At 43.8% G+C, this 254,722-nt stretch overlaps 6 protein-coding genes and 2 long non-coding RNA genes across 14 annotated transcripts; 4 read left to right on the top strand and 4 right to left on the bottom strand.

The window, feature by feature from the left end:
* Positions 1–11,502: 11,502 nt before the first annotated feature.
* Positions 11,503–40,502, top strand: Mindy4b (MINDY family member 4B). Its single transcript, XM_050120261.1, has 12 exons — positions 11,503–11,606; positions 11,848–11,875; positions 13,612–13,779; positions 18,958–19,077; positions 19,766–19,857; positions 21,713–21,878; positions 22,514–22,579; positions 25,970–26,040; positions 27,769–27,841; positions 28,478–28,639; positions 38,622–38,802; positions 40,360–40,502. Exons 1-12 carry the CDS (start codon positions 11,503–11,505, stop codon positions 40,500–40,502), a joined length of 1,374 nt encoding a protein of 457 aa, XP_049976218.1.
* A 5,216-nt stretch (positions 40,503–45,718) lies between these two features.
* LOC126487461 (uncharacterized) lies at positions 45,719–95,202 on the bottom strand. Of its 4 annotated transcripts, XR_007588401.1 has the most exons (5): positions 95,079–95,192; positions 83,368–83,477; positions 58,964–59,044; positions 55,708–55,827; positions 45,719–46,115 (listed from the first exon to the last, which is right to left on the bottom strand). It is a non-coding gene; the product is annotated as an uncharacterized lncRNA (long non-coding RNA). The 4 variants fall into 4 exon arrangements; XR_007588398.1 differs by lacking the exon at positions 58,964–59,044 and having other exon boundaries at positions 45,720–46,115; XR_007588400.1 differs by lacking the exon at positions 58,964–59,044 and having other exon boundaries at positions 45,720–46,115; positions 83,395–83,477.
* Positions 94,432–122,788, top strand: Siah2 (siah E3 ubiquitin protein ligase 2). The gene is made up of 2 exons (XM_050120230.1): positions 94,432–95,458; positions 122,152–122,788. Exons 1-2 carry the CDS (start codon positions 95,039–95,041, stop codon positions 122,707–122,709), a joined length of 978 nt encoding a protein of 325 aa, XP_049976187.1. The 5' UTR covers positions 94,432–95,038; the 3' UTR covers positions 122,710–122,788.
* Positions 113,202–147,743, bottom strand: LOC126487460 (uncharacterized). Of its 4 annotated transcripts, none has more exons than XR_007588395.1 (6): positions 147,714–147,743; positions 144,138–144,242; positions 117,637–121,855; positions 116,335–116,425; positions 115,094–115,567; positions 113,202–113,435 (listed from the first exon to the last, which is right to left on the bottom strand). It is a non-coding gene; the product is annotated as an uncharacterized lncRNA (long non-coding RNA). The 4 variants fall into 4 exon arrangements; XR_007588394.1 differs by lacking the exon at positions 147,714–147,743 and adding an exon at positions 147,256–147,384; XR_007588396.1 differs by lacking the exon at positions 147,714–147,743 and adding an exon at positions 144,792–146,017.
* Positions 147,744–149,766: 2,023 nt separating this feature from the next.
* Erich6 (glutamate rich 6) lies at positions 149,767–175,119 on the top strand. Its single transcript, XM_050120251.1, has 14 exons — positions 149,767–150,196; positions 150,809–150,866; positions 156,730–156,841; positions 158,505–158,541; positions 158,786–158,841; positions 158,936–159,052; positions 161,393–161,503; positions 162,162–162,319; positions 162,891–162,964; positions 164,100–164,236; positions 168,545–168,630; positions 171,016–171,171; positions 173,645–173,873; positions 174,856–175,119. The coding sequence occupies exons 1-14, from the start codon at positions 149,767–149,769 to the stop codon at positions 175,117–175,119; spliced, it is 2,025 nt and encodes a 674-aa protein (XP_049976208.1).
* A 13,824-nt stretch (positions 175,120–188,943) lies between these two features.
* On the bottom strand, positions 188,944–205,132 carry Selenot (selenoprotein T). The gene is made up of 6 exons (XM_050120249.1): positions 204,900–205,132; positions 194,171–194,281; positions 193,633–193,759; positions 192,038–192,125; positions 190,374–190,527; positions 188,944–189,987 (listed from the first exon to the last, which is right to left on the bottom strand). The coding sequence occupies exons 1-5, from the start codon at positions 205,034–205,036 to the stop codon at positions 190,403–190,405; spliced, it is 588 nt and encodes a 195-aa protein (XP_049976206.1). The 5' UTR covers positions 205,037–205,132; the 3' UTR covers positions 188,944–189,987; positions 190,374–190,402.
* Positions 205,133–215,276: 10,144 nt separating this feature from the next.
* On the bottom strand, positions 215,277–239,123 carry Eif2a (eukaryotic translation initiation factor 2A). The gene is made up of 14 exons (XM_050120220.1): positions 238,981–239,123; positions 232,438–232,507; positions 231,038–231,112; positions 227,886–228,004; positions 225,611–225,710; positions 224,982–225,064; positions 224,233–224,306; positions 223,964–224,108; positions 223,689–223,805; positions 220,391–220,962; positions 218,719–218,832; positions 217,606–217,722; positions 216,152–216,217; positions 215,277–215,640 (listed from the first exon to the last, which is right to left on the bottom strand). The coding sequence occupies exons 1-14, from the start codon at positions 239,030–239,032 to the stop codon at positions 215,575–215,577; spliced, it is 1,770 nt and encodes a 589-aa protein (XP_049976177.1). The 5' UTR covers positions 239,033–239,123; the 3' UTR covers positions 215,277–215,574.
* A 355-nt stretch (positions 239,124–239,478) lies between these two features.
* Positions 239,479–243,100, top strand: Serp1 (stress associated endoplasmic reticulum protein 1). Its single transcript, XM_050120221.1, has 3 exons — positions 239,479–239,694; positions 239,923–239,998; positions 241,219–243,100. The coding sequence occupies exons 1-3, from the start codon at positions 239,611–239,613 to the stop codon at positions 241,257–241,259; spliced, it is 201 nt and encodes a 66-aa protein (XP_049976178.1). The 5' UTR covers positions 239,479–239,610; the 3' UTR covers positions 241,260–243,100.
* The last annotated feature ends 11,622 nt before the right edge of the window (positions 243,101–254,722 follow it).

Raw genomic sequence — 254,722 nt, 5'->3', positions numbered from 1 at the left:
CACACACACACACACACACACACACACACACACACACACTCTGCACACTCATAGCTCTCACTCTCTCTTTGTCCCTCTTTCAATAGATAAAATGCCTGGGGTTGCCCTGAGGTGGGGCCCTGGCGTGACACTCTTTTGTCTGCTCCTTCATAGGGATCAAAGGCCTTGAAATTGACAGTCATTTTGCTGAGCTCAGGCCCCTCTTCCAGTTGGTGGCCAGCATTCTCCTGAGGACTCAGGGCCCCCTGCTGGCCCTAGGCTGGCAAGCACCCCTGCCAAGGTTAGGACCCAAGCATGGTTACCAGGCACCAAACTATCAAGGCTGTGACGCTGCCTGGAGGGGGTACGTGTCTAGGGAAGAGTCCTGGGGTGTTCCCTCGAGGAAGAGGAGAAAGGTCCCATATGAGTACATTGTTACCAGGATTAGTTCTTCCAAACAACTGCTTTTACTGTTTTAACGGGTGAATACTGCCTTAGCTTAGTAACTGAAAATGTAAAGCCACAGTTTAGGACTGCAAGGGGACATCTTGTAACAAAGGACTAATTTCATTCCTAACTCCATGCGGAGTTCTTGGTCTTTTTATTATTTACCATTGCATCATCTTTGATTCGGTTTCTTGATTTAGGATTACCAGCTGAGCCACCAAGTCCTACTCTTTCTTCCGTCCCTTCTAGCTGCTGGTTTATAGTATTTTTTAAGACTGACACCTTTGTGAGTTGCTTTAGTTGTTTGTTTGTTTGTTTCAAGAAAAAAGTGTGATGTACCTTTTACGAATTCAAACCCTGCCACTACACAGAGCTAAGGCAACATATACATAAAATGTAAGCAGGTGTTCAGATGTATCAACTCGTGGCCAGTTCAGAATCCCAGGACCTGTGAGAGGCACTGGGTAATTATTTCTTGAATGACTCTGCCAGCCAAAGTCCTTTCTATTCCAGAGAACCGACTGCTTTTAACAATAGCTACCATTCCCCAAACTGGGTCACCTTCCTACCATCTGACCCTTTCATTTCCCTTGATTTCCAGCTCATTCTATTGCTAACAAGGCCCCGGAATTTCCAAGGGGGAGGGACTATTTTGGAGACTTGCATTTCAGCACAGCCAGACCTCCTCCCCAGGGCTGTCACTGCTTGCAGTGCTAAGGGGAACATGCTGACGCTGGTTCCCGTGAATGAATCAAAGAGCTCCTGAGACACTGGTGGAGCATCAGCTGCATGTCCTGCATGGCATGCTCTTCAATCAGCTCCAAAGGTCACAGGGACTGCATTCCTTCTGAAATGCAGAGCTTTCCCTCAGGAACTAAATTAAAAATGATAACGTGAGCTTGATGAAATGAAAGTAGAACTAGGTTTATGCCCAGATTCTTCCTCAATACCAACGAAGCAATGGATTTGCTAGCGAGGCAAGAACAAGCGTTTGGGGGTTTTAGTTAGTTCAAGATATAATAGCCACCGCAAGTTCAGCCCTTGTCTGACACATAATCATATCTCCTTATGTCATGATTAATTTCCAAATAAAAAGAATGACCAGGTCATAATTATGTCTACACATGATATAACTATCCCATGGGAAAACTGCAAATGTACTACATATTTAACCAGATTATAATTACACCTAACGTGGTGTAGCTATTCCTTATACAGCCCCAAATGCATTGTGGATTTAGAACAGGAGGGGCGCTCTTTTAGTGTCTCAAACTCAAATATGATAACCGTCGGGAGTCTCTTAAGTGATGTCACATCACATGGTAAAGAAATCGAGGGGACAAACATCATCTCTGTACAAATGCTTTCTTAACGAAATATGACATAAACACTCACGTCAGTTACAATCCTTGTTTCTGCCGCTAGTTACGTGGCCTGAGCTTGTATTTATCAATACCTTCCTCTGTATTTCCCATTCTGTATTTCCTCCACCAGTTCTTGGCTCTTTTTCTTGAGGAGTGACCCATAGCTTCATTTCTGAAGAGTCCGTGCCCTTTGTCACCCTGCCTGGATTAGACGGCTATGGTTTCTCAATGGCTTTAATCACAGGTTGTGGCAACACCAAGAGATGCCCTAAAGGCTCTATCCCCTGCACTCCAGACATAATCCTTCTTACAGCCATTGTGGAGAAGCAATCCAATCTCCCCACGGTAGTCTGGATCAATCACTCTTTCTAACACTGTTGTTCCTTTCTTAGTCTGTTGGTTTAAGAGCATTAGAAGCCCGAAGTGGCCAAGGGGACGTCTGAACTTCCAGTTCAATGGAATGTTTTTGTGGCTCCTGGCAGAAAGGCTCCCCACTCTAGAACCAAAACTTCCAGATCAGCAGAATGTAGGGTTATGAAAACAGGAAGTAATTTTTTTTAAGTGTCACTAGGGGTGATAATGAGTGGAATTATCTCCTTTTCCGCCCCTTGAATCCTGAATCTACGGATCCTGGCTATGAGAGAAACCATATCATATATTGGACACCAGTTTAAAGTACATACGACCTTCTGGAGAGCCCTGCTCCAGCCCTCCAGGACATCACCCCCTAATTGGTGCTGTAACTGTCTTCAAAAGGTCATTTTGAAGGCCAATTGTTTCAGGATGGTGGGGAACATGGTAACACCAATGGATTCCATGATCATAGGCCCACTGTTGCAATTCTCGGGCTGTGAAGTGACTTCCTTGACCAGAAGCAATAAACATCGCCTGCTTTCTTGGCTTTATCTGCGTGTCCATCTCATTTTTCTTTCATCAGTGTAAAGTTTATCTGCAATTCTTTAAATGGCTACTTTGAACTCAGAAGTTTCAGTGTGAGACATTTGGGGGCTTTCCAAATCTTTTCACTGTCCAGAGAGTCCAAAGTTCTCATTCCGCGTGGTGCATACAGTTCCGGATGGAGATCCAGTTGATGCCTCCCTTCAGCTGAGGCATGGCCGAGGTGGAGACCCATTCCACGAGGCTGCATTTCCAGCCTCTCTGGACACTAGGAGCAACACGCCCCGTGCAAATCCCACATCACGCTCTTAAGGTGCATACCCGTCCCCCCTTTCCCTTTGCTCCGGAAGGCAGAGCTAACAGCAGGAGACAAACTGGGATTGTTCGTGGAAATTCTAGACATCATATACTATATTCACAAATATCTTAATAAGCCAGAACTCTTTTTTTAAAAATCGCAATGCCAATATCACACATGAAAAATAACACTTTTTATTGTCAAACAAGCAGTACTTAATTTTCCATAATTGACTTTTTTTTTAGACTTCAAATATACTCAATACATTATATAATTAGTTGCCACACATCTCTGCTGTACAGTGACTGGAGCTTTTATGGGAAGGATTCTCGAGCCTCCAATATGCCCCAATTGCATATTTGGGGATCTCTCTGCCCCACAAGGGCACCCCAGTTCCAGAGTCACTGCAGCCCCTGACTCTCAGGGAAAGCTCGCGTGTCCTTAGCCTATCTGAGGCCTGGCCTGGTACCAAGCAAGACAGCCTGAATTCAGCATCCTGCCTTTTCCCTGAACAACACACATCTAGTCCTTTGCAGGACCTGCCAAAGTAACGGATAACCTCCACCACTGTCCTGGGCTGGGTCACCAAGAGCCTAGTGTTTCTTTCAAGGTAGACAATGAGTTGTGGTGAGAGTCAGGCAATTGGTAAAGCGGAACTGTAAGGATTTAAGAGACTGTCTAGCTCTGGGGCCCGAGGTCGGCAGAGTTTCCAGATGGTTAAATAGAAAGTGCGTTCGGTTCTGCAGACCCTACCATCTCTGTTGCCATTCCTCATTCCTGCTGCTGTGTGCCATCATGTCAATTGACAGTACAGAAACTCAGAGGGTGTCTGTGTCCCAATAAAACTTTATTTAAAAACACCAATTTTCAGTTTTAAAGTTTTATGTTCTCAAACAATATGTAATTATGTTATCAGACCTTCTATCATATATCCTCTATAATATCCTATGAAATAGTATAAGATTTCATGTCATAAATGTTCTTTTATAAGTTCTTCAATCATATAAACACATGAAAATCAGACAAGCATGGTGACCTGTGCCTGTTGTTCCTACACTTAGGAGACTGAAGAAGGTGACCAGCCTGGGCTGCACAGGGAAACCTTGTCTCAAGAAACCAAAATAGTAACAATAAGTTAAGACACAAAAATCACTCCTCAATTACAAGATGTTTCAAAACAGATAGAAGAATAAATTTGGACTGCAGGCTATAGTTTGCCAGTCATTAATATAACCCATCCATCTTGTATGTTTAAATAGAATTAAACTGAGGACCAGAGAGGTGAATCGGTTCATCCAAAGCTTCACAACAGTTCAGATTAGAACCTGTTTTCATTCCTTAAAAGCCACCAAGGAATCATTTGCTATGCAAGAATCTTTATTTAAGAAGGATCTGGAAGGTCAAGGGCAAGAACCAAGCTCACAGTGCAATAGGGATATTCACTGGCAGCAGCGAACCTGACTCCCTTGCCTGTCTCCTAGTAACCATAGCCTCTGATGGAAGAGCTCTCTGCTTTGTTATTTATAACTTATTTCCCAGTAGGGAAGGCGAGGGATCAGATTACATTTAGTTACAAGAGCCAGGGGAATCCTGATCTACCATCTTAGGCGAGGCACAGCCTTAGGGTCACAGCTGCCAGATGAGGGGGGGACGCTACCTACAGTCTGGTCCCCATTGCTAGCAAGGGTCGCATAAGTGGTTGGTTACTGCAGGCTGGACACAAGTAGCAGATGGTGTAAACGGTGGTAGGAGAGGTGGCCTCCCACTACCTGAGAGGAGCCTTGAGGAGCTTTGATACATGTTATTTCTTATCCAGCACATTGGCTTTCCTGTCCCCCTTTCTAATTTTGTTAACAATACCTGAGGCTTTTGGCCCTCAGAGTTACAAATCTGTTGCTACTGAAGGAGCTTTCTGTTTCCAAAGAAAATGGAATGTTTTTATGTCCATGAAAGAAGCACAGAATGCTACAAAACCTAACCAGAAACAGATCAGGGCCAAAAGAGGCCCTGGGCCCCAAGTCAACTGAGAAATTCAGTCGAATTCAGAGTCTGGGAACCCGGAGCTTATCACATAGGGATTCTCTCACGCTGCCCAACCCAGTGTTCTGTTCACTTACTCGGGCCCAGAAAGGAAAGTGACTTACAGAAGACTGCCCGGAAGATTTAACAAACTGGGACTGAGCTGCTTCCTCATCACCTCTGAGACGCTGGAGTGGCCCCTAAACCCAGACAGAACAGCTCAGAGCTGAAAAACCGAGCAGATACAAAGCAGCAACATAAGAGCCAGGCAGAGCTTTTGTGTCTCCGGTCTATCAGTATAAACACCCACGTGTCTGTCGCGGCAGGCCAGGAAAACAGAGCAGACTTTTGTTAACACAATCAAGGAACCAAAAGAACAGGCTGTGCCACATTGCCAGCGCTCTCCAGCGAGGAACTTCCAGGCCATCATTTGTAGCACGTGATCCTTAGGTTTAATGGCTTGGTGTTCAGAGTGGAGAAAGATGAGCAAACACTCAGGATGCTGCGTGCTCTGCAGTAACCATTTCCCTGCTCTCCTCGCATTCCTTCAGGAGGGTTGTCTCTGTTGGGTTTTGTTTGACGACCCTCCTCCTCCTCCTCCTCCTCCTCCTCCTCCTCCTCCTCCTCCTCCTCCTCCTCCTCCTTCTTAGCGGAGTGTTACTATGTAGCTACTATGTAGCTGAGGCTAGCCTGGAACTCCACTACAGCCTCCCAAGCAGTGAGATCACAAACCCATCCCTGTGGATCTTTGATACATGCATCATTTCTCCCAGGGTCAGAGACTTTGGACACAAAGACCCTTCTCTTCCTGTCCTTGAAGCAACCTATTCTATCACTATAGAGAAATAAGTTCTAGGCCAGGTGTGGTGGCCTTTAATCCCAGCACTCTGGAGGCAGAGGCAGGTGGATCTCTTCTGAGTTTGAGACCAGCCTGGTCTACATAGCAAGCTCCAGGCCAGCCAAGGCTACAGAGTGAGACCCTCTTTCAAAACAAAACAAAAGGTAAGTAAGCTCTGCTGTTGACTCTGTAAGTTCAGAATTAGTCCACCAGCTCTAAACAAAGATAGAGATTCAGCCTAGCCCACTGGCTTGGGAGACTCTAAGCACAGTCCCTGCTAAGCCACGCCCAGATTCCTGAACCATCATGTCTATGGTAAGTTGTACAAAGAGAAGTAAAGGTTCCCAGTACGAAAGGCAGGCTTTAGGGCTTGTGTTGTAAGTATTGGTTGTTGGATCCTCTATAATCATACTTGGGGTACCAAAGGAAAGCTTATCTAGATGGCCCTCCTGGTTTTCGATAAACTATGGGAGATATTCAACACTGGTGTCAGACAGGCCTGGATCAGGTGATTTTGGCTTCACTGTTGATTAAGTGCCCTGAGCATGTCTGAGACAGCCGAGACTGACCCATGGCAGTAGGTTAGGTGTATTAGATACATTTTTTGTTTGTTTGTTTGCAGAGCTTGCATTGAGTCCAGGGTTGAAAGCGGACTGTCCTGGACAGGTGCATATGTTTGAACACTTAGTCCCCAGCTGGTGGCGCTGTTTTGCAGACAGTGGAACCTTTTGACATTGGACCTAGCTGACAGACAAAAGACCACTGTGTGTGTGGGAGGGTTTATAGCCTGGCTCACTCCCTACCTTGAACCCTGTATCCCATCTACCAAGATGTGAGCAATCTACTCCACAAGTTTCTGCTGCAGAAGATCTAACCAGGTTAGCCACCGCGCCTTCTCTATCATGGAACTGTGATTCAAAATAAATACCCCTTTGAGTCACATCTGACTGATAATAGATTATAGTAAAAAGAGAAGGGCCCAATACACAAGCAGACTCCTCATCACTGAACTACAGTCCCCTCTCAATTTTTGACTTTCAACACTTTCAACCCATCTGTAATGGTTACTCATATTTTGACCAACCAGGTCTAAAACAATGGTCCCCAAGACACCTTGGTAATTTGACAGGCTGGATCCCAGAACTCAGAAATCTTCCTTATATTTATCATAAAGGATGCAAATCAGGAACAAGATGAAGCCGTTCATAAGGGGAGGTCTGGACAGGTTCCAGGGGCAGAAGTCTCTGTCCCCAGGGGAGGAGGCACACCTCCTTCCGGTGCTTGGGCATGATTACCAGCTGAGAAGTTACCTAGTCCTATTTCTTAGGGATGCTCTCACCTTGGCTTTACTGATGAACTGAGCCTTGGAGATAAATGCTTTTCACTCCCCAGAGGTTTCAGTTTAAAGTTCCAAGCTTCTAATCCAGACCCAATCTTGCCAGCGATTAGACTGTTCTAAACTGCCAGCTGTGGAAAGCAGGATCATCTCTCTCCTTCGTTATTCAGGCATTCCCACGCTTTTAGAGCAGGCGCAAAACCAAACATGTATTTTCCATATACTAGCCTAGCTTTAAAGGCCTTTTAGGTAATGACTGAGACCCACGGCCATTACTGAGTGGTCAAAGACCAAAGGCCAACAGACTGGGTTAGGACCAGTGTCCGTTGACTCTCTCAGGACTTTGGAGTTCCTGACCTGCCCAAGACTCTTGCTACCACTTGGAAAATAAAGTTAAATAATAAAAATAAATAAAACACAAATACAAAAAAAATTAAGGGGAAATCTTAGTGTTTAAAAGATGAGAAAACAGATTAAAAGTTTCTGGTGAGTCATAATTATTGGGATTCTATTACCTGAGACAAAGGGGGAAGGGAAAGAAAGTAAGAGACTGAGCAACTTCTCTCGTGTTACATTGTTACAAGAGCAGAAATCTGACCCTGAGCCTGACCCATCTTCCCTCTCCTCACTACACTAGCAAAGAACAAAAGGAAAATACATCAGCTATCTCTTAGAAAATGTGAACTAGCAAGATTGTTTTAGGAAGGAATATATCCAGAACGTTCCACGTTAGAAGGCAGGTCCAGAGAAAAGGAATAGTGATGCCTACGGACTTTAACCTGCTCCTAAAAAAGAATTTTCCAGAAACAACACTAACAAGACTTTCAGAAGAAAACAGAAAGCCTCTGAAATCCTGCTTCTGTCTTTCCGTTTGCGAACTATTAGATGAAAGCAGCAAGAGAGAAAGCTGGGGGTAATTTCACAAGCCTCAGAAAATGCTTGTGCGAGTCCAAGGCTTACAGATTTGATTTGAAGGCTGAACTAAGGAAATGATGAAGAAGATTAGCCATTGCTTTCCAAAGGAGCATGGCAAATCTTGATGCCCTTACCTTCTTGCGCGCCCCACCTGCACACTTGAAATCCACACTAGCTTTTCTCCTGGTAGAAATTCCATACTCCATATTCAAACCACCCACACCTCTTCATTGCATCAAAAACCAGTCTTGGGCAGGAACACTGGGCGATGCTGTGGGGTAGGGAAAAGGTATGGAATATAATAGAAACCGTACTGCTGTGCTTTCCATTACCCCAGCCCTCCGGCCCCAGTCTGGGACCTCCCAGTTCCACCTTCTCTTTTCACGCTGCCTTTTATATCCAGCCCTTCCACTCTATGGCTTTAGACCAGATGCACTGGAGACTGCCGGCTTCTGCCGGAGGTGCCTATGTCTCGTTTCTAACTCTTGGTATCCGAATCGGCCCTTTACACCCGTGGGATCTGTGCCAGCGTCTAACTGTAGGGTTTTTCTTCACTCTTTACTCTTTGGGTGGGATCACTATCTAGTACCCAAAAACAGTATATGGAGACTTATTCTCTCTTATGAATGCCCGGTCTTAGCACAGCTTGTTTTTTGCCAGCTTTTCTTAACTTATCCCGCCTACCTTTTGCATCTGGGCTTTTACCCTTTCTATTTCTGTATGCCTTTTCTTTACGTCTTACTCTGTATCTGGCTGTGTGACTGAGTGGCTGGTCCCTGGAAGCCTCCACTCCTCCTTTTTTTGCTCCTCCCTCTTCTCTTTTTCTCCTATGTATTCTCTCTGTCTGGTAGCTCCACCTACCCCTCTCCTGCCATTCAGCTCTTTATTAGGTATTTTAGGCAGACAAAGTAACAAAGCTTCACAGTGTTAAACAAATGCAGCATTAAAGAAGACAACACATCTTTGCATTCTTAAACAAATGTTCCACAGCACAAACAAAGGTGACACATCTTAAAATAGTATTCTACAACACCTAACTGAAAAGGAAAAAGAAAGATTGGAAAAGTCGTGAAAGTGTAAACTATCCCCAAGTAGCTAACTTGGGGATAGAAGTGGTAAGAGAGCCTGAGTAAGGGATGCTCAGGTGCTGGGAGCCGATTTGAGTGGCTGCCATTACAAGATGGCATTTGGCCCCAGCCTCGCTTGATACCATAATAAAGGTTGCAGTTCTTCCACTAGAAAACAGGATGAGTTGTTGTGATCTAGCTGCCCACACTTCCCCTGACCGGCAGGGAACTTCCTTGTGGTCTGTAATTGACAGGGATGTTCCCCTGCTTTCTTTCCGGCCGGTGGGTCTCCAGAAAAGCAGTTAAAGTATCAAAGTTTTAAAGGTTGCTAAGCAGACTCCCTATATAAGCAGCTGCAAATCAGAGCTCGGGGCCCCTCGCTTTCTGCTCTCCCTATAACCAAGAGGCTCCAATAAAGCGTGATTTGGGAAGAATCCTCATTTGGTGGCTGTTCTTTCCTGCTGGTCAGGGAGTTCGCCGCAACTGGTGCCGAAACCCGGGAAGTTCACCGCACTCAGGAATACTGAGTATGCTAAAATGGCCATCATCATTTGATTTAACCAACTCTTGGATTAAGTCCATAGAGCATTTGGAAGATAAACACGGTCTCAACAAGAGGTTATACCATGTTCATAGATTAGACTTCTCAATAGATAAAGATAGCAATCCGTTCCTATTGCCCAAATGAAAAACTAATGTACAAAAAAGATTAAATAATTTGTCAAAGGCAGCTTATAGTAGGTAAAGCTATGGCCCAGAGCTAAGTAGCTTAAGCCCGGAGGCTGTGCAGCTAGCCTGCCTTTTCTCTGGCTCCTTCTCTATGCCGCCTCACAGTCTTTCCCCTGTGTGTGTGTGTTTCCTCCACGATAAAGAATGAGAACATATTATTCACCTTGGCATCTGCAAGTGCCCCTCATGTTTATTGGTAGCTTGTCTAATCACTGGGATTTATGTGTCTATCTTCAAAGCATCTATACAAGTTAGAACAAAAACATAACCCCAAACACAGAGTTAATAATGATTCTTAAGAAAAATGGCCTTCTCAGCTGTTCTCCTTTCCTGGCTTTGGAGTCTCTAAATAATTTAAATGGCACATCTAGAATTTATTTTTTTAATACGGTTTTCTAAATAGGAATTTTGAGGACATTTCTCATTATTATATTAGTTGAGAACAAGAATTGTGCAATCTCTTATTTCTTCTTCTGTAGTAGAGCTGCCTAATAAATATTAAACACTGATACCACCATTAAAACTGTAAAATTATAAAGAGGAAAATGCAGAAGACTTTTATCTTTTTGGAATAAAATTTATGGTTTAAGAGAGGCAATAAGAAAGGATTTATTTATACCTCTTAGGTTTTACAAAAGCTTGCTAAATCTGGTAGACATTTACAGGGCATGTAAATATGAAATGGCTAGCATCACCCAAAATCCAAGAAACAGTGGTGGAGTGCTCCTAAGTTGGATTGTGCCTTGTGGAATGCACAGTTTGCCTGTGCATGAAGTGCCTTGCTATGCTTCAAGGTCTTTGCAGTAATACAAGCCACCAGTTCTCTGAGGCCTGACCACTTTGGCTACAATAAATCTAAGTGACTTCTTTGCGTGCCTAGGATTCTACGGAACTCATGTCCAGAAACATCTACAGCGAAAATGGTCTTTTAAAGATGTTCAGTTCTAACACCCAGTATTCAGAAGAGGGAACAAAACTTGCTGGTAACCGATCCCCTGTCTTTGCATCAGCAGTCAAACTGGCAGGAAAACCTACAGGGTCGTGACCACTAATAATTTTTATTATGCCAATTATTATAAGTACAATGCATTCAGCCAACAGGGAGAGACGGGACTTTTAGATTTCTCCTTGGCACCTGCTCTTCAGCATTTGTGCCAGATTTCTGTCCACTAAATTCTATGCCGCACATCTGCTTGTTAGCCAGGGTCGTCCTTGGCCCGTACAAACATTTCTTTACGTGATCAGGACGGTTCTCAGTCCCCGTGTCAACACATTTCTGCTCCACTAACCCTTTCCAGGAGACAGCCTAGCCCAAGGAGCAATCCCATTACACCCGCATAGTGTTTCATCAGTTACACTGTATTCAATGATTCCATGCAGGTAATTGAAATCCCTTTGTTTATAAACCTATCTTGGATTAAACATTCATGGCACCTACACAGGTGGACCAAAGTACAAAGACATACCTCACCTCAAATGAAAGTTTAATGGAATCTGCTCAGAGCAGCAACTGTGTCGCCTGAGCTCTGTGTTGCAGACGCCTCTCCTCTCCACAGCAAGGCTGTCTCTCCCATCTCCACAGCCTCCTCATTCTAAGTCGTCGCTTTCTCTAAATGGATACAGAGATCTCAGTCCAGGAACAGAGTCCTCTCGGGCTGGATTTAAATGAGATCACTAGGGAAATTTTACTTCTTGACAGATGGAGGGGAATCTTCAGGTAAGAATCATAGGTAAGAGCTGGCATTGTCTCGCCCCTCCAAAAACAGGGGTCCAAGGTGTGTGAGCCAAAGATACGTACGTCTTTCGCGTGACAAGTGTTCGTCATATACTTACAGTTAAAAGGCCTCCCGCACACCTTTTGCTGACAGACTCTCGCAAGGCGGGGACTGGGGAGGTGTGAGGATGCGAGGTTTGAGTGGACTCAGTGATTCACCTGCTCTTTTCTCTTTCACGTACAGGTTGAGAACCAACAGCACAGATTCTCAGGTAATTGCTTCCTCAGAGCCAGTGTGTTGTTTTCTCTAGCTGCTTCTTCACACAGTCACACTGAACAGCATGATTTTCATGTATGTATCTAGTGCACACCACGTCACCCAGGCTCTGGCATGGAACATGTGGAAACATTAGGGAGGTTAAAAGCCCGTGGGAGAGGTTTTCTTCATAAATTTCTCTCAATACTTCTTTTTCCTATTTGTTTGTTTGTTAAGACAGGTTTCCCTGTCAACTCATTCTTTAGACCAGGCTGGCCTCGAACTCACAGAGCTCTGCCTGCCTCTGTCTTCCGAGTATTGGGATTAAAGGTGTCGCCACCACCGCCTGGCCTCTCCCTACTTTTCATCAGTAAAGCACACCATATTGCTACTATTTAGAAAAAGCGGTGTGAGAATAGAAAAGTTCCTCCACTTGTAAAACGAAGCTACACTGTAGCAACTGAGTGTGGTCATGTCCCTAAAGAAAAGTAGTTGTAATCATAATTACCTGTATTGGCTTCTGGAAAGTTGTTTTCACTCCCCGTTTTCAAACAAGGGGCACAAAATTATATTCTGGTGTTGTAAAGGCATTTTCCAGTTTCTCATACAAAGTGGAATGAAAGACACGTGTAATCCATATAGCCTAAAAGCGTAAGGTAATGACCTTGTATCTCAGGATATGCTTGAATCTCTGCACCAAGGCAGCACAAACCATTAAGGTGATTTTTTTTTCCCCTGGCACTAATACATGTGATTAAGCAATTGAACTGTCAGTAGTTTAACTGCATGGCTAAAGCACTTCCCTTCTTGTGAGGAACTTGTAAGCAAAGCCTTATTTTTTTTTTTCTAAAGCCCCCTTAGCCCTAGTCTAAATTAGAATCAGGAAGATAATGTTTCTACTTTGGTTCTGGAAATATTAAATTTTGATAGTTACCACTGGGGAGATAGGACACTCCAAAGATAAGATGGCTGTCGAAGGGAAGGCATAAATAAATTCCGGCTTATGGTTTGACACAGGATGGGAAAGCCCATTGGTATGAAGGTGATGTTTTTCCATTTGGGTTACAAAATTCATCGCAGCCCATCAGCTTCCGTGAATCAGATGCTGTGTTCGCGAGATAAGAAAGCATCCTCACCTCTAGGCAAACAGAAACACTAAGAAGGCAGTACCCTTCGTGGCCGGGAAGCTGTTTTCATAACACTGGTATAGGAATGAGTCGGTTAAGGGTTGATGTTAACTAACCCACAAATGCCACAAGCATAGGTCAAGAAATGTAAAAATAGATTGTTTTTTTTAAAAAGACAGAAGAGAGTGTTTTAAGAATCACAGTCCCTTGAGGGGACAAATGAATCAGAGAGAATTAGGGGGGAGGGTAGGACCCAATTCTTCGATTGTCCGGTTAACAAGATAACAAGGACAACCTGGCCTAGACGGATAACTCATTCAACAATTACAAAATGCTGTCATCCCAAAACAAGATGCGGCGACATTTGCATTCTTCTCTAAATGTGATTTCAAGTCAAGGTCTTGGTAGCATTCATTATGTTTCCATAGTTACAGTTCACTTCCAGGCCCATCAAACTCAGGAGAAACCCCTTTGACCCAGACACTGGGCCTTTCCGGCCCTTCACGACTGTTTATCACAGCTTAGACATCTTTAAAAGTGAGACGACATTTCCCGAACACTGACAGACTTAGAAGCTAGGTCTTTAGTAGCTGTTTACTTTACTGGCGGGTGTCATTTCACACAGAATCGTGACGGCAGCCATGTATCTGCTGAGGAAACTGGAGACGGACCAGGAATGCTTCGACCCAAAGGACAAGAACAGGTGCCATCCCGTAGCTTTTGTCCCGTCCCCAAACTCTCCACCGTCTCTTCAAAACTGAATGGTTTGCCCATCTCCCCAGCGATGGCCACGGTAAGTAGAGCATGTCAATTAAACATGAAATGAAACGTGATCTTCCGCCAGCCAATAGCACTGGGGAACTGGATCTCCTGTCGTGGGAGGGTATTACGGAAGATAAGACCACAGGTGGCTGTTATTGGTAAAAGGAGTATATAATTAACATGACTTATTTATGGTGTTTGTCAAGGACACCGGTGGTGACTGTCTTTTCCTCACAGACTCTAGGTCTCTTTACATTCTCGGTTAAAGCTGAGGGAGGGCAAGGGTTCCACTCTAATGGTTTGTTGTTTAGCAAACACTAGAACCAGCCGTTTATTTGACAGATGGGTGAGTGTGTTACAAATGTGTAAAAGGGAAAGGCGGGAGAGAGAGAAGCTTTCTAGATCTGATCTTAGAACAAGGCTTTGATTTCAGAAGAAAACCGTTTGGAGAGCTCTTAATATATAGACGCCAAAAGAACTTGACAGACCAGGCTGTGGTGGCGCACACCTTTAAAACCAGCACTCAGGAGGTAGAGGCAGGAGGATCTCTGTGAGTCTGAGGCCAGCCTGGTCTACATAGTGAGTTCAGGACAGCCATCACTACATACAGGGTCCCTGTCTCAAAACAGACAAACAAAAAAGAACTTGACATTTGAGGTGCTAAGGTGATCTGGCAGCTTCTGGCCTCAGAGACGGTTTATTGAATTCAAGTCTCGATCCTTGTGAGCATGAGAGTCTTGGCAGAAGCCTGGCCAGAGAATAAAACCAGAGTCACTCGAGGGGGACAAACAAGTCGGGGCTGGAGGCAAGATCTTGGCTGTGAGAAGGAGCTTGTGCCATGGTCAGAAGACACAGCTGAAGGCTGTGAGTGAGGTAAGGTTAAGTCAGGAAGAAATACCAGCAAGGGCGGGCGCTCCCTCTGATTAGGCAGTCCTCCAATAGGATCCCTAAATCATAATGACACTCGAGTCTCCAAGACAATATCCCACACTCTTCCCATCCTCCGAATGTCTGTGTGGTTCACACTGGAGGACCACAAGGGCTGAGGACTGGAGTTAGAAGAAGCTCTTTCTTCAAAGGCTTGTGCACCTACACCATTGCAAAGACAATCAAACCAGCCTAAGCATCTCGGCAAAGAGCAGCAACGTTTGCTGTGTGGTCAGACCCGTCACATACACTGAAGCTGCGGCCTGTGCAGGGCCTGCTGGAGAACAACGAGCAGGGACTGAAACCTCTCCTGGAAATGCCACACAGAACTATCATATAGTCTTCATTGGGCTTCTTGGGCACCAAAGCTAGGTGCCCTTCCTCACAGGCAGCTCTGTCTCTTGCCCTCCCTTCTTTCTCTCCCTGGCTCACAGGAGACCGGGCATGCAGCAGAGCTCCCGTCAGACCCAAGATGCTCTAATTCATTTCTGGCTGTGAAGCCTGAGATGGAGTCTCAACTTGTGTCTTACGTCTCCAGTAAGCTGTTCTCCTTCTAATTAATGAAGAGTAGTGTGGAATCCTGGGCGTGCTGTAGGGCTCAGAAGTTATGACGCCCATACTGTAATAAACTTCAGAAGTTACAGCAATACACCTGTTCATGTCTAGTCCAGTACCTAAATGCTCCAAAACTCCTTTGTGTACCGACGTGACAAGAGGGAAGTTCCACACCTGACCTCATGTTGCAGCAAAACCACAGGCACTCTGAATAGCAACTACCTTTGTGCCATGGGCTTAAGATATATGGGAACTATAGCTAGCTTCATATTCTTAATTGAGCCCTGTTTCCAAGCTGTCCTATCACACACACACACACACACACACACACACACACACACACTCACTCACACTCTCTCTCACACACACACACTCACACACACACACACACAAGAGTGTGCACGCATAATATTCCAGAATCTGAAACGCATGACATCCTGAGCTTTCTTGATGAGGGTCATTCGGCTTGTTTATGCATGTTACTTAAAAAGATAATATTCTTGTCATCTGTAAGAAGTTTCTATGTAGAGTATCGTTTTAAGATTTACATGTCTGAAAAACTTACCAACTCTTTATGTGGGAAGAAAAGAGAGAAAATTGTGTTTCTATATTGGTATTTGCCTGTAAATAAAGAAGTAAATTCTGCAAGGCTTCCTAGGCCACAAAGAGTGGAGGGGGGGAGGGCAAGGAGACAAACGGGAGGGATCCTTTTTTTTTTCACAGTACACATTTTGTACTCTGGCTTTTGAGCCACACAAAGTACTGTCTATTTTTAAAAACACACACACAAATTTTAAAAATAAAAAAAAGCACTCACAGATGTTTGGAAGCCTTGTGTTGGGGAGGCGGGGGAGCACATATCTGCAAGCTTGCCTCCCTAGCAAACACAAACAGTGGCCAGGGGAGCTCTTCCCCACCCTCCCCAAGGCGGTTCTCTCCCCTTGGGAAAGGCTGTAAAACAAAAGATTCAGACCCATGCAGTGGAAACAGAGTTGATGGAGTGTTAAGGAAGTCCCAGAAGTAGAGAGAATTGATTTTTCTTTAAAAAAATGAATTTGGATTTATTCCCGTTATGTGGCCCAGATGCTCGTGTGTCCTCTGAATAGTGGCAGCGTTATTAAACACACCTAGGGACTTGAGCAGGGAGCTTTGGGAGTCTGAAGGCGCCTGTTCCGGGGAGGAGTCTTGGAAGCTTGACCGGCTCTCATCAGCATTTCGGGAGTGCAGCCGCCTGGCAAATTATCAGAGCCTTGGAGTCAAAACACTCGCCGAACATCTTTTGTGTAGCTCTACTGCTCTTGATGCGTGACGCTTTCTGACAGGCCACCGGGCTGTATCTTGGCTGGGAATCCCCCAGGAAGCGGGGTGGGGTGCAGCAACCTACCACCCGCTCCAGCCTCACCTCTCCCATTGTTCCTCACCTTTTGTTGCCTTTTGTCTCCGACTAGAGCTTTTATCCTTCCAGACTTCTACCGCTTGGTGGCTAAGAGGACTTGACAGCCCCTGATGAAAGAGTCACGACCCCTGAGCTCTTACCCAGTCCTGTCCGATAGTTCTCCATCCCAGTGGTCCCAGATCCCTATCCTCTTCCACTTCCAGACTCGAACACCCAGCTTGAAACACATTCAGGTGGCCTATTATTGGCAACCAATAAACAAACTCCTGATATAGCTGCAAAACTCCCCACGAATCTCATAGTAAAAAAGTGCTGCCAAGAGACCAGCAATGGGCTCTGCTGTGTGTGTGTGTGTGTGTGTGTGTGTGTGTGTGTGTGTGTGAAGGCAGAAGCTGGTACACCAGCATGAGGTCTGGCTCATAGACAGGGAATTCTTGATTTTCTCCCTCTGCATATCCCTCTGAGGCATCTTAGGAGCCATTAGTGAAATCGGCTATGACCTTCCCATCACGCTTTCTGCCCATGAACCTGAACTGTAGAGTTTCTATAAATGGAACACCTCCTATCAATAGGGAAACCTTTACTCTGATTTCTGCTGGGTTTGAGCAATGGAGATGGCGAAGGTGAGACGGCTGGGAGGGAAAGGACAAAGTCAGCAAGGTGAGAATGCTCCTTTCTGTAACCTGAGACCCCACTCCTCCCATCTCGAGGTCATAAATTATGACTCCTGCTCTTGTGTTCTGGGTAGACCACCAGAAACAACCAACTGAAAGTCTTATTCCAGCCAGCCGGGACCACAGTCAGGTATTCGGGGATCTAGGTAGGTGTGACCCCGAGTGTCCAGAGTACAGGGTTTTGGAGGCAAAACTCACATCCTGGCATCTTGCTTGGCAGCTGCGGAGGTGGGATAGGGTTCTTTGCAGAAGAAGCAGTTCAGCAGAAGCTACGAGTGGTTATCTCTCTGGGTAGGAGGTCCTACCCAGAAAGACTACGTCAGCTAAGGGCATCCTGACCTTGGGTTCCTAGAACAGAATGGGCAATTTTTCTTGGGATTCTCCAGCAAGGAGAACCGGGAAGCAGAAATGAGAACACTTATGGTAGCTTCTTTTTACACAGCCCAGGATCCCAGCCACTTTCAGTGAGCTGTTCTTGCCTCAGTTACCACAAGCTTGCCTCCCAGGGATTTGCAGATCCTTCCAAGTAACAATACCTCCTCCTAGAATTAAATGCATACAGTAATTATAACTTGCTCCAAACTTAGTCCCATGCTCGGAACACATAAAATGCTTGACACAAGCCTTTGCCAGCCTAGTTCAAATCCGGCCTCTGCCACAAGCTTTTCTGAGTAATTCAGCTTCAATATTCTCTCCTCCCTTTTTTATTTCATGGCACTTTTACCACCCTATGAAATATCACATATTGTAGCCTGTGCATAGTTTCGGGGTATTAGACTACTGACGTAGCCAAATCTCACGCCATGTTAAGTATATGATGTGACTGTTAAGCTTTTGACTATGAATGGTGAGATAGTTAATTTTCATAATCAATATGACTCGATTTAGAATCACCTAAGAGACGGAGCCAGACCTTGAAATATGCCTATGAGGGCTTTCTGGGAGAATTTATTGCGGTGAGAGACCTTTCCTGAAATCGAATGGCACTATTTCGTTCGCTGGAGGCCCTGCCAAAGTATGAGGGGAAACAGGAAAAATAGCCAAGCTCCAACAGTCCCCTGTCCACCCTTCCTACCTGTTCCTCTCTCTCTCTCTCTCTCTCTCTCTCTCTCTCTCTCTCTCTCTCTCTCTCTCTCTCNTCTCTCTCTCTCTCTCTCTCTCTCGTAAGTCCCACACAGATCTCAATGTACTATAAAAGTATCCAGGAAAATATCCAGGATTTCTTGATGACTATCATTAAAATCACTATTAAACTAAGGGCAGGGATATGGGGTCCTGTCTGCTTCATCTCCTCCCCTCGATCAAGGGAGAAACCTCAGCGATGGGAGAAATCAGCGTTGTAGAGTCAGATAATGGGACAAGAGGCACAAGGAGAGAGTGTGGTCTATGTAGGAGCACAACAGTGGAGCTGGCTGGCAGAGGAAATGGGACACAGAGACACAGTCAGATGCACTGAATTTCCAGGACTCTCCTGAGAAAACCTGTTGGGAAAGTTTTGCCCAGGACTTTATACGATGAAAACCAGAACTCAAGTCTGAGGCAAATCTGAACGTAGATGAGAACAAGGCTGGGTGACTTCACCAAGAGGGTTGGATCCGGGACAAATTACCTCGGGCTGACTCGTTTACTTCACGGTTCTTTTCATCCTCTTTTTCAGATGTTGCAAAGAAGTCTCTTTGGAAACACTGTCCACGTCCTGGGCAGTGACTGGAGGAAGGCGCATTTCAAGTTTCACCGTCCCTTCTCTGACCTGGCTTTTGCTTTACAAGTAGAAAAGGTGACAGCTGGCAACAGCTGGCTCAGTCATTTCCAGTTCCTAATCTCATCTTGCTTGTCTCTGCTTCTCTATGGATGCTTGTGTCATTATAATCGAATGTAGAAATGACTGTGTAGCTCTGAATGATAAAAGACTTCTTAATGTCACCAAGTCTTGTTCAGGCTCTAGCCAAGCCCGCATCTCTTTATTCCTCCAATTCTTTTCAGTTCTCATTGTACTGCATCTCTCCGAATTTCAAGCCCCCAGAAAGATTCACAAGGCCGAAAGAACCCTAGAAACTCTTTCTGGCTTGATTGAAATATCAGTAATCCATGTCAGAAGTCACTAGTCACACCTACATTTCAGGAGCTAGCCCACTGGTTTCCCGCCGCCCGCGGATGTGAAGCAACATGCAGTGACGACAGGAAGGAGCAGATCTTGATCCCAGGCATCAGGCTGAAGGCAGGAAGCCAGCCACTGTAGATTCTAGCTTAGTGATGGCACCCAGCTGTAGCTCACAGAGACAGTGACCCAGAGTGTCCCTTTGCTAAGCCCCGAGGGCCAGCAGGAAGGGAAGGTTGCAGAGAAGAACAAACAGTGACAGCATCCAGTTCCAAGATTTACTCCTTGTGAGGCTGGCCCGGAGGTCCCACCAGGATGGTACCCAACTGCATCCTTCCTATCTCACGGGCCTCTTTGCCCACTTCAGGGAGGTGCCCAGAGCGTTCAGATGGCAGTGCAAGGTTCCATCATCAAACACTTACTCTTTTCCAGAGAGGAAAAACACGGCAGCCCTCACAGGTAAGAGAACTGTGGTTAGCATGTAAAAAATGGCCTAATGGATCTAGAATCTTTCTTTGCGAAACAATGAAACTCTCAGGTGGCTTCAGGAACGATGTCTGTCTTTGTAAGACAGAAATGGCTCAGGTTCTCCCAGAGGAGTGGGATTACCCTGGGAGAGCTTAGCCTGGTGCCATGGAACCCTGTTTTCTGCTTGCCTTCTTGTTACAAATTCAGCTCAAACTTAGAAACCTCTCTCATGATTCCCTATGTCAGATACTAAAGGATTAAAAATTAGCCAAAGACATCTATGTATCCTCCAGCAAGATAAAGTATATCACCCAAAACAAGAGCTCAGGGCCCAATACATTCTAAGATCAGGAATAAACACATTCAGTAGAAACAGAGCCCAGGATGCAAATTCTTTATGCAAAGGATTTATTAAGGGGGTGCCTTCTGGAGACCGATATAAGAGGGTGAGGAAGCAGGATAAGGAAGGAGAGGCACCTAAGGAAGGAGGGGATCCCCAGACATCTCAGTGAAAGCTACAAGGCAGAGCTAGGGAACACAGGCTGCTCTTCAGTGTACCCCCCTTCAGTTAAGAGGCGGAGCTTCCATACTAGCCATTCCAGACAGTCATTGGCTTGGGCCCTCCAAAGGAAAAAAAGTATATCACTTAGTCATTTCTGGGTAAGTGGCTCCAAGCCAGTAGAAGAGTTGGAAAGTAGGAGTCACAGGAGCAGGACCCAAAGTAGATGGGGGACACACCCATCACGCGAGAGTGCAAGATATCTGAACTAAAATACACAGCAGTGTACTACATAAGCATACAGCCTAGCAGTTGATCTGGGCTAAAACATCGAATACATGTAAATGAATCACTGCTCTGGTTGCCCTGCTCCATGTGGCCTTCCCGGACCTTCCCTGTCACAAGTTCCCTCTCCTCCCTGTAAGCACCTCGCCTTTCTGTCATTCTCTCTGTGCAAGCTTTGCAGTTATTCCGTCCCAGCAAAGAGCTGGACAAACAATACAAGTAACTGCTAGCCTCTGTCCGTGTTTCTTTGTGAACCAAATCTTAAAAATTTGAAGAAAAAAAAAATAAGCAGAAGAAAGATTGCTCCCACTCCCCAGAGAAGCTGGAGGTCCTCCCGGCACTGGTGGGATAGGGAAGACCACAGACTCAGGACCCAGGTGGCCTGAATGACTCAACTCTGTATCTCACTCCCTCCCCTCTAAAATGGGAATAGATCTGGTACCGCCAAAGAGCACCTTCGTGCATTAAATGACATTAATGTGTGCAAGGTACTTAGTGAGGTGAGGGACGGACGGCTCAGGGTGAGCTGACGCCCCGGTGGGAGGGGGCGCTTTAAGACGTGACCAGGTGGAAAGGGAGGTGCAACGTGCCTGAGGGAGGGGCACGGGAACGGAATGTGCAGGGGGTCCTTGGGGTTCCATCTGGGAAGAGACTTTACAAAGTGAACATGTAGGAGGCGAAGCTGCAAGGATAATTTGGGATTGAGCTTGAAAAATGACTGTATCAGTTGGGGGGGGGGCAACATATTCAGGGCGACCCGTTTTGGAGTTCAGAGCCAGCCAACAGGGGAGCGCTAGGATGAGCCAGGCTGGTGTTGCTGAGGGAGCTGCCTTGTTGCCCTGAAGACTGCGGTTAGGGGCAGAAAGGCCAGGCTATCCTGCACCACCCTCACACGGCAGGCTGAGAGGGGAGCCAGGAGGTTGTCCCCCATACTCGGAAAGAGACACAAACATCAGAGACCAGGTTGCTGATCCCACTGTTTTTTTTGTTTTTTGTTTTGTTTTTTTTTTTGTTTTTTTTTTTTTGTTTTTTTTTTTTTTTCCCTGACTGCCTGCATTGCAGCTTATGTAACCTGAGCCAGCGTGAGCAGGAGCGAGCCCTAGCTGCCACACTGGCTGGCATCCTGTGGACTGCAGGGGCAGCTGAGAAGGCCATCGTCTGTTTTGTCACCAGAGACATCCCTAGCACTTCGATTCTTGACTGCTCTCGCGACAATTTCATTGAGAGGGTAAGCGCACTCCAGCCCGTGTGAGCTAAAGAGCCAATGAAGCTTCAGCGTGCACATGGTCATGGGAACGCAGCCCCCACGGAGGACCTGAATTAGCCAAAGGGACCTTCAGACATGCAGTCACCAGGGGCTGTAAGTGCCTGGTGGCCAAAAGTGAATTTCTCCTAAAGATGGCGAATTTCTCCTAAAGTTCACTCGTGTCAAGAATACACTGCATTTGGATAGTGGGTTCCAGGTTATCTTAGTGGTTAAATGTGCTGCTCAGCTCTGGGTTTGATACACACCACCAAAACTTGGGGGGGAAAAGATCCACATCTGAAATTAGCATTAGCTACATTTCTCTATCCGTTATCATAAAGATAGTTAAACTCTATCAGAGAAAAAAAATACCTACTCACGGTTTTATTATTTGAGGTACCATAGTGACTTAAAATTGAGGGATGTGACAGGGATGGCATCACCACCTGGCTTACCATGTGTGTTTTCTGCGGCCTTGTGTTTAATGCCAGTTTTTGGCGATGTAATTTTGTAATGAAACAAACCCCCCTCCCTTTAGGTAATAACAGTGAAATGATATCTCTTAGAGAAACCTTTCATCTCCCTTTTCGTTTTTATCTTCAATTCCTGAACTGTAGCTCCAGCTGTTTGAATTTTCAGAGAGAGAAGCCGCTGAGAAATTCATCTATGATCATTTACACTGTGTAAGTGTTTAAACGTTGAGGTAATCCCTTTATGCGGAACTGATCGCACAGAGATCTTCCTTCTTTCGGAAAGCGTGTTCCTAATGGTGCTCGTTAAGAAAACCAGGTCAACTGGAGGGCTAAGGAAGGGCAGGACAAGGGACAGGCAAACCTGCCTTTCCCTCCTCCCAGCCTGGAAAGAGGCCAGATCACACCGAGGCCACTCATGGACGTCTCCTTCTCGTCAGCTAATCAATCCCAGAAACTAGCACCTTTCAGGCTGTGTTCCAGGATTGCTTTAGAGAGGAGAAAAACCTTAATGCAGGTTTACCTCATCAAATGACGAACAAGAAAAACTGGAGGAAAACTAGGCTGACTGGAAGACGGGTCACACTGACTTCAAGGAAGTGGCTGAGGGCCTTAGGAAGGCAGCGCTTCTAATGGCACCGTCACAGTGTTCACCACGGCATCGCTTCTTCCCCACCCTGGGTAAAGAGGGGGCAAAGCACTGGCTAATGATGGCAGAAAAGTGGAAGGTGCTTTTGAAAGACTTCAGTTGAGGAAAAGAAAATGAAGCATGGTTTTCAGAAGAATTAGAAGGCCAGAATGTATGCTGAGGAGAATTAGCAGGCTAGCCACGCAGCCGCGAGCTGCAGAGCGCATGGGTGGAACTGAGATTTATAAAACTCACTGCAAAGGCAGTAGAGGCGGGAAACTGGGACATCAGGACTTACACACATCCTGTAGACGATCTTGGTTACACTAATGTCGACAGGGTTTCCATCAGAGGATTCAAGCTGAGGCTACAAACATGTTTCCCCGTAAAAAAACTAAGAATTGAGCACACAGGGAGGCTGCAAGGATCGGAAGTTCAAGGCTAGCCAGTGCTACACAGTAAGACCTTGCTTTTTGTTTTTGTTAAAATAAAAAGAACCAGGCAGACATGAGGAGGAAATGCCTTAAGCCCATGAGGACGAACCAGTGCAAATAGAGCTGCAGGGGGATCACCCAGCCAGCCAAACTACGTTGTCTATTACCACAGCCCCACTAAGGAGGAGCAGGCACCAATTCCTGAGTGAGGAGAAGAATTCCCTTAGGTAAGGCTACACACTGCAATCAACAGACCTTCGTCAAATTAAATCCTACTTACTATCAGTTGTCTTGCATCCAGTTTTACTTAGGGAGGGATTTCAACATTGAGATTTGAGGGCTGCTTGCGTGCAAGAGGACTATTGCTGTCAGCTGAGCAACTGACACCCCCCTCCGTCACCCTGCCCCCTCCATCAAGAGAAATGCTGAGACTCTAGACCCCCTCCTCCTGCCCTGCAAACACACTGATGACGCTCCTAGCAATGTGACCCTGTTTGAAAATGAAGTCATTTAAAGGTGCAGTCAAGATCCGAAGAGGTCGGACAGGATCAGGGGGAGCTGGGTTCCAACAGCTGATACTTCTTAAGCGGGAGAATGTGCAGACTGACTCATGGGAAGAGCGCGTGAGAACCAGCGGAGGCAGGGAGACATCCGAGTAATGGGCCTGCAAGCCAACATGTGCTAATGGCTTCAGCAAGAAACGTACAGAGGTTCCAGACGGTCCCAGTCCCGGGGCCCTCACAGGAAGTGCTGCCCTACTCTGAACCTTGGTCTCAAACCTCCACTTCCCAGAGCTGTTAGGACACGGATTCCTATTATTCTAGGACACTCGATATTCTGCTAAAGTGCGGTAGCCACCCTGGGAAGTCAACGCCCTGTCTCATCTGAGCTGAGTGCGAGCCTCTGTGGAGCTAACACCCTTTCGCATCTCAATCTGCACATTGTCAAAGAACAACGGGGAAATTTCACATCAGAATCGTGCCACCGGAACTCATCCCAGGAAAGACCGCAACGCTTAGCTTACCTTCTTTTCGCTCTTCAGTTAACTGACAAGCTGCTGATCTCCCGGCGGATTAGCTGGCGGGAGGAAGGAGAGTCATACCTGGTAAAAAGGGACTTGGCAGGTGCGACTCGGGATCTCGGGATGGGGGATGACTCTGGATTGTACTGCTGTGCCCAATTAGCCACCGTGTCACATGGAAAGAAGGAGGTAGGAACTCTAGAGAGCTGTAAGGAAAGCGAAAAGACTAGGTGGTGGGCCATGAAGAAGAGATGAGGGCAGATGCTCCTTTAGAACCCAGGGTGGTTGGTAGTCTCTGCAGCCTTTCCATTAAGAGCCTCGCTGGGCTTGGAGCTTGAGTGTTGTTTCCAGCCTCCAAGGCTGTGGTATTGTTGTAGCAGCAATTAGGTAACTAACCCACAACAACTTTCCACTTAGCCTCAGGCCCCACACTGCCCATTTCTCTTATACCCTGAAGAATGCCCATTTGAATTCTTGTCTGCCGCCTGTGCCACTGGCCTGGGGGTTCTGTGCTGTAACAGGTTACAGGCATACATGCAGACACACTATTCCATGAAGAAAAATAAGGTGCCCTGGGAAAAGCCTTCCTGCTGCTGTACCTTCTAAGAAGGCTCTAGCTCTGGACACCTGGGAGGCCAGCAAAAGGCTGCTTTGTAGCAAGGGAAATACTGAGAAAAACCTAAGATTAGACTAGCCCCTGAGAGGCTTGGATTTGATCAGGCAGTTTGGATATGATCCACGGGGTCACGAATTATCATTTGAAAGTTTTAAGCAGAACAGCCTTAAAAAAGGGACAGATTCTCTGGATCCAAAACATTCCAAGAACCAAGATGTATACTGTACATTACTCCATTTAACCTTTGCAACAAATCCTGCGGTGAGAGGGATGCAGTATCTGCTGAAAGTTTCAGATAAAACTCAAAGAAAGCCGGGTGGTGGCACACACCTTTAATCCCAGCACTCAGGGAGGCAGAGGCAGACAGATCTCTGTGAGTTTGAGGCCAGCCTGGTCTACAGAGTGAGTTCTAGGACAGCTAGAGATACACAGAGAAACCCTGTCTCAACAAAACAAAGAAACAAACAAAAAATCAAAAAGAACCTGATGAATAAAAGTGTCTTTGTTCACCTGTTAATGCCAAAGCTCTTTCTCTGAGTCTCCTGCTCCTTCGGAATTCAATGGGGTAGCTAGAAAAGATATGTTCAGCAAACCAGGTCAGCTCAGTGTAACACCAGGGTCCTCCAAGGGAACAGACTTACATCACAGCCATGATTTAAAGAGAATCACTAAATAGAAGTAGAAGAAAGAAAGAATAAGTTGAAGTCAGAGACTGTTGGCCCATTGGTGGCCTTCAAGTGGAGAAGGAAGTGGCTGGGAAGAAGAGAGCCTCTGCTCTTCCAGTGACTAGGAAGGGAGCGGGCTTTTGTAAGACCGAAGACCTTGACGTCATACCCACACGTGTGCCCTCTACCCCTCAATCAGCAGTGTTTTTAAGCAAAGGTGTTGGTCTCGTTTTCCACAGTTCCAAGGTGAAGGCAGCCACAGTGTCATCCTCTTCCTCTACAGCCTAGTCCTCTCCAGAACATTCGAGAGGTAAATTTCACAAACATCCACGCGGGCATTGCCTACAGGAAGGGGGCCACATATGTGTGAACTCGGTAGGAAAATATTCCCATTCCATATTTTATGCAATGGTTTTTCTTCTGCCTGTGTGTCTTCTTGTTAGTTGATTAGTCCATATGAATAGGCGAGGTCTTTTATGAATATTTTTTATCCACAAATTATCCCCTCAGATGTCTAACTTTTGTCGATGCAATACAAAGTTCTGTTCTTGGTACAATGGGAAGCATAGCTAAGAGATGATGGGACGCTCGTCTTCTGTGGTTTCCACCCTGGGGAAGATAGCAGATATGCCCAGAAATAGTGGACAAAACCAGGCAGCACCTGACATCCCAAAGTGGCGTAGAGATAATGATTGCTGGTGGATTCCAGAGGAGGCAGGCTCCTACAGTAAGCACAGAAAGTTCTAGGGAAGAGGAAGGCATTCTTCCAGACTCTGAAATAAATGCAAGATTTTGAAAGCCAGACAAGGGGTAGGGGCTCCTATGAAGGAAGAATTACAAAACCTGAGCCAGCGTTCATGAAACTTATCTTTAACGACAATGACATTTGTGTGAGCTATACTCTCATTTCGTTAGAAAGCTCATTTAAATCAACGTGTATTTAGGCATAGACCTGTTTCTAAACATTACTCTTCTTGCCTTTCAAATCTTCAATATTAATAGATAAGCAACTTCTTCAAGCTATTTAAAGATGGAGTAGACATGCCTTCACAGGCCTGTAAACCTGGCCACTCAGGAGGCTGAGTCAAGGGGATCACCTTGGATTATAGGGTAAGCGTAAGACCAGAATGGGCAACCTAGTATGCTTTAAATTCAAAATAAGGAGTGAAGAGGAGCTAGGGAGCTGGCAAGCTGGGTCAGCTGGTAAAAGACAGTTTCGCCAAGCCTTTGGACACCAGCTTGAACCACAGAACCCACAGTGTGGGAGAGAATGGATCCTCACAAGTTGTCCTCTGTCTAAGTTGAACTCACATTTGCCATCCTTCTGCCTCAGCCTCCCACACAGGTGGGATTATAGCACGGTGGCACCATGCTTAGCTACCATTAAGATTTAAAACGCTCAAATCTATACCACCTTCTCTTCTGCTGTACTCTGAAGAGCGCTCTCCTCAGTTCCATGAGATCCCCCACATCTTTCAGTGTCGTTTGCAGAGGGCATGCCCTCCAGTCTCAGCTCAAGATAAATAAATCAACTCATGAAGACATACTGTTTCCACCTCAGCACTATGTTTCTTCCAGTTGACAAGAGCCACAGACCACCTTGTATGGTCAAGGGTAGGGCCAGCCTCTGGTCCCTGATCTTGATGCTAAAAAATGAAGTCGCGACCACTCTGGTTTCCACTTGATGAGTCTGTTCAGTCCTGCTTTAAGCCAGCACGCTCTGGTGTGGTCATGTTACTGCTGTCAGCCTAACATCTGTTAGATAGGATAAGCCTCTTCTCCAACGAGCCCAGCATCCATCTAGAACACACACAGGGGTTCTATTGTGTGACATGTTTATGTCTTCTTCCTCCTTTCTTACCACTGACTCCTTACTTCACCATCCAAACCATAGTTTCCCCATCACCCCTGAAGCCCTGGTCCTCTAAGACGTAAAATCATGAAGGCATGAGCAAGGGACAGTGGCCTTGTTACTGCTGCACTCCCTGGGATGACCACTGTTTCAGGCCAGATGCTGACAGCTCCCTTCATCCTGCAGGCTTCAGAAGGACCTGGACATCAGCACCGCTCATCTCTTGCTGTCTCGTGCTGGGAGCATCCTGTGCAGGCAGGTAGGCGGGAAGACTGGGCATCGCTTTCATAGAACTCTGAACCAGGCTTCTTTCCTAAGTAAGTCCATTTTCTCCTTGAGTAAAACCTGGTCACGCTGTCTTTGAAAGATGAGATAAAGCTACCAGAGCCTACTCTCTGGTTTCCACAGTCCTTCCTAGAGTCCCCACAGAAGCCGGAGATCTCAGAAACATGATCCCTCAACAAGACTCACCAGGTATCCCTAGTATCTGACAAAACAAATGGCGTACATTTTAGCTTCATGCTTCCTAAGTCATAACAATGGGAAGCACATTTAAAACAAATACAAAGGCAGAAAAGTCAGCACGTGGGTGGGAGGAAAAAAAGCAAAAAAAAAAAATCCCAAAACCCCAAAAACTGTTATTTTAATTCTACCAATTTCATATCACACATATGCTTTTCCAGAACTATGTTTGCATGGCTGCATTCTTTATAGTAAAAACAAATGGGCATTTAAAACAATTGTTTTATCTTTTTGTGTTGAGGGTTGAATCTAGGCCTGTAGGCCTGATAGGCAAGCTCTCTGCCCCAGAGCTGCCTCCCGGACCATTTCTGTAATGCTTTTTAAAGAAAACAGTCTCCCTAAAATGTAACTATTAACCAACTGTTCAACCTAGGCCGTTATCAATATGATTTTGACTGGGAGAGCAAGTCCAAATGTCTTCAATGGCTATGAGAAAGGAAGGTCTGGGGAAACATTACATGGAGTCCTGGCCCGCAGTGACGTTGGCTACTTGCAGTGGGGTAAGGACGCTTCTGAGGGTGACCGACTCTCACAGGTTAGTGCTTTGATTCTTAACTCCATAACTAGAATGCAAGTATTTTTGTCATGCTTAAAAGTGTTAAATCTGAACCTCTTTTCCCACTTGGTACCTTTGGTGTGCCTCCCTCCCTCTCTCTCTCTCTCTCTCTCTCTCTCTCTCTCTCTCTCTCTCTCTCTCTCTCTCTCTCTCTCTCTCTCTCACACACACACACACACACACACACACACACACACACACGGGGTCTAAATGGAAGCATTCAATGCTATTTTATTCTCTTCATATTTTATTTCCCATGTTTTAATGCCTACAAAGTACATATAATGGAAGCCACATGTGAACACTTATTGAAAAACAATATTTGAAACACACAGATGGATGGAAGTTTCCTTTCATGCCCAGGTAGCCACAGCCCGGTGGTTGGCGTCCCCCAAATCCGTTACTTATGCAAATGAGTGTACATGCGCTTCCTGTTGCTGATCATTTTTTACAAATACTAGAATGGGGGCCCTGTTTTTGATGTGCCTGTCACAAATGTCTTCAGCTCAGGGGATGCACACCTCTTCTGACGGCCAGAAAGCAAACCGTGCGTGTAGAAGCAGAATAAGGAAGAGAGGGTGCAAGGCGAACACTTTTCCCAGCCCATGAACCAAAGTTGCTTAGGATGCATTGTGTCGCGGTTTTCTTCCTGACCCCGGGAGAGGCAAGGACTGTGGAGAGCAGCAGCTCTCTGGAGTAACCTGGAGGTGGTTCCCTCTGATAGAAATGCCAATGCCCATCATCTTTTAACCCTGCTGGCAAACGAGGCCTTGCTCAGCTCTTATCCTGTCTACCAGTTCTCCCGTTCCTGCCACAAATACCCTTCCTGAGTACAGAATTTCTCACAAGGAGCCGTCCAATCCATAACCTCACCTACGTCTCCACTGTGTCCAGTTGTCATGTGTGTGTTATTCACAAACCCAACATCTTCTGCATGTGTCTGGGTGACATCAAGAAAACAGGATATGACCGTGGCAGGCTGGTAGCTTTTATGCACATGTGTGCATTGAAAGTTTCTTTACTGTTCCTTAATTGCAGATTCCAGGAACATCACACACACACACACACACACACAAATGAGAAGTGCCAAATAAACTGATAGGAATGAACTCAATTCCGTTCTCCAATGGTCTGTGTTTTCAGGAATGCTTTTTTCTCTTTTTCTTCCTTGTGTGTTACTCTCTTGGAATCTTTCTCATATTTATCCTTATACGCTAGTGAGAATCCGGCCCTTAGTGTGTTTAATGGCTGCAAAGAATCCCATTACATGAACAGCAAAGACTAAACTTGGGTACATCCTGGATGAAAACAGATGGGTTATAGTCATAAGGTCCCTAGTCACGTTTTCTAGAAAAGCTGACCGGTTCACTTCAGACCTTAGTAAATACAGTGAAGAAAACTCAGGCAGAAGCAAGGGTTCATTTGACATATTTTGCTTTTCTGTTAGCCATACATAGTCACTACATGTCTACGGTCTAGTATTGTCTATGTCTCAGATCTCAGCAACGTGTCAAGATTCTATTTTGCAAAAATTGGAGGAATAGACTAGATCAAGTTCCAAGGGTGAAACACACAAGTGACAATAATTTTAGGGCTTCATCTATCGTGACAAAGCCCCTTCACGACGTTGTAGTTTATAACTTGTGTCATTATACCCCTGCGTCACTTGTGCTACTATTGATATTTTTCCTTAAATCAACTCGGTTTTCAGATTGTTTTTAACCTTCATTGCTATGGCGATATAAAGCAAGCAATTGCTTTTCCCTTGTATGCCTTTAAGTAAATAGATGCTTGTCTTTATAAGTTTCTTCTTATATGTGGCATGTCACATGTCACATGCCAGCCGTATTTAGAAGCCTTGGTGCAAAGGCAAGTAGGTCCTACAGCAGAAGAAAATAATCCTACCTGGAAATCTACAGCTATTGGAAACCTCAGCAGGGGCAAGACCTGCCCAGTCACTCATCCTTCTGAGCTGATGACTATTGCGTTCTCTCCTGATTTCTGAGATATGGGACTGGTGTGGAGCAAACAGATGGAAATCCAGAATGTTCTGTGCACGTGTGTGACTTCTGCCAGACGATAATGGATAGCATTCTCACGCTTCAGTCAGCCAGGCTCACTTAGCATCACTTGGATGGGAGGATCTGTGTCCAGATACACAACTGAGTCCTAGGTGGGCCTCACGAGGCATGTGCTGATTATTCTAGAAGAGTGGTTCTCAACCTTTCTACTGCTGTGTGATGGGGAACCTCCTTCAGCCCAATGGCCTTCAAGAGGCTGGACTAGGTTGGGCATGGCCTTGGGTATCAAAAAGTTGCGGGCCCACTTGCTTGCTCTCTCTCTCGGCTCTAACACCCAAATGCTGGATTCTGTTCCTGCTCTCCCATTGTGATCTGTGTTGCGTTCCCCCTTAACTAAAGAACCCCTTATTATATCCTGGGATTACTTTATTCGCCTTCCCCTTTATCTGGTGTGTCCCCTTCAGCTGTGACCATTTAATACGGTTCCTCAGGTTGGGGTGACCTCAACCATAAAATTATTTTCATAAAATTAGTTCATTGCTAGTTAATATCTGTAATTTTGCTACTGTTATGAATCATAATGTAAAATCTGTGTTTTTGTGTTTTCAGTGGTCTTAGGTGACCCCTGTGAAAAGGTTGTTTGACCTCCAAAGGGCTCTCGACCCAGAGGTTGAGAACTGGTTTTCTAGACTAATGCGATAGCAATGATATCAGCCTGACTGCAATCTAAGCCTATTCAGAAAGTTCTGAATGACCGACGCCTGGGGGCATCCTCAAACCCCACTAACTTCTACTTGTATTGTCACATAGATTATTACATTATTAAGTTTTTAGCGGGAGTACCTGCATTTTCATTTTGTGTAGGGTCCTGTAAGCAAAAAGCCATGTTGACCCCAAACAGTGTTACTTCCTCTGAGGGACGCTGGGAACGTGACCTCAAATCTCCCAGGTGATTCTAAGAGTCAGTGAGGGTGAGAAACCCCTGCCCTATGTAGGGCTTCTCAGCTGTGGGCACTGGGGATATTTGTCTATGGTGTGGAGCTGTGCTCTCTCTGCAAGCTCTTGTGTGGCACCCTCTAGATGCCAGTTGCTCCAATCCTGTCATCACGACCTCGAACATTTGTAGCCATTTTCAAATGTCCCCTGGTGGTGGTGAGGGCAGAATTGTCCCTAGGTGAGAATTACTATTCTAGAGGAAGGAGGAAATTCAATGAACTCTTTTGGCTCTGTGATTAAATCCATGGTATGAGAAACTGGGAAGCCAGCTCTTTCAACAGAACCTAGAAGAAACAGCATACCGTCGTCTCATCCGCGCTGGCGAGGTGGGCAGCCTTTTGTTCCCTTTTAACGTTTGCAAGGCTTTGGGGGACGAGCTGCTGGCTTTAGCTGAGGCTAAAATTGGACAGGTGTTTGCAAAGCAGCTGCTAAGCTGGTCTGAGGAAAAGGACCACATCAGAGAAAATGTCACCACCAAGAGGCAGAGCGCATCAGAGTCAAGAATTCGTGGGGATCCAGCGCTAAACCATGCTCTAAAGAAAATTACCTGCAGAGCCTAAAATATCCTCTAATAAGAAGAGGATGTTTTCAAGGACCTTAAAGGCAGTTGAGAGCACACAGCACATAGGGGAGAAACTAAGAGCTTTCCTGCCGGGAAGAGGGCACAATGTAGGAGCCCACAGGGCGCCATCTGAAGGTTCGCTTGCCAATTCGAAGTAGGGCAGAGGCTAGAGATGCCTGGAGTCACTTTAAAATCTACATTAAAATCAAATCTAAAACAGTTCCAGCTTTGGGGAAAGTGAGTAGTGGGACTTTTCATCCTTCATTCTTGAACTCAGCATTCTCTCCCCCAGGGAGATGCCTGTAAATGTGCCCTCACTGAAAACTGCCCGAAATTGTGCACTAATGGCTTAAAACCCCGAGGACATTTATGACGATGCTTCTGTCATGCACTTGGAGTTTGGTTTTTTTTTAATGTATTATAGATCAGCCATAAGCTGACAATCGTCTTGCTTAAGCCTCTCAAACACGGATATACAAAACACGCACACACGGTTGATTTTCCGTGAAGTATTCTTTTTTGTTCTTTCCATTTCATCTTCCTATGTCAGAACAGAAGCAATGTTCATCTCATGAAGCCCTGACATCATTTTTGCACACACACTCACGTGTGTATTTCTCACTAGAGAGTGAGAAACAGAGGCTAGAGGGTGTATTATGGAGTGTCTTCATTCACTGGAGTGCCGATGGCCATGGGCACACAGCACCTATTTTTGCCAGACTTTCTACTGGCAATAACCCTAGCTAGCAATGATATCTTCCACGTATAACCCAAAGCTAGAATCCTAAGTCCAGTTCGTTGATCTGTGATTCAGTTAAGAGATTAGAGGAGAGAGAGCACGAGCAAGGAACTCAGGACCGCGAGGGGTGCACCCACACACTGAGACAATGGGGATGTTCTATTGGGAACTCACCAAGGCCAGCTGGCCTGGATCTGAAAAAGCCTGGGATAAAACCGGACTCGCTGAACATAGTGGACAATGAGGACTACTGAGAACTCAAGAACAATGGCAATGGGTTTTTGTTCCTACTGCCCGAACTGGCTTTGTGGGAGCCTAGGCAGTTTGGATGCTCACCTTACTAGACCTGGATGGAGGTGGGTGGTCCTTGGACTTCCCACAGGGCAGGGAAACTTGATTGGGCTAACGAGGGAGGGGGACTTGATTGAGGGAGAGGGAGGGAAATGGGAGGCAGTGGCGGGGAAGAAGCAGAAATCTTTAATAAATAAATAAAAATTAAAAAAAAAAAGGTCAAAGGAACTTAAAGGACCTTGCCCAAAGCCTTGCTGAGTTGCCGGTTAGAGCAGGGTTATGAGTCTTATTCTATCTGCACTCAAAGCTCACGGTCTCTGCTGTACTGCGACATTTATTTTCCAATAAATTAAAAATATATAAATACTAGTTCCTGGAACTGCACGCCATAGTTAGCACTTTAAAAATCAGCTATAAGTGCAGGATGGTCTTACACAACCTTGAGTTTTTGCTACAGACGCACTAGCGGTGGGCGCTAACATTTTGACAGCGGCAGGGGTTTTGAAGCGGATGGCGGTTGAGCCGTTTAAAGCTAAAGCCGTTATGAGTTTATGAATCACAGGTGCTTGGTCGCATGCTTTCTAAAGTGTTTGCCCCCACCCAGTTTCTGGACAGGCAGACCACGTCTGTCAGGTGCCGACACTTTTCCACCCTCATCAGGACAAGCTCAACGGTACTTAGACGGGCGCTCACCAAGTAGCCATCTGCGCTGGCTTCAGTTGACCCCAGAGTCAAATATTTCACGACACCCAAGCCTGGAATGGAAACACCTTGAAGAGCAGGCTTGGGAAAGAAAAGAAGAAGGATTCAGAACAATGTCACACATCGTGAGACCCTCCACAGCCACGGCCCTTCCTTTCTGCCCCAAGGCGTGGTGACATTGCAGGAGACCTGTGTTTGGGCAACTGAGCGTGTGTTGCTTCCAGAGTATCTGGTGGGTCCTGTCCGGGGGGATGCAATAGAGCTGAATAGGACGTGTATTCACTGATGGGGGATAACCTAGCAGAAGAAAGGCTTCTGAGCTCAGAAGGCAACTGGCATGCTACCCAGCCAGCAGCTGGGATCTGTGGCGAAGGAGAAACACATTCTGAAGCTCTGCCTTTGTCTCCCCAAGTCAATCTTTTCTTCCTCTGTGTTAAAACTGCAGAGATTGCAAAATAAAAAATAAAAAAAAAAAACACATTTTTCTGTCCCAATGTCACAGCTCAGTGGGTGAGATTTAAAAAGGAAAAAAAGTTGATGCTCTCATCAGATGAAGTGGCAAGCCCCCTAGAGCCCACCAGACTGACAGTTCCTGCAGGAAGCAGCCAGCTACCCACGAGGCGAGGCACTATTTTGAAGCCTCCCTGTTACTTTTCTATTTGAAGGTACAAGTTCGAGTGTGAGGCTCCAATACCTAAGTGAGAACATAAAGCAGTTTGAGTCTAACACCATCTGGAAAGCCTTGGGAGGTTCACGTTATCGTTACACCTGCCAGTGGGAAGAAAAATCAGCTCTGAGTTTTAGAAGGGACTGGAGCCATTTAGGTCTTGCCAGAATCATTCCCACGGCAGCCCTGGCAGCGCCTACTTCCATCCCAATGGTACCCTCTTCTCTCTTTACGTCTTCCCTTTGGAGAGCCAGATGGGAAGAAATCCAACCTTGGAAACAGCCAATGAAGCGATAACTCGCTACACTCTGCCACGAAGTCACCAAGGTTAGCACCCCGCAAGCCTGATCTAATTTGTTTTTACAACATACCTGCAAACTCTGCCAGAGAAGTTACGTCAAGTATGTGTTCCAGGTGGCAGAGAGGAAAGCTAGACCATTAACACGTATGCATGGGAATTGTCACCCGGGCTTCTGACACCATTCTCCCGCTCACATTGCCAGCCTGAGGCCCTGGGACCTGCAATATTAAGTTCATTACGCAAAGGCACTGTCTATGCACGGTTGTTCTGGTGGCACAAAAGGAAAGCCTACATGGACTCAATTCTTGCTCTCTGGTGTTAGGATGTGTCCGTCTCTCCTGTCCTTGTCATTTTACATTGGCTTAAAGAAAGGTTTACGTTACAGAGGATTTGGCTGCTGGGAGTAACACAGAAACAACCGGGCTTACTACACAATAAGTGAACCTAAGGAGAAAGGTACTTTATTTATAGTATCGCTGTATCAAATTTAATTTCCTTCTTACCATGGCAACATGCACAAATTCAGAATTGGTGGAATCTCACCAATAAAATATATTTAGAACCCTGCAAAGAGGGCGGGTGGCTGGTAAACCATGTCTATCCAAAAACAATTAAAACGCTTAAAACTGGAAAATGTCAATCAAATGGGCGTGTGTGCAAGAGCAGGACAGGGGTTGGGGTGAGACCTGACGAGATTCAACCAGAAAGGGCTTTGATTTGATGTTTGCAGGACTTGCTGTTTTCAGACTTGGGGGCCACAGCTGTAGCTCAAGCCCGGTTCGGTCACCATCTTCAGATTAAAAGAGCTAAATTAACAGTAGAAAGCAGGAAGAGAGATTTATTCAGTGTGATCACATTGGGAAGAGGGACCGAGAAATCCAGTCACCTCCCCTAAGCCTGTCTTTGGGCCCTGAAGTGAGATCAGAGTTTGAATAGAGGGCCAAGGACGTCCACACCTAAGCAGTCCCAGTCAGTGGGTGGTCCTGCCTGCCACTGACTCCCCTTGTCTAGGTTCCAGTCCTGTAAGGTGGTCAATAAAGTGTTAGAACTGATTGGAATCTGTGCAGGAGTTGAGTTTATCCTTTGGCTGGGGTCTTTTCTTTCACCCAGCATGAGATCCCTGGAGAAACCCCCATTTCTTTAGGATCCATTACTTGAATAGTCTGATAGTCACACAGAGAAAGAGTCATCAGTATCTCTTTGGAAGATCTTACTTTCTGGTCGACCCGTTATATTACTTTAAACCAGCTGTTTGCTCAGTGATAACTGTAAGGCTCATCTCCTGACTTGTTACCCTAAGTACAGTCATGCGGGGCATTCCCTTCTACCACAATCTCTCCAGGCAGGCAACACTGCCTACTCGGGGTGAAATCTGGTCATTGTGGTTCAGAAGGGATCTAGTCACTTTGAGTTCAGGAAAGACAAGAGTTGCTTTGCTCTATAAAGTGACAGGGCCTGGTGTCAGCACCAGGCCAGGCATGTGCAACTGAGAAAGAGCAGAACTTTTGCCATTTTACAAATGTTCTATGGAAAATGTTTGTATACATATTACCTGTATATGTACATATTATCTATATATGCATATCATCCTTACATCCAGAATTTACAGGGACTTTCATTATTTTTTTAAATCAATCATAAGATCGACCTGATTTCAAATGGCATGACACTTTATCACAAACAGCATTCAATCTCCTAGTTACTTCATTCCATTCTTACATGAATGGTTGCATGTTCCAGTTGAGTGTGGAGATACACGCTAGTAACCTCAGCACTTACAAGGCAGAAGCAGGAGGGTTATAAGCTTGAGGCCAGCCTGGGCTACAGAGCAAGTTTGAGGCTATGTGCTAAAATGGTCTCAAAATGTAAATATTAATAAGAATTGTTTGTCCTGTATATCATATTTTCATTACATACAAACCTTAGCTCAGGAAAGAACTATTGCAAGAATGCCTACAAAAGAATGTGTTCCTTTTAACTAATGTATATAGCTAAATACTTATTTACAACTTGGGAGAAATGTATGTGAAACCAATCCTGGGGCTATTTCTCTTTGCCTATACCTAATATAGATTTGCCCCTGGTTCAAAGGTGAGATACTCAGTGTCTTAGTATGGCCCCTATGCTTCAGACCTTTGGCTTCAATTGCTGTCTAAAACTACATTTCATATGTTCTTCAATTATACAGGATGGCGTTTTTCCATTGTCCCCCTAAACTATTATGATCCTTATTTAATAGTGACTGCTCAAGGAGGCATCTGTCTGGTTCTAGAGAGGAAATGCTGTCTATACAAACAAACCAAAAATGGTTTAAGACATGGTGAAGAAGGAAAAGACTCAAAAGCCGAGCCATTAAAATGGGAGAGAGAACCTCCCAGGACTGGCTGTCTTGGGAAAACACTTTGGACGGCTCTTCTGGCTACTCCTCTTTCTGAAACCACTGGCTGCCATCTACCTGATCCCTGTGTCTGGTGTCCAAAGATCTAGCTGAACTGCCAATTAGTCTTCTCTAGAGTCAAACAAATCTAGGTCGTCATGACGTTGCATCGTGGTTTCCAGTCAATACCAGCAGACAGCCCGTTGTCCACAGGGTCTTTAAATCAGGCCAACAGATTTATTTTTGTGCACCAGCCAACTTTCCCTTCATGACTGCCTCCCGCAGTGCCCTGGCAGAACAGCTACAGTGGGTACGGTAGTGGTAATACAAACCCATTCAGCCTTAAGAAAATACCCAAGACTGGCCTTGACGCTCTATCAAGCACAAATGTGGGGAGCAAACAAGTCTGGGACACTATCGTAGTCTCTGGACTTTGCAAAATACAACTGGAAACTTTCTAGGCCATCAACAGCCTTGCATGTTACAGGGTCAGGGTCTACTGAACGACAAATCATGAACTAATATCAATGTCTGGAGGATCCATCTTACCACTTAAAACCGATCAAAATCAGCCATGTTCTTATGCTCTCCTGTAAACCCTAGAGCCAAGAATTGAACTGAAAAGAAACCATAAACAAACAGGACCAGTAGGTTCTGTCACTGCTCTGCCCACGGCCACTTCACTAAGCTTGCCTTTTTCTACTTGTACCTAACTGGGATGAATTCGTCACCATTCTCAATCCCAGCCCACCGTGGCCATATGAAACCAATACACTCTGCTGTATGTATGTCTTCACCAATCACCTACATGCTAACTCGTAGGTACATATGTGCACAAGGGTGTCTCCCACATTTCCCAGAAGCCTTCTTCCTCCGGTATAAGTGACTAGTGTTACCAGAAAGCCAACATCTGCTGCAGGAGACGTCATCCAATCTTGGGAATTATACCGGGAGCAATCACCCTAGTCAGTGACCCAGAATTGGCCTTCTCGTTTCCCACATCTATAGTTACAAGTCAGTCACCTTATAGCCAAACTAGAAAACCTTCCCCATAAGGCAGCTGTTTTTTAAAAAGCACAGCCCATTCAGAGCAAAGTGAGGCGTTCCCACCCTCCCAAACCATTTGTAGGTGTAAATTCATTCTCCGTGAAGTCTTGGTTTAGGGGTTTTATCCCCGCATACAATGGCGTGCAAGCTGTATGTGCAACAAGAAGCCCAGGACTGCTTTTTCACCAGGAGAATGTGTCAGTGTCTTTCATTCAGAAAGATCTAGATGTTCATCTGCATTCTCCTTTCCCATTCCAGGTGGGCAGCATGCTGAAGACGCCCACATTTCCTATCTGGCTGTGCAACCTTAGTGGAAATTATAGCATCCTTTTCTGCACAAATAGGCAGCTCTTATCAGACTGGAAAATGGAGCGAGTCTTTGATCTGCACTTTTACAGCGGGCAGCCCTCCCAGAAGAAGCTTATGCATCTTACAATAGGTGAGCACTTGAGACTCCCACGTGTGTGCTTTAGCGCACTCAGAGGGGTGGCCGTCATTGTTTAACAACTGTGCGGTTTTCTGTGCTAACACTGCAAGAAATACTCAGACTCAGTTTCTAAAATGAAGCCTCTGCCTTGGTCTAAATCCATTGTTATGTGGGGCTTTAAAATGCAGCTGTGTGTGTGTGTGCACGCACTTGCGCATGTGTATGTGTTAGTGTCAGAAATAACATGAATAAATAAATTCTAGGTAAGAAAAAAAATAAAGTTTGAAGGGTCAAATTTCCAGAACTATTTCTCCACGACCCTTTGTTTAAGCATGGGGTCTCTCCATGCAAAGCCCCAGGACAGGCATACATAAGCAAAGGAGACACAGAGCTCCGCCTGGCCAATTCTGCATACGAGCAAACACAGGACGGTCGGTCGGTCACCCAGTGACGTAGCAGCTGAAGTAAGAATGCATTTCTGTTCATCTCAATTCAAAAGACATTCCTGAGTGCAAACTCTGAGCCAGATGCCGAGAACCCACTGGGTATAAGTTCTTGCAAACCTTCAGCAGGTCCTGGGAGAATCACAGAGGAGCAGACCACTTTTGTGTCAATTACAACTTCAGTTCCTTAAATCCATGAGGAAAAATGATTAACCTTAAGAAGTCTTTGAATACTGGCACCTTTGACAAGACGTTAACAGTGGACCAACTTGACCTCTGTCCAGCAATCTTGGTTCCATTTACGGGGTTTTGTCAATGGCTGGCTTTGCATTTAGCATCATAAGCCCGGGGTTTACTAGATTTTTGCTGTTCTCTCTGCATCTAGAAATGGCTCTAAGAACAAATTTGTGCAGCTCTTTTTCTTTAATTATGAGAAACATATATTGATTCGTTTACTTTAGTGAGACATTGGCCACATGTTCTTTAACATCTGTTACCCTTTTTACTTTACCCACCTCTGAGGTAAACCCCATTTTTCTCATCTTACAAACGTTCCCACGTGATCTATTCTGAGTATGGTGTTGGGAGTGTATGTAACACAGGCGTTCAATTCCCGCTAGCCATGTGGAGCAGGTACTCTGATATCTATTTTCGGTTGTGTGGTCGCTATGTTTAGCCGCTAAATGAATCAGTGAAGCACAGTGGTGGCATTTTAAGTATTCCTCAAGTGTCACCTGGTTCACGTGAGACAAACATAGGCCTAGGAAAACAGCTTCCAGCTTCCCTTTCTAGACTCTACCCCCAACTAAATCTCTTCTTGAAAAGCAATGACCTTTCCAGTCACCTGTTTTTCTGGTAATATCAGTGACACGTGCCTGACCCTATGTGCCACATAGTGTTGCGTTAAATGACAAGAACATTCACAACCCAACACACAGCAAGCCTGGCTACTACAGACCTACTCAGAAAGAGTATTTCAGTACGCTGTCTGCAAGACTTTCCCTCCATCTAGTCAGTTCTAAGGCTCCCTGGGCCAGCCCCACCCACCTCGTCTTTTCCCTGTGTGCTGGCTTCTTCTGGACCAGGTCAATGGGCCTGGATGTCAATGCTGCCGTTCCATCCTCAGATACTCACTCGCATCACTGGGAAGGGGAGCACCGTGAGGATAAGCATGGATCAGGAAGACGGTTTTCACCGGTGGAAATGGCGATCAGAACTAAATGGAGAGAGGCTACAGTGAACTGGAATGGCGCTAGTCCCTTTTTCTGAAGAGAAAGCTAGAGACTTGTCTGAAGGGTCAGAACAAACGGGATGCAAAGGTACAGCGCATGCGTTCCTCTCTCATGAGCCCCCACTGAGAAATACCACCAGCCGTTTCTCGTTTTTCTCTTCCCCGTGGCTTCGCAGTTGTTATCAGTGCTGTAGAGAATGTGTTTTCATCCTAGGGTCTCAACAGTGGCTCCTTCGCTTAATTCAGAAGAGAAAATGGGGTCTCTCCTCTTTGTGTTTTCCAAACTGCTCTTTTTCTGAGACTTCGCTAAGACTGAAGCTGGGAGCTCACTTCTATCCGGGGATGAAGTCATCAGGAAGATGCCATCAGATTTTAGCAATGGCAAGAGCTCAAGTCTCCTCAAGCCTTCCCGGTCCGGGCAGTGTTCCTTTCCAAGGACGTACCTCACAGGGCCACATTAGCGGGCTCTTCTCAGTAAAGTAGAAATGGGCTTCCTCCCACTCGGTGGCGAGGGGGCCGATTCCCCGTGGGCAGGAAGCTCTGGCAGGGTGGGGGCTGAGGACTCACACAGTCAAGGCAGCAGGTAGGAAGACTCCGTTCTTCCTACCAGTATTCTGTTTGCTTTTTTTCTCTCCTAGCCCAGATATAAATAACAACAATAAACATAAGCTGAGACAGTCTTGCTCCTACACAAAATAAGATTCTGCAAAAATAAAATCTCATCTCAGTGTACAGAGAGGTAAAGAACGCCTTAAAGACTGTGAGATTTCTCTCGTATGCTAAACGCCTAAGAGCCTTTCCCGAGGAGATACACAGACTAGACACGTGTTCTTTCCAGAAGACATACAGGAGAAGCATCTAGACGTTTCCCCACCCCCACGCCCTACCTGCTGAATCACAGATTGAGGGCTTTAAATATAGAAACCAAAGGTCAGATCCCAAGGAACAATGTCTCTGCACTCAGTGTCCACAACAATTTATTAAATGCCTTTTCATTTGGCTCAAGAATAGTATGTAACCTGAGAGGAATGTGGAGAAGAAACTTTCAGAGCCGGTAATAAATTGTGTCTAAGGAGGGAACCTATGGCTCAGATTGCTGGTGGCGGTGCCGCTATCATCGGGGCTTTCTTCCAGAATTTTAACTACATCAAACATTCGAGTGGCGCGCTACAGACCCTGACCTCCTTTGGTCTAACAGACACTGTGTTTTGCGGGAAGGTTTGGGTCTGAAACAAAGTTCAGTTTGTTCTAGGAGAATTCAGTTGACTTTTTTGGCATTGGTGGCTGGAAAGCTTGAAGGCATACTAGAAAGTATTCTGTCAGGAGGCAGGCAGTTCAAGAGATACCACTAAGTCTCAAGCAATGAGGACATTCTCTTGGTCCAGAACAATCTAGGCCCTGGTCCCTGAGGGATCCATGACTCTCTGAGATCAACTGCGGTTCCTCCTGTATGGCTGAGCATGGGTGTGCTTGCTACACAGACAACTGCAGGTTCTGCAGGAAGAAAAAAAGGTAATAGCTCAAAAAAAAAAAAAAAAAAAAAAAAAAAAAAAAAAAAAAAAAAAAGCATCTCTCACCCGAAGCAGAGTGCTCAGTACTACAGCCTGTGGAAAATAGCTCAATCCCTCTGTTTTCTCTTCCTACCTTTATTTTCTGATTTTTTTCCCCCCATAGTCTGAAGTTTTACCTTTTTTATACCTGTATTAGCTTGCCATGTTACAAAATTCATGTTGTAATTTTTGTTAAATTAGCTCTGGAACAAAATTCTATTAATAAATAAATGAAAGAAAGATTACATTCCTGTGTTTTGTCATATACAGAGGTATTCTTGACTTTGTACGCCTTGTCAATATTCTGTGTAAATGAGTTCTTATTTCATCTTGAAGTGAAGCACCCACTCATGTTCAGAATTGTTTTTAAGGTGGAGATATGTTATTTAGACTTAGCTATTGCTGCACTCGGTGTGGCTCTCATGTGAACCTGACTGGTGGTGAGGGAAGAAAGAAAAGTCAGACACATGGAAAAGCTGGGATGAGTGGACTGGACTCTGGAGGGAGGAGCCTCAAGAGCACGGCAGCTTGGCATGTTTACTATATACAGTGCAATAGAGAATAGGGTGATTGCACACAACTGAACAAGGAGGCAGGGTTATTTTTATTTTATTCTTTTAAAAGAAAGCAAACTATCTTTTTTTCGTTATACATTCCAATCCAAGTTCCCATTCCCTCCTCTCCTCCCATTCCCTCTACTTAGCCCTCCCCACCCCAATCCACTCCCCAGAGAGGGTAAGGCACATTGCTTTGGGGATGGTTCAAAGCCCTCCCTACTATATCTAGGCTGAGAAAGGTATCCACCCAAAGAGAACAGGTTCCAAAAAGGCCAGGACAAGCAGTAGGGATAAATCCTGGTGTCACTGTCAGTGGCCCATTAGTCTGCCCCATCTTAGTCAACCACATTCAGAGGGAAAAGTTTGGACCTATGCCTGTTCCTTCCCTGTCTGACTGGTGTTGGTGAGCTCCCATTAGCTCAGGTAAACTGTTTCAGTGGGTGTGTCCCCATCATGGTCTTGACCTCTTCTTAGCTTATATTCTTACTCCTCCCACTCTTCAACTGGACTTTGGGAGCTCAGTCCAGTGCTCTGCTGCAGGTCTCTGCCTCTGTTTCCATCAGTTGCTAAATGAAGGTTTTATGGTGACATTTAAGATAGTCATCAGTTTGACTATAGTGCAAGTCCAGTTCAGGCCCCCTCTCCTCTATTGTTAGGGTCTTAGCTGTATTCATCCTTGTGGATTCCTGGGAATTTCTCTAGAGCCAGGTTTCCTGCTAGCCCCATAATGGCTCCCTCAGTCAAGATCTCTCTTTCCTTGCTCTCATCTCTGCCCTTCCTCCATCTTGACTATCCCATTCTCTCAAGTTCTCCTCCCCCTTTCCTTCTCCCTTCCTCTTCCCCTTTCACCCTCCCTTCTCCCCCCACCTCCATGCTCCCAATTTTGTCAGGCGATCTTGTCTATTTGTATCTATAGATGTTTTTCTTAGGGTTCACCTTGTTACTTAGCTTCACTAGGATCATGAACTATATAGGCTCAATATCCTTTGTTTATAGTTAGTAACCACTTATGAGTGAGTACATATCATATTCATTATTTTGGGTCTGGGTTACCTCACTCAGGATGGTATTTTCTAGTTCGATTCATTTGCGTGCAAATTTCGAGATGCCATTGGTTTTTTGTTTAGTTTGTTTGCTTTTACCACTGAGTAGTACTCTAATGTGTAAATGTGCCACATTTTCTTTATCCATTCTTCCACTGAGGGGCATCTAGGTTGTTTTCAGATTCTGGCTATTACAAATAATGCTGCTATGAACATAGTTGAACAATGCTTTTTATAATATGATTAGCATCTTTTGGGTATATGCCCAAGAGTGGTATTGCTGGATCCTGAGGTAGGTTGAATCCCAATTTTCTGAGAAACTGCCATACTGATTTCCAAAGTGGTTGCACAAGTTTGCACTCCCACCTGCAATGGATGAGGGCACCCCTTACTCCACATCCTCTCCAGCAGGAGCTATCATTTGGTGATTTTTATCTTAGCCATTCCAGGTGTGTAAAATGGTATCTTAGAGTTGTATTGATTTGCATTTCCCTAATGGCTAAGGATGTTGAACATTTCCTTAAGTGTCTTTTGACTATTTGAGATTATTCTGTTGAAAATTCTGTTTAGTTCTGTACCCCATTTTTATTTGGGTTATTTGGAATTTTGATGTCTACTATCTTGAGTTCTTTATATGTTTTGGAAATCAGTCCTTTGTCTAATGTGGGGTTGGTGAAGATCTTTTCCCATTCAGTAAGCTGCCCTTTTGTCTTATTGACTGTGTTCTTTACTTTACAGAAGCTTCTCAGTTTCAGAAGGTCCCATTTATTTATTGTTGCTCTCAGTATCTGTGCTACTGGGGTTATATTTAGGAAGTTGTCTCCTGTGCCCATGCATTGAAGGCTACTTCCAACTTTCTCTTCTATCAGGTTCAGTATAGTTGGAGTTATATAGAGGTCTTTAATTCATTTGGACTTGAGTTTTGTGCATGGGGATAGATATGGATCTATTTTCATTCTTCTACATATTGACATCCAGTTATGCCAGCACCATTTGTTGAAGATGATTTCCTTTTTCCATTGTATAATTTTATCTTCTTTGTGAAAATCAGATGTTCATAGGTGTGTGGGATTAATATCCAGGTCTTTGATTTGATTCCATTGGTCAACCTCTCTGTTTTTATGCCAATACCAAGCTATTTTCATTACTGTAGCTCGGTAATAGAGCTTGATGTCAGGGATGGTAATGCCTCCAGAAATTCACTTATTGTACAAGATTGTTTTGGCTATCCTGGGTTTTATATTTTTCCTTATAAAGTTGATTATTGTTCTTTCAAGGTCTGTGAATATTTTGCTGGGACCTTGATGGGGATTGCACTGAACCTGTAGATTGCTTTTGGTAGAATGGAGGCAGGGTTATTACGTCCCGATAAACAAGAAGGCAGGGTTTATTGTACACAGCTGGTCAAGGGAATAGGTTTAACCAATTTAGGTAGGTGCAGTCTTCAAGCAATAAATATCTAGGGAGAAAAATCATAATGGACATTTTCTGCACTATTGACACCCTCACACCAAGCAAAGGAAGATTTTGCCATCTCTCTGAGCCTTATCCTAAGGGGGGGGGGAGTAAGGTTTTGCCTTTTTCCCCTGTGTAGCCTGAATTCTAACTGGTCTTAATAATAAAAACTCCAAGTCAGCAATTAGGAGGTGAAAACTGAAGGATCAGAGAAGCAGAGCGGCCACTAGAGAGTTCTTAGCTTTCCCAAAGCTCTGATCAAAGGGCCAGTCCTGTCGTCAGACCACATCCTCAGACCGCATCCTCAGACCGCATCCTCAGACTGCAACAAACTCCTGTCTCCACCTCCCTTATATTCCCCTCGCCGCCCAGCTGTATCACTCCTGTCTTAACCTCCCTAGTTCTGGGATTAAATTTGTGGGATCCCAAGTGCTGGGATCACCTTTGTGCGAGCTCTGTTCCTTTTTTAGATTGGATCAATTTCGTGTAGCCCAGGGTGGCCTTGAACTAACAGGGATCCATCTGTCCCCAAGTCCTGAGATTAAAGGTGGGTGCCACCTAGTGCCTGACCTCTAGTGGCTTAGTTCTGCACTCTGATCTTCAGGCAAGCTTTATTTGTTAAAACACAAACAAAATATCACTACCCCTCCACCCCCCACCCCCCCACCCCGGTCTAAAGCTACCATCCTTGACTTGACTGTGTCCATGTCAACAGCACACTTTGACTCCGGACTTGAGTCACTCAGGGTTTTCTGCTCTCCCCACAAGCTCTACACTTCCTGAGCTATCCGTTTACTTTGAAACGCCTTGCGTCTTGAAGGCGATGTCTTTATTATTTTCCCCTGTTAGCCTCTCCAGCAGGGGAAAGGCTAACTGCATGAAGATGACTATATTAACTTTTCTGAAGAGTGACTTGAACCGCCTGTGCCTTTAAGTGAGAATGAGTTGATGAGGAGACGGAGACGTTTTCTTTTTGAAATATCAACCTTGTTCCGGCGAGTTTTATGTCAGTGTGACCCAAGCTGGAGTCATTCGGGCAGAGGGACCTTTAATGGAGAAAATATCTCTGTAAGCTTTTGCCTGCGCACAACATTTTACTGCTTTCTTTTCATTACTGATGATGGGTGTGGGCAGGGCGGGCCCAGCCCCTTGTGGGTGTGGCCAAGCCCCTTGTGGGTGGGGCCATCCTTGGACAGGCAGTAGGGAGTGGTTCTGAAGGTAGGCTGAGCAAGCCAAGGGATACAAGCCAGCAAGCATCACTCCTCCACGGCTTCTGCATCAGCCCCTGCTTCCAGCTTCCTACTTGAGTTCCTGCCCAGGCTTCTTGGGGATGGATTACAAGCTGAACATTAAAATAAATCATTTCACCCTCAAGCTGCTTATGCTCATGATTTTGTCACAACAATAGAACCTTAACTAAGAGAAACCCAGGCTAGTATGTTCCCCCGACTAATAGTCTACTATCCGAGGAGAAACATGGATTATCTTTTCTTCAAGTATAAACTTCCTGATGTCACTAGACCAGATAGGACTAGGCAAGAGGTGGGCAGGCCTGGGTTTCTTGTACCTTATCCTGCAGAAATAGCCCAAAGAAACAAAATGAGAATTGTGTTGAAATTGTCCAGATCGCATGCAGCCTTCACTCATACCCAGACCTGACCTCACTTACACATGAATAACTAACACTATTATTACTGTTATAATTGCCTTGGTAGGGCCTTTGAGACACCATCATTCATTCATTCATTCATTTTTTGTAGTATGCCTGTTACTTTGACCAAAATATATAATAACTTAAAGGCATTCTTTCTATTGGCTCATTAGCTCATAGGTTTCAGTCATGGAGGGGAGGGTGGACCAGAGCAGAACAGTTCATATCATAGTGGACAGGACACTAGAAGGGGGCCAGGGCAATGTATAACTTCAAGGATACATTCTTAGTGACCAATTTTTCTTCTTAGATGTTAATTCCCAAAGTTTCCAGAATGTCTCCCAAACAGCACCAGCAGCTAGGGACCAAGTGTATAATATGGATCTATAGGGGCCATTTCTGCCCTGTGTACCAGACTCTGTGCTGCAGGTCTGAAAACACAGCAAAAATCAGCAATGGCCTCCCTCCTCCCTCCTCCAGCCTCCCTCCTGCCTCCTCCTCCCTCCTGCCTCTCACAGGACTTAGACTTTCCTGAGGAGACGGCATAAGTCAAAAACCCACCATAATGATTCCAAGTTTCAAAGCTGAGGTCAGAGTTTACAGAGTGGGGAGTCTGGTAAACCGATCTTATAAGAAGTTTGGGATAAGGTATCTCTGAGGAAGAGTCAGTGAAGCTGAGGTGGCAGGGCTGAGCAGGGGTGAACGGAGGATGACCAAGTGGGTCTGAAGCTCCATGGTGAGGTTGCCCAGGGAACAGGGAGGCTAACAGGACTGAAGAGCAGAGCCAAGGTGGAGAGTGGGTGAGAAACAGCTGGACTGGCAGGCAAGGGCCCACCAAGGGGCATTCTACACTAGGGGCATTAGAATCTTGAAGGATTTTCAATAGGCCTGGCAGGATTTACATTCTGAACAGATGCCTTGGTGTGAAAGCAGACTGGAGGGCATACCAAGACTAGCTGGATGGCTATGGCCTCCTGAATGCTGGGATTACAGGCAAGCGCCAGCATCTAACCCGGGGCTTCATACATGCTAGGCAAGCCCTCTGCCAATGAGATGCACGCACACTCTGCAGCTTAGTCATATTTAAAGCAGTCGTCTCAAATCTCTATCCAAGAAGGACTTGGGGTGGCCAGTAAATGATATACTTCTGCAAAGCTTTGCTTGGTTTTTCTTCAATGACTGAACCAAACAATAAAGTATTTTCACTACTGTCCACTAGGTGGTGCCATAAGAGTGACATTTTCAATTGTAATTCCAAGTAATAGTGGGCAATTTTTACACACACACACACATACACACACACACACTATAAATACGTCTTTAAATGCAATATACACATGCAATTAACTATGCAATGGAAATAAAAAGGAATAACATATAGATGGCCACATCATAGTTGGATATCCCATAGATGAACTTGAAAGAGTTAGGCCGAGTGAAAGACCACATATGGTACAAGTTAGTGTGTAGTAAATTATTGCAACAGACAAAATTAGATGGTAACAGCTGATTGGCTGTTTTCTAGGTCTGGAAAGTAGATGATAACAGTCAATTGGCTGCTTTCTAGATCTGAAAAGTAGATGATAACAGCTGATTGGCTGTTTCCTAGGTCTAGAACGTAGATGATAACGGTCGGTTGGCTGTTTCCTAGGTCTGGATGGTGGTCTGATACCTGAAAAGGAGGAAGATGGGGACAGAGTAGTGTCTTTTTGGCAAATGATCATGATTGGGTTACGATCCAAATCCCAGAGATACAGAAATGGTTAATTATATGGCAATCAATAAATGTAGTCTACCATATAAAGAAACTGAAAGACAAGAACTCCACGATCATCTCACCAAGTACATAGAAGGTTTTTTAACAAAATCCAATACCCCTTTATAATAAAAGTCCTGGAGAGGTTAGAGGTATAGTGGGCATAACTAAATATAAAAAAGGTAATTTAGAGCAAGCCCATAGCCAACATCAACTTAAATGGAGAGAAAGTCAAAGCAATTCCACTAAAAATCAGGAATAAGACAAGATTGTCCACTTTCTCCACAACTATTCAATACAGTGTTTGAAGTCTGAACAAGAGCAAGAAAGACAACTGAAGAAAATGAAGGGGATACAAACTGGATAGGAATAGGTTAAGGTATCTTTATTTGCAGATGGCATAATAATATACATAAGTGATTCTAAAGATTCTACCAGGAAAACTCCTACAGCTGATAAACTCTTTGAGCAAAGTGGCTGGGTACAAAATTAGCTCACAATAATTAATAGTTCTCACAGATACGAATGACAGACTAAGAAAGATGTCATGGAAACAACACCCTTTACAGTAGCATCAAATATTAGAAAATATCTTGGTAACTCTAACTATGCAAGTGAAAGACTTGTGTGGCAAAACTTTCAAGTCTTTGAAAAAAGAAGTTGAAGATATCAAAGATGGCAAGATCTCCCATGTTCATGCACATAGTAGATGAACATAGTAGAAATGGCCATCCATTTTATAGATGGCTACTAAAAGCAATCTACAGACTACAGATTCGATGAAATTTCCATCAAAATACCAACACAACTCTTCACAGTTCTTAAAATGGCAAATAAGCAATCAAGCAAAACCCAGGATTACTAAAACAATCCTGAACAATAAAAAAATTCCTGGAGCTATCACTATCTCTGACTTCAAGTTGTACTACAGAGCTATTAAAAAAACACATGTTATTAGGATAAAAACAGATATGCTGATCAAAGGAATAAAACTGAAGATCCAGATATAAATTTGCACACCAATGGACACTTAGTCTTTCCTAAAGAATCCAGAAATACACAATGGAAAAAAAAGACATCATTTTGAACAAATAGTGCTGGTCAAACTGAATGTCTGCATGTAGAAGAATGCAAAAATATTTCTATACTTACTATGCTGCACAAAACTCAACTCGAGGTGGGTCAAAGACCTCAACATAAAATTGCATACACTGAACCTGATAAAAATAAAGTGGGGAATAGTCTTGAACACATTGGCACAGAGGACTTTCCAAACAGATCACCATTTACACGGGCACTAAGATTGATAATTGCTAATAGGCAGCTCACAAAACTGAGACGCTTCTACATAGCAAAGGACACCATCATTCAGACAAATCAGCAGCTTACAGAATGGGAAAATACTTTTACCAACTCCACATCTGATGGAGGGCTAATATCCAAAATATATAAAGATCTCAAGGAACTAGATATCAAAAAGCAAATAATCCAATTTAAAAATGGGGTACAGAACTAAACAGAATTCTCCATAGAGAAAACTCAGTTGGCTGAAAAGCACTTGAAGAAATGTTCAGCATCCTTAGACATCAGGAAATTGGAAGTCAAAATTACTTTAAGATTTCATTTTACTGTCAGAATGCCTAAGATCAATAACGCAACTGACATCTCATGCTGGTGAGGATGTGGAGTAAGGGAAATACTCATCCCTTGCTGGTGGGAGTGCAAACTCACAGAGCCACTATGGAAATCAGTGTGATGGTTCTTCAGGAAGATGGGAATCATTTACCTCAATATCCAGTTATACCATTCTTGGGTATATACCTAAAGGATGCTTCATCCTCCCACAAGGACACTTGCTCAACCATGTTCATTGCTACTCTATTCCTAACAGCCAGAAACTGTAACTAACCTAGATGCCACTCAACAGAAGGTTGCATTTAGAAATTTAGAAACATTTACCCAATAGAGTATCACTCAGTTGTTTAAAAAATAGCATCATGAAATTTGTAGGAAAATGGAACTAGGAAAAAAACATACTAAGTAAGGTAACATAGACCCAGAAAGATAAATATTGTATTTATACACTTATATGTGGCTATCAGCTCTTAAATAAACTATAACCAAGCTGCAATCCACAGTCCCAGAGAGGTCAGGTATAGAAGGGACTAGGGCAGAAACATGGATCTTCCTGGGATGGGGAAATAGAGTAAATTTTATGGGTGGACTACTAACAGGGGTGGGGGAACAATAGAAGCAGTGGGGGCGATGGAGTAGAGGAAGGGAATGTGGGGAGAGACAGCTGGAACTGAGGGCCATTTGAGGAGTGGTAATGGAAAACTCTCACAGTAGAAACCTCCTAAAAAGCCGGGCGGTGGTGGCGCACGCCTTTAATCCCAGCACTTGGGAGGCAGAGGCAGGCGGATCTCTGAGTTTGAGGCCTGCCTGGTCTACAAGAGCTAGTTCCAGGACAGGCTCCAAAACCACAGAGAAACCCTGTCTCGAAAAACCAAAAAAAAAGAAAGAAAGAAAGAAAGAAAGAAAGAAAGAAAGAAAGAAAGAAGGAAACCTCCTAAAATATATAAAGGTGATCCTAATGAAGTCTCCAAATAACAAGGAAGAGGGAGTCCCAGCTGGCCATCTCTTGTCACCAAATGAAGCTTCCAGTACCATTACTGTGTTACATCCGGTTGAGTTGCTGGCCAAAAGGGTCCCATAGAATTCTCGCAAACAACCCAGGTAGTTGCCAACATTAGAGGTTGTTCTACACAAATGGCCAGCAAGGCCCTATTGCTGAAGGCAACACCCACACAATACATCAAACACGGAGAAGTTGAGCTGGTGCCTACATAGAACCTTCACCCCCATTTTCTTTTTCCTTTTTTTTTCTGTTAGTGCTTTGAGACAGGGTTTCTCTGTAGCTTTGAAGCCTGTCCTTGAACTTGCTCTGTAGACCAGGCTAGCAAAAAAAATTACAAAATTAGTTATAAATAATACTGAATTATTATAATTTTAAAAATAAAATAATGATAGCAACTTTTTTATTAAACTAATTCTATGTGTTCTCTCAAAGAAGCAGAATGCCGAAGATGGGATTTATTAATGGCTAGAAACACATGGAATTGTGGGAGGTGGCTAAGCTGTCTTTTCAGGGCTCCTTGTCATCCATTCTGATGCTAACAGGCACTGGGAAGGTCTAGATGAGCAACAACAAGTGCAATACACACGTGTACACACACACACATTTGCACACATGTAGAGATACAAAAGCACACACATGCTCACACAACCTGGCATCACCTGGAATGTGTGTCAGTTCTTGTTGGCTCTGACTTTAACTGTATGGGCGTCCTTCAGAGGCCAGGACTTTGGTGACTGGTCCAAGAGTCAAGAAAGCTAAGTGGGTAGGAGACAAGGGGTGAAAGTATAGCAGTTGCAGCTCCAACTACCTCTTGCTGAGACAGCAGAAGTATGCCAAGCTATGTGAACTACAAAAGGCTGGCCACTTCACGGGCCCCAGGCTCTCCTCTCCAGCCCCAACAGTCTCTCTAACCAGAAACATAGAGGAAAGGGAAGTCTGGTCCGTGGGTTTCGGCCTTGATGATCTGACAGGCTTTAAACACGCAGCAGTCTAGCCCTTGTCGAGGTGGCACCGACACACACTTGCTTAAGCCATGTTTCTAAATAAAGACAAAGGCTGTTGCGCAGGGCCTGATGTGAAGTGAGTGTCCCTCCACACAACCAACGTGAAGCTCCTCCTATGAGGAACAGACGCAAGGCACCTCCGCTCTGAGTTCATTCTCTGACAAGCACTTAGCGTTCTCATCGGGTAAACTAAGTAGGTGGGTAAAAATCACATCCTTTTAACACATCTACTGGTAAGTGATCAAAGGATCAACGTAAGGAGACAAATATTTGAGCAGCAGATAGCAGATGATGAGAAAATGATCCTTGTTCCTCATTTGCAGCCAGTCCGGCTTAGGGTCCTTCCCACAGCCCCCTGCTCTCTGCCAATGCATCAGCAAGTCCAGGTGCAGACTGTAAGCCAATTTTACCAGAGCCTCATGGTTTAAATAATTTCACTGCCTTTATAATCTAGCTTGCAAGTCACTTCTCAGAGACTATTGTAAGACGCGTTCGCGGCCTCCTGGTTCCACCGCAGGGCTACCCGAGAGCACAGGAATCCCATTAATCCTGGATATTTTTTAATTTGGCTTGTTTTGATTTGGTTTGATTGGGATTTTGCATCATCCTAACAGTGATGACGCTACAAAGCAGGTGTTCTTTCTGACCCTTTACAAGATGCAAAAGGCATCCTGTCTTCTGGAATTTCTGCTCAAATAGCTCAGCATACTGTGTTCTAAGGCCATACCTACATAACAGTCACTGGCCTAATCCAGGGGAGTTTGCTGGTATTTAATCAGAAAGCCCCACTCCAGAGGGGGCCACTACAAGACCCTCAGCTATTTAAATAATCTCTAGCCAGCACTTGAGGGTGTTTTCATTAACATAATGGATGTCTGTTGACATGCATTTGCTTAACATACATGAATGGCCAAAACAATTTAAAGAGCCTATTTGCATTAGTGCCATATAAAAATGCTTAACCCCTATGAATGTCCTCCCACCTGGCTCATTAAAATGCCCCGTATCCATCTAATCTGAAAGGTCTGTAGGTTGGCTGACTCCTAACAAGTAACTCAAAACTCCTGCCCATAGGACTGCATTTGTCCCAGATGCAACTCTTGTTTGTTCAAGGGGCGCGGGGGAGCAAGAGGCAGAGTCCTCTCAAGTTCACTGAACCAGCTGTGCGCTATCCGTACCTGCTTGCTCGTGAATACGCATGGAGGAGGCCTCAAACTGAGGCTTTCTTCATTCAGACTCAGTGGTGACATTGCAGGGGCTCCGTAGCTCAGCCCCTGTTATCCTGGATGGGTGCCCAGTATCCCCCATGGCCAGCTTGCTCTCCCTGAGCAACCGAGTCTGGGCATGAGGAACAAAAGGTTCCGAAGCGTGCTCAGGTTCATACACACCTGAGAGAGATAACGGTAGGATTGGAGCCCAGGGCTGGCCACCCTGAAAATCTGCCCTCTTTACTGTCCTGTTCCGTGGTCCAAGGAGGCAATAATTCGGGGTTCCAGGAATGGAGCAATGGGTCAGGCTCCTTCCTACAGGTAAGGTTGAAATGTAGTTAAAATAGAAACTCTCAAGAAGTTCTGACTGAGAACCGTGACATCTTCGGCATGCTAGCTTTCTGGTCCCCACAGATCATTTTTAAAGTCCAAACAATGTATACCTTCCCATCAATGCTTTCTTCTGCAAACCTGCCGGTTCCTGATCATGTGACACCTCCGAGCGTCTTTTCTTGCCTATGAATAACCGCGCAGCCTCACTCCCTGTAATCCCACAGCTCAGAGTTACAGCTCTTCCCCGCAGCTGAATCTGCCCCGCCCCCTGCCTCATGATCCACCCCCATTCACGCTGTGTCTGGCCCCTCCTACAGAAGGGCAGGGGTGGTTAGTACCAGCAGGTGCTTCTACTTCAAGCCACCTCTTAGCTCTTATTACCAAGTCCTGCAGGAGGGAATCATCTTCTCAGCATCTTTGTATATGCCACATCAAGAACAGACGCCAGTTTCGTCATCACTTTTGGCCACTGACCACGAATTCCCACGTGAAGGAAAAGACCTGACCACAGAAGCAAGAAGGTAGAGAATCGGGAGAGAAGCAGATTCTCAAAGATGAAGCTTGAAAGTATTCAACAGTAACACTTCAGCAAGCCATCCTCAAACTGCTTGTTACCACTTAATTAAAAGGGAACCAGAGGAGCAGCTTGGAGCTCTAAACTGGCCACAAAGGGCAAGGGCAAAGTGGCAGCAGTAAATACAATTATCTGTTTCTTTCTGGCCCGGAACTAGCAAAAGCCAACAGGTAAATTCAGTCATAAATGCAACTAGCTGTCTCCCGTTTCAAACGCGCATCCTGCGTTTCAGACCACACAGAATGGTCAGTCGCTGACTACAAGGGAAAACAGTAACAATTCTCAGAGGCATTTTCCTACAGCCTTCACCAACAGGGCCTCCCAGCCAGCAAGTAGAACCACGGTCATGCAAAGCTCTCTAATACATATGCCTGGTGAGTTTCACGCACGCTCTGCCTTTATCTGATGGGTGTATTGCTTAAGACATGTCCATCGAAATACAAAATAACAGAAGCAGATTTAAAAATCCCTGCCAAACTGCAACCTTCACCAATAGGAGCTGGCTAAATAAGTGAAAATATATCCATGGGATGGGAAGTTACACCAGAAAAAACCTACATGTTTATATGGAAATATTTCTCAATCAAAAAGTTAGATTGAAAAAATTTATAGAACAACTTCTGCAATGTTAGAATTATCTTTCTGACAAAAGAGAAAGATACATAGAGTTCTCTCTAAATCCAGGGTGGACTGGGCTCAGAATTTCTCAAATACCAAAGTTAGAGAAGGTTTAAGATCCTTGTGTAAAATGGTATAGTTTCTATAGACCCTGTGCATGTCTTCCTGGAAACATTAATCATATCTAGATTATTCTTACCTAATACAAGGTTTGTATTCATAGTTATGCTGTTGTATTTGGATGATAATGACAAGAAAAAAATCTATAACTTTTGCAAAATATTTTCAATCCACGGCCTACAGCAAAATCCAGGATTGTGAAACCCACGGGTGTGGGGGGCAGGTTCCATTTGCTGTTTGCTGTAAGACCATGAGGAACCCGCAAAGAGTCACAGTGACCTGCAAAGATGGAGAATGTCCATGGAGGCAACGAGGGCCGGCATGAGACGTGTCGATGTCAGAACTCCAACTGTTTGCATTTGGGGCCAACCTGTCATCAAAAGTTTTCCTAATCTTTTAAAAATTACTTGGTTATACAGATTTTACTTTCTGGAGAATCTTACAAAGGGTATATGAAAAGTCTCTGTAAGGTTTTTATAGATAAAATGGCTTCAGAATGAAAAGTCTACAAATCTTAGAGACCGTATTAGCGTTGCCAGAATTATTGGAGCCAGTGCCTTGTTCCGTTTTCCTCACACACCAGATTCAGCCACCTGTCCCCAGTAAGACAATTAGCAAAGCCACACTAATAGGGAGAAGCAGAAAATAAAAAGATATATTCGATACGGTCACATTGGCGGAAAGGAACAAAGAGATTCAGTAGCCCCAGTCCCAGGCCCATCTTTGGGATACTTACATGAAGTCTGGGCTCAAGAGAAGAACCAGAGTGATATACACAGCTAAGAGGTTTGGTTAAGGCGTGATCCCACCTATCACTGACATCATTGCTGAACTCCAGTCTTTGCTGAAAGGTGATCTGGAAAAAAAAAATGAAAAAAAGAAATTCTTTCAGGAGGACAAGTTCTCCCTTAGGCTGGAAATTCCCGTTTCCTGGGACTAACATTTCAAAAGTCTGAGAATCAAGGCGAGGGTCGCGAGTGTCTCTATAATATTCTTATTCCTGTTGAATGAAAATATAAATAAAAAGGAAAGGACCATGATTGGTACCGGGCTTCGCAACCTCATGAGAAGAAAGGAAGAAAGAAAAGAAGGAAGGAGCCGGGCAGTGGTGGAACACGCTTTTAATCCCAGCACTCGGGAGGCAGAGGCAGGTGGGTCTCAGTTTGAGGCCAGCCTGGTCTACTAGAGCTAGTTCCAGGATAGGCTCCAAAGCTACAGAGAAACCCTGTCTTATAAAAAAGCGGGGGGGGGGGGACATGACTGCTCCTACCAGGTATTGAGGAAAAGAAAGTTTATTACGGCTATGTGGGAGAGCATAGTCAGAAGCAGGACGTCTGGGAGAGTCTGGAGTGGACACGAGCAGACTGAGCTGTGCCCTGCAAGGCGAGGGGGAAGGAGGAATGAAAGAGGACAGAGCAGAACCAGGTGCAGCAGCCATGAGACCCAAAGGTACAAAGATAGCAGGTAAGCACAATGGTTGGGCTGTAGAAAGAAGGGCAGCCCAGCCCCCAGGTTGGAGAAGTTCAGGGTAGGGGTGGGGTTTGCCAGCCGGAAAAGCCATGCAAGGGATAGGGACTGAAGGATACAGGGAGAACCTGGCAGCTGGGTCCACTTTGGTGTGTTAAATAGACACCCCACCCATTTGTCCCAGGTTTGAATTCTAACACCCGTGGGGCAGGCTGGTTATATTAAGGGTGACACCTTTGAAAAAGTCGATAAATGACATGAAGAGCAAACATTTGGCTCCTGTTAGGAAAGCAGGGAGGAAGGACAGGATGGCAGGGTGTGAGAGAATGGACAAGGGAATAAAGGAGAGATGCTGGCTGCTGGCATGCTAAATCTCCTTTACCAGATCCCCCTGACATGCTGGCACTGAACCAACAAAAGAAGGCAGACGCTATGTGCCCTCAAGAGGGTACCTTCAGATCCAAGTCTGGGCGAGGCACTGGTTCTGAAGAACAGGCTGGAATTTGTAGCAGACCTTGGTCTGTTGCCCTTTCCCTGGGAAGCTTTTACCAAGGACTTCAGTAAGCTACAGGACCCTCTTCTATCCACAGCAGGGATCATATAAATTAAGCCCTCGCTGCAGGGCACAGACGTAAAAGCCTTTACTGTGGGCAATGCATTTACCAACCGCTGGTGCTGGAAAGCAGAGGCCTCCAGAACGGTTACTATGGTGAGGGAGGAAGCCCGCCACTCACCTGATGGGTGGTATCTACTGCTTGCTAATAGGGTCACACCTGCACATTCTCAAGAGGATCTATTGTATAGATGCTGGTGTACGAAGTGCAAGCCTGAAAGTGTACGAAACTCTTCAGATAATGTGCTGGGAAAGTGATGTCAGCTTCTAGGCAACAGGGATCAAAAGTAAAGAGGACTCCATACCCACGCCAATACCTTGAATTCAGGACTATTTCTTTAATACCAAATTTGAAGCAATAAGCTACTTGAATTCAGTGTTATTTTCATCAAGATTACTTTGCCAAGGATGTATTATTTATTTCTTCAAGAGTGGGGTGGTAAGTGTCCAGATAAAACTGTGGACTAGAAATTACTTCCATATGATCTGATTACAGCATGAACACTCCAAGGTATGGCTGTGGGTATGAGGGGGAGAAACAGCCGGAAGCATTTGGAAGAGTCCAGAGCAGGGAAAGAAGGAGAGAACGTTGGAACATAGCTAGGAAATTGGACTTGGTGGTGAAAATAGGTGCAGGGGTTGCTAGAGAACATGGAAGGTGCTTGAGAGATAAAGAGAAAGAATGTGGGAAGAGACGAGAGAGAGAGAGAGAGAGAGAGAGAGAGAGAGAGAGAGAGAGAGAGAGAGAGAGAGAGACAAGAGAGAGGGGGCAAAAAGAGAGGGAGCATAGCCAAGTTATATGAGATTGAAAAGCTAGAAGAGGGAAACCCAGCCCAGGGCTGGAGAAATTTAGGGTAGGAAGAAATTTAGGGTGGGAAGAACCACAGAGAGTGATGATGTTGAAAGAGCCTGGAGCCAGCATGTCTTTGTGTGCTAAGGGGCACCATGGATGGCTATTTGTCCCTGCTGACAGTGATGGAGAAACAGCTCCATTGGTAGAGGGACCTGGCACCAGAATATGGGGGGCCTGACACTGATTAATAATAATAATAATAATAATATTCTTTAAAAGCATGGAAAGGTTTCAGAAGCTCCCAAAGTCTCCTGTAAAGTGCAGAGGAAAAGAAGGGAGATGCCCTGAGAAGAAGCCAGACACAGTCCCTGGCCTGTGGCTTCCCCAGGGAAGAGAAGCAGGGACTCTTACAAAAGGAGAAAGTAGAAAGATACTGAGCTCCTACCCTCAGGGCAGCCTCTGATTCTGAGTGCATAGTGGAAGGCTATGTAGCTTCCATAAACCGGGAGTTCCCACAATCATTCTCAAATTCTTTCATAGAAAAAGTCTCTGCCATATTCAGCTGAGAAAATGGGATCACAGTAGGGAAACCATTTGCCCAAAGCCATATACCTAGCAGGCATGTATAACAAAACCACAACTTGGCTCGTAAAGCAGAATTTTCTACGCCAGCAGCCTCTCCTCACCTGCAGAGCTATCTGAACAAGGACAGAGGACGAGCAGGACATCTCTATTACACACCCACCAATAATGCTATGGTGCAGGTCTCTGGTTCCGAGTACCATGCTGCCCCAATTCAATTTAATGTATGTAACACTTAAAGAACACTGTGGGTTTGCAAAGGAGACCTGGCTGTTTTAACTCTATACGAATATGCTCAGACATTGAGAGAATTGAGGAATAAGGTCGGGAGCCCTCATGTCCATTCTGAGCCCCCCTCAGGGTACCAATGTCCACCTTTGGTTGTATTTGTGTTTAATGGTCTGCAGAGGTCATAACACCTCAGCTTGAAGATTTTAGCACATCTTCTAAAAACAGAGACTGTCTTCTATGAAACCAGCAAACCTGTGCCTGCCAGCTCAACCTCTGTCTTTAATTATCCACATGTTACTCACTTACATGTGTCTGTGAAGTCCACAGTCAGTCTAATTCACGTTAAAGCCGTCTCGGTCTATATAGTGAGTACCAGGCCAATCAGGGCTACAAAGAAAGACCTTGTTTCAAGAAAAAGAGAGTTGTTTTCCCCCTAACAAAAATAATATATTCCCATGAAACAAGTTCTCTCTTTATTTTTTAATCTAATTTCTAGGAAACTATTTTCATAAATGCAGGCATTTCTCCCATTTACAAAATATAACTTTCAAGCAGCCATATTTTGTTCTCATCAATCCTTGGACATGTAATTAATGTGAGACGGCAGGAGAGGGAGATGGGTTCCCCATGGCCATGTGCCCTCTCTGAACAAGGCCCCTCACTGTAGCACATCTGGAGAGTGGAACCAGACCCCTCACTGTAGCACATCTGGAGAGTGGAGCCAGACCCCTCGCTGTAGCACATCTGGAGAGTGGAGCCAGACCCCTCGCTGTAGCACATCTGGAGAGTAGTCAGACCCCTCGCTATAGCACATCTGGAGAGTGGAGCCTGACCCCTCGCTGTAGCACATCTGGAGAGTGGAGCCAGACCCCTCGCTGTAGCACATCTGGAGAGTGGAGCCTGACCCCTCGCTGTAGCACATCTGGAGAGTGGAGCCTGACCCCTCGCTATAGCACATCTGGAGAGTGGAGCCAGACCCCTCGCTGTAGCACATCTGGTGAGTAGTCAGACCCCTAGCTGTAGCACATCTGGAGAGTAGTCAGACCCCTCGCTATAGCACATCTGGTTAACCCTGACTTTGGAAGTCCCGCACAAGTCTCACTCCACTGTGACCAAGATGTGGGCAGGGCTGAGTTTCTTCTGGATGCTCTTGGGAGAATGTTTCCTCCTTCCTTTCTTTTCCATTTCTTTCCTTTCCTCTCTGGATTCTGAAGTGGCCTGAAGCTCCTTCCTCCACACTCAAAGTCTGCAATGTCTCACCCCTGGTCATAGACTTCACTACCCTCAGGAAAGGGCTTCTGCTTTCAAAGACCCGTGTAAGGAGAGTGGGTCTCCCCAGTAGTGAGTGGTCCAGCTCCAGTCTTTTAGTGGATCACATCTGCAGTTTGCTTTTGTCAAGTAAGGTCAGGTAGGTGTCTGGGATTAGGATTTAGCTTTGTGGAGTCTATTATTCTGCCTGCCACGTGGCTTAAAGTTTGTTCAGGCCCAGGCCCATGCTTTGTGCATTTACAAACAGTTGACAAAAGTGGGGGGGGGGGTCAAGAAAAAATAATTCCCCCAGAATAAAAAGAAATAAGCTAAGTGGGTTCAGCACTGCATTCTGTTTGATGGGGGTTGCACAATGAGCCATTCAAAAGGCTCCACAGGTTGACTTCAGCCCCATGAAGGCACAGCAAAGCCCATATTAAACTGTGCAAATTCTGTGAAGGCGCTGGGGATTGTGCACTCTAGAAAGAGGGTCACAGGTGAGATCATATTTCTTATAACCCCAAGGATGCAATAATTGCTTCTATGACAAGTAAGAAATGAAATAAAATGCCCACTTCAGAAAAACTGTCAGATCAAGGGAATGTCTGGACCAGACAATGAGAAAATAAATAAATCTTCAGTCACCTCTTTGGTCCTTTGGACGCTGGGAATAGCCATCCACCCGCTAACCCAGCCATGGAAATGGACTTATTTAACAAAAGGAAACCACCTGGGGATAAACACTGAGGATCTGGCTACAATTAATAGCTTTGCTTGCTTAGCATGGTTACTCAGTGGAGAGGGAAGGGCAAGGTGGGGACAATCAAATGTAAGAAACAGTAATGAAATCTGTCAGCTGCATTTCCTCCTAGGCAGCAGTGGGGGAGATGGGGGATGAACACAAGGTCTCAGCAGACCTGGGCAACAGCTTATGCTTGGCTATCAACCTTGGTCAAAGATACTAAGTCTTAGGTAAGGAACCATGTTTCTTAATCTGCTTTGTGAGATTTTAAATGTATTGACTGGCACTTTATGTTTAAAGTACATTAGAGAAAAAGTTCCTAACACTGCATACTCTTGGCACACTCCTAAGAGGCAAATGTCTGCTGAGTGTTGAACCCCATTTCCTTCACCCTTCTGAGCACAGTATTTGTTCCTATAGAAAGAGCTAGACTATTGTGTCCTTACAATCGTGTGCCTATATTATGCTCAACACAATAATTTACTTTCTTCCTTCCATGAAAATGACCATAGACATCTTATAGAAAACTTCATGTGGTTCTAATTCACCCAAGTTGAAATCAAATGTCTGATCATGCCAAAGTATGCTTACATCAAAAATATATCCTACTGATGGACAGTCAATCATGTGTCAATTTCATTTTGCACAGAATAACTGTGCAAGTTGGACAGTGGTGGAGCATGCCTTTAATCCCAGCACTTGGTGGAGCACGCCTTTAATCCTACCACTTGGGAGGGAAAGGCTGGTGAGTTCGAGGCCAGCCTGGTCTACAGAGTAAGTTCCAGGACAAGTTGGGCTACACAGAGAACCCCTGTCTTAAAAATTAATTAATTAATTAATTAATTAATTAACTATGCAAAGTCATGAGGACTCTACCCTATACAGAGAACTATGGGCAACTAAGGAATATTGAGAGCTAGAGAAATAGTCTTCCTTAGGGAAGAACACACCACACCAGTCATGCAAAACCAATGGTCATCTCTGAAGACATATCCATACAAGTAAGATTATAAAGATGGATTAGGTTGTATTTATGTGTTAAGGAATATGGAGGTGGGGTGAAGCGTGTAACAGTAATTAAAGAAGAAGCCACGACTTTGAAAGAGAGCAGGGGAGGGTAGAAGGGAGGGTTTGGCGGGTAGAAAGGGAGGAAAGGAAATGATTCCACATTCATTGCAATAGAGACACTCTCATTCCCAAGATAGCAATAGCTGAGTGTGAGCTACAGTGTATGAGGAGGCCTGCTTTATCAAACTACACTGGTTCTGTAGGCTGTTACTCTTTAACTTTTGCCACTCGAGGAAAACACTAATTTTGCATTTCTGAATGCTAGTAAGGTTATTTATCTAATTCATTCATGAACTTTAATTGTTATCTTAGAAGCTGGACAAACCCTATCCCTCCTGAGGGGAGAAAATAGAGCGGTTGAAATAGCCAACAGAACTTTCTATAGCTGTTACCAGTGTCTGAGAGAAGACGGTGCTTTGGCCATTAATAATTACACCTTAGCCATATGTTAGGAAAGACCCTCCAGAACATTCTGGGGATTTCTAAGTTACAACCCACTAACGCTACCACAGAAGCAGGAGAGATGAATTTCCAGTTCAGCAGGAGATGGGGTTGACATCTAGGCAGTCCTAATCTGACCCGGTGGCAAACTGATAGTGACGGTCTGAAGCCTGGGTTGAGGAGCACTGTGACCGATGGTGGCTTAAGAGGAAAGAGAAAAACTGGCTAGCAGAGTGTGTCACAAGAGCACAGAAGAGCCATATCCCAGGCATAAGCTGATGTTTCTCCCAAACTCAAAGTGGGGAAGCTTGACAGGTGGGGCTGCAGCAAGGTGTCGGGGCTCTTTGATGTGAGCAGGGGAAGTCCCCCCATATTTCTCCTTCTCAGGAAGAGGAGATAGGACCTTTTTACTCATCCTTTTTCCCTTTCTCTCCTGGCCTCCCCTTCTTTGACCCTGTTTCATCTTTTCCACAATTCATCTGAATAAGAACACCATGGGAAACAGGGGAGGACAGAGGTGTCTACCTCCTCTACCGACCGGGGAAAGGTCAGACTACGGGGCTGATAACGGAGAGATTAAGATAGCTCAAACCAGAGAAAAGAGAACGGTAGCAAAAAGGACAGGCAAACGGACGCCAATTCACTTTGGCAAATTAGCATTTAAGCCAGAAAATAAAAGTAAATATAAACACAGAAAGCTTAGGATGCCTGCGTTGGTGCTCTAGCCAGGAATGGCATCCATCCCTGCCCCCTCCTGTCTCTGATGACACTCCCTCCTTTATCAGGACGCGGCCTGACCCCTAGCGGCTGCACTCACCGCCTTTGTCGACACAAGGCGAGTTTCTTTGACCTACTGGCTTGTCAGAGCCCTTGGTGACTGAGGCGCCTACACTCTCACAGTGAAGAATGTGCCTCCACTTAGGGAGCAGCTTTAAAACAAACAAACAAACACAAAACAAAACAAAAAACAACTTCAGAGAAATTAACAGTGGAAAGTAAGCCTTTATCCTGTGACGGGACAACAGGGTTTGTCCCTATCGGGTTTTCTCTTGTGATTATAAACTCAGGTTTCAAAGCCTCGGGCTCTTCTAAAAAAGGAGTCAAGGGTTGGAGAGATGGCTTAACAGTTAAGAACGCTTCCTTATCTTCCGGGGGACTGGAGGTCAGTTCCTAGCATTCACGTTGAGTGACTCAAAACAGCCTCTTAACTACAGCTCCAGGGAAGATCCACTCCTCCCTCTCCCTATCTCCTTGGGTTCACCCCCCCCACACACACACACATGCACACGCATGCACACACGCACAGTATGTACACAGAGAGACATACAAGCATGCACATAGATACAAAAATAAAAATACATCTTTTTTTGCTCTTTACTAAATATAATGTTTTATTGCTTGTTGAGAATTCCATACATTATACTTGATCATCTTCACTTCCTTCCATTCCCCCCCCCCATTTCATGGCCTCATCCTTTCAAGAAGTAACGTAGTAGGTACAATTTATGCTAAGCATATATACTCCTAAGCATGGGGCTATGCATTGAAATATGATCAAAGTACCAGGGACCACACCCCTAAAATTAGGAAGAGTCAGACATTGCAGCCAACACAGTGTCCCTGCAGCCGAGAGAGTGTCTACATGCTCACAGCCCAAAGCCCTCCCTGTTCCAGTTCTCATCATTGGAATAAATCTTGAAACCAGGATGTTTTCACAGAACTGTGAGACTCACGAACCTGTGGCTGGTGCCCAGCGGATGAACCAGGCAATCATATTTTCTTTTTTTTTTTTTTTGATTTATTTATTTATATGTATACAGAATTCTCAGTATTCCGTCTGCATGTGTGCTGGCAGGCCAGAAGATGGCACCAGATCTTATTACAGATGGTTGTGAGCCACCATGTGGTTGCTGGGAATTGAACTCAGGACCTTTGGAAGAGCAGGCAGTGCTCTTAACCACTGAGCCATCTCTCCAGCCCTTTTTTTGTTTTTTTCGAGACAGGGTTTCTCTGTGGCTTTGGAGCCTGTCCTGGAACTAGCTCTTGTAGACCAGGCTGGTCTCGAACTCACAGAGATCCGCCTGCCTCTGCCTCCCGAGTGAACTCTCCATATTTTCGTCCCGACTGGATTTCACGAAGCATTAGGCAAGAGAGGGAAAGGAGTTGAAAGCTAGGGCAAATGGTTCTGAGTCACACCCGGGTCTACTCCAGAGTCTGCCTCCAGATCCCACCCTGTCCCCGTCAGAGGTGACTCAGGAGCTGGGTGGAACGGCCCCCAAGGGAAGGACTAAAAGGAGCCTGCCCTGGTTTTCCAGATTCCCCGTGCCATACAAACCCACCTAAAACTGACCTTAAGTCCCATATTTATCTCAAAAGTAGGGTGGGGTGAGCCCTGGTTTTTAAGTGGGAACAGTAAGGACAGAGCTCTAATCAAAGGAAGTGTGAAGACCATCGTCCAGAGTGTGCTGTGAGAAAGGCATCTGTGAGGCTCGAGATGGCTGTAAAGGGTTAATGAAACGGCAGCAGAATTCCAGAGACACCTATGTGGGCAAGCAGAAACCAGATAGAAATTCCAAGGTCATCTCCACAGGAGCCGACAGGAACCTGTTGGAGGTCTGCTACAGACCCAAGGCAGAATCAGAGTCGAGCAGAGCCCCAGAGTTGAGCCGGCTGTAGAAGGGAAATACTGGGCTATGGGAACTGTGGCTGTAAAGGGTAGGACCAGGTCTGCAGACGGACGATAGGCAAACGGGCAGCCATTCAAACTGGCCACATCAAGAGTGGAGATGACGCCAAACTGAAGCCCTCGGGACAGTTGGGAGTTGTCTGTTGGCACCTTGATGCTCATACGGGTCAAGAAATGGCTAGAGGCCATCAGCACCACAGTGTTAGGCATCCTCCTCCTCCTGGTTGCAGATGGAGCTGTGGTACCCTTTCAGTAAGTCCAAGGGCTTTGTTCTCCTGATAGGGTTTTAACACACTGGTATATGGTCCCAATTCACTTTGATTAAGTGTATAGGGTGGCACCTTTTTACTTTTAGGGATAATTTTTTTCAGTCTATGTTGGGTGGGAGGTGCTGAGCGGATGATATTGTTTATGTGTTCAACAACAGGCGAGTCTTCGTGCCTCTGTATGAAGTTAAAAGTTGTTTGTAAAATGAAGTCTCTCAGGTCAGGTCACAGCCTGAAAAACTACTCTTTCATACACATTGCATGGGTGTGTTGTGCTGTGTGTACGTTGTATGGTTTGTGTGTGTTGTATGTTGTGTGTGTGAAAAAATATCGTACATAATTTGACACAGAATTGGGGGCACAATAAAATGATAAAGAAGTATTTCACTTTGACTCCAATAAACCAGCAAACATCTGTGAGTCCACACGAATATAAATAAATTATTGAATAAATAACTCACAGTTAGGACAGACTAGGAACTGCCTCCGTGTGACCCAATTCTGGAGAAAAATTGATGTAAGAAGGAATAGACTATTCTAAAGAGAGAAAGGGTGCGGGCTTTGAAAATTCGCAGAGCTTGTGAGAGAGAGCACCTGAAAAAGACCCAGAAAACAATGGCAGCGCATTGAAAGGAGGTAACCTGAGCACAAGGCAGCCCTGCATCTCCCGAGGGTGGGTGAGCAACGCCTACTATAAAATGCAAGGCTGGTGGCCCTGCTAACACAGTCTGCAGTCCCACCCTGGGGACAAGCCCAGGGCCCTCCTAAACCTCAGAGCCAGAAGCAGGTTTAGATGACACTGTGATTCTTCTGACGGCTGAGTCAACAGTGGAGAGAGAGTCCATTTTGTCGCTCTGGACTACTGGGGGCAGCAGCTGGGTACCATCTTGAGAGAGAAGCTATAATTTAAAACTGAGCTGCTCTGGGCCTTGAGTATCGTGAGCAATGACTCCGGGAGCTTGGATTTAGCCTGCGATAGCTCCAGGTTGAGAGATACCCCTAGGCTGCAGTTATACAGAGCAGGGAGGCTGAATGCAAGTTACAAGGAGGTTCAGTCCATGGGCAACGTGCACAGGAAAGACAGTCATCCCCTTGGTGCCCAGGAGCAGATGCGTCGACTGAGAATAACTCTGGGATCTGCTGCTATGCCTTGACGGGAGGCCAGTGTGCGATCGACCGCTGAAGCCATCTGCGTGCCTTTCGCTCCTATAGAGTAAGAGCTGTGAAGCTGTATTGGACATCCACAGCTTCCAACCTCCAGCAGAGCGCTTAACACCTAGAAGGTCTACAAGTACCAGGGCAGGTCCTCCAGCTTTCCAGATGTCGGCACTGCCATTGTATCCTGTACGTCAACACACCCGTCCCGGAGAGAGGACTTTTTTTCTGGAGAGTCTCTGCCCAACCCACAGACTGCAGCGCTAAGTGTGGCCCTCAGAGGAACCTGGACACAGATGAAAGCTTCTCAGGTGACGACAGCTCCGGTAGAATCGGACAAGGGATCTGAAGCAACTGGGATCCAGCCTAAACAACTGGAAAGACCAGATCCCTGGCTCTGCTGACCCTCCCCCACCCCTGGCAGTCTCTAGTGCTCCACCTCCCAGAAGGAAAGCGCTCCAAAACTTCATCCTTTTTCTTGTTTCCTGTTTCCCTCGTTTTCTTCTTTTACTGGCCCTTCAGTCCTCATATGTTTAAACCGCCTATCTGTTTCTATGTTTAATTAAGTCCCATTCAGACGGTCATCTAATTTTGCTAACCTAGCTCCGGTATTTCCCACGATAAAAAGCCCTGCGGTTTGACAGTCCATGAGTCAGCCACAGAAGAGAAGCATGATTATGGAAGCTGGGGTGGCCCCTTAGAGAGTGAGGCATGGCAGTTTTCACCGTGACTCACTTACATTCATAAAACAAGTCAGGTGTGTACCATTTGAGACCTATGGGAAACTGAGGCACGCTATGACCAGAACTGACGTGGGGTGATTCAGCCAGACAGCTGCTTAGGGCGTTCATCTATGAAGCTCAACCATCACAGAGGCACTAAGACTTCTAAGGAAACATAACAGAGAGGAAAGAAAACCCAATAACTGTCCTAGGAGGTTGCTGTAAAGTTCCTGGGTAGGCTGCAAATATCTCTGAATGTCACAGAAAAGAACACCCCGGATGACGTGTGGCAGTGGCTTTTCCAGGAGTGTCTGGCTGGACTTGTACATAAATGGTTTGGAAGCTTCCTTTCAAACCAGACAGCTGTGGAGCTAAGCCTCCCACCCCACTCACGGGCTGAAGATTGTGGAGGTACCCGTGCGCCTGCTTCTCAAGGAGGGGCCCTCAGCCTCGGGCCTTTGGCTGTGTTGTGACTGCCAATTGGAGGCTATGGGGTCTTCTTTTTTGCTCTTTCCCCTCCATACGGAGCTCAACCCTTTCTCCAAACAAACCAGAAATAAATTTTAAAACCTGTAGGTCTGCAGGATGAACAAATATTAGCCTGCCTAAGGCATCTACCAGCTCAGTCCAGTCTGTGTCCAGAAGGGCAGTGTGTTGGGGTCAAAGGGTTAAGGCTTGAAGGATTTTCGACTTAAATCTTGCTGGGGGCACTTTTAAGTTTTGTTACTTTGTGCTGAATCTAGACAGCTTTGTAGTCCCCAGACTCCTCTGCTGCATAAATAAAACCGTCTGAATCATCAGATTTTCAGTTGCATGGCGACCTGGCTCGTGGCAAGGTCTGCCATCCTTCCATAGGAATGCAGTACTCTTCAAACGCCTGGTAGGACGTCCCTCCCTAGCTCCTAGCTCCCCTTTATGTGAAGAAAAAGAGAAGCCAGAGTATTCTCTATCTGCTCCTCTCAGAGATGCCTTTCCATGCTGACTGCAATGAGTGTGTTCTGTCAGGAACATAGACAACATGTCTCATCTTTCCACATTAGAATTTCTTGAATAACAATACACTCACAGGGTACAGCGGTTTCCCTGGTAGCAGCCACAGCTCTGACAAAGGCAAACACAGGTCCTTTTGGTCCAATCTTAATTACTAATATCATCTCAGTCTCCCAGAGAGGCTGCTCTTGCAAGTCAGCTGCAGGTCAGGGTTGGCAAGGTGTGGCGAAGGTCACAGAAGCCAAGGTCAGGCGCCGCAGTCACTTAGTCCAGAACCCAGACTGATCTCAACGCTGACAAAAAAAAAAGAAAAACCCTGAGGCGGCTCCTGGTTCCACCACTCCAGTGCCCACCTCCCTCAATGTGTACCTGGGCTCAGTTCCGTTTCCTCTTGAACAAGGACCATTTTTGACCATGCTGATGGCATATCGTTGTGCTGAGACCATCGCCTTCTGAAATTCTCAAGTCTAAACTCCACAATTATTCCTTCACTTGAATTGTAGATAGATAGATAGATAGATAGATAGATAGATAGATAGATGGATGGATGGATGGATGGATGGATGGATGGATGGATGGATAGATGGATGGATTAGATAGATGATAGATAGACAGACTGACAGACAAATTCCCCCTTCTGCCTCACTACAGGCTCTCATCATGAACCACAGTTACCCCAGCAGCGCCGGCTTCTCCCATCCCACACCACCTGTAGGAGTGTGCTTCCAAGGTAACCAGCTGCCTTAGTCTGTTCAGGATGCTGCAGTAAAAGACCACAGATGGGTTGCTTTAAACAACAGATACTGACTCACTGTGCAGAAAGCCGCAGCCTGAGATCAAGACAGTGGCCTGTGCAGTGTGAGGAGAGGCCTTGGATGAGGAGTGTTGACTGTTTACACGTGGGGGAGAGAGAACCCTCTGGAATATCTTTTTCTTCATGCACAGATATGACACCCATCGTGATGACCTCAGCCTCATGTTATTTCCTATGTGCTCTGTCTCTACCTCATGTTGGGAGTTAACTCTTCAACACATGAATGGCTAAGGGGAGACATGGCACAGCCTAACCTTTTCCTGGCTACTCAGCTTCTGACTCCACGATTGGTCCCTTCTTTAGGGTCCCATGGCACACAGTTTAACTTCTCTGGCTCCTCCCCCCACTCACCAGGCACTGAAAATAACCTCAAGCTCTTTAGAACTTCAGTTCTATCTATACGGTAAGAGCCTTCTCGCTGGAGACACGAGGCTACCTGCCTGAATATCCTCCACACATTGGAAGAATTAGTTAGGGAGGGTCTGAGTGTGTTAAAAGGATATGGAAGGCATATTGGAGACTGTGTAAGCTGTTGAGAGGCACCTTTGCAGGGAGGGAAAGCTCTGGTAAGGGCAAGTAGCTCCAGCTATTGACTGGTGGTCTAAGGAGGTGGGGGGGGGTGACCTCAGTGACAGAGTCATCAGAAGAGACAGCACAATCAGCGGTGTGACGGCCACGTGGAAGGAAAAAGCTGCCAGCCGAGCCAAAGGTGAGGTCTGGGTGGGTAGTAGGCCTTCCTGTGTATGGAACGGGCATGGTAGGAGTTCCTTGAGGAGTGGAGGGGACTGTGGGGGAGTTGTGGGGAAGGGAGGAGGGTGGCAGTATTGCAGAATATCCCTGTAACTGTGTAAAGGTGTGTGACATTTGTTTACGCTGTATTTGTTTAACTGTATAAAGATGTGCTGCTGTTTTACCTTGTCTGCCTAAGGCACCTGCTTGGTCTAATAAAGAGATGATAGCTAGGCGGTAGAGGGGTAGGCAGGGCTGGTGGGCAGAGAGAATAAGTAGGGGGAGGGAGAAGAGAGCACAGGAGAAAGAGAGGAAGCCGCCCAAAGCAAGCCACCTGTCAGCCAGACACGCGGGAAGCAGTGAAAGTAAGACGTTCAGAATGAGAAAAAAGGCCGAAAGCCCCAGGCCAAAATGTAGATGAGGAGAAACAAATTAAATTAAGTTATAAGACCCTGTGGGACAAGCATCAGATAAGGCTAGCGTTCATAACTAATAAGTCTCCTTGTCATGATTGGGGGGTTGGCAGTCCAAGAAAACCTACCACATGGCAGAGTTTAAGGTGGGGAGCAGGTTTCAGAAAAAGAGAGGAGCATTCACTAAAGGAAGTTTGAAGCGACAGAATGGGGGGGGGGAGGTGCAGAAAATGGAGCCCTGTATAGGCTGGGAGTTGTGAAGGGGGTGGATGGGAGTGAGAGGTAGGAACAGTGAGCTCCTAAGCTTCAGTAACTGGATTCCGTGATGCAAAGGGAGGCAGCAGCAGAGGCGCAAAGACATGGGGTCAACCCTTGGTGGTGCTATCGGCGGACTTGGAAAATAGGCAGCTGGAGTGAAAGAGGGTCCCTAAAGAAGCCCAACTCCAGCATTCTGTAATATACAGAGAGAAATGCTTACAGAAGTCAGCGAGGGACAGAACAGGGGCAGAAGGGAGACTCTGGTTAAGTTTTAAAAAGGGTTCTTGGAAAGAGGGAAGAGGCTCACTGGGGTCCTGAGGTTTCTTGAAGAGGGTACGCAAGAATAGAATATCTCAGAATCCAGGAATGGAGAAAATTGGCTAGCCCCGAGATGGAATGAAGTTTAGACTTGGAGGAGGCAGGGGATGGAGCAGAGCTGGGAGAGGTGAGCCACAGTGAGGCCGCTGTGAGTGGGAATCAGGCAAAAATCTCAGAGAGATAACTGGGTACAGGAAAGTTGAGCCTTCAGGGTGGAGATGAGGAATCACTGGGAGCCTAGAAAACTGAGGCACATGGCTGTGTCATTCTCATTATTGGAGAAGGAGGGCCTGCAGAGAAGGTCATCCATGTCCTGGAGAAGGTGGAAGGAGAAGGGTGAGAGAAGGGCTAAGTCAGCAGAGACGCCTGGCTGAGCAGATGCGGCTGACCCTGAAGCCCTGGGGGAGGACAGTCCCAGTGAGTTGTTGGGACTGTTGAGTGTATCTGTCTGTGTAAAGGCAAAGAGGTCTTGAGAGTGGGAGTCTACCAGGATGGAAAAAGAAGCCATCCTTAAGGTCCAGGATAGAGAACCATGGAGTGGTTCTGGGGATGGTAGAGCGGATTGTATAAGGGTTGGGAACAGTGGGGTGTGGAGGGACAGTGGCGGAGCTGATAAGGTGTGCTTCTTGAACGATGTAGAGCTATTAAGTTGTCTAAATCAAGGATGGGGACGTTGAAGGAGGATTTGGTTGGCCAGGAGAGTTGCGGCAGTCAGAACATACACCCAGGTGCACTTTAGGAAAAGGTGGGGAAACGTACTCGGGCGCATTCTGGCAAGGTGGCAAGGGTTATTCAGGTTTGTTCTGGGATGGAGGAAGGAGTGCTCAGGTGCATTCTGGGAAGGAGGAACAGCCTTGTCACCATCTTAGTGGCCTGTCACCATTTAAGGACAGGGGAGAATAGGGCCTGGACCAACACAGGGTGTCTTGCTTTGAATGACAGTTACTTGAATGGTATCCCTTCCATTATGCATCACAAGAACAGCCATTGCGTCCGTGTTGCTTTTCCTCAAGTGCCTTGCAATGCGTCTAATAATAAATCCTGGCAGAGGAAGGATACAATCATAAAACACTGCACAGTAAGGCACTGCTGTGAGCTCTCATCCCACCTCTGCCTCTTTATCACAGAGTCTCTAGGCCAAGACGGAAGTAAGATAGGGCTGGAATCCCATCTCTCAACTCCACGCCGCTTTAACTCTTCCTCTCTGGTCCCAGAGAGACTATCTTCCGCCTGCACATCGAAGGCAGAGCCCTCCTCCTGCTATTGATTCAGACAGAATGCCAATAGCTTGATGGAGATGGAAGGGCCCAGGAAAGGCCATTCGAAGACAAGTAAGAAAAGATTCCTGGCTGACACTAAAAGTCTTCTAAATCAAGATGATTTCATAAATCATTCTTGGCAAAACTTAAAGAGGAAGCCAAGACTGAATGAAATGACTCTTGGGCTCCCTTCTCCACCTGTTTCTCTTTCTCCCTCTGTCTGATATGATATTAGAGATACATAATTCTTTGTGAAAAATGAAACCCTGTGTCTTCATGTAAGTTCTCCAAGGACAGTTTACCTCTGTGTGCTTATATGGTGTGCCTCCCCATGACACTATAGGATTTGTCCACATGTAAGACTTTACACTATAACCCTCCTAAGGCAGAGTCAGACGAAAGAAAATAACAAATACACACAGCAGCCATGTGTCACCCTGAGTCCATCATTAGACTCCCAAGTTGGAATCAATCCCCCCTTCTTCCCTCAAAAGTCCGGTAGAACTTGGTTAGCATCGTTATTGTAACGTCAGCCCTGTATCACTGACATAGAGACTCAAGGTGTAACTGTGTTCGCTCAGCATACATGAGACTCTGAGTTCCATACTCGGCACTGCAAAAATAAGACTCTAACGTAAAACAAAGTAAAACTGTAAAAATGAATAAAAACAAAAGCTGAGCTTATTCCAAAATTTAAAAAGTGATCTAGGTGGACCTGCTATTCCATAGACCTTGGCCCTAGAAAGGGAGGCTGTAACTGAATCACCCCCCAGGTCCTCTCATGCCCAGCACACATACCATGAACAGTTGCTAAATCCAGCAGAATTGCATTATTTCGGGGCAAATAAACCTGGTGTGTTCGGCATGTTACAAACAATGTGTTCCTGTCACCAGGAGTGTCACTACTCCAAAGACAAGCTTTATTTTCACAGATAATAAGATGCATATGCCCCAAACAAGAACAGTGCCCTCGACACAAAGAGAAGCTGCGATGTGTACAGAGGATCAAAGCCCAAACAAAGGGCCACTGTTCCTGACTCCCCAGCTGTTCAATGTAACTCTTTCACACCGGGGCTGTTGCTGGGGCCCTTAGGATAAACCCAAAGGGCTGGCCAAGATTAGCCTTAAATAACAATGCACTTTAACATCATGCAAGCGGACTTTTATTTTTCTATCGCTGTTATGGAGACATGGAAGCAATGAGCCGCATCAGCCTTCCAACACACACCAGTGTTGAGACATGTGAGGGAGACAACACCCACTCTAGCTTCCCACTGTTTTATATCCTTCTCCTAACCAGTTCACTGGTTCAGATGCACAAATAGCTCGGAAAAATCGACATTTTCGGCATTTGGCTTCTATAAACTTCAGCCGGGAAAATTAATTTGGGAAGAAATGGCCACTTTTGACCGCCTGCAAGCAGTAGACCCTCTGCGTCTGTATTATATTCTCACAACTGTATCAGACGATACCTAATAATAGAAAAGGTGATAAAGCGACTTACGTAGCCAAAATAAATGAATGAATCTAACTAGCAAATGCTAGTCTTGATTCTAGGGCACTTCTGTCTTTCTTTTAGTACAAGATGTGAGTTCTAGCGACAAAGATCACAGCCACGTTTAAAGGAAAGATGTTGGTAGGAGAGACGCCACTGTGTGCACCCCATCACCTCCCTTTTTAACTGGACGGCATGCAGAGAGTGAGGGACTTTGGAGAGCTCAGCCCTACGTGGGATGTCTTTATCGAAGGCCTCCTCTCAAGGGTCAGGAATCCATGTGGAAGGGACAGCAAAAGAGTTTAAAAGCCAGGGGGTGCAGATGACTCCAAGGAAACCGCATCTTCATGATACAACAGGATGGGCACACGTATGAACTCAAAGACTACAAGAACATGCACAAGACCCTCACGGCACTGAATGCCAGCACTGAGGGAGGGAGTGGACTCGAGTTCTCATCCCTGACCAAGAAACTCTTTGCAGTTGATGCCTGCTGGGAAAGGGGACATTGGTTTCCTCCGAAGAAGTGACATGGGGCATATCAACCACATTCAACAACTGATCCCATGTCCAGGAGACCAGAGCACTCTGTGGGCTTATCTATGCTTTGGTTTTGCTTCCGTACTATTGGCAATTATCTTTCTTTCTCTTCTTTTTCTTTTTTTTTTTTTTTGTCTGTTTTCATCAGCTTGTTTGATTTTTATTTTTTGTTTAGGGGTGAGCTCTTTTTTTATGAGACAAAAATAAACATGAAGTTGGGTAAGCAGGGAGATGGGGAGGAACTGGGAGGAGCTGGAGAGGGAAAAATATGATCAAAATAGATATCAAAAAGAATATGATCAAAATATGTTGCATGAAAAATTGTGAATTAAAAAACTTTTATTTTAGAATGTGTTTCATGTATTTGCTTGCAAATGTACATGTATATGCATGCAGTGCCTAGAGAGGCCGGAAGATGCTGTCAGATGCCCTCAGACTGGAGTTGTGAGCCACCCTGTTGGTGCTGGGAACCTAATCTGGCCCTCTACAAGAGCAGCAAGTGCCTTTAACTGCTGAGACTTTTTTTTTTTTTTTTGGACAGGGTCTTTCTATGTAACACAGACTGGCCTCAAATCGGAGATCTTCCTTCTTCATCCTCCTAAATGTTGGGATAACAGGACTGTGCCTCCACATCTGTCTTCTCACTTCCCTGTATTAAAAAAAGAGGGCGGTGTTTCCCAGAAAGGAGACTCTTGTGCAAGTGATTTGTTGAAGGCTTCACAGGTTCTGCTGAACTCTCCCCTCGGCTTGACCCAGAAGGCCAATTTCTACTGTGGCCAGCGGATGTGCCAGTTAGTCACTAGCCATAGGACACCCTGGGAGTGGCATAGCCTGTCAGTCACTTCAGAGACGGAAAGTCCCCTGTGGCTTATGTCAAATCACAGAGGCTGGGAGATGATTCATCAACCCTCTACTGGACAGGTGGGCTGGCCACCAAAATGTCCTCCTACATACGTGTCCAGAATGAAAATACTTGGTTTTCCAACATCACCAATAGGTGTGGCTGTCTCCCACTGTCACTCGGTGGCATCTCCCAGAACAGATCCTAAGTTAAGCTCGCTTGTTATGAAGAGAAATCTATTTTCCTTACCTGCCAGTTTTCTCTTTATATTAAAGAATTTTGCCGGAGAGCAATTATCCAACTTTTTGGTGGCAGAACCCCTTTACACTCTTAGAAACTATCGAGGTTCCTGTTGGGCACAGTGAGACATTCTTGGAATACATGGTGAGACTTACAGTACTCAGGAGGCTGAAGCAGGGAGATTGCAAGCTTTATGCTAATCTGGGCTACATGGTGAGTCTGAGGCCAGTCTGGGTTGTATCATGAAACCCTGCCTCAAAAAAAGATCTTTTTGAAGAGTCCAGTTGTGTTTTGGATGTCTGATTACATTGGTGGGCATTCATCAGAGACAGATTCGTTTTCTGACACTTATGTACAGATACACTTAAAAATAACAACAAACCATTAAGTATTAACGTACATGGTATATCAAGATATAAATGATATTCTCCAAATTTTTGAAAGGCTATGGTTGTTTTATATCTTTATACACTTGCTGTCTTGTTTAATCAGCTTATTTTATGGCGTGTTGTTTTGGTTGAAGTAGATGAAGGAAACCTAGCCCAGGACAAACAAACTGGGAAAAAGAGAAGTATTGTAATATTAACAGATAACTTGATATTTTACCCACATGCTGCCCCCAAACTCAGGCTATTGGTAGTTTTTTTTTTTTCTTGCTGTTTGTTTGTTTGTTTTTCTGAGACAGGGTTTCTCAGTAGCTATGGAGCCAGTCTGGAACTTGCTCTGTAGACCAGGCTGGCCTGAAACTCACAAAGATCCGCCTGCCCACAGCACCACCGCATGATGAAAATGAAGAAGGACAGCTCAAGGCGGCTAGAAAGCCAACCTTAGTTTATCTAGTCACTGGGTAAGGGTTTGTGTTAGCTGACAGTTCCAGTGGGGCAGAGTCCGTCGTGGTGAGGAAGCTGTGGCAGACGTCAGGAGAGGCACGGTGACAAGAGCAGAAGGCTGGCTGGCCACCTGGCCTCTGCACTCAGGAAGTGAGGGTGACCTGTGAAGTCTCAAAGCTCACCCCCGGGCTGTTTCCCTGAAGCAATGCTCCACCTCCCAAAGGTTCCACAATCTTCCCAAATAGCACCACCAGCTGGGGACCAAATGTTGGGCCGTGGGAACCTTCCACACCCAAACCACACACGCCATTTGGAAGCATGTGTTCTTCTTCTCTTTGCCTTCTAAACGCAACGGAATGTGCCGCCTTTATTCGGAGTTTACCGTGGGAAAGAGCCCTCTTACCAGAATTGTTACTGGAAGAGAGACAAAGCTAAACCAGTAGGACCCTTGAACTTGGCGCCAACGCACAGATCTGCACAGATCTACGTTGCAATGCTTGTCAACTGCAAGCAAGCAAAACCAACATTCCGCCTCCTTGTCAATCACAGATTCTAAAAGACAATAGAATCACCCCAAATCAAGGTACGGAGGATTATCTTGAGCTACACACAATGGCTCATTGGCAGAAAGAAACGCAGAGGAGGAGTGGGGGGAGAGAGATCAAGTGAACCAGTTCACTGGTGACTCATTTGCCTCGTCCCAGAACGTCTTTCTTGACGGCCCAGCTTTACCCTCACACCACTTCTTTATGCAATACTGTACTGGCTTGGATTTATGATGTAGTAGGTCTTGGAATTGAATTCTATGAATTTATGATCTAGTAGATCTTGGAATTGCATTGTATGAGTGGTGGAAAGAGCTTAAGGAGACATTTAAGTTAGGACTTTTATTTTATAGATAGCAAAACTGAAATCCAGAGAATGGAAATGATTTGTTCAAGGCCATGAAATGGCAGATCAAGGACACACCCCCACGTATGACCTTTATACTCTGATCATCTAGCTACTACATATCCTTCCAAGTGCTCTCTGAAAGTGTGTGACGTGGTTGCAACATCTGCACGTTACCTTTAAGCCCTTCAGCTCTGGCAGAGGGATATAAAAATGTGAGCTTGTTAAGGCTTAACCTACGCTCTCGGGTGAGTAAGTCACTCAAGTCAAGAATTCAAAGACAACATCTAACCATAACACCACATAACAGAGAAGACTACCACAGGCCTTAGCGACTTTCCATCAACACCGGAAGCACTGCTAATCACGATAAACATTATTAATAGGCCTTCATTGGTAATTACTTAAAACTTGCTTAAAAATTAACAAGTAGTGACTTAATATAATGGATACTATAAATGGACTGCCACGGGTGAAGCCAGTCCTCTCCTGCTCTAGAGATAACTCAGTTCTTCACCATCATGATGAACCGTGGGAAGTCAGCCTAACCCGAGGCTTTCTCAGATCCCCTGGTGAAAGGATAAAGGGAATGCTAGTTCCGTCTTTGCCCAGGGACAGACTTGGCGAAGTCTGGTCTGAGGAGGAAGCCTGGGCCTAGAAGGAGTCAAGGCCACAGCTTCTGGGGATTCAATTCTTCCCCCGTGCTGTGGTTATCAGTCCTAGGGCAGTCGTGTCTGAGGCATCCTGAGTTCTCCTTGCCGACACTGTCTGATTCAGCTCTCTGCTGACCCTGGCATTTTCCCCCTGGAAATAGTTTGTAAGAACCCGAGCTGCTCAATGAGCTTGCTTGGCAGAAGTCATCAGCTTGTGCAAGATCTCCTGGGCCAGCTCTCTAGCTTCCTTTATCATCCCTGGTCCTTCTTGACGCCTCCCTGCTTGGGGCCCTCACACCTGAAGGTTCCTCTGAAGATCTATAAATCCTTCATAAGGACGGCAACCAGGGTTTGACTAGAAACGATTCTTGGTCCAACCTTATTTCTAGGAACCCTGGTTGGTTGATATTGCTGCAGAGTTAACTTAGTTCTCTCCTCTAGCTGAAGCACCAAACTCAGATGGAACCTTTACTCGGGGTAGAGCGAGATGTCTACAGAGAAGAAAGCTGGGACTCCTTCCTAACAATTTGTGACTATCCTTGCGAACTGTCCCTGGGCTTGTCAATCCACGCTTATTTACAAAGCTGTGCGAGTCTGTCCTCTGCCAAGCATCACAGCCATTGTCATCTTAAAGAGTAGCCATAATTACCTGTAAGAAACCCCCAAAGGAGGTCAGTTGGCATTCACTCCCCAAAGGAGGTGTTGAGAAGGTTGATTAGACCCCTGCCTGAGATCCCAGCTGTTACCTTCTATACTCTGGGGCTTTCATTTGTATTCTACCCCAGCTGTATGTGATTTTGAGAGGTACTGGAATATATAGGGGGCACAGGGTAAATCTGAAGTGGGGACCCTATCTGTGCAATTCTGGGGAAGTCGTCGTCTAACCTGGGGTAGTACTTTCCACGGATGCCTTTGTTTTGTTCCTGTGAGCAGCCCCTCACCTATGCTCCTGTAGGTATTCCCAATTAGCCCGCTGGTTCCCCAAGCTAGACTTTGTCTGTCATTGGTATTCTATAATCTGAAAAGATATTTGTTCATGCCTCCCTGGGAAAAATTGACACACCAGAAATATTTACATGTGTGCAGGAATTTGACCGAATGTTGTGGAATATTTGTGTACACTGTAAAGTTGTATCTCTGCCTCAGGCACATTCTGATTGGCTTAATAAAGAGCTGAATGGCCAATAGCTAGGCAGGAGAGGATAGGCAGGATTTCCGAGGAGAGAGAGAAAGGAGGAGGAATCTAGGCACACAGATTTTGCCAGAGACGCTGAAGAAGCTGGACATATGGTACAGAACAGAGGTACCAGAGCCACATGACAAAATGTAGATTAATAGAGACAGCTTAATATAAGTTATAAGAGCTAGTTAGAAAACAAAGTAAGCTAAGGCCAAGACTTCATCATTAATATGGTCTCCATGTTGTTATAGGGGAGGTGGTGATCCCACAAAAGAAAAGTCTGACTACATTAGAGAAAGCTTGTTACAACTGAAGACTCGCTTTACATATAAAATAGAAAAGATTATATTTCTTTATATTCTATAATATTATAGAAAGATTGTTAGGAAGTGTCACCACTAGCTGTCTCTGAGAGTGGTGGCCAGCGACACCAACTCCGAAGATGCTAATAGTGATGAATTAGGGGTTGAATTACGTCCCCCAGAAAGGCATTTGCTGATGGCTTTACAGAGGTAACCCAGCTCTGCTGTGGCCTTTGGAGAGGACTTCAAGACGATATGGCTGGTGTTCTTATAAAAGGGGAAACTTAGAGAAAGCAGATACATAAGGAGTGAAGGGTATAAAATAATTATTGCAAGTCCAGAAGCAGACTCCATGCTAACTGCCAGAAGCTGGGTAGGGGGTGCTTCACAGCCCTCAGCAACATGCGTGTCTTATAACTTGAACTTCTAGCACGTAACTATAGGACACTAGGAGGCGACTGCTTAAACCTCCCAGTCCATAGGATACTTTTTTTCTTCAGAGCACACTTCAAAAACTGATACAATAAACTAATGGGCTTAGGTCTGTTGTAAAGAGATTTCAGTACCTGTTTGGACTACATATATATATACAGTTTCATAAGGGTGATAAATGGCTACTGACTATGGAATTCTCCCTCTACTTAACTACACTGGGTTGAATTCCTACTTAAAAGTCTACTTCATAGGTATTATAGTGGGAGATGAGACTTCCACGATCAATCGGAGCCACTGCAGCGCCTCCAAAAAGACTCCTGGAATAGGAGAGGTGTTTCTGTTGTGTTGTCCTGGGAGAGGAACAACATTCAACAGAGGAACTGTGGAGTCTCTGGTATTGGAAAGGACTCTAAGGCTTGGGCTGGAGTTCAAGGAAGGGGGCTGTGCTTAAGTGATCCCATCGGGAAATGAAGGATTTATATCATCAGGAATTTTATCTATTTAGTTAGTTATGTTTTTGTTTTGTTTGAAACAGTCTTTCTATATAACCCTAGCTGTGCTGGAACTTGCTATATGTAGACCAGGCTGGCCTTGAACTCATAGAGATCTGCCTCTGCCTCGCAAATGCTGGGATCACAGGTGTGCACCACCCTGGGATTTTTAACTCCCATCTGAAAGGCAGAAGGGAGGAAGTGGAATTAAGGCTGTAGCTCATAGAGAAGCAACAACCACTTACTGGAGCCAGATAGGATTTACAGTCGGAACAACGGTTTCAGTGCGTGCTCACCATTATTTTGCTTGCGTCTTGCTCCATCATACATACAGGGTGACCTTACATGACAGTGGATGCTCTTTGAAGACAGAGCTACTCAATGGAGAAACATCAATATTTCGGCAGGAGTGCCAGGCCAGTCCCAAGAAGGCTCTGCCTTTCTCATCCTAACCAGTGAGCAATCTTAGCATTATGATCAGGGTGCAACAGGGTACTATACACCTCCAGATATGATGCAAGAAGTCCACGTCACCCCAGAAGAGCCAAGAGCCTAGTGAACACAGCACAGAGGAAGGAACTATAATGCAAGTCACATGTGTGATTTTTGAATTTATCAGTGTCCACATCATAAAAGCAAAAATTAATTTTAAAGTATATTTTATTTGGCTAGTATATCTGAGATATCATTTCACATTTAATCAAGACTCTTAAGGGACTTACCAATCAGATGCATTCCTCAGACTTGGCTTGAAACTTGATTTGATAAAAGAAATGGAAAACACTTTTGTAGCCAGTTCCAGAGACTGCCCTTTTTTAAAAGATAATATTTTAAAGATGATTTTTTTAAAGGATGATATATTATTATGGTTTTGGAGCTGATAATGCTACTGTGGCTACATTGCAAAAAAATAAGTCTTAATCTATTAAAGATAAAGGCTGACGTATTTACATGTAAAACAATGTCATATGTGGAATTTAAAATATTCCAGCCAAATTAAAATGTAGGAAAGTGGTGAATGAAAGAAAAAAAATGGCTGGATGTGGATGTGGTGTAGAGGGCCCATCTGCTACTGTGTTTGCTTGAGTAGCTCCGTAATAAAAGATTAAAAATGTTAGGTGTATTGGCACGCGCCTTTAATGTGTACCCAGGAGACAGAGGCAGGTGTCTTTTTCTCAGTCCGAGGCAAGCCTGATCTACACAATGTGACCCTGCCTCAATAAATAAAAAAATAATAACTGTGATTAAAATGCAATTAGTTTATCATCTCGAGTGTGTCGCTGGTGTCAAAATCACCAAATTTTACACTTTAAATATGATTGGGGAATTGTATGTCAATTAAATCTTAACACAGCAATTTAATAAAGCAATCCATTGTGGTATCATATGTCCTTGGGAACCTAGCATGGGTGAACTATCTTTCTCAACAATTTTTGATGACATACTTAATACAAATTCAGAGGTAATTCTATTGCTTCAGGTATGGCTGGATAAAGGGTTGCATGTACTTCATGGACTGGACAGCCTCCTCTTGGCTCTTCCTTACTCTGAGACAAACCTTTTGTGAGGCATGATTACCTCCTCTTACCTGGGCGGGGGAGACTTTCCCTTTCCTTTTGTGTGGCCAGGTAGACCACTCTACCTGGTTGGATGGCCTGGGTAGTGTGCAAACCATCACATGCGAAGAAGTGCCGTTCACATCATACGTGTCATAGATTTGTATGTGAACTGCAACCATTTCCAGTAGATCAAAGTGTCTTGGGCAGGTGTTATATGGGTGGCCTGGTTTGGATGACGAGTCTGATCTCCAGCTATGAAGGCAATCTTACCGAAATCGGAGTGTTTGCTGGAAGCAGCACTTGAGAGCATTTATCAAGAGTGGAAGTGAACGTTGTACACTAAAGTCCATTACACACCAGGCCTGTTACTGTCAATGATGTCATGAGCCACAGGAACCAAACCCAAAGCCGTACGACCCCAGAACACAGCCAGTTTCCACTTTAATTTCCTGCCATTGGTGGATCATAATTAACTTGCTTATTTTGTGTTTATTCCTTTCGGATTGAAAGTCCATTCTTTGTGTGATGGGGAGTCTTGATTGTCAATACATTTGAGAGTCACCATGGAAATAAATCCCTGCGCATATCTGTGAAGAATTATCTAGATTAGGTTACATGAGGAAAGAATGTCTACTCTAAATGTGAGTAGTGGTCTTTCATGGGGTCCAGACACTAAGACAAGAGAACTAAACACAAGCCCCCACCACAGTGTACTTCCTGAGGATGCAAGGTGACCTCCACTCCCTCCTCCTGCTGCCAAACCACCCCCACCTCAGAGGACTGTAGCTCTTCTAACCCAGAGCCAAAACAAACCTTTCCTTGCTTCAGTGGCTTTTGTCACAGCAGCAAGGCAAGTAGCCAGTATAACCCCCTAATCTTAACCCCCATGGCTCAAAATTAAATGTACCTGCTGTAGTCTCGCCGACCTTCCCTATTCTTTTTAAGAACCTCTGTATTCTCATTTGAAGTACATGTGCCATACAAAACTCAAAGCCATATGTTTCTTTAAAGTCAAGATAATACTTCTGTTAGGCTACAAAATTATTTCCTAAACCCACCCACACATTTCATATTTATTTGTATTAATACCAACTCACCACTTAATTTCTCCAGGGGTGAGGAGCCATACATAGGTCAGGACTTTCTTATAATACATAGGACAACTTTTGGAGCATCAGGACAGCCCTAAATTTCCTTCATTAAAATGTTTTTTTTTCCCATCTACCAACAAGGAACCAATAATCACATATTCACAGAAAACCTGTCTGCCCAGCCATAGCCAGCTGCACTGGGAATAGTTATCTGGCCTAGGCTGGCCAAGCAAATGGTCTCTTCTGAGACTTGAACCTGAATCTAAGATATAAGATGCTTTGTCCTTCCAGAACTAGAATAGAAAGCTGTATCTCAAAATCTGCAGGCTACCTGTTTTTGACGCTGTGTTCTGACAACTAACAAGAACCAGTTTGCAGAAAGAGAAATAAGCCAGTCAATTGTTCACGGAAAGAATTGGAAAGCATACGTTGCCTGCTTACTGGAGCTCCCAAGCACCTGGTTCTGGGTTCACAGGCCTGCTGGCACTGCCTTCTCTAGTTTTCCAGGCAAGACACCCCAAAATCTGCCTGAAACAAGTTCCATCTTGTGCAAACACAAAAGGACACAGCAGACCGAACCCAAGATCAGCACAGAGAAAACATTTACTTGGACACAGGGTGAATGGTCCAATACAACAAATGCTTGTGTGTGGCGCACCACGCCCATATGTGCTCTATGCGCCACCATACAGTTCATGAACCAGGCAAGGGGCTGGAGACTGAGACACACAACGGCTCACAGACAGAGACACGGGTCATTTTTAAAACAGGAATGCCCCAAGAATGTTCCCTTTATTGTGTTCGGGGCAGCTTATATAGGGATAGCCACGCCCCAGCCAAACGCACCAGAAACCATTCTCCTGCCATCAGGAACTCCTGAGGGTCTCGTGCTCAGAGCAGCTGCAGGCTGTCTCAGATCAGGGGAAAGCGAGCTGCTTACAAGAAATTCAGGATCTGGGGGTTCACAGCCCCCAACACTTGTGTCTGACTCCTCTGGGTTGCAGAGCACATTACACATCACTACAATAGAATACAGTCGGCATCTGTACTCACAGGTTCTGTTCTGTAGATTCTACTAACCATGAATGGGAAATACTTGCGAGGACAAGCATCTGAACTGAACATGCATAGACCTTCCCGTTGGCTTCGTTGGACGTTGTTCCCTGCAGGAGACGGTATAACAACCACACTGTCAGGACAGCTCTGCGCTTGTACTGTTCTAAGCATGTTAAGCAGTGCACAGACCTGAGATTATGCAGCTGTGGGGGTTATATGAGAACACTGCTCAAGTTCATACGAGCATGGGTTTGGGTATGAGGTTAAAACCCGTTTTCCATAGATGCCAAAGGATGACAGCTCCTAAGACTAGGTGAGTTAAAAAGAAGGCAAGTCTATTTTGGCTCGCATGTTCTATAAACTAGGAGATCTAAGAGCCTGGTACCAGAATCTGCCCCAGTGTCTGTGGACTGAAGGTTTCATATACAGAAAACCAGAAAGGCAGCAGAGTCTGGGGAAGAGGAAACACACAAGGGGCAGGCTCTCTAGAAACTGCCTCTAGCTCCCTGAGAAGAATATCAATCCCTTTTAATAACCAATCACCTCCTGAAGGCCATCCCTATCCCTCCCCTCCCCCACTAATACTGCCATGGTGACAGTGATGATCAATCATCAACCAGAGTTTCAGATAGGACAAACTGTATTCCTGCCATAACACACGGCGGCCCGTTACTCATCACTGGGGCTCTCCGTTGTGTCCTGGAACTGGCGAAGAAGCTAGTGAGGGTGGTGGGAAGAAGGGCACAGGTCACTTGGACAGAAAGGGCCTGATGCAGGCAGGTGCAGGCAGGATTGTGGACAGTTGCCACGTGTTCAAGATGGCACAGAGGCGTGGCTAGGCTGGAGAGAGATGGCAACTCCGGAGTACCAGCAGGAAAATAGGGGTGATCGCTCAGCCTTCCACTAAATCCATGGAAGATATAGAGGAAAAACAGTGTGTCTGTGGGGACCTGGAAAGTCCGGGAGAAAGATGCACACATGGGTTTCTCTAGCTGTTATGAATTTCTCCCAGAGGAACTAACTTCAAAAATCACCTACTACCTAGCATGGAGTCAAGGACTTCCTTTTAGTGCCCTCTTTTGTTCTGGCTCAACGACAGCCTCAATGGAACAGGGTTTTTAATGTGACGAAACTGATACCAAAGAAATAAAAGGTATTTTTGGAGGTCATGCCAAGTTTTGATGGTTCTCAGTGACCCACATGCAACATAAATGAGCCCTCTGGGGAACCCCATGACCCACACAGGCATGTGGCCTTAGGACTCTTACTCTCTGCCTCCCTTCACTTCGCAAACTCTCTAAGGATAGGAATCTAAGACCAGTCCTGATACCGGTGACTGACATGCAGCTCAACCTCGAGAGTAAGTGTTGGGGGAGTTGGCTTAGTTGGTAAGCTGGCTGTGCAAAGACAAGGAACTGTGGTTGAGCTCCCGGCACCCATGTAAGAAGCCAGGCATGGCTGAAAGTGTATGCAATCCCAGCATTAGGAGGGGGTGATAAAGGCTGGCAGATCTCAGGAGCTCACTGACAACTTAGCCTAGACAGTTCAGTGCAAGACCCTGTCTCAAGGAAATGAGGCAGAGATATTAAAGAAGAAATCTGTTGTCCTCCTCTGGCCTACACATGTACACACATGAACATGTGTGTTGTGGGTGTGTTGTGGATTTAGTTGGCCACGTTGGGTGCCAATTGGGCAAGAAACTGCTCTTGCCTGGACAGCTTCACTGGACATGCAGTACCCATAGAGAGATGACTGCTGAACTTGCCTAAAGGTGAGATGATCCTTCGGGGTTTCTGTTTCATGAAAGAGTCTGTGAGACATTCTGCGGGATACAGAAAAAAGTGACTAAACTATCTTTGAAATTCCCTGCTTCATGAAAAAGTCTGCTGGATACTATGGGCCTATAGGCTAAAGATGGATGCCCCAATGGTACAGAAGAACTTTGGGTGACTGTCCAGGCAGCGAGATGTCTTTGTCAATTCTAGAGTTTTGGAAATTGCTTACAATGCACTTCCTGTTTACTTAGGTAATGTTATATCCTTCTGGAGTCTTTGATGGAGTTAAAGAATCTATAGTTACAGTTTTCCTTAGTTATGATAAAAGATAAAGTAGATATAAGTATTGTAACTATAATTCTTGTTTGATAGCTGTTTGTTATATGTAATTTTACTATGTTAAAGTTAAAGCCTTCCTTTTTGTTTAAACAGAAAAGGGGAAACGGTGTAGGAGGTCCTTCTGTTTGTGTGTTGCTTTCATGGTTAATGAATAAAGAAACTGCCTTGGCCTAGTTGATAGGGCAGAACTTAGGTAGGCAGAGAAAACAGAACTGAATGCTGGGAGGAAGAAGGGCAGAGTCAGAGAAGCCATGGATCCTCTGCCTTTGATGGATGCCAGTTAGACTCTCCAGTAAGCCACTGCCACATGGCAATACAGAGATTAATGGAGATAGGTTAAACTAATATGTAAGAGTTAGCCAATAAGAAGTTAGAGCTAGGGGCTGGAGAGATGGCTCAGAGGTTAAGAGCATTGCCTGCTCTTCCAAAGGTCCTGAGTTCAATTCCCAGCAACCACATGGTGGCTCACAACCATCTATAATGGGGTCTGGTGCCCTCTTCTGGCCTGCAGGCATACACACAGAATATTATATACATAATAAATAAATTAATTAATTAAAAAAAAATAATAAAGTGCTTGTTAAAAAAAAAAGAAGAAGTTAGAGCTAATGGCCAAACAGTGTTTTAATTAATACAGTTTCTATGTGGTTATTTTGGGTGTAAGCTAGCCGGGCAGCCGGGACAAACCAGTGACCCCTCCATGCAACAGTTACACTGTTTTAGACTTCCCAAAGCATTCCCAGCAAGAGAGCAGAATATTTAAAGTGCATTGCAGCAGCCTCCCTCCAGATCAGGAGTCTGCCTTTCCCAGCTATATGAGCTGCTATGGAGTGCTAAACTCAGATCCTTGCTTCTCTCACCTAAAAAATGAAATAAGAGCACACACAGTCCTCACAGGGTTTAAATGATGAATGTGCTGTATAAGAGTCAGCCATTCTTGATATCATTGCCTCTCTAAGCAATTACCTCACCAAGAAGTGAAGCTTTGATGTGCTGTGTAAGAGTCAGCCATTTTTAATATCATTGCCTCTCTAAGCAATTATCTCTCCAAGAACTGAAGCTTTGACCCTGGCTGGTAACCTTTGCATTTACACAGCTGACCAATGACCACAGGTCGTAGTTCGACCCTTGTTCCTGCCTGGGGCTGAATTTCTGCTTGACCCAGGAAGACTTTCTTGTGCCCAAAGCCCTCCATCTTATCTTGCGCTCTCTCTCTCTCTCTCTCTCTCTCTCTCTCTCTCTCTCTCTCTCTCTCTCTCTCTCTCTTTTTCCAAGTTCTTCTCTCTTTCTGTCTTTGATTTTTTTTTTTAATGGTGGTGGTGGTGGAAATGGTGGTAATGGTGGTGGTGGTGGTGGTGTGTGAGAGTATTTCAAGGTCAGAGAATAATCAAGTGGATTCACTTCTCTCCTTCCACCTTTAAGTGGGTTTTGAGTATTGAGCTCTGGTTTACACACTTGTTCAGCAAGTATTTTACCTCGTGAGCCATCTCATGGGCCCTGAATTATTCTTGTTAAGCCACCAATTTCAGGTACTGGAGAGATAACTGAGCAGTTATGAGCACTTGCTGATCTTCCAAGGGACCCTAATTCACTTCCTACGATCTACATTAGGTAGTACACAATCATACAGAACTCTAGTTCCAGGGGATCTGAAACCCTTTTTTGATCTCTGTGGTATTTGCACGCGCGCGCGTGCGCGTACACACACACACACACACACACACACACACACACACACAGTCTAAAGATTTCAGCAAGTCACCTCCCAGACCCAAAGACTGTATCAGTGCAAGTTCCAGCTAGTCTGGCTGACTAATTTTCTTTGTACCGCCATTGTGGTACCAACCCCACAGCTAGATAAATTCTACTTTAAATTATTCCAAAAAATCAAGGTCATCTTTTTGTAGGAGCACAAAAAAATGCATGCATAAATTCTCATTGCATAAAAAGAAAAAGAGAAAACACAGAACCAATGAAAGAGAAAGCAAAAGGAGTCCTGTGTTTATTTACCCTCTGTGCCGGCTGTCCTTCACCGTCTTCCAGGCCTTTCCATGTTTTACAGTAGCTTGGTTTTGTGTGACTGTTTTACATAATTAGAATTATTTGGGGTTTGGGGCTTTAGCTTCAAGTAACAATCAGTTTTAAAAAACCTTTTTCAAATCGTACAGGATTTTGTAGGATGACTTTCTTTGGCTTTCTATAGTTTATTTTTCTATTGAGAGACATTGGAACTGTTTCCAATCTAAAGGATGACTGCATTTAATCACATCTTCCACCACATTTACCATTTAAAAAACATGAACTTTAGGAGCTAGAGAGTTGGCTCCAAACTTATGAGTATTTGCTGCTCTTGCAGAGGACCTGTGTTCAATTCCTAACATCCATGTGGTGTCTAATAACAACCTAACTCCAGTTCCAAGAAACTTGATGTCCTTCAAGACTCTCCAAGCAGTAAACACACAAGTAGTACACATAAATTAAATTACTCACACACCTAAAATAAAAATAATTATCTAAATATTATATGTTAAATTTAAATTTACAGAATTTAATTATAGATTTAATTTTAAATCTGAGTCTCTTCAAGACTCTCCAGGCAGTAAGCACACAAGTAGTATATATAATTTAAATTACTCACACAACTAAAGGAAAAATAAATCTCTAAAATTTATATTTTAATAAGAGTAAGAATTATATTGTTGCTGGAAATCAATTTCTTTTTTATAACTATATTCAATATTCATTAAATTGTAACCATAGATTTACATAATTACATACATAATAAAAAATCACTATGGGGACAAACTAGAAGTTTTACATTTTGCATTTATTTTTACACACACAATCTGTGAATTTGGACAGGTATATTAGTTACACACTTCTGTGTGACAACTTATCTGGGAACAGTGATTGAAAATGGTAAGTAGGCTTTCCCTTGTTTTCTGAGGTTCAGTTCAGGTGGGCTCTTGGCTCCTGATCTCACAGTAGTTATCAACTGTCAGCTAGAATTATGGTAACCGCAAAGCTCAGCTTAAGAATCCACTCCCCAACTCACTCACTGTCGGCAGGGCTGCTCACTGGCTGGTGCTCCCAGACTCACTCACTGTCGGCAAAGGTGCTCATTGGCTGGTGCTCCCAGACTCACTCACTGTCGGCAAAGGTGCTCACTGGCTGGTGCTCCCAGACTCACTCACTGTCAGCAGGGCTGCTGACTGACTGATGATCAGATACTTGGGTTCCTGGCCCTGAGGCTCTCTGAGTAGATATGTACAAGGTGATAGCTGGCTGTACCTACAAAGAAGGCTCAGAGACTAGTAGGGACCTAATACCTATGCCCCTCAAAACACACTGCAACTCTGCCCCCTAACACAATGGCACAGAATGAGATGATGTCATAGCAGAGATGAATTAATGAAGAATGCCAAAAGAGCATGCGTCTTACTCACAGTATAAAGGTCAGGGGAACTGTCAACCCTCACCAGACCTTAACCTGCAGGCCTTGATCTTGAACTTCCTGTCCTACACAACTGTGAGAAAGAAATGCTTTTTGGTTTGTGTCACCTGATTTATAGTATTTTGAAAAAGCTGGCTTTGAGAGACAAGGACAGACAACAAGAAATCAGTCTTTTTTTTTTTTTGTAATATCTCACAAGTGACATTTTATTGCTACTCTATAGTCATTTAAGGCAAAGTCTGTCCTAACTAAAGGGAAAAGATTACAAGGACAACTCCAGGAGGAATGGCTATTGGGAACCAATAGGAATCCTCTCCAAATGGCAACTCTGTGCCTCGTCATAAACCTCCAGCTTATAAAGACCAGTATGAGGAATCAAAGAATTAAAATATGGAAATCATTGAGCAGCACTAGAGAAATGTATGGGGATGAAACAATGCAAAGAGAGCCACACTTGATACCCAGAGGGTAAAAGATCTAAACTCACCTCCAGATTTAAAAATTCACCATGCCCTGAGCTCACAAACCCACCAATCCCTGAACTCAGAAAACCACCAGACCCTGAACTCAAAAAACCACCAGACCCTGAACTTGAAATCCCAACAATCCCCACCCTGGAAAACTCTGCCCCCGAGAAACCCTGCCTCCTGCTCAGTTCCCTGTTGCTTCACCTTCTTGTGTCTTTCCCAATAAATCTCTTCTGTGAGGTTTGTTGTATGGTGTGACTTTTTGGTATTCCTTGGCTCCCAGCTGCCAGGATACCTTTCCCCTCAAAGCTGCATCACTCCTATTGGGGAAACCTTAACCCTCAGCACTGCAACACTTCAGAATTGCACCACTTAAAGTGCCTACACCTGCAATCCCAATCCTTGAGGCACGGGGAGAAAGAATGCCAGGTCCAGGGCAGCCTGTGCTGCCCAACTAGTTTCTAGCAAACTAAGCAAGCAAACAGACAAAAATATATTCTGTCCATTTCAGGCAAGTAAGTCTACATCGGTTGTTCAGGATACACTGAAGATTTTATTTTGAGCCAGTAGAAATTACCCTCAGAAACAGAGGTGCTTTATACAGCCAACACTGTGACCAGGAGGCCTCATAGTCATCGTCAAATTTCCCATAAACTTTCCCTGATCAGAAGTTTTCAAGCTCCAAAGCACACCCCAGTCATTTTTAGACCTAAACAGGAAAGACCTCCAGGCTCTGCTCTGCAAATGCAAACTATTTGCCTAACTGCAGAAGTTGTGGGGTTTGCAAAACCACACCATTTGTGAGTTGCAGATATAAGGGCCCACTTGTCTGCCTTCTGAAGCCGTTCTCATGGTGTTCAACAGTCAAGGCAAGATGGGGGGCTCACCCACAAAAGTGCTGGGTTCTTGTTGTTGGTTTTTGTTTGTTTTTTTTTTTTTTTTTAAATAAAGATTTCTTAGCAGAGTCATCAGTGTCAAAGCCTGGGCACTGGCATTCCTAACAAGCCAGACTCTTGACCAAGTATCCTCAATAAGCCAATTTTAAAAAGAAAAAAACAAATAGTGAAATGTAGAAAACAGAAACTCAATGTCACCACTTTAGAGACCCAGCGACCTACACCTCCAAGCCCATCTTGGGCTCCTGATAGGAGGGTTCAGGGAAAGGACCAGTGGTATGCTTGACTAACCAGGTATGAACCTGCCTATAACCGACCCCTGGCTGTCTCAATGCCAGTCTCTCCTGAACAGTGGTCTGGCAAGTTCCCAGAACTCTGTGAGAGCTCAGGTTTCTACTCTGGTTTGACCAGATTTCAGCCTTCTTTTCACAGCATGAGAGTCCCAGGAGAATTCTAATTTCTTGGAGGCCGTAGTCTGATTGCTAACAGGAGAGGCACGAGCTCACGTGTTCTTATTCCTACCAGGCCAGCTACAGGTGTACTCTGTGAGTTTAAGGCAAGAGAAAAAATCCCCCAGTACACCCTCAGCTTTAAAGGTTCAGTGGGGCATGAGGACAGGGGAGTTGGTTCGGTGGTTAGGAGCACTGACTACTCTTCCGGAGGACCCTGGTTCGGCACCCACACGGCTACTCACAAGCCTCTGTAACCCCAGTTCCAGGGAATCTCCTCCTCTTCTGGCACCAGGCACACACACACATATTCATGAACGCCCATACTCATAAAATAAAAATTTTAAGTCATATTTAAAAAGCACAGAGCAGGAGACAGGTAAGGGGAAGTATCCTGTTTGACAGGCCATCTAAAATTCAGTGGGTGGGAGGAGGTTCACCTCACCTCTCATCCAGATGTGGAAAATGCGTAATGACTCAAGAGAGATTACAGAAGGCTTCACCCCCTCTTCCTGAAGCCAAAAGGTCACCCATTAAGCCTAGGCCCAAGAATACCAATGTCTCGCGGGGCAAAAAACATCTCAAGTCAGTTCCGCACACAGCACACATCTGGATACTCACTAAGTGAAAGCTCTGAGCTAAATGCTCTCTGAAGAGCTCAGGCTCCCCACATGGAAAGGCCACCTCTCTCACGCAAGCCCCTCAGGGAGGAGAAGGGAGGCTGGAAAGTCCAGTCTAGCAGCATGTGAGGTCATGGGTGTGACTGGGCCACCAGGCCTGTCCCCTTGGCTACTGTCAGTAACTGCCAAGAGACTTCTCATTTGGCTTTTGCTTTTATTTTTAATGACCCCGGTCACCTTAATCAGGAGTCCCGTGGTTAAAATGAAAGCAGTTCTCTGTACCAGGTGATTCATCTGCTGGGGTAAGAGTTGATAGGTCAGTTGCAGTTTTAGAAACCAAATTCTCTCAGCAGGGAACTGCTTTCTCTGTTCCTTTTTTTTTTTTTTTTTCCGTCAGCAGCCCCGAAACCATACTTCTTTTTGAATTATCAGGAGGTGACAGCCCTTGTCAACAGAGACAAGGCCAAGAGCCCACTTCTGCAGTGACCTTTAGCACATTCCAGGAACGGGGACTCCTGACAGACACCAGAGGTCAGCGGCAAGGGAATGCAGTCTGTCATAAATTCCAGCTGCTAGGTTTCTAGCTTGGGTGGAATACATATACTCTCCCCTAAAGGAGAGACTGCTTTCATTTCCTGACATTGCTCTTACATTCTTTGTGCTCAACAACGGTGAAAATCTAATAACCAGGATCGACCTTTTCTCGACCTTTTCTCTGCAGACCGGCTAAGAAGCAGTGACCATGGCCCACACAGTTCATTGTGGTTGTGAAGCTGCTTTCTGACTCTATCTAGAGAGTGAGCTAATCGCCTCATCTCAGTGACGTAGGAGTCAGATAAAGATAAGGGTTCCAGAGCAGGTTCCAGCCTTCTGGGCTGTGTGGCCCTGAGCAAACCAAACTCCCAATGTCCCTGTTTCCATGACTGTAACCACAGCGTCCATCCAATAATATGGTGCCTGCAGAATCCAAAAAGCCATCTTTTCCCACATAGTGGATGCTCAATAAATATTATTTTATAGACTCCACAGCCACCAACCTAGAAGTTCAAGTTCAATACATCACAGATCTCTAAAAAAAATAAAGAAAATCCAGTGATTCCTGAATACCTAGACAAATGCCTTATTCATTCTATTGCTGTTCATACGACAACACTCACATTGCATTACACACACCCAGCCCTATCCCGTGTGTTCCCTTCTCACCTTGTCTTTGCACCCCCATACCCCCTCTGTATTTTACCTTTTTGCATTACTAGGAATTGAACCTAAGACCTTGCATAGGCCAGACCAGCACCATACCACTAAGCCACAGCCCTACCTTTCTTTTCGGTTGAGGACAGCATTGCTAAGTTGTTCATGCTGGCCTTGAAGTCACTCTGTGAACTTGGCCTCCTCCTCAGTCTCCCAAGGAGTTGAGATGACAGTCCTGTAACCACCCTGCCTAGGTCCTCTCAGCTCTTTCCCCCGAGGCTTTACTGGCCTCAAGTCCTTTCTAGAATGTAAACTGAGTGAGAACCGTTTGCAGAGCCTGAACAGTTGTTGGCACACACAAATCCTAGGGAATATTTTGTGGGTCACTGACATTTATACCTAGTAAGTCTCTGAGTTTTAGATAACCCCGTCACCCATGAAGTCTTCCTAGGTAATTTACAAAAGTTAACTCCGTTTTTCTTTTGAGCCACATTTTGAGCCCTGCATTTTAAGCTGCAAGCTAACATTTCCAAGGTGCTTATGATGGATGAGGTTCGACAAGAATAGCGTTCATGAAACTCCTTCAAAGCCCACCTCAACTGTTTAAGCTCACTTTTACAGAGTAGGACATTGGGGCCAGGAAGATAGCTCAGTGGCAGAGTGCCTGCCACCTAGCCAGACAACTTGAGAAAACTGACTCCACAAAAACTATCCTCTGACCCCCACATGTGCAGACAGTCACGTACAAACTAAATTAGGATATTCAAAGAATTTGCTCCAAGTCACGGGGGCCACTATTTTTGCCGCGTCTTCACTAATTTGTTTCTCCTGCAAATTACACCCTACCAGCTTTACCAGTTCTAACATCATGGGTTCGAGCATAAAACTTTTTTGCCCAGGCAATTATGAGCAGCTGGTATCCATTCTATTAAAATATGGTTCGCTCCAGGTTCCGAGGCTTCTGTAACTTCGGTGGGTCCTGCGGGGTGGGTGTCTGGAAAGCTCTACAGAGACCCTTGTAGATGCTCTTATTACTAGAGATGGAAGTTAGGCTGGAGATGCCCTCTGCTCCCCCAAGCCAACCCCCACTTAAGGTTAATTTTTATTTTATGGGCATGTGCATCTGTGTGCACGGGTACTGATGCCAACTGGCATCGGATCCCCTGCAGCTGGGGTTACAAACAATTGCAGGTGCTGGAAATCAAAGTCTGGTCCTAGAAGAGCAGCAAGCTGAGGCATCTCTTAGGGCCCCCGTGCGCCCTTTATTAAGCTCTTTCTCTGAGACCTCCCACATGCCAGGCTGCACAGAGTACCGAGAAGGAAGCCAGCGGCAGTCCTGCCAAGATGGGGATTGGCAACAGGTGCTTTGAGCTCGCCCATTTCTTTCCCCCTCAAGCCCCGGTAAGCTTCAGAGCTTGCCTAAGGCTTGGACTGGGACTAGACATTAAGGACTCAGGTCTTTGAGGACTGAGGGTCTCCCTACTGTCGTTCTGGGCCTCAAAAACCCAAGTCACGCTTCTGGTATTCCTTGGAGACTTTAATTCTCCATCCAGTCAGAGATGTCCAAGACATCAGGGTTCTCTAAATCGGAGGCGCTCAATTCTAAGTCGCTTTCGCCAGTGGACTTTCCATGGGAAACCCCCTCTACCTCCTGAAGCGCCCACTAGCCCCGTCCCTAAACCGTTCCCGCCCGACTCGGGGTCCCGCCCCCGCGTGGCAGGCTACCGGCCGAGCAGCCCGGTCGCCGCGTTCTCCCGCGCACCGGTGACTCATCCCCGCCCCAAGAGAAACGTGGGGATTCCACGCCCCGCCCCCCGCCCCGTCCCGCCCCTCCCCATGGCACTAGCGCGCCGCCCATGCCCCCGTCCGGCCACCAGTTGCCCTTTAGCCGGAGACCGGGCGTGTGTCGGCGTGGCTCCCCTGGGAAAGGTCAAAGGACTCCAGGCAACGTCCCCTCCCGGGGCCACCGGCTTCCGCCACCGCCCAGAAAGCGACCGCGCGCGGCGACCGGCCGGTCGAATCGTCCAGCAGGAAACGGCCCCGGCTGGGCGCTGGCAGCCGGGTCGGGCGGAGCTCGGCGGGCCGCGGGGTGGCTCTGCCAGTCCCAGCGCGCCGGGGCGGCCGCACACGTGTCTTAGCGTCACGTCCGCGCGCGCCCCCGGGGCTTGCGTCAGCTGCCGCTCCTGAAGCGGGTGGGCCGGGACTGTGCGCAGCCCAGCCGAGCGCCGCGGGAGGAGGGCAGAGCGCACGGCCGCGAGCCCCGAGAGCGTCGGCCACTCCGGGCGCCCGCGGCGAGGCTCAGCGCGGTCCTGTCCCCGCCCTCCCGGTGCCGGTCGGGTCCGCGCCCTCCCCCGCTCCCCGGACTGGGCGCCGTGGCGTTGCCCCGGAGTCCGCCACCCGCGGGGCGCGCACCGCCTTGATCCGGGCGGCCCCGCGGCAGGCAGACGCCCGCAGGTCCATGGTGGGCTCGGAGCGCGATGAGCCGTCCGTCCTCCACCGGCCCCAGCGCTAACAAACCTTGCAGCAAGCAGCCGCCGCCGCCTCAGACCTCGCACGCTCCGTCGCCAGCTGCGCCCCCGGCCGCCGCCACCATCTCGGCTGCGGGCCCCGGCTCGTCCGCGGTGCCCGCCGCGGCAGCGGTGATCTCAGGCCCCGGCGCCGGCGGTGGGGCCGGCCCGGTATCCCCGCAGCACCACGAGCTGACCTCGCTCTTCGAGTGCCCGGTCTGCTTTGACTATGTCCTGCCCCCTATTCTGCAGTGCCAAGCCGGGCACCTGGTGTGTAACCAATGCCGCCAGAAGTTGAGCTGCTGCCCGACGTGCAGGGGCGCCCTAACGCCCAGCATCAGGAACCTGGCTATGGAGAAGGTGGCCTCGGCAGTTCTGTTTCCCTGTAAGGTAAGTCCAACGACCACCCGCAGATCTGCCAAGCGACCTTCCAGAGTTCCGGTGTCATTCATTCATATTCTCTCTCTCTCTCTCTCTCTCTCTCTCTCTCTCTCTCTCTCTCTCTCTCTCTCTCTCTCTCTCTCTCTCCTCTGTGTGTGTGTGTGTGTGTGTGTGTACACGTACCTTGCCCACCGTTTCTGTGCCCACCTGTCCTCTTTGGGAACAAGGGTTGCTGTTTGCCAATATAAATTTACACTTGCTGACGGTTAGGAGCAAGCATCCTTACTCTCCCAACCCAGAGCCGCCGCGTCCCCTGCAGGCTCTGTAGGGCTGGGCAGCTCTACGTAACTAAAACTTAAACTGGGAAGCTGGCGGTGGGAATTGTGGGGGTAGGAAACGGACGGTTTTCAGCAATAAGCTTGGCAGGAACGGTTCTGAATTCCACCTGGACTCGGCGCCCAAGGTCTGGATGCCCTAGGGTGTACAGCTACAAAGACAGGGACGTACCACCTGCTACAGGGGTACTGAGAAAATCCTGCAGCCACGCCTTCTCCTCGCAGTTTCTTTCCCAGGGCCCGGGAAGGACTCAGAAGTTGAGGCTGCTGTTTGTTTGTTACCAAGTGGGATGAACTCGAGTCCACCAGGACCTAACGTGGACACCCAGGGGCTTTATTAGTTTTTCTTCTGCGCCAGCGGTTTATTTAGAGAGTTCCCTGTGCTCTTGAGGGGGGGGAGCGGGGGGGGGGGTGAAGCAAACCACGAGCAAAAGTCCACGCTCTCACTACCCTGTCCTCACCGGTTTGTGTTTGGGCCGCGTTTACACCCTCACAGCTGAGTCTAGTTCTACATTAGTGTGTGTCTCTGAAAACTTTTTTAAATGCCCACACGAAAAGTGTGCCTTTTGTCAAACAGCCAGCTTTTCAAACTGATGTCCTCATCTATTTTGTGCCTGATGGGATTGCCTCTCACATCCTGTTGCCTACACTGAACCCCGTAAAAAAAATTCTCACAGTCCCACTTGTAAACCCCTTTATAACTGACACCTCCACCAGAGAGTTCGTTTTCTGAACTTACAGGTGGAAATAATGATAATACTGAGGGTTTTTTAAATAGGAAAGTAATTGTTCTGCCTGAGGCTGTTTAAGCTGTCTTTCACATCTCACTGTTGATTAGTTTTTAGGGCAAGAACTGTTTTAAATTAAAAATAGTTCACTGAAGATTTTAATTTTAGGCTTGAGAGTTATGTCAGTAAAATGAGTGACTTAATTTGGTCTTCTGCCCAGCTATAAATCAGTTAAAATAGCATATTCAAATAAAGGTTTGAATGAGGGTTTAGGCTATGGGGTCACCTTATTAAGTTGCTTGCTTTTAGCCCCAGCTCTGTAACACTTCCCAATTCCCTAAGCTCAGGTGCTGTATCTCTGCAATCTGGATGAGGTATTTCGACGACTCTTCCCCCACCCCTTTATTGAAAATGGGCTTTTTTTTCTCCAATGTTTCCCCTTCCTCTACTCCTCCCAGGTCCTCGCCACTTCCCCTTCCATCCAGACCCGCTCAGTTTCTTTCTCTGATTAAGAAACAAGCAGGCTTCTAAGGGATGATAATGAGAAGAAAAACTAGTTCATCATGATTGGACAAAACAAACAGGGAAAAGAGCCCAAGAGAAGGGACAAGAATCAGAGACCCACTGTTCGCCCACTCAGGAATCCCATAAAAACAGTGAACTGAAAGCTTTAATACACACACACACACACACACACACACACAGAGAGAGAGAGAGAGAGAGAGAGAGAGAGAGAGAGAGAGAGAGAGAGAGAGAACCCATTGCAGACACCTACAGGCCCAGTGCATGGTGCTTCAGTCTCTGTGAGCTCTTGTGAGCTTCCCTTGTGGTGTTTAGAGGGTGTGTGTGTGTGTGTGTATCCTCCATCCCCTGTGGGTCACTCAAGATATTTTTTTCTAGTTGCATCCTGCAAATTTCATTCTTTTTAATAGCAAAGTAGTACTCCATTGAGTAAATGCGCTATATTTTCTTTATCTATCCTGTTGAGGGACATCTAGGTTGTTTCCATGTTTCCAACTACTGTGATTAGAACAGCAGTGAACATGGTTGACCAAGTGTTTCTGTAGGAGAAGGAAGCATCCTTTGGGTATATGCCCAAGAGTGGTACAGCTGGAGCTTGAGGTAGTAGATCTGTTCCCGTCTTCCTGTGGAGCCACCACACCGGTTTCCATAGTGGCTGTACAAGTTTGCACTCCCACCAGCAATGGAGGAGTGTTCCCCTTATTTCAGATCCTCAACAGCATGAGCTGTCGCTTGTGATTTTTATACAAGCTATTCTGTCAGACTCTTGAATTAATTAGTTTTGATTTTCATTTCCCTATGACTAAGGATGTTGAACATTTCATTAAATGTTTCTTGGCCATTTGAGTTTAGTCTGTTGAGAATTCTCTGTTTAGTTCTGTACCCCATTTTTAAATTGGGTTGTTTTCTTGATATCTAGTTTTTTTGAGTTCTTTATATATTTTGGATATTAGTCATCTAATGGGTGTAGAGTTGGGAAAAATCTTTTTCCATTGTGTTGGCTGCCATTTTTTCTGAATGACTGTGTCTGTTGCCGTGGAGAAACTTATCAGTTTTCTCAGGTCTCATTTACTAATTGTTGATCTCAGTCCCTGTGCTAATGGTGTTCTGTTCAGAAAGTCTTTTCCTGTGCCACTAAGTTCAAGGCCTAGTCTCCACTTTCTCTTCTGTCAGGTTCAGTGCATTTGGTTTTATGTTGAGGCCTTTGATCCATTTGGAGTTGAGTTTTGTGCTGGATGGTAAGTATGGGTCTTTTTGCATCTTCTAGGTGCAGGTATCCAGTTTGACCAGCACCATTTTCTGAAGATGTTGTCTTCTTTCCAGTGTGTATTTCTGGCTTCTTTATCAAAAACCAGATGTCTACATGTGTGTGGATTTATGTCTGGGTCATCAGTTCAGTTCTTTTGATAGACATGTCTGGTTTTCTGCCAATGGTGTCCTATTTTTATTAGATAGCTCTGCAATACAACTTGGAATTAGGAGTGATTACACCTCCATTATTGGTCAGGATTGTTTGAGCTGTCTTGGGTTTTTTCTGTGTGTGAGGCTGTGAATTGTCCTTTCCAGATCTGTGAGGAATTGTGTTGGCAGTTTGGTGTGGGAATTGTTTTTGGTAGGATGGCCATTTTATCTGTGTTAACTGCTATCGTGGATCAGTTTGCTACTGACCCATGAGCATGGGAGATCTTCCCATTTTCTGGTATCTTCTTCAGTTTCTTCCTTCAATGCCTCGGACTTTGTCATACAATTCTTTCACTTGCTTGGTTAGAGTTACTCCAGTAATATAATGTACTACTTGAGGTTATTGTGAATGGTGTTATTTGCTTAATTTTTTTTTCTCAGTCTGTTTGTCATTTGTATAAAGGAAGACTACTAATTTCTGTGAGTTAATTTTGTAAGCAGGTATTTTGTTGAAATGTTTATCAGCTCTAGGAGTCCCTGGTGGGATTTTTTGGGTCACTTGTGTATGCTATATCATATGCAAATAAAGATTCCTTGACTTCTTCCTTATGCTTTTCTGGATTTCCATGGTGTCTGTTGTTATATCCCCCTTTTCATTTCTACTTTTGTTAATTTGGATATTTTCTCTTTCTTTTAGTTAATTTGGTTAGGGTTTTTTTTTTTTCTTATTTTTAATTCTGTGTAATCATGTGTGATTGTGCATGTTGCAGGGTTGTGGGTATATCTACTTCAGTGTGGTGACCTATTAAGGCCAGAAGAGGGAGGAGGTTCTCTTTGGAGCCAGATTCACGGGTGGTTGTGAGCTTGCTGATATGGGTATTACCTTTGGTTAGGGTTTGTACTCTTACTAATTTTTCTCCAAGACCCAACTCTTTGTTTCATTGATTCTTTATATTGTTCTCCTTGTTCTATTTTATGTATTTCAGCTCTCAGTTTGATTATTTCCTGCCGACTACTCCTCTTGGGTGCCTTTGCCTCTTTTTGTTCTAGAGCTCTCAGGTGTGAGGTTAAGTTGCTAGTATGAGATCTTTCCAATTTTTTTTTTTTTTTTAGTATAGGCACTTAGTGCTATGAACTTTCTTCCTGAAACTGCTTTCATTGTGTCCTGTAAGTCTGAGTATATATCCATTTTAATCATTTCTAGAAAGTTTAATATCTTTCTGAATTTCCATCTTGACCAATTTTTTTTGTTCGGATGTGAGCTGTTCAGTTTCCAGGAGTTTATGAACTGTCTGTTGTTTCTGTTGTTGCTGATACCCTGCTTTAAACTGTGGTGCTTAGGTAAGATGCAAGGTCTTGTTTGGATTTTCTTGTATCTGTTGAGGCTTGCTTTGTGTCCAAGTATGTCATCAGTTTTGGAGAAAATGTCGTGTTATGCATTTATCTTAATTGTTCTAGTATTAATAAAAAAAAACTTGAGAGTCAGAAGTTGAGATTTAAAAACCAAAGAACAGCATTCCTAGATTGAAAAGATCCCAAACCTCCCCAAGCTCCCTTTTGTCTTTTCCTGTGCCTGTCAGACTTCCTCTGTCCTCCAACAGGTCTATGGCTAATTCTGGCCAGCCAGTCACTGACTCTGCCTTCTTATTCAAGGCTTAACTTTTTTGGAAGTCCTGGAGTGTCAATGTGAATGACTACCCCACAAGAGTTCCTTGTTTTTGTCTAAATAAAAGGAAAGGTTTTTAACTCTTAACATAATAAAACTATATACAATGAGAACAGTTATCAAGTATTGGCTAAATAAAAGGGAAAGTTTTAAGCTTAACGAAGTAAAACTATGTACGATAAGAACACTTATCAAGAATTATATTCACAATGTCCAGTTGATTTGTGTTTAGCAAATTCAGAGAAAATACTCCATTATCTATCCGATCTTGATGAGTCCAAAGTTTTGTACCAAATTCACTTTGCATCCTAACTTGTATTACCAACCTAAAACTTTTTAGAACCTCAGAACATTTTCTGAGATAAATTTCTAAGCTTTTATGTCTCAATCTTGTATACTTTACACCTCTTTTGTGAGTTTCTTTTCTGAATTTGATAACAAGGAAAACTATGACTGTCTAGTCTTCAACACCATCAGAGTGCCGAGAAAAAACAAACTCCATATGGAGGTTCTTCAATGCCCCAAATTCTTTTTAAAGTAAATTTGTGCTGCCAGGAACAGACGTGCCTCACTGTCGTAAAAAATCGTATGTTATTGATGCCATATTCTGTAGATCTCTGAAGTATTTGAAGATCATCTATGTAAAATATATCTGTTTGACCTTGAAAACATATCTAACATGGTCACAAATTTGATTATTAGGTGATTAACTACTAACCTGTATTTCTTAATTTATCCTGAATAGTTTGTAATAATAACTTTCAATGGCTAGGAATTTACATTATATTGTTAAATGAGCTGCATAAAAGTGATTCCTTAAACCAGAGTAGAAGCATATATAAAGTATAATAAAAATAATCTTAAATTTGTGTCATGTACAAAAATCTATACCAGTGTAAAATAGTTAAGACTAGTAGTTGCCTTTTCATTAAAAGTGGATTCAATAATCTACCCTTTTATCTTGTCATTCCTATCCCCCCCCTTTTACATTTCAGAATGAGATCCCTGAATCTAGTTTCCTTTGCTTAGTTTCCTCCTTGACTGTAACTTGCAGTTAACCCCCCAGACAATGAAGTGACAAACATCCACCAGACGACCAGAAATCACCCACCCCACCTCTTAGGAATATGGGAGTCCTGTTCTTAAAGTTACTCCCTGTTATCCGGGGGTGATAATATCTTTAGGGGACCCTGTGAAAATTGAGATAATGTCGAGTCCTGGGAGAGCTAGCTGTTGTCCTGTCTCAGTGTGATGGGAACATGCAGGGCTTATTTGAAGTCCTGGCTGGAGTAGTCTGCGGCTGGACCATCTTAGCTAATGCCTTGAAACTGTCGTGAGCAGTTCGTGTTCCAAAGCTGATCTTTGGGTGGTGTTTGTCAGCTTAGTGGCATTACCACAGTCCAGATGGAATCATCATTTGTGGGGCCCCATCATCCTTTTGGGGACCTCAAAGGTCACTCTTAGGAATAGTCATAGTTCTGCAGAAGACTTAAAACATTTTAAATGTCTCATGCAGCAGATCTTGGAGAGGTTAAAGGATCACGGTCTATGAAATATAACTGGGATACACAAACTTAATTCCTAGTTAACTGCTTCAGACTCAACCCTAAAATCTCATGTAGAGAACTAGATGAAGCCTATTTCTAGAGTTAGTACTCTATATGACCATTAATACCAAGATGGAAAGTTTAAATGTATATATACGAATCTTATAAATTTTGAGATAATATTCTTTACCTTAAGAAAAGTTTTAGAGTCAAAACCAAAGGATTATGAGATTAGTAACAATAGACTAGACCCTTAATTTTCTTTTTCTTCTGCCCCATACCAGGTGGCTCTTCTGACATGAGACAGATATTTTAGATTTTCCTGTAACAAGCATGGTTGGGTTTAGAGAAGGGAGAGCCATGCCCCAGCTCCAGAGCCAGCTTTAATTTCTAGATGAATGGGGACAACAAAAAGACCATTTGCCTATATGTCTATAGAGAACAGCAAAAACAAGCATTTGGGAGCATTTATAAAAATGAATCTTGTTGGGAATGTTCTATTCCGTTAAGCCTTTTCTGGGGACACTTTCTCTGGGTGATCCGTCCTTTTTCTTCAGCTGTCTCATTTTTGCCATGGTCTTCAGATTCTTTAGTTAGACACTTTTATTCTCCTGGAAAGACAAAAACAAAATCCTGCCCCAACCCTAACTTTGGGGAGTTTCCCCTTTTGGCAAGTTATAGCTGATAAAATGAAAAACATGGTAGTTTTATAAGTTAGTTTAGATTACATGGCCATGCTGTTTGATGAACCTATCACGTTTTCTAATCAAGAGGCCTCTACTGTTTGACTCTAATCTTTATCAATCTAGATGGTATCCATAGCTTTTCTTCTCCTGTGGAAGCAGAAGTAAAGCCTCTTTTCCAACATAACACATATGTTTTCCATTCTGAGGTCAATCAGTACATCTTTAAGGTATGCAGGCTGATTTAATTCAGCAGTTTTTTCCCTAGTATCCAGTGTCTCTCCTCAGCTGTCATTCTTTTCTCATTAGCATTAAAAATTTGAGGTTAATAAAACATTGTGTAACCTATCTCTGGGGGTCTTTATTATCCCTTTCTGTTTACTACTAAGCTTATCTTTTCTTTCTCTCTCTCTTTTTTTTTTTTTTTTTTTTTTTTTTTTTTTTTTTTTTTTTTTTTTTTTTTTTTTTTTTTTTTTTTGGTTTTTCGAGACGGTTTCTCTGTGGCTTTGGAGCCTGTCCTGGAACTAGTTCTGTAGACCAGGCTGGTCTCGAACTCAACAGAGATCCGCCTGCCTCTGCCTCCCGAGTGCTGGGATTAAAGGCATTCGCCACCACCGCCTGGCCTTCAAGCTTATCTTTTCAAGTGTGACTGGATCTTTTCATAATTGCTTTCCCTGTAGGATTGAGTGGTAAACCTGTAATATGCAAAAAAAAAAAAAACCTTTTATTTTACAAGAGACATATGCTGGGGCATTGTCAGTCTTAATTTGTACAAGTATTCCCATAATGATGATAACCTTTAATAAATGTGTGATCACATTTATTTTCAGAACTCAAAGCAGTTTCCCATTGAAAACCTGAATAGCTATCAATAGTGTGGTACACATACTTTAATTTTCCAAACTCTGTAAAATGGAACCCATATACTTGCCAAATGTAATTTCTTTGAGTACCCTTTGGGTTTCTTCCTGTAGGTAGTGTAATTTGGTCATACAAAGAGCAAGTAGGACATTTCCTCATAATTTCCTTGGCTTGTTACCAAGTGATAGAAAAATCCTTCAAACCTTTGCCACTAACATGGTGTTTCTTATGAAATTCTAAGACCCCTAGCACATTTCCTACCAATAGGTGATCAATTTCATCATTACCTTGTGCTAGAAGGCCTGGGAGACCTGTATGGGATCAGACATATGTTATATAGAAGGAATGATTTCTATTTATGCTTCTTTCTTGTAATTGAATAAATAACAATGTTAATTTTGAATCATCTGGAATAAGTTCAATGATTTCAATATGTACAACAAAGCCTTCTGCATCTGAGAGTTGGTAACTATGTTAAGAGGCTCTGGAAAACCTAATAATACCATAAGAATGGCATATAATTCTGACTTTTGGACAGAATTATAAGGACTTTGAGGAGCTCTGTGAATTCGAGGCCAGCCTGGCCTTCAGCGTGTGTTCCCAGACAGCCATGGCTGATACACAGAGAAACCCTGTCTTGGAAAAAGGAAAAAAGGGAAAAGGAACTTTGTTTGGGGGAGAGAGAATGGGAGGAAAGGAGAGAAGGGAAACTGGTTATGATATAAAATTAATAACAAATTAATAAGTCAGCACTCTGTGTGGGGTGGATCCTAATGTAAATGGTTTCCATTAAGTTCTATATTTCAGATAAAAGTAAGAATGCTTTTTTTTTTTTTTTTTGTTTTTCGAGACAGGGTTTCTCTGTGGTTTTGGAGCCTGTCCTGGAACTAGCTCTTGTAGACCAGGCTGGTCTCGAACTCACAGAAATCCGCCTGCCTCTGCCTCCCGAGTGCTGGGATTAAAGGCATGTGCCACCACCGCCCGGCAGTAAGAATGCTTTTGAAGCTAAAAAATATAAAAATTAAAAAATAAGGGTTTTGAGCCACTTTGCTCGTTTTTCCCAACATAACCTGCCTTTCCTGGTTTACTTGCATCAGTCTAGAATGTAGGGGCTCCAGAAATTGGTGTTCCTCATACAGTGTGAGGAAGGATCCCATTTGTTCTTTTTATAAATTGAAGTCTCTTGCTTTGAGATATTTGTTGCTAATCTCTCTGAAGAAATTGCTGTAAGCTCTTTGCCAGTGTTCATTTTCTGCCCATAATGAGGCAATTTCTGCATTAGTAAAAGATGCCACAATTTCAAAAGGGGGGAGATGTTGTTGAATATTTGTTTTACGCTAAGTGAAGCTATGTCACTGTGGTTGGTTTAATAGAGGACCAAATGGCCAGTAGGTACGCAGGAGAGAATAGGCGGAACTTCTGGGCAAAGAGAGGAACTTGGGATGAATCTAGGTGCATGAGAGATGCCAGCTAGACACTAACAACTTGGACATATGGTACAGAGAAGTAACTGAGCCATGTGGTAGAACATAGATTAATAAAAACAGGTTAAGTTATAAGAGCTAGTTGGGAAAAAGCCTAAGGTAGGCCAAGCTTTAATAATTAATAAGTCGTCTCTTATAATTTATGAGCTGGTGGCCCAAAGAAAAGTCCAACTACAGTCATGAGGTGCTGACAAGAAGATACTTTATTGTGTTTGATGAAATGTTTTGTAATGTGAGATCCATTTGGTTTACAGTGTCAATTTGCTCTAGCATTCCTCTGTTTAGTCCTTGTCTAGATGACCTATTGGTGAGAATTGGTTTTTTATGTCACACTTTATCAGTGTGTGAGGTCAATATGTGTTTAAGCTGTACTAATGTTTCTTTTCCAAATATGGATGTTCTGTGTTTAGTGCATAAATGTTAAGAATTTCAGTGTTCTCTTGGTGTATTTTTCCTTTGGTCATTATGTAGTGTCCTCCCCTATCTCTTCTGACTAGTTTTGGTTTGCAGTCTATTTTGCCAGATATTAGAGTGATAATTACACCAGCTTGCTACTTAGGTCTACTTGCCTGGAATATCATTTTCTACCCCTTTACCCTGAGGTGATGTCTATCCTTGATGTTGAAATGTGTTTCTTGGATGCAGCAGAAAGCTGGATCCTGGTTTTGCATCCATTCTGTTAGGGATCTTTTTATGGGAGCATTTAGACCATCGGTGATGACGGAGACCAATGAGTGGGGTTTGTTGTTCCTGTTATTTTGTTGGTGGTGGTGGTGATGGTGTTGTATGTGTGTGTTACCTCTCTTGATTTGCTTGTATGAGATTATTTATTCCATGTATTCTCTTTAGTTAGCCTCTTTAGGTTGGAATTTTCCTTCTAGCATCTTCTTTAGAGCTGTATTTTGTAGTTAGATAATGCTTAAATTCAGTTTTATCATGGAATGTGGTTATTTTCTCCATCTGTGGTGAATGAAAGTTTTGCCCAGTATAGTAGTCTGGGATGACATCTGTGGTCTCTTAGTCTGTAGAACATGTGTCCAGGCGCTTCTGGCTTTTAGAATGTCCACTGAGAAGTCAAGTGGCATTCAAACAGGTCTGTTACTTGGTGTATTTAATACTCTTTCTTGATTCTGTAGGTTTAATATTTTGATTATTATGTGCCACAGGACTTTTTTTCTGGTCCAGTCTATTTCATGTTCTGTGTGCTTCTTGTACTTTAGGTTAGAGAAATTTTCTTTTGTGGTTTTGTTGAAAATATTTGCTGTGACCTTGGCCTGGGTTTCTTCCCCTTCCTCTATCCCTATTATTTTTAGATTTGGTCTTTTCATAATTCCCCAGATTTCTTGGATGTTTTATATTGGTAACTTTTAGATTTAACATTTTTTTGATTAATGTATTTATTTCTTCTATCATTTCTTCAGTGCCAGAGATTCTCTCTCTTCCATCTCTTATATTCTGTTAATTAGGCTTGCCTCTGTTAAAGTTCCTAAACTTTTTCTTTCCAAATTTCTCTTAGTTTGTGTTTTCTCTATTGATTCTATTGATTTCCACTTTGGGTTTTGAACGGTTTTGTTCGTTTCTTTTCACTATTGTGCTTTTCTGGATTTCTTTAAGGGATTTATTCATTTCCTCTTTAAGGACCTCAAAGGCTATTTTAGGGTCTTTTTCTTGTGCTTCAGCACTGATGTCTAATCACCTGGGTTTAGGGTGATTGTAGTTCTAGGTGCTGATACCTGGTGGTGTCTTCGCTGGGTGGATGCTTTGTTCCTTGTTTTCTGTTGCCCCCTCTGGGCTTTAAGAGACTGTGGTGGCAGTGCATTGCCTGGTAGGGAATGCTCCTGGGGTCTGGATAGGTGTGCGCACTGGGCTTCCAGGGAAAACGTGTGTAGGTATTGGGAGCTGACCCTTCGGAATAGGAAAGGGCTGGAGGTGGTTGAGAGTCCTTGGGCGGGGAAGAAAGGAGGATGTTTTCCAGCACCTGCTTAGTCCTCAAGAGTAGGGACATTGAGTGAGCAGAGGCCATGACAGAAGGTCTGCTACAGACCTAAGGATGAGCCTGGGGGATCGGGCTTCGCAGAATGGAGGGGAGAGGTGAAGGTTTGCAGTTACCTTACCTGCTTCCCCTGCCAGAGTGGCCCCGTGGTTTCCAGGACGCGCCTGTAAGTGATGAGGACTGGAATAAAGCAGTAAGTGGGCAATAGGGAAATCTGGAGGAGCACGTCCGTGTGGTCTTCTGGAGATGGGTACAGGGTGGGGGTGCAGCAGGTGGACTAATACAGAGCTGGGGTGAGGATGGGGGTTGGGTTTGGAGAATAGGCGGAATAGGTGAAGATCTGCAGTTAGCCGACTTGCTGCCCTGGTCAGAGGGGCTTTTCACAGCTTTCTTGAGTGATGAAGAAGGCTGCTGCTTTGTGACCGGGGAGAAGCAGATGATTGTTGACAGGGTGGGTAATTGACATTTGAGAAAATTCAGGTGATAGGAGATGCTCTCCAGATTCCTGCAGAGCTGTCTTCCTCCCTTTCCTTTCTCCAAACCTTCAATTGCTGTAGAAGAAATGGCTCTACTCTATAGTCAGTATTTAGTGATGCTGCTGGTGTGTAGCATTTTACTTTGGTTCCCATAGAAACATGTATTCTTTCCTAATATCTGAGCAGGCTCGTGAAGTCATCCTTGAACTTTAGCAGGACCAGTATGTGCGAGTGTTTTTCTCATTCTATCCTACATGAATGCAGCTGGGCCAAGCCATCACATAGACCAGGAACCAAGCTTATCATAGGTGATAGTTACTTTTTATGTGCATATGTATGAGGTTTATAAAACTGGAATGTGCTTCCCATACATTTGGTTAAGTAGTAATCCAAACTGTTGAGTGGGCAGCTCAGCCACTTGGTATGGATAAGCCAAGTTTGGATGTACTTACCACAGCAGCCAGACTATTCCTGAAGAGGAGAAACATTAAGGATAAGGCCTGTGCCAGACAAGGTGGGTCTGTGTCCCTAGCTTTTATTTTATCCTGCAGTTTGAGACCCCTAAAATTCCTGAGGACTGTCACACACTGCCCCTGCTCTTCTTTCTGTAAGCCAGCTCATACAAGAATACCGTGTTGAATATTCAGTGCCCAGCAGAGTCGACAGAATTGCCAGATTCTCTCCATTTTCTTAGAGTGGGCAGTGAGGTAGGGAAGCCTTGAGTTCCTCCTCTGTAAATAAAGATCCAGGCTGCCTGACTTCTAAGGAAGTCAGTGTTCATTCCATGAAGAGTGGGGAGGCTGTGTGGGATGCACTGCACCCCTGCTTTGTACGAACTCATTTGCAGGAGGCAGCGTTTATTAGTTCTCCTAGACGACGAGTCTCGTGTCTGTAGACTGGTTAAGTGTATCACGTGGTCAGGCACACATCTTTGGTGTGCTCCTTAGTACATGGGGATTTTGAATCTGAATTTATATTTGAAGCTTCCAAGTTGTAATTCAAGGCTAACACAGGTAATAAAGCCATCTGGTTGGAGGAGTTCATCAGATGATACTGTTTCAACACAGCTTTGGCCTGTCCGATTAAGTATGTAAAGTGTGAAGCCAGATAATTAAATAATTAAAGTGTTCCCACACTGCTAATATAGACTACATGAATTAACTCAGATCTTCCTTTTTAAGGATTTTTATCAAGATATGCCTACTTGGGTGTTTTCAGTCCGTTTCTCATCTACAGTCTGCTCTGTCTTAGTGGAAGGTGGGTGTAGGGAACGAGGTAAAGGTTGCCATGCCAACCGTCCAGTCTGTCTCACCACTTAGTGGTGCATTTCTTAACGTATTATGTGTTGTGTGTATTCACATGTGTGGGGGGCACACTGTGGAAGTCATAGGACAGCTTCTGGGAGTCAGTTCTCTGCTTCCGTCACCTGGGTCAGTCTTGGTGGCCAGGGATCAGACTCAGGTCCTTGGCCTTGTGGCAGGCGCCCTTACTTGCTGAGTGCTGTCCTCAGCATCTCACTGGTCCCTCGGCAGTGCTTTGTACCATCCAGGAGTTTCTCTCCACAGCTGTAGGAGATTCTAACCCTCTCTAGTCTACTTACAGTGTTGTCGTACATATTTTCCAGTTTCATAATCTTCTTTGAAAGCTCCTGTCATATAGACCACTTATCACTGAATTTGAAAGCCTCAGCCAGATAAGTCTTTTCTGTGGTTAAATTGTGACAGTGTTGCTTTTTTAAAAAAAAATGTCAGACAGCATAATTGACCCTTGAAAGGAGTGGCCCTGTGTAGTCCCTTTGGTGCTCCCAGGGTCTAGGAGGACAAGGAAGAAAGGTAACTGAATCACATAGCCCGGGGCTGGGGAAGCCTCTAGAGCAGTGGTTCTCAACTTTCCTGATGCCACGACCCTTCAATACAGTTTCTCATGCTGTGGTGATCCCAACTATAAATTTATTTTCCTTGCTACTTCATAACTGTAATTTTGCTACTGTTATGAATAAGAATGCAAATATCTACGCCGGGTGTTGGTGGCGCACGCCTTTAATCCCAGCACTCGGGAGGCAGAGGCAGGCGGATCTCTGTGAGTTCGAGCCAAAACCACAGAGAAACCCTGTCTCGAAAAACCAAAAAAAAAAAAAAAAAAAAAAATGCAAATATCTGTTTTCCCATGGTCTCAGGTTGCCACCCACAGGTTGAGAACCACTGCTTTAGACATACAGAGCCTGGGGAGCTCAGGCCCCTCCAAGGAGGGCAGCCCTGGACTGAGCTGGACCACTTGAGCCCAGCTGGACTCTACATCACAAAAACAAACCAGAAGGCAACCTTTCCTCTTGCCCAAGAGCAGGGAATGTGGACACAGCCATGCCAGGCATTCATAAGAGAAGAAAAAGAAAAACTAAAAACTGGACTTTGATGTCAAATCTCAACCCCTTCCCCCTCTCTGTCTCAACTTTGGCCAAATGCAAACATAGAGCCAGCACTGACAGGCCAAACTGTCCATATCTACAAGCCAAACAATCCATATCTACAGGCCACATTCCTGCTTAGGGATAGCCTTTGACTGGCTCTGTTTTAGGCTGTGTTCACTGAGGCTAACTCTTCATCTCTGCATACCTGACCTGGAACTCGCAGGCCTCGCAGTGATTTCGTTTCTTTCTTTTAACCTGTTTTCTAAGGGGCGTGCATTCTGGTCCCCACGGGCCGTGACTGCTGTCCTAGCGATTAGATAGCTGACTTTGTACAAGGCAAGTTATTGTTTGCACCTGTGGGTCTTTAGGAGCAGGTCTGGGGCTGACTGATTTTTTTCCTACCCTAAAGTTCTGGACTCTGGTCAGAGGCCATGGTGTAAAGCACTAAAGAAGGCAGAGAGGTCCTCAGAAGTGCTGGCTGTGGTCTAGCCAGGACCCTCTCTGAGCCAGGTAGTTCCTCTGTTAAAACGAACAGAGGGACTTCCTACATGATGGATACCTTAAGAGTAGATTAGAAGACCACAGAGGGCCCTTCCTCACCATAGGAAATGGAGGCCAGGTGCTTTTGTGCTAGGACAGGGAAGCCCATTAGCAAAAATACTTCCAAAGATTTCTTCTTAATCTCAAGAATTCTCCCGTGACAGTTGCTTTCTTTGGAAGCTGTCTCTGCACTCTTTATGACTGCCTCAAATTGACTGGGTTGGCCCAGAGACTTAGAATAGCACACCTCAAATCCATTCCTCCACTGTTCAGGACTTTAAAGAATAAGATTGACAACACAGCTCTTCTATATCACATAGAACTGAAGGCTGGACTGTTGCATAGCAGTGCTGAAGTTTAATGTTGATTCTAATGAAACTGACAAAAGAATGTCAATTGGTCACCACAGTTCAGAACTGGAGTAAACTGTCATTAAAATTGGCCCTTCCTACAGCCAGACTCTTATGGCAAATCTGGCCCATAAAGTGCCAGCCAGAGATTAATTGTAGTCTCTCACTGTTCCTTACAGATCTTTCTTATAAGCTCCTTACAAAGTGTTGCATTTGTGTGATTGTATGAAGGCCAAGCTAAGTAGAAGTTCCTATTCAAGCATATATGGCCTCCACCTGCGTGCCAGCTTCCACCACCATCAATGGAGATGTGATTATCCACGGGTATTAAAGCCAGGATCCATTCTGAACATCCAAAAAAGAAAACCAAAGCTGTTTTTCTGGTTAAACATGTCTTCATACTTCAAGCACCTCCAAGGTTTTATTGGAGTTCCTGAAAATTAACTAGTGGTGCTGATAGATTTGCATCAGGCACCCATCTGTTTCTGTTAGTTCCTTGATAATTAGCCATCTCTTCTTCTTCACTTCCAGTTTGGTAACGATTTTATGTAGTGGCTTTTTGGACTATGTGGCATCTATGGGATGAAAAATTACTGCAGAGATAGACTGGACACCGTTCCTGTGGTGAAGATTTGGGTTTGTGCATTGTTTTAAAACTGAGCGGAGCTGGGTGGTGGTGGCGGCACACACCTTTAATCCCAGCACTTGGAAGGCAGAGGCAGGCGGATCTCTGTAAGTTCGAAGCCAGTCTGGTCTACAAGAGCTAGTTCCAGGACAGGCTCCAAAGCTACAGAGAAACCCTGTCTCAAAAAAAAAAAAAAAAACCTTTGAGTGAACAAAGTGGCGCCTTTGGTCCCTCCTGCTGCTAGGCTCCCTGGCTCTGGTAGTCCTAAGAGCAGGCCCCAGTCACAGCTGGTTTGCATCTTCACTCCCTGCCCACCATGGCTGGCTGCTTGCTCCCCTAAGCCCCAGGGGTTTATTTGTAAAACAGCACAGTACTGGGGTTGGTGGGAATGATTCACGCAGAGTTCCTCACACTGCCTTGGCGCTAAATAAATGCACAGTTAGACGCTCAGAGGAAGCAGATGATGAGCAGTGTCGCTTCAGGCAGACACAAACTGGGAAAGGAAAAAAGAATGGCTCCTAATTCCACCCACGAAGTCTCTCACTGGGCTTCTCTCCCCAACTTCTGATGGTGTAGCCGGTCTTAGGATCTCCTAGAGCCCGGTGATGTTCTGACATTGGTTCATTGGTGTTTAGGATTTGACTTTTTTCATTCTTCTCATTTCTGTAATCTAATTTTCTGTCCTTCCCTCCTTTTTCTCCCTTCCTTTTTTAATTGAGAATGACAAGACATTGTTATGTAGCCCAGGCTGATCCTGAGGTGGTGGGCATGTGCCATTATCTTTTGAAGCCTGGTTTAGTTAGGTATCACTTAAGTCTATATGTTTTATATGTTTTATTTTACACATTTAAGTTATTTTTACTTACATTTATTTCAGAGGGAAACATGGTGATCAGCCTTTCTGAATGTACAACTGAACAGAAAGTGATATAAAATCAAAGTGCCCTATAATTCTCCCCTAAAATAACCATAACACCGTTCTGTAGATTGCTTGCAAACAGACCCGTAATACAATGGTTCCTCTCACTCACACCATCCCCACCAAGAATGAGAAGCACTATTTTTCCTGCTGGTTTTGGCTTTTCACACTGTGGCTGCTTTTTCCTACACTGATAAACACTTTGAGGTCAAGTTCGAAGCTGATTTTGCACTGCCCTCCCCTGAAAGCACCGGAACTATTTCCTTAGCTTCCTGTTAAGTAGTCATTTTTAATTTCATTTTCTTGCTGTGATTTTAATTACCTGAATCCTTGGGCATAATCTGACCATTTCCTAAGGATACTATTTCTAGGGATTCTGTAGTACATTGGCAGGGGACAGGTCCTTGTTGGTAAAGTCAAACTGGTTTAGACTCTGAACGTATCCGCAGCTCCATTCCTTCCCACGGTGTCTTTATGGCCAGTGCTGCTAGTGATTCAGTGTCCCTAAAGTCACCTCAGGCCTGTGCCAGCTGCCGCTGCTCATGGCCCACCTAATTTTAACCCCCTCACTCTTGTAGACATCCTTCTGCAGCCCCAGGCCTCCTCCTTTCGGTGACCCACTGTCTGCCTCACCTGCCACTGTCCCCATTCGCCTTCCTGGAGTCCGGTAATAGAGACAGATAAGCCAGCAGAGCCGCATTGCACTGAGACGGAGGAGCAGACAGGAGTCCCCAGGGCTGTGGGCTGCCCTTTGCTCCTGAAGAAGGGGTGGAAGGTCATCTGTGGACCTCAGGGAGGCTAGCTGGAGAATATTGCTTCCTTCCTTTGGGTGCCCAACACATTGTCACTGATATCCTCCCAGCCACTTTGTGAAGGAGATGGGATGCAATCAGCATGCCCCATAAGAAGAGAATGCTCCTCGATGTCGGTTTGGACAGTGCAGGCTTCAGTCTAAAGCAGTGACTCTTATTTTCCAACCCCCTGTCTCTTTTGTCCTCTCCTCCACTTGGCTAAGAAGCCACAGTCCCCTTCCCACTGCGGACTCAAAGCACTGGCTTTGGGAGGGCTGGCTGTGATCACAGAGGGGTCCTCTTCCCAGGGTTGCCAGATGTAATTCAGAATGCCTAGTTAGATTTGAACCTCAGTTAAGCAGCATATAATCTTAGAAGGAGGAATAAGAGCATAAAACAACAACAAGAAAAACCTGCCTGAAGATACACTGTGCACTTTGTATTTTATTTGTTAATCTAACAACCCTCCCAATCTTCTGGTGAATCTGATTGATTTCGACAATAAAAGGTTGGTAAGGGAGAAGCACTGTTTAAGGCTTGTTGGTGTTGTCAATACGGTTGTGCAGGTGGGAACCTGGCAGAAAGCCTTTGCTCCCGTTTACTGAAAGGACCTCACAGAACTGGTTCCCGGTGACTGTGCATTGTCTGCTAACTCTGGCTGTGGACAAATGAGAAACACATGGTCAAAAATCAACTCTTGCTCTTCTAAGATTAAAAATAAACTACTGCTAGCCCAAAGAGTCTTTGCAAGGTCCTCTCTCCTTCACAGAATGTTCTCAAATCTCAGGAATAGCAGTTACCCCAAAGTCTTCCACCAACACACCATTTAGCAAGAAAGCTGTCTATTGTGTGCAATCTGTTTCGTCTTAGGAATAAAGGATAGATTTGTGAACCCAGGATTTTAATTAGAATGGCCCTCCTCCAAACAAAGTCTATCAAGTTAACCATATATTAGTCTCACCAGTGTTTGGTGACACTCTTTGACAGTCTGGGGCTCAGTAATAGTATCTCAGTATCTTCTCACTTATCTGGGGGTTACAGGAAAATATGCCAGGGTGTTTAGAGGAAGATCTGAGCTGATACAGGCTGGGCAGCTTCACTTTATTCCGCTCTCCAGGGGTTCTCCTGAAGAGTACATGCTCTCTTGTAGTTAAGCATGCAAACAGGCTCAGCACTGGCCTTCTGAACACAGGTGCTCCAGCACTGCCTGTCAATCCAGAGAGGGTACAGTGGTCAAAGCACAGCGGACCTGTTTGTTTCTGCTCTGTGGGACATTTCAGGAGAGTTATAAAGACCACACTCTAATTGTTTATATAAATAAAATAGGTGAAACATCTTTACCAAAAGTGAGAGGAGAAGCCTATAATTTTGATATTTAAAAGTATGAACATTTTTCTTACATGATCCGAAACTACCGGATCCTCTTTTAATACTAAAATCTACAGTAAGATTTCCAGCTGAAGTAAAATCAGCATGGTGCAAGACTGTCCATCATCTGCAAATAAACCTTGTATTTACTCATCTGTCAGTAAGTACCAGCTAGACAAGGGCAGGTAATAGAACCAGTAAATCAGAACTTAAACAAAATTCATCAGGCCTATAAAAAATTGGGAAAATAATCTATGATCACTTGGTGATATTTGGGAATCAGATAAACATTTTAATCACAAAGTTAGTTTGAATAGCTAGAAGACTGTTTTTGTTTTTAAGAGCTAAATTTTTTAATGACTTATTTTTATGTGCATTGGTGTTTTGCCTGCGTGTATGTCTGTGTGAGGGTGCTGGATCCCCTGAAACTGGAGTTAGACACTGTAAGCTGCCATGTGGGTGGGTCCTCTGGAAGAGCAGCCAGTACTCTTAACCACTGAGTCATCTATCCAGCCCCCAAAATTCTGTTTTTAAAAACTGGTTATTTTGAGGCTGCACATGTAGTTCATGAGTGTATCATTTGCCTCATCTGCATAAGACCCTAGTTCTTGTTCCCAGTGCCAATTAATGGTTAATTTGATAAAACTAGGTATTGCCATGCTGAGTTTAGCATACTATAGTAGCTTCACCTAAAATCCCCAGCTGAAGAAACATGAAGTTTTGAGAAGACAGACAGCAGCTAGCTCATCCTCTGGTTATCTACAGGCCTTGCATGGTAAATTACACCTCCCTCCTGTTAGACAGACAGCAGCTAGTTCATCCCCTGGTTATCTACAGGCTTTGCATGGTAAATTAACACCTCCCTCCTGTTAGACTCACACACTGTACTCCATTTCTAGAGCCCTGTAAGAAAATGGGGGATTGGGCCCATTCCATCCTGGAACTCACATTTTAGCTGGGGTCTTAGAATGGAATGGACCTGTCCACTTGGTGGATAATGTCACTGAAGTGGCCAGAAGTAGCAGAGCAGGCCTCAGAGCAGCAGTCCAGACTGCCAGCCTTGGCAGGGTCAGCAGGTGATGTGGGCCTCTGTCTTCTGTGAGGACCAAGGTGGGATCAGCAGGTGATGTGGACCTCTGTCTTCTGTGAGGACCAAGGTGGGATCAGCAGGTGATGTGGACGCTCTGTCTTCTGTGGGGACCAAGGCAGGGTCAACAGGTGATGTGGGCCTCTGTCTTCTGTGAGGACCAAGGTGGGATCAGCAGGTGATGTTGGGCCTCTGTCTTCTGTGGGGACCAAGGCAGGGTCAACAGGTGATGTGGACCTCTGTCTTCTGTGAGGCCTAGAGATGCATTGGTTTTTATAAGAGTTGTTCTTCGTTGTAAAGCTTTGTTGCTTCACTAGAAATGAGCCCAACAGAACCTTGGGAAAAAGAGAAGTGAGTAACTTTGGTTCATTTCCATGTAGATGTTTTATGCAGAAGTGAGTTTACTCCCAGGAAAACACTAGGAGAAAGCTCAGTTTATTCAACCAACTCCTCATAAGAACCCTTAATCCCTTAAAATGTAAACATGCCAACCTCTCTCCTGGATTCCTTCATACAATTTAATTTGGATGTAATGTAAAGCTTAGACAACTGTTACAGTATTAGTGTAAAACAAAACAATGGCCTTTATCCAGATTCTCTAGACCCTTCTTGCCATGTGTGTTTTCATTTTGCTTTTTCAACTCAGATCTATATTGTTAACCATTTGAATGCCAGCTACAGGCCGACCCCTGTGTTCCTCTTCAAAGCCAGGGCATCTTCATGTCATCAGGAAATACGATCAGCACAGACAGTGCTCTCTAATCTGCACTCACGTGCAGAGCGCAGTGGCTCTCCTAGAAATGCCCTCTGCAGAATTGAGGTTGGGCTCCCAGGCCAGAGCTACGAATTGTATTTAACCACCAGTGTGCGTTTTATGATCATTAGAGCTTATTTAGGTTGGAACGAAGTGCTGTTTGCTCGTGCTCACTCAGGAAAAGGTCATTTCTTAGATTTGATTGATTCACATCCAACAGCAGGATATTGGCTGTTTTATTTTTCTTATTTATTCTTGAGACATTCTCATTTGAGACACTGGCAGATATCCTGCTAACGAGTCTGAGCTGTTTCCTTGGAGGTAAGCAGATGGGGGCAGGGCGTTTACCTCACAGTGCCCCAGAGGAACCAGCTTCTTCCCGGAGCTCCTGGCACCTCAGTTGTGGTGGAGACTGATTGTTGGTGTTCAGGGTGTCGTCCTGGAATTACACAGAATCAGGTTTAATGAAACAGACTACATGACTTGATCCAAACCTTCTACAGCACACACAGCCTTCACTAGCATGGATAAGAGCATATTTAGGTAATATCCTCATTTTATAAACAATTGGTATTGCTGTTTATTAGGTAAATAAATGATGTCATGTCCATATGCTGTAGTGTCTCATACATACTTGTATATGAACTAGTTTTATATTTGTATATGAAAGCATTTCTGTGTCAAAAGGGAAACCCTGCCTAAATTCCACCTTAAATACAGCCTTCAGACCTCTCGCTGGGAAAGAATGGGAGCTATTTACTGCTTTCTGCACAGACTTAAGCAGGGAGCAGCAGGATGCACAGCCTTTCCGTGCAGACCGTGTTTGCACAGACGGTTGCGTGGCAGCACTGACAGGCCGCTCCACAGACAGGTCTCGGGTGATGTCCACATTTGATTCTCCTTCTCTTCCTCCCCAAGTTCTTTAGCGTTGAGTCAGTCCTCTCCTACCTCCGTTATTTTTCTGTGTGCCTTTCTTTCCTCCTTTTTCAGAGAGAGTTACTAAAAAATAACCCCACCCTTTGGGAGAAGTGAACACACCTTTCCCAAAGGAGAAGTCTCATTTATAGCTGCGGGTGTGTCCCAGGACACACAGGCCTCTCTGCGAGGAGCCCAGGGACTCTGCTCAGCTGCACTGCGTACAGGAAGAGACCAGGCCTGTAACTGGACAGCCCTCTCCCTCACCACAAATGTCAGAGAGAGAATCATTTGCTTCACATGGCCCTAGATCACTGAGCCAGGACTGTGTCAATAAGTAGATACATAGCACGGATGAGCCAGACAGTAGGGTGACTTGACTTACATAGGTACCACGGGAAAAAAAAAAAAGTTGACTGGTTCTTTCTTGGAGGTAATCTTTAGTTCTGTTATCACAGAAGTGGCTTCTGTGGTCCTGAACTACCACAAGAGTGAAATGAGAGAACAGATTGGTCTTGGAGTTCAGCTGGTTTAGAAGAAACAGTAAAAAACCAAAGGCTTTAAAAACGTCTCAAGTAGAGCACAATCTTTTCAGAAGGTCGTTGTCCACACCAGGGCAAGGAAATGTTTTTTTTGTTTTGTTTTGTTTTGTTTTTTTGTGACTTGGGGTTTACTCTGAAGAAGAGTTACATATGTGACGACCAAGTAAGTAGTAGAACACGCACAGATTCCTACCTGAGCAGGGCAGGTTCCCAGGCTACACTGCTGATAGACATGCTTGTTGTGGATGTTGGCTGAGGGGGGGAGAGAGGCTGGGAACACGCGGTCCTGGATTCTGTCCCATTGCCAGACTTTGATTATTCCTGGGCTTCATTCTGGGCAGCTAAGGTCAGCAGCCCATCCTAAGACATCTTTCCATCCAAATACTGAGCCAGGCACGGAGAAGTTCTTGCTATTTTTGTTGTGTTTATGTGTGTTTTTAAAAACTCTGACTGAAATGCCTCACCAACTGTCCACAGGAGACCATCAGGAGGCTCTCTGTCCTGCCCACACCCCATTATTTAAAACCGTTCATGAGACTTCTTACTATTTAAAAAGCTGAGAACACAGTGTAAATAAAAAAGGATGAATCTCCATTGTGTAAATGTACCACATTTTCTTTATCCATTTTTCTGTTGAGGGGCATCTAGGTTGTTTCCAGTTTCTGGCTATGACAAACAATGCTGCTGTGAACATAGTTGAGCACATGTCCTTGTGGTATAATTGAGCATCCTTTGGGTATATACTCAGTAGCAGTATTGCTGGGTCTTGAGGAAGATTGTTTTCTAATTTTCTGCAGAATCACCATACTGATTTCCAAAGCAGCTGTACAAGTTTATACTCCCACCAGCAATGCAGGAGCATTTCCCTTACCCCACAGCCTCTCCAGCATAAGTTGTCAGTGTTTTTGATCTTGGCCATTCTTACAGGTGTAAGAGGGAATATCAGAGTTGTTTTGATTTGAATTTCTCTGATGGCTAAGGATGTTGAGCATTTCCTTAAGTGTCTTTCAGCCTTTTGAGATTTCTTTGTTGAGAGACTCTGTTTAGGTGTACCCCCTTTTTTGTATTATTTGTTCTTTTGCTGTCAAGTTTCTTGAGTTCTTTATGTATTTGGAGATCAGTCCTCTGGTACATTTGTACAGTGAAGTACTACATAGCAGTAAAAGATAATGGCATCTTGAAATTTGCAGGCAAATGGATGGATCTAGAAAAAAACATTGAGGTAACCCAGAGCCAGAAAGACAAATATATACTCACTTATAAATGGCTTCTAGACATAAATAAAAAAAAAGCCTACAATCCACAACCCCAGAGAACCTAGACAACAAAGAGGACTCTTAAGAGAGATGTATATGGATCTAAATAGGAAGGCGAAAAAGCCAAGATCTCCTGAGAAAATTGGGAGTGTGGGAGTCACAGGAGGAAGGGGGAGGGGGAGGAAGGGAGAGTAGTGGAGAAAAACATATCACAATAAAAACAAGAAAAAAAGGGAGATAAATCTTTCTCCTGCTGCCCAAGATTTTTTTCTTTACCTGAACTTTTAAAATTAGTCTATGGTTCAGAACTATAACAAGTAATTCCTGTCAACAAAGTAGATAACAGAAAACTTCTGCCAAAGTGGTAGAGGCATGAGCTGCCGTTTTGTTTCTGGTTTTTGAAATAGAGTTCTGTGTAATTAAGGAGAGTGTGAAACATGCAATCCTCCTGCCTCAGCCTCCAGAGCAATAGCATTCAGACATAGCCCCTCATACACCGCCACACTGCACTTTTTCAAGTGTCTTTCTTTGAGTTCCCTGTGGGGAGAGGTTGTTATCTTGGCTTCTGCATCCTCTCAGAGACTTCATCTTGGTGTGCTGGGTGGATAAGGTTCTCAGGCCCTCCTGGCTGCTAGGAAGACGTCCTATGAAGATTGGAATTTGACCTGTGTTAAGTTTATGAGTGGCTTATTTCATAGGTCAGGATAGGGAGAAGCAAAGGCAGATGTGAATTTACAGGTTGGTTTGCTTTCTTGGTATCTTAGAAAGATGACCTGGTGCAGTCATTTCTTTGGCACCTGCTTGCTTCCGTGGAGGGCTGGAGATTAAATGCAGTAAGCAGCTACCCTGTGCTCCAAGGACAGAAACTAACTCCTCATTTTACCTGAAGAGTGGTTTCCAGTTCTTAAGTCATCCTGTGACCACAGCACAGAGTTACTGGGTAGATATCTGTGGGTGGATCCTCCCTCTGGTAAGTAGAACTAGCATTGCCATTCTTGTGATGTTTGGGAGTAGAAATCTCTTCAGTTCCTGTTAGGGTGGCCTTCTGTCGTGATAGACAGACATGGTGTGTCTGCTGGGAATGTTGTGAGAATGGTAAGGAAAGGAAAGATTGTGTTCCTACCCTAGTAAGCAGTGTCTGCAGGCAAACTCTGTTAGATGTTCACCCAGCTTCCCCTTTCCCAGTCTCCTCAGGAAGGTGTGTGTGTGTGTGTGTGTGTACAAGGATGAAGCATGTGACTACTTATTAATAAAAAATCAGGAGTCAGATATTAGGATAAGAACCTGAACCTGAACAATCAGAGAAACTGCTAAGAGGCCATCAGTCAACTCCTACCTCTTCCATTCCTTCCTCCAAAAAGAACATCTTACTATTTCCTATCTACCCATAGTCCTGCAAAACTCTATGGTGAATTTTGGTCAGCTAGTGGCTAGCTCTGCCCTCTGACTCAAAGCAAGCTTTAATTTCAGAATGAAATCAAAATATCACACAACCTGTTCCCCTTTGTCTAAAAAGGAAATGTTTTAACTAACCTTGTAAAACTATAATAAGTACAATAACTATATACAAATATATACAGGTAAAAAACTACATTAACAATGTCTAGTTCGTTTGTATTTGTCAAATTCAGAGATAATCCTCCATTGCTATCCTGTCTTGGTGAGTCCAAAGTCTCGCACCTAATTCACTTTCTATCCTAACTTGCATTAGCAACCCAAATTTATCTTTTTTATGTCTCTCAATCTTTTACATGTTACACCACTTTTGCAAGTTTAATTTCTGGATTTTGTAGCAAGGAAAACTATAACTATCTAGTCTTCAATTCCATCAGAGACCTGAGAAGGATATAATACTACCTGAGTAAAAAGTATGGAGCAAACCTCTTCCAAAACTAAGAAATGACAGACAACTGGCTACTTGGACAGTCACCCAAGGTTCCTCTGTAATGTTGGGGCATCCATCTTGGCCTAACATACCTGACAGACTTTTTTTTTTCTTTCAAGACAGGGTTTCTCTGTGGCTTTGGAGCCTGTCCTGGAACTAGCTCTTGTAGACCAGACTGGCCTCAAACTCACAGAGATCCACCTGCCTCTGCCTCCCGAGTGCTGGGATTAAAGGCGTGCGCCACCACCTGGCGAGAAGTGGAGAATTTTGAAGGACTGTCATACCTTGTCTTGACAAAGTTTGACAGTTGATTTTTTTTCTTTTCCTCTTTCTGGTCCAGTTTGGACAGTAGGAAACTATCAGCAATTGAGGCAAAATCAGTTTCTTTGCCCACATAGCTAGCTTTTTACATAAAGAAAACAACTCCATATGGAGGTTTTTTCAAAGCCCATCATCTTTGCTGAAGTAGATCAGTGCTGCCAGGAGCAGTGTCTCACTGTCATGAAAAGCCTTTAGATTATTAAACATATTAGATGCTATATTGTGTAGGTCTTTGAAGTATTTGAAGACCGTCCATCTGTCTCTCTAAATATATCTATTATAGTTACATACCTACCTAACATGACTAAGTTTGGCTATTATAGATGACTATTAATCTGTATTTCTTAATTATACATTCCATTTTTAAATGAGCTACATAAGCACAAGACCACAAACAAGAGTAGACACATACATAAAATATAGCAGAAATAACTTTAAATTTGTATCAGTAAACTAAAATCCATACCAGTATAAAATATTTTGAGATTAATAGCTTTTTTGGATTAAAGTGGATTCAATAATCTACCTTTTTCCCCCTATCATTCCTATATCATATCCCCCCTTTTCAGGAAAACTCAGTCTTTAAGGAGAAGTTTGATCCTGTTCACCTTAACCTCTGCTAAGATAATAGCCAAGATGCCAGTCTAGAATGAGATTTCTTTAAAAACAAAATTTACAGGTACAGCACTTACAGGGCCACAAGTACAAAGGAGACAGCAACATGTGACAGGACCCCAGCCTCCTCCTCCTGCTGTGCCCAGGCGTGGTCACACCAGCAGTCAAGAAGAGGGACCCACAATGGAGACTGACCACTGACCTGTCATTGGTCTAAGTCAGAAAGGAGTAAAACTGCTGTTTCAGAGTCATTGATTGCAGGAAAAGCTGAAAGGTGAACCAGGAATCCTTGCCCACCTCTTCCCCAAGCAGTTGAATTCTTACAAGGAGCTGGGCTACAGAAAAAGAGAAAGGGCCAAGTTATCTCAGTAGTTTTGCTTGTTTGATGTTCTTAAAAAGAACTTTAATTCTCACCCTTCACCATTGTTGGGATTAGGGAGTGGGGTCTAGAAAGCAGTGCCCGACTTTATGCATGATGCTATTGACAGTGATTAGGAAATGAGACTTGCCTCAAACACTTGACCTCCTTGAACAAAACTTGTTGAGATAGAATTTGAGCTCAGGAAACGTGTGGGTAGGTACGCGTAGATACTGGCACCATGATGCAGTGTGTTTCTTTCTGTCTCTGCAGTATGCTACCACGGGCTGTTCCCTGACTCTCCACCACACAGAGAAACCCGAGCATGAAGACATCTGTGAATACCGTCCCTATTCCTGCCCCTGTCCTGGTGCCTCCTGCAAGTGGCAGGGGTCCCTGGAAGCTGTGATGTCCCATCTCATGCATGCCCACAAGAGCATCACCACCCTTCAAGGGGAGGACATAGTCTTTCTAGCTACAGACATTAACCTGCCAGGGGCTGTGGACTGGGTGATGATGCAGTCCTGTTTTGGTCACCACTTCATGCTGGTACTTGAGAAGCAAGAGAAGTACGAAGGTCACCAGCAGTTCTTTGCCATTGTCCTCCTCATCGGTACTCGCAAGCAAGCTGAGAACTTTGCCTACAGACTGGAGTTGAACGGGAACCGGCGGAGACTGACCTGGGAAGCCACGCCCCGGTCCATTCACGATGGCGTGGCCGCAGCCATCATGAACAGCGACTGCCTTGTTTTTGACCCGGCCATAGCGCATCTCTTTGCAGATAACGGGAACCTTGGGATCAATGTGACCATTTCTACCTGCTGTCAGTGAGGCTCCGGGAGGCTTTCAGAAACCTGAGAAGTATTTGGGCGAACGCTCTTTGTTTAATAAAGTTTTTTTTTTAAATAGATGTTTTATTCAGTTATGTCTTCCCAAGTCAAGACCCACAACTGTCCTATGTTTTGTCTAAAACAGCAGCTTCCTGTCTGGCACTGAGGAAGCAGAGTTCACTGGACTGTGGTAAACGTGGTTGGCCCGTTAGTGGTTCGGAGGCTGTTCTGTGATCTCAGATCAACTCTTTTCTGCTTTCTTCCTGAATAGCTCTTGACAGATTGTCCAGGGCTGCTCCCACCTGCCTCATCCTGAGCTGACAAGAGCACAGTGGCTCTCGAGATTCCTTTTCTTTGGGGGAGGTAGGAATGGCGTTGACATCTTTGAGTCTGGGTGGCTGACCAGTTTACACACCTGCAGTCTTCCTCTCCAGCACAGGTTGAGAGAACCCATAAAGTTGACTCTCCTCTTTTCAGACAGTTTGCGGATTGCCTGCGTGCATCGTGGGGAAGGGGCCAGGATGTGAAGGTGCTGTACGGCTGCCCTCTGCTGGTGCTGCTGGTCTCTGCTGTTTCCTCCGCAGCCTCTGCGCACACCACATTGAACCCAAAACTCTAGATCCGCGCGGACACATGTCTAAGGCTCGGTTACTTTCATGCATTCATTGAGTTGGGAGTTCTCACGTAGTTCTTGCTCACCATAGTGTGGATGACCTGTTTACACATGGCTTCCCTTGAAAGCCCTCCTTGATGGGAGCTTGATATGAAAGACGAGATCATTAGTTGAGAAAACTTTATAACCAGTCTCACATGCTTGCTATTTTAAAGGCATGTGTCAGTTGTCTAGATTTGGGTTTTTGTTGTTGTTTTTTGCTCTTTTTTTTTTTTTTTTGGTCTCTTTTTCCACATTCTAATTTTTTAATAAATTTTTAAAAAAAAATGAGTGTTGGTTGTATTTTCCTGCTTGAGTTGTAGGCATGTATTGAGCACCTACTGTGTACAAATGCAAAGGAGCCTCCACCACTACCACTAGGGCATATGCTTTCAGCGTGAACAAAGTCCCTTATCCAAGGTTGGGGATGCTTCTGGGGGTGCTAAAAAAGGAGGCTTCACTCCTCCTTGTCTCCAGGTTTCTGCTGTGTTTGAATCCTGCCCTACTTCCTTCAGTGATAGACCTTCGTATGGAAGCAGAAGCAAAATAAACCATTACTCTGCAAGATGCTTTGGGTGTGGTATTTTACCTAAGCAATAGAAACACTAAACAATCGCTCCGGTAAACTCTAGGCTGTTTTTCAAATGAAGATAAAAGCTGTCATGTACAAAAATAGGTAATGAAAATGTATTTTTCAAGGGAAGAAGACGCTGCTCTTGGCACTAAGTACGTCACTTCTGACACTGGTGGAGGTGGACCCACGCCCAGGAGCAGGTGGGACCCAGCCACTCCCATTCGGCGGACTGAACAGGTCGGCTCGGCTTCCTTATTGTCTCACCCACCCGAAATCGGGACTCTGGCCAACAATGTAGGAAAAGATAAAGCTACGAACAAGACCCAGAAGGAAAGAGACAGCAGGAATGTGGTATGTTAAGTGCACTGGCTCAGACGTGCAAAGGGGGCCAAAGGGGGTAGCCAGCTGAGTGGCTGGTGACAGGAGTGGCCTGGAGTTCAGGTGGTCTAAGTCCCTGCAGACAGCAAAACTGAGCTCTTCCAGTTAGATGGCCCCATAACCCGACTGGAAATCACCAATCGTGACCTTTACTCTGGCTTTTCTGAAACTTATTTTCTGATGGGGGAAAAAAAAAAAGCTGAGAATCTCCAGATTGTAGAATTTCAAGAGGAAGTGAAAACAAAACAAAAAAAAAAAAAAGTGATATAGCAATACCTGGCAAGAAGTCAAGTGATCTATTTCCCATATTTTTAATAAATGTAAGATTTGTCTTTCCTTTGTCCCTTGACGACTATCCAGCTGATTGGACCATGGTGGCTTCAGTATGTGACCCTCTAATTCATTTACAGACAGTTTCTCAATCATTCTTTGAAATAAAAGAAAAAAACTCAACCCTGAGCTCCCTATCATCAGCATCACTGGGGAGGGGTTGGTCTGTGTCTCTAAAACATGCAGGTTTTAGGATTCAGAAGCTTGCTGCCCATAGGAATGACAGAAAACTTCAGAGAAGCCCCCTGAGCCGTCAGCTGTCTTGGATTCTCAAATACAACCAACCTCAGGCTCAGCCATTATGTCCAGACTAACAACCTGGAATGTGTGAGCACCACACCACTCCCTTACAATAGCACGCTCAGAAAACCATTCGTCTAATTCGTCTCTGTACTAATTCCGTTCGGGTTCTTAGAACTTGCTGTGTGACCCTAAATCGACCTCTCGGACCCAAGATCCCTAGCCAGCAACATTAGAAAAATTACTCTCTGTCTTACCTAGTACTGGGAGAGGATATTCAGCTTCGGAGTTAAAGCAAATAAACCATGTTATCTAGCAGCCTCTGCGAGGGTGACTCCAGGAAACCTGGGAGCCAGCTTTTGTCTGTGACAGGTGAGTCATGCTTCAGCTCCCTCTTGATTCCCTTGAGTCAGAGCTGCAGGTGGTACCCCCCCCCTCTGGGCAGGGAGACCTGCTATGCTTTGTGGTCCTACTCTTAAAGCCTATGGCCTTGACCCATGAAGCCACCCATTGGCGCTGTCCTTAAACCACACTGCCTGCTGCCGCGGCTCACTTGAGACTTAAAAAGTATTTTCTGCGAATACTGTTCATTTGCCTTAAAAGTCTCCAAATGACGAAGAATTTGGAGCCTGGATCTCCCTGGGGAAAGGGAAAAATAAGATTTCTTGAGTGGACTGTGGGCAGCTGGGGATGAGAACATGAGAGATCCGGTTGGGGGGAACGGTAGGGGAGCGTACTGAGACTACTGAGGGGCGCATTTCAGGGCCAGGTGAAAACCACCTCTAATTCTCCCAGGAATCTACAAGGATGACCCCGGCTAAGACTCCTAGCCAGAGCGGATACGTAGCCTAAACTGGCCATCTCCTGTGCCCAGGCAAGACTTCAAGTGGAAGAAGTGGGAAAGCAACCCAGCCACATAGCCTTCGACCTACAGTCTGTCCTGCCTATGAGATGTGCTGGGGTAAGGGCGGCCTAGAGACTGAGAGTGGCTAACCAATGACTGGTCTAGCCTAAAACCTGTGCAGGAGAGTAAGCCCGCCCCCTGACACTACCTAGAGCACCAGGACCTACAGGCTGCATGTCCCAGAGACCTAGGATAGAACCAAACATGACTGGAGGAAGAGGAAATGTCAATGCAATTGTTGGATGTAATTGGCCCCCATAAGCTCATAGGCAGTGGCGCTATTAGGAGATGTGGCCCTAGTTTTAGTGGGTGTGGTCTTGTTGGAGGATGTAAGTCACTGTGGAGGCAGGCTTTGAGGTCTGGTTTGCTCCACCTTCACTCAGTGTGACACTCAGTTGACTTCCTGTTGCCTGCAAGATGTAGCACTCTCGGCTCCAGCACCACGTCTGCTTGCACGCCTCCATGTCCTCCCATAATGGACTGAACCTCTGAAACTATAAGCTGCCACCTCAATTAAATGTTTTCTTTTATAAAAGTTGCCATGGCAAGCCGGGCGGTGGTGGCGCACGCCTTTAATCCCAGCACTCGGGAGGCAGAGGCAGGCGGATCTCTGTGAGTTCAAGACCAGCCTGGTCTACAAGAGCTAGTTCCAGGACAGGCTCCAAAACCACAGAGAAACCCTGTCTCGAAAAAAAAAAAAAAAGTTGCCATGGCAATGGAGTCTCTTCACAGCAGTAGAAACCTTAACAAAGGTGGTACTAATGTCTTAACAATATTCTGCTAAACTCACAGATTGGTGCCCAGCCCAATTGTCATCATAGAACTGATGGAAACAGATGCAGACCACAGGCAAACATTAGGCAGAGCTCAGAGAATCCTACAGAAGACAGAAAAGATTGGAGAAGCCAGAGGGGTCAAAAACACCACAAGAAAACTCAGAATCCACCAACTGGTTTCATAGGGATTCACAGAGACTGAACCAACACCCAGGGAGCCTGCGTAGGACCGGCACACTGCACATAGGTTACAGTTGTGTAGTTTGGCCCTCCTGTGGGACTCCTAACAGTGGGAGCAAGGGCTGACTCTGACTCTCTTACTGGCTTGTGAGCCTACTCCTCATACTGGGTCACCTTGCCCAGCCTTAAAACATGGGGAGGTACTTAGTCTTACAGCAACCCGTTATGTCCTATTTTGTTGATAACCGTGGGAGACCTGCCTTTTTCTGAAGAGAAATGGAGGAGGAGTGGATGGGGGTGGGAACAGAGGTGGTGTGGGAGGGAACTAGGAGGAGAGAAGGGAGAGGAAACTGCAGCTTAGATTTAAATACCCCGGCCCCGCGGGGGCGGTGGTGGCGCACGCCTTTAATCCCAGCACTCGGGAGGCAGAGGCAGGCGGATCTCTGTGAGTTCGAGACCAGCCTGGTCTACAGAGCTAGTGCCAGGACAGGCTCCAAAGCCACAGAGAAACCCTGTCTCAAAAAAAAAAAAAAAGAAAGAAAGAAAGAAAGAAAAGAAAGAAAGAAAGAAAGAAAGAAAGAAAGAAAGAAAGAAAGAAAGAAAGAAAAGAAAAAAAATAGAACTATAAATACTTTGGCCTGCTACAGCCCTGAGTGGTGCAGCTGTGAGCAGCTGGAAGGACAGACCCTGATCAGACACCAGGTGCAGGCAGTTGGAGACTAGCTTAAGGTGGGAGGGTATAGGGGGAAGAGCCCTGCCCTTGGTGGCCATCTGGGAACAGAGCTCAAGTGATGAGAACCTGAGACCAGCTGGGAGACCGAACTCTGGATTCAGGTCACCAAGTTTTAATGGCAGTGATGCTGTCTCTCCTGTTCCTCTTCTTTAAAACTCTGTGTTTTGTCTTAATCTCTTGCTCTCTTCCCTTCCACGCCATAATGTTTTTCTACTCCCCTTCTTTCTCCCTTTACTTGCTGAGTCTCGCTTTGCTTTCCACTCCATCCCCACCTCCTTCCCTCATTCTCGCTGTCTTCACATTTGTGTAGGGGAGGTCGAGTCCTGTCATCTTGGGATTAGGTGAGGAGTACATAGGATAAGGTAGTTTCTGAACCCATTGGTCAGTTTTTGTGTGCAAAAAACTAACCAAGAGCCATTAATAACTAACAATGTATTTTCAAGGACACGATGCCTCCCAAGAACACCTGGACCTTGTATCGCCTTGTTGAAGGGGGATGTCTCACTGCGGGTGGGCTTTGAGGTTTCAAAAGCCCATGCCAGGGCCAGTACACACACACACACACACACACACACACTCTCTCTCTCTCTCTCTCTCTCTCTCTCTCTCTCTATCTCTATCTCTTTCTCTATTCTTTCCCTCCATCCCTCCCTCCCTTCTGCCAGTGTCTGTGGCTCAGAATGTAGCTCTCAGCCACTTCTCCAGCACCATGCCTGCCTGCCACCACACTCTCCATCATGATGGTAATGGACTAACCCACTGAAGCTGTAAGTAAGCCACCAATGAAATGATAAGTTGTATTGACGGCGGTGTCTCTTCACAGCAATAGAACAGTAACCAAGACGATATGGAAACACAAACATCTGTAGCAGAGATCAATGCTGGGCACATCACAACACTGACTTCAAATTATGCTGCAGAACAATAGTAATCCGAATCGCACACCATCACCACAATACAAACACATAGCACAATGAGATTAAATAAAATAGGGAGAAATAAACCCATAAGTACATCACCCCATTTTTGACAATGCTATCAAAAACACGTTGGAAAGATGGCAACCTCTTTAACAAGTAGTTCTGAGGAAACTGAAACCACATCCTCACCCTACACAAAAAGCAATTCAGAATGAATCAAGGACTTTGTGTTTTTAGATGATGTCTCTTATAGCCTGTGCTGGCTTCAAATTTGTTCTAGAATTGATAGGTGTGATTATATGATATTAAGAAGCTTCTTCATGCCAAACAAAACAATTATCAGAGGGAAAAGAAAGCCTACAAAATGGAAAACAACCTTTGTTAAACAGGGCATTAAAGTTTCATGAAATATATAAAGAGCTTCAAAAATTAAGCATTCCAGATCATCCAATCAGTACATGAACTAATGAACTCAACAGTCAGTCCTCAAAAGAATACAAAGAGCTAATAGATACTGGGGGGGGGGGGGGGGTTCAATCCTTAGCTACCAGGGAAATAGAAATAAAAATTCTTTGAGAGCTGGTGGGATGGCCCGGAGGGAAAAGGTGCTTGCTAGCAAGGCAGCCCACTAGAATTCAATCCCTGGAACTCACGTGGTGAAATGAGAGAACCAGCTCCTGCAAGTTGTCAGAGTGGGCACTGTTGCACACATACAAAGTGTAAAAACAGCTTTGTGATTCCATCTCACTTCAGTCAGAACAGTGACCATCAAGAAAACAACAAAGAAAAGAAATGATAGGAAGTGGTAGTGGAGATGTGGTAGAAGAGGAACCGTGAATTCACTGCAGGTGGGAGCCGTGATTTAAATCATCAGCATGGAGATTCCCCGAAAAGCAACTAAAAGTAGGACTGTATGACCCTCTACCACTCTTGGGTCATCTGGTCAACCCACCACAGAGATAAATATCCACATTCATTGCTGCACTAGTCACAGTAGCCAAGATATTGAACCAGTCTATATGTCCATCAATATTCCATCTTGGGGGCAAGCTCCTCAAGACACAGGATATTCTGAAGGGAGGTAGAACATTCCATCATGCAGGAAAGCTCATTAAAACCCATGAAATAACTCAGAAGTTTCAGGAAGTGCCTGAAACTGAACAGATATGAGGTGTCTCCCTATCAAAGCTTACAGAAACACAATTCCTTAAGAGAGGCATATTCTCAGATTAACTCAGATGCCTAGAAGAGGCAAATCTTCCAAGCTACCTGAAACAAGCAGAGACCAGCTGTAGTAGTTTGAATGGAATTGGCCCCGTAAGCTCCCAACAGGGAGTGGCACTATTAAGAGGGATGGCTTTGTTAGAGCAGGTATAGCCTTGTTGTAGGAAGTGTATCACTGTAGGGATAGACTTTGAGATCTCATATATGTTCAAGCCATGCCCAGTGTCTCAGTTCACTTCCTGTTTCCTATGGATCAAGATGTAGAACTCTTGGCTTTTTCTCCAGCACCCTGTCTGCCTGCACACTGCCATGTCCCACCATGGTGATAATGGACTCAACCTCTGAAATACAAGCCACCCCAATTAAATGTTTTCCTTTAAAAGAGTTGCAGAGGTCATGGTGTCTCTTCACAACAACAGAAATCCTAAGACATCAGACAAACAGACTGAAAGAGGCTTGGTCCCAAGTAATTAGTCAGAAAAGATGAGCTCCAATCTGTAAAGTTGCTTTTGAGTTATGCAGCAAACTATATGGTTCTAGCTGTTGCCCATGCTGGGTGGGCTTTAATGATGCAGCTGTCTTAGAGTCATTTCTGCTTCTGTAAGGGACCCTCATGCATACTCTTGTAAGAAATCCCAATGAACATTTACAAGTTGGACTTTGGTGGTATCCTTAACTTTGGTCTGTCATTGGTTCCTTATCTGGGGTGAGTGGATGTTTATGCAAGTCTCCCCAAGAATAGTGTCTCACAACACAAAATTAGATCTGCTTTCAAAATCCACCATAGTCACAACAGTTGCCATGCATTTGGGTACCACCTACGGGCAGAGTGCTTTGTATTAATCCACTTAATTCTTCCTATGAGAGAAACATAGTTTATTATTCCCAAGTTGGAGTTGAGAAATGAAGTCTCCAACAGATTAAATACCTCCCACAGCTGCTATGTTACAGATCTGGAATGTGACTACTTTCATCTGGTCATGTGATGTATTAATCTGGTTTTCATGCTCACAGAAATACTGCATATGTGCAGACAGTACGCAGGATCTGGAGACTCAGGATGCTCAGGGAACAGAACACTTGTGCTATGACCACGTTCGTCATTAGCACAGCATTGCAGGAGAGGATGGAAACTGGGCGGTCCTTCAGAACCCCCGCTTACCCAGGACTCCACGGATCAGCAGAATTAACATCACCTGTTGCCAGCATCTCAGGTCCCATGCCAAATCTGCATTCTAACCAAAAGACCAGGTGATCTGAATGGATGTTCAGGTTTGCAAAGCACTGTTTTAAATGGGACCCTAAGTCCTTCCCAGTTATCTGGGAAGTGTCTCAGCATGCCGGGACCTCAGCTGCATTGGTGGTAGTATGGCTGAGATTCTGTGTGCTTTTAAATGCTACCCATTTCTATTAGTTGGACTTTGGTGGTATCCTTACTTTGGTCTGTCATTGGTTCTGGATCTGGGGTGAGTGGATATTTATGGAGGAGCGAGTATGCAGTTGGGGTTGAAAGTCATTGACCGAGATCAACCCCATTGCCTTACCGTCTCTTCTTTTGTCTTTGCTTTACACTGCAGTTATAGCAAGCAGAATGAGTTGCCAAATGTAATAAAAAAATGTGAAAAAAAAGAAAAAATGTGTAGACTCTAGAGCAAAATAGGTCAAAATGTACAACCTGATTCTATTGCTTACTTGCTTTATAAGTAGGCCATTTATTCAATGGATATAAAATCCCCTACACCCCAGAGGCTCACTATAAAGATGATCTGTGCCAAGAATGGAGACAGGAATGTCAGCACAATCAAGAACCCCAGTAATTGACGTGTCTGGCAGCCCTGGTCAGATCACCTGAGACAAACGATCGTTGGAAGAGCAAGGGGCCGAGGCACCACCAAGCCCTTCACAGTCTGTGGAGACAGTGTTTGCTGAGAATTGATGAAACGCATGAGAAGCAAGGAAGGGGGCTGAACTGACTCCTCTTCTATGGGCTCCTGTCCCAAACCAACTCTTGTTAAGGCACAAAATGCTTCCGATACTGCATTTTTATCTTTAATTTATAGAATAATAGAATTAACACAGGCAGAAAGAGCCCCTTTGGCGAAGCTCATTTGCCCACTCTGAGGTTCTCAAAGAAGACACAGGTGTGACTTCATACTTTCCTACTGTTATCTTTAAATTATTTTGTGGTAAAATGTGTATATGAAACTTACCATTTTAGTCATTTTAGGTGTCCAATTTAGTGATATTAAGCATAGTCGCACAGCTGTGCAGTGATTTTAGTGACTTGCTTCCTACATAAAGAAGCATATGAAGCATTTTCATTATCATTGCTGTTCTGGAATGTGTTCATTTAAATTTGGAAATGAGCTGGCATATAGGCAAGGATAACAAGCCCTGAAGTTTGAAAAATTCTTTTCTTTCACTGTAGAAATTTTATGCATATGTTTGTATATATGTATATATGTGTATATATACGTATATATGTATATGCACGAATATGTTGTGTCTAGTAGGGGCATTTCCACCCACCCATATTCAATACCACAGACTAACAAAAAAGCACGGTGCCAGGAATGGGTTATCTTTTTTGGAGTTGGAGTTGTTGGCCACAGGTTATAGCAAATGCTTTGGTTTCCTGCCAGAACTAATGGTAAGACCCTATTGGTAAACACACCGCATAATTGAGTTGTAGAACATGGAGAGATCCAGCTGGTACTGGCCTGGAAACTTCATCCCTTTGGCTAGCTGCCGCAGTACTGGAAGGTGCTATGCACAGGACCAAGGGAAAACAGTCACTGGTGATTTGAATGAGGATGGCTCCAATGGGCGCGTATGTTTGATTGCTTAGTCACCAGAGACTGCTGATTTATTTGAAAGGATTAAGAGATACGGCCTTTTTGAAGGAGGCATTTCACTGGGAGTCTCTCTCTCTCTCTCTCTCTCTCTCTCTCTCTCTCTCTCTCTCTCTCCTCTCCTCTCCTCTCCTCTCCTCTCCTCTCTCCCCCTCTCTGCTGTCTGCTATCAGGATGTAAAGCTCTCAGCTACTACTTCAGTACCAGGCCTGTCTGCTTCTCAACAGGATAACCCTAAACCCAGCCTTTCAACTGTAAGCAAGTCCCCAGTTAAATGTCTCTGTTTATAAGAGTTGCCTTGCCAGTGGTCTCTCTTCACAGAAATAGAGCTGTTGTAACTAAAGCAGCGATTATCAGTCTTATCCAACCACAAACCCTGTGAGCTACAGTAACAGCCATCCTTGCAGGAAACGCCTACTGGCGCAATAGTGGCACCACCGTCCGACTTTCTGATAGGATTTAAGTCCTACTCCATTAGATAAAGACAATACCTGGCATTATCATCGGGGCCAAGAACCTGTGCATATCGGTCCTATGGAAGAGTGTGTAACTATTATTCACTAACGGGGAATAATGCTAAACTGCTCATGGCTTCTCACTATACCAGGGGATGGCATCTCTCTCAACTCTCATCAGAGAAGCTTCTTTTTGAAATAGATGATGATAACACAGAGACCTGAAACTTGTCAAGGAGAATAAGAGACTAGAAAATGCTCAGCCCCCAAATGGGACATCTATATCACATCCCTCCCTAAAGGGCTGAAATCACTGTGGGGAAGGGGACAAAAGACTGTTGGAGCCAGAGGTGGCGGGTAACGGCACGGAGCAGTGTTTTCGGGACACAACAGGGCAGTTGGACTTACGAAGTCACAGTGATATGACAGAACGCACGTGATCTGCACAAACTCGGAGGAGGGCGTGAAGCTCCACCCTTGGCTAAGGACTGAGAGCTGCTGGGAGGAGAATCGGGTTTCTTTCAGAGTGTCGTCCTTGGTAGGTTGACCAAGCTCCATTGGAAGGCCCAACACCCAAGAGCATACAAACAACACAAATTAGACCCAGTGGGGGAATTTGTTTGTTTGTCTGTTTTTTGGATTTTTTTTTTTTAAATGAGGACATGAAGTTGGGCATGAGAGGCAAAGGGGGAATCTGGGAGAAGTTGATGATATGGATACAGAACACATTGGGTTTTTTTTTTTTTTTTTGGAACTCACTCTGTAGACCAGGCTGGCCTCGAACTCACAGAGACCCACCTACCTCTGCCTCCTGAGTGCTGGGATTAAAAGCGTGTGCCACCACCGCCTGGCTCTCGGGGACACATGCATTTCCTCCTAGAGCAGCACGTAGTAACATCTGTGTAGCAGGTGTTTTCGCACAATTTCCAACAGCCCCGTGAGGGAGATAAGTAGGCGAAGGCGGCGAAGCAGCATTTGGGGACAGGGAAACAAGGAGTGCGTCTTTCCCTGGGAGGTGAAAGAAGCCAAAGCTCTGGATTTCCCTCCCAGTGAAACGGGACACGGGACTCCCTCCAAGAGAAGGTTGACACGACCTCCTCTTGACACCACTTGCCTGGTCTTCTCCGTGCTGGGCTGTTTCATTTGCCAGGAACGAAGATTCTGGCAATCCTCAGTTGACAGCTATTCACTGTTACAAGGACAGCTACGACACTGACGAGCAGCATTTGTGCTGGGCGGATTCCCTTGCCTCCAGATTGCCCCTCCACACTCTGCCTCGGGCTTTGTTACCTGGCAGGCTGCTCTATGGTTTAACAGTCCCCCTGCTTTCCTACTGGTCTTTGCTTGGACTGAACTTTAGAATGGGGTATGTGGGCAGGAGTGGGGACAGGTTTGATTAGGCTATCACCATTGTACCCTCCATGGAGACTGCAGTGTATATGATATCACACTCTGAGACCTGTGAGCCCAACCTTGAGAGACTCCCTTGCTAATGGCCTTTATCTGTTCCCACGCTTTTGTAGTCTTCTTTCCACTTTTTCAGCCACCATTTTTGACTGATCTGCTACCTGTCGACAGTGTGTCTTAACACATGCCGGGCTCTTCTCTGGGTTTTATTTTATGTTTGTCATCAGCCCTGGGAAGGAACATCAGCATCAGCCTGGCTTACAAATGAGGAAACTGAGGCCCAGTGTGGCCACTTCCTTGCCTAGTCCATAGGTTCAGGCAGTCCATCTCCTGACACTGATGTATTTGGATATGCAGGGAAGCTATGACATTCCCCCCTTCCCTGCTCTGGCAGTATACAGCAACACACGCCAGCAGGCTGCAAGAAGTATGAAAGGGATGACCCTGCATCCCCACTGAGGTCCCAGATACTCACTATCTCCAAGCCCTTAGTGCTTGCTTACTGTGGAACAGCTCCCCGCTTCTAGCGAGGCTGGAGAAGTAAGGTTAAGGTCATATGGTGAAGGGTCTTGAAGAAAAACCTGAAGCTTTGTCTGGAAAATTCCTAGGAGCTACTAGGATGTCTGCGTGTTGCAGTAAGATAAATGACAGCTGAGGGAGGTGCATGGATTGGTATTAGCCGCCTCCCTCAAGAAACCAGGCCAGCTCTTCCCCAACACTCTCCAGGCAAGCATAACAAAGCAACCTCTAGCCCTGCTCCACTAATCGGGAGCCACTCTTGGCCCTCCCTGCAAAAATTGAGCCTTAGCCAGAAGCTATGGTCTTGCTCTGTCACAAAGCCCACTTTTTAAATGTGTAAACATTCATTCTCTGTTTAAGCAGTTTTTTCAGACCTGAAGGAAGAGGGGTTCCATGAGGTGCTGGCCACGGAAGCTCAGCGAGTGTGCAGGCAGCTGACCTAGGGGATATACTGGTGTGCTGTGTTCTCTAAAATGGCCAATGAAATGACCACTCAAAGAGTCAAGAATACCTCCGTCTAAACAGCAGAGTGACACCCCTGGACAGTGTGGGAGAACAGGGACATCAATCACCTTTTTGAGAGTTCTGTTTGTACAGATACAAGAAGAGCAGGCCTGGGGGGGGGGGGGGGGACACGCCAAACATTTCTCTGCTGTGTAGTGGCGGCTCCAGCCAGAGCGAGGCGTCACTATCCTCCCTGGAGCTGGTGACACATTGACGTCAGTATCCTCCATGGTGGCTTTCATGGTAAATCAGATTTTCCAGGAGAGTCAAAGATCAAAAGCAGCAGGAGAGATGACGGTTTATTTTCTCATGTGAGTCATGGCTGAGATCACCAAACACAGAGTTCAGCCAATGTTGTGAGCAGCGATGACGGCTCTGAGACACAATTATGGCTTTCTGGTGTGATGTTTAATTCAAACTTTTCATCTGATCAAGGGCACGGTCACTCCCGGTGACAGTGTGAATTACCCATCACCCACAAATTCTTCCTCTGGGAATTGATCCTAAAGCACTCTTAAAGATATAGGCTAAGATCTGGCTACACAGATAATCTCCAGGCAGCCTTTAAAAGTGCAAACATTAGGAAAAAACTTAAATCCCCCTCCCCAAAAGAAGGCAATTAGCTAAAGATAGCATCATCATGAATAGGCTACCGCTTCGGTCCACGTTGCCACGAATGTGCACACCATACGTGGGTATGCACAAGGACTCGTGCATTTGTATAGTATGCTCTGGCACAGTGTGGGAATAATCTGATATTCCCTTTAATAATATGTGTGAATGATATCATTAGCATGTCAACTGTTCTTTTTCCACCTGTCATTATGAACCTGAACCACATTTTTGATGAAGAAACTATCCCAACAGACCCAGACCCATCCACCACAGCACCTACCTATGTAATGAGTAATTGCTCCAGATTCCAATCCACGCCACCTGCATCACCCTGCCACACCCAGACTCTCTCCCACGCTGCCCCTTATGCTCAGCTGGATCATGATTGACGTTCCATCACTACATGTGCCCATTGGATGAATCCCCTAAATCTTTTCACTGGCCCACCCCAGGAGCCCCAGGCCGAACTAGGAGTCCAATCTCCATGCACACTCCCTGTGATCATCATTCCAGATCCTTGCTTGCATCTCTGCGTGCCCAGATTGCACCCACACATGCTCTCATGGTGAGCATGCTCACACCGCCCTTCTTGTTCAGACCCAGCAGGGAGTCACACTCATATGCACTACCCGTGAATCTGCCCCAGAGCCCTGGCTATTGCTGCTCTTCTGTGCTTAGACCAAGTCCAGGGCCACAGCTGCAAGCTTTTCCAGTTACCACTAACTTAGAATCAACTCAGTATCTCCAATCAAAAATTAACCCCGAATACCCAAAGGACTGCCCTACAAACCTTCATTTCCCATCTGAAATCCACCAAGTTTGAGAAACGGCAAAACGCCCACTCAGCAGAGGTGGCCAGATTGTCATTTCAGACACACAGCCAATGTAGCAAGCCCATATGCACACGTCATGTCAAACAAAACACAACATGAAAGACCGTGACAATATGTCCCTCACCACTACCACCCCCAAAACCCACTAGTCCTATAGAATTGTTCTTCAATGAGAATTACATAGATGAACTCCAGGATACAGAATTTAAAAGAAATAATTATAAATATGATCAAAGAATTCAATAATTTAAAAGAGGGCATGAACAACCTGAATGAACTTAAAGAGGAATAAATTCCTGGCAAAAGTCCAAGAAAACACAAACACAGCTGAATGAAATGGTGGAGACTGTATTAGTTACTGTTCTGTTGCTATGATAAAATACCATCACCAAAAAGCACCATAGACAGCAGCAAGTTTGCTTTGGTTTTAGAGTTCTGAGGGGGAAAAGTCCATAATAGAGGAGGAGGCCCATATGGCATCAGGCATCCATAGCAAGATTAGAGAAAACACATCTTCAACCACAAGTACAAGCAGAGAGAGCAAAGAGAGGCAAAGCCATAAATTCTCAAGAAAACCCCACCAGTACACTTCCTCCAGCAAGGCTCTACCCTCTGAAGTTCCAAACCTCCCCCAAACAGCGCCACCAACCATGAGACTGAATAAATGAAAGGGATGAATAAATTCAACCATGAGACTACAGAAAGGCAGAAGAACTGTCTTAAGTACTGAAACAAAAATAGAACTAAGAACATACACCACAATCAAATAGCAACAAAGTGATAGCCATCAACACAAGGTTCTCAGAGACAACTTAAATAGCAGTGGTCTCAACCCCCAAACAAAAAGCACAGACCTGTTGATTGGATTGAGAAACAAAATCCACCTTTGTGTTGTCTTCAAGAAATTGATTTAAAAAGAAGAGGAAGAGGAAGAAGAGGAAGAAGAGGAGGAAGAGGAAGAAGAAGAGGAAGAGGAAGAAGAAGAGGAAGAGGAAGAAGAAGAAGAACAAGAAGAAGAACAAGAACAAGAAGAAGAAGAAGAAGAAGAAGAAGAAGAAGAAGAAGAAGAAGAAGAAGAAGAAGAAGAAGAAGAAGAAGAAATTCATTTGACCTTCAAGGATAAGGATCAACTTAGAGAGAAAGGATAAATACATGGTACCTGTGGAAAGTGGGCATTACTATCATAATATCTGAAAAAATAGGCTTTGATCCAAACATTACTCAGAAGAGTAAAAACTTTTCATTCTGATCAAGGAAACAATTAGCCAAGAGACATCACAATCCTAAACATCAATGCACCAAAGTCTGGCACACCCAATTTAATAAAAACCATACAGCTAGACTTCAGGACGCAGATTAACCCCCAAATCAGTAACATTAGGATCCCAATACTCTACTCTCTGTAGTAAACAGGCCATCCGGACAAAATAATTAATGGAGAACCATCAGAATTAAATATCATCCACTAAATGGACCTAGCAGATAGCTACAGAATATTCTGCCCATCACCAAAGAGTATACATTGACTCAATAGCCTGTGGAAGTTTTTCTAAAATATACCACATATTGGGACACACACACACAAAAAAAAAAAATCCCCAAACAGAAAAATTTATAGCATCATGTATTTTATGTGACCACAATGCAATAAAACACATCAAAGAAGAAATCAAGAAGGAATAGTTTTTGAATTCTCAGAAATAAATGAATATGAAGCATACCAAAACCTCCAGAATAAATTAAAATGTATTGAAAAAAAATATACATAACTCTCAATTCCTACATTTAAAAATAGGAACACACACACGAATAAACAATGTAACAAGGGAATTCAAGAATGTGGAGGGCAAAAAAACTAAATTCAAACCCAGAAGATGAAAAGAAATAATAACAATTATGCCTTCAGAATCAAAACATAAATTAATGGGATAGAAACAAACAAAAACACAAAGAATCCATCTAAGAGCTGGTTCTTTTAAAACAAACAATATTAATAGACCCTTAGCTGGATTAACGAAATGAAAGCCGGAGGAGACCCAATTGAACAAAAACTTGAGGCAAAGAGGGGAACAATTACAGCAAACACCAACACGTTCAGAATATTACGAGAATACTTTAAACACGCATTCTTCATTATGCTGAGTGAGGAAACCCAGATGCAGAAAGACAAATGCTGCACCTTCTTTCTTACGTGTGCATCATGGCTCCAGGTCGCTAGATCTGATATCTAACCTGTAGTGACTGCAGAAACCAATGAGAGGGAAAGGGCTATGAAGGGCGGGGTGCAGAGGAACTCAAGAGACGGGGGTGGTGGGACATGGACATTGTGGGGGGGGGGCGGAGACAGTGAGACTGCAGGGGAAGGAGAGACAAACAGCACAGAGGATGTTTGGAAAAGCCACAAGGGAACATTTTTGAGACCGGTTCTGTGTATCCTTGGCTGTCTTTGAACTCACAGAGATCCGCCTGCCTCAGCCTCCTAGGTGCTGGGATTAAAGGCATGGCCACCCACCAGGCCCATCTTGGAAATATTACACACACACACACACACACACACACACACACACACACACCATCATCATCATCATCAGAATCCAATGGCTGTCTAATTGGACCTTGCTAGGTGTTTGGTACTGTAAACCTAGCCAAGGATCCACGGCCGGGGAGGCTACAGAACATAGAGAAGAACCTGCTATGGTCATTCTCCTAGCCCACGATAGTTCCTCTAACTGCATTCTAAATACTTATGCTAGAATCCACAAGTAAGTGTAGCTCTCATCCCTCAACAACAACAACAACAAAAACTTCTTTCTGTAAAAAGTGGGGGCTCCTACAGAGATCTTCAACTGGTCAAAATACAGAGACTAAGTGACTATGGGATGCTCAGCCCATAGTCATCTACAGCACATCCGACACCCCTAAACTTAGCTCAAAGAGCATTATGGCAAAGGGGACAGGAAGATTTAAGAGCCAGGGCAGCAGGATGCTATGTACCAGGCTTTTTCTTTTGGGTCACCAACCAGCTCCCAAATCATGACACGGAGACTTAATGTTACTTACGATGCTCAGCTTTATCTTATGCTTGTCCCAGCTCTCTCTTTTAACTTAAAGTATCCTGTTTCTTTCATCTAGGTTTCGCCTCAGAGCTTTTTATCTTTTGTTTTCTTTCTTTCTTTCTTTCTTTCTTTCTTTCTTTCTTTCTTTCTTTCTTTCTTTCTTTCTTTCTCTTTCTGTATGTTCTATTTCATGGCTGGCTACCGGTATTCTGGCCCCGGGTATGTACCCTTTTTTCCTCCCTCATTCTTCTCTCTCTCTCTCTCTCTCTCTCTCTCTCTCTCTCTCTCTCTCTCTCCCTCCCCCCCCCCCCCCCCCCTCCCTCCCCCTCCTTCCCTCCCTCTCTCCCTCCCTCTCTCCCTCTTTCCCTTTCTCCCTCTCTCTCTGTCCCTCCCTCTCTCTCCCCTAGATTTCTCTTCCTACTTATTCTCTCTGCTTGCCAACCGTGCCTATTCATCTCCTACCTAGCTACTGGCCATTCAGCTTTTCACTAGACCAATCAGGTGCCTCAGACAGGCACGGTGAAACAGCAACACATTTTACATAGTTAAACAAATGAAGCCTAAGCAAAAGCAACACATCTTTATATAATTAAAAAGGCAGCAGAGACAAATGTAGCACACCTTTCCACAGTTAAAGTGATATTCCACAGCACAAACAAATGCAACACAGCCTTACATGGTTAAATATTCTTAAACAATGCTACCTGTGAGACAGTGTCTTCTGACTTGACAGGGTTGTTAAACCCCTGAAATGTCAACAATATAGTTGCCAAAACAAGACCTGCACAATGACAACCCCAGTTGACATGACATGTAAATGGGGGGCATTTCATAGGCCTCCATCCTTAAAAGATGAGCTGCTTTGGGGGGCGGGGGGAAGAATCTGTTTTCTCCAAGGTCCTTGATATGTTATCTGTTCCTAAGAGGTCAGCCCCAAATACATGTACATACAAGCAACACTAAATGGACTCAGTAGGCTCTGTGTGCGTGTGTATGAGCACATGCATGCTTGTGCCTGCACGTGTGTTTGTATGAGCACATGCACGCTTGTGCCCGCACGTGTGTGTTTATATAACAGTAACTACAGGAGAGGAGGTCATGAGTTCAAGAGACGAGGTGGGAACAAGGGAGAAGTTGGAGGTGGAAGTGGGGAGGTGGAGATAATGTAAATATAGTACTCATGTGTTGGATGCTCAAAACCATGAAAATTTTAAACTGAGAAAAGAAAGAGGTTACTCAAGACAGTTCAGTAGGCGGGGCGTAACAGGAGAGCACTACTGTTCCAGAACATCGCGACTCTAGCTGTCCCTCTTCTCCCAGCTCCTGCCCTTGGTGCAGCGTAGCCCTGCCTCACTAGGATACACTGTGGTAAAGTAGGGAGGCACAAACGTGATGTTACAGTCTCTAGCCTCGAGGGACTCGGGGAGTACAGACAGTTACACTTGAACAGAAACTCAGCAGATGTTGCAAGGAATTCCCTAGGTTCGGAACTCTCCTGGGTGCCCCAGAAACAAGACACTCCATTAAAGCACGTTCTAAGACAGCACTTCCAAAGGAAGGCTACCAGATTGGAGCCTCTCAGCTGAGGAAAACTGCTCGCCGCAAGTGCGAAGGGTATCCGTGAGAACTGAGGAGACAGTCTCTGCCCTCCTTAAGGCAGACGTGCGTGGGGGCAATGCAGCCACTGTCCTTCAGAGTAACTTCCCAGAGTGCTTCCCTCCCATAGAATATCACGTTGTATTAGAGGGTGGACTTTTCACTTTTCCTTGGTACTAGTCGAGTCCTATGGGCTGAGCTGTTAGTGCGACAGTATGCTGCCCCCTCCTGTTCGTCTGCATTACTACACCCTGTTGTAAGGGGTTGGAGGAGGAACGGAGGGAGGGAAAAAGAAATAAACTGGACATGAGTTGAAACTGCCCAAAACATACAAATAGCTGTCATATAAACCATCAAATGTAATCCATTATTCTTTTTCCCTCCAAGAATAAAAATGGTAAATTTTGGTTAGGATAATAGCTAATAACGAGCACAATATTAGGTTCATTGCATACACTGCACCATTTGATTCTCCCAACGTCCTAAATAGTACTAGTTTCTTTGAGCTTGTATCCAATTCAAAGGATGAAGACATAAAATATCGCATCAGAGGAAAAAAAAAAGCCAATGGCTTTTTTAAAGACAGAGTTTTGTGTAGCTTTCCAGAAATCCCATTGGAATCCACAAAGGAGCGAGGACTGGGCATTTAGCAAACCGAAAGGGATGGGTTACGCCCTTTTGTCTATTAACTTTTCTGCGCCTGTGTAAAAGAACCACGACCAAGGCAACTGATAGGAGGACGGTAAACCAGACCCAGATGGTACCTCTGCGCTCTTTATCTGAGGTACATGTAAGGTTTTTAAATGGCAACCGAGGGGCTGAACAAATTCTCTTACAATTTGGAGTGGGCTAACAGCAGAAAATGAGGGTCAGTTCCAACCAAGAGTGGGAAAGGGGGCCGGTGGACCCACCATGACGCCAGTGGAGGGCCTGCTGGGCTGCGTTTTAAACACCAGTGTTACATAGACATAGGCGAAGCCCTGCTTTAGCTTCAAATCCTGGCACTCACCAAAATAGAGCTGGGTAGATTCTATATTATTTCTTATTATAAGTACGCCTACGTGCCTTCCTAAGCAAGTGTAAGTCTCTCCAGAGGAAGATTATATAATCTTCAACCTCAGTTTATCACCAGAAGCAGGAAATGCAGCAAAAGGTTGCTGCAGTGTGGCCCGAGGAATCTGGGGGTGGGCGAGGCTGCTGCTTGGTGCAGTCAACCTGCCCAGAACAAAGTTCAAGACTGAGTGGAGCAAACTTAGCAAGCTCACTGATTAAACAGGAAGAAAAGGTCTCCACAAAGAAAGCCAAGTATGGGTATTAGGAGAGGGAGCACCAAGTGTCTCGCTTGGCTTTGGGGCTGCATGCTTTGGGGCTGCAGCTAAGTGGAGATATTAGGGAAAGAAAGCCTGTTTCTTATCCTCGGTTTCAGCCTTGAAAGACTTTTACACACTGTGCTGGTTCCTAGGTGAAGAAGGGAGTTCTGGTGGACACAAAGAACTCAAAGGGGTTTAGCTATAAACAGGTCACAAGGAGGATAGAAAAAAGGCCAAGTTCACAAATCATTAACAGCCTTGCTTGGGAAGGGTGTCAGAAACAGGAGTACAGCAGTTTTGCAGCCTGGTCGGTCAGTTTTTGTCAGAATTCCTGGGCGTCACCCAGGGAGAAGCGGAAATTAGGCAAGGCAGGTGAGAGGACCCTTTGCTCTCGGGTGTTCCCGTTTCCTGAATATGCTGACCTGCAATGGTTTCCGTAATTTTTTAAATAGCATCCGGTGTATAACATACAAACATTAATCAAATATGTAAGGGGATAAGGCTATATGAACAAGAACAACAAAAACCAGCAGGAAACTAAACTACAGAACAGGGCTACAAGATCCCGGACACGGGAGCCCTCAGACACAGCCTCAAGGTCTAGTGTGAAGTAACCAACTCTCCCGAAATCCAGTGGGTTTTGTCTTGTAAACTCAGACACGACAGCACATGACTTAGTTCAAGCCTCACAGCTGAAGTCTGCGGTGCCGATCTGAGCTTGAGCAGACTGGCTCATACCTGTGACCAGCTGCGGAGGTCACGAGAGATCTCCTCGACATTCAGCTGGGTGGCAGTGTTCAGTCGAAGGACCCTCCACTGCAACTACTGGTCTCTGCTCCGCCTGGCTCCAATCCCCCCCCAAGGATGAGCCCAGGCTGTCACGTGATGTTCACAGGCAAGCCTCCCTCTGCTCGGGTGCTTTCTGGCTTGTTTGTGATCGGTTGGTGCCAGTTTCACCAAAGCATATGTAAGCAGGAGAGATGTGAGGGGAGAAGTCGCAAAGTTCTACCACAAAGGAGTATACGGAAGGGAGGAGGGGCATCTGTGATGATCTGTTCCACGTACCAGCCTCCCCAAGGGCTTCTACAGAGCTCTTGGAAACCTCTATGGGTGTCTCTCCCAGAAAGTCTCTCTGTCCAGAATGGTAAGTTGCTCCAAAGACAGTACATCCATCTTTAAAAGCGAAAGCTGCTTCCACCAGGTACCCACACAGGTGTTTCCACCAAGTGCCACGCCCCTGAGGGAAGATACCTGGGATTCCAGAACTGGGAGGTGCTATACCGACTAGGCCTGGCCTAGTCAACCAAGGCAGCTGCCACAAGAAAAGGCTAAGCTGATGGGCATGGAGAAGCATGTTCTGTGTCCACTTACCAGTCAGAAGAACGGTTTCATTGAGGTCTCATGTTGAAGTCTCAGAATGGCAGCCTGTGCGGATAGCATTGCAGCAGCCAGGCAAGTGAAGACTTATGTGTTTCACTGAAAAAAAAAAAAATGACTGATGATATTGCCACATAGCTTATGGAGGCATTTAGCTTAATAGATACATGGTTAATATTCAGTCATTAAAACATGACTCAACATGTATAAAATGTGCCAAGTTGTAGACCTGTAAACTGTATACAACTCTACCTACGTAAGTTACATTTTAAAAAATTCTTCTGGTGGTGTGGGAAGTCATTCTGTATATGTGATGCTTTTATTGGTTAATGAATAAAGAATCTGCTTTGGCCTGTGGTAGGACAGAATAGAGCTAGGTGGGGAAAACGAAACTGAATGCTGTTCTATACTGAGGGCTGACGAGCCAGCACGAGAGTCCTACAGTGGGCATGAGCTTGGTACCCCCGGCGTCCTGTGGTTGCTTTTAACAAGTCACCACACATGGAATATTAAGGGCAGACCCCGGTGTCTTACAATAGCACACCCTGATATCCGCTGCTCTCCGTCACCTCTCTGATAAAAGAATCCCTGCCCATAAACTCTACACCCATCTCCCACCAGACTCTATTCTCATTCCATAGTGCTTACAGCATGCTGATTTTGTAACTGTCATGTGGCCTCTCTTTAGCGAAGGGACTTGTGGTACCCGCGGAAATCTTGCTTTGCTAGTTCCCCGAAGCTGAGAACAGTACCAGTGGACTAACACTCAACAACGACTTTTAAGCAAACAAATCACAACTCAGCGTTCTTAGTCCACGAATGGGTGCAATGTCCTGGAAGAGGAAAGGAGGAGAAAGGATGATCCTGGAGTCGTCAGCATCAGCCAGGATAAAGAGCATCTATTTCTTGGTGACTGCAGAGACAAAGTCCAAAGGTAACAAACAGAGTTAGGCTCTCGGATCAAAGGAGCTGAAGCCATAGGGGTGATGAGTCTGGGCTTGACATCAGAACTAGAGACAAGGTATGGCCCAGGGACAGAAAGCATGTGGATGCAGGGGGTCAGAAAGTGGGAGAAGACTACTGATCCCTTTCCCTCTCAGCCCTCCCAGGTAGTCTCCAACACAGTACCAAGAACAAAGACAGCAGATGTCACTGCTAATCAAGAGGCAGATGCGGCCTTCCCGAAATCACCTTCTGAACAGAGCTGGTGGGAAACAGAAGCTCTGATGTTTACAAATATGCCCTTCTTAGGCTAGCGCAGCCACACACATCCTTCAGTAACTGGCTGTAGGCAAAGCTGTGGTTCTTTAATATTCCTCTTCCACTGTAAATCAGAGCGAGGCTTAACAAAAAATATTCTGAGGAAATGCACCTTCTTCACGAACTGCTAAGAAATATCTATGAAACTTCTTAAAAGTCCAGATATCAGGCATAAGAAACCCCTCTTCTAGCTGTTGGCAGAGACCCCTCCCCCAAAAACAATGTAGGCCACTGATGTAACCTTCAGCTGCCTCTCAGAGGTTGGAAATAAGTCACTAGAGACACCATCTGCTTCAGACACAGCTCTGGAGGACCCCAGCCTGATCTGCCTGGAAAGCCTCCTCTCTGAGGACGAGATTTCGTAACCCTGATAGGTGCTATGCAAGCTTCCAAGCGATAAGCAACCAGTGGTCCCACCCAGCTGTGATGCTACGAACCACACGAAGATGAGCAGGGCGTGAGAATCTGCAGGGTGCAATAGTGGGACTCATGTCCTCATGGGAACCAAGAGTTCTCCAATCAGACTTCAGGACTGATCAATAGGAGAAAAGCCATACCTGGTATTGAAACTAGCTAACCACCCGGGGCTAGTCAGGTCATAGATCTATTACTGCCACTTTATTAACCCAGCGTAATTACTAATTGCAGTCTAAATACCCATAGGTAAGAGTAGCTCTCACCCCCTTCTCTTTGCAACAGACAGAGATCATTACAGAAAACCACAACAGGTCAAAAGGAAGACAACAAGCGATTCTAAGGGGGCCCATCACCCAAAGGATACATCAACAACACAAACCTGCACCTAAGGCTCAGCAAACATGGCAGAGGAGGGGACGGAAAGGTCATTAAAGCCAAAGTGCACCGCGCCCCCGTGTCTGCGCTCGGTGCGCTATTACCCAGTTCGCGGGCTTTGGGCAAAGAGCTGTGTATTTAACAATACACAGACACACAAAGACAGAGACAGGGATCATCCTTGAATTCCCCAAGAATGCCCCTTTATTGTGTTCAGGGGCAGATTATATAGAGATAGCCACGCCCCAGCCAAACCCACCAGAAACCACTCTCCTGCCATCAGGAACTCCTGAAGGTCTCGTGCTCAGAGCAGCTGTAGGCACTCAGATCAGGGGAAAACAAGTTGTTTACAAGAAATTCAGGATCTGGGGTCTCACTGCTCCCAACACCAAACGACCAGGAAGTCACCGCAAGAATGTGTCTCATAAGAAATGACAAGGAAGCCACACCCATGATACCTCAACAACGTGGAAATTGTTTCTACAGTATCCTGCACACCAATAAGAAACGGGAATTGTACAAAAAAACTGAAGTCTTGCCTTTCTCAAAGTACTGGTATCATGTCAGTAAATAGAGGGGAAAGCAAACAACCCATGACAACAGAGAAAACAACTACATAACACTACATATTTGTGGCAGGGAAAATGTGGGTTCCTAAAATACATGTGGGTGCTCATAGGAAGCTCTCCAGACATTATTTTACAGATTGCTGAAGTTATCAGTATTTTCTAAACAGAATATTATGGATCTAAGACAAAGTAAATAAAACCCAGGATCAGTTTTCCAAAAGAAGGAAAAGAGTAACTAAGCAGAAAGGTATGTGACTGATTTTCCAGTTTGCGCATCAAGGAATGAAGGCTTGATCCCCGCCCCCCGCCCCCGCCACATAATTTGTCATTTCTCAAGTCCCAAATCCTAAGAAGACATGGGAAACGGGGAGTGCTAAATGACCCCTTCTCAGAATGACAGACAGTAGCATCAAGGGAAACAAGACCCTGGTCCCTGTGGAAGGAGAGTCCCGGAAGGAGGCTGAACATATCCAAAAAGGTATACTCTTTACCTGTAGCCTACATCGGAACTGGGGAAACGGAGCAGTCACGGAAGCCATCCAGAGGCAGGCCGTCTTGACTAAGCACACCCACCCTGAGCCCCGTCTCTCCCCACAGTATGACTGTCCTCTGAGATCTCTGGAAGCAGAAACACAGCTGAATCCCTTTAAACAAGTCACTTCCCCAAGTAGAGGGCCAGTTGAATTTGAGGACCTCAAGCTGTTTCGAACACCAGAGTGCCCTTACTAGCGATTAAGCTCAGCTGTAGGGTGTATACCCCAGGCTCTAGGCTCACCCCTAGCACCCGTTCCCATAGTTCTAAAATTGTCTACAAAGGCTTTTTTCGTCTTAAATCCCACGTATCTTAGGAGCACGAGTTCTAATAGTTCTTAATAATAAAAGCCCAGAGTCAGATACAGAGAGGTCAGAGAGAAGAAGGAGCCAAACGACAGCCACTTTACCTACTCACCTTCCCAGTGGAAAACAGACTGAGTTCCTGTTTCCTCTGGACACATCGCTTCCTCTCTCCGCCCAGCCATATCACTTCCTGTCTGTCTGTACAGACCTCCAGACCTCTATGGTTAGCTAGTGACTAGCTCCGCCCTCTGATCGCCAGGCAAACTTTATTTGTACAAACGCGAGATCACCACACTTCCCCACCTCTCCAGGTCTCTTGGCTGGAGTGCCTTCCTGTCCTGGACCTGCTGCAGTGCTCTTTATGTCCCTGTCCGTGCACATTAGGCCCTTTTTCCAAAGCCCCCCCAGCGTGTTGACTAATTTGTACCCCTCACTCCCTGGTCTAAATCCTAATGCAAATTTTATCCAGTTATCTCGCTGAGCCCTGCCAGGGAGTTAAGTACTTTTGCCAGTTACTTAGGCAGTCTTCTTGTGCCCCCCCCCTTCCAACAGAGGCTTGGCTCACAGTAGTGCTTAACAAATACAGTCTTGAATTAACAACCATAAAACATTGCTCAGTGAACCAACACACCTAACTTCTCGTTCACTTTAGAGTCTTACTGGTAAGACCCTTGCATGAAAGACTGGCTAGACTCCCATGGCCCACAGCTAAACCTCAGTGTTAGGACAGCTAACAGGACATTCCCACGAGACCATGTGCTCTTCTGTGGGACAGGAATTATCTACAGGAACAACTCCTCAAGAAGGGTCACTCTGACAGTATGTTAAAAAGAAACAAAGCGGGGCTGGAGAGAGGGCTCAGAGGTTAAGAGCATTGCCTGCTCTTCCAGAGGTCCTGAGTTCAATTCCCAGCAACCACATGGTGGCTCACAACCATCTGTAATGGGGTCTGGTGCCCTCTTCTAGCCTGCAGGCATACACACAGACATAATNTGGCTCACAACCATCTGTAATGGGGTCTGGTGCCCTCTTCTAGCCTGCAGGCATACACACAGACATAATATTGTATACATAATAAATAAATAAATATTTAAAAAAAAGAAAGAAACAAAGCAGGGCCACTTAGGATTGTCTAGATAAAAACAGAAGTTAGGGCCATTGTGGCATTGCATAATCCATATCACGAAGTTGTCCTGCCTCCCAACAGAAACTCTTCCTTAGATCCCCTTCCAAACCACTTGAAGGACATCTGTCTGCCGATAGGTCCTCCCAAAGGCACCATGCTGCTAGTACCCCTGTCTTCCTTCGTGTTTCCAGTGGTCTTTGATGAAACCTGTTCATACTTACAGACCACCATTTTATATTCAGTATCCACAAATATCTTAAAGGCATCGTTGGTCCCCGTTTCACCCACAAAGACCGGCATAGGTCAAGTGACATAGCAGGAATCACACACAGTGACTCTAGGCCTGACCCTGGGCATGCGATGAACAAGTCAACCCAATGTCCACTATGTTTTCCTGGATACCTTTCTGAGTATGGGCAAATATTCTACAAAATAAAGTACCATGAATTGAAAACAAAAGCCCTAGAAGATAAGAGGTGGCCCGTGGTGGCCAGATATCTCAGGTGGTTTCTACTTTCAAGATGAAAAGATGGATCGAGCAATAGACCAAACTAGGGCTAGAGTGACTCAAAATATGTCAGCCACAAAATATATAGGATGTCTAGTAGTAGTGATAATAAATAATAATAATAAACATAAACAATTCAAGGCAATATTCTCGTAAGTCAAGTCTGCAAACTACACACCAAAGGCTGATGTCTAATATTGTAAACAGAGTCTTACTAGAATTTCCGATAGGCATCTTTCTACTAAAATCAAATCACACAGCTCCCTCAATGCCAAGTGGCATTGTGGATGTCCATCTCCTGAAGCCACTTTCTCTTTTAAAACCTGGAGGATGACTCCAAGGGAGGCTGCTTCTCTGCAGGTTAGGAAGGGCTATGGCTGAAAGGAGCTTGCCACGGTCCTACCTGGGCTCCCCACCCTCCACCGGTGCGCTAAGGGGTACTGCTGCTTTAAAGCCCGAAGGTTCGGTCATTACCCTGGGAGACAAGACGCTCAACTGCAGCTCGTGCTCCCAGACCACCCGCCCACAAACATGCGCCCCCATCGCAGCATCCTAGAAGCCAGGAAGGGCAGCTCGAAGGAGCCCGGGAAGGGCAGCCCGAAGGAGCCCGATGAGGCCTCGATCGAGGAAGAGGAGGTGTTGGAGGAAGAGGAGGAAGAGGAGGAAGAGGAGGCGGAAGGGGCACAGGGGAGGGAGGAAGTGGCGAGCCACCAACAAGACAATCCCGACCAGTTGGTGGACTATGACGACCTCTGGAAAACCATGGACAACCGTGAAGGCCTTTCCGACAACGACGACGAATTTCGTCCTCGTCTAACTAGCGTGGTCACCCCCAGCCTGAGCTCCACACCCCCGCCCAGCGATCTAACCAGCCCCACGTGGAGCGAGGAGGAGTTACAGCAGCCCAGCGAGGGCTCTTCAGCTTCCAGCAGCAGCAGAGGCGGCGCCTCATCCCACAGAAGTAGTTTTGGGTTTCTCTTGGGGAGGGGGGCTGACCTGGGGGCAACCTGTGCACCCCTCCCTCTGCTGCCCACTGCACAGACACTATCAAGTCTTGACTGAAGGCCATGATGGCTCCCTAGTGTAGGATATAGAGGAATCGCTTAGTAAAAGGTGGAAGATGGGTCTCTCACTCCCCGGACAGGGTTCCTGAAGGATACCGAGCAACTTATGGGGTTCTGTAGTAACACACAGCTCTCTCCTGTGCCTTGAACTTCCTTGCTGGTCCCGCTAGATCTCTGTCTTACAGAAAAAGGAAAGCAGGGCGCTTAGAACCAACCACTCCTCAAACTCTCACAGTTCGCATTTTCCAGGGGGTTTGTCTTTACAGTTGGGGAAACGGTGGTGTCCTAGCGTATTCTAGGATGGGCTGTTTACCAGTATCCCTGGCCTCTTCTACCCCTGATTATGTGCTTGTAAATAGACGCGGGCGCATGTGCACAAAGTCATACACATACATCCCTGTGACAACCAGGCTGTCTTCATCCCTCACCAAATGTTCCCGGGGGACAAAATTTCCCTTCAAGAACCCGTGGCATGGAATGGCTAAATAGTTCAATGTTTCATTCAACAGGTTATCCTAAAATATTTCAAACATTTAAGAAAGAGTTGTCTGAAGTGACTGTAGATAGGTAAGAAAATGTTTTCAATTGTCGTATTTTTTTTCAGCAGATAGATTGGTTATAGATTTTAGATTGGTTACGAATAGTGCAAGTCACTTACAACGTACTTCTTCAAAGAGTTTGGTTGTTTTTGCTTTTTTTTTTTTTTTCCCCAAGCATGCTAGTACATGCTGTAATCCCAACATTCCAGAGTCTAGGGCAACCCTTGTTAAAACAAGAAAGTTAACAAACAACAGCTCCTACATTAGCAGTCACTTTGTAAGAGAGAAAGATGAGGTTGCTGGCTTCATCTTATTGCCCACCTATAAGTATGATGTGTCTACTTATCAACACGATGCATAGTAAGGGCAGACCACGTAGACAATAGTATAAGTGCTGGGGCTGGAAGATGGTTCCATAGTTAAGGGAGTGTACTGAGTTGGGTTTCCAGCACCCACTCAGGGGTGTTCCACAAAGGCCTGCAACACCAGCTCCAGGCTCCAGCACCTCTGGTCTCAAGAGGCAGCTGCACTCACTTGCACATTCCACCACACACACACACACACACACACACACACACACACACACACACACACGAGAGAGAGAGAGAGAGAGAGAGAGAGAGAGAGAGAGAGAGAATGTTTGTGGTTTTATGCATTTAATTCAAATTTCTAATGCAATGTGTGGCTTTAAAAAAAAATAGAGTAGACAAACCAATAAAACTCTCCACATCATCTCTTCCCTGAGCCACCAGAGTTAACATAATTTTGGCATTCTTGGTTTTCCTATTACATGTGTGTGTGCATGTGTGTGCACACGTGGGGGGGTACATGTGTCTATGTTCGTGCATAGGCATCGTCTTGAGGGGCTGCTCATCCTTCTTCTTTGAGATAATGCCTCTCATTGTTAGATTAACTGGTCAAACCCCAGGGACCCACTGGTCTTTGCGTCCCTGTTGCTAGGGTTACAGATGTTAACTACCATGACCAGCTTTTTTACATGTATTCTGGGAGAGGAACCCACAGCCTTGTGGATGCCAGGCAAGTCTTTTACCAATTAAGCTACCTCTCCACCCTTTCAACTACAATTTTTTTTAAAGATTTATTTATTTATTATGTATACAACATTCTGCCTCCATGCATGCCTGCAGGCCGGAAGAAGGCACCAGATCTCCATTACAGATGGCTGTGAGCCACCATGTGGTTGCTGGAAATTTAACTCAGGACATCTGGAAAAGCAGCCAGTGCTCTTAACCTCTGAGCCCTCAACTACAATTTTAAAGACCATTTTCACTTGATTTATCAAATTCTGACCTAAGTATTAATTTCCTCTCCAGCTATTTGATTGTTGGTTTTGTTTTGTTTTGTTTTAATTTTCTAGGATTTAGAACTGTAAAGAACTTAAACCTCTACTTTTTGATTTATCAGCATTAGTGTTAACTTATAAAATTAACTCTGAATCCGCCGGGCGATGGTGGCGCACACCTTTAATCCCAGCACTCAGGAGGCAGAGGCAGGTGGATCTCTGTGAGTTCGAGACCAGCCTTGTCTACAGAGCCACAGAGAAACCCTGTCTCGGAAAAAAAAAAAAATTAACGCTAAATCCACTACTGCTTTCTTCTATCTCTTCTCTTCTAGGTTTCTAATTAACAAATTACAAACAGACACTCACACACAGAGAAGCAAATCACACAAATTCCTAAGAAATTGTATTACTTTGCAATTTTATAATATATAATAAATTTTACAAATATGTGCATTATTTTGTTAGTTACAGTTTGAGAAAATTGAAAAAATCCTCAGTTGCATGTTAAGAATCCAGTATATTGGATACATGGACAAGAATATAAAATCTGATGTTGCCTAGAAACCAAGATTTCCCATTCGGTTGTATTCAGTTGCCTTCACTTTCTCTGGGCTGTTTCATGGCCACATTCTCTTGATTTCCAGTTGTCTACCTTTCCTTCCTTTCTTTTGGCTGAGGAAATTCTTTAGATAGTATTTTTCATGTAGTTCTCATGAGTATTCAAATTCCTAAGCTGCTCCCTGCCTGCAAACTTCTATTTTACCATCAGGCTTTATCAGTAATACAACCTAGCCTCTGTCTCAAAGCCTGGTCCTTTAAGATCTGAAGACATTGCCTCATCGGCTCCCAGGACCCAGGGTTAGTGATCAGTCTGCTTCAAACCCTTCTCATCCTCACCCCTACCTTCATCTCTCCTCTTCTCATCCTCACCCCTACCTTCATCTCTCCTCTTCTCATCCTCACCCCTGCCCTTTGTCTCTCCCCTTCTCATCCTTACCCCTGCCCTTCATCTCTCCCCTTCTCATCCTCACCCCTGCCCTTCATCTCTCCCCTTCTCATCCTCACCCCTGCCCTTTGCCTCTCCCCTTCTCATCCTCACCCCTGCCTTCGTCTCTTACCCCTCAAGCTTGTTGAAACAGTAGCTGTGTTCTCTGCCCTGTTTCTCATCCAGCAGGAAAACTGCCCAGGCAATATGACCACTTTTCAACAACAGTAACAACAAGCTGTTCTTTACCCTGCTTTAGAAATAAAACTACTGGGGCTGGAGAGGTGGCCCCAGTGATGAAAAGCACTTGCTGTTCTTGAAGAGGACCCAAGTTCAGTTCCCAGTACCCACATGGTCCCTAACAAACATCTGTAACTCCAGCCAGTTCTTGGTCTCCAAATGGCACCAGGCACACACACACATGGTACACGTGCACACGCGCAGACAAATCACTCATACACAAAAAAACTAAGATAATTTTTTAAAGAAAAAAAAACTGCTGTTAGGTGCCCCAAATAAAAGAAGAAGACACCTTCCTGACTGGCTGTTCCAAGGTCATTTCTTGATTTACTATGATGATAGCCACCATTCCCTCCTTTCTATTTTTGGTTGTATGAAGATAGACATTTCTCAGAAATTCCCTTTTGGGAAATCTTTCTCTTGTTTTAAGTTTTCATCTCCTCTGCTCTGGTCCTCCTCTCCCCTACAGTGACATATCCTTTCAAGGAGGTGAGTATTACTTACATGCCAAAGACAGCATCTTTCCAGAGCCAGATGTGTAGAGTGCGTTTTTCTTCAGTAAGATCTGCAGGAGGAAGAAGCCTTCTGTACTGAGCTGCCATGTTGTCCTGGTCTTCAGCCATGTGATTTCAAGTCTGTGGGAAGCTCTTTTCCAGACAAGATTTTCGTGTCTCATAAATATTCCTAAGATGTTTTTAAAACTAAACCCCCCCACACACACACACAAACTTCAAGTAGTCTTTACTGAATTTGGGGTGGGTTTTTTTTTTCTTTAATGCCCTAAAAATGCAACCAACATCAGTTCAACTTCCATTTTCAGTTGCCTTACTGTTACTCTCATTACAATGGTGCACACTTTAGAAGGCAGACTGTGGTGGTTTGGGTGAGAATGCCCCCCCCATAGGCTCACATATTAGCATGCTTAGTCATCACAGAGTAGAACTGTTTGAGAAAGTTGAAAAGATTAGGAGGTGTGGCCTTGCTGGAGGAGATGTGGCCTCGTTGGAGGAAGTGTGTCAGTGGAGATGGGCTTGAGATTTCAAAAGTCCATGTCAGGCCCAGTCTCTGCCTCTGACTCTGTCTGTCAGATCAGGACATAAAGCACTCAAGCCCCACGCCTGTCAGCCTCCCACCATGATGACCGTGGTGGACTAACCCTCTGAAACTGTAAGCAAGCCCCCAATTGGATGACTTATAAGACTTGCCTTGGTCCTAGTGTTTCTTCTCAGCAATGGGACAACAGTGACACACAGAAGAAAGTGACAAAAGAAGCTTTGGACCAAGGGAAGAGCCTCTCTGACTCTCGTGGATGTCCCTTCATCTGTATGGGCTTCCACTCCCTTGCCAGGGAAAAGGAAATACCAAGGTTTGGATTAGCTTGTGTGAAGGTAAGCGAAATAGCACAAGCAAAGCAGCCTTCGTTCCTACCCTGGACGCTCTCCACAGAGTGAATTCGGTGGCCATCCTCATTTATCTTCCACCTAGCAGTTCCATAAACAATATCTGATGGAAGACTAAGGAAAGCAAGGATATTTAAATTAAAAAAATGTACTCATTTTTGGTAGCTATTGCATCGCGAGGGAAACACACAATAAATGTCTCGGGATTTCCCTCTCGTGCAGCGGTCCCCGCAGCCTGTCTCTCAGGAAGGTTAGATAAACAGGATCGCCTCGGAGACTTGCCCGAGAGGCCTCCACAGAGGAGTTCTCTGCCTATTCTAGGACACAGTCATTTCAGAACCGAAAAACAAAGGTAGGTCACTGATGCAATGTGCCAGGGAACGGAGTGTCAGGGAGGCAGGTGAAGACACAGCTGAACCATGGTGAAGAGGCAACGATTGGATGCCACACGGACTGATTGAAACAAATGTTGTTCGATAGTTTTAGAAAACACAATCATTTGATTAAAATGCAAAGAAGCAAGGGAGGTTGAAACGCAATGCTTACTTGTTACCACTAGAGTTGTTTGATTACCATGCATGTTCCTTAACATCAGCGCTTTTTTTTAGAAAGTTTGTATAATTTCTTGGCATTCAGGAGGCAAAGGCAGGCAAATCTCTAAGATCAAGGTCAGCCTGGTCTACAGAGCAAGTTCCATGACAGCCAAGCTACACAGAGAAGCCCTGTCTTGAAAAACAAATAAGCAAACAAAAAGTCTATAAAATGTGTGTGTGCGCACACACGTGTGTGTGTGTGTGTGTGTGTGTGTAGTACGTGTACGCATGTTTGTGCAAAGGTACAGTCAGGCCTGCATGAGCGTGTGGAGGCCAGAAGTATCTCCCTTTTTTTGCTTTCCACCTTGTTTTTCCCGAGACAGTCTCACTGAAACTGGAATTCACCCTTGTGCCTCGATGCCTGTCCAACGTGCCCAGCCCTGTATTAATTTTAAACTAAATGAGATGCAGTGTGAACTTAAATCCATGCAAAGGTTTAAATGGTGCACATCACTAGCACAAGCCATATGGATTCCACACGCAGGCAGGTACAGTGCTAGAAAATCCCTACAGGGAAGAGATGACGTTAGCAACCTCTAGGATCTAGAAAGAGTCAGGGGAGAGCTGGGTCTACCCGGGCTATGCTCACCTATCGGATTTGAGCTGGGCCTACGTGGGTTATGCTCACCTGGTGCATTTGAGCTGGGCATACTCGGGCTATGCTCACCTACTGTGTCTGAGTTGGGCCTACGTGGGTTATGATTACCTACAGCGTTTGAGCTGAGCCTACTCGGGCTATGCTCACCTACAGCGTTTGAGCTGGGCCTACTCAGGCTATGCTCACCTACAGCAATCTTTCTCACCCTCACAGCTGCTGTGAAAGAGATGCCAGGCACTCTCCTGCGCCTCTCTAGGAGTCTGTGATCCTCAGTTCCTCAGAAAATGTTTAGCACGTACCACAAGCCCCCAGGAGCTACAGGTCACATCCTGTGTGATAGATGAAAGGCCACATCCTTCCCGCTTTCTACCATTGCTGGTAATCAGAGACAACAATATATGGTTGACATGGCACGGGGTCTTCTGCTTACCACTTAACTTCACGGGCCTGCACTCTCTTCAGGACCCCCACCACGCTGTCTGTCTACGGCATTCAGTAACTCCTAATAAAACTCTTACCCAGAAGGTCAGTCCTCTCACTGTCTCTCACGGACCTCAAATCTGAGGACTCTCAGGAAGGAAGGCTTTCCAAGGAATTGATTTGATTCACAAGTCCTGTTTAACTTTACTGGAAATATAGGAATGGAAGAAAATATTTCAAAGAAAACATCAGAACTTTCTACGGGAATATGTCATCCAGCTGAACATATACTAGAGAGAGTAGATCTGCTAGCAACCATATAATTAAACTAACATTGTGATTTAAATTTCAGAGATATGTACCCAAGTTTGTATGAAAGAGTTCAGATATCAGTACAAACAGAAGAAAGTTGGCTTCAACAAATTTCTAAGAAGGAACCGAGTGAGTATTTTGATTCCTTAGCTGTTGCTGGGTGGGGGTTGGGGGTTGGATTGCAAATTGGAAAATTCAAACAGTGTGGAGGGGCAGCAGGGCTGACGCTGAATCCAGGCAGTGTAAATCAACATTGAGATACTGGGCAAATCTGTTCATCTCATCAAGCCTCAGTCACCTTATCTCTTAGCAGAACTGGTGACACAGAAGTGCTGATCATCAAAATGAGATTAGATATTTAAAATCATTGGCACACAGTATTTGATAATTGGCAGTGTTTGTATTCATCGAGAAATAACCTGCCATTAAGAAAGACAAGCATGGTGGCATTTACCTTTCATCGGAGTATTCAGAAAGTATAGGCAAGCAGAGCTTCGTGAGTTCAAGGCCAGCCTGGTTTGCATAGTGAGTTCTAGGACAGCCAGAGATATGCACTGAAACCCTGTCTTGAAAGAGAAAGAGAGAGACTCATTATATTTTTATTATATATCCTTCTGTTTATTATAGAAAGAACATATGCACTCTTTTAAAAATGAGTTTACAAACCATCAATAAAAAGTAGTGTTTTTTTTTTTAAATTTATTTAATAAGCTATGGTTTAGGGTGTAGAGAGACTATGGAAGAGTGTCCATCAGAATGCAAAAGATCATGGGTTCAACCCCCAGCCCCATAAGAAAAAAAAATTCAACATTTAACGTACCTTACATAAATCTTTAGAAGAAATTATGGGGAGGTGAGGGCTTGTTTCACTTTACAGTTTTACGGTTCATTGTTTGAGGAAGTCAGAGAAGGAACTCAAGCAGAAACTCAGAGGAGAAACCGTGGAGGAAAGCTACTTGCTGGCCCATGCTTAGCTAGCTTTCTTACTTATCATAGGCCAGGACAGCCTGACCAGGGAATGGAGCCACCCACAGTGGCTGACCCTTCCACCTCAATTAACAATCAAGACAACCCTCTATAGACATGCTGAGGTGGGTGAATGAGGATCCCCACCATAGGCTCGTATATTTGAATACCTGGTCCCCAGTTGGTGGAACTGTTTGGAAAGGATTAGGGGGTGTGGCCTTGTTGGGGGAGGTGTGTCACTGGAGAAAGGCTCAATGGTTTCAAGAACTCCTACCATTCCCAGTGAGGTGTCTCTGCCTCCCGCTTTCAGGTAAGGATGGAAAATCTCAGCTAATGTTCTAGCACCATGCCTGCCTGCCTGCCTCTAAGTTCCCGGCCATGATGGTCATGGGCTCAGTTTCTGAAACTGTAAGCCACCAATAAATTCTTTCTTCTATACACTGCCTGGAACATGATGTCTTAGCACAGCAATAAAAAAAATTAAGGCACATGCCCACCAGTGAATCTGGCCTATTCAATCCCTCGACAGATAGTCCTTTCTCAGGAGACTCCAGGCTGTGTTAAGTTTGTAGCTAAAGCTAACTAGGATACCAACAAAGTGGCCCTGGTGTGTGAAAAGTTGTGTATCATTATCTTCCCAAACAGCTGACCCCCATGTGTGTCTCTATTCAATTCTTATTAAAAAAAGGGGAGGGACATTTGAAATTGAAACAAACATAGGCACTTATTTTTCTATTTTATTTTTCTTCCTGTTTAACTTGTTTCTCCTTTTTCAAGATTGATGATAAGTACATATATACTTTCTCTCTTATTCTATTTTTAGAAAAAGTACCATCCCTAGAAACAAAGGAGGTGCAACCAGAAATGCTGGCTTCTAAGCGAAGAGGTAAATGGATGTTTGCTTTGCTGGAAAAGACAGATGTACACGGGCAGGCAGGGCAGATGAAGGGCTTAGGCTGTGTGTGTGTGGGCACGTGTGTGTGCACGCGTGTGTGCACATACATACCTATTTGTGTTTGGGTAGATAGGGTTATGAGGTCAGGACGGGCGAGGACCTCTAGGCTAGAGGGCAACAGAACGCACAGCACAAAGGTTGCAATTTCTCATCTGAACCTGTCCTTTCTCTTCAGGAACGTGGGTAATTAATCCTGAAGAGCCGAAACTAAGTATTTTATGTGAGACGGAGGTGAGAGCTATTTATCACAACAACCAAAGCACTGTTCTTGCTGTAAAGCGACTTATTCGATCTTAATTTTTTCCCCTCTCTTCTTAATATTTAGTTTCATGAAGATTTTGTAAAATTCTTTGAATCTCCTCTAAGGACACTAACCAGCATTGGGCCTCCGCCCTTGCTGTCATATAGAAAAGACCTTCCCTATCTGGACATTAGCATCAAGGTAACTTCAGTTCATAAGTCTTATGATTTCTGTAAAGGACTGCATGGGGCCACACAGTGATTTGTACCACGGATGGGAGCAGACCTTTAAAGAATCAAAGCAAAGGGTTTCTTTACTCCGAAAAGCACGCGGTGGTTTCCTAAGTCTTAATAACTGAGTCTGGAAAACAAAAGAACCTCTGCACTATGACTCCGGAGGGTCGAAGTCTGGGTCCGGATATCAACAGGGTCACCTCTGTAATAAGACTCTCTCTTCGCTTTTTCCTCTTTAAGGACTCGAGGGCAATGTGTGGCCATTGTTGGCTGGTAGTTGCACCCTGCCAGTCTCTGCCTCAGTTGTCGCTGGTTTCTTATTGGGTCCCTAGGTCCACAGGTCCTTCTCTACTGAAAACACCAATAATACTAGATGAAGGCCTGTTCTGATAACCTCATTCTAACTTGGTGGCCTTCATGAAGACCAAATAGAGTCACATTCCCAGGTACCAGAAGTTAGACCTTCAACATACCTTCTAAGAAGACACAATTCAACCAACGATAGTGGTCACAAAGCAAACACAGGTGAACCTTTGACATGTTCAATGACATTAAGGGACCAGTTACGGATTTGTGTTTGAAAAGCTAGATAAAGGTTTCATTAGTGACTCCAGTGAGCCAGGGCACCGCCTTCCACTCCTGTGCAGTGATGGAATGGCTGGTAAAATGATCATCCCCAAACCTAGATAGATGACCTTGTGAAGGGAATGCCCATTCCCAGATCCGAATCCCCTAGACGACTTCTTCTGGCATATGCTAGGTGATGTTTTGTGTGTGGTAAGGAGGCCCCAGCTGTGCCCCATGAACACAGCACGTGTGCAGGACCAATGAGACCCTGTGTGAACGCACTGATGTGCACAGCAGCTGAACCGTATGGTACTAATAAAGGGCAACGCGTTAAATACCGCGCAATATATCACCAACAGCTATTGGCTCAGCTGTTCATCCAGGTCTGCAAACTAGACTCTTCGGACTGCAATTTTTACCTGAACCGAGCGCTCTGATTCCTCTGAGCCAGAAGGGCTTCTATCCAGAGAAGTCTCTGGAGGTAGTGGGGTTACAGTCTTCCTCTGACCCAGAGATGGACTTGACCATAAAAAAAAAAAAAAAAAAAAAAGACCTTGTGGCTTCTTCTCCAGGGGGATGTCCTGACCTAGACAAGGCTGGCTCCTCTGGCTCTGGAGGCAGACACTGCAGGTAGCATTGCCAGGAGTTGCGTTCAGGAGCCGTGGTAGCTGGCCTGTCTAACCCTCCTCTCCCCACACTCTTCCTGTGAAGAGTCCACTGCCACCTGTGGTCTTCCAAGGGATCTCTGTCTTGCTTCATTCTCAGGTGGAGGGGTGAAAGAATCGTGAGCCAAAGGATGTACCACCAAGTCCCTTGTACAGAAACAGTCATCACTTCAGGGTGGCCCCGTATTTTCCACCAGCACCTCTCCAATGCAAGGCTTTGCCCACTCAGCACTCTGCTGTTGACAGGGCGTCGAGTTTGTTGTAGGACGGTTTCAAATGCCTACAGATACTCAAGTGGCCAATCCCCAGCGGCACCAGCTAAGACCATCACCTTGATAACTGGGTACTTTACCTGTCTCAGAGGACAGCTTAGACGGCAAATACAGATGTGCCAGGGCTGTTTATGATCTGAAAGGCACCTCTGAGTCTTGCCCTAGAGGTTTTTTTTTTTTTTTTTTTTTTTTTTTTTTTTTTTTTTTTTTTTTTTTTGAGGCACAGCTACTCACCTACCCAGGATCCCTGCAATCGTAGGTGTGTTGAATTACCAACATGGCCCCAGTTCAGGAACCCCTCAGAAGAGACTTACCTGAGCCACCCTGACTTTCGTTTTGTTTGTTCCCCTCATCTGTTTCTTTTCTTCCTGGATTTCCTTGTGGAGTTCAGAACTCCAATCAGGGGTCCCCGTGAAGGAAAGACTCTGGTTGACTATAGAAAGTTGCAATTGTTCGTGGTCAATTTGAGCTCTACCACACAAGCAGTACCAGAGAAAACAGCACTCCAAACACATCTCAGGCAGCTTCTTCCCTTCTAGCCCTTGGGCAGAAGTGATGCCACACACTAGACTACACGGACCTTGCTAGCTCGATCCCTTCAGCCACAAAACCTCAGACCCTTAAAAGGTCCCCATCAGGTATTTCAGTGGCAAGTGTTCTCAGATGAATCGGCCCATCTCCCACTGCCTTTGTTGCCCTGATAGATATTCACTGCCCACAAAGCTACTCCAGTTGCCCCTAGGTCTGCTGGGCCCCCCGGGGCACTTCTTCACTTCCTTTCTCTTTCTCTCCCTTTCTCTGAAGGATGAAGAAGACCTAGTCCTCAAGTGTGAATTCTGTGGAAGTGTCCTACGATCGCTCCTTTCCGATATAGACATTTGCTCTAACAACACTGACACCGAGCACCGGAAGCGTGTAAGTTAGTTCTAAAGAAGGTTTGACCGAGGAGCTGTAACGCATGTAGTATTTTCCCCTGCTTCTCCTTTATGTGGTTTTTCTTAAGGCCTGTGTGTTACCTGTCAAGGAGATGCCACTCACAACCAACACATTCACTAGGACAGATATCATATAAAAGACCGAGAGGAAAAGACAGAGCTGGGAAGAAGCTGACTTGATGGCTAGCCTGGTGTCGGGGCACACACACACGTCATCCCAGAACTGTCGGGGTCCAGCCTGGTGTTGGGGCACACACACGTCATCCCAGAACAGCCGGTGTCCAGCCTCAACGAAATTCACATGCACTAGGGCAGGAGCATGAGGATTAGATTATTAAGCAAAAGGAACAGAGATAGGAGAGAAATAAAAGGCAGAAACACAGAACAGCATCGGGAGGGAAATCCACCGAACACTGGACCATCCACATTTATTTTCCAGCAGCTTATATACTTCCCCCTAAAAGGGGAGCGGGGGAGGCAACAGACTTCATTAACATGATATTAGGAATAGGCTTGAATTCTCCCACCTTTGGTCGAGGTGTTATCCATATCTCATTGGTGGTTTGGGGGTTTTACCCCTCTGATTCGCTTCACCTATTTCTTACCCATAACTGGATCATACCCTCTTTGTCTTTCAGGCCTTCTGTTGTCTTCAGTTACAAAATCTTCTTGATTATATCAACGAGGAAAGGCTAAACATCCAAAGTACTAAGACGGACTTAATCAGTATCCGTCCTCATGCAGCCCGTGGCAGTGATGTCGACAGACTCAAGGCAAAGGAAAAAGCCATACAGAGGTAAGGCAGGGTCCTCGTACTGAGCTTGACAAGAAACACTAACCGAGGAGCATCTCATAAAATGAACCCTGGTCTCTCAAAACACATAATTACGAGGATATGTTTCATATAAAGAAATAGAAATGAACTAAAGCAAACTCATTATAATATCCCTGGTGGATGTCATGAGATTCAAAAGTTCCAAGAAGAACCTCAGTTCGAGAATGATTCCCTTGTGTACACAAGGCCCTGAATTGAATCCCTAGCACCACATACACAGATACTAAATAATGATGATGATGATGGTTATGATGATGTTGATGACGATGATGATAGTAGAGATAGAACCTAGTGAGCTCAATGGCTTAAAGTAGGAATTGTCAATTATAAATTATCAGGGCAATTCAAAATTCCTATGCTTGAGAAATTTGCCCGATAAGCCCACTCCCAGCTCTGATGACATAAACTGGATTTATAAGTGATAACAGATGAAAATAGCAAAGGATGGTACTTGAGCAGTTGAAATTTGTAGTACGCTATTCCCGCTTTCAACCACAGTTCCGATTTACGCTTGATGGTTTTGATTTTATAGAAAACAAGAACGTCAAATGGCCAGACACTTCGCAATAGTCTCCCATGAACCGAGCACCCCGCTAACTGAGGACGGTAAGGGTGTTGTCGGGGATGCTGTTCGGCATCAGAAAGCTCAGATGTTGGGCCGAGGCATAAAATCAGTACATGCTACAGAAATGCTGAGAGCGTTCATTTGAAAATGTCATAGAATCTGTGTCTATGGGTGAAATGGGTCGAGACACCTGGGGTTTAGGCTCTCTGGCTTTAGAGTTCTTAGTCTTTGTCTCATCGTTATTGGATGAAGTGAACCAGGAACATCCCCAGAGCACTGCCTAGACAGTGACTGAGCGTTGTCAAGCTTGTGTCTCTGGTGTTAGGAGGCACATGTTTCACGTTCCACTCTCATCTCTAACGTGGATGTGGAAAGTCTGCTAAAAGACATTTGAATGCTTTCTTCTTGTACTTGCCAGAACTAGTCAGTGTGGGCACAGAACAGGAGCAGTTGAAGGGACTGAGTTTCGCGTCAGAAATCACACACCAGTATTTAGAAGAAATAACTTAATTTTCTCAGTCAGCAACAAGCTCCTTCTGTTATTGAAGAGGAACTTAGAGTAGTCAGTTCAGTTTGTATTTTTGTAACTAAATATCTAATATTGGGGGGGGTTGAAATTCACTGTTTCTTATTGAAACTAAAGGCCACCAGGCATGGGGACACACACACACCTTTAATCCCAGCACTCTGGTCAGACTCTGGGAGTTTGAGATCAGCTTCGTCTACTTAGTGAGTTCCAAGCAGTCAGAACTGTATAGTTCAGACTCTGTCCCCAAAAAAATGAAAGAAAAAAAGAAAGGAAGGAGTGGGGGATAGAGGGAGGAAGGAAAGAAAAGGAGAGTGGGAGGGAGGGAGAGAGAGAGAAAGAGGAGGGAGGGAGGGAGGGAGGAAGGGAGGGAGGGAGGGAGGGAGGAAGGGAGAAACTCAAAGCCTAGAAATTCCTCATAATGAAAACTCTCTCAGAGGAATTTTCATTTTCTATTTAATAGAAAATTATGATCATTTTTAAATCAAAGAACCTCTTCCTCATTTAAATTTAATAGATATCCTTATTTTTCTTCCATTAAAAAAAGTGTGATAAATTGATGCATTTGCCACAGGGATTGAATTTTATTATAAAGTTTTTTTTAAGGCAAAGCACATATGTGCTTTCCTGCGACTTTTTTTCTCCCACAGATACAAAGCACTTGAAGACAATTTCTTACCAGCTTTCTCTGGATTTGCCGAAAAAGAAGAGCGATGACGACGAAGATGATATTCTGATGGGGAACATCTCCATCACTTGCTGTGATTCCAGGAAAATGTGTGGAAAGGTAATTCTTTTACAAATTTTGTTTTTGATTTTTTTAAGACAATTTTGCTTAAAACAAATAAAAGTTCTCACGGAGCTCCACTGCATGGCCCATTGCTATTTCTCAAAAATAACTGGTACAGACTTGGGATTGCAACTGTTTCTACACTTTATGTCTTATTAATAATATTCTTAGTTAAAGCCTTTTGGCCTTAAAATGTGATAGTTGTACATTAAAGACCATCTGGAACTCTTAAAAAATTAAAAGGCGGGAGGAAACATCACCGAAGTCCTAGCCTTATTTCCTCAGAATTGTGTTAGCATTTGAAGTGTTCTAGTTTGCAGTGCACCTCCACGTTCCTGTAGTTAAGGAGGAAGAATTTTAAAGGGGACACTCTTCTCTTAAATGACCCAATGCAATCCCCACCGGTTGTTGGCTTACAAAAGAGTTCCACAAAAGCCCGGAATGGAGTATAACAAAGGTTTATTTATCTGGGGACAAACTCACAGGAAGAGCAGCAATCCGCAGTCCTCTGCATGTGCTGGGAACTGGAACTGAATCCAGCAGCCAAGAGACCCACGCACACTTTTCATCTGCATTTATAGTACATGAGGCCACGCCCGAAATGGGCCCAAAAGGCTATTGGCCGAAGGAGTTCCTACAACTGGGTTCTAAGACGAGTGTAGTTCACATACATTGAGGGAAATCTTCATACACTGATTGTAAAATTTATGTAGAAGTATAAAGAACCTAGAATTACCAAGACACTCTGGGGAAAAAAAGCCAAAGGGAGCTGTAGACCTCTGCAGATACAGCGATTAAGTAAGGGTGATGCTGAGGGAGAACAGTCGAGACTCAAACGCCAGCACACATGCATTCAGAGCTGCTGACAGCAGGACCACTGAAGAGCAGTGAAGAAGAAAGTTTTTTTAATGTCTAGTTCTAGGTCAGCTCGGACTGGGCGGCCACATTCTTTATTAATGTCATTGAAAAGACTATCTCACACCGTAGTAGAAACCAATTCTGGAGGAGATTGAATCCCGAGACACAACATACAAAACTATAAAGGTTTTTTTTTTTCTTTCTTTCCTTCTTTTTTTTTTTTTTTTTCTTTGAGTTTCTCTGTTTAACAGCTCTGGCTATCCTGGAACTTGCTTTGTGAGACCAGGCTGGCCTGAAACTCACAGAGATCCCCCTGCTTCTGCCTCCTGAGTGCTGAGATTAAAGGTGTGCGCACCACCCCTGCCTGGCTTCTTTTCGTTTTTTCAAATGTATACTATTTGAGGATTTCATATATGCATGTGGTATATTTTCATCATATTTCATACATACGTTCAGTGTATTCCAATTATATTCATCTGCAGCTTTCTTCTTCCTAACTCTCTCCAGATTCAATTCTCGTTCCCCTCCAACCCCTCCCCACATCATGTCTCTTTTATTTTATAACTCAGTCCAATTTGTGCTGCACAATGTGTTTTGTTAACATCATAGAACAGACTTATACCTTAAAGCAGTATTTGCCAAGGACTTGATGAATTAAAATTAAGATTTTGAAAAACAAACCAAAAAATGAAGGATCATTTAATTACATATGACATATAAAGAAAAGTTTTATACCCTAAATTTATGAAGAATTTTTAAAAATCAAAATGAAAAGCTAATTTTTCCAGGTGTGGCAGTGCATGCCTTTAATCCCAGTGGCAGGAGGCAGAGGTAGGCAGATCTCTGTGAGTTCAAGATCAGCCTGGTCTACATAGCGAGTTCCAAGTCAGCCAAGGCTATATAGCAAGACCCTTTGTCAGAAACAAAACAAAGAAACACAAAACTGGATCCTACAGAAAAGTGAGCCCTTTGCCAAAACTCAAACGGAAACTTTTCACGAGAGAAAATGCAGATGACTGAAATCATACGAAAGCCTGTTCAACTTCCTTCGTCACCCGAGAAATGAAAATTCATTTCACACTAACCACACTGGCAACAGTATAAACTCTGATAGAGCTGAGCTTTGGGGAGCGGACCGGACAGTAGCCGGCCAGCATTTGCTGTGCCACGGGAAGTGACACAGAACTATAAAGTCACCTCGGTGGAGCCAGACTGACAGGAACTTAATACCAGCATGCAGGCATGCGTAAGAATGTTCTCGTTATCCGGGCTTCTATCAGCCAAAAGATGGAGAAACCTGGGGTCCCTCACCCACAATGAGCAGTGGCAAACAGGTGTAGAAAACCATGAGCAAATCAAAGTCACTGCAGCGCAGCGGCTCAAGGAGAGGGGTCTTCCCCTGAGAAGAAAGAAGACCTGACAATTACAACAGATGATCCTAGCCATCTTAGTTAGCATCTCTACTGCTGTGAAGAGACACCGTGACTGCAGCAACTCTTATAAAGGAAGACATTTAATTGGGGCTGGCTTACAGTTCCGAGGGGAGGGTTAGTCCGTGGTCATCATGGCAGGAAGCATGGCTGCATGCAGGTGGACATGCTGCTGGAGAGGTAGCTGAGAGTTCTACGTCCAGATCTGGAGGTAGCAGGAAGAGACTGTCACATTGGGTATAGGTTGAGCATCTGAGACCTCAAAGCCCAGCTCCAGTTACACACTTCCTCCAACAAGGCCATACCTACTCCAACAATGCCACAGCTCCTAATAGTGCCCTATGGGGCTATGGGGGTCATTTTTATTCAAACTACCACACACCATATATAGAACATTAAAAAAGAGAACATCTAAATGACAAACATACAGAAGTGCACAGAAATTACCATAAAATCACACTGTCAGATGCATCTCGGCAGGGTGTTGATACTGAACTTGGCCCACTGGGCTGCGCACACCAGGGTAGGCACGCTGGCGTGTGCACACTGGGCCGTGCACACCCGGGGGAGCACAGTAGGAGACTACTGGAACCTCTGGTTCCATTTAGGACCTTGTGTGGTCATGGCACAGCATTTGTTTCACAATTACTCGCTGCTGAAATAGCATCCTGTGGCGCTTGTCTGGAAATTCCCTATTTCATAGCTTTGGAAACGATAGCCTCCCCCCCACCCCACACACACACACATACTTTCGAAGAGGCTATCATTTCCAGATGGAACAATAAGTTTTCAAAGTCAATGACAATGTCCATCCAAAAACCTAGATCATTTCACCCTAGGAATTCTTGTCCTTGTTTTAGTGCAAACCAAGATCAGGAGTACATAGAATTAAACCAAATCATCAGTATTATCAGCTACAGATTCATGTTCACACTGAACTTCCATATAAAAGGGGTTGGACTTGGCGCCACGATGGTCATCTTCCTGTGTCTTCACTGTCTCCTCACTGGCTTATTGCAGGGGAGGTAGCTGGGTAGAAAGTGCCTAGCGCGTGCAGGGCCCTGGGTTCAATCCCCAACACGGGGAAAGGTGAATAAAGCAGTGTAGACGGATTGTTCTTTGGGCCACCAGCTCACAGAGAACAGCATATTACTAATTTTGGAGACATTATTAATTTTGAAAGCTCACCCTATACCTTAGGCTTGCCCCGCTAGCTCTTTTTTTAAACATTTATTTATTTATTATGTATACAATATTCTGTTTGCGTGTCTGCCTGCAGGCCAGAAGAGGGCACCAGACCCCATTACAGGTGGTTGTGAGCCACTATGTGGTTGCTGGGAATTGAACTCAGGACCTTTGGAAAAGCAGGCAATGCTCTTAACCTCTGAGCCATCTCTCCAGCCCCCCGCTAGCTCTTAAAACTTAAATGAACCCATTTCTACTCACCTACCTGCTACTATGTAACTCGTGGCTTTTTCCTCTCCTGCATACCTTGCTCTGCCTCTGCAACTGGCTCGTGACCCCGCCTTTTTTCTTCCCAGAGTTCTCTGGACCCAGAAGTCCTGCCTAACCTCTTCCCGCATGCCTAATGACCATTTAGCTCTTTATTAAACTAATCAGAGGGCACCTTGGCAAAGACACATCTTCATGGTGTACGAAAAGATTACTCCACAACAAAGTAGGTCAGATTTATAAAATACCCCTTCAGCCCAGCGCTTCCACAGATGTGTGAACGCCTTACAGTAAGGAAATGATTGTTACCATTGTGGTGTGACTGGTTTGTCTTCTTTTGTTTTTTTTTTATGGTAATATACACGAAAAAAAATAAAACTTTCAATAGGTAAGCGATGAGAAGGGGTTTATTACGCTACACTGCAGGCGTTCAAATGATCTGTAAACCATTACTGCTGACCGTCCCATGTTGCTGAAGCAGGGCTAAGCATAGGAAGTAAGGAAATGGTTTGCTCCATGTGTGACGTCAGCAGCCACCAGTTAATGTTGTTTGCCGTACATGCAGATCGTGAAGAATGAACTCTTGGAGAAGCACTACAAGCACGGAAGCAAGTTTCTCACCTCCTTTCCAGATGGGACAACACAAATATTGTATCCTTTCTTTGCATACGTTGTTGTATTAGCTTTACTTCCCATGAAGGAAAACAGGCAGGGCCTGATGGCCTAGGCTTGTAGCCTCAGCTACTTGGGAGGCTGAGGTGTGAGAAGCCGAGGTGAGGGAGACTGAGGTGAGGGAGGATGAGGTATGGGAAGCTGAGGTGGGGGAGGCTAAGGTGAGGGAGGCTGAGGTGGAGGAGGCTGAGGTTGAGGGAGGCTGAGGTGGGGGAGGTTGAAGTAAGGGAGGCTGAGAAGTAATGTTGAGGTGAGGGAGGCTGAGGTGGGGAAGGTTGAATTGGGAGGCTGAGCTGGGATACTGAGGTGGGGAATGCTGAGGTTGGGGAGGCTGAAGTGGGAGGCTGAGGTGGGACATGAAGCAGGAAGATAGCAAGTCCATGACCTGCCTGGGCAAATTGGAGTGAACCTATCCCAAAATCAAAAAAGAGCTGGGGAGGAGGTCTGTGACAGGCCACATGTACTAGGCCTTGGTGTTAATCCCAATAGAAAATGAAAGGAGGGAGGGAGGGCCAGACAGAAAAGAAAGAGAATGGGGGGGGGGGCTACAGAAAATACATACATCCTCCCAGACTTCTACCATCCAGAGAAAAGCAGATGACATTTGAAATGCACCTTCCCTTACACCGCCCTGAGTCCATAAGCTTCTATATTAGTGAGATAAATATATGCATATAAATATCATATATTTCCCTTTGAATGGGCTCTTTTATATAATGGTTAGAGAATATAAAATGTGATTGACATTAAGACACTCCACTTTTTGTACCAGACAGTGCTCAGTCGGCTCTCTGCTTTACCCGCTACACACTTACAACATACTTCCTTGAGTTCAATCCCTAAGAGAAAAAATTCTAGATGAGAAATTTGAGCATTTCCAGCTCTGATATTTTTTACCCCCAAACCACAGACCGGTTAATACACCCATGAACTAAGTCACTAGCCACTTCACCATAGGCCACTCAGACAGCCAGCCCATAGAGTTTGGGCATAAAAGCCACCCACAGTCTCTGAAGAAAAGAAAGAAACAAAAACCCAAAGAGAACTTTTCATGAACTGAGTGCTTCCTGTCATTTTTGGTCAGCGTCCCAGATATTTAGGCAAACCCTAACAATAAACCAGGAAAATATGTTCACGGCTGCACACGACAAAGCTGGAGTCCCCATGAGAGAGAACGCAGTTGCCAACTTTTACTTCTAATTGTTTCAGGTCACGACTTTAATTCTTAGCACTCTTAGAGGCTGTGACTGATGTTCGAAATCAGTCTTGATTACCCTTGTTTCTGAATAGCCTTTGCACACAGACCCGATTAACACCACCGGACATGCTCGGTGGGCTTTCTTTTGGATGCTACTGCAAGTGGGATGGTTTTCGTAATTCCGTTTTCAAATGGTCTCTGCTAAGATAAAGAAACCGAGTTGATTTTGTCTTGCAGCCTATGAGGACAGTCCCCCTGAACTCAATCACTGGTTCTAAAGTTTTGTTTCACTATGTCCTTGAGGCTTTCTGTATACACAGATCCCAAGTATGCTTTTTACCTCCCATTCCAATCTAGACATTTTCCTTTCCTAAATTTTCCATGGTTAGGACGTTCATGTAAAATTGACCCAGAAGGGGCCAGCAAGATGGTGGGTAAAGGTAACTTTCCACCAAGCCTGGTGATCTGAGTTCAATTTGCCGGGACCCACACAGTGGAGAGAGAGAGAGAGAACCCAGTCCTGCAAGTCATTCTCCAACCTCTGTACGCATGCACTCTGTGGCACACACACATATACATATACACAAATAAATAAACAGATAAAATTGTAATATGAATATAAAGCATGAGAAGTCATGGGAATAGACATCTTTGCTTAGGTTCTCACTTTAACAGGAAAGCATAGCATGAAGTAGACTGCTAGCCTGTGGTATTTCTGTGACTACCCTTTGTTAGGCTGAAGATGTTCTCATCTATTTGAGAACTACTAAGTCTTTTTTATCAGGAAGCGGTATTGGTTTTTCAGAAGACTTTTCTGTACCTATTGAGATGGTCATGCTCTTTTTGCTTTCTATTCTACTAATGCAGTTTATTTTATTTGTTGATTTTCGATGTTGAATCACCCTTAAATCTTTTGGGATAAATTTAATTTTATCATGATGTACAATCCTCTTCCATATCTCTAATTCTATTTCTTACCACTTTGTTGAGAATTTTTACCTTTCAAAAATATATTTTCATCCATATAAAAGCATAAATTTCTTTTGTATTAAAACAGCGACCTTTTCAGAATGCTTCATAATTTCAAAAAGCTCCTCATAAATTAACTTTATTCCACGCATAGTCCAGGATCACTAGAAATGTCACAGGACCTTATCTGACCTCAGCTATCCATCTGGAAATCTGGCCATTATCCAGGTGCCCAACAAGACAAATGGCTTCACTTGTATTGTCCAAGAAGACGCACCCACCAACCCTGCTATCCTGGCGGTGCTAGACTCCTCTGGGAGAAGCTCCTGCTATCACCCTAATGGAAATGTCTGGTAGGTTTCTCGGGCCCTTGCTGCTATTTTGGTTTTGATTCTGTTTTCTACTCTAGTAAGAATGGCTTTAGAAAGATTTCTCCAAGTTAGCGGTCTTTAGAAAGTAACATAGCTCAGAGACACACAATGCTGGGTTGCTTACTGTCTGAGATACATTCCCAGCTAGTGAGCTTCCTGCAGCCATGCCAGACAATAATATGCAAACCTCTGGGGCCACAAAGCCTGGGAAGGCATTTCCATGTTAGCCTGGGATCCACAGAAGGGAGGAAGGAGGGAACTGACTGCAGGGAGTCATCCTCTGACCTCCCGACTCACGCTGTGGCTCACAGGCAACCCCCACCACACGCACCTCAGGCATACACACATCATAATATAAAGATTTAAATCTCTGTGGAAAGGTCTTGATTCCCTTATAATTTACCAGTATATACACTGTATAAGTTCATATTATTCCATTTAATCTGAAAAAACACTTGGGCTCTAACTTCAAACACAATTTAAGCCTTTCAGAAAGGTGTGTGTGTGTGTGTGTAGACACAGCCTCACTCTGTAACCCTGGCCAGACTGGAATTCCCTCTACAGAGCAGGCTGGCCTTAAATTTGTGACCCTCAGCTTTCTAAGTGCTAGATTAGCTAGATTACAGATGTAAGCCACCATAGTTGGATTTTAAATTATCTGTGGGTATATAATGTCACTTGGGAAACTGCCAACAACTGGCAGACTTTGGACCTTGCTGGCAAAGTTGGGACGCAGTGAAGCGTTTGTATTTCTAGTACACGGTAGCGACCGATCCGCTAACACCATGTACAATGGGAAATCTCTAGTTATCCTTCGAGATTCAAATAGTCAGTCTGGGCTACATTTGGTGTAGTGTTATACAATAACTGTCTCCCAAAGAGACCAGATGATTTCAGGGGCCCCCAACTCTGTGAGCTGAATTCTTGGGTACTCTGACTGGTCCCTGCCATCCCCAAAGCCCCTTCTCCCTGCCTCTGTGAAGTAAGTCTCCTTTCTCTGTAGCCTGAAGTTCCTTGAAGGCGTATCCTGAATCTTTATCCTTACACAGCTAAATATAGATTAAAATTAAGGTATAAGCTCCAAGAATAATCAAAGAACTGATTCAGAGCAGTTCAGTCAAATACTGCTGTGTAAAATCGCCCCTTTCCAGCTCCGGCAGGGCATCCTCCTGGTTTCTCATTTCTTTTGCGGTCAGGTTAGTGTCAGTGATCAGTCAGTGCTGGAGAAACAAGAGGTAAGTTCCCTTATTCCTGGGGCCCTGTGGGCATTGTCAAATCTAGCCAAACCTTTCAGAATACAGACCTCTCCTCACGGTAGGGGTGGTTACCTCCGCTGAAAACGGTGAGAAAGCATGGGAATGAGGTTGCGCAGTAGACCGTCACGGTGATGAGTGCCGCAAAACCTCCCAGCAAGCGGGATATTTGTAACATAGCGGACATGTGGCCTTGGCAGTGCACACGGTTGGAGAAGCCCACCCCATTTGAGCACATCTTTGCTCCGCTGGAGAACTTCTCTCCGTTGCCACGCACTCGGAAGTACCCCTGAACCTCTGCTGTCCATACCCAGACCCCCAAAGCCTCGTACTTAACGGCTGGTGGTGCAGCCCGGTGGGAGAGCTCAAACATATATGGCCAACGCCTCTGCTTCAGCCACCAGCACCCTCTAACCCCCCCCCCCCAAGAAAAGAAATATAAAAGGAAGGGTATTTGACTTTTAGCTATGTCCGCTCTCTTATACAAGGAGTACTCTGGGCATCCCCCAAATTTACACCCGTGGTCTTGCATTCTGGCCTGATGAAAATCTAAGCATTGGTCCTATCTCTCTCAGAAACAGCTTCCCCTCTGTATCCTTTCTTTTCCCAGAGGAAACCTCCAGGTTTCCTTCTCTCTCTCTCTCTCTCTCTCTCTCTCTCTCTCACACACACACACACACACACACACACACACACACGGCCTTTTTATATCAGTTTATAAGTATGCTTCGATTTGAACCCAGTACTCCAAATTGTGTAAAGTGAGTAGCGTCACTAAGTTACCTAGAGACCTCGCCACCCATCTGCCTTGGCTAGGAAGTGGTAGGGATAATTTAGCCTTGAATTACAGAGCTACCATTCGTAGGGCTTTTTCGGTTGTTTTTCTTTTATTTATTTATTTATTTATTTATCTATTTATTTATTTATTTATTTATTGGATTTTTCGAGGCAGGGTTTCTCCGTAGCTTTTGGTTCCTGTCCTGGAACTAGCTCTTGTAGACCAGGCTGGCCTTGAACTCACAGAGATCTGCCTGCCTCTGCCTCCCGAGTGCTCGGAGTAAAAGCATGTGCCACCACCGCCCGGCTTCGGTTGTTTTTCAAACCAAGGTCTTACCCTGTCCTGCCCCAGCCCTCTGTAATTGCGAGTATGAGGCCACCACATGCAGCTCTCCTTTCTATCAGTGACTCTAATTTCCTCCCAGGGTCTACATCAACCTCCTGGGAGGCCAATATTCAGACCAAGCTGGCAACAGAATACGAACTTGGAACTGGTCAAGTTCCATGCCTTCCTCATCCTTTGCTTCATTTAAACCTGTTTTTCTGGCCTTGAACCATCACATTGGAATTCGCATCTTAGAACAAGACAAGGTCTCCATTAATTTTCTAGCAATGGGCCAACAGGCACGAATCAGCGTTGGGACCAAAGTAAGGGTAAGCGCATTAGAATAATAGTTTCAATCATTTAGATTTTAAGAGTAAAATAATTTTGCTAATCTGATTACTGATGGGATAGATGGATGCCTAATGTGTCCACTGAGAGTTCTTGGAATTCACAGTGAAGGTGCCCTGTGTTACTGAAGCAAACCTTACATTTTCTTCTCTCTTAAAATCCCTTTCAGTTCAGACTTAAGTCCCAGCAGCACGAGCCTAGAGCTCGCTGTGTGATGGCAGTCACCTGCCTTGGCCACTTCGTTTTATAGTTTGTGTTTTGAGGTTTCTGTTTCCTCTCTGCTATGGCAGAAAGCTCTAGCCTGGGCCAGGAAACCGGTTCTAATCATGTTGGAGACACCGCTAGACTGCCCAGGTTTTTACCAAGTCGTCATTTTACCACGTTTTACTGAGCTGCCCGTGAACCTGTCCCTCCCCGATACTGGCTGAGCCGGGCTTGCCTCTCTTACCATTATGGCTGCCTTCCCCACCAACAATTAGCTCCGTAAGGATAGAACAGGCTCTCTCCGCGACCTTTATTCTAGTGCTTTGCCCCGACCTGATCAAAGCACAATCCACGTCGGCCATAACTCAGGGATTAAGAAGGTAGACATCCAGTTGCAGCGTGCAGTTGCCCCTTGGTCACGCGAGTGAACTCGAGCTTCAGTTTCTCAGTATAAGCTAAGGAATGAATGAATGGTTCCCGCCTCCTCGCAGTTGCTGGGAGGCGACTGGGAAAATGTAAAAAACCACGCGCGCGCGGCACCTGGCACTGGCTATGCGCTTGAGCAAGCAAAGCCACTTCAGGGTAAACTACTGAGACTCAGGCCTTCATTAAGCTTACCATGGCTGACGCGACAGCAAGGCAGTTCCGTTCCTTCTCCAGAGAAAAATGGTCCCACTGTCCCAGCTCCAATTGGTCCTCCCCCCTTCCCGTCCTGCTCCTGGATACTCAGCTCTGCCCCTCTCTTTCTTTGCCCACAAGTACTACAAACCAGAGGAGCTCCCAGCCCTGCGGTTCGTGAGTGGAGATGACCTTCTGCTGCTGGCCAGCTTAATAAAGATCCGGCGGCTGTTCCACAAGCTGCGAGGATGCGTGACTTTCCCCTCGAGTCAGGCATGGGAAAAAGTAAAGCAACCGACCTACCTTTCTTCGCTCTCTCTAAAACTACTTGCCCTCTGCGATAGTTCTGGCTTACAGAATGGTACAATGGCAACAATTATGAAGCTAATAAATGAGATAGAGTAACGAAGTGTCGTCGCCATAGGGCTTTCTTTTGTTATGGGTCTTTTAAGCAACGCGAAGTTTCAAAGAGTAGACCAAATGAGCAGGAAATATCAAGAAATACGTGACTGTATACATTTGGAACACACTGTGAGCCCTTGCTGGGGTCGATTCTCAGTTGGAACTTTAACTGACTCCCTTCCTCAAGACCAGAAAATAAGCATGGCATTAAGAGATGCGATAATGGGCACCTATTCTACCCGTGAGGGGGTGGGGATCCATGCTTATCTGCCCCCGAAAGGGAAGTCTAGAAGAGGAATAACTCCCAGAAAGCCAGAGTCACCCGTGAGGGGGACAAACAGGAAATCCGGAAGATTCTGCAATATACAAAAGGAAAACCCTGCCACCTGCCAGGTCTGCCTCCCACCAGAGAGAATTATGGCTCCTCCCCTTCCCCTGGTCAACATCAGGCGGAGGAATCAGTACGAACCAGCTAGCTAAGCAAGCGGCACAGCACTGTGCATTTCCCATTTGTTTTGGTGGGGGAGAGGGCAATACTGATCCCTAGGGATAAAATAGCACAGTCCCCTCTGCTCAATCTGGGTGATGAACAGGAGGCCCGTCAGTGAGGACCCTGTCTAGTTACTGGTCTGCTGCTTCAAAGAGATACCATGCCCGGGGCAATTTCTAAAAGGAAGCATTTAATTGAGCATTTATAAGAGGAAGTATTTAATCACAGTGGGGATCGTGGCAGGCAGGCAGGCAGGCAGGCAGGCAGGCAGACACAGGGCTGGAACAGTAGCTGAGAACTGACCTGCAAGGTGCAGGCAGCGTGGGAGTGGAAGACTGGGCCCGGTACGTGTAAGTGTTACAGCTAAGACGGGAACGGTATCCCCGCAGCTGGGAGTCGAGGAAAACCACGAAGTCACACCACACAACAAACTTCACACAAGATTTAAGACCTGGGGAGGGAGGGTGACTGCCTCTGCCTGACAAGAAACAGCAGAAGACACAGCAGAAAACTGAGCAGATGACAGGCTTTATACAGCGTTTCTTGGACGGTGGGGCAGAACTTTCCAGGATGGACTGGGTTTGGAGGGATTATGTGGTCTGAACTTGGGACAAACCCAAGGATTGGAGGAACTCTGTGGCCGGATTTTGAGCTTTTAAAACCTCCAAGCCTACCCCCAGTGATCTCTCCTCCAACAAGGCCACATCTCCTCATTCTTTCTGAACAGTCCACTAACCGAGAAACAAACATTCAAGTATATGAGCCTATGGGGGCCATTCTCATTCAAACCAACACAGACCATAAGACATTCAGGGGACATCAGGATCCCACAGCTGCTGAACATCCTGGGATTTCTCAGCTCTTCAGGAGTGGGAGAGAAGTTTCAGGTAACATTCCTATTTACCAAATTTGGCACCATGTGGCAAAAGGGGAGTTAAGTCTGTCTTTCCCCCACCCCCATTAATAACCATCAAATCAGTTTGTTTTTCTAATAGAACTCAACGGAATCTGTCATGGCTTGAATATTTTCTACATTTTATCCCAGGAAAGGATAGAGTGCTGGGGGTTTTAGAATCTTTAGAGCATAAGGCCTAGCAGGCAGGGCTGTAGGGGTGAGGCTTGTGGGTTCCAGATGGCCCTCCCCAGCTCTCAGCCTCCTGGTTGATGCCCGGTATACTAAGCCCCAGCTCAAGCTGCCACGCCATAAACTCTGTCATGACTTCCCTGATGGACTACAGAAGTGTAAGAACTTCTCCCCATAAGTCACAGGGAGACAGTTTAGTGGTTGTGGGTGACGGTAGCCTGGGTCTTGCTCTTAACCCATTAACTGCTTCCCCCAACCCCAAATATCTGTCGTTGGCTTGCGTTCTGGGGACCTTGTGAGGACTGGGGTTGTATTGTCACTGTTCAGGTCTGTCTTGCTGATTGCCACTGCTTGTCTTTGTGGGAAAAGGACTTCTAAAGTCATGCCTTTTTTTTTTTTTTTTGACCTTTTAATATTTTTAATCATATGACTGTAACTATACAATTTCCACCATTTTTTATTTTTGAGATCATAATATAGTTGAGATATTTCTCCTTTCCCTCCCCTTCCTCCAAACTCTTCCATATGCCTCTCCCCACTCTCCTGCAAATTCGTGGCCTCTTCTTTCAGTAATTGTTGTCGCATGCTGTCGGGGGCAAGCCTCGACAAGATTACCTTTCTTCCAGAGTGGAGGCGTGAGAATTTAGAAATACGGTAAAGAATACAAAGACACAAACAAAAATAATAAAACGCAGAAACATATATAGGATAGTATGGGGAGGGAATTTCAGTGAGTACTGAAAATCCATCCCTGTTTAATTTCCAACAGCTTAATATACCCCTGATTTCAAATGGTAGGAGAACAAAAGGACTGCGTTAGCATACAAATTGAAAGTCGTGGGGTCCATTCACTGCTCACGCCCTTGACTCACGCCCTAGACCAAACACTGTGTGGGCAAACCACTCCCTGGCTGGAACCCCAAGTCATTTCCATAAAAGGGAACTAGAATCTAGTTGGATCCTTAGACTTTGTTTTAGGTAGAAACCAACTACTTCCCTATTTCAGGAGCACGAGGTCTGGCAACTAACCAGCCACGTGTTGACAACAGCTTTGAGAGAGCAGAACTCTGGTCACATCTAAGTGGGACCTCTGTTTGAGTTAGAAGCACAATAATCTCGAACTAAAAACAAGTCCCGAACTCTCTGACCTTTGGCCTCTTTGGGCCTCCACAGTATGCATATATGTACATACACATATATTCCTAAATATAACTGTTCAGTCCATATCAGATGCCTTGTATGTATGTTTTCAAAGCCGACCATTGGGACTGGACAATATTTTGCATCAAACCATTTACAAGATTTTCAAAAGCAATACAATGTTTCAAAAAAAAGTTTACATATATGCCAAAATTGCAGGTTACAGTGAAGTTTTAGCTCTAAAATATCTCCAGAGGGGCTGGAGACGTGGCTCATCAGGTCAGGGTCTGTTGTGGAAGATTCTTTCTGTCCACCGTGAAGATGTGACACAGACTGGTTCAATAAGAAGCTGAGCAGCCAGCAGCAAGGCAGGATTTCCAGGCAGGGAGGATGCTGGGGAGAAGGCAGAGATGCCAGGAGATGCAGAGCAAGCAGGTTGGGCAGTATGGAGATAGGGAAATAAGGCCACAGGGCAGAAAGAAAATAAACAGAAATTGGTTAATTTAAGTTATGAGATAGTTAGAAATAAGCTTAAACTAGGGCCAAGCTTCTATAATTAATATAAGTCTCCATGTCATTTTTTTTGTGAGCTGGTGGCCCCCCAAAATGCCTGACTATAGAGTGCAGATTGCTCTTGCAGAAGAAGACTTGGGTTCAGTTCCCAGCACCCATATCAATCAGGTGGTTCACAACCACCTATAACTCCAGTCCCAGGAGATCCAACACACTCTGGCCTCAGTGGGCACCTTCATTTGGGATACATAAACTCACACACACACATAAATAAAAAAATCATTAAAAATATTTTTCAAAAATAACCTTCTGGAAAATAAACATTAAGCCAGTTTCAAGATAGGATTAGAAATATAAGATTTAATAAAATGTAAAGGCAAATATAGATTCACCAGTTACATTTTAAAGTCGACGTTTTTCTCTGAAGGAGTGAAACTTAGTTTTCTGGGGCTGGCAAAAGGGGGAACACACACCCCTTCAACACGTCGGGGTCTCTCTTCTTTACTCTTTCCCTTTCACGTTTCTCTAGTGTTTTCCTTCCACACTACGTCTTTCCTGGTGTCTTCCTCCTAACTCTCTTTATTTTTCCCTTACAGCTTATGTGACCCAGCAAAATCTTTCAAGCAATATAAAAACGACAATGTGGTTCCATCCTATGTTTTAAGTGAATGATTACAATGACTACAAGTAAGAAGCAGTGTGTTTCTCATGTCTCTTATATGATCGAACATTTTACTTATTACAAGTGAAAAGCAAACCATTCCCAAGGACTCGCATATATCCATGTCCAAGCAACCTGTTATAGATTAACAGAGTGTAAGCAAGCAAGGTAATTTTCTCAGTCAGTTCCTTTACTGGCAGGCTGCATTTTGTGGTTACAAAGAAACCATCAATCATTTTATTATTTATCTCAAAAGGTAATGATCTCAAAAGATAATCTTATAAAAAATGTTAAAAGAACCACAAATCTAAACTTCTATATATGAAAAACAATGCCATCAATACTCTAAATCCTCAGGGTGAGTGCGCACTCATCAACAGTTTTTTATTAAATCATATCAGGAAGCTGAGGGCAGAAATGGGTACAAGAAATTAATCATCACCTTTGGTCACCAACCCATCCTAGCAAGAAAGGCCTGACAGCCAGTAATAACTGGCTGTCTCTGTTCTTGTTCCCAGACCTCGACGAGTCCTTTGATCAACTACTGAAAGTGTGTCTGTCTAAATTTTCTACATCAAAGCCATTAGCAAAAACACCTTAGCCTAATTTTACTAACAGTCTGCATCTCTAAATTCTAAGGATGGTAGTTGAGTCACTAATCTGCCCTAGCGGCAATGCCTGGAAAAAATCAGTCACTATTATTGTTAAGTACCAGTAACAGCTGTCCAGTGGGGCATATAGCCCCTGCCAAAACAAAAACAAAGACCTAATCCATTCAAGTCTATAGTCCCTAAATTTACTAACCCTGCTTCTGTCTTCTGTAGTTCCGCTTCTGGCTCACTGTTCTTGTTAACGAAGTGTGTCAACCCAGGACATAGCTTTATGCTAAAAAAACTCACCCTGACAAAGGCCAGGGGCGGCAAAGGCCTGGAGCTGCACTGGGATCCTGAACACTCTTTTAGTTATAGCTACGTGTCACATGGTCAAACTCCAACTCTGGGGCTATTGTGGGGTATTCACCAGAGAAGACTGCTCGGACACGGGCTTAAGGCAGCAGAAGAAAGTGACCACGAGGGACCACAGAGCAGCGCTTCCCTAGCTGCTGGCTGAAGACTGTGCTCTGTGGTGGGAGGAGACACAGCCGTCCACAGATGGAGGAATGAATGCAGCTCTGTCCTGTGAACCCTTAGAGAAGCTAACGTAAATGATAGTGTTGGGGTAAATAACTAGGTAAAAGTATTAATAGGAAGCAAACGTGGTATCAGAAAGAATACTTAGTCATTAGTATTAAAAGTGTATTAAGAAGTATTGACAATACTTGAAGTAACTGACCCACATTCATTATCTCTCTGCCGGCAGATGCCGGCCTGTGCTACAGACACCGACACGATATCCATAAGCAGGTTTGCTTTTGCGGGGCTCGTCACTCTTACATGGAATTATGAAGTGTGGATCAGTTTCGGCCTCACTGTCCCTCCTCATTACAATGACCTAGGAAAATACAGTTGAAAACAAACTGCACCCCCAGAGAGACCCCGTTACCTACCGTCAAGCTTTCCTTCCTGCCCTTAGCAGTGTTTGTGTATGCTTTCAGCTGACAGCCGGGAGTCATCCTAAAAAGTGTAAGTTCTAATGTACTGCAAATCCATTGCCTTTTAAAGTGAATCCATTAGAGAATACATTATACGACACCTCCATTGCCCACTTAAAATAGATATGAACTTTAGTACTGTGTGTGCATAATGTATGCGTCATGTACATGCGTGTGCATGGCTGTGGTGCCAGTGGACACAGCACGCCTGTGGAGGTCGGAGACAACACTGTGCAGCTTGTTACTTTTAGGTGAGCTCCAGGGATTGAGACCTCAGGTCACCAAACCTTTTTATCCCTGAGCCATCTTTCCAGGCCCAACTTCTGCTTTAAATTGGGAACATTGCGATGTCCCATTTCTTTTCTTTCCTCTTTCTTCCTCCAAGTTTACTGGACTGTGATGTTTTATACCTGAAAATCTCCTACTTCGCTTCCTGTGACCTTAAGATCCTAAGTATGGAAAAAGAAAACAACTATTTTGAGTTAGCATTATTTGTGGCGTATACCTGATTAACACAGCATGATAGAGCCTGCAAGATGCCTCAGCTGGTGACCCGAGTTCAATCCGCAGCACCCACAAAGTGGAAGCAAAGGACTCCTGCACACTGTTCTGATCTCTGCATGTGCATGCGCGCGCGCACACACACACACACACACACACACACACACACACACACACGGGCATACAGATACACACAATAAAAAGTACAAATTTTGTTAAAAGGCAAGTTTTGACTAATTCAAAGCAAAATGTTAGGTACTGGTGCTAGGGCCTGTGAGTCCGGAGAACGGAAGAGGGAACAGTACTGAAATTTCACCGAGGAAAGTATGGGAGGGGCTAACACCAGAGCTTGACACTGGTGTTAGGGTTAGAACTGCTTGCTGCTGTGCTCAGGGTTACAGGCTAGGTTAGGACTAGAGTTAGGGTTAGGAGTAGGCCAAAGGTTGCTCGATCTAGAACTCCAGTTAGGGTCAGGCCTAGGGTTAGAGATAATGGGATAGGGCTAATACAGGAACCCGAGTTAAGGTTAGAGCAAGGGCTAAGCGTGGGGGAGGGGAGGGCTAATGTTAAGTATCAGAAAATGTTTGGTGTTGGGGCTGGGGTCATGGAGGAGTTAGTGTTATCATTAAATCTGAAAGCTGGGGTTACATAATATTATTTACATATGCATGCTCATAATTTACGATTTTCATTGCATGTGTATGTTTTGCCAGCATGCATGGCAGTGTACCACATTGAGTTTATGGTGTCTCTGGAGGGCAGAAGGCCTGGGATGCCTGGGACTGGAGTTATAGATGGTGGTGAGCCACCGCGCTGGTGCCAGGAAGTGAACTTTAGTCTCCTGCAGCAGCGGTTAGATGAGTCACCTATCTCCCAGCCTCATTTATTATCTTTAAAACAATCTCCCACCGCTAGGTTTTATGGCCAACTGAAAGACAACCCAGCAGCACCTCCTAAGACTCTCCAGGCACCCAGAGGAAGGTACAACTAGCAGAGTTTCCTGCAGACTTGCTCTTAGCAACTCAAGAACGAGAAGCAAAGAACCTGCAACTGTTTTTCATTCTCTTAATAGGAGGAGTTGCTAGGACACAGAGCACAGTCCAGCAGGTGGCCCTGGGGAGCATTGGCAGCAACCTGCCCTGGAGGCTCCAATCCTCTCCTAAGCAAGCACTGAAGTGTTGACTCCATCAATGCTAGACAACCCTTGGCTGGATAGAGTGACAACTGGCGTTTGATTCCAGCGGCTCATCTAGGGACGTGGCTAGGCGGAGGTGGAGGCAGAAATGAGGCTAGGCTACGCATGCATCTTTAATCCCGGCACTTGGAAGGCAAAGATAAATCTCCCAGCTCGAAGTCTGCCATGGGTTAAGGAAGAGAAAATTAGGAGTAAACGTCCAGTAAGAAATAAACAGGAAATGAATGTAGGGTATTGGGTATAGTTGGGTGGTAGGTATGTGCTTGGCACACCACATTAAAAAAACCAATTCAACACCTGACTCCCCCCCCCCCACCAACACACAATAACAAAGATAGGAAACACAGAGGGAGCACACAGAGGGAGCTCGGCTATGTGCTCCTCAGCTACTCTGCAGGCCCAGGGGGGGTTGTGGAGAGGCCAGCTCTGGAAGACTTTCTAGTCACATGAAACATGAATCCTTTTCTCTGGCAGGCAGAAACCAGTTCAGATTAGGGTCCTCTAGCAATCCGGAGTTATCACATGGCTAATTATTCAAATAAAAGGAAACACGTGCATTTTTCTGCAGTCGGAACTGTAAGAATTTAAAGATTTTTTTTTTTTTAATATGAAAATCAAGATCACTACATCACTGCTGTAATGTAGGCCTACTTTTCGGAGAAAACCTAGCAATTCAAACCAGTTAAATTGTGCCTAGTGACCATTTCCTCTTGATTCGGTCCGAAGGAAGCTCCAATTCCCCAAAAGGCAATCCAGAACTCAGCTCACCTGACTACAGGAGGCTTTCTGGCGGTTGGATAAAAGCCAGCCTTCCTCAGGAACTTGTGAGGCCAGCTCCCCTCTACCAAACGCAGCCATCTCCCTTACCTTGGCCCCCGTGATTCCTCCGTACCGCGATATTTGTGACACATTTCAAAGTCCACCCCAGCAAGCCAGCCCTTCCCACCTCCTTCCCGACCCTAAACTCTCAGGTACAGGGCTCCCCTCCCAGCTACGCAGTCTCGGAACCTGCTCTTCTCCCCAGGCTCCGTGCGCTCTGTTCCGCTTCTCTCACTGTTTGCACCTCTATTCTCGGCACCTCTATTCTCTGCACCTCTATTCTCGGCACCTCTATTCTCTGCACCTCTGGCAGATATCCCTGGCTACGTGCAGTCTGCTTCTTTCCCTTTCTGCTTTGGCCTCTTCCAGATACCTCTGGCTGCTCTCTTTTATCAACAGTAAAAACCTTCCCCTCAAGGATCCCACGGAGCCGTCATGGCGCCAAGTTAGACACTTTGAAAATGGACCCATCCAAAAACATTTGTAAGATTTATCCAGAAAACTTCAAAATATTAACCCACAGGAAAGGATATGCGACGGCCAAAAGAATAACTGCGTTAACTTTTTTTCTGAAGAAACAACCTTTTCTTGTCATTCTGTTTATCTAGATTACCATTTTACCAAACTACTTATTGAGTGCTTCTGAAAAAGCACGCAATTTCTGTTTTTCTTCTGGGCTGAATCATGAGCCTGGATTACAACATTGCTCAGTGTGTAGCTCAGAAGACCGATTTGAACATTATCTTGAAGTTTATTAAGAAATGGAAATTAGCTGGGCAGTGGTGGCGCAGCCTTTAATCGGAGAATTTGGGAGGCAGAGGCAGATGGATCTCTGAGATTGAGGTCAGCCTGGTCTACAGAGGAAGTTCCAGGACAGCCAAGTTTACAGAGAAACCCTGTCTTGGAAAACCAAAACCAAACCAAACCAAACCAAAAAGCCATTAGAAAGAAACTTTGGGGCCTTTTCCCCTGCGAGGTCTGTGGACCCTGAAACATAGTTTGCTCCAATACTGAGGGGACCTGAAAGGTGAGTCAGCAGCCACAGGGCTGGACAGCCAGGTGCCCTCCTCTCTGGAACCTCCCCAGTGAGGCAAAACCCAGGGGCCCCTCCCCAACTCCCTTGGCTTTTCTAGTCAGCCAGAAGAGGGAGTTTTCCTGCCCCTGGGCTATCATCATGATCAAGTAGGCTTCAACCCAGAGATGCAGGGCTGGTTCAACATTCGGCAATCTATCAATGTAATCCACCATATAAATAAACTGAAAGAAAAAAACCATATGATCATTTCATTAGATGCTGAAAAAGCATTTGACAAAATTCAACACTGCTTCATGATAAAGGTCTTGGAAAGATTAGGGAGACAAGGATCATATAAATATAATAAATGCAATATACAGCAAGCCGACAGCTAATATCAAATTAAATGGAGAGACACTCAAAGCAATTCCACTAAAATCAGGAACAAGACAAGGTTGTCCACTCTCTCCATCTCTTCAACATAGTGCCTGAAGTTTTAGCAATAGCAATAAGACAACATAAGGAGATCAAGGGGATTAAAATTGGAAAGGAAGAAGTCAAACTTTCGTTATTTGCGGATGATATGATAGTGTACATTATCTGTGACCCCAAAATTTCTACCAGAGAACTCCTACAGCTGATAAATACATTCAGTGATGTGGCAGGTTACAAGATCAACTCAAAAAAATCATTAGCCCTTTTATACACAAAGGACAAAGAGGCTGAGAGGGAAATCAGAGAAACATCACCTTTCACAATAGCCACAAATAACATAAAATATCTTGGATAACACTAACCAAGGAAGAGAAAGACCTATTTGACAAGAACTTTAAGTCTTTGAAGAAAGAAACTGAAGAAGATATCAGAAAATGGAAAGATCTCCTATGCTCTTAGAAAGGAAGGATCAACACAGTAAAAATGGCAATTCTACCAAAAGCAATCTAGATTCAATGCAATCTCCACCAAAATTCTTCACAGACCTTGGAAGAACAATAATCAACTTCATATGAAAAAACAAAAAACTCACGATAGCTAAAACAATCCTATACAATAAAGAAAAATTTGGAGGCATAACCATCCCCGACATCAAGCTCTATTACAGAGCTACAGTAACGAAAATAGCTTGGTATTGGCATAAAAACAGAGACGTTGAAAAATTGAATCGAAGACCCAGATATTAATCCACACACCTTATAACACCTGATTTTTGATAAAGAAGCTAAAATTATACAATGGACAAATGAAAGAATCTTCAACAAATGGTGCTGCCATAACTGGATGTCAACCTGTAGAAGAATGAAAATAGATCCATATCTATCGCCATGCACAAAATTCAAGTCCAAATGAATTAAAGACCTCAATATAAATCTGACCACACTGACTTGATAGAGAAGGTGGGAAGTACCCTTCAATGCATGGGCACAGGAGACCACTTCCTACATACATCCTCAGTACCACAGACAATAAGAGCAACAATAAATAAATAGGACCTCCTGAAACTGAAAAGCTTCTATAAAGCCAAGGACACGGTCAATAAGACAAAAAGGCAGCCTACTGAATGGGAAAAGATCTTCACCCACCCCACATCAGACAACAGACTGATCCCCAAAATATATAAAGAACTCAAGAAATTAGACATTAAAATTCTAAATAACCCAATTAAAAAATGGTGTACTGAACTAAAGAGAGAATTCAACAGAATTTCAATTGACCAAAAGATACTTAAGGACATGTTCATCTTCCTTTGCTATCAGGGAAATGCAAATCAGAACAACTATGAGATACAACTCACACCTGTCAGAATGGCCAAGATCAAAAACACTAATGATAGCTTATGCTGGAGAGGATGTGGAGTAAGGAGAGCACTCATCTCTTGCTGGTGGGAATGCAAACTTGTGCAATCACTTTGGAAATCAGTGTGGTGGTTCCTCAGAAAATTGAAAATCAACCTACCTCAGGATCCAGCAATACCACTCTTGAAAATATATCTAAAAGATGCCCAATCATACTATAAAATCATTTGTTCAACTATGTTCATAACAGCATTATTTGCAATAACCTGCAAACAACCTAGATGCCCCTCAACTGAAGAATGGATAAAGAAAGTGTGGCACATCTACACATTAGAGTACTACTCAGCGGTTAAAAAAAAATAACATCTTGAATTTTGCATGCAAATGGATGGAAACACTATCCTGAGTGAGGTAACCCAGACCCCAAAAAATAAATATGGTATGAACTCACTCATAAGTGGATATTAGCCATAAACAACTGACATTGAGCCTATAATTCATGATCCCAGAGAAGCTAAGCAACAAGGTGAACCCAAAGAAAAACATACATAGACGTACCTGGAAACTGGAAATAGACAAGATCGCCTGACAAAATTTGGGAGCATAGGGGTGGGGAGTAGAAGGAAGGGTTGAGGAGAACTTGAGGGAATGAGATAGTCGAGAGGAAGAAGGACAAATATGAGAGCAAGGAAAGAGATAAATTGACTGAGGGAGCTATTATGGGGTTAGCAAGAAACCTGGTTCTGGGAAAATTTCCAGGAATCCACAAGGATGACCCCAGCTAAGACCCTAAGCAATAGAGGAGAGGGGGCCTGAATTGGCCTTGCCCTGTAGTCAGACTGATGATTATCTTTTTTTTTTTTTAAATGTATTTATTTTATTATGTATACAACATTCTGTCTGCATGTATGCCTGTTGTAGTCCAGAAGAGGGCACCAGACCTCATTACAGATGGTTGTGAGCCACCATGTGGTTGCTGGGAATTGAACTCAGAACCTTTGGAAGAGCAGGCGATGCTCTTAACCACTGGGCCATTTCTCCAGCCCCTGATGATTATCTTAAATATCACAATAGGACCTTCGTCTAACAGCAGATGGAAACAGAGGCAGAGACCCACATCGGAGCATTGGATTGAGTTCCCAAGATCCAGCTAAAGAATGGAAGGAGTGAGAGTATGAGCAAGGAGGTCAAGACCATGAGGGGTTCACTCACTGAGACAGTTTCCTGAGCTAATGGGAGCTCACCAACTCCAACTTGACTGGGAGTGAATGAGCATGGGATCAAACTAGTCCCTCTGAATGTGGTTGATGTTGGGGCAGACTGAGAGACCATTGACAGTGGCACTGGGGTTTGTCCCTACTCCATGTACTGGCGTTTTGTGATCCTATTCTCTTTGGATGTATACCTTGCTCAACCTAGATGTAGTAGGGAGGGCCTTGGACTCTCAGCAGGGCAGGGTGCCTTGCTCTTTCTTAGGACTGGAAGGAAGTGGGGGTGGGAGGGTGTGTGCTGGGAGTGGGAATTTGGATTGGTATTTTTTTAAAGTAATAAAATAAAATAATAAAAAAGAAAAGAAATAAACATTATGACAACTTTTACAATGCATAATTCCCTAAATACCTTTACTACGTAAAATATGTTGGTGCAAAATTAATCACACAAAGCAGGGTTCCTTTCCCATTGGCTTATTTATTTTCACAATGCCACAAAGAAGTTCCAAATCTTTACAATTCTTTACCTGCTTCTCATTTTTTTTTAAAAAAAAAAGAAAAGCCCTAGAATATCAAATCATGTTTAAAAAAAACTTTAACTGAATTATTTTAAGTTATGACAATGATAGAATATGCCAGTCAATCAAAATCCCAAACTAATAAACCTTTAAAGTAAGACTGGACATCACTGGATCCCACCGCTTTCGCAGCTGCTCAGGCTGAGCAACTGTCACTAATTCCAGTGCCATCACCAATGCCACTCACGCTCAGAAGGCGTGTGTTCCTGTACATCTTACACACCGAGGGTCAAGTTTAAAACCAGGTTTCACCAGCTTTTTAAAACCATTCACAATGGTGAGTGTGTTGAAAACTCCAGTGAAATCCGCCTGCCTGGTGCCAAGTCCACAGTCTTCTACCTCTAGAGCACAGACAATTCTGTAATTACACGGCTGCACCAATTTATAAGCAACTAATACATTTTGAATTGTTAGTAATATAATAACGTTATAAATAGTTTACTTTCTCCTTTTCCTTATAATCTTTATATTCATGCATCTCATTTATTTGTTTAGTAGACTACTAAATTCTGGATGTAAGCATAAAATAAAACAGATGAGTATGGATAAAACAGCTCAATTTTACTAGATGTCCAACACAGTTAAAGCCATTAACTAGGAGACAAATTCGATCTAAGGCAAACATGGAGAAAGTTGGATCTGACCTTAGGTTCTTCATAGTCTGACCTGTCAAGTACACGTGAACACCCATGGCCCAAATTCTGAATGTCTATGTGCCATAAAGCTGTGTCATAAATGGAATGTCCATTACTTGAAGAAAGGCCCCTCTGATGCTAAACTTTACAAGATGTGCAGTCTGGAGTGATAGGCAATCATATTAACAAGGTTAAGACCTAGTCAAAAATACATATATTTACACATAAATAATAGCCTCTAAGGAACTTGAGTTTAAATGACGATGTCTATCACCAGAGGAACCTGGGCTAGCAGTGCTGCAGTCCTAGTCAAGGGTGACATCGCATCAGTTTTCTTCAGTTCATCACTAGACTATCTGCCTGTTAGCTGAAGATCACAGTAGATTCCACACTGAGGCATTGCCTGAATGCACTCAAGGTATATCCAGTAGTCAAGAGTCAGGTGGACCAACACCTCCCCTCCACTCACAAATGCAGGCTCTTCCACATCATCCCTGTCTGTTACCATGGCCGCAATGTAACGGCTATTCAGTTTCTATTTCTGCTAAACCATTCTGATTATCAACCCTAAGTTTCTTTTAAAACTCTGGAACAATATGAAAACATTAAAAATATTTTTAATTTTGTCTTTCAATACAATAAAATTCTGATATATGATGTTAAGGTGATTCAATTACTAGACAAATGATCCGTTTACATAATACATACTTTGTAAAGAGGTTTCACTGAATTTTTCTTTAGTGAGGTGAGTTTCAACTGTTCTAAAAACAGTAAATTAGCTCATAACTGGTGTGTGAATCTAAAGTATGTCCTTTATGAGAATATCTGTAAGCCAAAACAAAGCATTAGGCAGATGGTATTAAAAATAATGCTAACAGGTATACTAAGCAACAAACTTTTGTTTAACTTACATCTGCTCAGATTTTTAGTTTAGTATAAAGGCCCATTAATCAATTCATTAGATTGGTCAAGGCAAGACATCTGAACTACACAATGGGATTTTAAAAGCAGTTGGTTTTGTTGTTCCTGATAATAATTCACTCATACACACCCCCCCCCACAAGCACAAGAGTGCACATGTGCACACACACACACACACACACACACACGGTAGAGCACTCTGGATATTGGATTTCCTCCCATCATCCTGTATAATTTACTGCTCACAATCTGCAGTGTTTTGAAAACTATATATTAAGCATGACCAAATTAGAGCTATCCGATAAACTTTTATAAATTAGTTGGGAACTTCAGGTGTTTCCAAGAAAACTGACGTTAAAACTATAAAAAAAATGAAAATTCATATAAAAACACAAGTTTAACACACATCTTGAAAAAAACTCAAGTTGTAACTCAATTGTGTATTTTCTCAAACATGACCAAGAAAAGAGTTACAAGTAGTAATGCCACGTCAAGAAGAACAAACAGTTAACGGTGGGCTTGGGAAAGCTACACAGCATCATTGCACGCCACGGCTGTGCACAATTCGGCATGTGCCAGCAATGGAAAAACTGTCTTGCACTGAGGTTTTCCAAGAGGTACAACGAGCCTGCCAAGAGACATCTGGTCTGTACTAACAGCTTGCTGTCTTCAGTACAGGCCTTCATAATGTCAGTCACGCTGCTCTTGCAAAATCCCTTAGTGTCTGAAACAAAGAGAAAAGAAGAACGTTGTATTTTAGTCACTGTTATACCAACTCCTAGGAAGCTAACCCGCTGACAGAGGACAGAAAATGACACTGCTAAGCAAGAGCTAACCAAGCCTCTTCACATTTACACATCTGCTCAAAAATTTTCTATCTTAAGCATGTTAAAAAAATAATCTGCATTTAGGAACTAATTATTTGAAAGTAAGAAGCTATGCATCTATAAACTATAATAAAACACATCAATTCTGGCTACAAAGAGTTCAGAGTCTGAAAGACATCCATCTGCTTCTCTTAGGTGGGAAACGGAAGTGATAATATATGTAGCATCTACTAGCATTTGTAAAGGAAGCTACAAATTGCTACTGTATTTTTAAACTACTTACAAAATAGTTTTCAGTGCTGATAGGTAGGGCTATGATCGATGATGTGGTATTGAGTCCATGTGCACATTGAGTTTCATTTCATTGTCAAGAATTTGGACAAGTTGTTGCATGGATGGAAGATGACCAGATTCCAGCTTAGACCATACCGGCACATCTACAAAACAAAGAGCCAGCACCCCACCCCACCCCAAAGAAACATTAATGTAATCCCACGACAGACATCGACCCCACAAATACTTATTGACTTTCATTCACAATTGGGGGCTACAAAAGCGCATGCTTCTTCCTTTTCGGGGGCTTTCACGGCAGCAAAGGAACCACTGGGCACACAGATGTCACCACAGAATTACCCGCATGCTGGAAGACTGAAACCAGACGCTGCAGTGCCAGGAGGAGCGCAGTCCCCAGCCTTTCCTGCTGACTGCCAGGGAAGCACAGCAGGTAAACTAGGCCTAAAAAGGTAACGCTAAGCCACTAAGCTAGAGTAAAGGCTCATGGCAGTAGGAAACTGCAGAGGTAAGAAGCAGTGTGAAGGCTAAAAAGGAGAATGCGCCTGCACAGGCCGCCGTTATAAGGAAGTATTGCAAGGGAAACCAAGAGGCAGAGAAATTTACATTGGGGAACAAACTGCAGCAAACCAAAGTTGAACATTTTGTCTAGGGAAGAGTATCTGTCAGTCATTCAACTCACACAGCAACTTGAGGCAGGAATGGGAACACACTTTAAAACTGGGCATAGCTGTGTTCAAAGGAAACCATCAGACAGGCAATAGGATATGAGACAGGACCATAGTCGGCTGACCCCTAAACCAGACTTTATAGGAATTCTGCTCACACTGAAGATACTGGCATTTATCTTGAAAAAGAACTTAGGGAGTTTTAGATACTTGGGGGACACAAGGAAAAAAGTCACTGAAAAAAAAAAAGCAAGCAAACAACCCAGCAAACAAAAGAACCCAAGCTGGACAGTGGTGGCACATGCCTTTAAACCAGCACTCAAGAGACTGAGGCAGGCAGCTCTCTGTTGAGTTCGAGGCCAGCCTAGGCTACAGAGCAAGTTCAGGACAGCCAGGACTGTTACATAGTTTGTGTCTTAAAAAACAAAGCAAGAAAACTAAAAAATCATCGTTAAAGATATGTTCGCCAACAGGGGCGTCATGTAACAGAGTAGGTGCTAGCAGGGAAAATTAGCAGATGTGAACTTGTAAGCAATGTGGGAAGCAGAGCTTAGAGGTTCTGGTGCAGGGAGTAATGGGAGAATCCCTAGGATTCCAGGCAAATTAGCAGGAAAAATGACGGAACAATTAAACGAAGAAAAAAATCCCAGAGGAGACTAGAAGCGGCACATAGGACCCAGAGGAGGTAGCTAAGAGCTTATTTTGAAGCAGGTTATGTTAAAGATTCCCAAGTAAAGCACTCAAAACAGATCCACAGTGCCCTGAAACGATGCACTCAGGAACTACACCCGTTTCATTTTAAAGCCTGAACTAAACACATGGAAGTCAAATCATCTAGAACCTCAGGTAGCAACTAAGATTCTTTTCATAAAAAAAAAAGGCTTCTGAATTTTCAGTTTCTATCATATAAACTCACTTATATGAACATTAAAAGCCTGTTTGTTATTAAGCACGTGCTCATCACAAATGCACACCAATCAGAACCTACCATTTAATGTGATCTCAAATGCACCCGTCGACATACATTGGTTCTCAATCATGTTGCTCAAGAAGAAAACCATCATACATGCATAAACCTAGAAGCCAAACCGCACAAAATATAAGACACCTTCATTTGATAGAAAGTTTCAGCCTTAATTGGATAGCACTTTCTTTTAATATAATTTAAAAGTGTCCACTCAAAATGTCATCTCACAAATCATCTATATACCAGGAAAAACTCACAGCTCTTTACATGTTAAAGAACATACAGACACCATTCTTATTATTTACAGAATTTCTAAAACGTCTCAATAACTGAAGTTAAATAAAAAAGAATACCAAATTTAGAATGGCTCATTTTACCGATTTTAAGATGTAAAATGTCTCACAAGAGAATAGTGATGCAACCACCAGCAACTTTACATATATTACATACAACCTACTTAAATTAAAAAAAAAATCTTAAAATCATCTGTAGTTTAGACTGTGCCCTAGCACAAAGAAGAAAATGTACTATGTCTGACATCGTAAGAGAACAGTGATGCAATTGTCAGCATCTGTAGGTTTAGACTGACTTAGCACATAAAAGTACATGCATTCACCCTTCAAAGGCAAATCCACCCTTTTGAAAAAGAGAGTAGAAGCGCTTTAATTTAGTAAAATTACTGGACGGAAAGCTGGGTATGGTGAAGACATAAACTTGTAATACACTGTTTCAGAACGTCATTGATCATAAGGGAAAGAAAGTTTGCCTGACTATTCTCTTTGAGCCAGATGGGTTTTGTGGGAACACAGAAAGTGTTGCCACAAAAATCTGTATCTTTATCTTTTGGCTTTTCCATGATCAACTAAGAATGGCAACTATACCTCTGTGCTATCCACATGTGAGCGCAGCACAGAACACGTGAGACTGAACTGCAAACCCATGTCTAGTGAACAACAGGGCAGAGATGTAACTTTCCTAGAGACAGCTAAGGATGTTTATGGTAACAAATGCCTATTCTGGAGAACCAGTGAACAGGAGTCTGCTAAGGGTGCTGAGTCCAGAAGTAAAGGGCAAAGTCAGAGCACTCCCCAGAGAACTTTGCTTCGTAAGGGACGCAGCCAAAACACTCCCATTCAAGAGAGAAATAGAACTAAATCCATTTCCAATAATGGTGAGTGACTCAGGGGGAAAAAGATTTTAAGTAAAAAGATTTAAAAATAAGACTAATTGGCAGAGGGTCACAGGGCGCAGCCATGCAGCAATAAGCTTGCCCACTTGGCTGAATAACTAAGAAAAGCCCAACATTGAGAAAGACTAACTTCTCCTTTTCTCTATCCTAAGCATGCTTCCCTAAACACTCTGGACTTCCCCAGTGTCTGGGCTTCCTAGGTCTTTCTCTAGTGACCCTCTGTACCATAAGGCTGCCCATCAACCCTGGCTCTGACGCCACACCAGCTTAAACACCATGGCTTTTCCTTCTCTCCTCCAGGCAGACACTGAGGTTTCACAGTTTCTTTCTCTTGTAAGTTAAACACACACACACACACACACACACACACACACACACACACACAGGGTCACCACAACCCAAAAGCCCAGTCACCAAAGCCACATACCTTATTTTCTTGGCCCCACTGCCAGATGCTAGGAGCTTGCATGCCGAGAAAAGCAAAAGGATCCTTGCCAACAATTATTAAGCCTATTAATACTAGTTTGAAGACTGACAGGAAAGATGCTATATGTCTAGCAAAAGAAAAGAAAAAAGTTAATCAGAAACTACAATTTCTTATCTTTTCTGGAATTTAATAATCACACTTTATGTGAAGACATTTTCTGGATATAAAATCCAAGTTATTAATTGCATTAAATTTAGTATCATTGGTTTTCTAGGAAATTTGGAGTACCTGAGGTGGTTCAGGGGTAAAAGGCATACTCAGAAGGTGCGGCAGCCTGGACTCAATCTCAGACTAACTTCCCAACATGAACTGCACGAGGAGACCCTCTTAAAACACCCTCAGCCCATTGCTATTCACAAAGCAGAGCTCTCTGTTCATTACTATGAGAACGAAGAAGTACTCGACCCAGCGAGGCGAATGAGACATTTACAAACTGTGTAAGCTGAAAGGCTGTCCTCAAGCACTGAAATTCACTCACCTATAAATTGGTTGAGGGAGGTAATTCTCTCCTTCGATGCGGATGTCTGGGTACCGCTGGCTAATAACCCGCATGTATTCCTCAAACACCCGCCTGTACCCTCAGGATACACTGCCAAAAAAGAAATGTTTCCATTCAGTATTTTGAGTATATCTAGACTTAAAGTCAAAGAAAGTGTAAATATTATCAGATTGAAAAATTTTCAGAATCCACCGTAATTAATGACTGACCCTAGACAATGAACACAGGGAAGATTTTTCCATCTTATAAATTTTGTGTATTTATGTTCCCAGCAGATTAACCAGCCAGTTATAACACTACACTTCACAGTTTTGGGTTAGACAACAGCAAACACCAATCCACGTGTGTGCACATCACTCTCACGTCAACTGACCCTTTGTAGAGAGTACAAAACCTGTTGACGGAAATGCAAGCCGTGCAAACCCTTTCCCACTGCCTTACTGCTTGTAAGAGCCCTGAAGTGCGTTTGAAAAGTTCTAAAACCAGGTCTGGGCCCAAGGATTGCAAAAGGCCTGTGAGAGACCAAACAGGGAAACCGAGGACCCGAGAAGGCTTCCTTCACAGTTTTTCCCCAATAACGTGCATATTTCTCTTCTCAGTTCTACTGAAAGATTTTAACTGTACTTCCCTCAAAGATTCTGGTATTAAAGGAATAACTTCGAAAACCTACATTCATTTCTAGAGAAATTCCAAGCTATCTTATAATAGGAGTTCATTTCTGGAACACGAACAATGGTGGCCAGGGGTTGTGTGTCCTGTAAGTAGGATCCTAACCCTCTGCCATGTGAACTATGAAAACAGGAATGGAGGGAGTAGAAGAAAAAAGGGTGGAGGGAAGTCAGGTTTTGTTTTTGTTTTGTTTTTTTGTTTGTTTGTTTTGTTTTTTCCTTTTTGGCTTTTTTTGTAACTGTAAAGGCCTGAGATTTTGGTCATCCCCCCCCCTTCTGATAGAAAAGCACTCGAACTGAGTCATACCCTGTAGCCTGCCTAAATTTTAATCTTAATTCGGAGGTAAGATACTTGAAAAGGTCTGAGCTTACTGCAAATAGATATCTGGCTACAATTAGCAGATATAGCAGAGAAAAGAAAAGTGAAATAGTTGGTACTCAGTTAGGCACTATGATAGTTTGCATGTAAGTGGCTTCCATGAGCTCATAGGGAAGAGGCACTATTAGGCTTTGTTTGAAACAGGTATAGCCTTGTTAGAGGAAGTGTTACTTGGGGACGGGCTTTGAGGTTTCCTGCCCAGTGTCAGAGACCAGTTCCAGTTGCCTTCTGATCAAGATGTAGCCAGCACCATGTTTGCCTGCATGTTGTCATGTTCCCTGCCAGGATGATAATGGACTGAACCTCTGAAACTAAGCAAGCCACCCTATTAAATGTTTTCCTTATAATAGTTGCTATGGCCATGATGTCTTCACAGCAATAGAAACCCTAACTAAGACAGCAACTAAACTGGTAGAGTTGAAAAAGCACTAAGTCTTTTTGACATAGCATGGGAAAGACTTTTTCTAGAATTCCTAAATTTCCAGTTCCATGGTGTGCATGACTTCTCCCCAAATACACTGTCACTGAAGACTAGAGCCATCTCTCACTGTTCTTTGGAGTGCCCAGAGCACAATGAAACAACATTTCATGAGTGTTAATATAGACAGGTCCAACTTATTTAAAGAACCATGAAAGTGCGGATCAGTTTTAACATGTTTGTAGATAAAAGTATTTAGTCTATATATAACGAAAATGTTAGCAAAACTTTTCAAGTCTGCTTATTCTCCAACCAAATCTTTCCTAACCCTAAATTCTATAGTCTGCCCTAAAGCGCTTTACAAATGCTCTGTCATACCCGCCTGTTTTCAGGTAAGAAACCTTTAATTTGCTCAGCTCTGTTCCCCAGTCATCAACTATCACACACACAACCCTCTTCTCATACACATCTGTGCTAGTCCATCCATTCCCCAGCCCCAAGCCCCATCCATTCCCCAGCCCCAAGCCAACTACGAACTCTTCTGCTTTACTCCACCTGGTTCAGCTAAGCCTCCCTCCTACAGGTGTTGAAATGTGAAGGCTGCGGTCTAATCTGAACCTCCTGAGCACTGCCAGCAGGAAGGCACAGCTCACCCGCTCCTTCTCACAACTTCTCCTCCCATCCCACACACGGCTCCTAGGAATCTCCAGCACACAGCCAGCTGACTCCAGTCACGTGTGCGTTGTACTGTTAGCAGTCTACTTTATACCGAGTATTATGACCGTTCCCATCGGCTCACTGTTTTCTAAATACATGGCTATTCTGAATTAGATATTCCAAAGGGTAAGTACAGGGCCTGCGGTGCATCAGAAAACAAAAAGATCTGGTCAGAATGACTCAGTAGGCAAAGGTGCCCACGTGAGAGTGAACAGGTGAACACACACACATTACAATTTTTAAAAAAGTGTTTTAGGCTACAACCACACTGGGATAAATGCAGAATTGATCAAAAATAGCTTTTTAACCACAAGCAAGACAAGAAGATGGGCAAAATACAGTTACCACTTTCAATTCTTATTCTCTTTTGACGTCTCATGAAAACTATGTAATCAGGTCCTAGAACAAGGCAAGCCTGTTAAGTTTTGTCTTCCGTTTTAGACCTGAGCCGACTCAGAAAAGGTGGGTTGACTTGCTCATAGTCACAAGACTAATAGAGGACAGAACCAGATGAGAAACCAAATTATGCGGGCCCACCAACAAACACATCTGACTCCACAGTCAATTTTATTGTCCTCAAAGGACAATAAAGGATTTTCAGATTAGAAAGAATGACAGACACAAAAGTTTCATGACTAGTGAGATGGCTCTGCAAGTAGAAGTGCTTGCCACAGGAGCCTGATGACCGTGTTCAATCCCTGAACCCACGCTGAAGATAAGCCACTCTAAGGTTGTCCTCATGACCGCCACATAAACGTGCACACACGCCGCCTCGACAATAATAAAAATCTTAAGAAGCACCAAGGGAAGACTGCTAAACACGGACCCGTGCAGAGTCAGGAAATGCGTTCTCCAGCTACCAGCAGTGCAGCTCCATCAACGTTCTGTCATGGCGGCCGCTCTGGTCTGATGAGAATACCTGCGCTAACTATCCAGATACCCCTGTACGCGGAAAACAGCCATGCAAAAGGGACACAGGATATGTAGAAAAATGATTACAACAGTACTTTAAATGATTACATTTCTTAGTCTCCTGAAGGAGTTTACCATCTCATTGGAGAGACAAATGTACAGCAGACACTGGGGAACAACTGCAGGAAACACAAGTGAGCCCACAGTGTGGTTCGTACATCAAATACGTGTATTAAAGTGAGAATGCAGTGGAATTTCACTGCTATATATAATTTTCTACCCCTCTTTTCTCAGGCCATAGCCTATCTGGATTCAACCTTTATGAGAAAATAATCTCTACTCTCCCCTTATTGGCAAAATTGGCAATAATAAATATGGGCCCAGGTCCTACCTTAACTGGACATTATGGCTGAACTGAGTAGTAGAGTCCTAACAGGAAGGTAACTCCCCACGGTACACAACCACCTTCCAAATGAGGTGGTCAAGGTGAGAGACCGCATGACACACACGGAAGGGAGAACCTGCCTGTGTGGCACAGGTGATAAGTTTAATAAAAGAAGTTCTGTACCTCTGAAAGAAAGCACTGTGATCTCAGGACACAGAACAATGAAAAAACAGCTTTCTCAAAATTCTACATCCATGACAACTTCAAAACTGGTAGCTGAGATGATCCAGCCAAGACTTCAGATAAACTCTACACTTTCCAATCACACAGAGACTAAACAAAAAATAATACAGCTACTTCTCCCACGACTTGATAATTATCCCATTTTTCTCAGAGTCCCCCAAAGATTCTGTTGTCCACAAACAACATGGTGCCCACATTCCTAAGAGGTGTGTGTGTGGGTAACTTGGTCACTCAGTGGGTTATGGATATTTGCTATCATGGGGGGGGGGGGTGCTGGTTACAAGTTGTTATTGGTAAGGGGAAGGAAAAAAGCTGAACAAAGGAAATTAGATTCAAGAATCCTTTCCTAAAGGAAAAGGGGAAAATATAGTATAGAGATGATGCGAGAAAATGGTGGATTGTTGAGTCTACTTTTGAAAAACTACTAGTCTCAAATATTTTACATTACACTGGTGTGGACTTTTGCACACTGATACAAATTTAAGGCTATTCTGTTCCACTGTGTAAATGTTTCTACTCTTGTTTAAGGTACTGAACCTATGCAGCTCATTTAATACATCTCACACCTCACTAAGACATATGCAGGGACCCTGCATTTTTGCGCAAACTCCATGTTATTTAAATCATCATAATTAGAGATCATAATGCACTTTAGATGTTGTTTTTTCAGTAATTATAACACTTCTATTCACAGAAGTAATTAAACAATTAGAGGTCCTAGTACTTCTTAACAGATAGTATTGCATAAAACATTTTCCTGTATGAAGAGAGACCAAACGACACTCTCATCTCTCTTCACAGCCAGGCTCACTCTCGCACACCATCCAAGGAAATCGCATTTTGTTAATTTTGCTCAGCTGCACATGTGAAATTTTAAACTTCCTCTCCATGGAATCATTCTCTCACCCAAAGACAACTGTTGCTTTGGTTTGCATATTGTTCAAAATTTATGCAGGAAATGATCCAGCATAGGTTGGATCTTGCAAAGTCTTCCTGAGTGACTGTCCATTTGGGCGTTATCATTGACATGTCAGAATGTTCATATGTGTTCAAATTTATGGTAGCTCACTGTCTGCGGAAATATGGGGGTGCATATCAAAGGATCTGTTGACCAAGCTTAACTAGGTAAAGGGATGTCTTGATGTCCTTCGTGTAACCAGAGACCACTTGAGTGTTGTAGGTTTTCTCATTTCACTGAGGTTTGATCATGAGAGGTGGACAGCTCTTTGCACAACATCTTAATTCATCACTGAAAAAAAGACTGATCACAGAGAGTAGAGTCACATAGAAACAGTCTCCCCTTAAAAATAAATAAATAATAAATAAATAAATGATAAGACACAAAACAAAACAAAACTGGATCTGTGCTTTGATTCCAGCACTCCAGAAATAGAGACAGGTGTGAGTTCAAGGCCAGCCTGGTCAACTTAAAGAGTTCCAAGAAAACCAGTGATAGACTGGAACCCACTGTTTCAAACACACACAAAACAAAAAGAAAAGACCTCAAAGACTATGTGGGGGGGGGGGGGTCAAAATAAAACAGCAGAAACAGTAACCAAAAGACTCCAAACTAGAAGACTTCTGCACTAGAAGCTGATCTGCAGGGCTGGAGAGACAGGCCAGAGAGCACACACCTCTTATCATTCCACAGCTCAGCATCCTGACTGCTCTCTCCACTGTGTCTGTGGAATCCACGGGGAGCTCAGTGGCAGGTGCTCATTTAGACCTAACAAAAGGGCAGAGCATTTGCATAGGCCCTGCACACATCTTCCTGTAGGCATGAACGCATCTATAGGTTACCTTAGTGGTCAATGCAGTGGAATAGTTGTGTACTCTGTTGAAGAACACCAGTACAGTGCAAGCACTACACCATCCCCTGCAGATACTTTCAATCTGAGACGGGCAAAATCCGTGGATGTGGATCTCACAGATACAGAGGGCCAAATGAAATTCACCACCTCAGCCTGCTAAATCACCTACCTTTAGAAAACCTCTCTAATCCAGGTGGTGGTGGCAGCACATGCCTTTAATCCCAGCACTTGGGAGGCAGAGGCAGGGGATCTCTGGGAGTTCAAGGCCAGCCTGGTTTACAAGAGCTAGTTCCAGGACAGGAACCAAAGCTACAGAGAAACCCTGTCTCGAAAAACCAAAAAAAAAAAAAAAAAAAAAAAAAAAAAGGAAAGAAAGAAAACCTCTCTAAACTCTTTGTATTTCCGAATTCCATCATCTCTCAGCTGAACAACTCTAAAAAGCCCTTTCCTTCATAAATATATTCCCTTCCATTCTTGTCCTCTGAAAAAAATTTCCACACTAAAACTAGTAGTTGGCCTTTCTTAAGCTAATTGGAACCTCAAGGATCTATGTTACATATTCATTAAAGTCAATAAAGGCTTTGGGTTCTCGGGAAAGTGTATTTTCCTTCAATAAGGCCATGGCTTACTAAGCCCTACAGAAAAGATCTATCATTAGATCTCTGTTCACAGGGTGAGCAGATGACTCCATTTTGAAAGTACTTGCCAAGCAAGCATAGGAACTTGAGTTCAATCCTTAGCACTAAGAACAGAAAAGAAAAAAAAAAGGGGCAAGAAATGACAGTGTGTGCCAGGTCCCAAGACCTTGTCTCAAAAAACAAGATGGGGCTCCTGAGGTTCTGAGGGGGAAGGACACCCACCACCACCAAGTTCATTTCTTCAAAGATCTTCCTGATCCCAGACTGGCAGTCTCCTATCATCAAGACTTTCCCTAACAGTACTTAGCAGAATTGCAATTTTATGTGCTAGTTTGCTACAAGAGAACGGGATTAAGTTCTGTACACAACATAAAATACTTGCAGAGCAGGTAAAACAGTAGTTTGTTAAGTGTGCAAATATCGAGAGTCAATTAACCAATATGATCCACAATGTCTCCAATTCTGCATTTAATAATCTTGATCAGTATCAACATATAAATCAGTTTTGGTCTTTTTCTGTGGAAAAGGCGAGTATGAGCAGGTCTCTTGTAGCATAAATTTTAATTGGCATTAGTAATAAAAATTCATAGTCAGATATAGGGGTTAATGCTGAATATCAGAGAAGCAGAGCATCTAGCTGCTAGAGCGTTCTTTTATCTCTACCAATGCTCAGACAGGAGCAATTCTGTCCTCAAGACTGCATCTCCAGACTACATCTGTCTCCACCAATCCTCAGACTGCACTGAGCTCCTATCTCCTCCCACCTTATATTCCTCTCTCTGCCCAGCCACACCACTCCTGTCTCCACCTCTCTAGTGCTGGGGTCACCTTTGTGTGAGCTGTTTCTCTTTTGGATAGATTCAATCTTGTGTAGCCCAAGGCGGTTTTGAACTAACAGAATCCCTCTTTAATCTCTTTAATGCCGAGTACTGGGATTAAAGGTGGGTGCCACCACTCCCTGGCCTCTGTCGGCTTAGCTCTGCGCTCTGATCTTCAGGCAAGCTTTATTTGTTAAAACACAAACACATCACTACAGTCTCTGGAAGGCAGAGGTGGAAACTTGGGGCTGCAAGGTCTTAACTGAGCATCTCTCCAGCTCCTTCAATACTGGGTCAATTTCTTTCTACTGTACTATGAAAGCAAGGCTGAGACAGCACACATGTAAATAAAAATCTAGTTTCACAATACCTGCCTCACTTATCTCATGAAACTGTAAGCAGGAGCTGGCTATCCTGGAATTATAGCAGTGAATAATTGAATACTAATTTGAAAATTGTTCTGAAACCTTAATTTCATCTAATCTACTGTTATCAGTAATTCAATTGTCTAATGCTCAAGGGAATATTAACTGTAAAAAGTTATAGTCAGTAACCCCTTAAACTGTAGGAACTGTAGAACTGTGTGGATAGTGGATGTTAAATCACACGTAAAAGAAAATAAAGACCCGTCATGCCTATGGGCAGCTCCCAGAATACACTGGTCCATAGAAGTCAGAGGAAGGACAGTGACACAGAACCCTAGGCCAAGGTCTGACTAGAATTTAAACATCCAAACACTCAATATGAAATCACTGACACCAAAAGTATCTATCTGCTGCTCATTCAACTAACATAACAGCGTAGAGATTCAACAGAACTCAGATCAACTAACACAACAGAACTCAGATACAGAGAACAAAATGGCACCGTTTTTTGGAAGTTTTCCGGGTGGCCCTGTTTAGTACACTGAAATCTTAAACTAGGGTCACAGCAGGAACCGAATGGACAGTTGTGGGAAAGGCACAAGAACACAGAACTTGGTCAGAAGCTTCATCCTTTCTAATTCAATTCCTTACACAGTGTCGCAGGTCTGTTCTTCTAGCACTGAAGTGGTAGCACCAGAAGGCAGGTGTACTGAGCTACAACTGTTCATGAAAAGGTACTCACAATAAATATGAACACAAAAATCAATAAAACTTCTTTAAAACAGTTAAGTTGAAAAAAAAGTTTTACAGCACTAAAATTTCAAACAAAATTTAATTTAAGGTTTTTTTCATGTGTTTATGCTTAGTTATATTAGTTTCTTTTCCCTTCACAAACCTGCAAGCAAATGTTTTAAAGGAGTCTGTCAAACCAGAAGCCTAATAGTCATGTACCATGAACAGACGAATCTGTAGGGGAAGAACAGAAAGCTAGTTTGACAACTTGGTAGGGTGTTATAACAAAGCTGTTTCTGATGTAATATTCTGAAACAATAAAGTGGTGCAGGAGAATTGTCTGTATTCTGTCAATCATGTTTTAAATAAACGCTGATTGGCCAGGCAGGAAGTTAGGCGGGTCAACCAGACAGGAAGTAGAGTCTGGGTGATGGGAACAGGAGAATTCTAGGAAGGAGGAAGCCCATTCCTCCCACTCCTGCCCAGACCACCAAAGAAGCAGGATGTGCCCTGCCCCACTGAAAAAGGTACTGAACCATGTGGCTAACATAGACTAGAGTAATGGGCTAACATAAGTTACAAGAGCTAATATGAAGCCTGAGCTAATGGGCCAATCAGTTTATAATTAATGCAGACTCTGTGTGATTTTCTTTGGGGCTTACCAGTTGTGGAAACTGGGATGAAAACCCCAACGAGCAGGCCCCTTGTGTTACAACAAAGGGCTAACGATGACTGCAAAACAAATATATCTGTCATTTTAAACAAGTCTGAACCTAAATTACAAAAATATACTAATTCACCCAAAATTATGATGTTTTTAAAAGCTTTAATGCCTGCTTGCCATTCCCCCCACTTGCTGTAGTTTTGTTGAGACAGGGACTGGGGTAGCTCAGGTTGGTTTCTGACCTATGTAGCCAGGGTTGATCTGGAATATTTGATCTTCCTTGAAGGAGGCCGCTAGTTAGTTCTTAGCCGCTTAGCCCGGAAATAATCACACAGAAACTGTATTATTTAAATCACTGCTTGGCCCATTAGCTCTGGCTTCTTATTGGCTAACTATTACATCTTAATTTAATCCATCTCCATTAATCTGTGCACCACCACGAGGTCGTGGCCTACCCGCAAAGTTTCAGCAGGTCTGAGGACTCCATGGTTTCTCCCTGACTCCGCCTCCTTTCTCCCAGCATCCAATTTAGTCCCCTCCCAGCTTTGTTCCCCTATAGCTCTGATACAGGCCCAAAGCAGTTCCTTTATTAACCAATGATGTTCACAGCATATATACAGAGGGGAATCCCATATCATCTCCTAACTACTGAGATAACAGTCATCACCAGGCTATGTGTACACTTTTAGAAATCTTAAGTAAAGTTGTAACAAGAATCCAAGTATTGTGTCAGAGAGATTTGGAAACTGGATTGAATTCAATGCCCCTGGTCAACATGGTAGAAGGCAAGAACCAACTCCTGCACGCTATCCTGTGATTTCTCCATGGGCACTGTGACAGACAATCATTTACACACACACACACACACACACACACACACACACACACATATATATAAAAGAATCCCAATGCAAGCAAAAGTACACACAAAAAAGTACTTTGAAAAACCAGGAGTTCAAGTTGAAAACTTCAGTCTTTTAATCATTAGCCATCTTTGTAAGCTGGTACAACAGCTACCACCTTCTTAGAAAAAGAAAAGCACGAGGAGCCATGGGTGTAGGTCAGTGGAACAGCGGCGATCTGTAGCGTGATGATAAGTCCGGGCATACAGTAAAGTTCGCAGGGAATTTTGTCTATAACCGGGAAGAAATCGCCAAATTTTCACGCCAAATTCAAATCCCCGTCTTATTTTCTGATTCTGCGGTTTAAATATCACAAACTGACCTTTCATTTTCAGCTGTTGGCTTCGTCTTCAGTGATTATGCAAAACGATGAAATAAAAATTTAAACTTAAGATTAACTAGTACACGTTTTGGAAAAGTCGGTTTTAAATGAATTCTGGCCAATAACGGCACTGCAAAGTATCCATATTCTGAAAAGAATTACTAATCTGACATCCCATCCTGAGAAAACCCCATCTTTTGAGGTTTCACTTTCTCCATCCTTGTGATTTTTTTTTTAAACGGCGCTTTTGAAAGCTTCCCCAACCCTTGTCACCTGAGTAAAAATGATCCCTTGTTCTGCTTCTAACGCGCAACTATCTTTCAACAACAAAGTCAATTACTAAGTGGCGTCGAAAACGGACGGGTTCCCTTCCTTTTTTTTTTTTTTTTTTCCATGAATGCACAAGCCATTTCAAAGTCGACGGACGCCCGGGAGGCGTGCGGGAGCCGCGGAGCCGAGCCGCGGTACTAGGAGCGGCGGACTCCACCTCGCGTCCTCCGAGCTCCGCCGCACAGCCCAGCCGGGCCCGGCTCCGGGCGCGCAGCGATGCGGAGCCCCGCCGCCTCGGCAAGGCCTGCAGCCCCAGCCCGGCACTCCGGAGGCTGCCGGGGACCACGGGCAGGGCTCCGAGGACAGAGACGACCCGATGCGGCCGGGAGCCGGCGCCGCGCTCTGCCGCCAGGCAGCGGGCAGCCCGCTAGGCCGCGAAGCCGGGGGTCGCCGCACGTACTCACCAAATCTGGAACTTGAGCAGCGGCCCCGTGGCGTACTGCATCTTTAATCTCTTGCTGGGCACGCCGCCCAGGTTGGCAGAGGCCTCGCTGCGGACCACCGCCGACGCCGCCACCAGGACAAGCAGCAGAAGCCTCATCTTCGTGGAGACAGGCGCTCAAGCCGGCCGCCTTCAGACCGAGACTGCAGCCAGCACCAAAACCTAGCCGCGAACCGCTCCCCACTGCGCAGGCGCGCTCCGCCAAGGTCGGCTAGGGAAACCGGGCTGCGCCTGCGCAGGCGGCGCCCGCGCCCATTGTGGGAAGGAGAGCTGTGACCTGTTTGGCTTCCTTGATCCACCACCATCTTGGATGTGTGCAAACGCTAAGGGTCCAAGGGAGAGAGGGAGAAATTTTGCTGGTGAGATATAAAGAGGGCCGGTAATTGTTTCACTTGGCAGATATGAGTTCTACATTCTCCCCATTTTTTTTTTTTTTTAAAAAAAGACATTCTCATACAGCCCAGACTTTGCTTCGATGTTGACAGCTAGAAGCCTTGGACACCTGATTCTCCTGCCTCAGCTCCTCAGTCTTTGGATTACAGGCCTGCTTATCATCATCGGTATTATTAGGGGTTGAACAGTTGATTTGAACATGCTAGGCCTGGACTGTACTACTGAGCTACACCTCCCAGTTCTTCTACATCCAAGGGCACGCCCAAATGGGTTTTTTTGGTTTGGTTTGGTTTTTGGTTTTTTGAGACAGGGTTCCTCTGTAGCTTTGGAGCCTGTCCTGAAACTAGCTCTTGTGGACCAGGCTGACCTCGAACTCACAGAGATCCGCCTGCCTCTGCCACCCCCAAGTGCTGGGATTAAAGGCGTGCACCACCACCGCCCAGCTACACCCAAATGTTCAATGACTTTTCCTTTACTCAATACTGACCTAAAAGAATTGAAAACAAATTTTATGTTTCCGGTAAGATGATTACATCTGTTCCAAGATGCAGTTTGATCATCACGGACAATTGGCTTCATTTTGGGGTTGTGGTGATGGTTTGTCCTACAAGGTTCCTGTCGCTTTTGATGTTGGGCCTTTATCATAAAGATGTATATTGCTTAGTCGTGTCGCTCCTGGACTCCAAGGTATCTGCAAGTTAGGACCACTTCTGGGGGCCTTCCTTTGCCGTTGTAGGAGGACATTTTACATAAAATCGTACTATTCCTTTCGGCGTCTTTTCAGAGAAATGTGTCACCTTGCAGAATGTATGCTGGTAGGAAAGAAATTGTTGGGTATAAGATGCTCAGTTGTAGTAGGAAGCGGTGTGTGTGAGGGGCCTTTTGTTTGTCCCAGCCGCCCCGCTGCTCATTACTGGTAGTATAACTGTGGACATTCTCTTGATGGGGCATGGTGGCCCACGCTTTTCAACGCAACACTCAGGAGGCAGGTGGATCAGAACAGCCAGAGCTACAGAGAGAAACTTTATCTCAATAAACAACAGAACAAAAAATTGTGGACATTATCTGAAATTCATTGCTGGGCAACTTTTACTGAAACAATTATTAACCAATACTTACGCTGGAATATACAATTTAGTTCCATAAGTCACAATCTCAAGGATATTTTAATAGTGGGGAAAATGCTTTTCGTATCATTTCAGTGGGAAATGGAGGATATAGCATTCTATTTAGGGTATCCCTTTATGTGTCTCAACCTCCATCAGCAAGCAGGTCAGAGTTTTCACTTTGAGAGCAGTCAAAGTTTGTATCTTCCTCCTTATTTTTTCTATATCTCCTTCCCTCCCCCAAACAATGGATATATTACTTTTCTATTATCACAAATATATTCTCCATTATTTAAAATGAGGATGGGGTAGGGAACGCAAAATCATCCTTAGGAATCTAATAAAATCCTTGCTAGTTTTTCTTTGATTTAAATGATTTAGGTTGTCCTGAATCTATATAGCCAGGCTGTCCTAAAGCTCGAGACTCTCCTGCATCTGCTTCCCAAGTGATGGAATTACATATGTTTCTTTTCCTTTCTGCTTGAGACAGGGTCTGGTATAACCCAGGCTGGGTTCAAGCGACCTGTATAGCATAGCCTCCAACTGCTGGTGGTCTTGCCTCATGTCCCAGTTCAGGGATTATGTGTGCATGGCAAGGCCAATGAGAAGAAAAGACAGACGAGAGTATGCCCGATGGTCGGTGAGCCCCAAGATTCATCTGCCTTTGCTTCCCTATGGCTGAGATTGTCTAAAATAATCACACCCAGGACTGGAGAGATGGCTCAGTGGTTAAGAGGACTGGCTGTCTTTCCAAAGGACATGATTTCCATTCACAGCATCCACATGGTGGCTACCAATTGTCTATAACTCCAGCTCCAGGGGATCCAACTCCCTCTTCAGAGTCATGCATACTATTGTAAGTAAAACACCCATAAAATAGAGATAATAAACCTCCAAAAATTAACCTCATCTACTTTTTTTTTTTTTTTTTGAGACTGAGTCTATGTAGCTATGTCTGTCTTGGAACTCACTATCTGGACCAGGGCGCCTCAAACTCAGAGATTCACCTGTTTCTTCCTACTGAGTTAAAGATAAATTCCACTATGCCTGGCTTTTTTTTTTAAATATTTATTTATGGTGTATGTGTGTGTACTTGTGTGCACCATGCAAGTGTGGAAGTCAGAGAACAACTTTTGGGATTGGGTCTCTCCTTCCACGTTGTGACTTCTGTGAATTAAACAGATTGTCAGGCTTAACCCCTGAGCCACTTCACCAGCACCAACAAGGACCACATTCTGGGACTGAGCACTTTATCAACAAAGCCATCTCCCTGGTCTCTACTTCCTTAGTGCTGGGATTAAAGGTATGTGACTCCTGCATACTGGATTAAAGGTGTGAGTTGCCACCACCAGGCTGTGTTTCTCTTTGAGCCTGGAGAGATTACCCAGGATGGCCTTGAACTCAGAGGTTAAATTTTGCCCTCTCCCAAGTGCTGGGGATTAATCACTGCCTAGTTTAGCTCTACACTCTGATCTTCAGGCAAGCTTTATTTGTTAAAACACAAACAAAGTATCACTACAATCACTCTATAACAATAGTCTCATTTCCCCAATAAAAAGACACAATGGATTCTGAAACAGGATCCATCCTTCTGCCACAGCCCCCCCCCCAAAAAAAAAACACCTCAACATCAAGAAAAGACATCAAGGTAAAAGATCTAAAAATATATCTTCTTAATAAATGGACCTAAGAAACAAGCTGGTATGGCCATTTGAATATGTGACAAAATAGCCTTAAAAAATAATCTGAAAAAATAAAGAAGTCATAAAAGTCTCCAAACAAACAAACAAACAAAAACCCAACCCCAGGACCAGATGGTTTTAGCACAGGATTCTTCCAGACTTTCAAAGAAGTTTTAATGCCAATATACCTCAAATTATTTCACAAAATAAAACCAGAAAGAATATATAAGTGACCCTAAAATTTCCACCAGGAAACTCCTACAGATAATAAACACTTTTAGCAAAGTAGCTGGATACAAAATTAACTCACAAAAATCAGTAGCCTTCCTATATACAAATGACAAACTCACTGAGAACAGAAATAACACCTTTCACAATAGCATCAAATAATAAAAAAAATCTTGAGGGTAATTCTAACCAAGAAAGTGAAAGATGTGTATAAGAACTTCAAGTCTTTGAAAAAAGAAATTAAACAAGATATCAGAAGATGGAAAGATCTCCCATGCTCATGGATCAGTAGGATTACCACAATAAAAATGCCCATCCTACCAAAAGCAACCTACAAATTCAATGCAATCCCCTTCAAAATGCCAACACAATTCTTCACAGATCTTGAAAGGACAATTCTCAGCTTCAAATGGAAGCACAAAAAGAATTCAGGGTAGCTAAAACAACCCAGAACAATTAAAAAAAAAAACTGCTGGAGGTACACCATTCCTAATTTCAAGTTTTGCTACAAGGTATAGCAATAAAAGCAGCATGGTATTGGCAAAAAAAAAAAAAAAAAAAAACACCAAAAAATCAGAAACATTGATCAGTGGAATCAAATTGAAGACCCAGATATAAATCCACATACCTATGGACACCTGAAAGACACACTGGAAAAAAGACAGAATCTTTAATAAATGATGTTGGTTGTACTGGAGATTTGCATGTGGAAGAATGCAAACAGACACATACTTATCACCCTGCATGCACAAAACTCAACTCCAAGTGGATCAAAGACCTCAACATAAAACAGATACACTGAACCTGAGAAAAGAGAAAACGGGGAATAGTCTTGAACTCATTAGCACAGAAAAAAAAAATTGAATAGAACACCATTATCACAGGCACTAAGATCAACAATTAATAAATAGAACCTCATGAAACTGATAAGCTTCTGAAAGGCAAAGATTACAATTATTAAGATAAAACAGCATCCTACAGAATGGAAAAAGATTTTTATCAACTCCATCTTCATTAGAGGATATATATCTAAAATATATAAAGGACCCAAGAAACCAGATATCAAAATATAATAATTGTAATACGAGCTGGTAATAGTGTCGAAAGCCTTTAATCCCAGCACTAGGGAGGCAGAGGCAGGTGGATCGCGTTGAGTTTGAGGCCAGCCTGGTCTGCAGAATGAGTTGCAGGACAGCCAGAGCTACACGGTAAGCATAGTGAGACCCTGTCTTGAGCTTTTCCCCAACAGAAAATAAAAAGCCCACAAATCTAAACAGAGAATTCTCAATAGAGGAAAATTCAAATGTCTGAGAACAAGGTAAGCAAATATTCAACATCCTTAGTCACCAGAGAGATGCAAAGCAAAGCAAAACTACTTTGAGGTTTCATCTTACACCTGTCAAAATAGCTACAATCAACAACACAAGTGACAGCTCCTGCTGATGAGGATGTGGAACAAGGGGAACCATCCATTGCTGGTGGGAAGTCCTTCTGTATATGTGCTGCTTTTATTGGTTAATGAATAAAGCAGCTTTTGGCCAATGCTTAACAGAGTAAAGCCAGGAGGGAAATACGAGCAGAGACGTAGAGAGTAGGCAGAGTCAAGAAGATACCATGTAGCTGCAGGAGACAGATGCCAGAACCTTACAGGTAAACCTTGTGGTAAAATATAAAATAATAGAGATGGGTTAGTTTAAGATAAGAGCTAGCCGATAAGAAACGTGAGCTAATAGGCCAACCAGTGTTGTAATAATATAGGTTCTGTGTGATTATTTCGGGTCTGGGAAGCTGGAAATGAACAAGTAGCCTCTGACTATAATACACCACTATGGAAATCAGTTTGGCAGTTCCTCAGGAAGATCAGAATCCATCTACTTCAAGATCTAACTATAGAACTCTTGGGCATAAACCCAAAGGATGCTCCACCCTCTCACAGAGACTCTGGATCAACCATGTTCTTTGCTGCTCTATTCAGAAGAGCCAAAACTGGAAACAACCTAGATGTCCCTAAACTGAAGAATGGATAAAGAAAACGTGGTACGTTAACACAATGAAGTATTATGCAGTTGTTTTTTAAAAAAATCATAAAATTTATAGGCAAATGGATGGGAATAGAAATCATCCTGTGTGATAGCCCAGACCCCACAAGACCAATATTTGATTTTATGTTGATATTAGCTGTTAAATCATTGGCAACCAAGCTATAATTGATAGAACCATAGAGTGTAGATATAAGAGTAAGGAACTACAGGGAACAGATAGCTCCTGTTAGGATAAGGAAATTAGATATAGATAGATAGATAGATAGATAGATAGATAGATAGATAGATAGATAGATAGATAGATAGACAGATAGATAGATATGGATGGGTGGATGATGGGGTGGCTAGAATGGGAGGATTTAGAGGGGAACAAGTAGGTAAAGAGGGCTGTAGGAAAGAATAAGGGGAGAGAAGCTAAAATTACGGGGCATTTGAGGGATAGTGCAGAAATCTAACACAGTAGAAACTTCCTAAAATATACAAATGCATCAATTCTTCCTGAATGAAATCTCCAAATACTGGCAGAGACAGAGCCCAGCTGCCCAGATGAAGCTTCCAGTACCGGGATTGGGTTACATCTAATTGAGCTGTTGGCCAAAAAAATCTCCACAGGAATCCCCAAATAGCCCAGAGTATTGCCAGGACTATGGGTTGCCCTCTACAAACTGACAGCAAGGCCCCAGAGCTGAAGACAACACCTACACAACTCACTGACCATGGAGATGTTGAGCTGGTGCCCACATAGAACCTTCATCCCTATGCTCTAGTGTCTTGGGTACAGTAAGATACTCTGCAGGCTTCCAAAAAGAGAAATAGAAATACAAAACCAGTCACAAACCTTTGATCTATAAAAGTATATACTACCTGCAAGACATGCTAGAGCAATGGTGGCACAAATTTGTGGAGTAATCAACAGATGATTGATTTGACTTAAGACCCAATCTACAAGATAGAACCCACACCCATCACTGCTTGGGTGACCAAGAATCTGACACTGGATGGCCCAGGGACCTAGAATAAAACCAAATACTGGTCTAAAGGGAAAAAAAGACCAAAAAATATAGAGCTATAATGACTCCTAATGATATTCTGCTATACCATAGATCAGTGTCTTGTTCAGCCATCGTCAGAGAGAGATGCTTTCTCCTGCAGCAGATGGGAATACAGACACACAGCCAGACATTATGTAATGAGTTAAGAGACCTTGAAACACATAGACCTAAATGGGAGGTCTCCATCAAATCCCTCTCCTCAGAGCTCAGGGAACCCTGGGGAAGTTGAGGAAGAAAAGGTTTAAGAGCCAGAGAGGATGGAGGACACAAGAAAAGAAAGCCGTCTAAATCAACATGAGCAAAGCTCCTGTAACTCAGGACAGAAGCAGCACAGCCTGTACAGGTCTGCACCAGTCCTCTCCGTTTATATAATGGACGGCTTCCAGGTTAGTGTTTTTATGGGATTCTGTACTGGGTCTGATTCTTGTGCCTTTTCCTGCATTCTTCTCCTTCTATTGGTTTGTCTTGTCTAACTTTGATGTGATTAATTTTTGTTTTTATCTTTTTATTTAAGAAAATCAACAAATGGAGAAAAACCTAGGCACTAGGATAAAGACTTAACAGCTGAAGTACCCTACCCCACCTGCTGGGAAAGGGAAACCAACGTTTCCAATGGAGTAACTAACACTGGGTATTTCAACCATTCCAGGGCAGGCCTCATGTTCAACAGCTGACCAACACCTAACGACTCCAGTTTTCTTGTGTACTTTTGATTATAGTTTGGTGGGGGGTTTTTTTGTTTTGTTTTGTTTTTTGGTTGCTGTTTTATTTTCTTGGTTTTGGGTTTTTGAGAAATAATTTAAAGTTGGGTGGATAGGGAGGGGGAGAGGGGAAGAATGTGATCAAGATCCGTTTAAATTTTAAAATAACTTTAAACAATAAAAACATAGTAAAGAAAAAATTGACTGGCACACAAATGCTTACCAATGACACCCTCGGCTCTAAGATTCCAATAGCTAAAGCAAAGCACTTACACAGAATTGAGAAGGTGTAGCATGAGGCATAATACTTTTGACATGCCTAGATGAAAACAAGAAATATCTGGGATGGGCAAGATAGCTCAGTGTGTAAAGGTGCTTGCTGCCAAGTCTGATGACCTGAGTTTGATGCCCAGGAACCACATAGTGGAAGGAGAGAACCAACTCTCAACATCTGTTCTGACTTCTACACACATGCCTGGCGCACATGCACACACTTAATTAAATAATATAAAACTAATAAAAGTACTTACTGGTAGGCTAGTAATACTCCATATGAATATTACTAAATATTGAATGCGTATAGCAGTTTACTGGCCACGTCTTTTCTATTCTAGGTCTTGGGATTGCTTTATTCCCATAGAACAACTTGCAAATGTACAAGTAAACAGACTACAAATAATGAATGTCCAAATGACACATGTATCCCTTTGTAACCTACACTATATCTAATAAACACCCGAGGAACTGCTGCATAAAACCTAAAAGAAGGGGGAAGGTTATTGCTTATAGACCAGATTTGACTTTATGGTGTTGATGGCTGAGGATGACAGAGAACAGGGCACCTGATACAGGCTTGCTCTACTCCTCCTTCTCCCCTACAGGAGAACACTCACCCTACAACTTGGTTAAAATTAGCATAGCATGTCACAATCATCCCTATCATTTTACTACTCACAAACTGTGTTGGTTTGAATGAGAAGGGCCCTCAAAGGCTCATATATTTGAATGTTTGCTTTCCAGTTGGAGGAATTGTTTGGGAAGGATTAGGAAGTGTCACTGTGAGTGGGCTCTGAGGTTTCAGAAGCCCACAGGAAGCCCGCTCTGTCTCTTGGCCTGAACCTTAGGATCAGATCTGTGCTGCTCTACTGCTGGAGCAGCCACGCATGCCTGCCTGCTGCCACGCTCCCCACTATGACAGTGACATCCCCCGGAAACTGTAAGCAAGCCCTCAATAAATGCTTGCTTTCTCAGTTGCCTTGGCCATATGCTTCATCACAGCCTTAGTTACATCCTACAGAAGACTTACGACGACACAAACTCTTGCCAGCGTGCCTAGCTTTGGATACTCATAACCAACATATTTACGTTAAACTGTTTGAAACCCCACTTGATAAAAACTTAGTAGCCTTGTCCTTTCTAGTACCTTACTAACTCAAGATGCACATAATGCAGAAATGACCATCAAGCAGCAGTGAAGGAAATCCCCAATCCAAAGCAAACCCAGTTCTAGTATAGAGATGAACGCCTCTGCTTCGTTAGTAAGCACGCGCGTACACGTGCCTGAGTTTCAACACTAAATGTGCATCAGTGTGAATGTTTCTACCTGCTACACTGCACATGACAGATCGTGATAATTACAGATGACAGAGAGTACTGATATGGAATAAGCTCCATGATATTTTAAGACAAAAGGGGCACAAAGGGGACTTACTGACCATTTCCTTCTTTTTCATTGTTTCTGACCTCAAACTTGTGATACTCCTTCCTCATCCCCTACCCCACACCCCTGAGCTCTGGGATTACAGGTATATGACATTACACTTGGCACAGAATAACTTTTATATCCCATCATTTCTTTAAAATATACATGAACATATATATCTGAATGTACATACTTTGTACCTTTAAAACATAAGAAACTGATGAATGTTGCTACAGAATATAGGCAAAAGACGTGCTTTCATTTTATGCTTTCTTCCCCTGACTTCCTAAAAATGTGTACATGTGTACTTTCTTTTTTTTATTTTATTTTATTTTATTTTGGTTTTTCGAGACAGGGTTTCTCTGTGGCTTTGGAGCCTGTCCTGGAACTAGTTCTGTAGACCAGGCTGGTCTCAAACTCAGAGATCTGCCTGTCTCTGCCTCCCGAGTGCTGGGATTAAAGGCGTGCGCCACCATCGCCGGCACATGTGTACTTTCTAAAGAAATAGAAAAATTAGTACTCTCATGATGACTCAGTGGGTAAGGGTCTTGTTGCCAAGCCCGACAACCTGAGCTGATGCCGAGAAACCACATGGCAGGAGAACCGACTTCTACAGATTGTCTTCTGACCTCCATGTGTGAGCCACGGCACACGCCACCCACCAACACACCCACCTAAACATCCAATAAACAAATGTTTAAAACAACAACAAAAATCTTCAAAAAGTCAAATAGAGAAATAGCCAAAGGAAAAACAATTTACTAAAATATGAACAACTGACAAATTTGGCAAAAAACACATAAATGCATCCCTAATAAAAAATAGATGTAACCAATAACAAAAAAAATATCATTTTTAGTTTATTAATCTGGCAAAAATTCAAAGCCCTTTTACAGTCAATACCAATAAAGGTGAATAACTTTACTGGTGGATGAAGAAATTATCAGTGTTTATAAAAGTAAGAGTGAGCACAGTTCAGGACCAGACAGTCACCGCCCTCGGGACACCAGCAGTGTGCCACAGGAACCTAGCGCATGCGCTCTGGAGTCAGAGTACTTCTGTTCAACTCCACTTCCCACACACTACCAGGTTGCTTTCTTTTTAAAATATTTATTTTTATTTTAAGTGTATGGGTGTTTTGCCTGCATGTATAACTGTACATGCCTGGTGCCTGTGGAGGCCAGAAGGAGGCGTCAGATCCCCTGGAACTGGAGTTACAGACATGGCTGCAGGTGGTGCTGGAACTCTAACTTGGATCCAGTGTCCTTATCTGAGCAGCCATCTCTCCAGCCCCTAAAGATTTCTTACTTTCTGGACTTAAGTTTCTTTACTTATAAAATAGACATGATAGCAACATACACTTCATATTTTGTTGTAAGAATAATATATCCTGTAAATTTATAATAAAGAACTTCTTAACTTGAAGGCAAAAATAAATTTAAAATGTCTTTATTTATTTATATAGGAAATTCTGTTACCTATTTTAAAAAAATGTCTGTCAATTTGTCAAGCTCATCTTAAAGAAACCATCTCTTTATCACATACTGACATGATACAGGATGTAGATGTCAAAGTCAACTTGATAGACATCATTAAATAATCACACATATGCAGCCATGGATAAACAGTTAACAACACACACTGATGTTAAAGGTGGGCATGTAGAGATTCCATCAATACCATGGGATTAACAAACGTGCTTCCTGCCAACAAATTGCTTTCTGTGAATCTTCACACTCCCAATTCCAAGTCTTCAAGCTCCTGGAGAAGGGCTGTCTCTTTTTGAATTTTCTCCAACTACAAACATTTCAAACAATAAAGTTATTAAATAGAAAATAATTATTGGATCTGTAACCTAACAGTATGAAGGACAAAATTTAGAGATGGAATATTCTTACACTTTATCAGACCCACTGCATAGAGCTGTCATACTGTCATTCCAGCTCAAGATTCCCTGCATCTGCTTGTGCTTCAGAGTACTGAGAACAAGGGGAGGGAGACGGCAAGCAGGACAGACGGGGGAGCCCACTATTTACCTGCAGCTGTCATTACTTTGTATTACAGAGACTCCACTAGGATACCCCTTAGGAACGTGACTCATTCACCGTGATCTAGGGCAGCTTCTCCTACCACAGACAAAACTTTAAGAGTAGCAGAAAGAAATTTAAAAAGTATTAAAAGGAATTTCACAAGCAGTTTCCCAGACAAGTTCGTCAGTTCTGCGCTTTTCTCCTGACTGAGTAATGGCTCACACTCATGGGGGGGAGGGGGGGTATACTGATGAGTCCACCGGCAAGTGAAGCCTTACCTGATTTTTCTCTAGCTGCTTCCCAGCGGCTGCCTGCTCTTTCAGCTGCTCTATTGCTTTTAGTTTCTGTGAAATCAAATACAGGGAAGGAGAAAGAAGAAAAGTTACTTTCTAAAGCAATTCTCCCCCACACTCCCACACCCGGGTTTCTCTGTATATTTTAGGCTATCCTGGAACTCACTCTGGAGACCAGACTGGCTTCAGACTCACAGAGATTCACCTGCCTCTACCTTTTGAGTGCTGGAATTAAAGGTGTATGCCACTATGCCCAGCTAATGCAAATTATTTTATCAACAACAATCGTACTTCATTTCTTTCAGAGACAGTCTATTAAAAATGCTAGGACAAGCCAGGTGGTCATGGCACACACCTTTAATCCCAACACCTGGTAGGCAGAGGCAGGCGCCATCTCTGTGAGCTTGAGGCTAGCCTAGTCTGCAGAGTGAGTTCCAGGACAGCCAGAGCTGTTATATAAAGAAATTCTGTCCCAAAAATCAAAAACAACAAGAAAAAAAAAAGTTAGGATAAATTCTTTTTAAAAGTTAAATATAGCCGGGCGGTGGTGGTGCACGCCTTTAATCCCAGCACTCGGGAGGCAGAGGCAGGCAGATCTCTGGAAGTTCGAGGCCAGCCTGGTCTACAAGAGCTAGTTCCGGGACAGGCACCAAAGCTACAGAGAAACCCTGTCTTGAAAAACCAAAAAAAAAAAAAAAAAAAAGTTAAATATAAAATTATGTTAAAAACGTGGGATTAGGCAAACTAGGTTTTTGCAAGATTTTGGTTTTTTTTACTTGTTCTGTGTGTAGGTGTCTAAGCTGTGGTGTCTGCTTTCCCCCTCTGTCACCTCTCCGGGAGTGCTGAGATCAGACCTGGACTGTGAGGTTTGCACAGCAAGTTTTCAGTGATGTTGTGAGTGTGCGGGTATGGCTTCACAGCTACAACACAGGTGTCAGCATCTAATTCAACACTGCACAGTGGCAGGACAATGTCTCTGGACTTAGGAGAAGTCTTTCCCCCAAACACTGTAAGTTCCCTTCTCTGTGTGTGTGTGTGTTCATGTTATAAGCTGGAATAAAGTACTTGTCCCCATCTAACTCGAAGGGAGCCACTGAAAGCTGAGGACAGGATTCAGGGCTGGGGATGCAGCTCAGCAGAGCAGCACTTGCTTAGCATCTGTGAGCCCTGGGCTCACTCTCCAGCCCACAGCGATGACAATAAGAAACACCTTTACTACACAGATGTCTGTTGTTCCTTATTCAAAATTAACAGACTAAGCAGCTTCAGTCGCTAAAGCATGTGTGACTGGAACTGACTTGTGATTCATGGAAACAAAGGAACAATGAGAACTGTTACCGACTCTAACCCCACTGAGCGCCTGAGTTCCACTCTTAATGATGCTCTTCTCACAAACAAGCCTCCAGATGTACATACCTATTCTTCATTTAGTCTCTCACCTTCTTAAGATTCTTAATTTTTTTGTCTACTTCAGGATCTCCCGAAGCAGACTGGGCAATAGTGTTCCGTGGTGCACTCTGAGGGACAGGAGTAGGAGCCACATCACTTCTTGCTTCCTAAGGGGAAACACATTTACACAGCTATTTCCTCTCAGTCTGTGTGAGACAGCCGAGTGGGTAAAGGTGCTTGGCAACAAGCCCGACAGCCAGAGTTCAGTTCCTGGGACCCACATGCTGGAGGGAGACCACAGCACACGTGTGGTCAGAGGACAACCTGTAGGCATTGGTTCCTTCAACTGTGTGGTCCCAGGGGTCCTGAATCTGACCAATTAAAACACATTTCTAGAGGTGTAATATATATATACAAATATATATGTATTATATATATATATATATTATACTAACTATATAGTATATATAATATACTAAAATATGAAATTCTTTTTATCATTTTAGATTCATATATTAATGGTTTGGTCCCCAAGGTAGTGCTACTAAGAGGTGGGCCTAATGGAAGGGAATGCTCTTGAGAGCACAGTGGAACTACAGCTGTATCTTACTCCACAACAGGTTTTTGCCCTGATCTGCTATACAAGCCCAAGGCAATAAAGAGAATAAAATGAATTACAAAGAGATGAAGCTGTAGGCCAAAGGCAGATCACTTGCCCACCATCTGCAAAGCCCTAGGTTCAGTCCCTAGCACCACTAAAAGCAGACACAGTGGTATACACTCATCCTCAACAGTTAGGAGGATGAGGAAGAAGGATCATGACTTGAATGTCAGCTACGCACTACAAGACAAGAACCTGTTACAGAACCATACAAACAAAATCCTGTGAGTCAAAATAAATCTTCTATCTTTACAACTTTATTAGCCAGAAGCCCGCTGTAGTGAAAGAGGTTAGCAGTTACCTAGTAAAGATATAGATACTAACAGATACCGACTCAGAGGCAGGCACAAGAGAAAGCTACCTGGCTACGGACATCTAATTCCACCTACATTTTCTCACATCACAATCACATCTTTAGGAACGTAATTGTTAACATGTCAGGGGTTAAAGCTAGATCAAGTAGCTTTTGGCTTGGTTTTGAAGAGCTCATTACTCCAAATACCTGTTTTGCAGCTTTTTTAGCTTCATGCTTCCTTTGATTTTTAAGGGCTGTTTTTGATAACGGCTTGTCACTTCCTGGATGTGGTTTCATATTCTGGGGAGGTTCATCTTCATGCTATGGAAAATGTAAAACAAGCACTTCTGAAATGGAGTCCAATAGCAAATTAAGTACCTTAACTAGTCTAGGACAATTTTATCAGAATTGTTTAAGAAAACTGGCATGGAATGTTTCAAATCTCTTAATAGTGTTCTAAATAAGGGCCTTCCTATTAGCTGATATGTATCTTCTACACAAAGTCCAGGCAAAATTCACTTTGGTTTATAGAAACAATGAAATTTGCCTCAGGAATACTAGAGACGTGTAGTTCTCATGAAACCTGAGTAACAACAGCTTCTCTGTGGGGTTTTGATGTGATTAATAACACTGCGAAGCAACAACCTCATTTGTTTTCTTCACAACAAGAATCATGTTACAGCTCTTTACTGGGAAAGTTAAGTTGAAAGGTTAAGCATTGTTGAAACAGGCTATCTCAATGGGATTTGAGAGGCTTTGAGATTTTTTTAGTCAAGAAAGAAGGATGTAGTTTTCCTTTTGTGCAAGCCAGGAAAAAGATAAGCAGTTTTATTCTTTGAACGTGTTATCTAATTCTCTGGGTACCAGTTTATTCAGTCCCTTTCAAAGGAACATCCAGCTAGGGTGTGACTCCACTTCTCTAATAACCTCAAGAACATGGAGTTCATGCTCAGATATTCTTTATTAATTTCAACACAGAAATTCAGACCACTGATCAATGTTCTTCTCAGCGCTGAAATACAGTTTGAAAGTACATGTGAATCTAACCAACATTCAAGAAATGTGAGGAACTAATGGCCTGAGGATAATAAATGTGTTTTCACAAACCAGAAGGAAAGGGCTGTAGAGTTTCACACAAAATCACTTTCTCCTGTGCTATAACTTACCAGTTTGAATTGGTGACTGGTTTATTTCTTACTGGTGAAAATGCTATGAAAGCCCCAAAGGGGAGGAGGTAACAACTCCCACCCTATCACCAAGGCTCAGGCAACATTACAGATGAGGAGTTTAAAAGAATGTAAGGGGTGGAGGATAGGGAGAAGCTGTAAAATACTGTCTTCTCGTTAGAGGTGGCTCTTACGTTTCACAGCAGTTGGGGTTAGCTGATATGATCAAGCCAGCCAAATTCTGACATAGATTTGTCATATGTCATTTGACATACTAAGGCCACAGCCCGTACTGAAGAATTATTGGTAAGTGAGAGTTGGGAGAAGCAGAATAATTGCTTTTAAGGATATGGCCATGGGTAAGACTCCCATTTGCCAAAAGATGGCCCCATACCCACGCACAAACGGACAGCACTGAATGGACTTACAGGGAGGGATTATGAGGACAGTTGGGGAGATAGAGAGTAGATATGATCATATTTAATTGCATATGTATGTGAAATTCAAGAATAAAAAATTGTTTTTAAACTGTAAACCCTCTTAAATTAACCTTGCAGCCAGCTTAATATATGAGTTGATCAGAATCTTCATCTTCTGTGGGCCTAACAGAGCTCTCTGGAGTGTATTTTAAGCAGGTACTAAGCAACTCAAGCAATGAAGGAAAGGGCCGTAGAGTTTCGCACAAAATCACTTCCCCCTGTGCTATTACTTACCAGTTTGGAATTGGTGACTGGTTTATTTCTTAAGGCTGGAGGTCTATAAGCTGTTGTAACTTTAGGTTCCTCACTAGGTACTTCAGTTGGCACTGCTTGGTACTTTATTGTTTTTGCTGGAAATACTCCATCCAAAAATGGCTGCCAAGACACCTGCCATAATTCTCCACTTGATGGCACATCATACTTATGCAGGACAGAGCCAGTATAATGCCAAATCTTAAACCCATTATTGACACGTAACCTGGGAGCACATGTAGCCGTTAAAATATGTTCACCATCTGGGCACCAGGCAAAATACGTAGAATCAGAAGCCACTGGTTTAGAAATCAGTTTGTAGTTCTTAACATCCCACACTTCCATTTGTCCCCGAAGATTTCCAAATCCAGCCAGTACTAATATATGTCCGTGAGGGCTATAGTAGGCTGCATTGCGAGGACCAGTCCCGAAATCAAACACAGGATCACACTTCAGGTTGAAAACCGTCGCTTTCGCAGGCATAAAACCATAAACAGCACAAAACTCAGTAGAGCTAGAATTCCAAACAACATCATAAATTGGGCCATTTTTTGCTAGAAAAAAATATAAGATACAAATCAACAGTAAAAAAAACTATATGAACACTAGTGCAAGATACAAATAACATTCATAATCATGCCAAACATTTTTTCAAACTTTAAAAATATTTTTTCATGATATACTATGAGTATTAATACATAATCATACATCCAAGAACTCCCATAGAATGTTATTATCTTCTAAACACATTGGCAATATGGGCTCATGGAAGCCAATATAAACTTACTGTAATACTTTACTACTAGAAATAAAAAACATTTTTAAAAATGAGGCTTTGCTAGGATGTCCAGGCTAGTCAAATTCCTGAATTCAGATGATCATCCTAGCTCCAAAGGGCTGAGACGCAGACTACCATGTCCAGCAATAGTTGGTTATTTTTTTTTTCTGGAATGAATACCTGCACATTACTATACAAATACAAACTATATAAAACTATATAAAATCACATGCCATAAAAAAGTGTCTATCAAGGCAACCTATTTCATTTCTTGAATATCCTTTTAGAATATTTTCTTGAAATAAAGCATCTTCTCTAAATACAAAAAAAAATGACAAAGTTCTAGGCTTTCGTTAATACCATATTTTGGAGATTTTTCTACATGATCATGTTAAAAATCTGCCTCAGCCTCTGCCTCTGTAATTTATTATAAACCACCCTGATCATTTCTCCAGTGCAAGTGCAGACAAACATAAGAAGGCAGCTACAGACAGACAGTGGTGGGTCACACTTTTAATCCAGCACTTAGAGGGCAGAGAGATAGGTGGATCTCTGAATGCAGGGCCAGCCTGGTTTTGTTTAATTAGTGCTATCTTTTAATAATTAAAAGTAATTTCATTTGTTTTCTGGTAGACTACTTTTCCTATAATTCCCATTTCTCTTCCCAGTTATTGAGTAGGCATAGGCAACTTTTGAAATTAAGTTTACCCTTTCTTATATTCATACATCCCTTGTCTGCTTGTTGTTACTTTTGGATATTTTTTCTGGAGTCTCTTATAATTCAAGTCAGACTGGAACTCAATATGTAAATGAAAATAACCTTGAATCTCTGACCCTCCTCCATCTGCTAAATATTGGGATTAAACGTATTTATTACTACGCTTAACTTTGTCAGCTTAAAAAAAAAAATCTTTTGCTTACCTAAGTTAGTAGATTCTTCTAACAGAAACCTAAAAGATTTTACATATTACAAATTTATTGTATTTTCCTTAGGATTTTTGTCTTGCTTAGAAAATCTTTTTTTATTCCAAGATTTTTTATAATTCCAAGTTTTCTCACACTTTTATAATGTTATATTTAATGTTTATATTATGTTTATAATGTTTATTTTATAAAATAAGTGCTAATTTTATAACACACTAATGTCTACAAATATACAGATCTATTTCTATATATTTTATTTTATACATACATTAATTTTTCATAAGCCAGATCCAAATGCTCTTAAACTGTTTTACATTTTAATATCTTATAGTATCAGAATTTCCCATGGCCTCTTAATGGTTTTCAAAATAGTGTTGTGTTAATCTTTTATTACCAAATTTCAGACCAGTTTATCTAGATTTTTTTTTAAAAAAAAAAATCTGATTGGCATTAAAATGTTAAATTTTAGATTAACTAAGAGAGGAATGCCATCATTTATAAAAGTTTACTGATTAATGTTTAGAGTTTATCCCATAGGCTCTTATAGTGTGTTTCTTGGTGTGTCTTACTGTGTTTAAAAGGCTGTTATTTGACTGTGATTTCATTTATACAAAGACAAATCCAGTGTTGTCCTTCTTTAGATGTGTTGTAGTTACTTGATATGTCAGGTCTCTGTTTAACTTCTTGTTTCAGTGGGAATACAGGGCATTTTGGAGGGGAAACTATGGACTATTTCTCTACTTACACATGTTCAGTTCAAAGGGAAAAAATTAGGAAGCTGCTAGAATTGAAAAACTATTATTCTGGGCTGGAGAGTTGACTCAGCAGCCAAGTGCCACTTGTTCTCTTGCAGAAAACCAGAGATTCAACTCCCAGCAACCAATGGCAGCTCACGACCAATGTAATTCCAGTTCTAGTGCACTCTTCTGACCTTCTTGGGCCAGAGGTATGCGTGCACACAGCATACAGTCATACAAGTAAGCAAAGCACTCAGACACATAAGTAATAAAATAAGAAGTCTAAGTAAAATAACTATTATTCTATAGTTAATTTAGCATATTCAGGCAACATTGTTGGACTTTATTCTCATTTCTGCAGCAATTATTAAACTTACTATATCTGCCTGCTGTATAAGTTAAGTGCTCAGAGAGCTGTTATAGAAAACCACATCACCCAGAGATTCTACTCCTACTCAAGAGCTGGCATAGGGCTAACAAACTAACTGGAGTCTGCCAAAGTCAGGCTTGCTTGAGGATGACTTTAAGTTTGTCAATGAAGAGGAATTTTATCAGAAATGTTATCATGGTATTTGGGTTTAGTCACTTGATTAAGAATTTAGACTGTTCCCAGCGCTCAGGACGCAGAGGCAGGCGGATCTCTGCAAATTCGAAGTTAGTCTGGTCTACAAAGCAAGTTAAAGAACAGCCAGCCTATTTATTATATAGAGAAACCCTGTCTCAAAAAACAAAAACAAAAGCCAAACAATTTAGGTTGTATTACCTTCATGGCACTGTGTCTGTGTGTTTTCTTTTACTGTTATTGATCTTAACCACAAGGAAACTGTTAAGGCGTACTCACGTAATTGTACTACAGCACTCTCTCCATTTGTGGCAATGTAGTGCAGAGTTTGTTCTCCATAGTAGGAAGCTCCTGTCTTGTCAACCTCTGTACTAGCGATTACCAGCACAGCAGTAGCTATAACAGTGAAGCAGTATCCAATTAGATTCAAAATACAAGTTAAAAATCACCTATACATTCCTTTCTTTATATGTGTGTGTGCGTGTGTATGTGTGTGTTTGTGAGAATGTCAAAATTAACATCTGATAACAAAATTTTAAAATTATTCATCATACCTTTTTTATTCCACAGCATTGTAACCTTATCAGCTTTAAAGAAGCTTTTATTGGCCAGGGCTGCATGAGGTCCAGCAAAGTTGGGGTACTGATATAATCTAACAAATGAAGGTGCACCTTTACTTCCTGGGACATAGACTGCCACCTAAGACACACATGCACAAATGTGTATTTTAGAAGCATAAAATCTGAGATGGATGCTTTTAGAATTACTTTTAAAAAAGAGAATAGAGTTAAGTTCTATATAAGTAAATAAAAACAGAAATTACCTTATAAGGTTGGCTTCCAGGTGATAAATTAAAGTCATTAACTTTTTGCAAATGTAATTTATTTGCAATTGTGTCTAAAATGAGAGGAAATAGATTACAGATTGATAATAAGTTAACAAAAACACATCAAACTCAGAATTCATTATAAAAGGCTATTATAACTACAAATTGTTCATTGCAGTTTCATGCAGATGAGGCAGAGCAAACTGACAGAAAAGGCATGGGAGGGAGCCAGGAAGAACTAGGCTTCAATTCCGATAACCAACCCATTTACTAGGTGTGTAAACTTGGGCAAGTAATAAGATGATGCTAACTATACCCCACTAACTCCTCAGGAACTGATGACAATGACAAGCACATGGCATATGCCCCAATAAATGCCAATCTGTATAGTAAAATATTCAGAGTCCATTAGATGGGAAAGACTGGCCTCAGCTTGCTAGGGTAAAATGTGTATACAGAAATCTATTTGATAAATACGATAGCTGATACTGATAACACTATCCTAAGCAATGAGAATCCATGTTAATAAGCAATAGTGTTACCTTAGCTAATGGGATAAATACAACAATAATATTTAGGATGGCCCTAACCCTATAATGCCACCAAGGAAAGGAAAACTATTTAGATTATGGCTAGTAATGTGAAACCCTGGGGACAGATTCTTAGCACTGAAGATAAACAAACAAAAAACTTTGAAAACTGCATTTAAAGTAAATAATAAAGTTATTTAGTAAGTCTTTTCATACTAAAATTGTTGTTTTCAAAGAAGTGAATTTCATTGTTAACATTCCGCGCACAGATAACTTCATCATCTGACCAGGAAGGACACCTATGTCAAAAGAAAGAGAATTGGAAAGAGTAAAACCTTGTTAAAGCTATGATGCTGTTTAAGATAAAACACATCACACCTGCTACCAACAGTACTAATAGTATAATTAAATGGTGTATCATTAAAAATATATTGTTTCTTTTTAAAAACTAAAAGGGATATTTTACTATAATATAGACCTATAGACTTAAAAACCCTTAAACAACAGGATTTTAGAATAATTTATTTTCAAAGTCAATACTAAAAAAATAAATATATACAATGATATTAGGAATATCGTGAAAATGTCACTTTCTGGACTGGAGAGATAACTTAACAGGCCAGAGAGCAATATTTAAAACCACTTGTTCTTGCAGACAACCTGGGCCCATTTCCTAGCACCCAGATTGTAGCTCACAATCATCTCTAACACTAGTTCCAGAAGATCTGATGACTTCTGACCTCCAAGGTCACTAGGCTTACGTAAGGTAAATATATATACATGCAGGCAAAACATTCTTAAAATAAATCTAAATATTTTAAATAGCACTTTAAACATTTATTTACCAGTTTTGCATTTTTTTCTGTATGAAAGATTTCAAACATGTTCCAGTTTTCACGTCATAAAGCTGTAGGTTGGGTACCCCAGCTGTGCCATCTTTAGAAGCTGCAATAAAAATTTTTATAGTGATTGTCTTCTAACACTTGTTAAGATTTCATGCTCACAAAAACCTTGAATAGTATTAAGAATATTAAATGAAAGAATTGCCTACAATCAACTCTTCCTCGTCTTTAATTACGTAGTTAATTACTCATTGCTAAAACCATGACAACATGACAGTTGTTTGAGTTAAACTCCATCTCTGAAATGATTGCTTATAAGTTTTAAGAATACTTGAGGAATTTATTTATTAATTCTGACATTATTGTCAAAGGGATTAAGTCATGAAGGTTTGTACTAATAATTTATGATTTTCAAAGTCCCTTCAATTTACTTGGAAAAACAAGATTCATTAGAGTCCAATCCTCTGGAAAGAATAAAACCCTAAGGTTTATAACCAACAATGAACTATTATCATTTATTTATTTATTGCCATTGCTAGAGAATGTTTTACCCCGTTCTTCCTTCTTTTTTTATATGATACAGTCATATATATCCTAGACCGACCTCACATTCCTGCTGAGAGTGACGTTGAACTTCTGATCTCTAAGTACTAGAACTACAAGCATGTGATACTTCACCCAGTTTACATAGCGTGGGGGATCAAACAGAGGCTTTATGAATGCTGGCAAGCACTCTACCAACTGAGCTGCATCCCAGCCCTAATAAAAAGTTCTTAACACAACCTTTATACCACTTTCTCTCTCTGTATGGATAGAGCATGGCTATATGAAAGTTCCTATGTCATTACCATTATATGGCTTTAAATGTGTCAAACAGGACAGTTTCCTACCCTTTCTGTTATTGGAGACAAGGTCTCAATTTAGTTAGGCTATTCTCCACCTCACAGTCCTCCAGCTTCAGCCTCCCGGCAGGACTGGACTCACAGGCAGGTACGCTCCACACTGTCCTAACACACGCTTGTTTCATATTCTATCCACTGTACTGTCTTTTGCTTATAGTGATTAATAAAAATGTTGACTAAATCATTATTATTCCAGATTTTAATGGTTATTTTCTAGCCAACAGTTATTTCCCTTCTAAATTTTCTTTTGCAGTTTTCTTCTTTATCTCATAACTTACATTTTCACTTTACTTCCTGAGTTATGTTATTTGCAATCAAATATGGACCAAAAATATTAAAAGTAAAATCCTAGAAATAACTCATTCATTTGAAATTGCCTACCATCTTAAGTGATGAAACTTGAGCCATCCCATTCTAATTGGAACACAAGTATTTCTTTTTAATAAATCATCCTTTGAAAAAAATTATTTATTGTTTGCTTGCTTCTTTATTATTTATTTAGAGGCAAAGTCTCACTATGTATCTCTGGCTGTCCTAAAACTCACTTTGTAGAGCAGGCTGGCCTTTAACTCACAGAATCCACCTGCCTCATTAGTCACCTGTGGGTCCAGTATATCCATACTACACCCATACGCTTCTCCCCACCCAACAGTCTTCCTGGTGATTATATTTACTGGCAGAAGACACAGTGCTTTCACCAAGTAACCCTTATTTTACTTAATGAGAGGAACACAAAAGTAGTGATGCTAGCAATTTGCATAAGAGAAGCTACAGAGAGCTTCCTCAAAGTAAAAAGGTTAAAGTTCTTATTTAATATAAGAAAATGCTGCATCATTGCAGACGTTAAGGTTGGCAATGGAAATGAATCGTCTATTCATGAAACTATGAACAAAATGTTCGTGTTACTTTTTCTGAGAAACCCTAACAGTTAAAAGTTACAGTCACAGTACTGTGAGTACTTGGTTAAGATGAAAAAGGCTGGGGCTGTGGGTGTAGCTCAGTTGGGAGGGTGCTTGTCTAACACGCATGAAGCCCTGGGTCTGGTCTCCATCACCACATGGATGGAGCAAGGTGCTATATACCTGAAATCTCAGCATCCAGCAGCAGTGCAGACAGTAGACCAGAAGTTCAAGATCATCCATGGCTACAGAGCGTGAGGACAGCCAGGGCTACCTGATATGGAGCCTGCTTAAAGGGTGTGGCTTACTTGCAATCTTAGCCATACACTAAGATCATATTCCCTGCAGGCGGTGGGGGTTAGGGGTGGGCTGTCTGCTTGACCTTAAATTACCATCTTACAAGGTTATAAACTTAGCTTTTCCCCCGCCAAATGTACTTAGTCCTGTTAGAATACTTTTCAAGGGGAAAATACTTACTCGTGTAAGGCTGCCACGTTGCCAGGACAGTGTTATTTGGCGAGAATTCAAGGCAAACTGCTTTTGGGAGGTCGAAGGAGTGCAGTAGTCCCTTGTTAGTGACATTGATTATATTTACTCTGGTTTCAAAAGAAATTACTTCAGCAAAAATACCATTTTATAACAGTTAGCACTAAAACATTCATGCCCCTTTTCAAATACAGAACACTCCAAGTTGTTCACTTTTCATAAAGACTACTAACATAAGTAGTTTTTATGGCAATTTCAAAAACCACCAAGGAAACACAATGTAAATTTTATCCAAAAAGTATTGAGAAATAGTACAGAATTAGCAGAAAGACACAGAAGTGATATGGCTTCCAACTGAGTGAGCACAGGGCTAGGCTGCCGGGAAGTTGAGGGTCAGCAAGTCAAAGGGAAGGCAGGCCAGAGGCAGAATGGTGAAGCACCCTGTTTACATTATAATAGAATCCGTAATAGTTAGCAAGTCTGTTAAGATCTCAAAAGCTGTCTAATGGATAGGCCTATTAAAAATTGCTGTGTACGGCGGGAGAGATGGCTCAGAGGTTAAGAGCATCGCCTGCTCTTCCAAAGGTCCTGAGTTCAATTCCCAGCAACCACATGGTGGCTCACAACCATCTGTGATGGGGTCTGGTGCCCTCTTCTGGCCTGCAGGCATACACACAGACAGAATATTGTATACATAAAAATAAACAAATAAATATTTAAAAAAATTGCTGTGTAATCATATAATAAAAGTAGTTCTATATTGCTCCATATTGGATGCTTCCTGCATAATCACAGGCAGTGGCCTTAACACTTTCTGCAAACCTCTCATTTGAATCCTTCCAAGTGTCATCATCTCAATTTTATAAACAAACACATTTAGAATTGAAAAAAAAAAAATCAAATGAGTTGATCTGATCAGCTATAATTTATCATATCACTGATAAATATTAGTGCCAAGTTTTGGAAATCAGCTTGTGCAGACATACTTCCCTATGTTACATTGAAGTGTCAGGTTGGGGCTGCAGAGATGCTTCTTATGCCGTCTATGGACATCACACACACGGTGCAGAAACACACATGCAGGCCAAACACCCATATAACCCACATACATGTAAATAAACAAATAAATTTTAAAAAACAAAAATTGAACTAAACATAGTGGTGCACGCCTTTAATCCCAGCACTCAGAAGGCAGAGGCAGGCAGATTTCTGTGAGTTCGTGGCCAGGCTGATCTACAGAATTCCAAAACAGCCAGGACTACACACAGACACAGAGAAAGAAAGAAAGAAAGAAAGAAAGAAAGAAAGAAAGAAAGAAAGAAAGAAAGAAAGAAAGAAAGAAAGAAAGAAAGAAAGAAAGAAAGAAAGAAAGAAAGAAAGAAAGAAAGAAAGAAGGAGGGAGGGAGGGAGGGAGGGAGGGAGGGAGGGAGGACGGAAGGAAGGAAGGAAGGAAGGAAGGAAGGAAGGAAGGAAGGAAGGAAGGAAGGAAGGAAGGAAGGAAGGAAGGAAGGAAAAGAAAAAGAAACAGGCTGAGATTGCCCAACCCTTAGAGAAGGCACATAATGATGTTGCATCTATAAATGTGCCGGAGTGCATTAAAGGACATTCAGGAAGGTATCTGGCCTGTGGACCACAGGTTTAGGTACACCCATGATTAATCTTTTTAGGGTTAATACATGCATATATATGTAATATCCCATCTTATTTAAGAAATTGCTGAAATAAATTTTATTGTGCTCATGTCTGAGGAGGATACCAAGGTCAGGATAAGCAGACCCAGTAAGAATGAGGCTATATTGCACACTTAAACACACATGCACAGGCGTACCACCACACCCAATGGTCCTCTGCAAATTACAAACTATAAAAACACACTTTAAAATCGGGCTTTCTTGTTTTTGTTGTTGGTGACATTCCTAGTTTAATAAAACTTTTAAAAGTCCTATTTAAGGAAAGACCCATTAGTTTCTGAATTGGGTAACTACAAATTGACCAAAACCACAATCAATACCCGTATCTGATTGCCTTGTCCAGGAACAACACACACTATTTTATGATAACATCATTCTAAGAAAATAAAGACTAGCATCTGATATAGAAAATACCTATTAAAATGATGACACAATTTAAAATAGCATATAGGGATATACTTTAAAAAAAAAAAAAGCTGGGCCAATGTGGTGCACAACTTTAATCCCAGTACTCAAGAGGCAGAGACATGTGGATCTCTGTGAGTCCCAGGCCAGCTTGATTTACACAGTGATATGAGGCTAGCCAGGGCTATCCAGAGACCCTGTCTCAAAAACAAAACAAAAAACCTTAACATTGTGGCTAAGATTCAATGTGATTAAATTATTGATTTGCAATTTTACTGGCTAGCCAATAGCCTAAAAAGCAAATCAACTAATTTAGCAGTCTTTAATAGTTAATTTAAAAAAAAATCATGTTTATCTGACTTTCAGAAAATTTTAGAATATATTAACAGTATAAAGTCATTATTTTCAGACTTATGCATTATTTTTCTCTCTTTTGAAAAGCCTGACAGTATACATATGTTTGATAGCAACAAAAGAAAAACAAGTAAGAGATATCTGGACATATTCTTGATCTATAAAATACTATAGTGACCACAGGAAATTAAAAAAGACTGATTTTAAAAAACTATGACCATTTAATGAAAATAATTGTTTTCCTTTTTTTGTTATCTAATAGTTTACATAATATGAGCTATATTAATCATTCTTTCTATACTTTTATACACAATAAAACTAAAAGTACTTAATTACTGATTTAACAGCAAAAATACTAGATATTTAAGTATACAGTAAACAAGCAAAAAAATAATTTTCTAAATGAAAATAGTGAATCTAAGAAACCCTAACCAATGATTTAGAATACTATTTAAAATAATTTTTTATTTCCTCCATAATATTTTTTCATAGTAATTTTAAATTGTGAGTCACTTCATAACTCAGGTTATGGCTTATGTATAAGAACATCTCTAAGGATGTTCAAAGTACTCTCACTACACATGACAATAAAAGATAGACTTTACCAATGATAACCGAATACACGTATTTCAAACCATGCCAGCCATGTAATATTCATGGTGCACATAAAATTTTCCATAAATGAGCACTAACTTTTCTCCATTGTTCCAGGCAAACAATGTCCCATCCTTACTAAAAGTGTAGACTTTGCAATTTTTTCCAGATTCCCTGAAAAAAGAAAAAGTTTAAATTTAAAAGCACTAATAATATTTTTCAAAAAATCTGATTTAGAAGTCTACAATCCATTAATTCAATGATTTAATAACTTAAACAAATTTTATGAACATTCCAAAATGTTTTTGTCTATTTAAATACTTAATCTCTTATAATGCAAATGTCAACAAAGATTGTAAAATATGCTGGAAACTTCTTGCAAACAGACGAACCTTCAGAAATAGATCATTTTTTGGTGTGGTGGTTTGAATGAGAATGGCCGCAGAGGCTCATGGATTTGAACATTTAGTCATCAGGGAGTGGCACTACTTGAGAAGGATTAGAAGGTGTGGACTCCTTGGAGAAAGCATGTCAGGGGGGAGGGGAAGAGTGGGCTTTGAGGTTTCCAATGTTCAAATCAGGACCAGTGGCACGTTCCTCCTGCTGACTGTGGGTCCAAATGTAGAACTCTCAGCTACTCTCCAGCACCATGTCTGTCTACACGCCACCATGTTTCCCACCATGATAACAATGGACTCTGAAAATGTAAGCAAGCCCCAATTAAATGCTTTCTTAGGTTGTCATGGCATGGTGTCTTTTCACAGCAAAAGAATACCAACTAAGACAGTGGTCAAAGAAACCAAAACAATGAAACTGAATATGAAAGTTATCAGCTGTCCCCTCTGAGCAAGCTGAGGAACTGCAGTGCAGAGGCGTGGTAGACTAGCCCCACACTATATGCATAAAAAAACAGTAGTGGACAGAATACCCTCAAGGACCAAAGGGCCCTAGGATTTGAAAGACTAAGCTATTCCATCAATTTCCCCAGTGGAGACATAATGTATAAAAGCAATACAAAGATCTTAGTAAATGACGTGCAGGCTTCTGAGTATTATCTGTAGAAATATGACTGGTGTCAACATTCCAGCAAGAAATTAAAACTGTAAGTAGTACAACTCTCTACTGGAGATGGCCACTGTGAATATATCCAATAGCAATGAACGCCTAGCCAAATGTAAATGTGTGTGAGTATACATGTACTAGTTTATCTATTATTTTCCTTTTTGGTCAATGAGCTGAGAGATGGCTCCCCAATCAAGAGCATTCACTGCTCCTCCAGAAGACCCAGCTTCAGTTTCCAGCTCACAACTACCTGTAACTCCAGGGAATACAACACCTCCTCTGATCCACGGCACCACACACACAGCTGTTGCATAGACACACATAGGGAAATAACCATACACATAAAAACTTTCTAACATTTTAAGAAATATCAGTATCAACAAAAATCTTTCAGAGTGCATTGTATGTTTCTTATTGATCATTTGACAGAGCTGTACCTTGGAAGCACTGTGCTTTCTGTAAAGTGTGGTGGTCCATTCACCATGTACAGTCCTTCTGATCCCCGGACTAAAGAAACAAGGGAAAGAAGCTTGGTTACGATGCTAAGACCCAGAGATATTATTGAACGTTACTGAAAAGCAAAGGGCTTTCAAAATACAGTAAAATCATGAAACATTTCCTCCTACTACAGAATGCTAACATTTCAAGTCCACTTTCCTGCCTTCCACATAGAAGTCATGTAGCTGAATAGAAATAAATATGCAACTGGAAAACTTCAAACAATGTAACCATCCAAACAAAAGGCTGTGTCATAGTTGAAAGAGCACAGACTTAGCTGGATACAGTTAAACAAAGAGAACAGTAACAAATTCAAACAATCCAGGGAAAAGCTAGGAAAGGGCATCCAAAAACAGAAAGGAGCTAGAAAGAAAAAAAGGGAGCTAAAAGAAGCTGGAAAAAGAAAACAGGCCTCAGACCTAGAAGAAAATGGATGTTGAAGTATCTTAAAACAACGTATTTTAAAAATAAAATCTCAAGAGTTTCAGGCTGATTTCTAAAACCAGATTTGCATTTTGAAAAGACCAGTCTGGTACGATGTAGAAGATGAACTGGCTGGAGAAGGTCTGTAGTAGTGTCACAGAAGGGTGTGGAAGTTTGATTCAGGTGGAGCAGCAGGGGTGAAAAGCAGGAAATGAGGATGGGACAGGTAGGAATGTAACAGGTTTAGGGATGGGCTGCTACCTCAACAGCACTGTCAGTGCCCAAGGAAAGAAGGTTTAACTCCTGTCCGTGGCTTCCATTTCTCCAACTCAGACTCCTTCACTCTCTCTCAGTTGCTAGGAAAGCAATGAAGCTAATAGATGGGGTGGGGCTTAGCTCCAATCTTAACTTTTCATTCCTTTCTTTTCCCAAGAAGTGTTAAGAGACAGTTATTAGAAAAATACTTTGCCTAAGAATTAGTTAGCTCAGTTTTAGGTATCAGGCAGTCCCAAAGAACAGGAAATAATTTTTAGTTAGAAGAAAGTAAAGGAACCATAAATGAACAAAATGATAGCTACATCTTTACGAAGTTGTCAATTTAGCAAACAGAAAACAAGTAAACACATAAAAACTCTAAGTTTGTTAGACATACGTAAGCAAACAGCCCCCATCAGTACCCCTACAACATAGTGGAGCCTATCAAGCCGCTCTGTCCATTTCAAAACTGAAACTGAACACAGTGCCTTACAGACTATCTGACGGGCTTCTGTGTGCCTCCACCATGTGCTAAGTGTGACCACCGTCTTCAGAATGATTTCTAGCTGGGTGTGTCGACACTCCTGTCATTCTAATATTCCAGTGTTCGAGGCCAGTTTGATCTACAGCTATAATTTGAATCAAATGCTGAAGATACTCATTTTAAAGAGCTATACTAAAATTTGCAAAATGTCCTGTGCCAAAATATGTCCTAGAGTTTAACACTGTGAAAGTTTGTGAATTTTTTTCTTTTCTTTTCTTTTTCTGTTTGTTTGTTTGTTTTTGAGACAGGGTTTCTCTGTAGATTTGGAGACTGTCTTGGAACTAGCTCTTGTAGACCAGGCTGGCCTCGAACTCAGAGAGATCCATCCACCTGCCTCTGCCTCCCGAGTGCTGGGATTAAAGGTGTGCACCACCACTGCCCAGCTGAACCTTTTCTTTTTTCTTTTCTTTTGAGACAAGGCCTCATGAAGTAGCACCAGCTGGCCTAGTTAGAATTCTCTATGTAGACCAGGTTAACCTGGAACTCACAGAGATCAGCCTCCAATGAGGTACCATGCCCAGAGGAAGTAATACATTATAAACCCATTATCACTATTATTATTTACTTTGTGTGTTGATCAATCTTACATACATTCAGATAAATGTATCTACCACTATAGCCCTGAAGTTTTATTCTTTACAGCACTGAAATCCTGCTACTAAACAGGGAAGGCAGCAGCATTTCTCAGCACCAAACCTGCTGCAATATATATAAGATACATTAGGATTTAGAATAGGCTATATTTTCTTAATACTATAATTAATTTTTTAAGAGTCAGTATCTCATTATGTAGCCGTGGCTGGCCTGAAACTTTAAGTAGACCAGACAGGCATTGAATTCACAGAAATCTGACTAGCTCTGTCCCCTAGAGCTGGGATTAAAGGCATGTGCTACCACATCCAGCATTATTCACATGGTAACAAACATTATAGGGGCAAAACAAATAAAAATTTCAAACAAGGGCATTTACTAAGGCCATACAATTTAGACAGTGTAAAGTCACTCTCACTAAGGTGTAGTAGAATACACTAGGAGCTTTTCCAGAATTTACATACAGATCTAGACTAGAATGGCAAACTGTCAGGACAGTCCCAAGAAGGCTGCAAGAAAGCTATGAAATGTGAATGTGGTCCAAGTGTCCTGTCACTCTCACTGCTTACCCAAGTGCACGACGACAAAGAAGAGGAAGCTTTTCCTTACCTCACCTCAGCTACCCGTGCTCTAGAGCAGGACCTCAAGGTTTCCCCAGCTCTAGCGGCACTGTCCCCGTACTCTTCATTCCTCGTAACAGTCTAAGGACTCACGCTATTTAGACAAGCATAAGGGCTTTTCTAAAATTTCTATTTAAGATTTATACTTCATACCAGGGCAGATGGTTAATCCCAAAATAGTAGCAGTGAGGAAGAAACAACAAAAAGAAAAGCAAAATCCATGTCAACCATACTCTCACACAGAACTGAAGTCTTAGAAAACGACACGTAACATTTTAAAAGCCAGTGTGAAAACTGCCATGTTTTTGTGGCTCAAGAAGCATTTGATCTATTCTATTTGATCTATTCATGTGATCTATTCTCAGTATCGGCCTTTTTTAAGGATAAGGGAAATCTCGAGCCAAACTAAACAACTGCTTCTCAACATGCATATGCTCATGTTCTTACTTCTTGATTTGATTTCTATTTTACTGATATATTTACTTTTGAGACAGAGTCTCATATTTCAGGCTGTCCTGGAACTCACAGTAATCCTGATCAAGCCTCCTTTGTGCAAGGATTAAAGAAAAGTTTGAGCTCCCACATTCAGCTGTTCATGTTTACATTCTAAAAAAAGGAAACTTTAAAAACAAAATACCCAAAGCTACTTTTTGATTATTTCATTTATGCAATACTTTTGAGATAACAAAATTATTGTGATGCCAAACAAAACGGTAGTTTCAAGGATTAGAACCTTCAGAATTGTATTGTAAAAGGGAAATACAAGCATCTCTTGTGCTATATTCTAACAGTGGTTTCATGAATGTGTATATTAAATGAAAATGAGGACATAACTTCTCCAAGGTATGGATGAGGAGTTTTTATTGTAGATATAAGGGAGAGTATAGCCAGAGGCACCTGAAGTGTCCAAACTGAACCAGGCCATGAGAAAGAGGGAGATGCAGCCAAGAGAGCATGGACAGAAACAGCAGATTTTTTATAGGACTCGGGAGCTGTAGGGGGGGGAGGGGAGGGGAGGGGAGTGAAGCACCTGGGTTAGAGGTTTAGGGCAAGGAGTATGAGGAGAAGAGCTGAGAGCACACAGGGCTCTGCAACAGGTGCTTGCTACGATGTGAGAGCCCAGAGGCCAGTACATGCTTTAATATGCAACAGGCACCAAGGCTAGTCATCTGTCCTGAGTTTGACATACATGTACTAGAATCTCTTAGTCTCTCTCTCTCTCTCTCTCTCTCTCTCTCTCTCTCTCTCTCTCACACACACACACACACACACACACACACAAATAAACCAAAAGAACCTAAGTAAGGACTGCAGTTTGGTGGATACCACTGTGTGACTACTATGTACTAGTTTTGACAATATTCAATCTTTATGTTATATGATCAGTGGGAAGGCTAAGTACTTTTTGTCTTACTGTTCTGCAACTTCCATGAGTCTTAAATGATAGCCAAATAAAAAGATTTTTTTAAAAAATTATTTTTAGTAATACTTTAATGACAGGATAGCAGAAATTAAGCAAACTGACTTCAACTTTTACCAAAAATAGTTTTACTTTTAGACAAAAATCTGTACTCAAAGCTTTTTAAAAACTGCAATACATTTCTCTATATATAGCATTCTGATAAAGCATTCAGTATAAGTACAAATGTTTGAAAGTGACAAAGTAAACAGAACGCAAAGTTTGCTAAACGTGTGTTTGCACACTCAGTGTGAAGCCGTTTTTGACGACTAGGAGCTGGTATAATACACGTCAGTTTTACACACCTAACGTCGAGCCACTCTTTAGGAAACACTAACTTCCTTAAGGAATATTCAAAGGTGAGACAACATTGGTCTGGATCTCCTGACTAATAGTTGGCTGATAAAAGGATAAGAGTGAAGGCAAGGACAGCCAGCCTTGAGAATTCTGTCGTTTCTAAACGGAATGAATGTCTGCCCAGCATGAATTCTCCTCCTTTAATGAAAGAAAAGCAAGAAGCAGGGAACACTGAAAACAGATTTTTGAAGTCTTATAAACACTTGAATTCATTGACACTAGAAGAAGTGTGTAAAAGCTCACTTTTCACATGGTTTTTCACAGGGTCTTTGATCATTTCTGACTCAGAATCACAACAATAAAATTCACGGTTAAGCTCCAAATTATTCATAGATCTAAAAGTTTAAGTATGTTAAACAATATTTGGAAATTTAAAAACTAAAAACTAAGAATGTTGAAAAGAATAAGCAGCGTGCTGGTAGAAAATAGAGTGGAAATATCTGAGTATTATCCTGAAGCTGCAATTTCATAGTGGAAATCTGGCCGAGTCATCTTTGGGCATCTAAGAATTCTGAGACCATGAGAAAGTGTCAGAGCAAAGACTTTAACTCTGAGCACTGTAAGAAAAATTGTCATTCTTTGTTATCTGTATATTTGTATACAGATATTGTATACAAATTATATATCTTTGTTATACACAAACAATCTATTCTCCATTCATTTATTTTCCATTTGTTTAGTGTCTATTATTTCCTGGGTTCTGGACTAGGCACTGAAAAGGTGCGGATGAATAAGGCTCTACCCCTAACACCAAGAAGTTTACAGTCTAACAGGGAAAGAAAATATCTGAACGGAGAACTTCCTTTGTGAAGCTAAAAAACAAAAATTCTTCCCCTAGCATATAGGAGGTATAAAAATAGCTCAGAAAGTGGCTGGGAAACATGGGAAATTGCTTGGAAGAAGCTTGCCAAATCAACAGAAATAGGATAATCCCAAAGAAGAGTTTAAGGGACTTTATCAAACAACTCAGTACTTGTGCGATACAAAATAAGATGGGATGGAAAAGCAATAATGTGAAGAGCTAGTTCAAGATTATAAGTGGTCCATATGATGGGCTAAACAGGAATGACTACACACTGCCTCGACAGGGCAGAACACTTAATAGGTTTTTAATGTACTCACTTTTAAATAGAATTGAAATACTCATTTATTATTAAAACCTCTAAGTAACAAAGTCATCTTTATGAAGCTAGAAAAACTACTTATTTAATTACATAATTATTCTATTTAAACAGTCACAGAGGGCTGGAGAGATGGCTTAAACATTGAGAGTACTTGCTGCTCTTCCACAAGACTCCAGTTCAGTACTCAACACTCACTTAAGGTGGGGCTCACAACTATAACTCCAGCTCCTGGAAAGCCCAACACCCTCTTCTGGGCTTCTTAAGGATGCTCACACAGACACATACATTAAACAATAAATCTAAACAAAACAAAATCTTCTCAGCCTGGCATAGCGTTTAGCAGATTATAGCCTTCACTTTATAAATACTTGATGGATAAATTATCGTAATCTAAATGAATAGGAGTAGGCACAGACTTTAAAATGTACTCCTAGAATGGCAAGAAGTATAAAAGCTTCGCCATGCCTCGGAAGGACATAACTCCCAATTTCCAAAAGCAGACGTTCTTCCTAGCGATCTCGTCCTTCCCTGATGTTGTCGAAGAGTTGTGTCAGCTTCAAACTCCCAAGTCTTCTACTGCTCTACCTCTAAAATGTTCACAACTGCTTCAACCGAAAGCCTTAAACTAGCACGCTCCTGCTCACTGCCGCCACCCTAAGCCACATCGTCACCAGGAAAGCTAACCTGCACGAGCATTCTCTCGCTCCCTGTTCAGTCCTTGCAAACCTCATAAAAATAGGGAGCTCCGGTGAATTTGATGTGTGCAGTCGCGTTTCTTCTGCTATATAGAGGCAGGGGGTTTAAGAAAGGTCCGAGCAACACTAGCACTGCAGACCAGAGGTCACACGACCAGCACTTTCTTGTTGTCTGTCTATTCCGTGGACGATGAAGAATGATGGACGGATACCCGGGAGGAGGGAACACCAGAGACGGAAGCTTCGCTTCCCATCGCCACGCTATCGTGGAATAAACCACAAGCCAGCCTGGCTCTTCCGCGAGCCACGAGAAAAGACGAGTCGGACTCCGAGGCTGGCCGGGTAATCCTCCAGCGCAAAGACACGGGGAGCAACCACTCCGAAGACAGGGTCCCCCGCTCTTTTGGAACTCACCTGTCAACAGCGGTGTGGACGGCGCCATCTTATCCCGGAAAGAGAAACCCATGCGCCGGGGTGAGAGTTCACCGAAGGCCGAACCCGGCCTCTACACGTCTCCCCAAGCTCCGAGACCGCGAGCCGGGGTTTCCGGCGCCGCCAGCGTCGGGGCCAAGCCACTTCCGGCCTCGGAGCGCGCACGCGCAGCTCGGGGGGCCGCGCTTTCCGGAGCGTGGAAGGGCCGGCCTCAGGCCGCGGCCGGCCCTCGCCCTCCCTCTCCGGAGCGGGCGGAGTCGGCACTTCCGCGGGGCGGGGTCTGCCCAGTGCTGACGTTGGCAGCCGAACCCGGCCGGAGTAGTTCGAGGCTGCCGGCTGCGCTCTCCGGTTGTTGGACTCTTGCTTCTCGTCCCAGCGCCCCGCTCGCCCCCGGCGCGCACCCCCCCCACACACACACACACACTCACCCACCCTCGGCTGCTCGGACCGCTGTGGTTGGTGGCTGCCCGGCGCTCCAGTGCTCCCAACACTCGGGCATCCCAGGCCCGGTGACCGTAGGTGGCGTAAAGCGCCGCGAACCGAGCCTCCCGGCGGCCCGGGAGCGGCGAACGAGCGAGTCCGAGGGGTTCCTGGGCAGGTGGCGCCGCGAAGATGGTCGCCAAGCAGAGGATCCGGATGGCCAACGAGAAGCACAGCAAGAATATCACTCAGCGCGGCAACGTCGCCAAGACCTCGGTAAGGAAGAGCGGGCACCCCTCTCCATGCCGACGAGGCCCGCGCCGGCGCCGCGGCGAGTTCTCTTTCAGACCCGCCTGACTCTGGACTCCAGCTGCGGTGGAATCTGGGGCGGGAGGAGAGATCTGTGAGGTGCCGGTCGGCCACCTGGCCCTGGGGGTGCAGGCCGCGGGAACCCGGGATCCCAGTGGTTTCTCTGCATTTGAAACTGGATTTCCCTTTTTGCAGAGAAATGCCCCCGAAGAGAAAGCGTCGGTAGGACCCTGGTTATTGGCCCTCTTCATTTTTGTTGTTTGTGGCTCCGGTAAGTGTTTGAGGGGGGGCTCTCTTGGTTTGGAATGACGTGGTGAACGATCAGTGGGTGAGTCCTGCACGCGTTGTTCTCAACCCACCTGCTGAGAGTTTCACGCAATTGTTTCTTGTGAACCAAGTTACTTGTACCACAAACGGTGGTGCCCCTAGAAATTTCTCTCACCTTGATTTGTGCTCAGGAAAGATTTTTAAAAGACACAGAGAGTTGAGATCTTCGTAATGATCAGTTGAAAGAAATTACAGACCAAACAATTCTTGGAGTAAGAATGATTTGTAACGCCTTTATCAACTGTATTGCAAAAATCTTAAGAACATCGCTAACATCTGGATACTAGATTGAACTGTGCCAGCTTCCGGGGTCTCTATGTCAAAAACTAACTAAATAAAGTAAGATAGTCCAAAGAATTGATTGTCCGTGGAGGAAACATACCTCTTTGGCAATTTAATGTGGGAGGCCAATGTTTTGAGCTTTATGAAAGGTATGTTGAGAAAACTTAGCTCCCAAGGCAGCCTGCTTTTAGGGTGGGAGACCCTTGCCTCTGCAGATGCGCTGCAGAATGTCTTTCTGCCCCGCGTTGCTTTAATACGGAAGCTGTTAGTATTGAGACAGATGCTTTTGTTTTCCCTCATTCTACAGTTACTGGGGTTTCCATTTCACTTTGCCGTTTTCATAAACTTAACAACTGGAAGCTTTCTTGATAGATGGCCAAGAGCCAACCGGCTTATATAACCCAAAGATTACTGAGCTTCAGCTTTGTGAGAATAAGAAGTGTGCATATGTTAGAACCAGGCCCGCAAGGATGCGTAAGAGATAAACTGAAATAAGTCTGTGCTAGAAAAACATTTTTGTTTTGGTGCTTTTGATTTGCTTCTAAAACAATTTCATGTCTGGAAGCTCTCTTGGGCACCTTACAGGTAAAATTCAAGGAACCTTTGGTTGCAGAAATAACTTGAGTTGGAGATGTAGCTCAGTGGCAGAGTACTTAGCTAGCATGCATGGGGCCCTGTGTACCATCCCCAGCACAAGATGGTAATAATGTAAAGGCATTAATTGTTTACCTGTGATGCACCTGCCTTCGCCTCTATTATAGTAAAATTAGGTTAGCATTTGTAATGATTTTCTGGAGTCTGCAGCTGCTGTAGTAGGTTAATTTTCAGTTGACAAGCATGTTTTCGTCGGCTTGTTTTAATATTCTCTCTTTGTCTTTCCAGCAATTTTCCAGATTATTCAGAGTATCAGGATGGGCATGTGAAGTGACTGACCTTAAGACGTTGCCATTCTCCTGTGAATTTTAGCTTGAACTCATTCCTGATGTTCGCTGCCCTGGTTACAAACAATTCAGTAAATCGTCCTGCCTCAGAATGACGTTTTCATATCATTCTTCACGTGGCATTCCAAGGTTTCTTCAAGAGCCATTCCAGGTTTTCCAGTCCATACCACAGTGCCTTGCAAAAGCACCACACGAATAAAGCAATAAAATTTGATTATTAAGCTCCAATAGTAGACTGTACTTATTCAGTACAGAATGAGTTTTATGTGGTTGTTAAAACTTACGGCTAATTAGATTAAATCTCTGTAGCCAGGGTATAGATTTTGTTAACCCTAATGTGTAAATGCAATTAGCTTAACTTAAATTTTGGAATCTTAAGGTTTTCTATAGCTAGGCACTTTATTACTCTCTTGAATGGAAAGCACACTCCATTATAGGGTCATCATGTAACTATCCTATAATAAGGTGCTTAAACGTGGACAACTACACAGCCTAGTTTTACACAATCATCGTCACCTAAAATGTTTGAAAAGCTTCAAGGGCATACTATAAGTAGAGGTTCTTACGGCTGCATCTGTGTTACCGAAAATGTTTCTGTTACACAGCCTTGAATTTTGCATGAATAAGTATAGTCACCTACGATCGATCGCGTTTGGAACTCGGTGGAGCGTTTTGTAACGTAATCAGTGATTGCAGTTTCACTTAAAAGCTATCATGTGGAATGAAATTAGGGAAGGTTTGCCTGTGTCATACTGATTTCACCAGAATGAATTAACAAGGGGTTTTCTGTGCTAGACAACACTTCAGGGGGAAAGACTGTAGGACATGTTGAGTCCAGTGTGCTATAAGATATCTTAGCACGTTGATTGCACTTTTAATACCAAAAAGGCACATCAGCTAAAAAGTTATGATTGACATGTCCGTAGGGTATGAGGTCTGTCACTCTAAAGTAGCATTTGAAATGAAATGAACTTACTGATAAGGATCAGTCTCGTCTTCCTTTGTCTGACTTGATAGGTTGTGATTGATCAAATCTTTTTACTGATAGGGTGAGAGTGATGAGGCAGGGTTGTGGTTTCCTGGCGCTGTCAAAAACTGCAAGTCCTGACTATTTATGGACTTAGCCAGAACTTGGTGCAGAAGCCAAGCAACTTCTGTGTTTATGAATTGGAAGAAGCCTGCTTATGTTTGCTTTGTCAATTGCCTCGCCCCTGAGGCAATTTCTTGAAATGAACTGTTTTCAAAGGAACAGAAGGGAACTTTGCTACCTGTTCTGTAAGCAGTATAAGCCTCAGGGGGCTTTGTTTCCCCTCGGATGTGGAGGAGAGTGAAGGAAGGGGTGGTGAGGGATGGACAGGACCTTAAGTGTTTGGACAGAAAAGAAAGCTGGCTATGGGGCTGCGGGGTCACTGATGCTTACCTGCCTCTTCACCCATAAGTGAATCCCTACACGTGATTCCCTCTGAAGCAAGTCTTGGTTAACTAATTCTATTCTATTATAACTTTAAAAGTGAAAGATAACTCTCTAAATTTATAGCAGGTGCCTTATTTCCTTTGAAACAAATCATTCCATACCAGAATTTCCCTCGGTTTACTATAGATAATTGGCTTTAATGTATTTTTGTTTTTAAACATACAATGTTTTAATTGATTTGTTCAATTGCTACAGCAATCATTTCAGATTTGTAAAATTACATTCCCTTTGTATCTCATGTAATTTACCTATCGAGTGCATTTTATATTCAGGTTGGATTATGCATGTTTGGGTCAATGAAAGCTATGTCTGATTTATGGTTTAAAAATAAAGTTCCCTGGATATTTGATGCTTTTGTTGTAAAAGAAAATGATTTTGCAAAGTTGTTATTTGAGTACTTTTCATAGTTCATAGAAAATTATTTTAATGAATGCCTGTATTTAGCCAGATTGGTGGTGACACATCCCTTTAATCCCAGTACTCAGGAGTCAGAGACAGGCAATTCTCTGAGCTCTAGGTCAGCCTGGTCTACAGGATGAGTTCTAGAACAGCCAGGGTTACACAGAGAAACCCTGTCTCAAAAAACTTCCTAAGAAAGAAAGGAAAGGAAGAAAGAGAATGCCTACTTAATTAAAGACTAATTAAGTGACTGGGTTAGGGTTACTACTGTTGCTGTTAGGAAATACCATGGCCAGAAAGCAAGTTGGGGGAGTAAAGGGTTTATTTGGCTTACATTACCATATTGCTCTTCATTGAAGGAAGTCAGGGCAGGAACTTAAGCAGGTCAGGAGCCTAAAGACAGGAGCTGATGCAGAGGCCATGGGGTTGCTGCAAGTACTGGCTTGCACCTCATGGCTCAGTCTGCTTTCTTAGAGATCCCAGGACCTGCAGGCCAGTGATGTCACCACCCAGACTGGGCCCTCGCAGGCATTTTCTCAACTGAGGTTCTCTCCTTGTATGTCAAGTTGACATAAGACTGATCAACACATTATTAAATTAAAGAGAAGTACATATAAGGTCTGTAATTGGACGTAATAGCAAGGAAAATGTATAAAAAGCAAGAAAATTCAACACTCATCTACTTAGCATGTAGTGGTTACTACCCAAGGTTGATCCAAGGAAAAACCCCATTTCTTTGATTCCACTTTTCTACTCGGATTTTATATTATCTCGTAATGTTCAGCATAGCGTAAAAATAAGTTTACTCATAATGATCTAGCTCTAACAGAACAAGGCGTTACCATTTCGTTGCATATGCTAGCTTGTATACAATATTGCTGGAAATAAGTAGGCTTCAAAAATAACATTGTAGCAGGACTGCACTGTCATGGGCTTTGACTTACATAATGTGTATACTTAAATATTCAAATGCAAGACCAACTTGCGCTCCCCAAGAGGGTTGTGATCTGGGGCACACACCACTACCATACAGAACTGTTTTAGGACTTGGTACTGACTGGATCTATCAGTAAAGCCATGGTGCTTGGCACCTATAAAACTTACAACATCTTGAAATTCTCAGTTTAAACTTATATGTAAGTTTGATTTGCTTTTCACCCTCCCGTGGCAGAAGGTAGGCGTTGACTTCAGTAGCAATTCCGTCCCTCTGTGCCCCAGTTTCTTTCAGATTGATGTGATAAAATACTCTTGACAAAGCAGTGTAGGGGAGACAGTGATCTAGGGCTCCCTTTGGCTAATAGTTCCTTGTTATAGTCCCTCACAGGAGGGAAGTCACAGCAGCGGGAACTTGAAGTTGTTTTCATCACATCTGTAATACGGAACAGCCATGAATACACATATTGCCGGTGCTCAGTTTGCTTCCTCCGCTCCTGTGACGGCCAGGCTCGCCTGCCTAGGAAATGGTGAATTGGTCTTCCCACCTCAGTCTAGATGCCCCCGCAGACATGAGCAGAGGCCCATCTCCCTGATGGGTCTGAATTCTGTCAGCTTAACAGTAAGCACACTCCCTTCGAGCTTTTCCTACCCAGCTCCATTGTACCGACTAGGCTCCAAATTGGGTTGAGATAGTGTGATCTTATTCAGAAAAAAAGTATTAATGAGCAGTGAAATACTAGAAACTAAAGAGAACATAAAAACTGGCCTTTCATGACTCAAATCCCTGCATGTTACAGAAACAAGCTGGAACTGTGGGAAGATGGAAAACAAAATGCACATCTACCCGGCGACACACAGGGAGCTGTGGAAGGCATGGCCGCCATGGCTGCCTCAGTAGCTCAGGAAACATGTAAATGCGGTGTGGGAGCGCTGGCTGTCGCTGGGGAACAGAAAGCCAAGGTTTTCTGACTCACTGTGCTCCCCAGAAACCACAGACCTGATCACAAGATGTATGTGCATTTCACACGTACTCTGAGAAAAGCCTTTCATTTTTTCTTCAGGTCCTAATTCAAAGGAAAAAAATCATCCTTATATAAATGCAGCTTCTTTTAAAGTTAGTTCAATGGGCATTTGCTATTGGTTTTTCCTATAAAAGAAAAACGGAAAATTGTGTTATCAGCACAACATACTTACTGGTAAAGTCCGCTATAATTTCATTGTATTTTATTAAAATGTTCTCATCTGTGGTGTTGAGAAATAATTCCAAAAATAAAACTATTTTTCAAATAATTATTAGGAGCCCCTGGGAGGCTGATGTAGGAAGGCTGCCCAGAGCTCCAGACCTGCGAAGTGAGACTGAGAAGGAAGGATGGTCTCCTTTTGTCTTTAAAGATATTGAATCCCCACGATTTTTCCAGAGGTAAAATTTGAAGGTGCGCTGATGTTTTGGGAGTTTCCACTTCCACTGGGATGGGACTCTAGCCTTTGTTCTCAAGGGCACATCACACGGCTCTATTTGCCTTAGCCTTGGCCTTCACAGCTTCCCTCCATAGAATTGTTCTAGTCCTTGTTTGCCAACTTCCTGTGCTTTTCAGCGCGCGCGCGCGCGCGCGCACACACACACACACACACACTACATCACTGCCTGTCTTTGCAGATCAGTTTTCATTGCAGGTCTAGATACTGAACCTGTTAGAACTTAGTATACTTATTAGTTCCGAGCCTTACTTTCTTTTATCAAGTTTGGGCTCCCTAAGGACGAGAGCTCTATCTTTTTCTCTCCTGCTTCCACCATTCCCAGACCTCTACACAGCAGGACTCAGCATATTAGCTAAGAGACAGTCCAAAAGCAGTGAACGCCTGATTATGGGTGATAACACCTCATCAGCGAGAATCTTGTCTTCCTGCTGGGCATGGTGGGGCATGCTTGTAATCCCCACACTCACAGGGCAGATGCAGGAAAACAGAAGGTTAGATGTCAATGTAGACTGTAATTTGGACCTTATACTCCCACCCCAAATGCACAGCATGTTGTACTACAATCCCAGCCACTGTGCTACAATGAGAGGTCAAGGCTAGTCTGGACAGTCGAGAAATAATCTTTTTAAAAAAAATTAAGTAGAAAAAAGCATACGTCGGTGTTAGATGGCTTGCCCTGCGTGCATGAAGCCTTGGGCTTAACCCCGAGTGCCATCAAAGCAAATTAAAAAAAAAAAACAAAAAATCCAAAACACGCCATAACAAAACTTGTGTGCCCCTGTGAAATCCTCTAGCACTATAGTAACAGCCACGCACCACTTAACCCGTCCTGACCTAGTTAAGAACTGTGCTCAGCACCAAAATGTAGTTTCTTGGAACAAACTCACCCAGGATAGACTTATAGGCTTGACATTTGGAAATACACCAAGGGCATGATATCTGTCCTTTCGTCATATTTGTAAAGGTCACATTAAGTGTTGAGAAAAGCAAAGAGCATTTTATCAAAGAAAGGTGATACCTGACCACACCAGTCAGTCTGGTTATAAGGGTGAGACAGCCGCCACTTGGAGCCTGTGCCCGGGGGCTTCAAATTGCTCAGCTCCACTTCCATCTTCGGTTCAGGGGGTCAAGAATGCCCATATGACCTTCTCCACGTAGGACCCCTGCAAGCCTCCTGGGTGGACCCCACACCAAATCTAGCCCTTGGGAACAGGTAGCCCCTCCTCACAAAGCAGCCACAGCACAGTGACCCGAGCATTTAGGACATGGTGTGCTTACCAAACGAGATCTCATACGCTGAACAAAAGACTCTAGGTTCTTTCGGAAAATGCCTTGTGTATAGCGCTCCTGACCCCATGGCGCCAGGCGCCCTGCAGTGCTGGAGACTCGAGGGAGGCAAGTTTGGTTTTCTGTCAATAAGAACATAATAACTGCAAGTTCCAGGGCACTCGGACATCAGGAACTGAGTTGGTAATTTCTGATAAAGGTTAATCATAAAGGTAAATAGCTAGCCAGAGTATCAACGAATGTTAGCTGCAGCCCAAGCCACAAAAGGACAATTGTTGAGATACGCTACAGGATTATGTGGAGACAGAAGCTTCCCGGAGGACGAAACCCGTTTCCAAATCTTGAAGTCACTCATTCTTGCTTGAAAACAGTATTAAAACGTCTGATGCAAGAACCTTTTCTTCTGTTAAGAAGGACATGAAACTCCACCCTCATTGCCCAGTGCTGGCAGGGAAAAGCCAGGCCCCACCTCGTCGAATTGCCTGCCACTCAGAACAGGGTGCTGCGGTCATGGGTAACTTGGAAGTCTGTTGAAAATAGCGTCCCACCCTGGTCAAGGCTCTCTAAATTAGAGCTGAAGTTTTCTCCGGATCTCCCATGTGTTCTGTCTGCAAACTGACATTGGGAAATGTTGAAAAAAGACCAGACTTCCTTTTTTTTAAAAAAGTATCTTTTAAAAATTTCAACGTATGGCTGTTTTGTTTGTTTCTATGTATGTTCACCACAAGTGTACAGTGCCCATGGAGGTGAGAAAAGGGTGTCAGATCCCCTGAAACTGGAGTTAACAGACAGTTGTGAGCTGCCAGCTGCCATGTGACTGCTGGGAATTGAACCCAGATCCTCCGGACGAGCAGCCCGTGCTCTTCGCTGCTGAGCCATTTCTCCAGCCTCCCGTAGGGGTAGGTTTCTAATTCTAACCGTGGCACTAAACGGCCTCATGGCCTAAAATCGCACAACCTTCTTTCTTTGCCTGACCGAGGGAAAGGAAATCTGTCTGCCTCAAACAGCTGTTACGATAAAAGCACTTTGCATAGTTAAAAATATTCAGTGCAAATAAGACACCGCTGACTAGGAGAACTTCAAAAACAGAGACATCTGATAGGGTGCGGGACTTTCCTCCCTGAAGGCAGAAGAAACGGCAGCCCTCACACCAGCTTGGCAAGAACTCACTCGGCCTCCGATCACTTGCTCTTCATAGATTTTTTCCAATGTAATTTTACTTTGCCTTTAGACTAACTACCGAGAACTTGCAGGACTGTGATTCATATTTGACTGTGTAACCCACAACATGAAATGCGTTTTGTATGTACGTGGTCCTCAAAGATCCGCTGCAGTGGAAAAGGCAAGAAAGAAAGAAAGAAAGAGAGAGAGAGAGAGAGAGAGAGAGAGAGAGAGAGAGAGAGAGAGAGAGAGGAAAGAAAGAGAAAGAAAGAAAGGTAGGTAGGTAGGTAGGTCTGGAGAGATGGTTCACTGGTTAAGAGTACTCCCTGCTTGTCTAGAGGACCCGGTAGAGTTTGTAGTATCTAACAAACAGTGTCTAATAACTGCCTGTTATAACTCCTGCTGTAGAGAATCCCAGGACTCCAGTGAACATACACATAAAAATCCATCATGACAGGGTGATGCTGGTGCACACCTTTAATCCCGGCACTTGGGAGGCAGAGACAGGCGGACCTCTGTGAATTCAAGGTCAGCCTGGTCTACAGAGAGTTCCAGGACTACAGAGAGTTCCAGGACAGTCAGGGCTATACAGATATTCAGCATCTAACAGGTTGGAAGAAGCTTGCAGACTCTTCGATAACGCCTTCCAAAGTGTCAATACAGTACTAGCTATNGAGAGAGAGAGAGAGAGAGAGAGAGAGAGAGAGAGAGAGAGAGGAAAGAAAGAGAAAGAAAGAAAGAAAGAAAGAAAGAAATAAAGAAAGAAAGAAAGAAAGAAAGAAAGGAAGGCGGGGGGGGGGTCTTGGCTTCAAAGTTTGTTCATTCAAAGATCCTTATGACATCTCTACCACTGTGTAAGAGACTTTCCCTCTGCGAGTGAAATAGATAGTATGCAAATAAACAGACGCAAACACCTGTCCTTGGAAACGCTTCAATTCTCATGAAAAGAAAGCAAAACTATTTAGAAAACAATGGACTAGATTTGATACTGATTCTAAAAATAACCTTAGGTTTACAGAAAATTTTGGCGCAGATAGGACAGAAAGGTCTTGTGTATCTTTTATTCAGCTTCCTTTAAGAGTGACATCTTACCAACAGTATGGTGCATTTTTCAAATCAAGGAACTAGCGATAGTTTGGCATGGCTGCAAATGGCTGTAATCCCAGCACTGTTCCAGGAAGGCTGAAACCAGAGGCTCAAGTCTGAAGCCTGGGCACAAACAGTTAAAACTCCCATCTCAAACCAAACAAAGCAAGTGAGCTGGGGAACGATGCTTTCATTCCATTTGGATTTTACAGATGTTGATGCTCCTTTCTTTGTTTCAGAACCCAGTGTTACCAAATTTCAATTTAGCCGTCACTCATTTTTTTTAAAAAATAATAAAATAAAAAAATAATAAAAATAATAAAGCAAACTATTGTGTGTCATTTTTCTGGGGGCAAGCTTGTTATGGGATCTGTTTTATGTGTTGTTCTGCCTGATGTTTTGTCTTTAAAAAGCTAATCTAAGTAATAAGATTTGTGGTTACTTCTAAACTCATAAAAGGTTTATGCCTAATTTTAACATGTGTAGATGTGGCACATGCCTTTAATCCCATTTCTTGGGAGGTAGAGGCAGACAGATATCTGTGAGTTTGAGGCCAGCCTGATCTACGTAAGAGCTACATAATGAGACCCTGTCTTTCCCCCCAGTCCCTGGAAAAAAAAAAAGATGTAGAGATATGTATAAATTTGCATATGTATGTGGTTTTTTTCTTTAAGATGTTATCATAAATACAGTTTCTCTTTGACTATACATTTTAATTACTTCAGTGATGACTCTACATTCTCTGTGTTTCAAAGTCAATTTCTTAAGTTTTCACTTAAAATAAAATTATTTTATCCAAAAGACGAGGTGTTTTAGGAATTTAAAAATAAAAAATGGATTAAAAAGCAGTATAGTTATATAAATATAAAACATATTTTTCATAGAATAGGTTAGAGAGAATGATTTTAGATGATACAGGGTTTTTTTGTTTTGTTTTGTTTTGTTTTTTGAGACAAGGTTTCTCTATGTATCTCTGGCTGTCCTGGAACACACACTGTAGACCAGACTGGCCTCGAACTCACAAAGATCCACCTGCCTCTGCCTCCCTGAGTGAAGGGATTAAAGGCATGGTCCACGACCACCCATAGATGACACAGGATTTTATATGGGGGACTTACAATTAAGGGTTCCTGGGAAACAGGACAATCACATGATTGCCAACTAAAAATGACCCCAGAGCTGGAAAGATAACTCAAGAGCACTGTTTCAGAGTAATCTTTTTGTACACTGTGAAGGTGTGTCTTTGCCAAGGCACCTTCTTTTTTTTTTTTTTTTTTTTTAAGCGAGGCTTGCATTGCTCCTGAAGCATGAACTTAGTCGCCTCTGGTTTGGGGTATCATTTTTTTAAAGTATTTATTTATTTATTTTATGTATACAATATTCTGTCTGCGTGTATTTCTGCAGGCCAGAAGAGGGCACCAGACCTAATTACAGATGGTTATGAGCCACCACATGGTTGCCGGGAATTGAACTCAGGACCTTTGGAAGAGCAGACGATGCTCTTAACCGCTGAGCCATCTCTCCAGCCCACCAAGGTACCTTCTGATTGGCTTAATTAAGAGCTAAATGACCAGTAGGCAGGCAGTATAGTTGGGACTTTCAGGCACAGAGAGAACTCTGGGAAGAGGAAAGCCAGAGAGGCCGTGGAGATGTGGAATGAGTCAGACATGCAGAATGGAAGAAAGGTAATGCCATGTGGTAGACCATAGATTAATAATAAAAAAAGTAGGTTAATTTAAGATACAGGAGCTAGTAGGACAAGTCTCAGCTAAGGCTGAGTTTTCATAATAAATGATAAGTCAAGAAGACAGACACACATAGGAACTCTCAGAGACCTTCACAAGTCTGCATTGTATGGGGTTCTAGACCTGAAAGGAGAAGTAGGCTCATGACCCCCATCCCTAACCCAGAAGCAGTCTCCAAGGGATAGATAACCCCTTGCAAATGAAAATTTAGTTTTGCTCAAGGGGTTCTCACTGGGGAAATAAATTACACTTAAGAGTAGACGGCATGCCCAGAGTAGATGGTCAACAGAAAATGAACTCAACAGCATCTCTGGAGGTTTGCTGTCTCATAATGTCCTGTCAGGGCTTTTTAAATAAATAAAAAAAATGGAGTAGTACATACATGCTAGCAAATCATATACATAAATGAATCAAAACAAAAGTTTCTGGAACTATTTCTCCCTGAGATGCTACAGTTACTCTGTTTTAAACCGTCTCTCCCAACACAAGTCAAAGCACTGCTTCCTCCATCTGCTTCTACAGGCTTGATTATTTTAAGTTGAGAGATACTGTTTCTATGATGTCCCTAGAATGTCTGCCTTAGTGCGTTTTGGCAATCCCTTCTGTCCTGAAGGTGTGCTATCCTGACTACTTTGGCACACAGTGTGTGCTCATGTGTGTGCATGCACACACACACAAACACGCACATACACGAGCAAAATATTCATACACATAAAATAATAAACTTTAAAAATGTTTTTAATTTGGGGCTGGAGAGATGGCTCAGAGGTTAAGAGCACTGGTTGCTCTTCCAGAGGTCCCGAGTTCAATTCCCAGCAACCACATGGTGACTCACAACCATCTGTAATGAGATCTGGTGCCCTCTTCTGGCCTGCAAGCAAACATCCAGACAGAATGCTGTATACATAATAAATAAATCTTTAAAAATTATGTTTTTATTTTAAAAAAGAATACTCATCACAACTCTACTAAAACCTAACTGCTCTCTGGTGTCTTCCCCTGTCTCCTCTAACCCCCTCAAATAGTAACAATATTCCCTAAGAGAGCCAGTGCTCTGGCTCATGGGCACTCCCCCTTGATGGTGCCTATACTGTCCTTAGCTCTTCTCTTTACCCTGGACTCCCTCTTCTCAACAAACTTTGAAATTCTTCACAAACCTCTTAACATACCTGTGATTACTCCTTTAACAACTGTTTTGATTCTAGCAGTTTAATACCTCTCTAATTTGCCTTGTGACTCAATATATCCAGACTACTACTCAACATGCTACACAGATTCTTATGAACCACATCCTACTGATACATAAATCTGGATACCAGTCTCTTACCCTAGACCAACAGCTGACCATGAACAAGAGGAGGAGACCACACCCCAACCCTATTCCCTGATAACAAGGACAAACAGAAAGCCAGCCACTCGAATCCCATGTCTGTTGCCCCATGAGCAGCCTCCTCTACTACCTACCCCTTCTATAAATTTCATCCTCTGTTTCTTCTATATAAACAAAAAGGCTGGGATGTTAAATTACAGATCCCAAATTGCTTTTCTCTCCCATCTGAGCGTCAGACCACACCCTCATGTAGTCTGTCCCTTAGGATAAGGAACTGAAAAATATGCCATGTAATGTGACTCAGGCCTTGCCCTGGTTGGTGTTTGTTAGCTTGAAACTAGCTAGAGTTATCGAGAAGAAGAAAACTTAATTGAGAGATTGCCTCCATAAGATTGGCCTGCAAGGCAAATCTCTGGGGTACTGTCACTGTGGGTAATGCTAACCCTGGGCAGGTGGTCCCGGGATGGACAGGAAAGAAAGCTAGTCAGTGTGGTGGGACATGCCTCTAATACTAGCATTCAGAAGGCAGGCAGGCAGGCAGATCCCTGAGTTTGAGGCCAGTTTGGTTTAACAGAGTGAATTCCAGGACAGCCAGGACTACACAGAGAAACCCTATCTCAAAACACCAAAAGGGGAGCTGGAGAGATGGCTCCGAGGTTAAGAGCACTGGCTGCTCTTCCAGAGGTCCTGAGTTCAGTTCCCAGCAACCACATGGTGGCTCACAACCATCTGTACTGAGATCTGGCACCCTCTTCTGGCGTGTGGGCATATATTGAGGCAGAATGTTGTATACATAATAAATAAATAAATCTTTAAAAATTATTTTAAAAAAAACACCAAAAGGAAGGAAGGAAAGAAGGAAGGGAGAGAGAAAGAGAGGAAGGGAAGGTGGGAGGAAAGAGAGGAAGGGAAGGTGGGAGGAAAGAGAGGAAGGGAAGGTGGGAGGAAGGGAAGGTGGGAGGAAGGGAGGGAGGGAGGGAGGGAGGGAGGGAGGGAGGGAGGGAGGGAGGGAGAAAGAAAGCCGGCTGTGGAGGCCAGTAAGCAGCATGCCTCCGCCTCCATGTCTTCTGCATCAGCCTCCATCTCCAGGTTCTTGCCTTGACTTCCTGCCGTCATCTTCCTCCATGACAGAGAGTGAACTGAGAGTTTGTGAGAAGCAATAAACTCCTCTGCTCATTGAGTTGATCACAGCGGGAGAAAAACCCAGCTAAACCTGCCTTGATGGGAAAAGCAAGCCCACCTCCCCATCCCATTGCCAGGAAGCAGGGCAGCTTTGAACTACTGTCCAATCTAGTACCTCCCACATAGACTACAGAACCTGCCACTGCCCTCCTTTAAATCCGTAAGAATCTGAAACCCCTTTGTTCTGGGGATTGAAGGCTCTTTCCGTTAAGACTCCTATCACGCCATATGTGGCAGTTATGCCTTCGAATGACAGCTCCCGGGGGATTTGGAGGAGCCCCAGGGTCTGAAGGGAAGGCGCTCTCTCTTCAAAGCCCCTCATGCTGCCTGTGGTATGGGCGCTTTTCCTTTTCAAACCCTGATCAGGGCTCCAGTGCTGGGCATCTCCAGTCAGCTCCTTTCCGTGAACTCCTTGGTTTCTGCTTCATTTTATTTGTAACATTGTTCTAACAGCTGGTTAAAGACATCTCCAGGAGCTAGAGAGACAGATGCCTCTGTAGTTAGAAGCGCTTGCTTGTCACTCTTGCAGAGGATCCAGCTTTGGTTCCCAGCACCCCTACCGTGGTGTGTAGTTCCAATTCCAGGGGATCTGATGCCCTCTGACTTCTGCAGTCACCAGGTCTGCGCATGGTACACATACATAGACCAGCAAAACATTCGTATGCATAAAAACATCTAAAATATTTAAATATGTGTAAAACAATGGGCTGTCAGTATGCCACGGCCACATTTGTTAAAATGTTGCCGTGTTTGCTTTAAAGGTTTCCTTTTCTGGGTGAAAATAAGGGTAGGGTGATAGTTCAGAGCTCCTGTCTGTGTTTAGCATTCACAGGGCTCTGAGATTAGCTTTTAACATCATCAGAATAGCTGGATAAATATACGAGTGCCGGGGCTGGAGAGATGGCTCAGAGGTTAAGAGCACTAGCTGCTCTTCCAGAGGTCCTGAGTTCAATTCCCAGCAACCACATGGTGGCTCACAACCATCTATAATGAGATCTGGTGCCCTCTTCTGGTGTATATATGTTAACAGAACATTGTATGCATAATAAATAAATAAATAAATAAATAAATCTTTAAAAAAAATATACGAGTGCCGCATAAATAGATACACGATAGACAGACAGATATAGGATAGACAAATTAGGATGCAGACACCCCTTTTGTGTCTTCTATAGTCAGTGTGGGATCCTCCCATATTTTGTACTTTCACCCCTGTATAACAATAAATACGGATAGCATAAGACATATTCTTACACATTTTCAAAGATCAAATAGCTGCTATAAAATTTATATTTTATATGCACCTTTATATTCAACGTTTCATTTTGGTACTGATGTGTGACATACATCCTGGGATTACAGCATG

The sequence above is a fragment of the Alexandromys fortis genome, unplaced genomic scaffold (genome assembly GCF_014885135.2).
Source record: "Alexandromys fortis isolate MF-2015 unplaced genomic scaffold, M_Fortis_MF-2015_v1.1 scaffold_172, whole genome shotgun sequence".
Lineage (NCBI taxonomy): Eukaryota > Metazoa > Chordata > Mammalia > Rodentia > Cricetidae > Alexandromys > Alexandromys fortis.
The sequence above is the reverse complement of the archived record's forward strand: the minus strand, read 5'-3'. Positions and strand labels throughout refer to the sequence as shown.

Bases quoted from the DNA above. Each gene is read 5' to 3' on its own strand.
- Serp1 (XM_050120221.1), top strand. From the start codon at position 239,611: ATGGTCGCCAAGCAGAGGATCCGGATGGCCAACGAGAAGCACAGCAAG. The intron at 239,695-239,922 runs GTAAGGAAGAGC...CCCTTTTTGCAG, and splicing joins GCAACGTCGCCAAGACCTCG to AGAAATGCCCCCGAAGAGAA. The intron at 239,999-241,218 runs GTAAGTGTTTGA...TTGTCTTTCCAG, and splicing joins TTTTGTTGTTTGTGGCTCCG to CAATTTTCCAGATTATTCAG.
- Mindy4b (XM_050120261.1), top strand. From the start codon at position 11,503: ATGGATACAGAGATCTCAGTCCAGGAACAGAGTCCTCTCGGGCTGGAT. The intron at 13,780-18,957 runs GTAAGTAGAGCA...CCTCTTTTTCAG, and splicing joins TCTCCCCAGCGATGGCCACG to ATGTTGCAAAGAAGTCTCTT. The intron at 28,640-38,621 runs GTTAGTGCTTTG...TTCCCATTCCAG, and splicing joins AGGGTGACCGACTCTCACAG to GTGGGCAGCATGCTGAAGAC.
- Erich6 (XM_050120251.1), top strand. From the start codon at position 149,767: ATGCGCCCCCATCGCAGCATCCTAGAAGCCAGGAAGGGCAGCTCGAAG. The intron at 158,542-158,785 runs GTAAATGGATGT...CTTTCTCTTCAG, and splicing joins GCTGGCTTCTAAGCGAAGAG to GAACGTGGGTAATTAATCCT. The intron at 171,172-173,644 runs GTAGGTTTCTCG...ATTTCCTCCCAG, and splicing joins CACCCTAATGGAAATGTCTG to GGTCTACATCAACCTCCTGG.
- Eif2a (XM_050120220.1), bottom strand. From the start codon at position 239,032: ATGGGTTTCTCTTTCCGGGATAAGATGGCGCCGTCCACACCGCTGTTG. The intron at 220,963-223,688 runs GTGAGTACGCCT...ATTTTTTTCTAG, and splicing joins GAGTGCTGTAGTACAATTAC to CAAAAAATGGCCCAATTTAT. The intron at 216,218-217,605 runs GTGAGAGACTAA...TTGATTTCACAG, and splicing joins AAATTAAGAATCTTAAGAAG to AAACTAAAAGCAATAGAGCA.
- Siah2 (XM_050120230.1), top strand. From the start codon at position 95,039: ATGAGCCGTCCGTCCTCCACCGGCCCCAGCGCTAACAAACCTTGCAGC. The intron at 95,459-122,151 runs GTAAGTCCAACG...CTGTCTCTGCAG, and splicing joins CAGTTCTGTTTCCCTGTAAG to TATGCTACCACGGGCTGTTC.